The sequence below is a fragment of the Arvicola amphibius genome, chromosome 4 (genome assembly GCF_903992535.2).
Source record: "Arvicola amphibius chromosome 4, mArvAmp1.2, whole genome shotgun sequence".
NCBI classification, from domain to species: domain Eukaryota; kingdom Metazoa; phylum Chordata; class Mammalia; order Rodentia; family Cricetidae; genus Arvicola; species Arvicola amphibius.
The window spans coordinates 77596002-77884359 of NC_052050.1; the positions used below are offsets into that span (position 1 = coordinate 77596002).

The 288358-nt window shown below is 37.7% G+C and overlaps 2 protein-coding genes across 2 annotated transcripts; both read right to left on the bottom strand.

Moving 5' to 3' along the window:
• Positions 1-31705: 31705 nt before the first annotated feature.
• Gabrb2 (gamma-aminobutyric acid type A receptor subunit beta2) lies at positions 31706-234126 on the bottom strand. Its single transcript, XM_038326725.1, is given in 11 exon segments — positions 31706-32053; positions 57013-57095; positions 57098-57125; positions 61403-61647; positions 65319-65471; positions 67803-67940; positions 120519-120601; positions 160892-161112; positions 232813-232880; positions 233834-233925; positions 234050-234126. Coding segments are annotated over 11 exon segments (1536 nt in total).
• LOC119812227 (suppressor of cytokine signaling 6-like) lies at positions 69148-71718 on the bottom strand. The gene is given in 2 exon segments (XM_038326724.1): positions 69148-70467; positions 70469-71718. Coding segments are annotated over 2 exon segments (1629 nt in total). The 5' UTR covers positions 71476-71718; the 3' UTR covers positions 69148-69845.
• Positions 234127-288358: the final 54232 nt, after the last annotated feature.

Sequence of the window (288358 nt, forward strand, 5' to 3'; positions counted from 1 at the left end):
ATTTTTGTTTCCAAGATGGAACAATTTCCCGCTGTCACCATCACCTGCATTGCTGTGGTGGCACACACCTTTACTCAGTACTCAGGAGGCAGAGGCAGGAGGATCTCTTTGAGTTCAAAACCAGCCTGGTCTACAAAGTGAATTCCAGAATAGCCAGGGCTATACAGAGAGACTCTGTCTCTAAAAACCAACCAACCAACAACAAAACCACATGATGTCCTAGGGTGGATCCATCAGCTAGAGTTCATTCAATTCCTTCTCTGTGTGCTTATTCCTAGACATGTTGATGCAGGACAGTGGTTTCCTTCTTATTGGCTTAACTGATAAATCTTTTCTAGTCCACGAAGATTTTAGTAACAAAACAACTATTTTGGGGTTACGAGCTCACCACATTATTCTCATTTTCCTGTTATCTAAGATTTAATAAAAGAAATTTGATAACTATACTTCCCTTAGTACAGTTCAGCCCAATGCATTTAGTTCGTACATCTTTCAGCCCAATAAAACCATAACAAACTATAAAAAATAATCATCAAATTTAAATGCCTTAAATTACATCATTACATTTCTTTAGGCCTTGTCCATGGCCTCATTTTTTTTTATTAATAATTTTCAGTGTTAGGTGACACCAAATCTCTATGGAATATTTGGGTATTTAAAATTTGTAAATTTACAAAGAAGAATATGTGCGAGATATATTTTATTGGCCATAAAACTGGAAATCAGAAAGCTAAATTGTTCAAGCAAGACTCTGGAACTAGTGAGGAAATGTGCTCTATTCATAACAGGCCTGTCTCGCTCTTTGCTCATGTAGACCATTTTTCAGGATACCACATTAATGTGCTTTTTGTCATTTCTGCAATGATGGCTTTCACTTGAATTGGCTTTATCAGAGTTAAGCAATGCCTCTCTTAAATACAAAAATGTTCTGTATTTTTTGACAAGACTGGAGAATAGTGTTCATTTAAGTCTTCTGGCCTGCAATTTGAATTTCTCATATCATGGTTTTGCTGTTCTGTTCCTGTTAAATTAGTCCGTGAACTCACATGATCCTAGTGCAAGAACATCACAGAAAAGTCTATAAGAGGCCGAAATAACAATTGAGCCACTTGAATCCAACTATCTCCTTTGCAAAACAAAACAAAAACAAACACAAACAAATGAAAACCAGGCAATAAATAACTCACAGGATGGTAGTAGGCAACAGAGAATGTCCTTTGTGCTTATTTTTTTAAAAATCCCATGTAAATTCTGATTCCTGGGACTACCATCTGACAGGTAAGGACTAGGACAAGCCCAGGTGAGAGAAGTACAAGGAATCCACCATGAGTCATCATTTTGAAATAATTCTACCTAGGAATCAGGAATTACCTTAATTTACCTTAATTCTTCTTATGTGTGTTCTCTCACAGGCAGACTGAAAATAAAAAACACAGCTTATACTTGCTAAATTACTTTGGAAACAATAATAGGATGAAAGTAGACTAGAATCCAGAGTCAAGGATAAATACTTTTCTCAGGGTTTGTATAATTATGAATTTTTTGATATAATTTTAATAGTAACCTTAATAGATTTTTCCCACTTCTTCCAATACGCTGAAACCCAAGATGTGGATTCCATGTCTTTAGATGTAAGCCTATAATATGTACATAATCACTGGCAAGCAAACCATTAATTACATTGACTAGGAAAAATAGGCATGTTCTTCTTGATCATTTGTTAGTTGAAGGAGAAATGTAACAGACTTGACCAAGGTCCAGTAAAAACAATAAAGAGAATCATTTGGGAGTATTGATTCAATTGTAAACTTGTCTTTCATTGAAACCAACTCTGATAAACTTGATGTCCCAGAAATATATCTGTTTCCAAATTTGTTCATTGCAAAAGGCAACATAGAAAAAAGAACAATAAACAAGGCAGTATTTGACCCACCAATAAAAGAAATGAATTCAATTTAAAATGGTTGCCTTCTGTCCATGAAAAATAAATTGAAAAATATTTGAAGATGTACAAAATTCTAACAGCATTGGGAAGAATGCAGTGAGCAGTTTACTCTCTAGAGATGATGTGCAGCACAGTCTGGTGGCATGAATGGCATTCATCAATGTATTCATTTGACTTTTCATTTTCTTTATAATAAAACATTGCAAATGGGAAAAAATATAAGTTTCTCTATAGCTGATTCCCAAAGATTAATGGGTAATCAAAAATAAGGACTTTGTATGATGGAGTGTTTATGGCAGTGGTTCTCAACCTGTGGGCCACAACCCATTTAGGGTAGCATATAAAATATTTGTATTGTTATTCTTATCAAAAGAAAATTACAGTTATGATATAGAAACAAAAATAATTTTATGGTTGAGAGTCATCACAGCATGAGGAACTAGTTTCCAACACACAAACTACAGTGAACACTGTTAGATTAGTTGCTGTATTGAATGGCTACAACCTAACAAATTCTACATGGCAGATATTTTAGGGAGGATTTTTGATATAAGAAGTGTTTATCACATTTTAGATCATGAGCTAACTCCCCACGGGCAGAGAGAAGGGCTGAAGCTATTCACCTTTCAATTTATGGTCCTAGGAAGCTGTTGGCACATAATGCTGGTAACTCAAATGTTGATGATACAGTCAATGTACCAATGTCATAAATCCCACACTTGCTATTAGTGATAAATCACTACAGACTTTATGAAGACACAAGCCACACAACCTTTGTCTTTCCTCTCTTTACTTAAATTTATTGCCATGTTTATCATAGTGGGCAGTGGTTATAATATCAGCTCTCAAGTGAAGAAATTAAGAGGATTAAGAGTGGTGTGTCAGTGCGAGATGCACAGTGGGTTCTAGGCCCACTACGGCAATAAGACCTTGTCTCTTTAAAATGAACAAAAGGAACAATTACTCTGAGGATGGGCCTGGGCGTGGGCCTGCATCTGGGCAAGAGCCTGTTGAGGAATCATTAACAACGGCCTATTCTCACTCCACAAAAACCATTCCTGGGGGCAGTTGGAAGTTCTGGATGTTGGTCGGGTTCTGATGCAGCTGCAGCAGGCACAGGGCCAGTACGGGGGAGGGGGATCATTGTAGTGCCAGTGGTGGCCACTGGTATCTTAGTGGTGGCCTCTGGCTTTTGCGGCAGACTGGGAATTGTTGCAGGCATGCACTTTACCAACCCCTCAGGAGGTCTTATGTGCAGGCCCTAGCAGTGTGCCTAGCATGATGGCCCATGCAGCATGCCATCTTCTGCACCCTCAGTCATGACCCTTGCCATAGCCACAATTACACACAGTTATAAAATTACAAATAGTTTAAAAAAATGAACCAAAGTCTTTGAAAAGTGAAAGTAATCTAAAGAAAAGCCATGTAAGGATGGAAAATACACAGAAAGTCTGGATTATGTATACTATTGTGTTTTCATCGAATTTTTCACTGTTAATGATTTAACTACAGGGAGATATTTTATTGTGGGGACTGCACACTAAACCAGCATAAAAATATCTTTACTTCAAAATTTGGGCCTAAGGATACATTTCTTTGGAAAAGAGGTTCTGCTTTTGTTTCCACAGAAGATGAGAAGCTATGGATTTCTTCTGGGCTAATTTGGTTTGATTAAGTAAGTCCCCACTCTCCCCAGCCCCCAAGAGGTCTCCTTGGGAATGATGTCCCAGGTAATTCAACATCAGAAACAGCTTCAAGGCAACTGACTTAGACTATTAAGCCTCACAGGCAACTACAGCCAACATTTAACCATAATTCTCAATTTTCTCAGGATCCCCATAAGATTACCAGAGTCCCCAGTCAGCAGCAAGTGATATGGAAAACTATGTCCAAGTTCCCAAAATATTGTTTATAAATGTCTGTTTTCATATAAAGGGTGTTGGTTATGAGTGATTAATAGTTATAGTCAATCTCTATTTAAAGGAAAAGTGGGGTATGATATAGAAACGATAAAAAGGTTAATCATTAAGTCTACTTTAATTCAAAAGCAACTATTAGTCTCAAAATACTTTAGATTGGTAAATATTTTGGTATACTGATATTAATTTAAGGTCAAATTTGTTATACTCTATGTATATTTCTACTTATGTTTAAGGTATAATATTTATGCAGCTCATTTTAAAAGGTTATGTATAGTTAAGAAATACAAATTAATAGTCATCTATAATAGTCAAACTTATATTCATATTAATTAGGCTTCTAGATATTCAGAGATATATTTCAGATGTATTTCAGATGGATAGATAATCTTCAATTACTTCAAAGATCTATAGAATATGACATTTAAAAAGTTTTAAGAACTTAGGCTTTTCTCGACAGTGAGACATGTCTGCTCCTAGCAGCATCAATTACTTCAAGAGGGTGATGGGCATCAAAGAAGCTCCTTATGGAGTTTGCTTTCAGTGTGGCAAAGTTAGTTATTTGGGCAAGAAACTGATTTTGCCTGGACTGCTTGACAATATGCTATATAAACTGAATATGCAGGACAGAGAAAATGACTGCTGAACTTTCCAAAACAGGGTGAGACAGTTCTTCAGGGATTTTGCTTCATCAAAGAATCTGCCAGACATTCTGCAGGACAGAAAAGGAAATGACTGACAAATTTTGCCAAAATAAGTAGGACTTTCCTTCAAACTTCTTGCTTCACTGAGAAATCTGCCAGACACTTTATGACTATGTGGTGAAGATGGATGTCCAACAGTAGAGAAGAACTTTGCATTGATTGTCGAGGCAGCCAGATATCTTTGTAATTTCTAGAGTTTTGGAAGTTGTTTACAATGCATTTCCTCTTTACTCAGGTAATATTGTTTCCTCTGGGGTCCTTGAATGGAATTGAAGACTAAATAGTTATAATTATAGTTTTCCTTAGTTATAATAAAAATAAATTAAATATAAAACTGTAGACTCACAAAGATAAAATAGATAACAGAATATTTTCTTTAATTTTGTCAAATACAAATAGACTAAATACTATACTTATAATTCTTGCTTGATACCTATTTCTTTATATATAATTTTGCAAGGTTAAAATGAAAACCTAATTAGTCAGAAAAGGGGAATGATGTGGGATATCCTTCAGTATGCTGCAAATCTGTGTTGCTTTTATTGGTTGATGAATAAAACTGCTTTGGCCTATAGCAGGGCAGACTACAGCTGTGTGGGAAATCCAAGCAGAGATACAGGGAGAAAAAAGGTGGAGTTGGGGGAAATGCCAGAAAACTGCAAGAGGAATAAGATGCCAGAGCATTACTGGTAAGCCATGGGCCACATAGCCATACTCAGATAAATAGAAATGGATTAATTTAAGTTGCTAGAGCTAGTTACCAATAAATCCGAGCTAATAGGCCAAACAGTTTGTAATTAATATGAAGCCTCTGAGTGGGTATTTTAAAAGCAGCTGTGGGACAGGGCAGGATGAAAAGCCTCCAATTACAAGCAATTGTTGTTTATTTTGCTCTCTCAAACTAGTGGTTAACATTTTTATAGCAATGAAATGTATGTTACACAGTCATTTATGAAGGTTCAAAACTGGACCTACTCAAACCATAGTATCTGAGTTCTTCACTACTTATGAAATGCTTTTATAGCTTCATTCTTGTCTTACTGTTTTTCTCCATCCTTTTACACTATTATTTCCATTCTCTTTATAACTAATTATCATAAAGAAGGGGCTAAGTAGGAGAATAAACAAAATATAGAAACTGTTGATTTCATAGGACTAACATGAGGAATATCATAGTTCTAGGTGTTTTAAGGAAAGAAAATTATTCTCTCCATTCTAGAGATTGGGATATCTATGATGATTGCAGATTCATTTCATAATGGAGGGAGGCACTCTTCTGGACTCACAGAAGATTTCTTGCTAACTGTGCCTCATATAGGCACATATGTGCCTCATAACTATATGTGCCTTGAGGAAGAAAAACTGCCCTTACTATTATAAAATAACAAGCCAATTTTCAAAGTCCCAACTTAGAACAAACTTAGACCTAGTTCCTCTCCAGAGATTTCATATTTAAATGTATCAGGTAGGGACTGTACACATGTGGATCTCATAGCAATCACCCTAGAACATGATCTGCACTATGGCAGGTCATAATTAATCCATAAATTATGTGAACAGTAACAATAGTTTGGTGTATTTATTTAGTGCCTACTTTATATGCTGGATATTTAACATCTAATTGCATCACATGGTCTTCAGAAATAAATTAATGAATCTACTATTGATAATATTCATCTTTCATTTACTAGTGAGACAAAGAAAGCCAAGAATTTAGACAACTTGCCAAGAGATTCACATTATGATGGTTAAAACTTTAGTTCTGTTATTTACAGCACTGAAATCCATGTTCCTAACCACAGGATCTTTTACTTTGCTGAGAGAATTGTATAGTCTCTGCCCACATTTGCCACTGAAGTTGTAACAATTATATAGATCTCACCTCATTCATTCCACTTGAATAGCTACCCTCAAAAGACTTTTCAAATATATTTATAAAGGGACACTTGGGTTATTTTTATGCATTTTGCCTGAAACAAAATCACGCTGCTCTTCAATCATTCCTCTTTATTGAATACTGGTTGTGTTTCTGCCTTATATAAAACATAATATAGGCACTGAGGATTCTTTCTTCAGCCAAAGTTCAAATGCTTTTACAGATATGTATTTCCATGAACAAAAGTCATATATCTTATAGCAAAACATCTCCAAAGGCAAGTTGTCATATATCTTCAGGAAAAGTCTTTCCATTCTAGTGTTTAGGGTCACGTGCCATTTTAGAGGGTACTCTATCACTGGATAAGAAAAGGCTGGCTCATAGGTAAAACAGTTTTTGTTGGGGAGAAGGTTAAGAGAAAAAACTGGAAAAGAATGATTTAGGTTTGGAAAAGAAGAGGCAGCTGAGGAGAGGGAGCCGGAAAAGGCCAGATCCTATAGCCATACTCATGAATATCTTGCATATCACTATAGAACCTTCACCTGGCAATGGATGGAGATAGAGACAGAGCCCCACATTGGAGCACCGGACTGAGCTCCCAATGTCCTGATGAGGATCAGAAGGAGGGAGAACATGAGAAAGAAAGTCAGGACCATGAGGGGTGTGTTCACCCACTGAGACAGTGGGACAGAACTAACGGGAGATCACCAAGTCCAGTTGGAATGGGACTGATGGAACGTGACCAAACTGGACTCTCCGAATGTGGCTGACAGTGGAGGCTGACTGAGAAGCCAAGGACAATGGCGATGGGCTTGGACTCTACTACAATAACGGGCTCTGTGTGAGCCTTGTCAGTTAGGTTGCTCACCTTCCTGGACCTGGGGGGAGTTGGGAGGACCTTGGACTTAACATAGTGTAGGGAACCCTGATGGCTCTTTGGCCTGGAGAGGAAGGGAGTGGGGGTATGGGTGGAAGGGAAGGGAGGGAAGGGAGAGGAGGAGGGGAGGAGATGGAAATTTTTAATAAAAAATGAGAAAAAACTATAAAATACTCAAAAAAATCAAAGTTTATTGAAATAACTTATAATGTGATAATGATGCACTTCAAACAACTCCCAATCCTTATGGCTTAACAAATTTATGTTTTTCACTCATTGGCTCCTTAGGGCAGATGATTATCAGGGGGATGAATGGCAGGGCCAGAACTAGCTATATCAAAGAGTTTAAGGGAGAATTCTTTCTTGTTTCTTCTAGTAGTTGCCAGTACACTTTGTTAGTTTATGGTAGCATTGCTCCAATCCGGTTTCATGTTAAAATAGCCAACTTCCCTGAGGATGCATGATCAAATATCCTCTTGTTCCAAGGATACTGTAATTGAATTTGAGTCTCTCTAATAACCTATTGCTACCATGGTTATACTTATAGTATCTCTTCTCTCTTTGCCCAGATTTTGGTCATATAGTCTATTGCTCTTTATGAAATATATTTCTGTCTGTCATTGGCTTCTGACTCTTAAAGTACTGATTTATTCATTTGTGTCTTTCATTATATTGTAGGTTTTGGAAGCTTGTTCACTTATATATTACCTGTACTATTTGGTATTTTGCAGGAAGTGAAAAAGATACATTTATTTTAATCAAGAGCAATGGTTATTCTGATATAATATCAACTCTACTGAATTCTAGTCACAAAAGTCTCTGTTACAAGGTATGAGAAATCAAGCCCTTCTTTTGGAAAGCATATTAAAGGGATGTGGAATTGGAATAAAGAGCTCCTATTTAGTATTCTAATAAATGACGCTATTAGGTATGATTTTTGAAGACATCTCTAATTGGAGTCATGCCTTATTCAGAAGTCATTAAAATTGTCATTTAGATTTTTTTAAAAAATCAAACTTCTCTTTTTGATTACATCTGTAATTATAATGCATTAGCAGAACAACTATAAATACAGAAGTCCCATTTGCTTCTGACACCAAAATGTAGTTGTAAAAGAAATAAAATCACCTTGCTGTTGTGGCAGCCAAAGCCATGTTAATTGTGTTATGATGTCCAGTCCTATGTTATAAGGTGCTACAAACAATATATTTTATAAATTTGTGCTTCTGCAGGTAATTGAAGGTCCTCCTACTTAACATTCTGGGTGAGGTTCCAATATTTCCATTCTATACCAAAGCCTACCTGATAGATGTTTGGAAACATTTGTAGTTAGAAGAATAATTTGAACAATCCTTCAGGCATTTATTGGCTTTCCATTCTCTTATTTGTAGGAGGTGAAACAGATGTAGCCATGAACTGATGGTAGAACCTGGGCTTCTGTCATTGGCAGAGGTACACTCGATATTTTACCTCTGCTAGCATGCCTCCCAGACAAAACGAATGTGGCAAAAATAAAATTCAAGCCAGCTTGGAACTTGCACATTCCAGGGAATCCAGACCGGTGCTTGCACATGATCCAGTGATGTCATATAGACACAGTCTCTCCTTTCTCATCTTGCCTCTCTGTTTTCCTTTTTGTTTCTTCAACACCCAGATTGTCTCTAAGTGTTGGCAATATCCCTACCAAAACAGTCACAATTATGCCCCGTCTTTCTTCAAATCTAAGTGAAATAAAGGTCTATCCCAATAACATGTACATAAGCCCCTGCATTTTCTTCCATTCTTGGACTGACATGGTTACTGATTTGTATTCTGGTAAGTCACTAAGTTACCAGTGTAGGTTAACTGGACAGACTTTGCTTGCACTTTCACACTGGAGTTGAGGGGCATATGAGTACAGGAGGGTGGGGATGCACTAAGATGGGGGAGAACAACTAAGGTGCCCGTCTCAAGGTTTGACACTGTTTAGCCTGAAGGGCATATGATGATGATAAGAAATAAACAGAAAACTCTGAACTTCTGATAAACAATTATCCAAAAATGCATCTCTTATTGCCCATACCCGAAGAGAATGACTCACATATTTAATCCACTTAAGTTTGGTAATCAACTGTCTTCTTAAGAGTATAGACAATATAGAAAATGTTCATTATAAATGTAGATTCATAAATTGAAGATGATTAGTTATGTTGATTGCATCTTTCCAAAGAACACTGGAAATAGTCATGAAGAGCCAAAAGACTGCCCCTTCTGTTTTATTGAAGAGAAAACTAAGTTTCCTTGAGCAAAAATGAAGTTCATGGGGTTATAGAACAAATCAAAGCCAAAAGCTAATGTTCCCTATCCTGGGGCTTTTTTATTCATAAATCAAATAGAGCATTAGAGTCTAGTTTCCATAATCGGTACCTTTTTTTCTAACAGAATTTGTATGAAAGTGAACAGAAAATCACGAGTTACAAATAAGTATGATGCATGTAAATGTGAGGTGATGGGTTGATAAGTGTCAGGATAATAGATTCCATTTTGCAGAGGCATTAGGAACATCTTTACTCTGATAAAAGCATACCTATTTTTTCTCCATTCAGCTTGTACCTTCCTAGGCATAGATTTTATTATTATTATCTAAAATGAGAACAGGGCAACGTTTTTTTCTCACTATCTAGGGCAGCACTCTGGCTTAGTTGATGGTTTAAAGATAGAATAAAATCACTATTTAGAGCCCTAGTGTGGAAACACATAAAGTTTTAAAAGAGACTGATACTAGCAGGGGAGAATGGGATGCTGGGAATTTTCCAGCTTTGCCTGCAAACTTTGATGCTCATGACAATATAGACACTGTTTATAGACATACAAGCTGCCTATTTACTCCAAAATTGATAGATTGATTATTAAAACAATTCATTGAACAAATATTTCTAAGATATTTGCATTTGAAAAATAACACATATGCTATGCGAGGTAATATAAGTGAATGAGGTAGACAGAACCCTTCAATTTATGAATACAAATTGTAGCAAAGGAAAAAGATTGCAATGAGTGTAATAAATAAGTTTAGCATATAATACCATGGATGGAGAAAAACAATGGGGAGAAAAGGAAAGGATCAGAAGGATAGTAGGTAGGGACTGTCTTTAGAGTTAAGGGAAGATAATGATAGTGCATAATGCTGCAAGGACAGGGCTCATTGAAAGACTTAAAGGAGGTGAGAGAATTATGCAGGTGCTGGAGGGACAGTTCCAGACAGAGAGAAGAGAGAGGAAACTAGAAAGAAGCATGTACTGATCATTGAGGTTGAACAATGATGTCAGCTTAGTTGGAACCTAGAGAAGCGAGGACCTGGGCCCTGGGAGGTATGCAGTAGGATCACACTATATGCAGGCTTCTGGATCACTTTTTAAAAATTCTCTTTTGTTCTGTTAGTAATTGGGAGACGCTGATATATTTTGAGCACAGCAATTCCATGATTTGACTTTTCTTGTAAAGGTCTCACTCTTAATGCTATAAAAGCAGTGCAGGGGTGAGTGACTTATGGCTGGGACAGACTCCCTGGTAAAAAAGATAAAGAATGGAGGTTTTATTTTGATTCATAGTTTAAGAGGGGATACAATTCACCATGGTGGAGAAGGCATGGCAGTAGGAACATATCCATAGCTATGAATATCCATACTGCCATTCCTACTGCCATAGTCTCTAATCCATAGCTATGAACCAGAGAGAGATGAGTGCTGGTGTTGAGCTTGCTTTCTCCTTTTTCCATGTTTATTCAGCATGGTAGGACTGTTTTACAGACATTCTCCCAGGTGTGCTTCCTAGTTGCTTCCAAGCAGAGAAGGAAGGTTAATCTCTACCACATAGACACAGGCATGAAGAGCAGAAGAAGAAAGCCCACTTAGAATCTGTTGAAATAATTTCAGCACAGTGCAGTGGTAACTCAGCCAAGTGCCTATACAAAAGGAAGTGAGTAGTTGTAATATGTTAGATATATTTTAAATTGGTAGATAATAATTTTCTAATAGTTTAAAAGAAAGGGGAGAATAAATATGACTCTATATCAATAGTTTATTGGGCAGAGAACCCTGTGAACTACATAATACTAGAGTGGAAAGGTATATCCATGAGTGAAAGAGTTGTGTGGGTAGGTAGCTTCTTTTTTTTTTTCTTTTAAATACTGCCTGGCCCCTGGCCCGTTATCTGTAGCTTCTTATTGGTTGATTCTCATATCATGCTTTAACCCATATTTAGTAATTTATATAGCACCATGAGGTGGATCGCTTACCAGGAGAGATCTTAACCTGCATCGATCTCAGAGAGGAGAAGCATGGCGACTCACTATGGCGACTGCCTGAAGTTTCTGCCCGACAGCTTTCTTTGTCCCACAATTCTGTTCCTTAGTTATGATAAAAGATAAAATAGATCTAAATATTGTAACTGTAATTCTTGCTTGATAACTGTTTTGTTACAAGTAATTTTACTATGTTAAAGTTAAAGCCTTTCTTTTTTGTTTAAACAGAAAAAGGGGAAATGATGGAGAAGTGTCTATGTGTTACTTTCATTGGTTTATTAATAAAGAAACTGCCTTGGCCCTTTAAGAGAACAGAAAATTAGGTAGGCGGGGTAGGAAACTTCTTTATGATTGCATTTAATACCCATTAGAAAGGAAGAAATACATGCCCGGTGCTGTAAATCTGTTCAAGAACCTGTGATTGGGGATCTCACAGGTTCCAGCAGTGAGCCTACTATATTGACATAGTATCAAACTGCAATCTAAATTTATATGTCTATACTCACAGATCAGTGAAACTTTCACAATTCATCTGAGAAGTTTCATTGGGAAATGGATGCTGGCTAATGCAGTAACTCACAACTGGTACAGAGAAAAAAATCTGTATATTTCTTAGCCACAAATGTTATATCTGTATCACTGTCCTTCCAGGAAGGCTCAGGGATCATGGTGGAAGAGGGTGTGGAAAGATTATAAGAATTTGAGATCCAGAAAGACTGGAACACAATAATGTCCTTTGGTCATGAGAGAACCATTGCTCCCATGAACACAGCAGCTGTGGCTGCCCCCATAGGATCTACACAAGATCAACCCAGGTACTATTCTTGCATGGCACAGAGGTGGGGCTGATGAGCCCTTACCTCTAGTGAAGGGACTATTGGCAGATGATGTCTTTGGGTAGGAGGGTGAGCCAGCTTTCCATAATGGATTTCCATGATTATACCAACCATAAGAAAAGTCTGAGCATATGGAAGTGGGTGGACAGGTGGGGGTGAATCTAGGAGGAAGTGGAGAAAGAATGGAGGAAGTAAACATGATTTAAGCATATTATATGCATATGTACATAAAATTATCAATGAATTAGTAAAGTTGTTATATAATGAGATACTATCAAAGAATTCTTGACAATAGTAAATGAAATTCTTATAAATTGGGGAGAAAAATCAGTTTGGATTTTTTTGTGATGTGCATTCAGCACACAAATATAATATGAAAATTAGCTTGGATTATAGAAAAGTGTTAGACATTTAAGACATCATTTAATGCACTCTAGCTTGAAGAGTTCAGTGTAGACTAAAAACCAACACAGAACTCTGAAAAGAGACAATTAGTGCAGACATAGGACAAATCAGAGCAGAGACAGTTACATCCATGATCAAAGTGTCCTCTGATAAATACCCAGGTCACTCTGAATTCTATAGAACATCCATAATTTCCCTAGTCACTCATGAAAGGGTTATAACATATTTGCTCTGTGTTAAAGGGGATGTCAGGGATAAATCAATGTTTAGAATCAGAAAAGCTTTACCATTTGTTTTTTATCAGAAAAAATATACAGAGAAATTACTATTTCTCACATAACAGTAGTCAATTTGAGTGTGGGCCACTTTTATTCTTATGTTCCTGGAGACAGGTCTTTCCTTACCAGGGATCTGAGATCAAATTTGAAAACAGGTGCTGGCCTGCTTGTGTAAAAACTCACTCGCTCTCCTGGGAGTCTTTGGCATCCATGGGTCACACTGTCCCGGTGACCATATTTGTTCAGGAAAAACAAATGATACAAAGGACTAGAGACCTGAGTGTGAATAGCATCTCTGGGAAACTGATTGGAATACAACATGCAGGGAGCCTGAGTTCCAGGACAGAAAAGAAGAAGCTGCTCTCCAACTGAAAAATTGATCAATTGTAATACACCACAGTTTATCTAGTCAGAGGAACAAGGAGTTCATTGTGAATCGATTCTCCTGGCAATATCAGAGAAGTTGTACACATGGCTAGCATGTCTCCCTAAGCATGACCTGAACAAGCATGTTAATGATAGGTACTCTAAAGTGGAAGGGGTTAAGCTCAGGAGGCCTCTACCTTAGACAGTGAACTACAAGGAACTAAAGAACGTTGAAAGTACAAGCAATAGTCATCCCTGGGGGGGAGAGAGATAAAAGTACCATCATGGCAGCACTGAGGATATCTTTCCAGGCCAGTTATTTCTGTGGTTCACCCACTTTATAGCTTGGTAGGACTGTTGATGACTTTCTTCCTCAGCAACTTGCATAGCACCTGAGGGAAAAAATAGCATGGGTACAACCAACAGCTGTCTACTTGGATGGCCCACTCAATAGGAGGCAATTCATGCCTGGTCCTGCAAGCCAAGCCAACTACCCATGACTGATGGAGGTGGTTCAGAGATTCTTTAGGTGAAAATAGAATTCTCTTTTTTCTAAATTAGTGTCTATATAAACAGTAAAGTAAGTGTACTTTTTACCTCATTATAAAAGTTATTTTGCAAGAGATGTAGACTATTACAGAGATTCATAACTGCTTGAAAAGCAAAGACTAAGTGACTCTAGGGAACCCAGTCCCTACTGATACATCTACAATGCAACCTTAACACATAAGGATCAGGGAAAATTTCTGAGGAAGGAGTGGAAAGAGTATAAGAAGTAAATGCCTAGGAAGCTTGCCACTATGATGTGGGATTCCCCTTTGTATATGTGAATATGTTTTTTTTTACCATTGGTTAATAAAGAAACTGCTTTGGCCTATGGCAGGGCAGAATACAGTAAGGCAGGAAATCCAAGCAGAGATATAGGAGGAAAGAAGATGAGTCAGGGAGACACCATGTAGCGACTGAAGGAGAAAGACACCAGAACCGTACCAGTAAGCCACAGCCTTGTGGTGATATATATATATATATATATATATATATATATATATATATATGTGTGTGTGTGTGTGTGTGTGTGTGTGTGTGTGTGTGTGTGTGTGTGTGCGTGTATGTATATATATATATATATATATATATATATATATATAAATTGGTTAATTTCTGATGAAAGAGCTATCTAGGAATATGCCTGAACCATTGGTCAATTATAAAACTATAATTAATATAGTTTCTGTGTGATTATTGGTGTCTGGGCAGCTTGAAAACAAAAAAGCATTCTCCGTTTATACTGCTAGATAGCATTTTTAGTGACAAAAGGGAGCCTGTGAACTTATAATCTCTATAATATAATTGGCTGAACAAGACCTGCATAATGACAATACCAGATGACATGCCATTTTTGATGGGATTAATTTCACAAGGTTACCATCCCTGGCTGAAGAACTATAGCAGTCCCTGATGGCAAAGAGAAGAAGAATCAGTTTTCTTTAAAGATGAGCTCTTGGATAGGTTATTTAAATCACAAATTCTCAGCTCAGAATGAATCCACATATAAGCAATACTAAACACACTCTGTAGGACACACACACATACAGACACACACAGGTGGACAACACATGCATATACATACATACACATAAAATTTAAAGAAGTCTAATTTTGAAATAGAGTCATGGGAAGTCACTAGAGGAATTGGGGGGGAGAAGGAGAGAAGGAAATTATGTAAAGACAGTAGTCATGTATAAAATTCTCAAGAATTCTGTAAGTTTTAAATCCATTTTTAAAAGAATACTATTCCCATACTGCAGTGTGTAACATCAGCTAACTGAAGACCCAAAGACTGACCTTCTGACCAGGAAGAAACCCTACCAGTAGATCATCTTTGAACTTGAACCAAAATATTGACTGTTCCTCTGAACCTCAGCCTACTGGTGCACATGAAAGGGCTTGAACATGGCTTTTTATAATCATGTGAGGGAATTTCTCATATCCAGTATCCCAAAGTATCGACACATATCCTACTGCTTGTGTTCTCTTGAGAAGATGGATACAGCTGGAAATGGGGAAAGAAAGCTCCAGGGCCCAGGCTCTCCTTGAACTGTGAGAAAGCCCCACAGACATTTGCTTTAACTTGCCCACTGTAAGCTCTGGGTCCCAAGAGGCCATCCGGGGTGTTGCCAGCTGCTCCCAGGAGAGGGACTCAAACACAGATGCCAGCTTCCTGCAATCTGCCAGCCCTAGATGCAGAAAACCTCACTTCACACATGCAAAGTCCCATCGTTTAATTTTAGCCGAAACTTTGTAAACATTTTAAAAGCTTTTACTTATTAATCATTTTGTACTTTATATGCATCAATAGTTTCATTTTATATATTTTGTAAGAATCTCAAAATGTTCAAACGAATTGCTGGCGACTGGAATGAGAAATCAAAATGAATAAATAAAGATTTGGCAGACCACTTGTGAAAGGTTGCCAGTTATGAGCTGAGTTCCATTCTGGTTGTTCTTTTTTTTTTTTTTTTTTTTTTTTTTTTTTTTTTTTTTTTTTTTTTTTTTTCTTTTAAACACTGCCTGGCCCATAGTTTCAGCCTCTTATTGGTTAATTCTCTCATCTTCCTTTAACCCATATTTAATAATCTGCGTAGCACCACGAAGTGCGGCTTACCAGGAGAGATCTTAACCTGCGTCCATCTCGGAGAGGAGCAGCATGGAGACTCACCACGCGACTCCCTGAAGCGTCTCTCCAACTCTACTTCCTTGTTCCCACAATTCTGTTCTGTCTACTCCACCTACCTAATTTTCTGTTCTTAAAGGGCCAAGGCAGTTTTCTTTATTAATAATGAAAGTAACACATAGACACTCCTCCATCACCTCCTCCTCCCCCCTCCCTCCCCTCCTTCTCCCCTTTCTCTCCCCTCCTTCTCCCCCTTCCCTCCCCTCCCCTCCACCCATACCTCCCCTCCCTCCCTCTCAAGGCCAAGGAGCCATCAGGGTTCCCCACTCTATGCTAAGACCAAGGTCCTCCCAACTCCCCCCAGGTCCAGGAAGGTGATCGACCAAGCTGAGAAGGCTCCCACAGAGCCCGTCCATGAAGAACAATCAGAGCCCAGAGCCATTGTCCTTTGCTTCTCAGTCAGCCCCCGCTGTTGGCCACACTCAGAGAGACGGGTTTGGTCGCATGATCCATCAGTCCCATTCCAACTGGAGTTGGTGATCTCCCATTAGTTCTGTCCCACCGTCTCCATGAGTGAACGCACCCCTCTCGTTCCTGACTTTCTCCCTTATGTTCTCGCTCCTTCTGCTCCTCATCGGGACCTTGGGAGCTCAGTCCAGTGCTCCAATGTGGGGCTCAGTCACCTTCCCCATCTGTCGCCAGCTGGAGGTTCCCTCACGGTCCTGACTTTCTTTCTCATGTTCTCTCTCCTTCTGCTCCTCATCAGGACCTTGGGAGCACAGTCCGGTGCTCCAAGGTGGGGCTCTGTCATTTTCTTCATCTATCGTCAGGTGGAGGTTCTATGGTGATATGCAAGAAATTCATCAGTATGGCTATAGGAACTGGCCTTTTCAGGCTCCCTCTCCTCAGCTGCCCAAGGAACTAACTGGGGGCGTCTCCCTGGAAACCTGGAACCCCTCTAGGGTCAAGTCTCTTGACAACCCTCAGGTAGCTCCTTAAATTCAGATATATGCTTCCCTGCTCTCATATCCACCCTTCCTATATCCCAAGCACCCCATTCCTCCGAGCTCCCCCCGCACTCCCCTTCACACTTTTCTCTCCCCATCTTCCCTTGGCCCAGTCTTGCCCAACCCTCAAGTTCCCAATTTTGCCTGGCGATCGTGTCTACTTCCAATATCCAGGAGGATTACTATATCTTTTTTGGGAGTTCACCTTCTTATTATCTTCTCAAGGATCCCAAACTTATAGGCTCGATGTCCTATAATCATGGCTAGAAACCGAATATGAGTGAGTACATCCCATGTTCATCTTTATGGGTCTGGGTTACCTCACTCAGAATAGTGTTTTCTATTTCCATCCATTTGCCTGCAAAATTCAAGATGTCATTGTTTTTTACCGCTGAGTAGTATTCTAGCATGTATATATTCCACAGTTTCTTCATCCATTCTTCCACTGAAGGGCATCTAGGCTGTCTCCAGGATCTGGCTATTACAAATAATGCTGCTATGAACATAGATGAGCATATGCTTTTGTTGTATGATTGGGCATCTCTTGGGTAGATTCCCAATAGTGGAATTGCTGGGTCCTGGGGTAGGTTGATCCCGAATTTCCTGAGAAACCGCCACACTGCTTTCCAAAGTGGTTGCACAAGTTTGCATTCCCACCAGCAATGGATGAGTGTGCCCCTTACCCCACAACCTCTCCAGCAAAGGTTATTATTGGTGTTTTGGATTTTAGCCAATCTGACAGGTGTGAGATGATATCTCAAAGTTGTTTTGATTTGCATTTCCCTGATAGCTAGGGAGGTTGAGCATGACCTTAAGTGTCTTTTGGCCATTCGAACTTCTTCTGTTGAGAATTCTCTGTTCAGTTCATCGCCCCATTTTTTAATTGGGTTAATTGGCATTTTACCGTCTAGTCTCTTGAGTTCCTTATATATTTTAGAGATCAGACCCTTGTCAGTTGCAGGGTTGGTGAAGATCTTTTCCCAGTCAGTAGGCTGCCTTTGTGTCTTAGTGACAATGTCCTTTGCTTTACAGAAGCTGCTCAACTTCAGGAGGTCCCATTTATTCAATGTTGCCCTTAAAGTCTGTGCAGCTGGGGTTATGCATAGGAAACGGTTCCCTGTGCCCATTTGTTGTAGAGTACTTCCCACTTTCTCCTCTATCAATCTCAATGTGTTCAAATTAATATTGAGGTCTTTAATCCATTTGGACTTGAGTTTTGTGCATGGTGATAGATATGGATCTACTTTCATTCTTCTACAGGTTGACATCCAGTTATGCCAGCACCATTTGTTGAAGATGCCCTCTTTTTTCCATTGTGTACTTTTGGCTCCTTTATCAAAAATCAGGTGTTCATAGGTTTGTGGTTTAAGATCCGGGTCTTCTATACGATTCCATTGGTCAACTTCTCTGTTTTTATGCCAATACCAAGCCGTTTTCAATACTGTAGCTCTGTAATAGAGTTTGAAGTCAGGGATGGTAATGCCTCCAGAAGTACCTTTATTGTATAAGATTTTTTTGGCTATCCTGGGTTTCTTGTTTTTCCATATAAAGTTGATTATTGTCTTCTCAATCTCTGTGAAGAATTTTAATGGGACCTTGATTGGGATTGCATTGAATCTATAGATTGCTTTTGGTAGAATTGCCATTTTTACTATGTTGATCCTCCCAATCCACGAGCAGGGGAGATCCTTCCATTTTCTGGTATCCTCTTCAATTTCTTTCTTCAAAGACTTAAAGTTCTTGTCAAATAAATCCTTCACTTCCTTGGTTAGCGATACTCCCAGATATCTTATGCTATTTGTGGCTATTGTGAAAGGTGATACTTCTCTGATTTCCCTCTCTGCTTCCTTATCCTTTGTGTATAGGAGGGCGACTGATTTTTTGGAGTTGATCTTGTATCCTGCCACGCTACTAAAGGAGTTTATCAGCTGTAGGAGTTCTTTGGTGGAGTTTTTGGGGTCGCTTATGTATACTATCATATCATCTGCAAATAATGAAAGTTTAACTTCTTCCTTTCCAAATTGAATCCCCTTGATTCCCTTATGTTGTCTTATTGCTATTGCTAGAACTTCAAGCACTATATTGAAGAGATAAGGAGAGAGTGGACAGCCTTGTCGTGTTCCTGAATTTAGTGGGATAGCCTTGAGTTTCTCTCCGTTTAATTTGATGTTAGCTGTCGGCTTGCTGTAAATAGCTTTTATTATATTTAGGAATGACCCTTGTATCCCTAATCTCTCCAAGACCTTTATCATAAAAGGGTGCTGAATTTTGTCAAATGCTTTTTCAGCATCTAATGAGATGACCATATGGTTTTTTTCCTTCAGTTTGTTTATATGATGGATTACATTAATAGATTTTCGTATGTTGAACCAGCCCTGCATCTCTGGGATGAAGCCTACTTGATCGTAATGGATAATTTTTCTAATGTGTTCTTGGATTCGGTTTGCCAGTATTTTATTGAGAATTTTTGCGTCCATGTTCATGAGTGAGATTGGCCTGTAATTCTCTTTCTTGGTTGAGTCTTTGTGTGGTTTAGGTATCAGGGTAACTGTAGCTTCATAGAAGGAATTTGGCAGTGACTCTTGTGTTTCTATATTATGAAATACCTTAAGGAGTATAGGTATTAGGTCTTCTTGGAAGTTCTGGTAGAATTCCGCATTGAAACCATCTGGTCCTGGGCTCTTTTTGGTAGGGAGGTTTCTGATAACAGTTTCTAATTCTTCGCGACTAACAGGACGATTTAGAGCATTTACCTGGTCCTGGTTTAACTTTGGTATATGGTATTTATCTAAAAAACTGTCCATTTCTTTTACATTTTCCAATTTTGTGGCATACAGGCTTTTGTAGTAAGATCTAATGATTTTCTGAATTTCCTCTGTGTCTGTGGTTATGTCCCCCTTTTCATTTCTGATCTTGTTATTTTGCGTGTTCTCCCTCTGCCGTTTGATTAGTTTGGCTAAGGGTTTGTCAATCTTGTTGATTTTCTCCAAGAACCAGCTTCTTGTTTCATTGATTCTTTGGATTGTTTTCTGTGTTTCTATTTTGTTGATTTCTGCCCTCAGTTTGATTATTTCCAGTCTTCTACTTCTCCTAGGTGAGTCTGCTTCTTTTTTTTCCAGAGCTTTCAGGTGTGCTGTTAAGTCACCAATGAGTGCTTTCTCCGTTTTCTTTAAGTGGGCACTTAGTGCTATGAACTTTCCTCTTAGCACTGCTTTCATTGTGTCCCATAGGTTTGAGTATGTTGTGTCTTTGTTTTCATTAAATTCAAGAAAGACTTTAATTTCTTTCTTTATTTCTTCCTTGACCCAGGTGTGGGTCAGTAGTTGACTGTTCAGTTTCCATGAGTTTGTGGGCCTTCTGGGGGTAGCATTGTTGTTGAATTCTAATTTTAATCCATGGTGATCCGATAAGACACAGGTGGTTACTAATATTTTTTTGTAACTGTGGAAGTTTGCTTTGTTACCAAGTATATGGTCAATTTTCGAAAAGGTTCCATGAGCCGCAGAGAAGAAGGTATATTCTTTCCTATTTGGGTGGAATGTTCTATAGATGTCTGTTAAGTCCATTTGGTTCATTACCTCCATTAAGTCTTTCAATTCTCTGTTAGGTTTCTGTCTGATTGACCTGTCCATTGGTGAGAGAGGAGTGTTGAAGTCTCCAACTATTAGTGTGTGTGGTTTGATGGCTGCCTTGAGTACTCCCCCCCCCACTTTCATTTTTCCTGTCTTCCCTTGCCTTTCTTTCTTCCCTCTATCCTTCCATTTCCTTTTCTTTCCCCTTCTCCTCCTTTTCCTATCTCACCCCCTCCTATTCTGTTTTCATTCTTCCACTCCTTTCTCTTCCCATGACAGAAACTGGAAAGGTTTATATAACTCACAGTTCTAGGTCCATCATGACTGGTAGGCAATGCAGCAGAGCCAAGAAGCAGCTGATCACGTCACAATGGCTGTCAGAAAGGAACAGTAACTGCTTACACTCTGGTGCTTGCCCACTTTTCTCATTTGTACAGCCCAGGGAATGGTCCAGTTCACAATTAAGATGGGTCTTTTCATGCCAGTTAGTATAGTGAAGACAATCCTCTGTAGGTATTCACTGAAGCCAGTTCTCCATGTGGCTCTCGGTTCTGTCAGACAACATTAACCATCACTCCCTTCCTTTCCATTGTCTTCACTTATGATCCACTCTTGTGCTGATGTTCTTGGAGCTCGGCATTTCCCCACTATGGATCCCAAGGGGAGAGTTTGTTCACTTTCATGTGAAAAACCTCATGAAACCCCCTGGGAGGCTTCAACTTCCTCGGGTCCAGGTGGCCAGATGTCAACACGGGTCTACCTTCTCTGTCCTGTACTTTAACTTTGAGAGGGAAAAAAAGGGAAGAAAGGGAGAGAGGGAGGGAGGGAGGGAGAAAGGGAGGTAAGGAGGGAGGAAGGAAGGAAGGATAGTAACCACATCTCTCCCATTGTAATATATTGCTTTCATAACTCAAAATTGTTCTTAATGAAGAAAGAGAAAAGAGAACCTTATTTAGAGTGAGAAAGCTGGGCTTCCAGATCCTTTGGAGATACATTCAAGGCACTCAATTGACTTTTTCCAATGTCTCTCTTCTCTTAAATAAATTGGGGTTGGCAATCAAAGCATCTAGAGCTTGGAATTTGTAAGTTCTTGACTTTTCAAAATAAATAGAAAATAATCCAAAGCTAGAGCAGGAGAAATAAATCATGTGGCCAGGGTACTTACTATTATAAGTCCAGCACCCTGAGTTCAATCGCAAGAAACTATGTAGAAGTGGAAGGAGAGGACCAGCTCCACAGAGTCGTCCTCTGAATTCCACACATGTATAACTGTAGCTATAAAAAAAAAACTTGGGAGTAACAGTTTCCTTCCAATCTTCCCTTAAATTGTTTGACCTTGTTTCTAAGTTGCCTCTTATAGAATTTTAGAGCCCCAAAACTATACTGAAGGCTGTAATGACTTGTGTAGCGAGCAGCAAATCAAAGGGGTTGAGGACATGAGGTTGGGAGTCAGTCAGTTGAGGATGCAGTGGAATCTGTGGCCCTACAACATTCTATGCAGTAGAAAATGTCAAAGACTAGTTACCACCACACTCTATGGTGTGATCATAATGCATGCATGCTGGGAATTGGGGGTGTCAGTGCCTGAACCCATTAACCCATTTCCAAATTTCATCTTTTCCTTTTCCACTTTCTTCTTCTTCTCTTTCTTCTTCTTCTCTCTCTGGTCTTCTCCTGGGGCATGAAGGATGGTACTGGATCCTTCATGAATTGATGTTCAATCTGTTTTTCACTGTAGTTTTACTGCAATTAGAACCAAATTTCTTCTTTATATTTAGTTTCCTTCCATTTACTTTGTTTTTACTACAGAAATGTTGAATTAAGTGTGTGTGTGTTTGTGTTTGTGTGAGACAGAGAGAAAGAGAGAGAGAGAGAGAGAGAGAGAGAGAGAGAGAGAGAGAGAGAGAGAGAGAGGTGCTATGTATGTAGTTATGCATACACATATGTACTCATGTGGAGACCAGAAGTGGAATGCCAGATTATACCTGCATGGCTTACTACCTTGATTTGTTTTTGCTTGTTGGTTTGAGAAAGAACCTTTCACTGAATCAGAAACTCACCAGTTCAGCTGGCTGGCTGACCAGTGTGCTCTATCTCCCAAGCACATGTATTCAGTGCAGATTGTGTGCATGTGTTATGAGGACTTAAACTCACAACTGTTCCCAACATATTGGCCCATCTCCGCAGACCACAGATACACTTTTGAGTAGGTACTACTCACTTCAGTTGTTTTCATTTGATGGTGGTATGGACTTTGGGGTTTGTTTAGTAGTTTCTATTCTCCATAAGTTCTGTCCTTATGTTCATCGTGGGCATCCTTAGGCCTTAAAGGAATGCCATGCACTCTCCAGCTCTGTACTTCTGCCCCTCCATTTCAAAGCCTCTGCCACAGCAGGGACTTTTGTCTATTCTCAGTTAGGCCTATATTACTACTGGCTAGGTCTGCAAATTGGTGCAGAGGGTCCAGGAATTCAGATCCAGGTTACAGGACAGAGACATACATACAGGCCTTCAGTAAGATTGTGCATCAGACTTTATAGGGTGAAAATTTGACAACTTCCTTGCCTGATCTCTCTCTCTCTCTCTCTCTCTCTCTCTCTCTCTCTCTCTCTCTCTCTCTCTCTCACACACACACACACACACACACACACACACACATATTTTCTTAAATTTAAGAAAACCCTACCTCCACAAAAGGGAAGAGTGATCCTGTTACAGTCACAATGGCTTGGAAGCTTATCTACACACTCCCTGGAAGTCCTAATAGTCTGTTTTTCGACTCAACTTGAGCCCCGCAGTGACAGAAGCTTGGTGTCTGCACTTGAGCTTATGAAACAAAGACTGAATCTTTCTGATAAGCCTGTTATTGCCTTCAATGGTGAAAACTCAGTTCTTTGGTTTAAGTTGAGGTGAAGGTTGGGTTTCTTGCAGTATAAGATTAATCTGGCAGCACTGGGCATGCAATCCTTCAAAGTGGTTGGATAGTACTTCTCAGATGAAGCATGTCTTCCCAGAAATTCTTCTCCTCTTATAGAATCACAGTCCATGCTACTTGCTTACATTCTGACTAAGCTTTTTTGTAAATTCCCTGATCTACAACACACAGGGCTATGGGCTGTACTGATCCTCTATTCGAATTTTGTTTCTTGTCGCTTTTCCCATTTTCAGAACAGGCAACAACACCCAACTTTCTGGATGTCTCTTTCTGGGCATAGTAAATTCTCATAACAAACCCATCTTCTTACATCTCATATCACTTTGTGCTCTGGACCTGGCCACAGACTTACTAGGTTCCAACTAGGAACAAAGTAATGAGTCTTACTTCTTAAATGAAGCAGTGCAGACAATGCCAGATTTTTCTTGAGATAGTTAATTCTGATTCCTTCTTTAGCTGTGGTCACAGGCCTCTCTTGCTTCAGCAGCATGCCCATGGCAGGGCTCTGAACCTGGCGTTCTAAGTGTCGCTGTGCCATCTGCTTTGTGTTGTGCCATTTCCCTAGGTAATAGCCAGTAAGGAAAGTTAACATTTTTTCTTGACAGGTAACCTTTTGCTCTTCTTCTGGATCTTTGAAAAACTGTCGCATTTTTACTCTAAAGGATACCTTTATTTGCCCTAATTCTTCTGAAACAGAATAGAATATGTCTGAGCTTACCTCAGCAGGTTTAATGCTGCCCATTAAAGTCTCTGATTCTCTCTTTCTCTCTCTCTCTCTCTCTCTCTCTCTCTCTCTCTCTCTCTCTCTCTCACACACACACACACACACACACACACATACACACACACAGGAGGACTCTAGTGCAATTGCGTTTTGTGTGCTTAGATCTTTAATTTGTAATACAGGCATAGAGGTCTCATAATCCTATAAAGTATCTTTTCTCATAACATTTATTTTATGATTTATTTAAATAATCAGTGACTTTATTGGAAATTTGTGTGCTGGAAGGATAGTTCCTTCAGACTAATACTTTCCACCAAAATAATATTTGGAATTTTTTTTTTTTAAAAAAAAACTAAGGGTGAAGGACACTGGCTTTTTCCTGGACCTAAGAGTTTCAGGTGTGTGCAATGGTCAGGGACCATACATGTTGACCTCTACTCTTCTTGTGTCAGGCAATCTGTGGAAAGGCTAGATGCAAATGTTTCTTGAAAAGCGACAAAATGAGTGAAGACCATATGAAACTGTTTAGCCTTTTTTACTGATTGTTTTAGTTATGGTTTTTATTGCTGCAACAAAACACCATGACAAAAAAAAAGTTGGGGAGGTTTATTTGGCTTCCAAATAAACACTTCCAAATCATAGTCTATCATTGGAGGAAGTCAGAAGAGGAACTCAAGCAGGTCTGGAACCTGCAGTCAGGAGCTGATGCAGAGGCCATGAAGGAAAGTTGCTTACTAGTTTGCTTCCCATCGCTTGTTCAGCCATTGCTCGTGTAGCACCCAAAACCACCAGTTCAGGAATGACACTACCTACCGTGGGCAGGATCCTCCCCCATTGGTTACTAACTGAGAAAATGTCTTACAGCTGGGTTTCATGGAGGCATCTCCTCAGCTGAGGCCCTTTCCTCTCTGATGACTCTAGCTTGTGTCAAGCTGACACACAAAGCCAGCCAGTACAGCGATCAAGTAGAAATCATTTATAAGAATTTGGGAGTGAGTCCAGGATGCTCTTCTAAACATTAGGCAAGATATTTATTTTTGCTGAACATAAGTTCCTTTTGCCGTTAAGATTATAGTAAGGATTCAGGGATCCTCTTCATCTAGTTATTGGTCTTCATTCACAAGTTGAAGGTTAAATAAATAAAAGTCTTATGTAAATCATGTTTTCATGTAGAAAGTTCACGCAGTTCTTGATTAGCTATCTCTACCATCCAGTATTGAGAGCTAAACTAAAGGAACATAGTAATTTCTAAGATATTTTGGAAAAAATAACATTTGTGAAATACATGCTGTGTGTTCAAAGGTGATAATAAGGAAAAACAGTAGCATATATTATTCACATACCATTCACTGCACTTTGTTCTATGTGAAGAGATCTGTGGTTTCATCTCTCCACCTACCTTAAGAGTAAGGTAAATTTATACCTCAAGTTTACAATTAAGTATGTACATAATTTTTGCTTAGTAGGCATCATGTAAGTACTCAAGATGAAGTCTGTAGACAATGGGTTCCAAGCTTTTAAACTCCCATGCTACTCACAAAATTAGAAGCATATAAACCAAAAACTCAGACATTCATAAACAATAAAACCACACATAGAACTTTTAATTTTTATTTATATTTCTTAGGTCAAGAATTACACACTAGCCAACATTATTATATATTTACATGCTGAAACTGGCTGCGATAAGTTGAAATTCATGAAAATAAATCTTATGTGCTATTCATTGATAATCTTCTTTTGATTTTTACTACTGCATGTATCCCAGAGATTTTTTAGAAGTCCTGTTTTGAGAAAGCCATGAAAACGGATGCAATGTATCCTGCTAGTGCTTTGCCTCTTCTAGCTGTTGGGGAGAGAGCATGGTGTGTGTGTTCAGAAAGGCTACAAGGTCATTGTAAGGCTGATAATCACTACATTGTGAAGAAACTAGATCACTCCTTAGAAAAGGACAGTCCAGAGCTACGCAGGAACAATTCCGTAACAGAACTATTTAAACACCCATGCAAAGAAAAATGGGCAAGTGGCACAAAGTTTAAATTATAGGCGACTTTGTTTGAATTGTGTCTAAAATAAATGTGGCTGGATTTTTAATCACTGAACCAAAATACAAAGCGAGAAAGAATATAAGTTGACGGAAATGTTGACTTGATTCAGATGGTGCAATGAAGAGGTGTGGCATCAGATGTAAGGTGGAGTAACAGGGAATGGCATTTTGCTTTAGAACTCAAAGTAATGTTTTGTTTTTCATCGTTTCGGATGTTTATCACAAAAAGGACGTCTTAAATCAAATTAAAAATTGATGTCAAAATCCTGCACATATCTAGCGAAATGTTCTCACTGAATTCCCAAAAGCTAAAGCTATTCAAGGGTACAGAATTTTCCCAACTTAAAAATAACAAACACACACACACAAACAGAAATTTTCTCAGGGCAGCCTCTGAATTTACCCTCTATTGACTCCTTACTATTTTTTTTAAAAACCATCTTCCTACTGCATTTGAAAAAATTATTTAAACTTTGGTGTAAAGCAGTGTCTTTTTCCCCCCAGTTCCTATTTTTTTCCTTTCCTTTTGAAAAATAATTGTGGAGTCTTTGGTTGAAAGGAATAATACTATCTAAAGACAGAATGCTACTATCTCAAAAAAACCGAACAAAGCAAAACCTCTTCTAGCATGCATTGTACATAAAGATGTCTGGAGCGGGCATGAATAAACATTTTTTTTGTTATCTGCAGTACTGCTATGAACCTCTAGTTTTGGGGAAAAGCCATAGTTTGCAAACTTTGGCTTCTTCTACTCTAGCTTAGGAAAACTATTAAGTTAACCCTAATCACTTTTCCTTTTTTCAAGTTGCCATTTCCAAAGCATCTCTTGTTTGTTAATATGACACCGAAACAATGCTACATTTCCCACTGAGAGAGAGAAAATAGGAGTGAAAAGAAGGAAGTGGAAGACAGTGATGTGTGTGTGTGTGTGTGTGTGTGTGTGCGCGTGCGCGCGTGTGTGCGTGTGTTCGTATTCATACCTGCATGTGAGAGACAGCAATGGAAATCCTTCTGTCTGGGATTCCCAAATCATTTATGCAAAAGGGTGTTTAAATTACTCTGCTGGGGCACTCCAGTAAACATACTTAGTAAAAAATAAATAGATAAAATTAAGACGACAAGGCTAAACAATTATTTTTATCTATTGACTATTAATTTACAGCATCTTTAATTATGTACATATTGTAACACGTCAGTGTAAGCCATAAACAGAATTAGTACACTGCCTTACCATAAAATACAAATTAGAAGTTAAAAATATTTAAGAAATCTGTTTAAATATTTACATACGCTCAGTGAAAGTTATGGTTGCTTACATAACAGACTCTGTACACTTAGCAAAATGGCATGGTTGCTACAGGGGAATTTTCCCTAACCAACATGGTGAGGGTTAATTTCAGTTTTTCTGGTTTTTTTTTCCTCCTCCCAAGAGGATTTATTTTTCCATTTTCTTATTTTTTTATTTTAAATCACCAATGGACAATGCTATCTATGTCCTTGAAAGAGAGCAAATGGACATTTGACAAGCAATGCAGAAACTATTTAACATCTTCTATTCTGAGGTACAGTAGTATTGTAGTGTCAAACTGTGCAATGTTCTTAGGAACTGTAGGCATTGATCTGCTGAGAGAGATATTCAGTACCCTGTATTACTTATTTCAGGATGGTGACTGTTGGTTGCCAAATTAAAAAAACAAAACAAAGACATATACAGGCTCAATGAAGGGGACAACTCATTAGCTTATTCCTTTTGTTTCTGACATATGAATGCATACATATGCATGTGTTTTACACGAATCTCTATATACACATATACACATGTAGATATGCTATAAGACCCCCCTATGTCGATGCTTTCAGTTTGTGTTTTTAAACATGAAATAGGCCAGAAGACTGAAACACAGTGACCTACAGAAAATGAAAGTGGTCATTGTTGCCAATTTTAAGCAGGTCTTGCTTCAAAACCACTGTGATTAATTTTTTCATTGGATATCCCACTGCATTGCCGTGAAGTGTTGTGCTTTTGTATGCTTACAGATCATTTCTGTATGTGGTCCTAATGCTAGAATGTAGAGTCATTTGGTTTTAAGAAAATCATTATTATTATCGTTGTTGTTATTATTTTACTTAGCACTGCTCTTGTGGAAATGAAGAGACTGAAGGACTCTATTACTCTGCTTGAGTCCTATCCCCTGTTGTTAAACTGCAGTAGAAAGAATTGTAACATTCCTATGCAAACACATGGGTATGTCGCATGAGATTTCAGTTCAGAAGTGCATTTCATACCTACAAGCAGTCATGTACAATATATATATATATATATATATACAGATTGAGATCAGAGATTTTGTTTAGACTGTGCAGTTGAGAGTCAGAATTTGCCTATTAATTTCTCAGAGATGAAGAAAACACCTTAATTGCTGGCTATCTGGTTACTGTAAAATCAAAAGAAAAAGCTATACATATGTATAAACTGACGGTAATACCATTTTAAGATTGCCAAAACACACCTTGGTGGTCCTTTAGTTTAATTACTAGGTAACAAACTAGTTGGTTTTCCCAGATTCATCAGACCTAGCACCCTTTCCTGCATTCTAATTCAACTAAAAGCATAGCTTAAAAACAAATTCTACATGGACTGCTATTCCTGGACAGGATGAGTCAGTGTTTTCTTCCTACATGGTTATTGAATGCCAACATATGGTTTCACTCTAGGACATTTGTTCCAAGGTCCTATCTTCTTTCTACATTAGTGCAGAAATGTGTTTCCCGGTCGTATGCACGTGAGGCCCCTGCTGTGAGGCTGCTTCCCTCCATTTTGATCTAAATAGATTGCTCGACTTTCCTGGACATCTAAGATTTTGTTATAACCACAAATGACAATATCAAGGATTTTTATGGCTTTTATGGAAATCACAAATGGGAGCCTAGACTTAGGCTCTGAATTGTCTCTAGAAAAATCTCTTCAGAACGGCATGTCACAGGTGTGCCCCTGAGTTTGTTGTTATGCTTCTTTCATGTTATTTCGTATTCGAGCATCACCCCTTGGTGACAAGGGCTAGGCACTTTTATCACTGTGATCCCCAGAAATGATTGTGTAGGAGAAAGTGTGTAGAAGCTTGAAGAATCTTTACTCTGAGAACGTGCAGAGATCCTCCATCAGATCTGTGATACCATAACTCTGAAGTGTTCAAGTATGTAATCAAACCACAGGCACCAGACTTCCCAACACTGATAGAAACCAAACCATCCCAAACCAAACCAAACCAAACAACTCTACCAGGCCAATTTTGTGAAACTTTAGATAATGAATGAAAACCTATTTTTCTTTTTTATTTTTCTCTCTTATTGTTGGAATGAAAGTGCATAATAATGCTTAATATCCCAAGTTTCTGAGTCACAAGGGGAAGTAAGTGGATACTTTACCTGCAGAGTGATACTAGACTTAACTCCTATGGACTTAGGGGACCTTACTCTGAAGACAGATTTTTTTTTTGATTGTTTTAAAAATAGAAACAACAGGCACCCTCTGGGGAAAAGGTCAATCAGAGTTAAACTTATAAAACAAAAACCTTAATATTCTAAGCTTTCAGTATTTTCTGTAGGTGAAAGTCAAATATGAGACCTCTCCATTGCCAAAATATAAAATATATTAGCCTATTCCTTTTTCTGTCTAAGATATGAATTGGTATACCCAATATTGAAAGATGCAAAATGGCATAATGGGAAAGATAGAACAAGAACGATAGCATCCTACCCATCCTGGTTGTCAGTTATCTACACTTCTGCAGCAACAACTGAGAGCTCAATACTCACCATGGTTTTGTTCTAATCCCGTTGTCCCCTAGGTCTGGCTTGCTTAAGTAGATTGTATTAGACACAATGTAAGCACCCTTTAAATTACCAAACCCAAATGACACACAGATTCCATCTGTGCATACACATGCCTTGGAAAATATAAAGATGGACTTCATGGCTCATGAGAAAACCCAATCGTGCAGTCTCTACAATGCCTGTGGTCTCTGCCTCCTATGTGTAAAAAGAGAATTTGAAAATCAAGAAAAGCTAAAGATGCTTGTCAATCATTTAGAGTAAATAACAAATTCTCTTTTCAAACTACTGTCTATGATTCCGAAATAAACTGATAGGGAGATGATGTAGGGGCAGCTGACCCTGAGAAAAATGACCTGGTCGTCTATGCTCTGTGTTTGATTCTTAGAAGAATTCTCAGTTCAGCCCATCAAGATATTTTTAATTCTTTTCACCTTTCTGTTTGATAGCTACCTCTTGGTGAGATAAATGATTTTTAATGACATCCTTATGTATGCTAAGCTTATGCTCATGAGGCTGCCAAACCAATTCTTCTCATGCTACTCTTTACTGCTCAGCGCTGTTTGCAGACCAGATGCCACGTGGCCCCGATAAGGTTGCACTTTCTTGTTTTGCTTTCTCTTGAACTACAGTCATTTCTGCATTTTTAACCCTGCTTTGTGCTGTTAACTCATCTTTTAACCAGCTAGGAAATAGCTTGTTGGCAAAATGTACATTTTGGCTGCTGTGCACAGGCTGCTCAGAAGTCTTCCTCTGTCTCAATGCCAAGTTGAAAGACATCTCAGATGGTTCTTTGTAGGCCATCAAACACAGCAGACAAAATGGCTTTCTAAGTCTCTTCTTTAAAGCTTTGCCACACCTCCCTACTTTGAATATGCTCAAAATATATGTTTGTCCATTAGACCCTTGAGCATCACCTCTCCATGACACCATTGTCATCTGGCACAGACCTCCCTGACCATATTGAAGTAATTAACATGCTGCCATTATTGCGGGATAATATTTCATAAGCACAGTGCGATCCCAATGGCGTGCTGATCTTAGGAACAAAGATGGAGAAGGAAATGACCACGTCTCAGAGAACTGACTGCCAATGCTACTGAGCTTTCTAATATCTTCTAGAATCTAGGTAATAACCCTCTAAGTAGGCTGTGTACTGAACTGATAAAGTGGACTACTTCACTCTCGATCTCTGCAACATGTATAAAAATCACTTGCATTGAAACTGGAAAACCACAAGGACCTTAGTGTATTCATTACTTAGTAGAAGCAACCCAAATGGTATGAAATGGACCATGGGATAGGCCAGCAACTAAGGTATTTTAAGATCACTTTTGTCCTGGATTGATGTGTTTTCCAAGTCCTACATCAGGCTGTACAACTGTTTGAGGAGTAATCTAGTCCTTGCTTCCCACAGAGGTTTTAGTTTAGTTCACGTAATAAAGCCAATAGACAATGTTGAAGAAGGAAAACACCACCGGGAAGAAAATGCGGGACCACCGATCTATGGCATTTACATCAGTCAAGTCAGGGATGGTGATTTTCAGTTGAGAGGCACGTCTCCTCAGGCGACTCTTCTTTTGTGCCACGTGTCGCTCCAAAGCATTGCGGCCAAAACTATGCCTAGGCAACCCGGCTTTCCGATACTGGATGCTGGAGGCATCATAGGCAAGCATTGTGCTCCTGGGGTCTCCAAGTCCCATTACTGCTTCTGATGTGGCCATCTCGTTTTTTATCTCGAGAGTGCTAAGTAATATGTTCTCATGTGGGTCCATCTGCAAGGAGGAAGAATCAGAAAAGGTATATCTGAAGCCGTAAACCTTTGTTGATGCTTGCACTACAAGGAACTATTACAGGTACTTAAAGAAGCATCTATCACAGTGACAAAGCTCGTTTTGCTATTGCAATACTTGACTTTTAATTGCAGCTCTGCAGCTATGAGCTATTTGAGTCGCAGGTTTTCCATTTATTAGATGGTGTAGATTCAACCCCAGAGGATTCTTATAATGTAATTTTTTATAACAGATTAGCTAGCACAGTTTCATAATTTCTACTTACCTCATGCAGAGAAATAGAATATAAGAGATATTCCTTTACATAATTTATAATATTGATATGAACATATGCAGAATCAACCTTATTATGTATGGTATAATGATAGGGAATTAACTGTAGGATTACATTCATGTTTTTATGTAACTTGTGTATTTACTGAGTTTATTTATTTTTGGAATAAATGTATACCAATAGTTATTATTCATTTTTCTTCCATCCTGGTAGTGTTGTGGAACTGCACCTGAAACATCATCATAGATACGTGTCCTATCTCTCAGCTACATGTCCATCACCATTTTCTAAATTATAAAATAAGAAAACATAAGTTTAATTTTCTGTTCATCGAGACGCAGAACATTTTCGTATGTTCCAGAAGCATCCAACACTTCCCCTGAGGAATTGGTCACACAATGCCTCACTACCTTATTTCATTGACCTTTATAGGAATACAAACTGCACATGAGTACAGCTCTCACACTGAGCCAGAACAAAAAATATAGTTTTAAAACAAAATTGTTTTGTGGGACAAGATTTTTGTAAACTGAAAATTTCCCCTGGGTTCAGTTCCCTCATGGAAGTTTATAAGCATTTGTAATTTAGTCCAAGGGGATCCAGTGCCTTCTCCTGGCTTGCATGGGCACTGCATATATGTGTTACACATATATAACATGTAGGCATAACACTTGCACACATACAATCAAAAATCTTTAAAATTATGTAACCATTCTATTATAGTGTTATTAACATGTAAATTGCAATGCTATATATAAAGTAAGGTTAAATAAAAGTAATAAATAAATGAAATAAGGAAAACGTGGCTAATGAAAGGCACCAATTGTATACAGAGACAGGACATGTAACCAATTAGGTACAAGATATATAAATGTGAACATGAGTGTTGTAGAAAGCAAAATGTTAAAAGTACTACTTATTAGTAATTAGCCTTTGTATGTAATTTGAAGATTCTATGCTATGATTCCAAAGCAAAGATCTTTTGAGAAACAGATGCTATTAAATGTAAAGCATACAGGAACATAATAGTTGACCAATTAATCTCTGCTCCCTTATCAAATATTCTCTTTTTTGTTTGTTTGTTTATGGTGTGATTTTACTTACTGAGCAGACTAAACAAAACAAATAAACAAACAAACAAAAACCAAAATGACTAAAATTAATTTGGGAAGTTTAAAGGATTTGAAAGTGTAGCTAAATACATGATGAGAGAGTCCTGCCACCCAGGCTTTGTGACCATTGGTTGGCTCTGTTTGCCCAGAGAAGGGAAGGGCCATTGAAATGCTTTTGTTATGCTCCATTCCCTTTGGCAACTCTTGCATTAAATGCTCACATGCTTCCCTCTACAAAGTCACTCTTTCCCTTGTTCCCAGGCAAGGGCATTCACCAAAACCTCCCCACCACCAAAAGCGTGGTCTCTAAGCAAGTGCAATTCAAAGCCTGCTCTTCCAGGAATTCAAATTTACATGTGGGATGACAGGGCTTTTCACCTCCTGCTCCAACACCTTTTGTTAGTTGTATTTACTGGCCTTTTACCCGTATAGAAAATGACATTTAGTATGCAAATTTTGCTTTAATGAAATTTGGAGCTTTCCTCCTCCCGACACCAGGATGTTTGTTCTATCACAGAGTATTACTGTAGTAGGAGGGGTTACAAACCAATGCTAGCTTTGGCTGCTAACTTTGTCAAACAACAGTAGCAACCACAATGAAAGCATTGGCAGCTATCAAAAGTTACCTTTTCTCAGTTTTAAGCAACCTATTTTTGGACAATTTATTTAACTTTCAATGAGTTTCTCTTTTAGCACAGATGGAATTCAAGCGTTGCAATAGATGATCTGTGGAGACTTATTATTTATTTATTTTTTCCTTTTACAAATTCCAGATATCTTTTCGGTGTTATTAGCAGAGTGAGTCTTAAATATAGATCTGGTGCTGAGGAAGACCACAGTGGTAGATAGTCCTCAAACCAAGGACCGTCTCCAGAAACAACACTAGATGCACGTCAAATCGCATTCTTCCATTTGTTATTTTTGACATTAGAAAGTTACACATTCCTTTATCTGTATTGAGAGCTAAGATAAGATTTGGAGGAACTGATTGAAATGCCATATGTCTGAAGGTAGACTTTGAAGAACTCTACAAGATTGTTGTCATGATGTGCGAGAATTGTAGTGAAACGCACACAAGTTTCACGGAAAACAACAAGAATAAATAACTGTGCCCAAGGGGGAAGGTTAGTATGGTGACTTGTACATATTGCCTTAGTTGGTACACAGGAAGCACTTCAAAATTCATAACAGCTCTCATAAAAGTAAAACCACCACTGACTGGATGATTAAATCTAATCTTCTGGAATAGACTCAAGTGATGATCTTTTTTCGGGGAAAGCCTAGAAATCTTATAGGAGATCTTGCCAGGCTGCAACAAGAGTCAGTGGTGGGGATAGTGAGGTGTATGGAGCTGCAGTGCACAGATCATGGTGAACTGCTACACTTTGGTAGTGATGCGCTCATCTGAAAAAAAATTAGACATGGTTTCTCTGTGTGTCCCTGGCTGTGCTGGAACTCTGTCTTTAGACAGGCTGGCCACAGACTCAAAGATATGTCCATCTCTGCCTCCTCAGTGCCAGGTTTATAAGTATACACGTGGCATAAGAATACTTGAGCCTTAAAAGATGACTGCTCTTCTAAACTCAGTTACCTGAGAAATAATAGGAAGGAATAAATTTATCTAAAATGCTTTTTCTTTCAGAAAATTCCTACCCAGAGCCATGGAAATATGAAGTATGGAGGAATAAGAAGTAACCATCTTTATTTAACTCAGGCCAGTTGTAGTTTACAATGATGTGCTTAAGTAAAGGCCGGAGATGTTGGTTTTCCCAGTCAGTCCTTTGAAAGACCATTTTTCTTCTTCATCTCTACCTGCTTTCTGCAAAGCTGACTATATATAGTAATTATCTTCACTTTCCTCTTAGAAAGTAGTCGAATTCCTCACTGAAAAGCACTCCCCAGTGCCCTTTTGTCCAATTCTTGGGATTACTGAGATGGAGTGTATACTTCAGTTCTGCATGGGACACATTCTCTACTTTCTGATAAGGCAGGCCATTGTACAATGTCCTGTTTCTTACTCCATATTGGGGCAGTCCAGATGCTGCCTTTGAGACTAAGTCTCAACCTCTCTGATTTCAACTTTATTGGCAACTTGGGGCTGGAGCAGGGGAGGAAGTAGCAACACCAGCCTTCTGGGGTTGTTTGAGAAGATTGAAACACTCTTTGTTCATAGCAAGCATCCAAAAAAAAAAAAAAAAAAAAAAAAAAAAAAAAAAACCATAGCTAAGCTTACTAAAAACTCAGTACAGCTGAGTAGACCACAGTCTCTTATTTTGCCCTCACTGTAAATGGAACATCTATAGCACCCTGACCCCAAAGTCCCTCTAAGGCTGAGGAAGAAAGAGCAGAAAAACCATAGAAGCCAGAGGCAGTGGATGCCTGTAGCAAAAGAATATTTGCTAGACATGATATGGCTGGTGCATACATGAACTCATGGCTGGTGCACAAATGAACTCACAGCAGCTGTGACTGCAAGCACAAGATCACACAGACCAAAACCCAGCATGGATAAGAGAGGGAAGGGGCTCCTGAAGCTCTAGAGAAGTTATTGGCTATTGAAGGCTGCTGGCAGAAGAAGAGAGTTTTCTTTAGGGATGTGGCCTATGAAGGGTTATTTGGGCTCGAGTAGATGGTCCTATATCCATACACATACAGACAGTGCTGAGTGGAATTAATAGGTTTTAAGAAAATAGCATATGAAATTGAAAACCAACATGGTAGGAGCATAGGAGAGAATCTGAGTGGGGAGGGTATGAGAATATGGGAGTAGATTTGATATAATTAATTATTTATTATTTAATAAATAATTAATAATTAATTCATTTATTATTAAACATTAAAAATCTTGATAGATAGTGAATGGATAGGTTTGATCTGCTGTTGCCATTGAAAAATGCCACAGAAGCTAAACCTTCAAAATCAATACTTTAAAATTCTAGTTTTTTTAAAGTTCTGAAAGTAATACTTAGTACCTAACAAATATTATATGTTTAATTATAAAACATTATATTATTAAACACTAGACTTAATTTATTTAATAATGAGATGAGCAGAAGCTGCATTTCATTTCTTGGATGGTTGATAGACATTACTATATAACCATGTATATTCTTTCATCCAGAATCACCTGGAATTACAGTCTTATGAAAAAAAATTCTAGAACAAATTTGCCTGTGGTCATATCTGTGGGGGATTGTCTTGGATGACAGGAAGACCCAGCAACATTCCCCAGACAAAGGATTCTGAACACTGTTAAAAGAGGAGAAAGTAACCAGACATGGTGGCGTACACGTTTAATCCCAGCATTCAGGAGGCAGATAAAGGCAGATCCCTGTGAGTTTGAGGCCAGTCTGGGATACAGAGTGTGTTTCAGGACATCAGGAAAGCAAGAGCTACACAGAGAAACCCTCTCTCAAAAAACAACAGAGAGAGAGAAAGAGAGAGAGAGAGAGAGAGAGAGAGAGAGAGAGAGAGAGAGAGAGAGAGAGAGAGAGAGAGAGAGAGAGAGAGGAAAGAATGTAAGTTGAGAACAAGCAAACAAGCAAGCAAGAAAGGAGCTGTGCCAATCTTTCCCTGCTCTTGACCATGGATATGATGTAATAGCTGCTAGATTTCCTGCCTTGACTTCCCTCAAGTGATGAACTGTAATTTGGAATTGTAAGCTAGATAACACCTTTCTCCCAGAAGTTTCTTTGGGCCAGAGTATTTTATCACAGCAACAGAAATGGAAGTAGGCCACTATGTTTACAGAACCAGTAATGTCCTCTTCAAGACAAGAAAAATAGGGCCTAAAGGCCAAGGCCAAGGCTGGACATTGTCAGCGGCACAGTGGCAGAGAGTAGGGGCGAATGGCCTGGCTTGTCTTTCCTCCTGATATGTCAGTTTCACTGAAACGCCGTTTGCAGTAAATTATACTTATTTTGTTCATATTTGTCATCCTTTCTGACAATTGTCTTGAGGGTACGTACAAAGAGGTCTTTGCATTTCACTGTCATATCTTCAAGCATCCTGCAGTGTTCTCTATACAAAGCAGATGCTTAATAAAGAGCAATTAAATGAAATCAATGTTGTGATACTGTGGAACCTGATTCACATCTTTATGAGTCGTTAGTAAGTTGAAGCCAATTATTTCACATCATCCTCAGGATAAGAACATCACAGGAGCACCTCTGGAATCCCTCTTTGCCCTAAGGTATCTTTCTCTAGGTGCACAGGTCTCTTTATAAAACAGAAAGAGCTAGAGATTCATGGCACCCAGTGCCACTTCCAGGACCGATTCTTCACTCTCACACAGAGAAGAGCACTTGGCAACTAACAGCTTGAAATTAGGTTTAAGCATTTTATTTACAGAACCCTTTCATCTATCCCAGAAGCCACATAGAGCTGGCACTAATCCCAGCTGGAAAATAGTGAAGACGTGGCAGAGGAAGAATTAACTTTAAATCTGTTCCATTTTTCCCTGCTGAAGCATGGTAGCAGTCTACCGCGGTATAGCCACCATCTGGAGGCTTGCACAATTCTCAGTAGGAAGCATTGGATAAGAATGCTTGTAATAAAATGTCTTACTACTAAAGGTAAGTGCTGGGGTAGACTCATGTTAACTCAGCACCTTCAGAAAAGAAGAGGAGAGGAGAGGAGAGGAGAGGAGAGGAGAGGAGAGGAGAGGAGAGGAGAAGAGAAGAGAAGAGAAGAGAAGAGAAGAGAAGAGAAGAGAAGAGAAGAGAAGAGAAGAGAAGAGAAGAGAAAGCATCTGTGCTCTGGCTGCCTATCATGACCAGTCTCCTCATTCTAGTTTCTGTCTGGCAATGCAGCCTGTGCATCTCTATCCTCAGTTTCTGTATGCCTGGCACAAACATCCTTGAATATGTGGCTCCCTGATGTTGTGGTAGGCTGAATAATGGTTGTATGACTTTTTAGGAGTCGGTGGACATGTTTTGAGTCTTCAGATGGACAGAACGGAATAAATATACTCAATCAATGCCAGTAGACTTATACCAAGAAGCAGGTGTCTCTGAGTCTGCAGATTCTGTTGGCATATTTAAAGTGTAAGAGGCATTCCTGGCTTACAAAGCAGCTAGCACAGACAAGGAGTCTGTGATCTGATGTTACTGCGCCTTTGTACGGTGACATGTCTGATGCTAAGACAAGCTGTCCTCCACCCTTCATCATTCCCTTTCCTCTTCTATCGTCTGCTTTTCCTTTAATTCTTCCCTACTTCCATCTCTTCCTTTCTGCCTCTCTCAGTCTCTCTACCCTTCTATCTCATTGTTTCCTTAAGGAAACATGTGTTGGGTTTTACGTTATCCCAGACTCAAAGAATACTAAGATATGATTCATCTCTTTCAATGGTCTCAAGAAATCCATAAGACAGGCAGAGCAGGAAAGGAACTAGAGACATTTTTATCTCATAAGAGTTCCTCATAATTCAAATTACAAATGAGGTTTTCCAGTTGAGGAGTATGATCTTTGCATGTAAAACAGTGTTGAGTTTTAGTATTTGGACTGGCATCAAAAGAGCCGAAGACCTGCAAGATTGGAGGCCCTGCCTGTTAAATTGGTAGCACTGTGTTTCCTTGTATATATTGGTCTTTCTCACTCAAAGCGAATGAACCTTGTAAGAAACCAACTTATGGAGTCACAGCTGAATGAAACAGGGGAGACTCATAGGCTCTTTTACATGTGTTTTAAACGGTAAAGGGATAAAACCTGAGACACATTACCTCTAATATTATTTTAATTCTCCATTGTGTGCATAGAAGCAAAATTATCAATAAATATTTTCTTAGAAAAAAAGAAAAATCACTTTTACTTATGAATTTTAAATTCAGTAATGATTATGTATTGTTTCATGTGGAGATGTCATGATTATGTATTGCTTCATGTGGAGATGTCTGTTGTTATAACATGATGTTTGCTATGAAGTTTTTAGAGAAAGATTCATAAGCTACTTTAGAATAGGCATTATTCCCATTTGAAATGGTAGGGAATAGAAGACCAGGAAAAATGAAAAGAGTTACTTAAAGTTTTACTATTCATAGGTCATATCATTTCTGGGCTATGGGTGCAAATGCATTATATTAATGCTACTTTAAACCTGTCTTAAATCTACCAGGGAAGCCTGACTCAGGTGGTGTTGTAGAGGATACGTGGCTATGTCTTTGGTTCCCAAGCTCAAGTGTGCAACACAAACCCCAAAAGACCTTGTTAAAACAGATATTTGGCTTCCACTCTTACGATGCTTGTTGACTCAGCAAATTTGGAATGCATTTCAATAATCTGCATGTCTAATGAGTTCCTAGGTGACACCAGGCTTCTGGTCTAGGGTCTATACTTAGAAAATGAGTCCTTTGGACAGCAGCTGAAGGACGCAATGTGACTTCCAATAAAGAAGCAGCAGGGCCCAGAAAAATGTCGAGGAGGGAAGGTTTTGGCCAGAGGCCAGCACTGAGCTGAAGAGTGGCTGTTGCAGAGAACATGTGCAGCTTCCATTTATGCAACGTTCCCAAGACATAAGCATCCCATCCCAAGACATAAGCATCCCATCCCAAGACATAAGCATCCCATCACAAGCTTCATGCAATTATCATTTCTCTGGAACTCGACAGAAACTATGAGAGAGAGGGAGAGATCTTCAATCTCCCCATCTTAAATTTGAGATGCTAAAATGATAGGCCTAGGTGTGTGCTTAGGAAGTATGTAGCTGGAACATAATCTGGCCCAAGATCTGCTCCAAGTCACTCAACTCTAAGTCCTGAGTTTTGTCACAGAAAGCCTTCTCTGCATGCTGCACTTAGGTGACAGTTTTTTAGAAAATTCAAAGGTACAGACAGTTTTCACGTGGATTTGGCTAATTTTAAACACAAATTTCTCTTTTTCTTATCTTTCACTCTAATCTTTCCTGATTGACTCTCTTCTCCAGAGCAGTGAAGAGACAGGAAACACTGCTCATCTAATGAGTTTTATACTTAGGACATGAATAAGATATCATTTCCTTGAACTAATCATAAGAGTTGCGCAGCAGTCTCCATTGCCTTGAAAAACATGCCAACACTGGTATGAAATCATCCTCTCTTGGTATTTCTTCTTGATCTAATAGCCGTTGGTATTTTGTTGGTAGCAGTTGAAGCAAGATGGAGGGAAGCAAAAACAAAGGGAAAGGGGGGAGAAGGAAAGGGATGGGAGAGTAACCCTGCACACTCGCAGACCGGCTGTCCTTGCAGGGAGCCTTGTCACTGATTTTGCATGGTCCTCTTATTCCCAACTCAAGTTATTCACCTCTCCATTTTGAAAAGCACGCTTGGTTTGGAGACGCTTTATGAAATCACCATTGTCAATTGAATCTGTTGTTTGCCATTCAACACCATTTCCCATACATTAAGATGCACCTGGAGTTGCAATTTTCAATTAAGAACCAAGGGCTGGATTTTGAGAGGCAGACAAGGATTCCTGCAAGGAACCTCTGGGAATGAAGACAGCTTGCATATCATTGATTTGGCCATCCTTCTGTCTGCAGAGACCGCGCTGCTGAGGCGCCTTACCTTACAGACTAACCCGGGGAACGCTGGTACTGTCGCCAGCAAATTAATCCAGGACACTTGCAATACAGCCTTGTTCTGCTTTCTTGTCACAATGCCAACTTTTTTTTTTTCTGGGAAAGGAAACTGGGCTGGCTAAAGAATTTGATCTTTTGCATTTTTTTTAAAATAATATACTAAACTCTGAAAAGTGTGCCTTAGTTTTATAAAATAATCAGTTAGCTCCAAGTTTGGCTTCAGATTTTCTGTCTCCATCCTTTCCATGCCTGACTTAGGACCTACAGGGATGCCCTATGTCTAAGGTCATTACAGAAAGACAAATCACATCTCTCACTGGCAGACTGGCTTACCTGAGAAGGGAAAAACAGGGCTATTTTAAAACTCAGTTCCCACTGACATTACCCACCACATGAGAAATTGCGAATAAAATAAAAACTGGTTCTAACTATGCCGTTTCCCATCGCTGTGGCTGGCCTCAGTAGGAGATCTTGTTTTATCTTTCACAAAATGGCACTGTGGCTTCTGAGACTTGAAATGCTAAGGCAACGAGCCATAGAGCACCTGGGATATCCAAATCTGTCTTTCTGGAGGGGGAACTTCTCTCAAAATACTGAGCATGCCTTCAGTATTCTATGAAGTGAAGGAACATTCAACCAAGCAGATTTTAGGAGCGCAAGAAAAGGCCAACACTGTTGACTCTTCAAGTCAGTGAACCAAAGTGCGTGGGGGCACAGCAAGCAAAGTAAAAGAATACTTCCGAATACTCAGGTACCTTTGATTTCATTGTTTTTATGTACATCCTCCCTTCATTCCTTCCCTTCCCTTCTTTACCTTCTTCTCCTTTCTCTGCCTATCTTTTACTTTCTTTCTTTTTTTTAAATTAACTGACACACAGGTATTGTGCAAACAATGTATGTCTTATTCAGAAAGCCTAGATGGGGTAGGGGAAATAGCGAACCCAAGGTTCAATATTTTTCCCTCTTTTCAAACCAGTATATCTTCAAGCTAGAAAGAGTGAAATTGCCTCTGTGTTGGTCATTATGGATCCCTAATGCTGTCTAAAAATTTGCCAAAAGTATGTGCTTAAACAAAAGAAACAAACAAACAAAAAACCACAATGTGCTAAATTAAATCTCCAACAGAGTTAAATAAGTCTGGAAGCTTCATCTAAGCCAGGCTGTGGAGATCTATGACATGGAACCAGCCAGGTGCTGAGATATAAATCCTGCATGACCTTACTCGCTTGTGGACTCAACAGTACTGTGACACCACCATTAACAAAGATGCTGCTTTCTCACAAAAACCAGGATAAATATAAGATCTGCTTTCTTTTTATTCAGTCGGCCAGTTCTACTATCATCTGGAACCACCCTTTGCATCAAAAACAAGTTCGTGATTGCTTCAGGCATAATAGTAAGTTTAAAACCTTTTCTTGTCTTTAAAAATAATTAGTAGAGAATGCACTGTGCTAAGTATTTTCAGGATAGAGTAAAAAAGTAGTATGAAGTAGATTTCAGCATCTTTGAAACATGGTGACAAATATTGCAGTTTTGATAATCCCTATTTTCTTAACTGGACATGGATGTATGTCTTGAAATTTCCTCAGGAAACTTCTTTTATGGTAAAGCATCATCAATTATGGTAAAGGATCAGTCACCTGTGTGATCCTAATGTCATCATCAGATGAAAAGTTTCTGTTTTCCTCACAAAAGATACCATCAAGCCAGCAAACTAATCAAATGAGCTGGAGGATGGTTTGTTTTGAAGTATAAGGATCTTTTCTGAGAAAATGAATGCAGAACTCAGAATCAGAAAGAGTAGATTAAGTTTCTTCTCTTCAAAGTTCCTTAGTGACAAATCTCATAATACTTTCAATTAGTGCAGGTTCAGTACCATGAACCTCTTGATCGGCATGACTTCCATTGAATTGACACCCTTACTCTTTAGATCCTTCTCTAGAGTCCCTGCCCTTTGCAAAATTACAAGCATTGACAAGAACACTGGCTTATGCAATGACAGCTGATTCCAGTTCTGACTTTCTCTCCTCCTCCTCCTTCCCATGTCCTCCCTCTCCTCCTCCCCTTCTCCTCCCACTCCTCCTCCTCTTCCTTTTTCTAATTCTGTCTTGCTTTCTCCTCCTCCTCCTCCTCCCCCCTTTCCTTCTCCTCCACAACCCCTTCCTCCATTATATTGTTCTTCAACACTATGATTTATTCTTGGCCTCAGGACTCCCTGTCTTCTCCTGGGGCTTCCTAAAATTAGAGACAGGTGTCATTATGCTTAACCCCTTAGTGCATTTTAGCCAGAAAGTCTAGATGGAATAGGGAAGCCTTTGTTGGCTCTGTCTACTTAGTTCAAACCTGTACAGTAAGCTCTCCAAATCTCTGTATCCCTCAAGAGAGGAGATGTAGAAGGTGTGTGGCTTGATACTATGGATCCACTATGCTGACTGCTACAGCAGGTACCAGTGAGCATTCAGAATAAAACTAGTTGAGTCTCTGGCAGTGTTATACTAAATCTGTATCACTCATTCAAATCTGGGTGATGGAGGTTATCAAACAAATTGGAAGTAGGTATCACAGAGAATATGGAAAAGTTTGTCCTGGAGTGAATTAGACTAAAAAATAGCCTACCTTAGCTACATCAAAATAAAAAGTTCTCAGCATGACTTGGTGTTCAAAATTACAGCCAAGTGCTTGGCACACAGGGAGTGGCACAAAGTTCTCTTTAATTTTAATTCATACAAAGTTCTTTTATAGCTGCACTTAATTTATAATTAGGAACTAATTTTTTCATCTAATGTGTGAAATAATATCAGGAGTTAGATACCAGGAAATGTCTTGCCTTAAAGCTCCTGTGGGAGAACGTACTCTTAATCTCAGCACTCAGAAGACTAAGAGGTGGTAGGATCTCATGCATGTTCTGGCCAGCCTGAGCTAGCAACATTTAAAGACAAAAAACAAAACAAAACAAATAAACCGATAAACAAACAAACAATAACAAAAACACCACTAATAACAAAACCTAGCATTTATTTTCCTCATTGTGTAGGGCATTGCAGAAGCCAATTCTGTAGGGTCCCTCTCCACTAGTAATTCTTAGGTAGTGTTCTTGATTTTTACTAGCTTATGGACTTTTTCAAATCTTTTATTCTCACAGAAACTCACTGATAAATTTTGAAGCATGTTGCCATGCTCTACATTGAGAATGATATTTAGTTACAGATAGTTGCTTTGTGTTTCTATAGACTATTTGGATTGAGATAGAAGGGTAAGTGTTAAAGTTGGAAGAGAAAAGAACACATTCAAACTTCTATACTCCAGATTATTGAAGCACAGTCAAAGTGTACTATGAATAATTTTTTTGCAGGTTGATCAAATTCTTTCTTGGCACCTCTTGCTGATTTAGTAAAGCATATATTAAATTTGAATGCAAGATGTACAATGGGGAAAAACAATAGGGATCAGTTCGACGTTTTCTGGAGGAAGGAAAATTGAAAGTATACATATTAACCACCATCATTTTGTGCATTCACAAGAGGTTTCAATTATCACATACTCTCACGGGGTAGGGAATGGAGTCTACTTTTACAATAAACTTTCCTAGGTTCAAAACATTTCTCTCTGGGTATCGTTATGTTGCTCCTGGCTGGTTTTAAATTTCTAGGCTCAAGAGCTCTTTCTGCTTCCAAGCCTGCTAAGTAGCTGGGACTATAGACTTAAGGCATTGCATCATTTAAAGACCTGATTTGGGCATGTTTCCAGGAAGTAGATGTGAGAATTTAATACATGCAATCAAAATAACTCACAGAAGAATGAGAAAAAAAGCATCTCCCAGATCAGTTTTCATTTATTGCACTGATACAACCCCTAAGTTAGGATCAGTGAATTGATCTAATCTTTCCATTAACTGGTTCATCTACTCTAAAGCATCATGGGTGGCAAATTCCTATATTTTTACCTATGCTATATAGCTTGTAACTCACAACTTCCTGATTGAAATTACATAAATAAGACCACAGAAGAAACTTGCTAAGAATATTATAATCAATGGTTTATAGTATGCAGAAATACAAAGGCAAAAATTACAAGCTACACTGCAAGAGGGGATGTTTTCTTTCCTGGGATGCACACATCATGTCAAGTAAGGTCCATCAGTATGAAAGATAAACAGTGCCTCCAGCCAAGCTCCCATTCCTCTCATAGTCTTCAGTCTACAAAGACGAGTAATCAGTTCATTAGGTCAAACGTCAAGTTTAGCTAAAGGTCATAATTAACTTCAACGTTGTGCTTTAAATCAAACCAGGTCAAAATTTATCGAGTTATCATTGTAACCCATGTCTAGCTTTTATCCAAAAGCAGAATCTAAAGTTTGGTTCCTGATGCCTTCAGTCATGGCAGCAATATTTTATTCTTTCTTGTATTTTAAATTTTATTATTTATTTATTATTTGTGTGTGTGTGTGTGTGTGTGTGTGTGTGTGTGTGTGTGTAATCAGAAGACAACCTATAGGTGTTGACTCTTACATCAAACAAGAATGGCAAAAGGCTGAGCTGCACCAATATTTCAGCCCGCGCCAGGAAGGATCTCATGAAGCCTCACTCCTAGCTGAGCATCTATTAGCAAGAACTACATGACCGCTGAGAGAGAAGGAGCTGTCACTTTCCTTCACTGGTGTAGCTACTGCTAAGTTCCCCCATTCTAGTAAGTAATCCCAGATGCATGCTCATATAAGCATTCCTTTTTTTTTTTTTTTTTTTTTTTTTTTTTTTTGACAGCGGCACGGGTCATCCTTGAATTCCCCAAGAATGCCCCCTTTATTGTGTTCAGGGGCAGATTTTATAGAGATAGCCACGCCCCAGCCAAACCCACCAGAAACCACTCTCCTGCCATCAGGAACTCCTGAAGGTCTCGTGCTCAGAGCAGCTGTAGGCACTCAGGTCAGGGGATTACAAGAAATTCAGGATCTGGGGTCTCACTGCTCCCAACAGTAGTCAGACAGATAGACCCAATCCAGACTGTCGCAGGGAACAGAGACGATGAAAGGCCGGTTTTAGGTGGAGTCCATTCTAAGCCAAAGAGTATTCTAGGTTTCGCAGGGCTTGGGGTTGTTCCATTAGTTGGGGAATCATATTCACATCCATGGCACATGTAGCAAAGGAGACATTTAAACGATCCAAGGTTACACGTCACTCCCGCTCTATCTTCCATATAATTAGGTGTCTGAGTTTTATTATGTGCTATACTTTATAAGAGGGTAGTTACCTAGTTAGTGAAGGACAGTGTCTCCTTAGCTTTGCTCAGAAAATTTCTGAAAACTAGTTACCATGCCAGAACTTTGGTGACAATCGCCGGGGTTTTTAGTTACCGCTGCCATTGAGCTTTTCTTTCTGAATGCGAACACCTCTAGACTTCCATTTCTTCTAGAGAAATTAAGGCCAAACAAACATATTGACACGCATATGTTGTGGGAATAATTGACTTCCCTTTTGTTTCTTTACAAGAATGATGTTTTGTTTGGTTTTGAGATTATATGAGTGACTGAACAGGTTACTTTATCAATGAATGTTAGTTTATAAGAAGTGTTAGTTGTTAGAAGTGTGGCTCATACATACATAGGGGAACCTCTGGTACCAGCAAAGGCCCTGGGGCATGTGTCCGTCAGAGGTAAGGAGCTTCAATATCTTTTTTTTTTTTTTTTTTTTTTTTTACAGTTTCAAAGGTTTAGTTTATTTTCATCATTGCAGTACATTGGTAGCATGCAGGAAGACATGGTGTTGGAGAAGGAGCTGAGAGGTCTGCTACAAGTTGATCCACATGAAGAGCAATAAGCATTCCTAATTAGATTGTTAGGAGAATAAGGAGGTTCAAGAGGAATAGGAGTGGGAAGAGAGAGTAGTAGGGGTAAATAAAGTCAAAATATATTGTGTGCATGCATGTAATTATTAAGGAATAAATGAAAAAATTTAAAAAAACAAAGTTCAAGTTCAAACAGTACTATTATGTTTAAGAGTAAGATCACTTGATGCTCAGACTAAAATAAGGCTGTGTAAAGGCAGGCTCATCACACTGTAATCCTAGGTTGATTTAACCTCTCTGAGGTTACTCAATTGTCAAAGAAGATAATATCAACCTATTCGATTCAATGAGGTGACTCAAATCCCTTCAAATACTATAAGCTGAATGATGACAAAACCTTATTACACAGAAGTCAGGAGTTGCACTCATGTTAATCAAAAATGTTTTTTTGTTTTAATTTTTTTCTGGTAAAACAGCTCCCAGTGGCAAACATCTGTGGAGTTGTAGAGGGGATGTATGCCAGTACCATTTTCATTACTTCTCACAAAACAAGTGCATCCATCCAGGTGTGCTTCTCCTTGCTGTAGCCCTCTGTCCGGGAGCTGCTTCTAGTCACCAAGCTGTGGGAATCTAGTTTTAATATGCTAGGAGGTGTCTAAAACCCTCATTGTTCAAGGGAAGCCAAAAGACTGTCAATCATTTATCTTTCTGGTGCTTAATTTGGGGACCTTGTTTGCTTCTTTATCCTTACAATGGCAAGGAAGAAGTAGAAACATTTCATCTCATTATCTGCCAACAGGATTCGTCTAAGTTTTGGAAGTCCCAGCCTGCACCCATCAACAAAATTGAATTTTCATGCTAGTTCTTATTCCATTTATATATGGGAAATAAATATCTCTTCCTGCAAATGAAATGCATCAATAAAGACAGCGCTATTATAAAGATAATGTTAACATGGAATTCACATTCTGCCACAAGCTCTTTGTATAGTCATATTTAAAATTTAAATAGGGACAAAAACACATATGTAGTTAACTAAATTTGCAGGTTTAAGCTATGAAGCCAGCTTTGAATTCTCACACATCTACCAATTTGCTTTATGATTTTGGTTTACTTTCACAACTCCACTGAACCTCAATTTCCTCATGGTTAAAATACAGGAATGAAAAGAAGGTGGCAGAACACAAAAGCCACAAAAGCAGAAGTAGGACTGTTGGGGGTAGCAGGGCACCATCAGATGGGAATAGAGGAGGAAAAAGAAAGTGAACAAGGAGGACCAACAAAACCAAAGCATCCATGAGAGCATCATACTGATGATTTGGATGCTAATTTCAGGAGAACTAATATAGTATAAAATTAAGAAGTGTTATTCTCATGTTATTTTAGGATTGATTTATAGTATTTATGATTCTCCAAAGGCCCACATGTTGAAGGCATAGAATCAAGCCTATGGTCCTATTGGGAAGCAATGGAATAGTTAGGAAATGGGCGTATTAGGTTAAAGATCATTGTGGGCATGCTCATGGGAGATATTGATGCTTTAGTGTCTTTGAAAAAAAGAAAGAAAAGAAAAATCTATTCTTAATTTTAAAAATCTTGACTATGCCAAGTTACTTTTAGCATGATGGGGATATGGTTATGCTCCTACAGGCAATGGGAGCAATGAGTTGGGGAGTAAACCTCTAAAACTGTGAGACAAATAAACCTTTGTCCTTACAAATGGATTTGTCTCAGATTATATTTTACAGCAATTGAAAGCTAACTAATTCAGTAGATCCAGCAGCATGTTTGGCATGTGGTAAGGTAATAACCCCATTGATCAAATAACAAAAGGTCACCATTTCTAAGGTGTTGGTAACTTGCAAAGTCTACACAAATTTACAGACTTACTTAGGCAGACAACACTATTTTTTAAAATGTTTTCTTGCTAGAGTTTTAGTTTCTAGATGAATCTATATTTTCACTGTGATAGACTAGCAGTAACTTCCTGTCCCAAGTGTGAGCCTGATGCCTGTAAGTCAGACTCATAACTTCTCCTCTTCCCTTGGACATTGATTGGTGCTGCAATAGAAAAGATAAAATATCCTAAGACAAGGAGGACTGCTTCTGAGTAGACTCTGGCATATAAAGGAAATGCCCATGTCTCCATTTGGGCAAGAAATAGGAAACAGAAAATATTTTTGCTAATATGGAAGTATTGTATCAGAACAAGGGCTTCTAAGCAAGCTTTGGAGTAGCCTGGCTACTCCACTCTCGAGTTTGTCGTCATTAAGCAGTGGTAGAAAATCGGAAGAATCTCATTATAATAATTAGTCATCCCTTCAGATAAAATTTGACCTAAGGTTCTAGAGGAGTGTGTGTGTGTGTGTGTGTGTGTGTGTGCGCGCGCGCGCACGCTTGAGGCAAATTCTTACTCTGTGGCCCAGGTTACCCTGGAATTTAGTATGTATCCTGGACTAGTCTCAAGCTTCCACTTATTCTTCTGCTTCCGCTTCCTGAGCGCCGAGATTGTATCCCATGTGGCTAAATGTAGTAATCTTTTGAGGAAAGTTTAATGATATCTTGCAACATTTTAAATAAAATTTCTCTGAATTTATTTAAGTCACCTAAGTTCTTCAATGTGTTTTCAGATCTTTTGGCTTGCTCTTCTCTACGACATCATAGCAAACTTGAACGATCGTGTGTGTACCTGTTAATCTCAAAAACAAGAAAACTGAAGAGCAGGGAAATTCTTTAGTGAAAGTCACAGAGTTTTTCCAGAGACTCGGTTACGTTGAGTACCCGGCCTTTATGAATCCAAATTAGATTCCGTGACTGGCTCTGACAATTATAGAAGCGAGAGGAAAGTTATTTTAAAACAGCTTCACATGCAATCTGTGATTAAAATGTGCAACTCAGAGAGAGAGGGAAAAACCTAGGCATGCATTCCAGCTTTATATAGTTCTAGCCCAATAACTTTCTGGCTTGTATGTGATCTTGAATATATCATTGGAATCTTCTCTATGTTACAGCTTCTGTATGTTACATGAAAGAATTTTCTGAGGTGATGTCTATTCTTACGTTCACGATAAACAATGCTAATGGACCAGGCGATCCTGGACTCAATTGCAGCATCCTCAGTGTAGATTTCAAGGCAGCAGCCATGAGTCATCCCAAGTTGGTACTCAAGGAGTCCAGATTTGCATTCCCTCAGCGGGATCTTTGCTATTTCACGTGAACCATAGCTCAGGTGCTGTGGCATCACTGGAAAGCGTGTGGAGATTACAGAATCTGAAATCTTGATTTTGACACTACAGACTAAGAGTTTGCACCCTCCCGGGGTCCTGAGGTTACCTGTATGCCTAATGAAGATTGAGAGTAACTGTATTGCCATTCTAAAAGTCTGATAGCTGATTTAAAAGGAAAAATAAGGTTTTTTTTTTTTTAAAAGAAGTAAACATGCGTGCGATGTTCCTCGCTCAAGTGTCTGGATTAATCACAAGTAAGGCTCCACGAAACCCCTCCGGGAGAGAGCTGGAGCTGCAGAGGGAGCTATAAACTCCACAGCAGCCAAGGATTTCTTACTCAGCTGTGGCCTGATGGCTTCTGTGCATTTGGCCAATTACACGGTGCATTACCCTAGTGAGCGCTTGTCAACCGTGCCCCCTACTCTGCCTCCTCAACTCTCTCCTTAGGAGAACTGTTGTTAATCTGACACAGCCTTGTCCAACAGCCCTGCGTCCCATTCCAACAGCCAATTTCCCCTAGCTTGGAGGTTTGAAGATGATGGCAGACAGCACATGTTGCTAAACTCTGGACCACAGAGGCTACATATTGAGCAAGATAATAAAATAAAAAAAAAATTTGGAAGATGTGGCAGAACACTGTGTTCAATTGCTGCCCTGATACTTTAAAAAGGAGAAAATTTTTGTGGTCATGTGCCTTCATTGGAGATTTTGTTAAAATTTATCTCCTCTGGCAATCAGAAATTATGACCTAATAATAAGCCTGAAATAGAGCTAAGGGTTACTTAGAATATTGGTGACTCAATTATTGTGACTTAAAGATGACTCTCTATGTTCTTGTGTTTTGGGGTAGTGGATAATAGGAGGTATTTTAAGCAGGTGTCTTCATTAACTTCTCACTTTCCACAACCTTAGCAAGTATTAGCTTTTTAGAGATACCAATATTTTAGACTTGAATAATTTGCACATTGCTACAGCGTGGTCCAAGCTGGGGATTGAATGGTTTCTATTCCACACTATGATGTCCTGTGTAATCACACTTCTCAGAGGCACTTTCGTTGCTATAAAGAGATGGAGGTGCCCTGCTGACCAAATTATTATGCACTTTGTCTCATGGGATAGAAGACAGTGCTGAAAGGGGGCATGTTATTCCAGAGCATTAGCCTTTGTTATCTAATTTCTGTGTGACATTGGACTAGTCACTTCTGTTTATAGTCTCTTTGTTTATAATGAGAAGACCTGTCAAATGTCCCCTAAGAGTGAAATACTATTCTTATATACTTTGTACATTCAATCAAGTAGATGGAAGAGTGCCTTTTTCACATTTTTAAATTTTCTTTTTAGAATTGAAGTTTATGCTTTATTCTGTGGTTGTTTTCCTGGGCATGCATCTCCCTCCTGTGAAACTGAGGGGCACATATTATCTGTGTATTGAATGAACTAGTGTACAGTTCATTCTAAGTATTGATACTACCAGAGTCATCTTACAGCAGCTACAGCAAGACCCAGAAGACCCAGTGATGTGATATCGCTGAATTTAGAAGTGAATGTTAAAAAATAGAAAATTTTCTTAACTCCATCCTGTTCTAAGTACTCAATGCTACAATTACCATTTGCAACTGCAAGCTTCTCTTTCAAGAACTTTATGCCTGCCTTTTGATATAATCCTTAAGACCACCATTTCATGGCAGGGCTGAAAGTCTCACTGTGCAAAATGGGATTTGGAAGACCACTGACCTTCCACTCCAAGCATGCAATGCTAAAAACTGAGTCTTGGAGCTTGAGCTGCAGGCTCTTTCCACTTCAAGGTAAAGCTGGATTCATCAAGCTAGAACTCTCTGTACCCTTAAACCATTAATATAGAGATTGCTATTCCCTAGTAGTAATCCTTTGGTAAATATTTCGTGAACTGTCATCACATTCGTGATGTTCTTTCCCAATCTGTATTCCTGTGAGAAGTTCCATGCTACCCTGCCAACGGCAATTAGAAGAAGAACAAAGTGTAGCCGAGAGACTGTCACAGGGACAAAACCCATGTGCTTGGTTCCAGTAGGCCAACATTCTCAAATAATTCCTGGGCTTTAAAAATAGTCTATCTGAGTGCAGAACTGTGACAACTAGAGATTATGAAGGTGTGAGGTACAGGGGGCGAGAGAAGGAAGTTAGATAATAGCTAACAAACATAGACAGAAGGAGGAAGTACAAATAGCCCACACAACAGGGATGTGACAGTTCATGACCACCTTGTGCATTGTAGAAAGAACTGAAAGAATTTAATTCCTAGAATTAAATAATGAAAATGTATTAAAACATTAATTATCCCAATTCAGGCAGAGCATACTGTATTATCATATTGTGCTTTATGAATGTGACCGATTAATGGGGGAACTTCAGCCGATCACGTGCTGTATAAGGTGTGTGCCCCCCCCCCCCGGGCCCCAATAAGCCTATAAAACCATCGATGTGTGCTTGTTTTTCCTCTTTGGTTTCCTGCGCTCCTGACGTTCACGGGATCTTTGGTCGTGTAAGTTTTCCTTCAATTATTAAAATCTTTTGAATAGAGCTGGTCTGGTTATTTATTAATCGACATCACCCCTACAACTGATAACAATAATATTTCTCGAAGTAGTGCTCATACTTGGGTACTTGATATTACAGTGTGCTCTCAAAATGGCAGCCGAGACTGGCTGGCTTCCTCCACTCCTGACTCAGAGGTTCTACACCAACTCCTCTTTAAGGAACCTCCATAAGTACCCCTTGACTCAGGGGAGGAAGCCTGCTGGAGCTTGTCCAGCTTCCAGAAATATCTGTAGTTAGTGCTGGTAGAAGTGAGGAAAATAGAAAGCTTGTATATCGTCGAGGGAGATTTCAAAAATCATGTCAGGGTCCATTTTTGTCGTTTCCCTAGGTACCCGTTGCCAAAATTAAATAAGCATCAAGCACTCTTGCAAATCTTGTTGCAGCAGAGGCCATACCAATCCTGAATTTCCTTAGAAACACAAAAAAGAACTTGCTGGAGGTGTTGCATTTTTTTATTTTTGTGAAGTAATTCAATATTAATACCAAGGTAGTTAATAAAAATTTGATGCCAGCTCTTGACTTCCAGAAATGCTCATGGAACACACACTTTTTCTTCTTTCTTTTGTTCAATAAACATTTCATAAACCTTACAGAGTTTTCTCAGGAAGAAAACTGTTTCCTGATGATAAAAACTTTACCTCATTTTCTAGAATCTGAGAGTCTATCAGTATAAAATAAAAACTGTCAAATAATTTGTGTATGGATAAATATAGGCATAAGGAAGAATGGGAAACTAAATGTTCATATTATATGTGTCCCCCGCTAAGTTCAGGAGTTGATCATTTGTTTTAAAATTGAACACTATTGTACAATGCTAATCTGCTTTCTTTTGGAGATCTGATTTCCAGTTTATTAACCTATTTTTCATTTGTAGCCAGGCATAAAGACTGAAGTTTTACAAATAGTCTTTTTGGTGTCTACATGGGGGGGATTTTTCAGTTTCAACTTTTATCCATATTATCCTTGCACCTCAAAATAAATTACATCTTAAAGTTAGCCAGGGTCATTTCTGGATATATGTATCTAAGGATTTTTTCCATCCCATTGATATTTGTTGTTGAAGTAAATTTATATATCTATAGTTTACTTTATAGGGGTTTGATATTATTCATTTATGGTGTATTACTAGATCACTTGTAAGTTTTCCTTCCTGCTATGTCCTGCAAGAATTTTAGTACAGCTGAAGATAACTACATTTCAGTGCTCAAAAGGATTTAGTGTAGAAACTGTCTGGGATAGATATTCTTTTTTAAGTCAGGGGTTACCCTTTTTATAGTGATCCTATTAGGTTTAGTTGACGTAAATGTAACATTCTTTCCACAGTCATTTTCTAGCCTGTAGAAAGATCACTTTGCCTTCAGATCTGTGCTCCAACCTCCCTCTTTCTCTCCTCCCACCGTGTGTGTGTGTGTGTGTGTGTGTGAGTGTGTGTGTGAATCAGTATATGTGCATGTGTAGCGGTGCATGCTTGTGTGAGGTACTCAGAGGAGAACTTGTAGAAATCACATCTCTTCGTATACCATGTGGGTCTTAGAATTAAACTTAGCTCATCGGTTTCAGGGCCTCAAACCACTGAGCCCTGTCCCTCCCTTAACTTCCCTCTTGTTGCCATTTCTGATCTTTGGTTTCTTCTCCATTTTAATCTTCAGAGAAAATTTTATCATAAGAATTGATCTTGAGATGTAATTTTTTTCCAGTTAGATTCTCCCCACCCCCACCACGTTTGTCTCTTGCTTTTTGGCCCCTTCTCCCCCGAACTTATTTACCTCTTCTGATGTTTCTATGCTGTTTCCTGGTTTGTATTCCTCATCTTGGTTCAAATTTTGCCATTGGGCTTTTTTACTTGTTTGCCTAGAGCTTAGGCAGATGTCTCTGAGCTCTGCTTGCATTAACCCTGGTTTTGTCTACATATATTTGCTGTGCAGTGCTTCAGTTGGAGGTGAGTGTTGGTTTTGTTTATTTGTTTTATTTTCATTTTTGGCTTTATTCTTTATGACTTTTTAGACAGAAGATAAATTGGATCTAAGGTTATTTTGTTCTTACATCTCTCTAATACTTAATTGGGTAGAGTAGAACATGTGTTTTCTCCTTTTTTTGCCTTCCTCTCATTTTAGAGGTGAAATGAGCACACAGCACACTCCTCTATGGTACCAATAGCTATGCAAACTACATACTAAATAATCTAGGAAGTGATATGCAAATAAATATGATTTTCTTCTGGGCCAAAAATATTCCATTTTCTGTATCATGATCTAACAGTGTACAAAGTATGTCAGCAATATGATGCTTATTTTATAGTTGTTTGTAGTAGACACCCCTGAGGAGTTGGCAGTCAGTAAAATATTGCCATCATTAATTTGATTTATACTTGAAAATATGAAAGCTAGAAATCTATCTGATGGTAGAACATCATTATCTCTATAAAAGAATCACTAAGCTTGAACCAAAGGCAGTATTAATAATGGTTACATGGTTAGACCTTTGTGTGGGGATACAGGTGTAACCATTATTGAAAACTCTTCCACCATTCCAACATCACTAGCCAGTTTTAGCTGGGTGCTCTTAGCCTAGTACTGCATATGTCCTTAGCATAATTATCTCCATCATTTTAGCAGCTCTCAGTGACTTAGCAGAAATTAATGACTTCAGTTTTTAGTCAAAGAACTTAAAACATTAAACTATCCAATGTCACACAGTTCCTAAAGACAATAACACACTGTGGGTCCTTTCTAGTCTGACTCTAAACTACAGCATCTTCCTGCTTCCTGTGATTGTCAGAACATTTTGTTTATTTAGCATATTATAGCTCTAATTAAAAAAAACATTATTCAAAATCTCAAAAAGACTCAAAGGAGAGAGCAAAGACATATCTTGGAAAACATACATGATCAGAAAACATTAAACTTTATACTTCATTGAATATTGTTGAATATTCTCTTTAACCAGCTAGATGAAATCAGATCTTGAAAAACAAGGGTCATAGAGTATTAACTCCTTCAAGCTATCACTTAAACAACTTGGCACACAAGAGGCAAAATTTCTTCGAAATATTCTCATGGTGAGAGGTTGTTCTGAATTTTCTTGGTGTTCTATCCAATCATCAGGATAATCATAATTATTTGATTTTTTCTGAAAAATGCAACATTCTTCCAACATTATTATAACAGTCTAAATGTCAACTTTCATAGTGTTTTATTTCAAAATGATTACCACTCCTCCCAGAATGATACTGGACCAAACCAGTACACTTTCATGTCAACAAGAGTAAATGAAGTTCAACAACCCCAGCAAAAACAACGTAATCACGATAGCCCGAAAGTGCAGATGTGATAGGTTACAGAATTTTGAAGAGATTAAGATGAAAACAATGACTAACAAACTCTCAAATGTCTCAGGTTCCTACAATCTATGGCCATTTCTCAGGTAAATTCCTAACAAGTAATAAGAAGTATAAAAGCAATGAAGTACCAACACAAAGCACTCACACCTGTGCCTCTGCACAAAGACAAAAGAATGAAATGTCAGTACCCTTGAAGCCAAAATAGTAAAATTAAGGAAAAGGGAGATAGTTCAAAGATACAATATGGGCACCCCCTTAGGCATCAAGTATTCACAGGAGATGCTGAAAAGCAGTCAGTAGCACTTCTTCCCCATCAGAAAGTGGATATTAAAACATGAAACCAAAACATGCAATGGACTAGTGGTGTCTGAGGTAGAAAGCTGAGAATTATTGTGTTCCTTCTCTTCCTTTAGTTTGGAAGGTAGTATGATGGACTGTTTGTCAGTTAAGGTCACAGACACATGGGGATTCAGAACCCCAACTCTAAGGATAAGTAAAAATAAACTGAGGTATGGTTAATCACAAGTTTTGAGACCGAGTACTCTCTGTTACTGTCTTTACCTCTCATGACAATGTTCCGGGCCTGACAAAATAATGCTTACTTATAAAAATCAGTAACAATAAAGTAAGGACTTGATGCGAATAAAACGATCTTAGTTAAAAGTAAATAATCTAGGGCAAAATGTAAAGGTTCTGAATTTCAATATTCCAAACAACAGAAGAAAATTGAACTTCTTACTCACTCAACTATTCAAAACATCCAACACCAAAACCAAGGAAAGTCAAGGTGTGCCATGATACTGCCATCTCTCCATATAAACAATAGGCATGCCCAAATGCAATCTACTTGCCTTATTTTCTAACACTGAAATAATTTCTTAAAGCTGATGCCCACACAGGTGTATTACATTGAAAACTCAAGTAAGTCTTCAGGGGATATTTATCTTAGACTCAAATCTATGGATAGTCACCTATGAATTCTCTTTATAGTTGCCAAATGTTATGTTAAAGGGAACAGCTAAACAAATTTGTCCCAAACAAAAATAGATATAATTGGATTAAAAACTGGCTATCTAACTGTATATATAGAGAAATCGTAGTTGGGAGTCTGTCTAGTTGGGGAAAGGTTTTCAGTAGGGTCCCATAAGGATCGATACTGGGTCCATTTTGTTTATTATCTTTATAAAAGATCTGGAAGACAAAGTAGATACTTTTCTATTTAAGTTGACTGATGGCACCAGTAATTAAGGTGAGCTTGGTATGTATAAATGTTATTGGTCTTCAGGCTGCATAAAGAAAAAGACAAATACTAATGAAGAATGGTTGAATGTTGATTAGTTGGTCTAGTTGGTTTGCAAAAGAATTTTCAGAGTGAATTCTGAGCAGTAGAAGTACATTGGAAAGGTCTTACTGGCTTTGCATTACAAAGGATTCAGCAAAGTCATAGGGACAGTACAGATTCACGACACCCTAATGCAAAATAAAGAACCTCAAATGGGGATGCTTTTTAGAAGAGTTTTATTTAGAAAACCGGTGGCTGTAGTTTTAACAATACAAAAAGCAGACTGGAGGGATTTCAAGTGTGCAGTAACCAAGGCTGAACAAGCACGAATGACTAGGTTCTCAAATATGCAAATACTTAGCATCAAGCAGAAAAGAACTGGGAAGCCACACAAAGCTTAAGGCAGGGGTTGAAAACTTTAGCCATGCGAGCAAATCAACCAAACACAAATTCTATCAAAACACACACACACACACACACACACACCTGCAAGAGCAAACAGATAGGCTTTGCTCACACCAGGATAAATTTTGTATATTTTTTTTCATTATTTATTTGGGGCATATTTTATGTTTTGAATTACTGCAGAGGACACTTGGGGGAAAATATCAGTAGGTCTCCTGTTGGTTTGAAGTTTTTTAAAATTTTTTAAATTCTTAGTATTTTACAATTTAGATTATTACATAAGAGAAGATGAAAGAGGCACTCAGTTATGGATTTTCTTGTGCAGGTTGCTGGAGTTTAAGTATTTTGATTGCACAGATGGACTAATACAAAATGAGCGTTGTAATTTTCCTTTGCTTTTGTCAGCTCTGTGCAACGTACACTAGTATGGCGAAGGAGACCCAGAGTGGGTACTAGGGCCTTGGTTACCTTTCCTATGTAACTATGGCTATTGCACATTGTACTTATTAGCCTTGTTTTCTGAGTTACTTAAGTGACAGGATGGGAAGTCCTCTGAAAGCTGAAAAATACTTTCAAAAAAATTGAGAGCAGATAAAAAAAGAGATGAAAAGGAAATACAGAAGCAACCCAATCTTTCCCCTTTTGACCTTCCCTGTCTCATTCCTCCCTGACCTTGGGACTGTGCAGTTTAGAATCACCACAGCTGAACAGACCCAGCTTTCCCATCTCTAGGAAGCCATCAAAGCCGGGGGGAAAAAAAAAACCTAATCCCTCTCTAGCAGCTGATTCTTTTCTTTGCTACAGGAGATAACAATACTTAGCTGATTATGTGTCCAATCTTGGGGGAAAATAACCTTAGAATTATGCTTGAAAAGAAGGGACATTTCTGATAAGAAATACTGGCATTAGGTATGATACTGACACAAAAGAAAGGATTGCATAATCAGAGCTGAATATGGATCTCCTCTGACCTTTCCTGCTGGGCTGAAAGGAAAGTCAGCATTCAAACTGCTATGTGGGCATCTTTTTGTCTTAATCTAATGAAAATGATGTGCTGCCCTATGAAATGACTGGCAGGATTTGACACAATAGGTTTGCTGTAATTTTATAGGTGACAATCATTGTAAAGGTGATCTCTCTCTATAATAGTAATTTCTGACATACACACATTCCTTTTTAGATAGTACTCTACTTTGGGGATGCTGGCCCATGTAAAACCAAAGGAATCAGTACCAATCAGTATGTAGATGGCCTATTTAATTTGAAAGCGGTAATGCTTAAAATACCATTTATTATTTATATATACATAATAAATGGCTACTAGGTATTGAAGACTCTCTTACCCTCTTTCCACATTATCATAATATTCTTCAAATAATTTCTTCATAATAACATGAATACAGAAGAATTGACCCTACTTTACAAATGAGGAATTGAAGGTCAGACAGGTTAACACTTTATTGTCACATACGGCCAAATATTAAACCTGATCAATTCAAAATTTGATATGGAAATAGTGAGCTGGATATCTTTACTGGGGTTCTGATCAAACAAAATGGTCACACTATGTGGCCAAAGAGTAATGAAACCCATAGAAGGACATTGTTTCTCAGGACTGAAGTAGGAAGGTTGTGTTTTCTGGGCCAGATGAGTGTGGGAAGCTATTCTGGGTACCGTGGGATGTTTACTGACATCATTGGCTGCCTCACATGGAGCACCAATAGCAACAGCCATCTTCCAGCTTGACCACAAAAAGCAGTCTCTAGACATTGTCAAACTCTCCTGTTTTGAAAATCACTGTCCTAGGAGCTGTCCCGGCAACCTTTTGTGTTCTCTCCTTTGCTATGATCTGCACTTTGACACCTTCAGCCAGGAGGATGGATTTTCATTACCAAAAAGCGTCTATCCCATGAACTTTTCCCTGCTTCCATCTGGAAACAATTGAATTTAAAGCTTTGGAAGGCTCCTTTAGGTTCCATTTATTTAAAATCTCCACTGCTTCAATCTTAAATCTATCATTTCAATGCAAATTAGTACGAAAAGATCAGGTAGATGAAGGCGAAAAGGGATCAGATGTTATCTTCTGAAGTTAGCCTTGCATTAGGCAGTTGTTTTACCTCATTTCATACCCTAGTCCTGGAAGACAGACTTATTCATTATTCCTTTTGTTTTCTTTACTTAGGATGCTATATCTGGCAAATCATGAAGCGGATTTAACAGCACTCTCATTTGTCAAATTGAGAAAGCCATATCAACACGCTGGCTGTTTGCTGTCTACCAGCTTAGAGCCTCCAGCTATGGAACGCCTGAGCATGATAGTAAGTCAACAGTCCCTAAACTCCATGCTTATTGGCTTTCAGAGATTACATATAAAATCTATCATTATAAAGATCATCTTCGGAGAAAGAAGAGTCTTTAATTAAAGTTAGTCTACAAACAAATATCAGACCCATGGTTAAATTGAGATCATGACTCAGGAATTTCCATGGTGGAACTCTCTTATGTTTAATATTTGCAATTCAATTGAAGTCAAAGATATTAAGCTATTAGTAACCTAGTTAATTATTGTTCTGGTTAATAATTATAGGGGGTTTAAACACATTCTTCTTAATATGGGACTTATTAAATAGTGCATACTGATATCCTGGGGAAGAAGAATGTGCTTAACCCACTTGTAATTAACTATTTAATAAGTCCCGTACTATGTTCTATTTCATAAACACTGGGGTGGGTGTTAAATGAAAGCATTATTTTATTTATCTCAAAAAGTTCAAACATGGAAAATAAAGAAATACATTAATAATTATTCTGTCTATGGCAGAAAACACTCGAATAGTAAACTAGATGAAGTTACATTTGGAGCAAAGTAGCTCTCTCACCTCCATTGAGACTGCTACTAAAATCCTTGAAGAGAGGATCCTTAAACCAGATTGCAATCCAGAATAATCCAGTGAACCTTTAAAATGTATAATTCCCAGGCTTAAGAGAAACCCAGAATTTAATCTTTGAAAAATTTTTTTCTGGATATTCCACTGAGATGAAAATCTGACTTCAAGAAGAAACAGTGTGTAAACTTGTGTAGAAAGTCTTTGATCCTGCTTGACTTAATGAAGATGGGGGCTGGGGGTGGGGGACTCATGCAGGGAAGTGCTCTTGGGTAAGTGGTATGTAGGCAAGGGTTTAAGTAATCCCTGTCACTTGAGAAAATTATCCCTCTCTTCCCTACTTCTTCCTATCATTTTGATTACATGAAGGGGAAAAACATCTCAAGTTGTTGCTGGTAGGTAATTAACACATTTCTAAAGTTGATTATTTCTATTTTAAATCAAAGAGAATGTGCATCTCAGGTCCAGAGCTTTCATTTAGCATATGCAACAATTTAATAATGCAGTTTTATTTTATACTAAATGTCAGGTACCAGCAAGTACTATTGAGTAAGATGAAATGAAGTTTTCTTTGTAAATAAATTTAAATGAAGTAAGTAAATTTATAAAAATATAAGTTAATTATAAAATATGATTTTCATATATGAAAAAACAATCTGTGTGGCTACCAGCTAAAAAGAGTTTGAATATCCCTATTATTAACAGAAAGTGTATCCAAGCATTTGCTGATACGTTAGGGAGTCAATTTTGCCTCTCACTGATTATCTATGTAACTGGGGAGGAGCTTACCATTTTCTTCTTCAGGCCCTGTTTCTCTGTGTTTAAGAAGTCTATCAAGCTCAGTAGCATGACTCTAAGAGCTTAAGCAATGAGAACTATTTTCCCTGTGAATGTACCTTGCTGGCATCCAGGCGCATCTTTTCATTGTTGGCATTAGCAGCTTTCTCAGCTGCTTTCTTTTGGCGCTGGGGCCCTCTCCCGAAGAAGATGTAGTTGACCAAAGCATATTCCAGAAGGGCCATGAAGACGAAGACAAAGCACCCCATCAGGTACATGTCGATGGCTTTTACATAGGGGATTTTAGGGAGCGTCTCCCTGAGGTGGGTGTTAATTGTGGTCATTGTTAGGACAGTTGTAATACCTGAAAAAAGAGGAAAAAGAAAAGAAAGAAAAAATTAGAGTCATACCTTCTCTGTTCCCTTACTGTTCTCAGAAAATCTGAAAAAGCTAGTACTATTTATTTATATATACTGATATATTTGGTGGCGATTTATCACACAGCCTAATGGCCCTCCCTGGAAATATGCATAAGTTAACCTAGAGTGAACATGAATTATTACAGGAAATTTTCTTTAACTGTATTTTTTTTACATGTAGTTATTTATGAAGTAGGGGATTGGGAATATGAATTAAATATTACGATAGGCTTATCTGTTTGGGGAAAATAAGTACAGAGAAGACCCTAGTTCCTGATGTATCAGAGGCAGGAATGTAGATTTTAGGGGTGATTGCTGAAGAATGAGTGGGTGTTTCCCAGACAACCAGAGACTGGGGATGAAAGGTTACAACAGACATCATGGTGGAAATCTTTATGTAAAAATCTTTATGTAAAGGCTGGGTCTGTGAGAGTTCACAGCTCTTTAGCAAGATTTCAAGATCTCATAGATGTACTAGAGAAGAATGGGGGTCAAATGAGGACCTGTTCAATGAACGAGAACACAAAAGGCAGCTCAGAGGCAGACAGGGGAGCATAAATATGGACACACTGAATTTAGGAAAACTATTCCGGTAGCGTTATGGGAAATAGAGGAACACAGTATAAGGCAGGGACAAAGAATACCAGTTGAAAGGTTTCCATGATAATCCCTATAAATAGTTAAAAGTGAAAGTTAAAACCTCAGAGATAGTTCTGAGATCTATGAATACATTATACAAATTAAACACAAATTAGTGCGAATATCTGGAGCTGGAAGCAGAGTGCTTCCTGTTTTTGAGCTGGACAGCTAACCACATAACACACACATATGAGACACCAGTAAATTATAGGGGTTCTTATTGGAAAGGTCACTCTGGGTCAGGCTATAATCTCTTATCCGGTTAGCAGGCATCTCTAACAGTGGTGAGCAGTTAGTCTCAAAGTTGTCACTCGAAGGTAAAATCATTGGGTGTTCAGAGTCCTCCGTATGATACAGTACAGTTTTGTAGCAAAATAACGACAAGAAACAGACGAAGGCCAGACAGAGGCTATGATTACACTGGTGGGAAGTTGGACTCTCACCATCTGATCTCAGATGTCACAAACCTTCACCTTCCAAGCTATCCTAAATCATACCTCAAAACTTCTATTTCATTTTCCAAAGACTCTCTGGTGCAGTTTTCTCATTTAGGTTTGTCTCCTTAATGGTTTTAGTAGAACCCCATGAGTACCTGCATGGATGTAAGTCTGGGCCCGTTTTACTGTGGATAAGATGTTTTCTCACAGATTTCAGATGTTCTTGATCATTTGAAACACTTTCAACTTTCTTTTACTCCTAATCATTTCTACTACAGGCTATATATTCGATATTATACATTTACTAAACCTGTCATTGCTGACTTTCATGTTAATCTGACGGTCATTTGAAAATAGTTGTGTACCTAATAATAAATGGTTCACATACAAAGATATTTTAAGCATTTCTCTTAAGCATCAATAAGTTACTTCTTTGTACAATAGATACACAACAAGATACTAGAATTTTACTTTATGAAAACAGGATGTGTTGCTTCCATTTCTTTATTCGCATTTTATGAACACTAAAACAGCACAGAGATATGATTCTATACGGACTTTATTCCAGCAGATCTCTCAATGCTTAGGGGAAATTATCACAAAACTAATAAATAGAAATTATGTCTGTAGTTAGTCTACACAAGTAATTTATGTGATTCTAAGAACACACATGACAGAGACTTAACTTATTCCTGGAGATCACTGCTCCTCTCTCCTACCTTTATCCTGGATCTATCTCAACCTAACCTAACAGCATTCAATACTACCACTATAAAAATGAAATTATACCCTATTTCTTACCTATTCAGTGTCTCTATTTCACATGGAATAAAGGGAAAGCTTTCAGCCACACCTCTGAATCACTTCACGACCCCTTAGTCTCCTGACACCTACTCTCTTTCCCTCTGACCTCTGTCTATCCTGTCCTCTGCAGGGTCCCACTCACGTTCCTGGTTTGTTCCAAACCCCCGAGCTTTTGTCAGGGCCTTAGACTGTCACCACTCAGACATTTTTCTGGATGTTTATTTTCTTAAGTCTTTTCTCCTGTAACAACTTCTGGGGGAGGTCAGCCTTGATCATGGCAACACTCCCAGGCATAGCTACACAATGTTGCTTACTTCCCCCTGTAGACTTGCCTGATGCTGTCATGTTTTGTGGCTCTTCAGTTTCTACCTTTACATTTTTTTTAAATTGGCAGGCAAAGTTTTAGGTTTCATTATGACATTTTCAAACATGATTTTTGTTACTCATTTCCCATCTTCTCCTCCAGCTCTCTGTCTCACTTTTACCTTTCCACTCTAGTACCCAACTTGATGTTTTCCTGTGCGCTCTGCTGTTCCCTGTCCTCAATACCTCTTTTGGACATCTCATGATTACATTTCCAGTTTCTCTCACACCCATGAACATACTTCTACATACAAACATTAAAAGTTAGGGTTTCCATATGATTACAACAGAGCGACATTTTTCTTTCTGAGAACATCACAATGTAATTTCCAGATTAATCTACTTTTCCTCAAATTTTATAATTTCATCTTTTTACAATTGAATAAAATTTATTTATGTATATGGACCACATTTTTGTTATCCATTCTCTTCTTAGTGGACATCAAGGCTGCTTCCATCCCCTTGCTGTTATGCCTCTTATCCATCTCTTACCACTAGAATGTAACTTTCAAAAAAGAAAAAGTGCAACTTCAGTACCTCATTGTGTCAGCACATGTTAGATGCCAAGCAAATGTTTTTTTGAATGCAAATGAATGGCTTTTCTGTGAGTGTAATCGCTGAATCAGGATCTTATGATGAAGTCAAACAAGCCCTTATTTTAAAGGGAAAAAAAATCTGTGCAAGAGGTCATACAATTTACTTTACTTGAATCTCACAAAAATGTTTATAGGATGTAATTTGTTCACATCTGCTATTATGACAGGAAACCAAAGTCAGGCATATGATGAGCAGGACTACAAAGGATGTCCCAGCATTTTGACTCTTTTGTCTCCTGACTTCTCTATGCTGCCTAAAAGTGTGAATAAACCCTCAGAAAAATTTTTGCTTATACATTTGTTATATAGCACAACTCCATGCTGGAGGTGGGATAAAAGGAAACATTTCACAGGTGAAGAAGCATGGAGACAAATTGAGCAATTATGTAAGCATTATTACATGAAATATGTTTTGATAAGACTATCAAACTGTTGAAACCAATTTCATTACTAACAGCTCTACCATTAACTAATTTTGACATGGAAGAATTTTAATTTGTGTTTAATTGATTTAATGCTGAATAAGATGATGATCATCAAAGTCTCGAGGTGAACTCCTGTAATGGGAAGAGTCCAGTCTTATCGTGTACCACAAAATTCTGGGTGAGGAAAGTTCAGGTGCTCACACACATGCACACACATGCACACACAAGTGCTCATGTGCACGCACATACAGGGAAGGAGAAAGGAAACAGGCAGAGAGGGAGATGGGGGAAAAGGATAGAAGGAAATAGGGAGGATGGAGACAGAGGACTCCGCGGTTTGCAGACGGCCTACCTAATGCAACTCGTGCAGCAGAGGCATCATAGTTAATCCAGAAGGAGACCCACGAGAGGATGGTAATCAGAATGGACGGCATGTAGGTCTGCAGGATGAAGTAGCCAATGTTTCTCTTCAGCTTAAAGCTAAGGGACAATCTGGGGTAAGAACCTAGAAAGGCAATTTGAGAACATCATCATTATCAATCAATAGTTATAGGGTACTTTCCAGTAAAGGCCCATAAAAAGTTTGTACATCTTCCCTAAATGTAATTTTGGCTACTGGTAAGGAGCATATTTTTCCTGTAGATCTAGTCTGCGATCCCAGGTGTTTTAATGAGCAGTAGGACTCAAGTGTGGAACACATTCTGTTCTTGCCAGCAGCTAAAGACTCTTTGCTCGTCCTGCTCAGCCTCATATATTACATCCAAAACATCACAGTTACATCCTCTGTAACTGTGAGGGCAGTGCTATTTAGAAGTCACTTGGTTCCCATTTTCAACTCTTACTACATTTAGCCTGTATTTTTTTTTAAAAAATATAATAATAAGACTGTAGGCTCTAATTGTAGTAAAAGCCTCTTCAGAAACCATATTAGGCATCTTCTGTCTGTGATCAGAACCTAGGCCTCTGCATGGGTTTTCACTCTGTTTCCTTTTTTTTGTTTGTTTCTTTAGCAACTTAATTGCTTGTATTATAGTCTAAAGCAGCGATTCTCAAACTGTGAGCCATGACCCCCTTAGGGGTCAAATGACCCCTTCACTGGGATCACCTATGACCATTGGAAACTGTAGATGGAGTGGCGGGGCTGCATCCCGCCACCCAGCTAGCTTTATACCTGAAATAATTACATGGAAACTGTATTCATTTAAACATTGCTTGGCCCATTAGTTTTAGCCTCTTATTGGCTAATTCTCACCTCTTGCTTTAACCCATATTTAGTAATCTGTGTAGCACCACAAGGTGGGCTTACCAGGAAGGATCTTAACCTGCGTGCGACTCAGAGAGGAGAGGCATGGCAACTGCCTGAGATGTCTGCCTGACTCTGCTTTCTTTCTCCCACAATTCTGTTCTGTCTACTCCACCTACCTAATTTTCTGTCCTATTAAAGGGCCAAGACAGTTTCTTTATTAACCAATGAAAGTAACACATAGACAGGTGACCCACCTATATCAGGAAACCACAAGCATATGCCTACATTACTATTCCAGACAGTAATAGAATTAGAGTTATGAAGTAGCAATGGAAATAGTGTTATGGTTGGAGGTCACCACATGAAAAGCGGTATTAAAGGAGCTCAGCATTAGGAATGCTGAGAACCACTAGTCGAAAGAAAGAAAGAAAGAAAGAAAGAAAGAAAGAAAGAAAGAAAGAAAGAAAGAAGTCACTCATGAAAATGTAGAGAATTGCCACTTTTAAATAAGATTTTTGGGGATATAAAGAATCAATGTCATCCTAAGGACATAGCTCTTAGTATGAACTAGGCTATCAAGAAAAAAAAAACCCAAACAACAGCCCCTACCCCTGCCCCCCTCCAGTCCAAAAAAACCCCACATTTTTGTCCTTTGATTGTAGACCTCTGGGGAGTTAACATTACAGAAAAGACATGTAGGAATACACAGCCTTGGAGAGTAAAAGGTTCACATTGTAGAAAGCAAGCAAGACAAGGAAGTCCTATCCACCTGGTTATAGGGATTTAGAAACCTCAGGCTTATAGAAAGCTTCTAGGCTGTTTTTTTTTTCACCCCTCTTAGGCTAGAGACAACTTTGCATTTTCACAAAATCACAACACAGCTTTTGCTGGAAGTGGTTTACAGCTCTACAAGTTTCTGAATCCTTAGCAGAAAGTCGATCCTCCAAATCTACAGCAATAGTTATTTATGTGCCTGTTGGATTCATTTCAACAAGAAGAAACACCAAGAGGAATATTCCAGCAAGCTTATTACTTTCACCAAAGAAGTTTCTAGCAAATGAATGCTTTCCTGCATCCTTTGCACGTGAGCTCATGCGGCCACCCACAACATCTCAGAAGTGATAAGGGGACCCAGGTCACCTCAACATTTGGAAGACCTTAGCACAAAGAATAGGTGGAGCTAATGAAAATCCCATGCTCTAAGAAAAATGTGGCCTTCTAGGCTACTGAGTTTAAAGGATGCCATGCTACAGTGATAGGTGCTGAATGACCTGCCCTTGGCAAACCATAATAACTGACAAAAAATGTGATAAAAAACCCACGTATGTCTGACCCAGATCCTAATTCCTCTGCCTTTCCTTGTCTATGGAATATGAGAAAAGAGGAGAAGGGCTGAGCTCTGCTTGAAATTGCCTTCCAGAAAATACCTGTGTGTTTCTGAATGTTACTATGGGACCTCTTGGGAAATAGGAGCTCTAGCATGGCTTCTATAGTGTTGGTTCTTAGGAAACAGTCCCAAGAAAAGAAATCCTTAAAAAAATGTGCTGAAGTTTCCTTTGCTGAAGCCCCTCCCCCCCGCCCACTACAAACCTGTAGAGAAGACCACCTTCTTGGTGATGAGCTTATAATCTACAATGGAGAACTGAGGGAGCTCGATCTTCGTCACCCCGGTGACTGCGTTATCATCACCGCGCCAGTAAAACTCAATGTCATCAGTTGTATATCCATCTGTAAGAGGAAGCACACATGACTGCACAAAACAGAAACAAAACACAGCTGTTTCTGAACACCTGTGTAGCAGCTGGGCTCTGTATTTATCAGAACCTGCAATGACAGTGCGATGTGTGAACTAGCAATCTAAGCATTTTGAAGTCTAATGAAACCTTTCAACATCACCATAAGGGATGTATCATTAGACTCACACAAGGTGTCAAAGGCTGAGGGAAAGGGTACAGAATCCTCCTTTTAGAAGCAGGAAGTGTTGCACATGGGGTTCAGATGAGATCTATGTGGTTGTGAATCTCCCTCTATCTATGAAACATGATCACATTATCACATGACCCTAGATAATGCATAAGATATGATAAAAGAAAAACATAAAGCATTCAAGTGGTTAGTTTAGTGCTGAATGATATGAGACCTCCCCCTTAATATAGAATATTCAAATTGTAACGTATTTGGTTTCATGTCAACAAAGAAGCCACCGTGAAGAAATGAGTAATTGGTTCTTCAGAATTCACATCCCACATCTCAGAAAACATCTCTTTTTTTCTCATTGAAGATTTTGGAACTCTCAAAAATGCTACTGGTTCTAGTCGTTTTGACTAGAACTGAATGGATAGTGTTCCTTAAAAATACACAGTACATTCATTTGGCAAGTGAATGCTATTATTCATTTAACAGTTTCTGGGACCCATCTGCTGCTCATCAGTAGATATTCTCAGGCATGTATAAGGGCCTACTGTTATAATGATACTTTCAATCCTTGACTCTTAACATACGAGCTTAGAAACCATGAGTTCAAGGAATAGCACATATTGGACTACAAAAATATTTGAAGAGATATATGCAACAGAATCAAGTGTATATTAATAATTAATAGATTTATCTAATGTAGCCCAAAATATGTCCCTCAAGCAAAAACATGCATTATGTCTTTACATATGGTATGTAAAGAAACATCACATTCTGTCTTTAAAAATATTTCTATATGGATAGTTGAATGTTACAATTCTGGAAACTGGTCCTTTAATTTCAAAATCAGCAAAACAAATTAGAAACTGGTGAAGTTCCTTGCCTTTGATTTGTTATTAAATAACAAACACCATAAACTACATTGAAACACAATGGTGAAGCTTTAATTGACTATATTTTATTAGAACAAGTTAATCTAGAGATCTTTTTAAATGAAGTGTCTACTTTCTTTTTTTTGGGGGGGTATATATTTGTTTACAATTTTTAATGTAAGGCCATTCATCAAAAGAGACAAATCACAAGATGAAAATGAAGGCAACAGAAAAATTCAACTTCTCACAACCAAAACAATTATCACATCCTTAAAAAATAATTTAGAAAAGTGTTGTACAGATATGTTGCAGATTTGCATTCCATTAAACAAGGTTGTGTCAATCACAATTCTGAATAAACCTTTTTAAAGTGTGAGACTTAAAAATCATTTTTCAGTGTATTTGTAGATATGTTTTATCCCACACATTTATTCAACTGGGCCATTTAACGTCATAACAATTTTTATTCTTTACATTTCATTCAACTTTATGTAGGGTTAAATACACATGAAATGTGCTTTAATGCATAAGAATCACAGTGGATAGCAGCAAAGGACTGGGGAGGGGGGTTAAGGAGAATCTGGTCATTCACATTGTGATTATTCTGCAGATTAAAGAAAGATAACTCACACTTCTAGATCCTCAAGACATCCCTTTCCAAAGAATCAAAATAAACTCAAGACACCTTGCAGACACTTCCTCACCCCTGAACAAACTGATGACTCTTTCACACATAGAAACTAAAATAGTTATGGCAGCAAAGACTTCAATGGCGATGTAAGTCTGTAAACTGTACTCCAGTCTTTTTTCTGAACCCCAAAGTGCAAGAAGCAGGGCTCCCAATCTTTCAGTAGTGCTTCTCCTGCAAATAATCCTTCATTTTGTTTGGCAAAGGCAGTTTCTGAATCAAGTCTATTCTGGTGTATTGACGTATAACAAAGCGGCACAGGTACTGCAGAGAGCGCACCTGCATGAACCGGGACACTGGATTAGTCAGTCTGACCGGGTAAGTCGCAGATCCAGGCAACCGAGACCTTGAATAACAAAATGCTCCATTTTCAGAGTCCCTGATTGAATGCTCGATTAAGTCAACTATAGACGTATGCCCTTCTACATCTGGCTGCTCATAAAAGCTGAACCTACCATTTGAGTGCTCAATTCTAGTGTGAAGTGTTTTACCATGGGAGCGAAAGCTCAGGCTTAAAAGGTAACGGTCATCAGAACTATCCCGAACAAGAAAAGAACCATCTGGCACATTTGCCAGTTTCCCCTCGGCCTCCCAGCGTGTGATGGGACCCCAGTACCACCCCTGTTTTGCAAGCTTCTTCAGCTCCTCCGTTAGACTTGTCACAACCATGGGACCACTGCTCTGCACTGAGTCATAAACTCTCGCAACCCCAGGTGCAGAGTTGGGATCGAAATTCAAATGACAGCGCACACTTTCAGCCATGTGCACATCCGGGCCTGAGATTCCTTTGGATTGGGTTATTCTGCATTGGAGGTAGCAATGGTGAGAGGGGAGGGGCATCGTTATGACCTGCTCTAGGGCTCTGCAACATGACTCCTGTGGTGCCAATCAACAAGTTGTTCACCGAAGAATCCACAAGGATCTCTGGGGCTACAACCAAGTCCTGGTCCACCTGACTGTCGTCTTCGGAGAAGGCGCTCGCCCCGGGTAGGGGCACGGCTGACACTTCCATGGGCGAGGACGTGTCCAGGCAGCAGCTGCGCGGCCCTTCCAGAGGGCACATCCCTTCTTCTAAAGGCACGGTGTACTGAAGGTAGTCCTGAGACATGAGTCCAATAACTACAGGCACGTGTTCCTCCAGATGGAGGCGCAGGTCCCCGGGTGAACCAGGGCTGCAGCGGGACTCAGGGCGTGGCTCCGGCTGCTGGTCACGCAGCTCCCTGGACTGCAGCAGCTCCCTAGGTTGCAGGTCCCGCAGCTCTTTGGGCTGCAACTCCCGCAGCTCCTTGCGCACACCATTGACTGGGCCCGGGCTGGCAGCATGCACCAGTGCCTTCACCCGCATCTCCATCTTGATGCATGTCTCCTCTGAGCTGGTGGACCTCAGCGGCCAGGGTGTGGGGCTGTAGTGGTGACTTCGCAGTGATGTGGAACGGATGGGCCGTGGGGCACGCACATCCTTGAGGCCACCAGGCGCTGAAGCTGAGGAAAAGGTATCCTCATCTGTGGGCGCAGTGCCGCCCTTGCCCTTGCCCTTCTGCTTGGCGGACAACCGCCTCTTCAAGGTGCCCATCAGGCTCTCGCTTTTGGACCTGTTCTTCCCTTTCTCATCCTCCCCGCCAATGTCGCAGCTGGCCATGTCCTTGCCATAGCAGCTCCCAAATAAAGAGTCATCTTTCACGAAGTCGCCAGCGAGGGTCTGGGGCTGAACCACCATGAACTCGGTTTCGTCTTTGCTTTTACTCAGGTTGAAAGATTTCCGGAAGGTTTTCAGACTAATTTTCTTCATTGTGACTAGCTACCTAATCCTAACCGGTCAATTTCTCTCTGGAGCAGCTATCCCCAAACATCGGCAGGGACTGTGAAGCCTCATGGATGAACTCTGCCCAGCTTCATTTAACCTCTGGAGCAATTTTCTATAGGCAAACCTTATGGAGGCATCTTCTCAGTGTAGAGTTCCTCTTCCCCAATAACTGTAGCTTGTGTCCAGTTGACAAAAATCTGACGAGCATACTACCATTCCCCATACACAAGGAAACACAAGAAGGTCACAAAGGCACGTGGTTTCTGCTCTCTGAAAAAGGGCAGCTCTTAAAAGCAACAGCGTCTCCGTGCTCAAGCAAGACCCCGCGGCCGCCGGCTCCGCTTCCTCCCCGCCGCGGCGCGACTGCCGCCCTCGGCCTTCCTCAAGCCGCTCCTCCTTCCTCCTCTTCCTCCTCCCCGAAGGGAGGGCGCGCGGCCGCGGCCCAGGCGGGAGCGGAGCCGCCGCCTCTACTTTCTTATGAAAGTAAGTTTCAAGATTTTATGTAAGGTCTAGTGGTAAAGTCAATGGCGCCATAAACAAACTCTCAGCACAGAAACCATACTCCAGTAAAATCTTCACTCCAATCCTAAGAAGTGGGGTGTCTTCCTCAAAGGACAAGGATATTTTTTAAAGGCTGTACTTCTCCTAATAGTAAGATCTCATGGTCCAAATTGGTATCTCAAATGCAATCTAATGATGGTCTGTTTTTTAATAGAAATAGCTCAGATATGAGATAGTTCAGTCTTTGATAATTTACAGTAAAAGAAAGGGCAATAGTTCCTAGAAGCCATCAAATCAGGTACCTAGAAATGTATCCAAAATTGGACTTGTCATACATAAACATGGAATGGGGTATTTATGAAACAGGAAGTCACAGTCAGTTCCCATGGGAAGAGCTTAGGAAATAGTAATTACCACCAGTAGATCGAATTCAAGGTTGCTGGACAGATTCTAGACACCATCCCTTTTACTGAGAGCCAGAGCCTCAAAAACTATGAATCTGGGCTTATCATCTTGTGAGCATAATAATCAAGATGCTTGAGAGAGGAGCTTGCTTTTGCTCTTAAGGAGCATCTTGGATAACTGTATCTTGGATGGAATGTCAAAACCTTGAGAACCACTTGGCTAACACATGAAGATGATGGTAACAATTCTAAAATAATGAATATAGTAAATATGACCTTTTCCCACCTAGGAATTCTAAAAGCAAAATAATTTCTTATATCAATCTTTACAATTATTTTATAGGGGAGTAGTATTTATTAACATTGTTTAAGCTTTGATTGCCCATATTGTGAATGAATTATCTCTATCCAAACTTGATGGAAAAACAAAAAACCCTAAGACTCTGAAAGATTACATAATGTGCTTAAAGTCCCTTATCTGCCATGTGACTGAATGAGTACTGGTTACCATTTTGCCCCAAAGACAGTATTCCCCACTGTACAACCCTGCTAGGGCACATAAAACAAGCAAAACATTACAAAGAGTCCAGTTGCCCATCTTGTAATGTAAACAAAGGGTAAACATCTTCAAAGCAAAAGAGGAGCAATGATTCCCCAAATATTTTCCATACAAAGAACTAAGGTTGAACTAATGAAGATCATTTCTACCTTTCCAATTTCCTCTCCTCCTCCCTTCTGCAGTTTTGACCATTTTCTCATTCATCACTGTGAATCATACATATCCACAGACAGAGGGATTAGAAAATGGGAGGCGTTTCAGTAATATAGTGTGGGCAATGCTTGTTACTCATCCATCTACTGGAAAAATTATTAAGAACAATATTCGCAGGTTTGACAATGTTTTCCAGGCAATACCTGCTAGAGAAAAAGCACTCAGTAAAATCATTGTGTTAATAAAATAATGATTTAATGCACTTGTTGATTTGAGTAAATAGTTATTTATAATGCTGATTTATCCAGGTATTTATGCATTATGGGGACACACACACACACACCTATTATACATCTGCCTATATACTAAATAAATACTTTCAAAATAGAGTTGTAAAATTTTATAAGAACATTTGAGGGTTGCCTAGAGGTTCTTCATCACATATTTTCCGTGTCTAGCAAAATTGCTTTACCTTTAGTTATTCTCCATTTTCTCCTTTATAAATTAGGATAACAATAAAATAATAGCTGCTTTATAGAAGTGAATTATTTTTTGAGTTTTTTATTATTTAAAGTTTTTAAATTCTTTTCAAATTTCACATGACATTTTTATCATATTTACCTTAATTCCTCATCTAAGCTCCTCCCATACCCAGCTCTGGAACTTTCTGTTGTCTTGTATTATTTTAAACTTGATAATCCATCAACTCCAATTGTTTTATTTATATATTTCTGGGTGTGGGCTCAGCTACTTGAGTGAAGCTCACCTTCTAGTAGATACACCACTAAAGAAAAGGAGACCCACCTCCCATAATTCATATAAATTCATAAACTGTACAGGAGGGATATTAACTTTTGGTAAGTTTTAAATAGTAATGATTTAAAAAGAATATAACATGCCATCTTGTGCTTTCGTGAGCAGACATAAGGGGCTGTGTGATAAAAAAAATTAGTGATTTGAACACATTTGCAGAGCTCCCCTAAAGACTTGGAAATCAAGAGGAAAGCATTTAAGGTCACTTTGATGCCCAGGGTTTTGGTATCTAACACGATGATACAGCACATTACACATATTTCTTGGCTACTGCTAGTCTTCAAAAGCCAAATCATATCATTTTTGTTAGCTCAGGCTAAAATATTCCAAGTGGAAGACAAACGCATTTTCTCATACCCTCTGTTTCTCAAGATGAAAGAACAGTCATCCCTGAATGAGCTAGGGCAGGCAAGTTAAAAAGACAGTTCGATAGACCGTGTAGGATTGACTTAAAACAGACCTAGTTTTCTCCTGACTTTGAATTTCCTCTAGAGGAAAGCTTAGCAGTCTCTCAGAGTGATTAAGAACTAAGAGGAAATAAATGCGAATGTGGATGACCTGACTTACATAGCATTCATAATGAAAATAATTAGATTTCCTTTAGAACACATCAGATGGTAGTGGTTTATTGAAGTGCTTTATTAATGTCTCACTAATCAAATTTGCCTTTTATATTTTTTAATCATAAAATTCCTAAATCTGAGTCATTACATTATTTTTGGTTGTATCACCAAAGCCTACAACCTACATGCTAAATTTAAATAGGATATGAATGCAAAAAGCATAAATTAATTGCAATTCACCTGTAAGAATGAAAATGACATGAACTCATGCCATGATTCTGATCAGAAATCATATTTATGTATGTACGTTTATAAATAAATGAATAGAAAACATGAGTTGGAGACACTTTTGTTTTCAAATATCAGTAAATAAAAGCATCACCAGAGATCTAAGTAGGATTGTCACTTTTAACTACCGATGCACAATAATTGAACAAGTCCTTACAAATGGGACGTTATTTTATTGCACAATGTGGTATTTTAAAGGCCCCTCTCTCTCTCTCTCTCTCTCTCTCTCTCTCTCTCTCTCTCTCTCTCTCTCTCTCTCTCTCTCGATTTTTTGAGACAGGGTAGGGTTTCTCTGTAGTTTTGGAACCTGTCCTGGAGTTAAGCCAGGCTGACCTTGAACTCACAGAGATCCATCTGCCTCTGCTTCCCAAGTGCTAGGATTAAAGGTGTGCGCCACCACTGCCTGGCTAGGTTTTTACTGTCAGTCTGCACATATTAAGTCAATATTCAATTTTATAATTTTACTTCATAAATAATATGAAAATATAACAAGACATTAAACCATGGAAAACAATGAGAACAAGAATAAGAGATTAATTGCTGAAAACAAAATGTATTTTTGATAGTGGTATATTAAGGTAGCTTAGTCCATTCATAATGGACTAAGTTTTATTTTCAGTGGGATTGGTAAGTCTTTGCACTGGGTTTACCTCTTACTATCATCATAATCAGCCCTCTAGTAATATCATGTTTCAACCAGTCAGCAGTGCATGAGAGTCATAGGTCAATGTTATTGGGATGTTCACAGTAGATATGGATTAAATATGAGTTTGTTTCTTAGAGAATCATATTAAGAACCATTTGACTCCCTGCCTATAAATGGCACTTTGAAAGCTTTTTGATTCAAACACTTTGTTTCTAAAAATTTAGCTTGTAACTCCCTCTTAGTACTCATTTTTGTGTGGGCACTATAGGTCTCCTAGGCACTGCTAGCAAATCTTTATTTCTGTTCTAAGAAACATTACCCTTATAATGAACTTTATGGAAAAGAGTTCCATAATCAATGCATTTGAGAATAATAGCACATTTGGGTCATTGGTTATAGTCACAAAACTTTTGACACAGTCAAGGAAAGGAAACCATGAAATAAATAATCTGTTTAATTTTACTTATCCCTATTGTAGGTTAGATTAGTCTAGCTAAAGAAAATAAGTATTTAAAAACACCCATCCACATGCAATCAGTCTGTTAAATGGTGGATGGGACAAGTGGCTCACACACTGCGGCAGAGACATATATGGCACTCTTAGTAATGACCACCAAGGCTCCAGAGAAAGCTCATGAGAAGACTTAGGAACCCTTAAGAGTAAACCTTATTCAGTAGATTAAACATCTTTTTATACAAATAAACTTCCAAGAGAGAGAAATTATTTTCAATAAAGGAAATGGAACTGCTTTGTGGAACAAAGCAGACAGATATTTCAGGGATGTAGCATGGAGAAATGGTTGCAACAAAGCAAGCACTATTCTGATGCCTGCCTAAATCAAGTGACAATAATTAGAAGCCTACAATTAGAATGGATCCAAAATACACACAGGTCTGAAAGTCGTGCAAAGGTATAAGACTGTGTAGTATCAATGCCAGAGTCATGAGGATTTTTAAGACACGGTAGTGGCTTTTCAAATTCAGTGATAAATTTTTGCTGAGACACTCTGAGTGATTTCTCTGAGTCTTTGTATCCCATTCCTCACTCTGATCTTTAGATGAATTGCTAGACATAAGTGTTCTGCTGTAAAACCATCTCTGGACCTCAAGCAGTTCAAAATAATTGGATGAAAGAAGGTCAGGCTTGAGTCTGTAGTGTTTGTTTGGAAAGCATACTGTTAGGTCATGGCCCAACATTCATTTGTGCATCAAAGATAATGTGTGTGTGTGTGTGTGTGTGTGTGCACGTGTGTGTTGGTGTGTGTGTTTGTGAGAGAGAGAGAGAACCATTTATAAAATTCAAGTTTTATGAAGTATGAGACTGTAAAATCACATTCAAATAAAATGTCAAATGGTGGACTTTAAAATGCATTTCCCCTGGCAAAACAGTAATTATTTTTTATCTCCATATGGGAGCAGAGTGGTTTTGTGATGATTTATGGAAATTTAACTATAGTGCATATTTTGAATGTTTGCATTGTGTTTGGAGAGATGAAGTTATTAATGCAATGGTTCAGATCTCAAAACATAATAAACAAAAAGAGCCTCAGTCATCAATAATAGTAGCTGTGCATTTGGAAACCTTATGGATAAAGCCTTAAGCTTTTTATATGGACATGGGATGACAGTAGGTTGAAACTGGTTCTAAATATCAGGATTCTTCCTGTGATAGAGAAGAATATTTGTCCAAATGCATAAGCTCCCAGGCACAAAATAATACAGAAGATTCAGAAAAGTTTTGGCTTAAAAAAAATAGGACAGTGGTTTTCAAACTTCATGTGTATAGAAATCATCCAGCAATCTTGTTAAAATGCAGACTTGATTTAGATATGAAGCCTGAGATTCTGCTGCTCTATCAAAGCCCATGGGGAGCTGATGCTGTTTGTCCAAATATCATCCTTAATATAGCAAGGGATTAAAGGATTCTGCAGCGTGAAATTTCTTTCCTCTGCCAGAGAGTCAGGTAAGGAATGCCTTGGATCGAGCAAGACGGACTAAGGAAAAAGATCTCTTGAAAACAAAAGTTTTATTGAATCCAAAATTAAAGTACTTTTTCCTGTTTTATGAGAGATACTAGAAAACATTTATTATATACTGCCTGGGGACCTGGCTTCGTTTAACCATCTACAACTTATCAATAAGTAATACTGCAGAGAGCAGGAAAGGGATCTGTGTACAAAACTCTAGCACAAGTTGTACCCATGCCACATTTATTCTTATGTTTAGTTTTTAAAAGATCAAGAAAACTCCATCCTCTCATTAGTGGAAAACATCTCTATCTATATTTAACAGCAAGTCAATCAGCAACCTTTCAAGTTTTTCCTATTTCTCCAATTTATGACACACAAATTATTACTATTTCTTTGTTTAAAATTGGCAAAAGCCAGGCATAATGATATAGTTATGTAATCTCAGCACTTTAGAGGTCAACTCTCAAGATTCTGTGTTGGAAACTAGCCTGGGCTACATAATGACGCTTTGTTTTAAATATAACATAAATAGAATAAATGAAGACAAAATGTAAAAGAATAGTAAGGAAAAATAGTTTACAAAGACAAGTTGATGGTGTTTTGATTGTTGTTTTGCAAGACCAGGTCCTTTATGTAGCCCTGGCTGTCCTAGATCTCACACTGTAGACCTGGCTGACCTCGAACTCATGGAGATCTGCCTGCTGCTACACCCTAAATGCTAGAATTAAAGGCATGGACAGCCATCACCCAGTTTGATAGCACTTTAACCAAACGATAAGAAAGGTAAAAATAGAGAAAATATTTGGGCCATCTTTCCATGTGGTCCAAATCTGAATGAAAACCTATCAGTCACATGTTGAAAACTGACATTCCGTGCTTCTACCTGTTATCTCATCTTGTATTAGCATTCTGCCTCTTGCAAATTCCTCACCACTGGCCTGTTCTCTTTGTGAATTACGAGGGGCTCTTTTACCTTCAAGTCCTGTTTCAAAGTGACCTTAATTATTTGAAGTATTTCCCCCTTCACATCTAGTATCCTGGTGTCAGCACTCTTGAAGGGCCCATCACAATGCCCCTCTTTTCCCAGAATGTTCATTCATTTTACTTCAGTTGAGATCCTTGCCTCTTCCCATCCCTGCAGCTTTCTCTGAAAGCACTCTAGTTGAGTGTCTGCCATTATACTTCTCATGGCCAAGCCTGAATTAGAGGATTTGTGGATGTGCCGGTCTTAGTGACAAGATTATCAAGAGGCATGGCTGGCTCTGTGGCTTTCTTTCTCTTTTGTGCAGGTCTTCTCTTGAGCCAGTGCTTGTCCTACTCAGGCGAACTGAATTGTCAATGTGGTACTAACCCCTCCACCTGTACTCATCAAATCCCCTCTGTAAGCATAGTGAAGCCCAGAAGCCATTTGCCGAGCAGTAAAAGCACAAGTCTGAGCATCATAAGTGGCTTGAGATGTGCAAGACCTATCCCGCAAGCTCAAAGTCATTAAAAGAATGCCAAGGCTTCTAGTACCAGTCCAAAGAAGCAATTTATCAAGTTGTAGCCAATGTCCCTGGGTTTAGTCAAACTTCCAGATGCTCTGGGTTTTTTTTTTAATAGGTATTGTCATTCCTAGAGTGAGCCAAAGTTTCCTTTGAAGGACCTCAGAACTCTAGTAATGATTTCCTCTGGGTTGATAGATTTGGGAACCAATCTGCCACACAAGTCTCCAGAGGGATCCAATACCTGCAGTTCAAATACAATAATGCTCCCTTGTGAGAGGTGGAGGCAGTCACACAGAAGAGCGTGCTAACTCAAAAGTGGTAATGGAAGATGGTTAAATTAACAAGGCCAATTGAATGGCCAAGGCGATTTGCACAGCTGTGCAATAAAATGCCGTCAACTGTGACATCAACCCATCTGCTTCCTAATAAGAGGTGACAAAGGAAGTAAAGGCTCTGACATGGATCTTTCCATCTTAACCCAGTCTTTTGCATATCCTTACTGGATACAAGGTGAGCTGAGGATGGCTCATACAAATGGTGGTAGGCAGGAAACCCCTACTGAGGGGTGTTTGGTCTCTAATACATTAGGGTAGAGCTTAACTAACAACGCTCTTCCTACAAGTCATATATGAGCCCCTTTTTGTATTTGCATATTATTTTAAAGGTATTCGATATATTTAATATAAATTATCTGGCACAGACTCTACTTCCTTTACTCAGCTGTGAGATCTTAGCGTACACAGTCCTTACATTCTTGAAGTGGAATGAAAGATGACAAATATCAGATATTTAGTAAACATTTACTGAGACAGACCAGATTTATGTGCTGTAAGAGGGTTTATGTACATAGCAGAAGGGAGGACTTAGAACGGATGGCTTATATGCCACTCTTGTTGACAGATACGTGCAGTTAAATATGGTATTGCTCGTTTGTCTGGGGAGATGGGAAGAATTCTCTGAAATGAGCCAGAGCTGGGACTTTATAGAACAGCCACTGGCTTATGTGATTAAAGCATTTTTTTTTCTGTAAAGCCCAGTGCATCCTAAGCATTGTCTCTCTCAGTCTTTAACAAATCCTCTGACACAAAAGTGCTTTTCCTTATTTTATAGATAAAGAACCTGTAATTTAAAGAGGCTAGGTTACTTGCCCTAGTTTCAGAAATGGGAATTGAACTCAATCCTGTCTAATATTGGTAAAGAACCCCTTGGTCGATATAACTACCACCACACATTATGGTACAAAACAATATGTCTGAATTATTGAGACACTCTATGGGGCTCCATCTTTACATTTTAGAGCACAGTTTGGCTTATTTTACTGGAATACAGAGTCAACTGAGGACACTCATATTTAAATATTCTCATTGTAGCCACTCCATTTTGCAATGTGAATTCAAAGCTCTTGCCATAAAGAGGTAGACTATGTCTCTGAACCCCAAATATGTGCTGTTTTATGTTTTAATGAGCAGTATTGTTAACACTGTCCCAGCTTGGGTCTAGAAAACTTTGTAGTTATGATTACTCTTCAGGTTTCCGGTTGCCACCATGGAAATAGGCCTTGAACAGCCTGCTGGATAACATGGGGAAGAGGCACACTTTCCTTTATCATGGAATCAGACAGCAAGTCTGCAGAACAACAGCATGCTTGGCTGTAGCTAAAAGGAGCCAAACTTGGCTTAACTCAACAGAACCTCCCAGCTAATTTGTAGTCTTTCAAAGAATAACAAAGATTGCTTTTGTTTCAATCCACCGAGTTTTAGGCTAGCTTGTAAGTAGCAGAAACAAAGAGAGAACAGCGAATCCTATCTATAACTAAAAGTAATCTTTCTTCCCTGCTTGGAGATGTATGGCATATACATCGCCTTCCAGGATGGCATTCACAGCCGTATCTGAGCGTTGCTTTAGAGAGTCTGCAACTGCTTCCATGAATCCTAGAGGCTGGACCAACCAAAACGCCAACCAGAACACCATCTGAAAAACACATTATTGTTCTTAAACAACAATCCTCAGGTTTTGGTTTCTGAACTCCTACATTCTGAAAATCTACTGAAGACTCTAAAAATATATCTGTGTGGGTTAAAGTTATTGAGATTTACCATGATATATATATATATATATATATATATATAATTAAAATTTATATATATTTATATATATAAAAACAATAAATATATATATGTGTGTATATATATATGTATATAAATATATTGTTTTTTGTCATTAATTATTTGAAACCAACTGTGGTTGTCCAGTTTCTTGCTAATGTAAATGACATTTCTATGAAGACAAATTATATTTTTCAAAGCAAAAACTGCATGGCATGGGGTGTTAGATGGAATTTCTGCACATTTCTCCAATGTTGATAGAAATTAGATGGATCCCCAAGTATACTTTTGTTTTCCACTGTAGTCATGCCTTTAGGAAGTGTGTTCTCATGGTGTGAAAGGAAGGGTAATGAGGGAAATGAATTCTTGATATTCTTGTGAATGGAACTGTATATCTGAGGATATTTAGGAAATTCTCTAGATTTGCTCTTAGGGAAACCTGGACATTCTAGATCACGCGTTTGGAATCACAGTCTCTGGGGATGAGCAATATGAGATTCTGTGATTTAGCTCAAACTATGATGAATTCTGCTTTGAAAAGACATATTTAGTTTATTTAATGTGCATGAGAGTTTGCTTATATGTATTTATGTGCACCATCGAGTTCAGAAGATGGTGTTATAACTCCTAGAATTGAAGCTATGGTGAGTTGTGAACCACCATGTGGGTGTTGGGAACCAAGCCAGGTTTCTCTACAAGAGCAACAAATGTTCTTAACCACTGATCCATCTCTCCAGCTCCAATTCATTTAATCTTAAAAGGTTAAAAACTACTCATAAGTAATAATTTTGTTGTCTTATGACAACCTTTGAAAAGCTAGAAATTTTTGGTCATTTTTAATTCTTACTTAGAAATTATATTTATAGCTTAATTTTAAATTTTTTAATTTATTCTTCTTCTATACAATACCCGCTGACTACAGCTTCCCTTCATTCACTTCTTCCAGTTCCTCCCACTTCCTCTCTCCTCCAGATCCACTCTCCCTCTGTTTCCCCAGCAAAGAGCAGTCCTAACAGGGACAGAAACCAGATATGACACTGCAAAATACAGTAAGACCATATATATGATGAAGAAGGTCATATATATCTGAGAAAGATATTTGTATTTGTATACAACTGAAACTAAATCCATCCATATCTGGTTCTCAACCTGGTGGGGGCAGTGCATACGATTTTGGGTTACAGAAAGATTGAACTTTGCCTTAGGATGACACCCTTTTTTAGATTCTTTGCTCTTCCACGATGATAGACTTAAATGTGAGGCAGAAGTGGAGTTGTTGACCAGCCATCAGAGGACTGAGGGTCCCTGTTCAACAGCTTCAAGCAGCTGAGGCCTGCTACATAGAACCCAGTGAGTCTGAAATCAGACTCTTCTCCAGGTGAACATTCAGGATAGACCACAGGGACAGATGGTAGCTTGACCACAACCTCATGAGACACAGTGAACTCAAGTCACCATGAACCGTCTTTACTCCTGAATGCCACACATTCTGAAATAAGAAATATCTGCTATTTAAAGCCTTTAGACTTAAGAGATATTTGTGAGTTAGAAATAAATTCACAATCAAATTATGAAATAAACGCTAAAACTCAAGCTGGGTATTAAAAATGGACCTTCACACAATAAATGTATAAATAAAATTACTTTCAGCATTGTAGTCAATGATGAAATGTCAACAATTTTTTCACTCAGATCGCGAAAGACTGATGCTCAGTCTAGCTGCTTCCATTTGGCACAGTACTTGAAGAATCATTGTCAGAGCAGTTGGACAAAGGAAAGAAAGAAATACACCAAATTTGAAAGGAAGAGTTTAGGTTCTATTTGCATGCAAACACATTTACACTCACATGTACAAACACACACACATGCACAAATACACAAAGGACTTAAAACTAATAAATCTAGAAAGGATGCAAAACACAAAGTCTGAATTTTAAGAAATAACTAATGTTTTGTCAAATAAATAATAAACTACCAGAAAATGAAGTACAGGAAACAACCATACTGATAAAAGACAGAGACTTAGGAAGAAATATAATCAATGAAATAAAATAATTGGATAAATAAAAAATACAGATGAAGCAAGCAAATGCTGGCTAATGAATTAGAGTATGGGTATTATAGCACCAAGGTGTTCTGTCCTAGACCAATGTAAGCGTGAATGAGCATTGAGACAGAGAAGGCTTCATGTGTTATAGATGGATGTGAGTATATAACAAAGCTAGTTTTAGACACGCAGACCTGTATACATAAACTTTGGTATAGGTGAAAGTGTTCAGCTTACAGATAAACATTTGAATATATTGAGCACACAAATGATATTGAATGTTGCACAGCTCCAAGACAGCACGAAGTCGTGAGTTCAAATTGGTACAAATTCTAAGTGCAGTTGAGCGGTCTGTGTATGAACTCACATCCTTAGCTATGTAAGGATGTAAGATTAAAAACTAGCAGACCAAGAAGAATAAGAAAAAATACATTTGCTAGGAGGTAAAGTTAGAGAACAAACAATGTTGTTTGAAGATTTGCCTCAAGCAATTCACTGAAAAGGAGAACAAGAGTTTCATCTGAGTTCATTAGCAGCCATAGAAATCTCAGCTTGAGTCATAGTGGAGGGGCAAGACATACTGGAGGAATCTGAGAATAAAATATAGAGTAGACATTTAAAGGAAGTTTGCTACAAAAAGGGAAGGCTAGCCTTGCAGCTAGGTATGCTTCTTAAGTAAAAAATAATGTTTGTTTTTAAGTAAGAAGAAGTAGGATCTTCCTTTTAGCCCTGTCAGTGGAGCAATAAGTACTGGGATAGGAGAGAGGATGGCTGGCTGGAGACATTCCCTTGAGTGGGCAAGACGAAGAAATTCTATTTACAGGACTCATGACAACAGCAGGAAGAAGGTGGCATGTGGGTGAAGATGCTGGTGGCTGGATAGGTGCAGGGTGGGTGGCTTCTAAGTCCTCTCCTGATGATTCGTTTTTCTAAGTGGGGTGGAAAACAAAAACGGTCATTCACTAAGAGAACACTGGAGGAGGTGTTGAGAAGGTAAGAAGAAAAGAAAATGTATTGGGAAGAGGAAGAATAAATGTATCTAGCATGTATAAGGTGATTGTCTATTAAAATCAATGACATAGTTGAAAGCTGTAATAAGAAACACAGAATAGACCAGTCACCATAGCTTGCTTCACCTACTTTAACTGGGCTTTTTCTCTGATCCAAACACTTAGACTAGAATATAGAATTTCATGGAAACAGCTTTGCCTCTTGGGAAATCTGTGGGTGGCAACTTTTTATTTTGATGTTTTAATGATGAAAATCTAGGACACGATTATGTGTGTGTGTCCTTTTTTTAACCCTGGAAGAGAGAAAGAAAATCTAAATTGAATCCTAACACTCCTAAATACATCTAAGCATACTTGATCCAATGGTTACAGATGTGTAGGTATACTACATATAGTACACACCTATACACACACACACACACACACACAAAATTCAGGAAATATTTGATGTTTGACTTATCTATGTTTTATGTAAGTTTTCCTTATCCTCATTTACATTTATGTAATGCCAAAGATAATCGTGGGGGTTCTATTATGAAAAAGAGTCACTGATAAAAGATAAAAAAGTCAGTTTGTAAAAAATCATGCTATTTTTCATCTCTAAAAAAAATGAAGAAAACAATTCATCTCCTCCACCAGTCTACTAAAAAGCCTCAGAAGTGGTCTGCCTAATTGTCTGTGGTTTCTAATTATTGTTCTTAATTAAAGCAACCATGGCTATTTAGAAAAATGGCAGATTCCCATCTGGGGAAGTGAACATATACACCAAACCTAGAATATTGTAAAATGAATAGAAAACAAAGACTACTAGATTTGTAACAAAAAGTTTCAGTTACCAAACAGTCCATTGGCAAAAATTAAAAGAACGGTTTCTACAGCAGCAAATACACAATACGCAATGCATAAAAACTATCTTTAAATACATTCCTTGAATTTTACCATTCCATGATCAATACTAAAGGGTACCAGGAAATCAACTCATTATTTTGAAAATTCATATAAAAAGCATATAAAGTCCTATCTGTTTCTAAGATTATAAAATAATGATACGAGGAAACCATTGCTTATAAAAAAAAAAAACAAACCCCAGCTAATAAGTTAAAAAAGAACAAGAGGGGTGCGTTCACTCATGGAGACGGTGGGACAGAACTAATGGGAGATCACCAACTCCAGTTGGAATGGGACTGATGGATCATGCGACCAAACCCGTCTCTCTGAATGTGGCCAACAGCGGGGGCTGACTGAGAAGCAAAGGACAATGGCTCTGGGCTCTGATTCTTCTGCATGGACGGGCTCTGTGGGAGCCTTCTCAGCTTGGTCGATCACCTTCCTGGACCTGGGGGGAGTTGGGAGGACCTTGGTCTTAGCATAGAGTGGGGAACCCTGATGGCTCCTTGGCCTTGAGAGGGAGGGAGGGGGAGGTATGGGTGGAGGGGAGGGGAGGGAAGGGGGAGAAGGAGGGGAGGGAAGGGGGAGGAGGAGGGGAGGGAGGGGGGAGGAGGAGGGAAGGAGATGGAAATTTTTAAATATAAAAAAAATAAACCATGAGAAAAAAAAGAACAATTATAATCATTATATGATCAATTGTTTTGCAAGCTGTGATGATGTACTAAATGGAGGCTGATGCCACAAGACAACCTAGTGCCATATGTGTCCTGTTAGAAAAAATGATTCTCACTAGGTAGTTCATCTGACAGAAGCAAAACCACACAGTTAATAGTAATGCTTAAGATTTATTCCTGCAAAGAAGCCTGAGGAGGGAGTGTCCCCAGTAACACTCAGGAAGACAGATAGAATTAAGAGATAAAGATATCTTAAAAGACATTACAGTAAAACAATCAGCCTTTCTTCATATTGCATGGAAGTCTAAAGGAAAACACGAGAGTGGCTTTCAATATAATAATTAGAAGAAAAATTAAAAAGGAGGCACTTGAAAGAATTACAACTGCATGGGCTTTATTTGGATCTTAACTTGAAGAATGTGACTACTTTGAAAATAAGCTGATCTAATGTAAATTAGCACTGGCTAACATTTGATTACTTTGAGAAATGATTTCAAAATTTGATGTTTAATGATCATCAATATCCATATTCCAAAATGAGTTTTTAATCCGATGATACAGTCGAAATACTTAAGGACAAGACTGCAAAACGCTCCTGATCCGTGCAATGATATGGCAAAACAGGGCATGCGGACTTCTGAGTAGGAAGCTTGTGAACGTATCGCATGTGTGCTCCATTTTAGTGCCGAGCTGAGACTTTCCATTTTAAAAGCTAGGAAAAGAAAGACCAGGTTTGAGTTGCTCCTGCTCGTGGACAGGGGAACAAGGCTAGAACACCGCTGTGATTTCATCCCAGGTCCCTGGCTTGTTTTGTAATTTGTCTGTTATCTTCTTCTTTCCGAGGCTTATGAAGCAATTGGAGTAAAATAATCCTTGATTCTTTATCTGGGAGCCATCAGCTTTATTGATGAATCCAGGCTTACTTGTGCCAAATATAGACTGGAGGGAATCTTGGGAAAAGTTATGCTTTTAAAGACAGAGACATGAATGTGCTGTTTTTTGAATAATTCCAAAGGTTTGTGCTGTTCCCATCATAATGTAATTTTAATCAAAGACAATTCTAAAGGAAATGGATTTTAAATATTCAGTGTTTTGTTAAAAATTTTAAGATGGTGAAGGGAGGGGTTGGAAATACTGGTATTTCAGCACGGAGGATAGAACCGGAGTATGCCAGGCAGAGATGATGGCCAAGTTCTCATACACTGAGCACACACAGTACAGCCCCAATTTATACTGGTTTCAGAAATTTATTTTTCTCTGCCTCACATATTACTCAGTGTTATTATGTGATTAAAGACTACGTAGCTTTTCTTCAAGTTATAATGCATAAAACATTAGTCTTGAAACATTTCTTACATTATCATTTATTCAGCTATAATGATTTATTTTACATTCTACACTACTGTAGTTTTCATTGGTGTATACTGATTGCAAAATAACTCAAAACTTCATTCTTTTGTGTGTGTCTATATTTTGTGTATGATAATCCATATTTCTGTGCAAATAATTTGTATTATTTGATTATCATTAATAATAGAGTTTTCCTGATGGATCATATATTAAACATATCTAGCTTTTTTGATAATGAAATAGGGAAATTTTACAACATAGTGTTTATGTTTTACCCGTTTTTTATAGTATATCAAACTGCCTGTGACACTATCCACTATATTACCAGTTTTATCAAAAAAAAACCTGAATAGATAAAAAGTTTTATATACTAAATTTAAAAATGGTGATGTTCTAGTATGTACAATGACAATTATAAATGATAGGATTTTGAAAAATTCTAAAATATGGCTACTACTCTATCTATTGAAAACATTCTTCTCTCATAATTACATCCAGAGCACAATTTCCCCTACCTCCACTTCTCCCAGCTTTTCCCAATTCCCCTTCTTCTCTAGATCCACTCTCCTTCTGTTTCCCCTTCAGAATAGATCAGGCCTTCAAGAGACAGCAACCAGATACAATAAAACAATGCAAAAGCCTTCATATTCATGCTGAACAAGTCACTCCAGGAGGAGGAAAAAAGTGCCAAGAACAGGTTAAAAACAGTCAATCTACCTCAGGATCCAGCAATACCAATCTTGAGAATATACCCAAGAGATGCCCAATCATACTACAAAAGCATTTGTTCAACTATGTTCATAGCAGCATTATTTATAATTTCCAGATCCTGGAAACAACCTAGATGTCCCTCAATGGAAGAATGGATGAAGAAAGTGTAAAATATATACACATTAGAATAGTACTCAGAGGTAAAAAACAAGGACATCATGAATTTTGCATGCAAATGGATGGAAATAGAAAACACTATCCTGAGTGAGATAACCCAGACCCAAAAGGATGCATATGGTATGTACTCACTCATTAGTGGACTCTAGCCATAAACAAAGGATATTAAGCCTATAGTTTGCAAGCCTAGAGAAGCCAAATAACAAGGTGAACCCAAAGGAAAACATGTATAGATCCTCCTGGAAATTGGAAGCAAACAAGATTGCGGGGCAAAAGTTGGGAGCATGGGGGTGGGCGTAGGGGTGGGGGTGGAGTTGGGGGAAGGGGAAAGGGGGAGAGAGAAGGGAGAAAAGAAAGACTGGAGAGAGCTTGGGGGTGGGAGGGTGGAGATGGAGGAAGGGCGCCATTAAGGATTGGGAGCCATTTTAGGGTTGGCAAGAGACTTGGCTCTAGAGGGGATCCCAGGTGTCCATGGGGATGTCCCCACCTAGGTCCTAGGCAGCAGAGAAGAGGGTGCCTGAACTGGCCTTGCCCCACTACCACCCTTTCTCTCTCTCTCCCTCCCTTTCCCTTTCTCTCTTCCTGTTCTCTTATTTATTTTGTAATTAAAAGCTATTACATCCTTTCTCCCCTTTTCTCTCTCCAAAGCTCCCATGTGCCTACACCCTATGACTTCTATTTCTCTAATTGTCACTTCATATACATATATATGTATATAAACACAAATATTCCTAAATATATAACTGTTTTAAAACCTTATTCAAGAAAGATTCCCATGAACGTTTTTCATAGTAATCGGGATTCTGGTAATTTCTGAAACAGGCATTTTATTTTTCCTTTTATTTTGAATCCGCTTATGTTATGCCATTTGGGATACTTTTATGGATAATATTAAGGATTCACCAAGTCACTCACCAGCACTGAGCTGGTCCTATGAACTTTAAGTGTTCAGTGAGCATGTATAGTAGGTTCTCAACTCCTTAACTGAGAAATCTGCAAACAGGGAAGCTGGCACTTTTATGTTAGGGAGCGATTCATTCTGCCAGTTCCCCAGAGATTCGATGTTATAAAAAGCAACCTATATTCCTAAGAATACAATAAACCATTTCGAAAGGAAATGACAGTCACAGAAAGGGAACCTTTTTAAAACTGCTACTAAAATGAAAAGTATGACTGACTGGCAGTGAGCTCCAAGACAGAATCATGCTGATGAAGCAATGGCCGAATAATTCCTATTATCCCTCTGCCATCCAAGGGCTTCTGTTCTCTTGCTTTTAGCTATGAAATAAGAAAGTGATTGTTCTCCACATTTGGATACTTGAATCTCATTCAAGTAATTGTGCACAAAGAACTACAAATTTAGAACCAATCATTTGACATCATCTGAAGAAAATCGGTGATCTAATTTGACCTCATTTATTTTTCCTGTCCCAATGCTAGTCATCTGGGCACCTTGAAAGCAGGAATAAAAGTCACCATTGTCCTATTTAATTTGTGGGAAATGCTTAATTAACTCCTCACTCAAAGTGTGCATCCAAGAATGCATAAAAAGTGCTATGTTTTTAACAGGAAAGTCAGGGCTTGGTCACAGTGAAGACTCAGTCTTAATTTAGCCTGTTGAGAAAAATTTAAAAAAAATATTACTTAAAATTTCAACCTTTTGGAAAGTTAGATATTGTTCTAAGGCACATTATAATTAGAGAAAAAGAATTCTTTGAGAGACAATAAGGCCTTTCTCAGTTTTTTTTTAATATTTCAAGGTTCTGATTAGAAATTGCTGGATATTTCTAGTTTGTTAAATTTCAAATGTTATTAAAATAAAAAATATTTTCACAAAACTTTCATTTATTCATGTAAAGGGATATTTCTGTATATGATTAAAGCAAAAAGCAAAAACAAAACATCAAAACACTGTACTTTTTTCAAACATATATGTCCCTTGTGAAGATAAATAACAAAATGTTCACTATGAGCTTTGATGCATACTAAGAGATTAATCAAAGTTAGATATTATTTTTATGAAAAACTCAAATAAAACATTAAAAAGAACCCAATTGCATACTATGAGTTTGTTAAATATCACAAGTCACCACTGCGTCCCTCTCTGAATGCACTAAGAATTGCTATCCAACATATACATTAGAAACCAAGCTATTTTGATCATTGTTTTTAGTGTTTGCAAATTTTGTACTTGCTTCTGAGCTCTGATGTTGTCCGTCCTCCATTCCCTTTGCTCCAGTTCCTCTCCTGTGTACTCCTGTCGCTTACACTTTCCAGCTTCATGTCTCTTTAAAAGCTCACAGGTTACTTAGTGCTGCCGGTTTGTGCATGGGTATAAGACCATGGAAGCATAGGGAGCCTCTCAGAGGCTGCATGCTGGAAAAAACTGGCTCTAGGTACTCCATAATAATGAATTGCCAATAGCTCTTCTCCCATCCATGCCTAGATTTTGGCGGGGTTGATCTTTTGCAGATCCTGTGCATGAAGTCACAGTGCCTGTGAGTTCATGTATACAGTATCTTGTGCCATCTGGAAATTTGTTTTTGTCATATTTAATTCAAAATTTCTTCTCATTTCATCATACATATCTATCATAGATTGTATCTCAGCAACTAAATTATTTAAAGTCTAACTTTATCATCAAAATAACCCAAGAAATGTCATTTCAAGTGTCAGAAAAAGCTACCACATGCTTCAAAGTTCAGTGGAAACTACATATATATTTAAAGAGTAAATGTGGCTTCAAAACATTAACACCAAGATGTAGACAACAGCATTTCACAGTATTAAATGTCTTCTTCAGAGATAAGGAGGCATCTAAGAAAACATTTCTTCCAAGTATTTATTTATGTTATATGTGTGAATCATCGAGTAAGTGAACATGTCTGCGCCGGGTATGGGTGCAGAAGTCAAACCTGTGTGGAATTCTTTCCTTCCACAGTAGGTTCAGTAGATCAAACCTAGGTCATCGGGCCTTTATCCTCAAAGCCATCTCACTGGCTCACCAGACTGCATGGCATAGGAAAAATAAAGATTATTCTGGAAAAGCATCTCCAGAATCCACTCAGTTAGACAACTTCGCTCTGCATAGTACCCTTCAGACAGATGGCCCAAATCTAGTGTCTGACACACACAGGTGAACCTATACTTCTTTCATGTTTGTGATTTCACTTTGTTTTCTCATATCACATTATCCAATGTGTTCGCGCTGCCCCACCTTCTCCTAGCTCATCTCCTAGAAGAGAAGAGAAGAGAAGCAGAAGAGAAGAGAAGAGAAGAGACAAGAAGAAGAGAGGAGAAGAGAGAAGGAGAGAACGAAGAAAAAGAAGAGAAGGAGGAAAAGAGAAAAGAGAAAGACGAAAGAACACAACGCCAACGAAAAAAGAACGCGAAAAGAACCAACAAATAGAAATAACACTAAACCTAACCATCCTCTCTATACCTCCTCTCCTCTCCCTCTCCTCTCCTCTCCTCTCTTCTCTTTTCTCCCACTCATTTATCTTCCAGAATATTTTTTATTTCTCTTAAAAGCTTTCATTTTACATTATGTGTATGGTTGTTGCCTGTGTGTATATTTGTGCACTATGTATAAGCCTAGTCCCTGTGCAGGCTAGAAGAGGGAATCTTATAGCCTGCAGCTCTAACTACAGATGTTGTGAGGTACTTTGTGGGTACTAGCATTCAAGTCTGTGTCCTCTGGAAGAGCAGTACATGCTGAGCCATCTCTTCAGCCCCACTGGAAATATTGTGAAAACAAAGTATACGCAGGGAAAAAATTAGGAATTATAAAAGCATCAGAAGTCTCTCAATCAAAACCAAAAACACCTACAAGCTATCAATACTTTTTTAATTTAATGACTGAAGAACTACTCAGATAGTGTGATGGTAAACTGTTGATTCAGACCCGCATTTAGGTGGAAATAAGCTTTAAAGTTGTAACATATAACAGAAAGTAAAATTTTAGAGACATGGATAGAGCAAGGCTTTAGAGATTAGTATGGAAAAGAGAAAAGCAGAAAGGAAAGAAAAAAGGCCGCCAAGTTAGAAGTAGACAAACTTGACTATACAGGTTCAGCATGACCTAAAGACATGGCTTCATCAGCTCTTAGAAGCGTAGAGGATTTCTAGTTTCTCTTAAAATAAAATCTCAATTTCACTGCAACATTTCCTGAATCTGAGAAGAGGTTTCCTGTTCTAGAGCACTCACTCTTACTACCCACATTTAGTCTGCCTGACTTATTGGCACACTCAGGTCCATATTTGAGGATGTGTTATTTCTTAGCACCAAGAGGCACAGTGGCCCAATAAGAGCAGAAGCTAGGGCCTTTCCAAAGGAGGATGCGTAGAAAGCTCTTAACAATGTAAATGGAACATGCTTTGTTTGTAAACATAAAACTGGACTTGAACTGGTCACTTCCTTCTGCTGGTTTTTCTTCACTGTATTGCAGGTGCCATGCATACTGCTAAGAACTGTCCTTAGCAACCTAACTCAGCTGTGAGCCATTCTGCACTACTGATTGCCCAGATAAGGTGTGCTCACCAGTATGATAGTGTCAAGTATGCTGTGAGAATAGCCATATTGGTTACGTTTCTGTTGCTGTCCAGAATACCAACAGCAGAAACAACATAAGAATTAGAGAGTTTACTTTGGTTTGAAGTTCCAGAGGGATGAGAACCCATCAAGGTTCATGGAGAGGCAGAGGCATGGCGACAGGTAGCCGGCATGGTAAGCAGAGCAGGATGGTGAGAGGAGAGATCACATTTTAACAGCAAGCAGGAAGCAGAGTAGAGAGAGGCTGTAGAACCTCTAAGTCCATCCTAGGTGATGTGCTTCCTTCCTCCAGCAAGGCTGGACTGCTTAACCCCCTCCACAACAGCACCACCAACTGAAAACAAAATATTCAAACACCAGCGTTTATGGTGGACACTTCCCATTCAAATCCCCAGAGTAACCAATGCTTTCTGGTGAGATATCAGTCTTACTCTGTGGAAGAAATTCATATCTGCATTTTTAAACATGGACAAAAGCCCCTGATAAAAGGGCTCATAGAACTTCATAGTAGAAAGACACTGCTCTTGAAAAAAATGGGTATAAAGTGGTATCATTTCTGTTACTTGTCTTCCATGTATCTGTTCAATAGACTGTGGTTATTCAACCCACTTGAGATAATCATTTTTACATTTAAAACGATGCCTGATAATATAATGTAAGGTTCAGCAAATCAAAGTAAAATATTATGGATGGCCTTCATGCCACCAGATCTGGAATTGATTTGATTATACATGTTGATATTTATGCTTCTCACTGAATCTGTAGGCAAGTCCTACCTTTAGATTTTTCTAGATCCTATTTTTAGAAAACCTTAATTTTTCTATATCTTAATATTAGAAATTCTGGTGTGTTCCTCATTCTCTTGTGTGGTGCTGAACACACCAGCATGCCAAATCTATGCTGTAAAGTAATTTCTTACAGGATGACCGGCAGCTCCTGCCGTGAGACCATTGAATTGCTACCAATTAAGAAGCTTTAAAAGGAACTTCTTTTTAAAATAATACTTTAAATGGCAGCTCTATTTTTGACTCCGTGGATAAGAATATGCATATGTCATGTGGATTTCTCATACACATGAATGACAACTGTCTCTTCATTATAAAGAAAGAATTTGAGAGAGCAGTTTAGAATTTTCTATAAATTAGTAAGGAATGCATGATATCTCAGAGACAGAGATATGCAGATAGACACACACAGAGGGAGGTGAGAGACAGAGACAGAGAAAGAGAATTGGAGACTGCCCATTGACGTGAGTTAAACCAATCCATCAAGATACCTATTGTTTTTATGAGAGATGATTCTCAGGGTAAAGAACTTCTTTTTGTTCTTAGAAATGAATTTGCCAAATTATACAGATAATCTTTATTACAATTTTTACTAAACTAAGCACAGCTCTAACTGAAATATGTTGGTCCTGATTTAAAATCTTTGATGCTGGACTGGAGAGATTACTCAACAGTTAATGGCACTTGCTGTTCTTTAAGAGGATCTAAGTTTGGTTCCCAGTACCCATGTCCATTAGCTCACTACTGGCTGTTACCCTTTTCTGGTCCTTGCAGGTACCCATATGCACATGGCATATGCACAATCAGATGCATACATATAAACAAATGTAGACACACAGTTTCTTACTGCGAACCTGACAAAGTAATTAGTGATGACAATGAGGGCTCTCTGCCTGGTCAGAGCTTTACCTTCGTAATAATTAAAGCTGCGTCTGCTCATCAGCCCCTCGCTCCCCTTTTAAAGACCAGATTGTGAACAGAATTTTCAGGCAATTTTTCTGATCATCTCAGTAATGGCTGAATTTCAATATGATAAAGAGTTTGGTCAGGACTAAACATTTTAAAGGAAATTCCTATGGGGGGGGAAACAAAGTCAAGGCTTAGCTTGTGCTGTATGGCTTTGGAAGCTCTCCTCTTCAAAAATCACATTTCATTTTCTTCTTTCAAAAGGAAAAGTGAAAACTGGTAATGATTTCCCACCGGTAAAATGTAGTGGCTTACTCCAAAGCAAGTGCCTTTTGATCCCCATTGGTCTTTCTCCCCCAAAGGTCCTTAAGTACAGTTTGATCTATTTATCATAGTGTTTATAAAACCTAGATTATATCTGGTTTGGAGCATGTGGACCATGTCAAATAGAATGAAAATAACTTCAAAAGAGCTAGTTGATTTGGAAGGTTTTACCTAGACGGAGGAACGTGGAAAGATCTATCTTTTCTATTTAGCACTATGTGTCAGAGACTCTGTAATCACACTCTATAAATCTGTCATTTCATCTGGAGAAACTACACTCTATAATTTCTATTGGCTATCATTCATTCAAAATACTTGCTCTCTGTTTTTTTTTTTTTTTTTTTTTTTTTTTTTTTTTTTTTTTTTTGCCTGTCTATGTGATGGCAAGATCAGCCTTAAGTATCATCCAGGCAGAGAAGCAGAGAATTACAACTTTTACTATTTAGACCATTAATTCATTATTCAGCACACATCCAGCATCCTCCTGTAAGTGAAGAACAGTCAAGTCTGTTATTGGCTGCAAGATCATACTAGAAGAGAATCTAAGTATGATCACTAGTGAGCCCCTTAGTGCCAGGGTGGTAGAAAAGTCACTGTTGAGCACAAGTGTTGGCAAGTCAGTCTCTACTTTGCTGTAGATTCCATAGAGTCCAAAAGACAATGTATTTTTTTCTTTTTCAAAAAAAAATCAGTGTTGAGATACATTGGGATCTAAGATCTCTGGGGTTATTTTCCTAATCTTCCCTCATGTCTTCCCCACAGAGATCTGACAATTGCTCAGACTTGGGGTCTCAGACATGTTGTACAAGCACTGTGCTAACACTATATTCTCCTCCATGATCATTAAGAAAAACCAAATCTGGTATTTTAAGTCATTTTTTGGGTATCACAAGGGCATTTGTTATAAATAAAGAGCTAAAAATGAAATAAAAGGGACAGACAAGAAAGCAGTTTCTTTTAGATATAAAGGATAAATTGATAAATGGAGCATCTGCTGGCCTTCTTTCAATAACAGAATTGATGTTATTAGAACTCAATATACTAGAATCTGTTATGGATTAATAAATTTCTAGGATGTAGATGCATCAAAACTTTGTAAGGCATGATCTAATGTCTGCCTAGAAAGGCCTAATAGAGGTATATGTGAAGGATAACATTCACAAAAAAATGATAAGATGTAGTCTTCCCTAAGTTAGTTTATACAGTTTGACACTAAATATAGTTTATCAGAATAAAAGAATCTATTCAGGAATATTTGGGAGGTAAGCGTTGTAGGAATTGTTTAGGTTTTTGTTCCATTTGCTATTACTATAGTATTGTTGAATAACTTAATATAAGTTAACAAATATAAATTATCTGCAAAAAGTTAGAATATCTTCAGCAGCAAGAGAAAAGCTAAGATGGGCTACTGGAACATGTTGTCCAAATAATAAGATTCAAATTGAGAAAAATTTTATTTTTGCTTCCTCTTTCTTTATTTGAAATAAAGTATTTTAAAAAATTAAGTCACTCTTTTGGGGTCCTCATTGATATCTAGGTTCTCTGGGATTGTGATTTGTAGGTTGCCTTTTTTGGTTTATGTCTAAAAGCCACTTATGAGTGAGTACATATGATATTTGCAGACCCTAAGAGAGACATACATTGATCTAATCTACATAAAAAGTAGAAAAAGACAAGATATCCTGAATAAATTGGGAGCATGGGAACCATGTGAGAGGGTTGAAGGAGAGGAGAGAGGAAGGGAAGGGAGCAGAGAAAAATGTATAGCTTATTAAAATCAATAAAAAAATTAAGTCACAGCCAAGCATGGTAACACACTCCTTTAATCCCAGTACTCTGAAGGCAGAGACAGAAGGCCAGCCTGGTTTACAGAGTGGAGTTACAGGATAGCCAACATTACACAGAGAACCCTTGTCTCAAAAAATGAAAACAACCACCCACCAAAACAAAGAAACAATATTAAGGAAATAACAAATGTTTACATCATGATTGGGAAGCCTAATAAGTGATTTATAAAAAGTTACTAACAAGATTCACATCACTTGATGAATTTGAATGAATAAAGTCACTGTGTTTGGGGGGGTAAGCACTTGTATGGAATAAAGTCTTTCAACAGAGAGAATGAACAGGGGCTGTGTATCAGTGACCTGGTTCCCTAAATGTAATATCCATTGCTCATCTTAAGATTATTTATGTATTCCAGTAATCAGTTTTCCATATGTATTGAGCGTTTATTGTGGGAGGAATATAATATATTTTATCAATGCTGAGAATTAAGCCCAAAGTGCTGAGAAGAAGGCATACTCAAGATAAGTGCAACTAAAATCATTATACCTGAAAAGGGGCTTTTCCTTTTATGTAGCTGCTTGAAGTCTTTTTAAAAAATAAAATTAGATGGGGCTGCTAATACCTACTGAAAGGAAATGAATAAGTGTTCTACACAAGTTCTTAGGAACAAGGAATACTGTGTTTCGGCAAATAATTTTTAAAAAAGTCCCAATGTAAGTGCTCAATTTATTATTGAATTATTGTTTGGGCTAAGTCAATTATGGTGAGGGAGTCTAGAAAAACCATCACATATTTTTCTCCATGCAGAAAGCTTTTTGTTAAATTGGTGAAGTAGTTATTTGAAGGTAAAAAGTATCTTCCCACACAGACTAAAGATTACGGTTGCAGATCAATACACATAATCTTTTCTAATGGTTTGTCTGTGTATCTTTAGGTAGGAAACCATGTCAGGACTTTTCATTTTATTAATCAATATTTTCTTTTTTCATTGCAACCTATTTTAGAGGACAAGGTGAGAAGCCTGAGAACTGAAACACTAAGTATTTAAGACAATGGGATTACTAGCTTTATGCTTTTAAAAATAACATTTTACTTATTCTCTGAGAATTTTATACAAAGCATTTTGAATATATTCATCCTTTCAGTTTCTCTCAGATCCACCTCTACACTGTTACATCCCTACTCACCCACCTTCAGTTTTCTTCATCTCTTTTAAAACTCAGCAGAAGGAGCGAGAACATGAGGGAGAAAGTCAGGAACGTGGGGGGTGCGTTCACTCATGGAGACGGTGGGACAGAACTAAAGGGAGATCACCAACTCCAGTTGGAATGGGACTGATGGATCATGCGACCAAACCCATCTCTCTGAATGTGGCCAACAGCGGGGGCTGACTGAGAAGCAAAGGACATTGGCGCTGGGCTCTGATTCTTCTGCATGGACGGGCTCTGTGGGAGCCTTCTCAGCTTGGTCGATCACCTTCCTGGACCTGGGAGGACCTTGGACTTAGCATAGAGTGGGGAACCCTGATGGCTCCTTGGCCTTGAGAGGGAGGGAGGGGAGGTATGGGTGAAGGGAAGGGGAGGGAAGGGGGAGAAGGAGGGGCGGGAAGGGGGAGGAGGAGCGGAGGGAGAGGGAGGAGGAGGGAAGGAGATGGAAATTTTTAAATATAAAAAAAAATAAACCATGAGAATGAAAAAAAAATATTAAAACTCATCTAGTCCAATCATGGTGCCCAACTGCTTGGGGAGTAGGATCCGACCTAGAGTTTGATCAACTATAGGTCACACCATTAAAGAATTGGCTCTCCTTCTTCTAGCAACTATCAAACACCATCAGTTTCCCAGATAGTGGTAAGATTTTTATGAGCAATTCGTCCCTCCATGTTGTGATTTTATCTGATTTGAGATTACACAGGTCTGACATGCAGTCACAATCACCATGACTTCGTCTGTGCAACTGCCTCTTTGTGTCCTTGAATTTTACTGTCATCTCTGGTTCTTATAATCTTTTAGTTTCCTCTTCCCCAGAGACCCCCTAGGCTCCAGAGTGAGGGATGTGATATTGATCATTGTTCTGTTAAATACACATAGTATTAAGATAATTGCTAATAATTTATTACTACACTCATAGGTCAGTGCATCTCTCAAACCTCTTCTGAGAAGCTTCTTGCTGTAATGGCAATTAAAACAGACACTCAACTGATCAACATCCAGACAATAAGAAACTAAGGAGTGCTCAGTCCTAGCTTGATGTATTTTCAAGTAATGTTCAAGCTCTTCAAAAAGTATGATTTGTCATCTACAAACTGAAGGTATATCAGAACCAAGGCAACATTGTTGTGTGGTACCAATGATTCTAATTAATTATCTGACTTGCAGCTGATTGGCAAGATGTTCAAACAAATGTTGTTGTACCAAACAATAGAGTAAGGCATGTCTAGTCTTAAGTATGATTTTAAAAAAGTGAACTACCTGGGGAGTCAAGACATTAGTTTCCTACCAGTCTCTATCCCTGAAGTATCTATATTCAAATACTTTCAGTGAACTTACTGTATCCCACAAAAGGGGGTAACAAAAGGAGCTAACTCTTTTTTTTGTTTCTAAAAAGACACATCTTTTGTCTGAGTGGTTATTTGTGTTTTAAAGTAATAGCTGACATAGTATGTGTTTATTATGATAAGTAGAAGAAAAACATTTGTAAGAATTTCTGAGATTAATTTATAGCTATTTCTGTAAATGAACCTTATTTTGCTGAGAAATTGTAATTGATACCAGTAGATCATAAGTAATGTAGCTTGAAAGGGTATGCCTAATTACAGTGATTAATAAAAGAGGCTGGAGAAATGGTTCAGTACTTAAGGTTACTTCCTGCCCTTGTAGAGGACCCCAGTTTGGTTCCCAGCACCCACGTGGTGACTCATGATAACCCATAACCGCAGTTCCAGGAGATCTGTCCTCCACTGGCAGAAGACCTGCATGTGCAGACAAAACATCAATACACACCAAGTAAAAATCACACCAAATAAAAACACTCAACATACATGGGTCCATTTGAACAACATATATGAAAATTCCAAGGCTGAAATGAGAACCATTAAAACATAATGTCAGGCCTTGTCTGCTAACCCACACAGGTGATAGGGAAACAGGGCTACTATGCCTGAAAGTCGGGGACTTGAGGAGTCAGTACGCAGTGGAAGGAGGTTCTCTAAATCATAAGCTCATTATAGTTAGTTGTTCAAACAACACAAGACATATTTGAGTACCATGAACAAAAGCCTAAGCAAAACAAAATGGTGGTCAACAGAGGCCTTGACAGTCCTTTCCAGATATGGAACTCATATGACTGTAAAAGAACCTCTTCAAAATTACACCCCTGAGTCATAAGCATTTACTATCCTAATGGAGAGGTACACTTCTACCAGTAAACACTTCAAATAATTAAGGAAAATACCTAAAAGTTTCACAGAACAAAGGATTTACAAGATACAGTCTATTAAGATTGTTTAAATAATGTTGTCTCAAAATTTGTTTCACTGGTTCTCTTATTCCAAGTGCTCAAGAATTCAGAATGAGGAATTGATGCTTGCTCATCACAGAGTAGACATGCCATCGTGAGGTCTTAGAATAAGCTTCATCACTAACCACTTCCAACCATCCCCTCTCACTTCTTTAACTGAAACAGCTCTGTTTAAGCTTCACTACTTTGGCTGAAATATGGTTTAGGGTTGAGTATACTTGGACTTTTACATGCAACTTCTAGCGTGGATAGCACTTGGAATTTGTGAGTGAATTGTATCACAACCTAAAAGAGATATCTACATTCTGCCTAGAGAGCAAATGAGAAAAATATGAAGGGAAAATTTAATTGAGGAGAGTGAGGAGATGCAGAAAGAGGAGGAGGGAGCATACTGAGCCATAGTAATATACTTGAGTGTTGAATATTTTATCAGTTTGTAGAGTTTATCTTACAATTCCTTTACAAATGAGTTTTCTACCTATACTTAAATGCTTTGCCAGTAGTTTTATTTCCCTGGAGTCTGTTTTATTAAGGTTGAGTTATACTCTATAGCTTTTCATTTTAAGCACATATTACTGCTCCAGGGAGTGTGTGTGTGTGGTCCAAGGGGATCATCCGTTAATAAATATCTCTTCTCAACTAGAATCTGTTATTGTTAAAATCAGGTTGGCTTTATTCCACTACCCTATAATGATAAAACTTTCTTTCACCAAACTTTAGTTCTTCAGTAACTTAAATCATCACTAGAACTGTGAAGAGTAACCAGAAAGTGGCATCATTATTTTATGAAAACCAGGTCAACACAATAACTAGAATTCTTAAAGTCCTTTTTTTTCCTTTAACATGCTGAAATCTCTATTTCAAAGCCAGTTGCACCAACTCCACCCCTTACTGTGTTTGCAAAAGCAATAAATATGACCACAAAATTAAAACTTGAGCTTCTTTCTAACTGCCAAGGGGAATCAGCTTTCTATACTGTTCCTGGACTAATGCTAACTCACTTAAATTTCTGTTCTAAAGATGCAGTGCTCTTATGGGAAAACAACGTGGGAAGTAAAGTGCAGGATGCAGGTATAATTCAGTGGTAGAGACTTGCCTCACGTGCATGTGATGTTCGGTTTAAGTCCCTGAACTGCGGAGAGGTTTTGAAAGCTGAGTCTGATCAGGTTTAATGGAACCTCTCACAGCATGAATGCTGCTGGCTTCATGGTGAACCCGGACATCTCCTGGAATGGAATGATAGATGGGACAGTGGAGGGGAAACCAACAGCTGCGCCAAGGTGCATTGTGAGAACAGGTCAAGTGTTTTCAAGATTTTAGAAGGGGATAAGGAAATGGGATTTACTGGCTCCCGAGGTGGGGAGCAAGAGTAACAGGAAAGACATAGAAATAGCATGGGCTCTAAAATGATCGGATGTTTACCTTACTTTGTAAGCATGGTCACAGAGTCTGCATAAGAAACCATTTAGAAAGTGTGTTCAAAATGCCAGAAAGTGATGTGCAGTCTTCCACCTGCGTGTACTTATTTTTTACTGAAATCTTTGTAATAGAAAAGACATGGGAACTAGCATTTGTGTGACCTGGGGAGAGTGGTTATCTCTCTATCTGTCTGTCTGTCTTTCTGTCTACCTGTCTGCCTATCTATCTATCTATCTATCTATCTATCTATCTATCTATCTATCATCTATCTATCTATCTATCTATCTATCTATCTATCTATCTATCATCTAACTATCCATCTATCTATCTATCTATCTATCTATCTATCTATCTATCTATCTATCTATCTATCTATCCTTCTCATATACATTACATCCTGACTACAGTTTCCCCTCCTTCCACTCCCCCATACCCCACCCCACCAATGCCTATGCTTCCTCCCAGATCCGGTTCTCCTCAGTTTTTTCAGAGAAGGGAAAGCCATTTAAACTTTCTGGGATTCAGTTTCTAAACTTGAAAGATGAGTATCAGGGTGACTGCCGCAAGACTATAGTAAATGTATAGAGCTTTGTGTATAATCCTCAGATATGGCATTAATCAGTAAGGGCAATTCATCATCAACAACAGCACCAGAGCTACAAACAGCATTATCACCATGGTGATTTAAGATGAGGGAAAGGTTAGTAATTTTTTCCCTCCTCAGGGATACTTCTGAAAGCACAGTTTACAGGTTACTTGTCTGGTTACTTTATCTGTCCTTTGCAAAGCTGTGTTATGACATGGTTGGCTAACACTTTAGGATGAGGTCATGTCCTTTTGGGAGGGGAAAGTCTTCATGTTGAAATGAGTTAATGGTTATTTGGTGAGTATTGAAGGTACTCATTGCAAGAGAAAAAGTGTCTTGTGCCTTTTGGGGCCAAGAGTCAAGTAGAGCAATATTTTTAGTGAGATTCTAAGTTAAAAATTAAGGATGTTGTCATTGGGAAGCCAGCACTGGAATGACCACCTTAGCAGTGATCCAAACGTCTTCATTCAGGGTGGCCTTGAACAACTTCTTTAAAAATTCTGTGTCTTATTCCCTGTTTATGACGGCAGGGTGCAAAAATTTAGGCATAGGAAATATAACAGGTATCTGAGATCATTAGTCAGGATTACTCAGCTTGGTCGATCACCTTCCTGGACCTGGGGGGAGTTGGGAGGACCTTGGTCTTAGCATAGAGTGGGGAACCCTGATGGCTCCTTGGCCTTGAGAGGGAGGGAGGGGAGGTATGGGTGGAGGGGAGGGGAGGGAAGGGGGAGAAGGAGGGGAGGGAAGGGGGAGGAGGAGGGGAGGGAGGGGGAGGAGGAGGGAATGAGATGGAAATTTTTAAATATAATTAAAAATAAAAAAAAATGATAATTTCTTCCCAAAAAAAAAAAAAAAAAAAGAAAATCAATGATTAGGTTTCAGAAGAAAAACATATTTTAATTAGAAACAATCTTTCTGTATGAATTTGGAAGACTAAATTTTTTGCTATTGTTTTTGTTTGTGAATGAGAATTTGCCTATTAAAATATGTGTAATTTTGTAAAAAAAAAAAAAAAAAAAAAAAAAAAAAAAAAAATAAAATTATTTGAAAACCTTACATGGTTGCCTATAATGTCTTTTGGAGTGTGGTTGCTATAGGGTAAAGCAGCATCAGTGCTGGGGCTCAACTTGAATCTGCAATTAAATTGTCAGTGTCCAAGTTGCCTTCCTTCCTATTGTCTGTGCTACCCTAGGTAAGCCATTACCTTGTCTGCACTTAATTACCCCTTCTCTGATGCTCCAAGGACTATAACATGCCATAGCTCATATGCTTACCATGAAACAAAGAAAACCAGCCCACAAATCACAATTCCAGAGAACTTAGACAACAACGAGGACCCTAAGAGAGACATACATAGTCTAATCTACGTAGAAAAAGAGAAGATCTGAGTAAATTGGGAGCATGAGGACCATGGGGGAGGACTGAAGTAGGGGAGAGGCAGGGAAAGGAGCAGAGAAAAATGTAGAGCTCAATAAAAGCAATAAAAAAAGAAAAAAGGATGAAGTGAGACAAGTCAAATATTTAAAATTTTACGGCAATGTGCTCTACTTCATAGAGCTGATTTGTAGTTACCTATTGTGCGTTCAGAACTCATGCGTGCCTCAGCATGTGCCTTTGTGCATGAGTGGTGTGGAGTGCAGATTGCACACATCCGTATTCAAATACAAGTGGCCCTAGTGATTTCCTTCCCAGTTCAAGTAGATTCTTTCCTGCTGTTCTATTTTCGTGCCCAAATCACTCCACTAACATGATCACAAGAAGTCCTTCTTGATTTTGTGGTTTCTCAGGTGCAGGGGTTGCATTTCACCTCGGTGTCTCTCCTAGACATAGCTCAGCCTGTGGTCTCTCTAGGTTTGAAAGAGTGAAATAATGCTTCTCATAAAAGCACCTAGACTAAAGAACCCTTGGGGTGAGTTAATGCTACAGAAATCACTTAAATAATTTCAATATTATTCACTTGTCACCACTTTATAAACCAATCCAGAAGCTAAACATGAAATTAGATGGATACTCATTCCACTCTTTTGCTAAATTTAGATGGACAAGGAGGTTGAGGTGTTTGACTTGTTAGAAAATATTGAATTATACAAGAAACATGAATATATATCCATGACTACATATATATTAAATTAAATACAAGAAAATACAGAAACGAAAAATAAAAATGGCTAGATAATTAAGCCACATAAAAAATACAACTGGTCTATGATAGAATTCAACATAGACCACATTCATGGGTAGCCGTGGCAATATGAAACCCATTTTAATGAAGTGACACACAAATGTTCTCCAGATACAGAGAATGGGCCGTTTTAGGAAAAGAAAGATGAACAACTCAGTGGTTCAAATTTTATGAAAGCTCTATCTTAAGAATCTGAAATAATGCTCAAACTGCACCAGAGTTTAGGTTGAAATACAGCTTAATTAGAGAAAAGAATCTCCACTAAGCCAACTGTGAGTGAAATTGTAATTACTAACAAAATTAATTGTGAGTTTATAAGTTATATAATTTTTAGGGAGCAATTAAGCAAGGTGTATAAAGATTAAAATAAAATATACCAGGTTAATCAGTAATTTCTGTTCTTTTAACATAGTATAAAATAAAACAAAAACGCTCAAGAAGGATATACAGTGCTCTTCATTTTCCCACCATGTATGAATAAAAAGTTGGATAATTTCAAAACTTAATCAACAAGCTAGTTATTAAGTATACCATACCATATCCATGTAATGTAATGCTTGTTTTGCATTAACAATCTCAGGGTACAGTAGACTTTGAAACAAATCTTTATTTGTAGAGAGAGATGATATAGAAATTTTGTCAAATTTAAACTCTAATAAATAAAATCTACATATAGCTGATCAGACCATAAAGCTGTTCTGAAATCAGTGGGGAAATTTCACACTGGAGTACAAATTATACAAAGATCCCTTTGTTCTACTGACCATGTCTCCTTTGGAGTTATCAAGGTAATACAAAAGTTTACTAAACTCTATGTGTCAAATTTCATTTTAATTTTTGCATAATCAGTCATCTAGATTTCATAGTATACATGAAAATGGGTATTCAATTCATTGGTGAAAAGAGAGAGTGCAGGGTACCTTCATTACAAATAATCCATCTATCACCTAAAGTTAAATAACTGCTCATATTTTACTTCATGTACAAATATTCTGAAGCCCATGTAACAGATCTCTAGAAATCCATCATTTTTTGCATTCCCGTTTCTCTTACAAAAGAACTACACAGTTAAAACTAAACAAAAAGTTGGACTCTGAAATCAAATGCAGTTTTATATGACGGATAAGCAATTTAAGACAATATTCCAAGATTTTCATGCTTTAAACTTTTCAAGCTTTAAAAACTGAGTCAGAAACAGTTAAATTGTCTGATATAGAAATACACAAATCCTAAGAGTTTTAAATACTAACTTGCAACTATACCTTATGATATCGATACACAAAGCCAACCACAGGTTTTGAAGAGCCCAGTCTGAACACTTGGGTTAAGCAGAATATAGATAATAAAATCATTATTTACCATTGCCTGTTAACTAAGCACATGCATCTTTGTATTCTAAGTTCCTCTTAGTGAATCTACTAAAAACCATCCATGAATATTTTATAAACAGGCGACACATTTCTATACAATATAAACATAATATAAATGAGCTGTCTTTCCTGTCATTCCTAATTATGTAAATATTTTGGAAAGATTCAGCAGAAAAAATATTCAAAGAAACATACACCTAAACCTGCAATATAATAAGGCTTTTGAAATTTATGTTCTAATATATTTGAATCCTAATTTTAAAAATATATTGTTTTACAAATTTATTACTTTTAAGTGTTCCACATTTTTCAAAGTGAGAGGTATAATTTGGTTAGGATGCTAACTTTTTATTTTGCAACACATTTTATGAGCATAAAAGTTGTCTTTTGATATACAGCATGCTTGATTAATTTTGCCCCTAGAAGACAGATCAAGGGGGATTGTATTGGTGACTGTGAATTTTGTAATTAGTATGCTATTCAAAATTCCATTTAAAGCATATGTTTTAGACCCTTTAAGGAAGATTTTTATAGCCAATGAAATAGCATAGTGTGTACTGTATTATCAAACCTTCACCTTCTCTGCTAGAGTATGGCACTATCACACTCCTATTTATCTTCAATGACAAGCTGATGATTAATTGCGATACTCTAAAATATAATGACCTCACTTCATCTTTGCAGAAACATGCAAATAAAATTACATAGAAAATTCATATAATAAATATGTGGAAAATAAGAATAATTGAAAACTCTATTTTAATGAGTAATGTGCTGCTTTTTTTCCCCAGAAGCACAAGACTTGAAGGAGAAAATAATGTAAAAGACAGAAGTTCTAGCCCCAAGTCTGTCATTATCCAGATCAACAATCTGGAAAGTATGGATTCATTTTCTGTAAATTTGGATAGTTGAACTAGGGGATATGTTTCTCTCAATTCAGTGCATTTATAACAACAAACAATGAGGGCCTTTCCAGAAACTGAAACATCCAAGTTGGGCTCTAAGCTAACAGGAATTATAATTTTAATGGGTTGCAATCATCCAGATGGTCCAAATTAGTAGGTGCAGCAAAACGGATCTTAGGTTATTCAGCATGTCAAAACTGTTCATAATTAAACTTCCAAAATATACTCACTGAGTCCTTCTCCTGCTGTACTGTTAAAAGTGTGATAAATAAATCCTTGAGACTCTGACAAGTATCACTTTGGTACTGAAGCACAAGAAACTTCAATAATTAATAAGATGTGGTTTATAAGTGTGGATGTCGTATTTATTATACTAATTTGAAGATAGATAAAATGCAGATGGAAGAATGGATAAAAAAAATATGGTACATTTACACAATTGAGTATTACTCAGCTGGAACAAGAAATAACATCGTGAAATTTGCAGGCAAATGGATGGAACTAGAAGAAAACATTCTGAATGAAATAACCCAGACTCAGAAAGACAAACACTGTATGTACTCACTCATTAGTGTATATTAAATGTAAAGCAAAGGGTAACCAGGCTACAATTCAAAGCTCTAGAGAAGCTAGGTAACAGGAACCGCCTAAGAGGGACACATGGATCACCCAGGGAAGGGAAATTAAATGAGATCTCCTGGGTAAAATGGGGGTAAGGTTTGGTGGTAAAGGGGAGATGAGAACATGAGGAAAAAAGGATGGTCGAGGAGACAGAGACACATAGTGGGAGAGCAATGAAGGAGAGATCTTGATAGAGCCACTATGGGGTTAGGGAGAAGCCTGGTACTAGAGAAATTCCAAAGAATCCACAAAATTGATCCCTGCTAAGATTCCTAGCAGTAGTGGAGAGGGAGCCCAAACTGGCCTTCCTCTGTAATCAGGTTGGTGAATACCCCAACTATCATCATTGAGTCTTCATCCAGCAACTGACGGAACCAGATGCAGAGATCCACAGCCAAATTACCAAGTTGAGCTCTGGGAATCAAGTCGAAAAGAGAGAGGAGGGAATATATGAGCAAGGGAGGTCAAGATCATGAGGGAGAAATCTACAGAGACAGCTAAACCAAGTTTGTGGAAACTCGAACTCTAGACCAGCAGCTGTGGAGCCTCCAGGGGACTGAACTAAGCCCTCCATAAGTGGGTGACAGTGGTGGAGCTTGAACTATCTGTGAGGCACCTGGCAGTAGGACCAGGATCTATCCCTGGTGCATGAGCTAGGTTATTGGAGCTTATTCCCTATGGTGGGATGCCATGGTTAGCCTTAATGCAGTGCGGGGAAGAGATTGGCCTTGCCCCAACTTAATGTGCCAGACTTTGTTGACTTCCTATGGGAGCCCTTAACTGTTGGGAGGAGTGGATGGGTGGGGTGGGCTTGTGAGGAGGCAGGAGGGGTTTTGAGGGGGGAAGAAGAGTAGGGAGATAACTGCAGATGGAATGTAAAATGAAATTTATTTTTTTTAAAAAAGCAGAGAGAATGTGTTCATATATCATTGTGTGTTAGAGAAGAAGAAAAGGAGAAAGGAAAGAGGCAGATAAAGAAAAGATGGAAGAGAAAGAAAAACTCAGGAATAAGGAGAAATGGACAAAAAGAGAAGACTGGATTAAAGAATCAGCTAGCAGTATTTATTTATATCAATTGTGAAAAAAAATCTCATTTTATAAAGGTTTCCACTAATATAAATATCTATGATAGCTCAAGGACTTCTAGAATATCCTTTATAATAACACAATCCATGGGTTCTCTCAAAAAATAAAAAATCTTCAAACAATGGAAGAGGCATTAACTTTATTTTTCAGTAAATACTTACTTAGGGCTTTGAAGCAGCAAAGGTTTAGGCTTAAGCGTGCTGCTCAAAGCTGAGGGCTTGCTAACTGGAAATCTGCAAAACTCTCCCTCCCTGAGCTGGGACTGCCTCAACAACCATGAAATGGTAATCGTTTCTACTTCGTAAGGTTACTTGGCAGTGAATATAGGCAACATATGTAAAACAGAGTACCTAGTTGTTTGCCTTTCAAGAAAACATGACGTGTATTTGCATATGATCAAATTTTATAGCCTTGCTTAAAATAACAGATAATCCAAAGAGCTTGTGCTGGACCGTACATTGTTTAACGTAGATAGGTGAACACAGCTTTTTCTACTCTGCCGCCCTTAAGTCCATTCTGCTGGATTTTGTGTGGCTTCTTAAAGAAATATATCATACACTTGAGTAGGTCAGTTTTATGAAAAAATATATAAGTCAAGTTAGGAGTGAGAGAATCTGTCACGTACTGGGCCAGTAATCAGTCTTTTAAAGTGTTTAGCTCGTGAATCAGAGTGAGAATCTCCACACGCCTGAGTATAAGAAGTGACTATAACTAAATGCAAGAGTCTTGGTTGGACCCTCAAATAGGAAAAGTATATTCAAAGAGAAACTGATGAAGCATAAAGATTAACTTAGCCAATGGGATTTTAACTAGTGTTACTTACTTATGTGACATGGCTGTAGGACATGTTGAGCTAAGAAAATGTGGGAAGCCAATGTAGTCTCTTTGCAACATTTTGCAAAACTAATACGATTTCAAAAATGAAAACTTTCCAAATGTTTAAATTTGAAAATTTATATTTCTAATAAGCCATCAGGCCTTCAACACCCTTCTCCACCCCTATCCTCTCAGTTCTTGCTAATTAGGCTTCTTCCCTACCAGAGAGCCTTCAGTTCCATCTCAAATCTCATAGCTACATGTTATGAATGTGGTTCAAACTGTTCTACATGTTTCCAGTCACATGCATCTCTTTAGGTTTCACGGAAGAGTCAATAATAGAAAATAGATGGTTCAGGAACTGTCAGTAGTGTTGGAGAGATGTTATCCCAGCTAGGTTTTTAAGGAATGCATATCTCATTAGCCTAACAAATTAACCAACAGTGACAGCAGCATGGCAATTAGGTTACATAAACTTATAACCATAAAGACACATCATTAGGTTATATTTTTAAACTTCCATATGCCACCCGAATTCAGGCACAAAGAAACATGTAATGCCATCTTCATGACAGATTTTCTTAACTTCACTAGATTCCCCATCTCTCCTGACATTTCATTGAAATTTTAATACTCTACACTTTGGCATTTGACGGGTTTGTTTCAACTAACTTTGTCAAGCAGGAGCATCTGTTCTAAAATGGCAAACTATGCCCAACCAGCCCAGCTTCCTTTTGTTAGACTCAGGGCCATTTTAATAAGTAACCTTTTTTATAAAGTCTGAGATATAAAAAGGGTGTTTGTAAACTACACTTTGCTAAATGGCTTCTGATTTTTCCTTTCTTTCTTTCTTTCTTTCTCTCTCTCTCTCTCTCTCTTTCTTTCTTTCTTTCTTTCTTTCTTTCTTTCGTTCAAAGCAAACTTTGTGTTCAGAGGTTTTACATGCAAATTTTAGCATCCAGGTGAGAGAGGAAGTATACACGGTCTCACTGAAATCTTTTTAGAAGACAGAGGGCCAGGGCATTTTTAAAGCCATCAAGATAATCATTGTTATAATGACAAATTCTAACAAAAGCATCATCCAAGACTGAAGAAAGCTGTAATCTAAGACCCTTCCTAATGCAAAAAGGAAAAAGTAAAACAGCATATCACACTCAATAGCTGCTAAAGGATGTCAGATTAGGGCCTCTAAGAGGTGCTGGATTTCAGAGCATGGATTCTTTACAAGAAGACTTACTAGCGGGGCAGAAAACTCAGAATACAGACTGGTCGCTTATCTTCTACTTGGCAGTGAAAAGGGGGCAGATGTTCTGTCATTTTATTTCTGATGAAGAATACACATTGTCTCAGATTTCACAGAGGAGAAAGGCAGTTAAAATCATAAATGAACTTTTTATGAATGAACATGTCCCTTTTGTTTATCATAGATCCCTTGCTTGGCTCGCCAACGCATTCTCTCTGCCTCTGCCTCTCTCTGTCTCTTTCTCTCTTCATTGTCAACAAATTTTCCCCACAATTTCCCCCCCCCCCCAAAATATGGTATCAATATGTCCTAAATTGATCGTGAACTTCAGTTTTATGATTTTATTACTTTTATTATCTAAGTAGGCAAACACCCACAGTATGGTGAAATTGCCAAACTCATAGTTTTAAAATGTTATATAATTATACATCTCTTAAAACCTCTTATTTTATACAGTATGGATATTCAATTTGTGTTTGCCTTTTATACCTAAATAAAATGGAGAAAGCACTTACAAAGTGCTACTTTGGGAATGAAGTTAATTCAAGATCCAACATTTCATTTCAATTCAAAAATATTGAGCAAACTGTAGTACTGAGTGTCTATCATACCCATCCCTAAAAGTTGAGGCAGGAGATTTCCATGAGATTGAGGTCAGCCTGGACTACAGGTGAGTTCAGACAAGCCTGTGATATACAGTGAGACAGACTCAAGAAGGAGGAGGGGCAGGAAGAGGAGGGGAAAATGAATATATCTAGTTAGTATAGCATGACCTTTACTTAAAGTTCAAAGATGAGAAGAACTGAGAGATAAATTCACACCACAGCTTTCCTGCATACCGTAATAATTTATATACTGCTTGGTGTTTATTTGTTATTAGAATACAATTATAGTTGAAAACACACACCATCATTCTATCAAAAACAGTTCATCCCTTATGTATGTTTCCCGAACCTGTGCACCAATTTTACTATTTGGCAGTAATTTGATTAAATGTTTATTCAGTAGCACTTTATTGTATGTATAAACATAGATTCAGAATTTATAACCTTAGCAACTATTTCTCCTTAAACATGATTTTCACCAGAGGCATTTGAAATCAATTAATTTGACAGGGTGCCTTTATTCTGGTGAGAAATAAATTTTTATTTCCTAATTGTTAGAAAAAATTTAAAAAATCACTGACTAGCAATGCTTTAAGCGATCTGTGAATATATTAATGGCAGGATACTGATTGTGACAAATAAAAAGCCCCTTTTTTTAATAACAGAGACTGAGGGGCTAGAGAAACTTTTGTTGCCGATGTGGTTGACTGGTGCACAAACTGAAATCAGGATATGCATGAAGAGATTTTCTGAGACTGCGTCACCACACTACTCCCCATTGGCTCTATGACCTCCGCTCAATCATTTTCACAGGCCTGGCCTGTTAAAATGAAGCAATGAGTGGAAGTTTTTAGTCTATAGCAAATGTCCAATAATTACATATAATCAGAGTTGTCATACAATTGTGTGTATGTGTCTGTGTCCGTGAGAAAATTCACATTATCTAATATTTTTACTTAAGTAACCCCAAATCACTTCTCAAATATAATGTGATCGGAATGATGCAATAAAGACACATATATATGAAAATATTCTTTTTTTTTGAGACAGGGTTTCTCTGTAGCTAATATTCTTAATTTTATTGTTTAGCATTTTGTTTTGATAAGGTCTTTTGATACAGTAAACTTTGTAGAAATAAATATATGAAATAGATGAATTTTCTGATTGTCAGTCATCCCCACAGCGCGATAGGTGATGGAAGCTAACACAGGGCAGAATCCTCCCCTTTAAAATCCAGGTGCTCCTTAGTTGCAAATAATAGGGCCTATCTTGAGCTAAATTAAATCTAAAGGTATTTATCAAACAGAAAATTAACAGTAACAGATGACAGGAGCTCAGTGGTGCAGGTTATGTAGTTAGAATCAATGTTCAAATTCATCACTGGCACCACCACTAATGGGCTGAGACCTGAGGTTCACTATAGATGCCGTGAACATGTGCTGCTGAGCACAGCCATAAACTCACACTGTGCCACTGCCGTCCTCCACACGCTAGGTATGTCTTGGTGTCGGTTCTCGTGCCTTGTACCCACAACTCTATGTTATATGATGGTAATGTTTGGTCTACCCTCCCTTCTAGTTGTAAAGCAGGCAGATCGTGAATGTCTGATTTTCAAAGTTCACTTATGGGAGGTGTAATCTACCTTATAAAACATGATTATTTATGCATCCAAATATGAAAATATCTAATGTCCACAAAAATCATACACATGAATAGATAGAATTTAGTAAAGGTACAATTATTGTGAGTGAAATACTTATAGTACAAAGTGGAGTGTGCTAATTGTGTTAGAGACATAAATAAGGAAGCTTATAATAAATACAAATGCTTAAAGGTATGAACTCAAACAGCACACCAACAGCATCTCAGCTTAGATAGTTCTTGTTGCTGGCTGGTGACTCACCAAGAACTGCATTTTCCAGCCCACTTTGCTCTACCCTTTCAAGCAAAGTGTGAGATCTGCCAATCAGATGTGCTTGGCGTGACTTGAACTCAGGACTGGACTGAGTGCACAGAGAAGCACAGCTTGCAGATTCTAAGGCATTAGCATAGACTACATAACAAGCAGGCTAGTTCTGGTCCAGTATCTGAGTAGTAGCCTCTGTAGTCATCAGATGGTCACACTACCCCGTGAACAACTGCTACTTTGGCAACAGAAGGCTGGTTTGTAATTCTGGGAGTCATATCAAAAAGCTCAACCTAGTTTCCGTTTCTTCAGTTCTTTCAAGAATTCTGTAAGTCAAATTAGTCCTCTCTGCTTAAAACCTAGCTACACTGAGTTCTATTGGCTGTAATTAAATGTTAAGCAATACATTCATTTGCTGGTCTGTGTGGCCACACACACACACACACACACACACAATTTATAACAATTTATATGTGTGTATACATATGAATCCATCTATTTATCTATGTATCTATTCTATTTATCTAGCAATAATCTATTTATCTCTATCTATAATCAACTTCCTTAAGTTCCATATCCTCACATGGACAAATACTCTTAGCTGCCTCGGGAGACTGGCTGAAGTCAAGTCTATGTATAGACATCATGGCACCATGCACAAAGCACTATTTGATATGTAGTGATTCTTAATGCATATGGTAAAAACAGTCATGGTGTAATTAAATGATAATCACTGGGTTGACTGTCACAGAGGTTGGCACAGGGGTAGGAAATAGACTTGCAAGCCATCATGAAGAAAGAGATTTGACTTTCAAAAGAAAAAAAACCCACCAACATTATTTAAGGCCTCTGAAAAGTGAGAAACCTTCGAGAAGTAATGCTGTGAGTCAAATTTCAGATGCGTCAGAGCTCAGTGGGCTGCAACTGTCAAACGCAAACAAAACTGCACTGTCTGGAAGTGCTTCAGGGAAGGTCTGTGGGTGTGCTTAGGGCTCTCGATTATGAAGCTCATGTCAGGCTTCTCAAGTGCTCTCCAGTTTTCAACACAAACACTCAGCAATCCACAGCTGTGGCAGCTTCCCCTAATTCAGATGGAGTATCAGCTGAAGGGCAGCCAGGAAGAAACACCACCAGGAAGAAACATCATGTTGATGATGGCATCGTCAACAGCCTTACTCAACTTAAAGGAAAACAAATGGGCTTGTTGTCTCCCTTCCCCCTATGAAGCCTGAGCACTAAAAGCCTACACTGCATTTTCGGAATAAGTGGGCAGATTTGGAGCAGGGATCAATTCAGTAGCAGAAGCTTGAAAAGGAGGTAAGCATCAGATCCTGAAAGGTAAAGATGCTCAATGCCTATTTCTGGGCAGAGTGTCATTAACCAGCCAGGGTGCTGAGAGATTCAGGGGCTCACTTTGTCCTTAAGAAAATGTCTCAACTGGATGTCCCCTGTAATCAGAATGGTGAATACCCCAACTATCATCATAGAGCCTTCATCTAGCAGCTGACAGAACCAGATGTAGAGATCCACAACCAAGCACCAGGCTGAGCTCCAGGAATACAGCTGAAGAGAGGGAGGAGGGAATATATGAGCAAGGGAGGTCAAGATCATTAGAGACAGCTGAACCAAGCTTGTGGGAATTCATGAACTATAGACTGACAGTTGGGTAATCTCCACGGGACCGAACTAGGACTGAACTAGGCCCTACATATGTGGTAGACAGTGGTAAAGCTTGAACTATCTGTGAGGCACCTGGCAGTAGGACCAGGATCTATCCCTTGTACATGAGCTAGCATATGGGAATCCATTCTCTATGGTGGGATGCCATGGTCAGCCTTAATGTAGCAGGAAAGAGATTGGTCTTGCCCCAACTTAATTTGCCGGGCTTTGTTGACTTTTATGGGAGCCCTTACCTGTTGGGAGGAGTGGATGCAGAGTGGGCTAGAGGGGGTGAGAGAGGCAGGAGAAGAGATGGTGGGGGGAGAACCGAGATAGAATATAAAATGAAATTTCAAAAAAAGAAATAGAGGTACAAAAATAATTGCTGGAATCTGTAGCCTTTCTATCTTCCCACTCCCTAACCAGAATAGCTGTTTATCAAACAAGGTCAGAGGAATGTGTTACTCTGGGATCCTTTGGCTAAGAGACTTAGTTCCTACAGCTGAATTGGAAGCCATTGGGTTTATAATGCTTGCATTTTATATGACATTTACATCAATTTTCTTGCCATGTTACAGGATAAAAATCTAATAGGATATCGCCTCCATCACTAGAACATGCATCTCCAGTCTCTAAACTTCTGATTCACATGAAAGTCCTGACTGATGCCACAGGAAATCATATGCCTGTGGTGTGTGCTGTGAGCACCCAGTTACTCTGCTGCACTGGACACTCCAGACGCCTTTCTTTGTACATGGTATATCAGAAAGAGCTATGTGATGTCTTGAGGGGAATGAATAGAACTCATAAGATTTCCACTCACGAGAGTGGGAAGCCCTTATTTAATAAGTCCGAGTGAGGTTTCATTTTGGTTTCCCCAATTAGAACTAACAAGATAGTGTTTTCCTTTGCAAATATAAGGATAATCACTTGAATTCTAATGTGTTCCTAGACCCTTTCCGATTCTGTGATTTTTAAATAAAATACAGACACCTGAAGATCTTAATATAATAAATGTTACAGACACCTAGAAGTTATTAATATAAAGAATGAAGGGTTTTATTATTCCTCTCTTTGTGCTGACGAATATAATAAGGGATAGTATTTGAGTGGAAAACATTTGACAGATGCTGCCACCTGATGAAACAGGTATCTTGCCTTGCTCCAGATCTGCTTAACATTGCAGTGGGTATAAGAAATTTAATTTCCTTTTATAATTAGAGTCTTCCTTCTTTCAACCTATGCTTTATATTAGGAAAGTGTTGCCCACGTAGACTAAATGCCATCATCCATACAAAAATAGTATGTAGAAGTGATAATGTAAAATCCTCAGCCTGAAAGGATGTGTAGACTCCACAAAACAGTATCAAAAAGTACTGTAAATTTTATGTTTTCTATGATGGGGATGTTAAACTTAAATGAATCCATCTTATATTTTAGTGTCTTTCAACAGACTTCTCTGGAATGATGGATATCTCATCTGTCTGCTCTGTCATATGAACGCAACCAGTGTAACAAAGGAACTGAATTCCAATTTTATTTTATTTTGCTAAATATAAATTTAATGTGAGGGTGTTGGAGAGATGGCTTAGTGGTTAAGAATACTGACTACTCTTCCACAGGACCCAGGTTCAATTCCCAGCGCCTACAAGGCAGCTCACAAGTGTATGTAATTCCAAAATCTGACACCTTCACCGAGACATACATGCAAGGCAAAACTTCAATGCACACATAATAAAAATAAATGAATTAACTTTATGTAGCATATTGAACATCATGATTATATATTATTCATACATAAACACACATATATGTGTATAATATTGTTATTAAGATTAATAATACTTTGTCATTACAAACAATGTTTATTGAAAGCAGAAATAACTTATCTTCCGCAGTAGATGACTGGTTAAAAAAAAGGACATTCCATCGGAAAACGGAAAACAGGTGAGTGTCGCAAATGAGCAAACAAAACTAGAGATTCTAGAAAAAATTAGAGATTAAATGCACAGCTTCAATAGAAAAAGTTCAGGACTAACAACCTCTTTTTAATTACTATTAATGTGGAAGACAGAAATTGACGAATTTTGGTTCAAATCCAAGGTTGACAGATATAGGAGACCCACTATTTATTCAGTGGGAGTTACAGAAAGAGAAAATAGAGAAAATGTAAAGCAGTGATAATTACAGGTGAAGAAAATTACGACTTCCTTTTTTTTTAACCGGGGAAAAAGGCATTATTGAGTGAAAGGGTTCATAGCCCAGATTAAGATAGACCCTTCACATCCAAAGTGATGCTTTCAAATGATGGGAGAACCAAATAGCAGAATTCTAGTCCAGACATTTAAATCAGAAATAACACTTGCCCCAGGTACTAAAAATGTGCCTGTGAGAGACTTGTCTGTGGGCACTGGGGACTGATATGTATTAGCCTAGATCCTAGTCCAACAAAATATCAAACATAGCACGAGTGGGATGATACTATTTTACCTTCTTCAAGCCTACATAAAATTCAAGATACTATCAGCTCCTAAAGCAATGCCAGATAAATATTGTACGGTGAGTCAGTGATCATTTGCAATGTTCTTGGCTTTTTCTTTGGTAAATAATTATAACTATTGCTCTCCAAAGTTGCATAGGAATATTTTTAATTGAAAGTAATTTAAGGATTATTTAAAACTCTGGATAGCTTTATTACTTAACACATCTCTACCACCTCCTGTCCAGTACAGATATAAATAGTCACAAACACATTCTTTTCTACTGGGCCTTATGAGGAGGAAAAGACTCAAACGGGTTTAGTTTTTTTTTTTTTTTTGTTTTTGTTTTTTTTTACAAAAGGAAGAGTGCATCTACAGAGGCTCTTATTAGTGTCTTAGTTTAATTCTGCACAGACCCAACTGTTAAATGCATTTCAATGAGGAAAATATAATGAAGAAAAGGTAGCTGAGTAGAGTAGAAAAGCAGAAAAGCACACGCACGCGCGCACACACACACACATAAACACAAACACACTCAAACACACAGAAGAAATTTAACAGGGATATGATTTTATCTTTTCCTAAACAGCACTACTCCCTGAGGTATATGCAGATGGGTTCTGCAGCGTTACATAAACCAGTGCTGCCTTATCATCCTTTAATTAAATTCTTTCAGCTTTTGCTGGTGCCAAGTAACCCTCAATCCACAGCTACTTAGAAACCTTCTAATCTCATCGCTTTCTGAATAAAATAATTTCTTCATGCCCAGTAAATGGTCTTGCAGAATACAGTCACCCATTTGATTTTTCCCAAGTTTAATTGCTAAGAGATTTTCTTTACTTTTCTGACCTAAATTGCTTTCTGGCATCTTTAGCAGTGTTCATTTTTTTTCTCTAGGTCAGATACGGACAACTTCCTTAAGAGTTAATAGTGCAGTTATTATTTGAAAGTTGCATCCCTCCTTCCCAGAAGAATTGTGCCTTCCTTGAGGTAAATGAGGCTCAACAGCTCTAACTCCAGTTTCTTCTTCTTCGTCTTCAAGTTGTCTGTTTTATGTATTGTTTACATTTTGCTTCAGTTGTTCTGATTTCTGGCTCTATCTCTTGAACTGTTGTGTGTTTCATTGAGACCAATGTTCTAGGAGTAATGTGATAAAATCAATAAAGATATTATCAGGATAAGAGCTGTTGCCTTGGGAATCACTAGTCCAAGCACAGTACAGAAATGTTACCATGTTTACCTCACTATCTCTAAACATAATAGTATTGTATGACTAATAAACAATAATTTGGAGAACAGCTGCTGCTACTTGCTTAGTTAGATGGAGAAGCTATATTAATTACCTGTATTCCAAAAGAGCCCTCATCTCTACCTCAGTTCTACCTCAGTTTAGCCTAGAGAACTGATCTGCTCACTATCTCCTCTGTTCCAGAATTACCGATATATTATGAGGTGATGCTGACCTTATAGTAGTTATGACCTTGGTAGTCCATACTGACCACCTAGACTTCTCAAGGTGGGTTTCAAGGCTTGTTCTAAGTATTCTTTCTTTAACTCAAAGTATGAAATAATTTATCCTTCCAATATTATTTAATTTATAAGAACATTGTATTTTATTCTTCCTGTTTTATCTCTAAGCTTATTATAATGCCTACTAAGTAATTAGTGCCTGATAAATGTTTAATGAAGAAAGTAACTATTGAATGAATGGACAGTGTATTCATTTCTCATGCTCCTTACTCCAAACTGCCAAGACACAGGTTACGCCATCCGTATTGAACGTGATCCAATATACTTATTTTTAACATGTTGATAGATAATAATTATTTAACGATACTATTGGGGCCATTGTGATTTGAGGGGTTGGAAAAGAAAGAAGGAATGAAAGAAAGATCAATGAAGAAGAGAGAAAGAAACAAGGATAGAGGAAGAAAAAGAGATGAAAAAAATAGCTGATGGTTCCCTGGGCTACCAAAGGAAACAATTGGCTAAGGTAGATATTGCCTAGATGTCAGGCGTCATCTAGAAACTTCTTGATTAAGGGATAGAATTCAGCAAAATATAACAAAGGCCTGCATCACATATATTGTCAATACAATATCATATTTAATTTTCTACAATGATGATTAGCTATCTAGATAAATTTGTAAGTATCAATTACCTTTAGATTGGGACATTGAGAAAAGAGATAAGTTAATCTGGCCCATTCAATATCAGTGTCTTTACTAAGACATACCAATGATCTACGCTCACACCAGCCAAATTATTCTGCTGCTTAGGGGTAATTGATACTGGAGATATATCATTTTTGCCTCTGTAGGTCTGTTTCCTGGTTATACAAACAGAAATATTACAAGCTACTTCATTTCACAGGACAACTAGAAATAGAAATAAAGCATGCAAATTGAAATGATGTATAGTGTTAATTTAATAATAGCCATTTCTAGTTGTAAAATAACCCTTGAGTATTTCCTGTATCACTGTGGCTGGTGTTCCTTATTTAAGGAACCAGGTTTTTAAAAAGACTACAGAAGACCTGAATGAAGTTAAACAGTAAAAGTCTTCCATCTGTGTATAATTATGATTCTTTATGAACCCAGTAAAATTTCACCTCCAAAGTATAATCACAATAAAAAATAAGTGGTACCCAGAAGCAAACATTTTCAAGAAATCCTCCCACTGAACTTCTGAAACTGCCTAAGAATTTGGTCTTTGAGAAATATTGTACCATAAGTTAAGTGCACTATCCCAAATATATTTACAGAAAATTAATCATTGAAATCTTATAGGCCAATTTCATTAACTATTTTTTAATGCAAAGAACAAATTTGGAAATAATGATGAGTTAGAATATAAGCATGCAATTAGTTTACTTACAAGTGTGTGTAAATTTAAGTATGCCTAGAAACTGTCTTTTATAAAGGAGCAAAAGTATGCACAGAGTTTCATGGATGTTCTATGTCTGCTCAGAGCAGTGATTTGGAGTCATGCTGCTTGCCATGGCTAACATTTTTTTCTCAAAAGCAGAAAACATCCTCATAGTCAAGTCACTTTATGTACAAAACACTGGATTAAAATTGTCTACTTCCAACTATGGACTGGGATAAAGTAAAAAACTGTTCCAGAGCATTGGTGAGGAAAAATAGATTAAAACTTCTTTTTCCTTGAGCCAGCTAGCTCTTTGTGATGTCTGCATTGCAGAAAGATTACAGAATTAACATTTTAGCCCACTCGGCAGGGCAGATGAAATCCATGATGCAAGAAGCAAACACATTACAAATCAAGTCGGCATCACAAATAAAATAAACACATACATACACACAGACACACACAGGAGCACACAGGAGCACACCTGCCCATACACACAAACCAATTCTGCTCACTCTATGGACTCTGACCAGCAAGAAGGCAAACTTCCAGCTCTGAAAATACCATTTCAAAGCAAAAACCAACAAACAAAAATCCATAGTTCTACCTTCATTATGCAAGCAGTCCTCATGACCATTTTCCACAAAAACTTAATAACTGTAATGGATAACAATGATTAGTTTCAAGGACAATTGAAATATTTCATGACATGCTGTCACCTTCACTTATTTTCTCAAACTTGTTTTAACTCTTTGCACCAATTTCATACTTTCAATGCCCAAACAGCCTGTGATGTCCTCCCAGGGTATTAGTGCCTTTTATTTCATTGACAAATCACACTTTTTCCTAAATATGTTGCACAGGATTCAGAGATAGATGTAAGGAGGTGGCAGCATTATGGATGAGACAGGCTGTCAGTGTCTGCCTGGACCATATTTCAAATACTTCTCTAGCAACATGGCAAGACCATTGATCTAGACACAGTCCTGCATAGTAGGTCTATGTCTAAGGTGAACTGCAAGCCAGTACTTTAATGCAGCAGGATGCTCAGATACTTACAGCTTTCAATCTCCAATGTGCAGTTTTGTTCATCCAATGGATACCGTCTTAGGTCCATCATGCAGGCAGCTGTAGTTGTGATTCTAGAAGAGAAACGGCAATATCTGTTATTAGTGCTTAAAGTCAAGAGAAGAGGAAAAAGCAAACAAAATAAAACAAAAATTAGCACTCTTAGAGACTGATTTCTTGCCTAAGCTTCCATGAAAGGAAGGGATGCATCCTTTGAAGACTATTTTTCTTTACAAATTTCCAGCTGACTTCTGAAGAGATTGGACAATGTAAATATCCAATGGGTCACTAACTACTTGAACCCAAATCACCTACATGTGTTTCTAAGACAATTCTCACAAGCCAGTGCCTTGGATTGCAATGGTTCTAACTGTATCTCAGGTGACTGGCAATGGTGACAAAAAAAATACTCCTGAGTCTCACATTTGTTTTATTCCATTTTTCCTTAAGACTCCAATATAATCTGTCAATTTGAATTTGCATCTATCATTTTTCTTGCTTTATCAAATCACATCATACTTTGTAAGCATCATCAAAATACAATACTCATCAGTCTTCTATCTATGCCTGACTGTCCTAAGTAATCTGATATTCTCTTGATCACTAGAAAGAGTGTCTCCTTTGAACTTATATTGGGGAAGAATCGTTATGCTCCATTATCATTTAAATTCTTGGTCATTGTTTCACACTGATATTTGCATTGATGACCACCAGAAGCCACAAAGCTTATATTTCTTTCTTTCTTTTTCTTTTCTTTTCTTTTTTTTTTTTTTTTTAGCTCGGATGATACCTCGTGACAAAATGATTTATTTATTTATTTTTATTAAATTATATAATTTTACAAATTTTCACCTCCTCCCCTCCTCCCATTTTCCCTCCCCTCCCCATCCCCCCCTCCTCCTTTCTCTCCAGTCCAAGGAGCAGTCAGGGTTCCCTGCCCTGTGGGAAGTCCAAGTTTCTCCCCCATTCATCCAGGTCTAGGAAGGTGAGGATCCAAACAGACTAGGTTCCCACAAAGCCAGTACATACAGTAGAATCAAAATCCAGTGTCATTGTCCTTGGCTTCTCAGTCAGCCCTCCCTGTCAGCCACGTTCAGAGAGTTCCAGTTCAGTTGGCCAAGCAAAAATTGAGAGCTTGGGGGTGGGGGTAGGATGGGAGTAAGGGGAGATGGGGAGGGAAAAATGAGAAGGGAAGGATGGGGAGAGCTTGGGGGAATGGGACAGTTGGGATGGAGGAGGAGTAGATATGAAATCAGGAAAGTATATATCTTAATTAAGGGAGCCATTTGAAGATAGGCAAGAGATTAGACTCTAGAGGGGTTCCCAGCTGTCCAAGGAGATGTCCCCAGTTTGCTTCTTGAGCAGCTGATGGAGAGGGAGCCTGAACTGGCCCTTTACTATAGCCACACTGATGATTATCTTGCATATCACCATAGAACCTTCATCTGGCACTGGATGGAGATAGAGACACAGACCCACATTGGAGCACTGGACTGAGCTCCCAAGGTCCAAATGAGGAGCAGAAGAAGGGAGAACACGAGCAAGAAAATCAGGATCATGAGAGGTGTGCTCATTCACCGAGACAATGGGACTGATCTAATGGGAGCTCACCAAGGCCAACTGGACTGGGACTGATAAAGCTTATATTTCTTATATTTCTAAAGATTTACCATGTTTTAGCAACATATCATGAAAGAACATAAAGCTATGGACTCAAGAATAAACCCCAGTTCTATGCATAGAAACTAACAGAGTGTTGAACACGTAGTACACTCTTTGAATATGAATATCTGCTGAAGAAAACTAAGAATAGAAATTAATACCAGATTTGACCAACCTGGCTTTATGATATTGTGATGAGCTCTGAACTCTGCTAGAAATGGAAAAAAATGAGATGGAATGTGTTCCTGGAATAGTCTCAACCAAACTTTCTAAACTGAAATCATATTTTGTGGAGCTAAATGAGTAATCCATATAGCCTAACTCTGGGAACACACTTAAATGAATTTGAGAATTAACCCATGTAGACCAGAAATATGCAATTTGTTATTTATATTTAGGTTTCTTAACTTTAGTTTGGTTGATTTGGTTTATGACAAAAATGATGCCAGAACAGGCTTCTTGTTGATTTTTTCCTCTACTTAGTGAGTTCTGTTGGTGACTCTTGGTAAATTCTCCACCACCCCACTGTCTGCTGTGAGTCTGTCCCAAGGGTTTCATCTATAGGTCAATGTAGAAGCTGGACCTCACAACTTTTCCACCTATCTTCCTGCTTTCACAGTCCACACAAAACATAAAGTAGATTTCATCACACCTCTTTAAACAATTTAGTGTGTCTTCCATGGAATCCAAAGCTTTGACTTTTCTTACTGTGTCCCACATACTTTGTTTATCTTCTTCCTTCGCATTATCATCTCCTATTATGTCTTCTTGCAATGTCTGCAGCCTTCATCTTTGTTCTCTCGGTCTACAACATGTGCTGCCCCATGGCCTGCCTCTGTCTTCACAGAGTCTTTCTTTCCCTATCTGTCACTCAAAACCATGGTCCTGGGAGATGCTCCTCCTGAGCAGCTTACCCAGGGTGATTTCGTTAGCTCATGCTCCATCTTAGCTTTCTGTTCACTCACTTCAAGCAATTACCACAATCTGGAATTAGCTTGCTAATTGTTTTCTCAGAACAGTCTTTTTCCTTCGATAAAATTTAAGCTCCTTATGGGTATAAACTCTGCTCAGTTCTTTGCAAAGGCACTCAATAAATATCAGCTGAATGAGAAAACACATTAATTTACAATGAGGCAAACAGTTGGATTTGCTCATTATACATCTTTGCATTTGGGAGATAATTTTATTACATTACTTCTTTTGTAGCTTAAAATAGTACTGTGTCTTAGGTTAGAGATGTTCTTTTTATGATTTTATAAAATTAATGGAATTTAATTAATTTAAATTACAGGACAAGATTATACTAAAGCAATTTTATCAATTGGACTGTTTCAACTAGCAATGAGATTTGCATTATATTTAAATTCTAGGAATTATATTAAAATTAATAGTCACATTTAAATTTTAGTTTAGTCTGACTACATTAATCTTGGATGGATTTTTTTTCTTGGCCCACTATCTCCTGTTATAATTTTTGTGTAAATTTATAGATTAATACATTATGACTTGCCACTAACCTATTGGTTATGAAAGGAAATAAAATTTAGAAAATGATTTGTTCTATAAAATGGCTGAATAGATTCCTCTCTTCAGAAACTAGGGGAAATCAGTTACTTCATATGATATATTTAATTCAAAAGACCCAAATGTTACAGGGAAAAACTACAACTTCAAAAAATGAGAGAAACAAGTACAGAAAGCCAACTGTGTAATTGAAGTGAAGTTTATAATTGATGCTGTAGGTTGTGGTTCACACCTCTGCTGATACATATTCATGGCAATTAACACCCATGAGCTATGCTATATGTACCAAGAAAAACAAATCTTCCAAGGACATCACAGGAGGAATGAGTTTTCTAGTGTTTTAAAAATAAAGCAGAAGGAGGTGCAGCTGTAGCTCTAGCTCTATTAGTACAGTGTTCACCTAGCATGCATGAAGTCCTGGGTTCAATCCCCAGTCCCATAAATAGCAGGAGGGTTGGCAGATGTTTCTGTCTGCCTGGTCCCACAGCCATTTGGTCCAAAGAAACACACAGAGTTCTATATTAATTATAAACTGGTTGACCTATTAGCTCAGGCTTCTTATTAACTCTTACATCTCAAATCAACCCATATTTTTAAATCTGTGTTATCCACGTGACTTGGCACCTTTTATCAGTGAGGCATTCTCATCTTGCTTCCTCTGCATCTGGGTGATGACTGCAGACTGAGCCTTTCCTCCTTCCAGAATTCTCCTATTCTAGGTTGTCCCACCTATCCTTCCTGCCTGGCTACTGGCCAATCAATATTTCATTAAACCAATACAAGTGGCAAACCTTTACAGGGTACAAGACCATTATCCCACACTACTTCCCCCTTTTCTTTCTATTCAAAACAGGAACTCTAAATCTAATCTTTTTTTTTCCTTTTTTGACTACTATTATCCATAGCAATTTGTAACCAACACTCTAAACAAAGACAAGCATACATAATTTTCTCTTTTGATAATGTGGGCAAAGTTTTCTAGGCTCCTTCCTGCTGACTGGGGGCACTAATAATCTTTTGGGGACCCAAAGAAAATTTAGGGTTATGGTTAAGTCCTGACTGGAATATTATGTGACGCTTGGTCATTTCAGCCAGTAGCCTGGGGCTGTTCTGGATATAAAACTCAGAAGAAACTCCAACAGAGGTCCTCTAAAATGATGGATCATGTGGAGCATCAGCTCTAAAGATCAGAGAGTAAAGCAGCACCACTGGTCAGCCTTACAGACCAGATTATGGTAACATACACCTTTAATCCCAGTAGCCACACTAGTTACCATAGAAACTGAGTAGTGCATGCCTTTAACTATCGTGGTACATGCCTTTAATCCCAGCCTTAATATATTATATATATATATATATATATATATATATATATATATATATATATGAATGAATGATGGGAAAAAATAAATCTCTCAGACACAGTCTCATTCTGAGATTCCTGGAGACAGAATTGTCATTTCAGACTGAGGTTGATATAAAAGCCAGTGGCTGATGTTTGCTTTTCAGGTTAAACCCCAATTTTTAACTCTGAATTTTTATGTAACCATGCTTCTCAGGAGCTATGGCTGAAGAAGAGAATCACCAGTTTAAGAACAAAAGTGGTGAGTTTAAGACCAGACTGGGACACACACATTGTCTAGACAAAAAAACAAGAAGAAGTAGAAGGCGTTTTTCTCACAATATTCACATTATTTATTCCTTTTTATTATATACTTTTGTTTTATTTTACTATTTTTTTCAACATTATTACTCAGAAAGCTAACAGATCCTTTAAATGTTTTACATTTGTGTCTTCTGTGGCAGTAAAATCAAAATGCTTGGACCAAAACTATCCATTTTAAATTTTGGTCATGTCATGAAGGACAGGTGGCCTAAGCCATGAAGTTACTGGCATCCTTTGACAAATTGAAACACTTGCCAACATAGCTGGCTGTAAGCTGACAAAAGGAAAGGATTTTTAATATAAAAGGTGATCTGCAATTATTGTTACTAATCTGCCTATGAGCAGATGTTGAGACAACTCATTTCACTGCAAAGCAGAAATTTTTGCCCAAAATGAAGAAATGTAGAACACCGCACATGTCCATTACCAGCACAGCAGAACTAAATATATATAACTAAATATATATATATACATTATATATATATTACATATATATATATATATATATATTAGTGACACCAAGAAGATACGGAACATTGATATTCCATATGTTTATATATCATAAACCTGGATCTGTCCCAAGTGCCCGAGGAATTTAAGAATCACATGTTTTGTCTTATTTGTATTTCAAACACATGTGTCTGACACATGACACTAATTCAAGATAAAATAATAAAAATAATAATAAATGACCAAATAGAGAAAAACACTCTAATGTAAACATTAATTGACAAATTAAGAATTATGAAGTAATGTGTATCATGGGTCAAATATAACTCATCCAAGAATTCTTAAATAAATTTGAAAATTAAAATAATTTTTAGTGAAGAAATTGTCATGCAATGAAGGCATTTTCACATAATATTCATATTATTTATCCCTCTTTTGATATTTACTTGTTTCATTTTACTATTTTTTAAACATTATAGCTCACATATCTCATTCAGAAAATACCAGAGGCAAGCATCTAAGTTTATTTTTTATTTATAATAGGTATGAGATTCTATAGCAGTAAGTGCAACAGACATAATCTCAGTCCTAATAAACATCCTTAGCATCATTGATGAGTCTTAAATCACTCACCAGTACTACTAGATGCCATTGAAGAGAGTCTTGCAATCTGTTATAAAGATATCCTGGTAAAAGACTGCAAGATCGGAAGATCAAGGAATTTTGTGAGAGACTGAATCTCCCAGTAAGATTAGAAGCTAGATCCATAAATTCTCATCAATATCACCATTCAAACTTGAGTTGAACAAAATCCCCACTAATAGACAGGCCAACTGGACTGGGAAACGCCCATGAGGCCTCAACCCTAGAAAAAGGCCTATCGGCAATAAAGAAATGCTGAGAACAAGAGAAATAGTCTCTCCAAAGGAAGAACACATCAATTGGTTATCTAATATCAAATGGTCAACCCTCAAAATATACGACTAATATTATGAAGATTAGTTAAGTTTTATGACAACAATATGGACTCAGCCTTGGTTTTCAATCAAAGCAAACAATCAGCTCACCTTTACTGAATGTGCCTTATTTACTTGTAGAGAGTCTTCAAAAGTCTAATTGTAAACACCTTCTTGTAGCTGAACTCTTTCGAAGAGCAAACATTTTGCTTAGAAATGTCTGTGCTTTATTTAGATTAAGAGATATCTGATAAAGTTTTCATTACTTAGTCATTAACAACTATCTTCCTGTAATGCTTTGTGCTATCAAATATTATCATAGAGCAAGAAAACAAATATCTAGCTTATCTTAAGGATTCACGAAAGGCATTTATAAATCAAGAAATATAAAAGCTAACCCAACCTAATAAAACCTTTTGTATGCATATCATTTAAAGTATTGATATAGTTAAAGATGGCTATGAAGCAGAAACAGATGCCCCTTTTCCTTATGCAAGATGACTTGGAATCACAATCAATGTGGCACATATTAAACCTTCCAGTGAAATACTTAGGACATTTTGGAGTAGAAAACATGGTCACATATGCACAACCTGTGGGAGACTGGATGGAAGTTCAAACAGAGATTGAGGGCACATGAGTGAAGCCATTTTTGAATAACTCTGATTTCTTTAATATATTATGTTATACTTATTCCTCAAGAAAGATTATTTTTATTTACTTTGTTGTATGCTTAAAAAATATCAAGTAGTTATCCTGAACTACATTTTGTTCTAATGAACACTGTGGGTTTATTTGCTCAACAAATACATTTACCCAAAACCCACAACCAATTATAACTGCAAGGGAAAATGAAGACCTAACATTAGTATGCAAAATAAACAGAGGAAAATGAAGGATTTTAAAATCGGGAAATGGTGAGATGGCTCAGAAGTTAAAAATGTATGCTGCTTTTGCAGAGGACCTGAGTTCAGGTCCTAGCAGGCATATCTAGCAGCTGACAACTATTTGTGGCTATAGCCCTAGGGGTTCCAGTGTCCTCTTCTGACTTCTGTTAAACACTGTACTCCTAGGCTAACACACACACACACACACATACAATTAAATTGAAAATAAAATCCTTAACAAGATCAATTACCCCAAATATGTATCAATGTGAATTTTGAGGTTTTCAAACAAATAAAAAATTTCAACATGGAGAAATTTCAAATTTAAGCATTAGGATATTACGTCAAATTATAAAATGTTCTCAAGAACTCCTATGACTCTCTTTCCAAAAATACCTTTAAAAACTGCTTTGTTACTGTCCTACTGTATTTGAAATCATTCTGTATCTTATGGCCACTCTCCACGAAATACAAAATTGATCTTTTATACAACTCATATTCAATAGGCTCTCACATCTTTTTTCAGTAGAAAGAATGTAGATAAAGGAGGTGGACGATTTCTCGAGTAGAATTCTAATGTCAACTACCACACATAATTAACTGATCAATTACTGAGAAGTTATAGATACTATTAGTGCTACGTAAACATTGCATCTCATTTATGTCTAATTATTATTGTCATCGTACAGACACAGGTCAGTGGACTGTAATTGGCAGAGAAGGGATTTTGATGTCAAATACTTGACTCCATAGTCCATATATTTAAGTTGGTAATGTAACTAACTAGATAGATGACCTTGACAGTGTGCTCTTGGTTTCTTGGGAGTCTGATGCATACATCCAGAATGAGCTTACAAGTTCTGTGATCCTGTATTCATACATTCATGATGTGACCTTGGAGATGGTGTAATTTTGTTTTACCCACATATGCAAATGCTGCATTTCACAGATGTTTATTCTGTTTTCCTCAATTATGTAGATAGGCCCACCCCAGAGAAGCAAACACAAGCCTCTCCTTAAGGAGTCCCAGTTAATACTCTCCCTCCCTGACTGAAGGTCCTCTTCAGCCCCTCCCCACTTCTTGTGCCTTTCTAGCCATTCGAGCGGCCTTGAGCTTACATTAAAACCTCTTAGACTCTTGCATAATTGTTCTTAAAAACTCTTTAGAAGTCCTCATATAGAGTCACATGCACTACTACACTCAACTTTGTAATCACCCAAAAAAAGTAAGATTGCTGGCAATCATGTTCGCATTTGATAAATCGTGCATTTCAGATCAGAGCTATTTGTACTCTGCTGCAGATGTTTGGCCTTCTGTGACTTTCATTTTCTGAAATCTTATGCTCTGCGAAGATACTGTGACCATTAAAGGGCTACCCAGGTCTCTGCCACAAACACAGACACTATTATGAAAGACATTTCCTGAAATAGCCTGCTTCTGCAATGCAACCAGAAGCCTGCAGCAAAATCTTATTTTGTGAGTATGTAAACCACAGTTCATCACCAACAATAATACGGCTCAATATAGGCTGTTATTTGCCTTCGGTTTGCTGACTCTGTTTCCCCCCATTTTTCATGTACTACATTCTTGGGGGTCTCACCTACAAATTCTATGCTTATCTCAGAGGTATCTTTTTTCTTTCTAAAATTTTCCTCATTAAGAATTAAGAGGCATGATTCTAGTCCAGATCTTTGAGAAAAAAAAAATAAAGAAAGAAGAAGAAGAAGAAGAAGAAGAAGAAGAAGAAGAAGAAGAAGAAGAAGAAGAAGAAGAAGAAGAAGAAAAAGAATTAAGAGGCATAAGGAAAAGTAATGGTCCTATATCTTGGATCATTGATTAACTAAAATCTGACTTTAGAATACAATAAGGGATCTAATGGACCTATAATTTCTTTAAAAACTGGGGAGACTAAAATAAGATTTTGAATTAGGAAGTATTTTAAAATTTAGCTTTATTTGCAATTTGAAATAATGGTTCAATATACTGGGTGCTTTTCACATTATATCTATGAAAATAATGGACTAATCTTCTTTTCCCTGTATAACACATAAGAAACCTACCATTTCCTTGAACACCTGGGAACCCCTCTAGAGTCCAGTCTCTTTCCCTGCTCCCATATTCACTCTTCCTCCATCCTAACTGTCCCTTTCCCCCAAGCTCTCCCCATCCTCCCCTTCTCACTTCTCTCTTGCCCTCTCCCCTTAACCCCATCCTACCCCCACCCCAAAGCTCTCAATTTTGCCTGGCAATCTTGTCACTTCCAATATCCAGAAGGATAACTACATATTTTTCTTTGGGTTCATCTTCCTATCTAGCTTCTCTAGGATCATGAATTATATAAGCTCAATAAGCACCTTGGACTGGAGAGGGAGGGGGAGGAGAAATGGGGGAGGGAAAGGGAAATGGGAGGAGGGGAAGAGGTAAAAATTTGTAAAAATTATATAATTTAATAATAATAAAAAAAACCTCACACACATTTTTTAAATGTCAAGTGTGAGAAATTCTACAGCATAAATTGAATTGATTGAATTTAATAAAATAAGTCTAAGGGTTCATCATTAAAATTAAAAAAAGAAACCTATCATTTCAGTACAATTAATCAGTTTCATCCCCATATTTTATTTATTTATTCACTCGCTCAATCATTCATTTGTTTAGAGATGGTGTCTTCTTAGGTAATCTTAGCTAGTCTAAAAATTGTTATGTAGACTAAGCTGTCCACAAAGTCACAGAGGGCTGTCTCTACCTCTGGATTGCAAGAATTAAAGGCTAACAGCTTTGAGCCACCACAGCCAGCTCATCTAATTTTTAAAAATAGCTCACAGATGTTGTCTGAGGACTTGCCTGTGACAGATCCAAGTACTGGGTCTTTCTACTTCTTTCTGGTTCTTCCCAAGTACATCTTAAACATGCAAAATACACGTGTGGAAGCCTCCATTTGCTTTGCTGATTCTCCCCCCCCCCACACACACAGCCCTAATCCCCAAACTTTGTGTCCTCCGAAAAGTGAATCCTGGGGAATTGATGGCAACCTGCTGATCCTATGTTGTTCGGAAGGGGATTTGCCTCTTTGTAAATAGCCCTTTTATTGCCTCCTCAAATTATCCCATTTTCGGTGTGCCATCTGTTTCCTGTTGGTTTCTTGACTGATAGAATACATTATAGAAATGTATTTAAAATCAGAGGCGCTAACAGTTACGCTGTCAAAAATTAGAAGAGTTCCTTTCTGGAGTTCTTTGCCTTGAGAATTTGAAGATACGATAATGAATATTCCTTTCCCTCCTTAAATGAGATCCTTCTCCCTTGTCATTCTGTTGTCTGTTCATCAGAGACCATGTAAGAAGCCTTCTCCCACTGCCCAGCTAACATGGTCCTCTTCACTGTCCACTACTCACTTCCTATGTTTATTTTCTTAATAATATTACCACTATTAGAATTCTGTCTGGTCAGTAGCAGGGAGTTTGGCTTTCTCCTTAGAAGACTTGGGCACTGCCTAACTAAGACTGGGTTTTCTGGAAGCTGAACCTGAGTGGTATTTATTTGCGATCATCAACTATATGGGGAAGCTAGATGAGGGTTTGGACAAAGAAAGACCTCAAATTGTATCTATGCAGTATGGCAGCAATCCCAGCATGGCTGCTCTCCCAGGAAAACTGCTAGGTTTTCTTTAGTCAGACTGAAGAGATGCTTAACCCGCCTCTGATAGCCTAGTGTGCCCCTATACTCTCAGGCAAGCGTGACAGAGCAGATGAAACACATTAGGCTATATTTTTTCCTTCCCTCACTTTCTCCAACTCTCTATAGATAGCTTTCTGAGTTTATAAGGCTGAAGATTCCATGTGACCTCATTGCTAACATATCATCAAACATATTTTCCAGGCACTGCATCTGCACCTGTGATGCGCTGTCATATACAACATACTGGCGATTCACTTCTGATTCCAACAAAAGCTGCCCATGTCACCATCTCAGGGCAGCCTGCCACTCCACCTCGACAGCAAAAGAATTTCATCCACACAGTACATTTTACTATTTCAGAGTGTCAGTCTTACACAGAATAGGTGTAAAAAATGTGTTGTGGGATGCTGCTTAATACGGGTTGTAACCACACGTGTATTTGAAGTACAATTTAAGCAGTTATGATTGTTGCTTATGCAATCAGAACAAAGCTTGAAGAAATGATACCCAGCACTTCAGATGCTACATAGAAATAGATAACTTCGTTGTATGTTATGGGCTGAACTACAAACTAGTATAATGCTCCTGAAGGATTATTTGACCACAGCACGTAAAACATGCTGATCATACTAACATCTGCTCCTGAGTGTGAACCAGTGAATTAGTATGAAAGCACACTGATATATAGAGATGTTGAATGAAATTTGTAATTAGACAGAACAGAAAGGCTTTTGTACTTAAATAAGGCTATGGAGATGAATTTTGATCTAGACACATGATATGGTAAAATACCAAAGAACAGAAAACACAGGATAGTTTTCTTGATAAAAGAATAGAAAGCAATTAGAAAAGCAATCTAGGCAATATAAGTTGGCATGCATCTAAAAAATTACATCAGTGTCTACTGAAGTAGTAAAATATATGCCAAAGGAGGATTGGAACATTGCTTAGCTGAGTGCTTGCTTAGTATGAACAAATTTGCGAGCTCTGTCCCCATCACGGCATTAAGCTTTGCTTGGTGGTGCACGTTTAACGATTGTCACAATGAGGAGGTAGAAGCAGGAAGATCAGAAGTGAAAGCCATCTCTGATACATAGCAAGTTCCAGACCTGCCTGTGCTACATGAAGCTTTGTCTCAAGAAAGCATAACAGAAACAGTGAAGACGAAGCTGATTGTTATTTTATGTATCACAATATTCTTGTTTCTAGAATGAATAAGCATCATTATTCTTTTTGATAAATGTTATAAAGACAATTTTCTCTGTTTGGGCCTCAGACAGCACTGTTCCTGACTCTCAACTGAACTCTTTCTTTTTCTGACTAGTGAGGACATTTGCTTATGCATGGAACACTTACCATATTCCATGGGTGGGAGACGGTGTACTTACAGTGCATATAGACTGCATATTATTAAATTGTTTATGGGAAAACCATCACATAATTATGGGTTCTTAAAGTAGAAAAGAGGTTTAAGTGACAATTATACAAATGCCATTTTGGTGACTGAGTCCTCCCTGAGATCTCTATAATTATTGTTCTAATGAATCTCCAGAGACTTGGAACTCAAGCTCTCTGAAAAGAAACCATTTTTGTCTTTGGAAAGCTGTGACTACCAGAATTTTTTCTCTATATTTAACACCGTTTTGAATTTCTTTAATTGTAAATTATTTATTCGTGTACTTTTCAGTTTTGATCTGGGAAATGTTCTTATTTTTCTTTTTTTATAGAGATACTTGACAGTTTATGAGATCTGTTCTCATGGGAGTTGTCAGTCACTTGCATGTTCGTTTCTTATTCTGCCATTATGTATAAAGTGTCTTTATCTGTTGCCAAATGAGTAAAAATTTCACTATATTTGATTCATGCTTTCAAGTTCTATTCTTACCTTTTAAGCACATCAAGATTTCATATTGATGCACTGTTTATGCTTATAAAACAGACTATGTTTTTCATGAGGGAAAATGTAATGCCAATATTTTCTTGACAACTTGTCATTTCTTTCCAAGTTAAGAAGTAGTGGAGGCTTAGATATATTGAGATTCTCATCATTGCTAATATAGATATAATGTATACTTTGTATATAAATAATTTAAGTATAGAGTGGAGAGTGTAGTTTCACTTCTTGAAATGCTTGATCAGCATACACAAAGCTTGTTCTAACCTGGAATGGTATAGACAAGGCATTGTGATGCCCTTCTGTAATTCTAGCATGCAGGACATAGAGACAGGAGGATCCCAAAGGCAAAGTCGCCCTTGGCTAAGTAGGAAATTTAAGGTCAGCCTAGGATACACAAATACCTGCCAAGCAACTTTCACATATTAGGCCACAAGTTTTGTTTTTGTAATTTTTAAAAAACATTTTGTATGATGAGTGCAAAGAAGGATGGAAAAATATTCATTCCTTTATCATTAGTGATGACGTGGAGCTTGGTGCTTGAGACAATGCCAACCTCTTGTCTACACAGACACAGGTCAGATAACAGGAAACGGAACTTTGGCAGCATTGGAGATGATAATTCCTTGGCCAAAGTCATGACTTTTGCCTCTTGCTGTATGTCAGTGAACAGTTTAAAAAGAAACTCTTCTTGGATAAAAAATGATCCTCCAAGGAGAGGGAGCCTGAAAAGGCCAGTTCCTATAGCCATACTGATGAATTTCTTGCATATCACCATAGAACCTCCACCTGACGATAGATGAAGAAAATGACTGAGCCCCACATTGGAGCACCGGACTGAGCTCCCAAGGTCCTGATGAGGAGCAGAAGGAGGGAGAACATGAGAAAGAAAGTCAGGACCGTGAGGGAACCTCCAGCTGGCGACAGATGGGGAAGGTGACTGAGCCCCACATTGGAGCACTGGACTGAGCTCCCAAGGTCCTGATGAGGAGCAGAAGGAGCGAGAACATGAGGGAGAAAGTCAGGAACGTGAGGGGTGCGTTCACTCATGGAGACGGCGGGACAGAACTAAAGGGAGATCACCAACTCCAGTTGGAATGGGACTGATGGATCATGCGACCAAACCCGTCTCTCTGAATGTGGCCAACAGCGGGGGCTGACTGAGAAGCAAAGGACATTGGCGCTGGGCTCTGATTCTTCTGCATGGACGGGCTCTGTGGGAGCCTTCTCAGCTTGGTCGATCAACTTCCTGGACCTGGGGGGAGTTGGGAGGACCTTGGACTTAGCATAGAGTGGGGAACCCTGATGGCTCCTTGGCCTTGAGAGGGAGGGAGGGGAGGTATGGGTGGAGGGAAGGGGAGGGAAGGGGGAGAAGGAGGAGCGGGAAGGGGAAGGAGGAGGGGCGGGAGGGGGAGGAGGAGGGAAGGAGATGGAAATTTTTAAATATAAAAAAAAATAAACCATGAGAAAGAAAAAAAAAAAGAAAAGAAAAAAAAAATGATCCTCCAAGCCCAAATACTTCAGGGGAAGAACCACTCCGCAAAGCAGTAAGCATGCTTGCTTCTGATCTGTAAAAGTTTTCACCTACTTAGAAGGGTGGAAGTTTCAAACTGAGAAGTGGGAAGGTGTGTGCTTCTAAGCAAATGTAATTAAGAAAGCCCATTACCCTCTAGCAGTGGGATCAGGACCTGTCCCTGGTGTATGAGCTGGCTTTTCGGGAACCTACTCCCTATGAGTATGTCTCACCCAACATTGTTGCAGGGGGAGGAGCTTGGTCTTGCCTTAACTTGATATGCCATGCTTTATTGACTTCCATGGGAGACCAGACCCTTTCTGAACAGAGGAGGAGTGGATGCAGCGCAGGAGGGAGGGTATGAGAAGAGAAGAGGGAAGGAAAATGTGGTTGGAATATAAAATAAATGAAAAAAAGAAAAAATATTCGCAAAAATGGATTCTGAAAACCTTAAGATTTTTTAGTAATTGGGTTGCTATAGATATATTTAATTAAGAGTAGAGTGCTTTAACCTTTCTTTAAGTTATAAAAAAAGAAAGAAAGCCACTTACAACTCTGATTAAGAAACACAACAGCATGTGCTAAGTTTTATTATGGAATAAATCCAATGCTGATACTTTCTCCAAAAAAAAATGTCTAACATGAGGGTGTTTAATAACAAGAGAAAAAGAGGGGAACGTTGCCATGTGTTCAAACGATGACTCAACTTGCAATAAACACACCTCAATAAAAATTAATTAAAGTAAAATGAGATGAAGCATGCAAAAGAGAGAAGTAGGACTCAATATTAGAAAGGATTTCAAAGAAAAAAAGAAAAGGTTCACCAATAGAGATTTTAAAAAATGTCAGGCACCTGTGCTTCTACTACATGAGTGGCTGAGGCAGGATGATTACCGTGAGTTTAAAGTCAGCCTAGGCTACACAATACTTAGTCTCAGGCCATCCTGGTCCACAGGGTGATATTGTGGGAACTAGAAGATAAAGAAGTTCACTATAAGGCTGCGTTTCATGGCAATATGAAAATCTACAACCTTAAAGTCTAACTATGACTGCCTAAACATGAGCTGAAAAAAGACAACAATAGACATGCCAAGCCCGTGAGGCCCCAAGCCTACAAAAACTATAGTCAACTAAGAAACATTGGGAATGGGAGAAAAGGTATTCCCCAGAGAAGATCACACCTATTGGTTATCCAATAACAACTGACCAGCCTTAAAAAACATACATATAGGCAACTTTATACATATACTGAGCAGGTGGTATTTAAGAATATACATCTATATTTATATAAATAGATGGATTACATATGCAACAACAATTAATGAAAAAAGAGGCCGTAACTTTGAAGGAGAATAAGGAGGAGTAAATTGTAAGGTTTGAAGGGAAGAGAGGAAAGAGAAAAAATGATGTAATTATATTATAATCTGAGAAAATACCCCCATGTAAAAGAGGACAAAAAGTATGTTGATTAACATATTTATGTCCTGAAATTACAATATACAGTAAAGTCACTTAGATATTTTAACTCATTATGAAAAAGACATAATGGGACAATTTCCACATTTTACCCTCAGAAGAAGGGATAATTAAAAACAGATGACATCAGAAGAGAAAAGGTATGGGATCCTGATTTTGAAAAGGCAGCTCTATTTCACCCCATTATGAGATGGGAAGAGAGTTGAAAGAAACGGGAGGACTACAATGTTGAAGAGCAATTGTCCTGATTAATCTTTCCTCGCTCTCCATCCTGTCGCTGTGCTTGCTGTAATTCTGACCCTTTTTTTTTCTTTCTAAAGAGAAGAAAAGATAGATGGTCTCCTGGTTCTCTGAAGTGTCACTGGATATTTCTTCCTTACATACTGTGGGTTCCTGCTGTAGCAGGAGAAACTCCTCAGTCCTAACTTCAGACAGGGGAGACTGATGAATGACACAGGCCTCCATTCGTGTGGAGGGCTCAGTGGAGTAATGATTAGTTGCTCATACGACCCACTGTGGACGAAACAGAAAGGTTTGCTCATAAATTTGACCACGAAGGGCACTGAGGATTTAGGTTAAAGAGAAGGATGACTCTGCTGAGAGCAGAGCTGTAAATGATGAGATGGCTCTCCAGGGTGGATGAGTAGGCTTCTTCTCCTGGAGATGATGTGTAAAGAACAGGCTCATTTGTCAAGATGATGGGATGGGGGAACAACTCACAGTGGTACTAGGATAATCTATATTTTCGGTTCATGTAGACAGCCTCTCTACATGTTAATTTCTAGATTCTGAAGCAAATGTGTAGAGTATTTGAAGCAGCAGCATATATTGACTAATCTGATCCTTACTGAATTTTAGCTGAAGAAAGTGGGCGGTACTACTGAGATGGGTCAATGCAACTGCATATCTCAAGGCTTAATATAGCTCCTAAATATTGAAGTATTTTCTGACAACAATAGCTAAGAGGCATTCTGACAAAATTGGATTCCATATTTCATGTGCATTTCAGTATTCTTGTTGGAGTTTCTGATTAGTTATGACAGTTGTGGTAGAACACTACAATGCTGCTAATGAGTAATTATTTCTGGATTAATTATTTGTAAGTGATTAAGATGCATTGTATCCCTGCGGCACAACTGATTCCACATTTGTTTTCTCTGTAGCCTCCTTGACTTTCCCCAGTGTCCTCTCAAAGGGAGAGCAGATTGCTTTTACCTGAGACAAATAAGGAAAGACTAATAACTACCCACTGCTTAGCATCCTCGAGAGAAACACCAGACAACAAGAGAGGCTGCTATTCCGATGTTGATAGAAGAAAACAGTTATAAATGACACTAAGATCACAGCATTTGGAAACTACTTCTACACAGGACACAGAACAACATGTTCCTTGTTTTTTGTTTTTGTTCTAGACAGGGTTTCTCTGTAGCTCTGGAGCCTCTTCTGGAACTAGCTCTTGTACACACAGCTGGCCTCCAACTCACAGAGATCCGCCTGCCTCTGCCTCCTGAGTGCCGAGATTAAAGGCATGCGCCACCACCGCCCAGCTATGGTCTTTATATTTATATTTTCCTTCCTGGAAATCATCATAAAATAGGAGATTTAAAACTGAAGCATTCTGTTATAGGGATAATCAGCAATTTTTTCAACTGGTGTTAAGACTTCTGTGGTAGAAGAGGAAAGAAACTCATGCCTGGTCAAGAATCTTTGGTGATGAAGTCATAGACCCTATGACTATTACTTTGAGAAAGGAACCTCGTAACAAGCTGCCTTCTAATTACTAGGTATTCATAGATTGATGCGGCTTCCACCCCTCATCACAGAAGCTTATTTATGCAGTCATTGATACAGAGGCTCAAAACTCATCAAATGCCAAGGGAAAATGCCTGTGCAGGACTCAGCCATAAACAGGACACCAGCTTCATGTGTCCTCCACCAAGACTCAGACAACAATGGGAAAAGATGGATGTTATGATTGCAAGAGCCGAAGGTTGGGAAGATGGCTGAAATTAATGCTTTCTGAACATGCACCAGCGATTGTACACACGAACTCACAGTAGCTGTGGTCAACTGCATAAGGCCTGTCGGTGTAAGATCAAGCCAGTCTCAGCACCAGGAAAAGCACCCCCATACAGCTAGCTGAGGAGTGCTTCTTTGTTGATAGATGTTTGGGGGGGGGGGGGGGGCGTTAGTTTTTTTTTTTTTTTTTCAGTGATGTAGCCCATTGTAGACTGGTAATGCTAAAGGCTATGACGTTCCACACTCTTGTGCATATGGGCAGAACTATTTAGACTCAGATGATTCTAAATTAAACACACACATGCACACACACACACACACACACAAAGATGTGCACTTGGAAGATGTTGGGGGATCTGGGAGGACTTGTGGAATGACGGATGGGTAGATATGATCTAAACACCGTGTATTTATATTCGAAATAACTAGGACTAATTTAGAATATAAAAGAACATATTATTGTCGTTAGAGGTGCTAGAAAAATAACTTTTATAGTTGGATTTGTTCTGAGGGCGGCTGCTAAGTAGCCCTTGATATAATTTGCAATTGTATCATTAAGAAAACCAAGCCTCTGAGTCTAAGTGGTGAACCCTGATTGGCAGGCAGTTGGAGGTGACAGAAGACCAATCTACATCTCCTTAGAAGTGAAGAGTTTATCCTGGACAGAGTGCGCGAGTGTGAAGCAAGAGCCAGGACATCTCTGAGCTTTCAGAGTAACCTTAATTTTACTAATTAGTGTCCTCAAAATTTTAATTTCATTTTATTATAGTCTGAAAGTAAGTGTTGGAGTAACTGAAATGTAAAAAAAGAAAAGTAGCCGGGCAGTGGTGGCGCACGCCTTTAATCCCAGCACTCGGGAGGCAGAGGCAGGCGGATCTCTGAGTTCGAGGCCAGCCTGGTCTACTAGAGCTAGTTCCAGGACAGGCTCTAGAAACTACAGGGAAACCCTGTCTCGAAAAAACCAAAAAAAGAAAAAAAAAAAGAAAAGCAGTAACAGCTTCCAAAATATGCAGTAGTGAATTCAGAGACTCACGGCCATGCAAGAGGCAAAGAATAAGTACTGATTTCGAAACTGCTGATTTAGACTACTCCCTATAGTGCCCACTGAGGAGGGGGGGTTAGGAAATGCATAAGAGCTGTGAGAGCATAAGAAATGCATAAAAATGGGGCATAGAGCTGAGAACTGCAATGCGCTAGACTTAATGCAACCATTGTAATCATCAGCTCACAGTAACTAGTTACCTGCACTCGGACCACACAAAACCAGTCCTATCAACATCGGATAAGGAAGAAAGGGCCCCACCTTTACTTCTGAACTTCCAGTTATTCCTAAATATTTGGAGAAGGGAAATTACTCTCTCTACCTATGTACACACTGAAGATCTCTCCGGAAGCAACAGATAATTCTAAATCCATGTTCTCTCAGATGTCACTAGTAAAACACAGGGACACACAATATAAAATAAACAGGAATGAACATGAGGCAAATATTTGTGGAGACTGGGGAAGGTAGACAGGGATGTTTGAGCAGGGGCACATGAACATGGTCACTATATGTTGTGCTTGCCTAGTTAAACTTGTAGAAGATAAATTAGTTTTTAAAAATTTAAAAAGAAACCCAAACTAGAATATATTGTCATAATAATTCCTATTGTTCACAGAACATATGAGTAAGTAAGGATAAGTCTAATCTGATTTATATTACATTTTTCAGTTTTAGTCAAATGACTAGGTCTATGACTTATTGGCACACTGCACAATTTCAGAAAATAGAAATATCTTCGGGAAATCTCAGACTTCTAGAATGTGGACTTTGCTCACTGGACAGCTGTTGGCTAGCAAAGAGACTGTTTATAATGAATCTCAATAAATGTTAGTAATTTTTAAGTTGACTGGCTCAGATATTTCATCAGAATAATGGAAAATTAACACAAATACATGCATCAACAAATTAGGCGATAATAGTCAAGGTGATATAGCAACATCATTTTTATAAATTTGTTTGCAATTTGTTATAATTCTTTGAGTGATATTACCCATTACCATAGGAAACAGTGGGACTTATGCTAATTTTTTCCCATTATTATCAATTTATGATTTTTCAATTAAGCGTTCCTTCCACTTTATTAATTTCCAGAACTATTTATTGACTATTTATTATTTTCCTCCCCCTGAAAGATAAATCCAAATGAATATTATACTTAAAAGCATATTTATCACAGTTATTTGTCATTGTATATGCTTAAACATAAGTATCATATGAAAATTTGTCATCTTTTTAATGTAACAGTTGTATTTCAGTGGGAAAAATTACAGCTTTCCCTAATACATATGCCAAGTCGATCCAAAGGCAAAATGAGTAAATTACTATCAAACAGCTATTACCAGACTATCTCAACCAACTTCACTTGAGCTGAAATCCTAAGGAAACAGGCACCACACAAAAATCATGAAGACTGATTAACTGACTAGAATTTCATGATGTTGATTGCTGGAATATTATAGAAAAAGAGGCAAATAACCTTGAACTATCTTAGGTCCCCTTAACAGAAATTCTTTCTCACGTCTGTATCTAACTTAATATCCTTTAAATTAGCCATTAAAATAATTAAAAATTATCAGTTTACCAGATCACTAGCTTCTACTGGTACAATAGTGAAGAATTTCATCAATTGATATCAAAACTGACGGCCGACTTACCCCTTCTTTGCTGTAAACTTCCTGATGCAATGGTGTATTTGAAAAATGCTTAGATTTATGTTCTGTGAATATAAAGGTTCATGTAACTACAGTGGGTGTGTTATTTGGGGGTAACCTGAATCCAGACACTTGCACTTGGTTTACAATACATGATCTAAAATATATGGGCAACAAAGAGTGAATATTCCATATTGTTATGGGGGTCTCCAGGTTACCTATGAGCAATATCTCAAGGACAAGTATTTTACACACCTCACACTGAGTCTTTAGTTTGATAAGCTCTGGCTTCTAGGAAAATCATTACCACCCTGTAAGGTAACTTCAACTAAGGTATCGTATGTGTGTGTGTGTGTGTGTGTGTGTGTGTGTGTGTATGTGTGTGTGTAGCTGAGAAACTGGAAGGTTCTATATGGCTTTCAAACATACATAGCTTTAGCCATCCCTTCCCTTGTCCTTTCCTCTGCTCTAACACAACTTTTTAATAATCCTCACTGAAGACTTTCGAAATACTAAAAAATTCTTATGGATTAACGCAAGAAGTACACTTGAATATCCCTCTCATGATTCTCAGGGCTAAATTTAGCCAATGAACTGAAAAAAATTAACATCACACTGTCGAATGCTTCAAATAATTCCATTTCTCACTTGACAGTTTGGAATGAACACTTCAGAAAATGTCAAGTCAATGATAAATACTATTTGTATTTATGACCTAAGAACTCCAAGGTTGTAAACGTTTTCTGAGTCATAAAAGAAATGGTAAATGCAAATTTGACCGTGTATTTCTCTGATTAAAGTTCATAATGGTTTCCCTTGCTCTAACAATTAATTTCAAGCACATGAACAGTGTCCAGAACAAACTCTTCTACCTGCTCTAACCCATGTCATTTCTCACGGCTCAGGCTCACCGTCTGTAGGGCAGTCACCATAGTCATTTTTCCCTTACTACTTAGTTTTCATTTGGCATGTACACTCTTTCCTCCTTGTGAGTCTCCTTCCCTTGTTATCCTCAGCTTCTACTTCATTTGAATATCTCCAATTCTTCCCTTAAGTGGGTTTGCCCGCAGTATTGCCCCCAACATGCGACACACACATGCATGTATGCATGCACCTCACGATAACTACATAGCACATCCTTTTGCGTATGTCTCTCTCAGGCAGGTAGTAGGGCTGGAGAGAGGACTCAGTGGTTAAGAGCTCTGCCTGCCCTTAAAATGTCCTGACTTCAATTCACAACAACCACATGGTGGCTTACAACCATCTGTAATGTGATTTGGTGCCCTCCTGACAGAGAAGCCTGGTAAGTTGTCCTCATCAAGTTAGACCATATAACCCAATATGGACAAGTTCAACAGAACTGCCATTTACAGGCTGCTCATGCATGCTTTAGCATAGCCAGGGCATACATTAATTTATTTTTCAGCAGGTGTCTGAGGCAGTTATATCCAAAGACAACTGAGATATTGTTCAGATGATGTGAAGAGGCCCAATAGGGAGACCTAGAAACTAGTTATGGTGATTCATTCTTTTAAATATTTTTTCATTTATTTTTATTATATTATATGTATGAACGTTCTGTAGGCATGTATGTATGTACATCATGTACCTGCTTGGTGGCTAAAGAATTCAAAAGAGACCGACAATTCCCTGAGACTTAAGTTACATACACATTTGGGAGCTACCATGTGGGTACCGAATCAAACCCGGGTCCTCCACAAGAGTAGCAAGATCTTAACTGCTGAGCCCACTATCCAGAACCTGTACTTCTTGGTTTGCATGGTTGACTAGACACAATCTAGAACCATTTGTGAAGGGAAGTTTAGTGAGGGATTGTTCGGAGTAGGTTGACCTACGTACCCATGGGAATGTGAGGTGATTTGTAAACTGTGGGTGTCACCATAAAACAGAACGGGAATTCCGAACTGTGTAAGAATGGAAAAAGTGATCCTAGCACTACAGTGCATGCATTAGTTCATTGCTCTCTTATCTTGACTGTGGGTATGGTGTGATTTGCTACTTAATTTCCTGTTGCCTTCATTTCCCCACATTGGTCGACTGTAACATAGGTTGATGAGTCAAATAAATCTTTTCTCCTTGAGTTGCCTATATCAGAGTGTTTTATCACAGCGATGGGAAAGGAAACCAAGATACCACATAATCAGGTCAATACATTCAGAGTCATTCAAAGCTCTATCCACATGTCTTTTTCCGTGTCCTTCGGTCAATTAGGTCAGAAGCTGGTTTACTAACAAATACAGTGATTCCCATAAGCCCACCTCTAACAACCTTAGAATATTCGTATCTACCGTTAGTGACTAATACCTGGTATTTAATCTAAGATAGTTTTCTTTCCACTTAAAGGAAAGAAAAGGAAAAGAGTTGAGGGAATTCGGCTCACTGTTAGAGTCTGTGTCAAGTATGTCAGACCTTAGATAGGTGCCCTATGAAAATGGATGTACTTTAGAAAACCTATTAAATTCAGAAATTACAGTTAAAAATGGAATATCAGCACAGAAGGTACAAAAGGCTGCAATAAAACAGTAAAATGCCAAAGCCCACATAAGTATCTCAAGGAAAAAGTTTGGAAAAATATATCTCTACCCATAAACAACATAAACCACACACTCTTAAAAATGGCACTCCACTAAAGCAAAAACAGGAGCTCGCTTATCACATAATATTAACTGGAGAGGGAAAATTACAGAGTAGCAAAAATAAGCAAAGTTTTCCATGAAAAGGAATACATTTAAGAAATCCTGCCAGACATTCATGACAGGATTCTAAAGGTGTATCTATTCATGTATATTATCTCCCAGAAGTTAAAAGACTTGAGTTCTTTACTTTCCTGACTCCCTGTGATGTTCATATATAGTCTGGAAACTGGAAAAATTACATATTACTATCATAAAGAGGAAGAAAGAAGCAAGATATAAATAGAGAGAAAGAAAGGGAGGACAGAAAGAAGATGAAGAAGGAAAGGAATAAAGTAAGGAGGGACAGAAGACAGGGAAAGAAAAGAAAGAAGATGGAAAAGGAAAATTATTTTTATTCTTTATGTATTTTTAAATTAAGGTTTAAAGATATCACCTTATCACCTCTTTATTTTTCTCCCTCTAAACCTTCCTGTTTTTTTTCTTTAGCATTTCCTATCCCCATCTCCCTTGCTAATTGATGGCTTTTATTTTTTGATTATATTGATATATATGAATTGTATATATGATTAAACAGAACTGGGTAATAGAAAACTTTTAAAAAATTCAACAACATTAGCCATCAGGGGAATGCAAATTAACACTACTTTGAGGTTTCATGCTATCCATGTCAGAATGGCCAAGATCAAAGAAACTAATGATAGCACATTCTGGCCTAGATGTGGCAAAATGGGGACATTTATTTCCTGCTGATAGGAATGCAAAGTGTTCTAAACAACTGCTATAAAAATCAGCATAGGTGTTCCTCAAAACCTAGAGATATATTTATCACATGATTCCACTAGTCACTCTTGGGTGTATACTCAAAAGAATATATGTCTTTTATATTAAAGATACTTGCAGTAGAGATCCTTGCCAGCTTCTATTCATTTCTGCTCTATTCACAGGAGCCTGAAAATGGAAACATCTTACATATCCATCATCAGAAAGCTGAATAATTAAAACGTGATACGTTTACACAACAGAGGGTTCAACATGAACAAATAATTTTTCAGATGCCCAATGTCTCAGTCTGAAAAACAAACCACATTTTACAATGACAGCAGCAATTAAGTTACCAATCTTATTATCCCATACGCTCTGGAGGCACAGAAAATATGGCATGGCAACCTTCCGATCTGAGTCAACAGATGAGCAACATTTCTTATAAACAAAATAATGCCTTGAATGTAAAGTCATAAATAGCTTTTGTAACATAGTTATATATAACAGAAATTCATTCAGACCATTTATCTTCAAATATGAAAATCATTAGTATAAAGGAGGCATTATGAAGTAGTTGCAAATCTATGTATGAAATTGACATGACTATTTTTCCAGCATAAAAATATCCACCCCCACCAGTAAAATAATGCAAAACAATGTCTACCACATAAAAGATACTTAATAACTATAAATTAAATGAATGACTTAAAAAGAAACTGATTGAATAGAAAACAAACTAAACACGTAAAATATCATGATCCAAAGTCCATGCTGTGGGCAAATTTGGGGAGCATATTGTAGTGATTCTTTTGGGTTGAACCTACATAAAGTCACTATTCTTCTGCTGGTCAGTGACCACATGATAAATCCTACAGTGTTATCTGCCATACAGGCTTGAAGCTAACAGGACCAAGAATCTCTGCTCATCAGCACAGAAAGATGGAGGCAATTGGCCTTTCCATGTGCTTGGCAATCTCCCTGCATTGTACACACAGCATCACGATACAGTGTAGGTTTCATGGACATTAGTTACTCAGTGCTCATGACCTGGGTCATAAGGCAAAGAATGTTCAACATCTGACACTCATTCTGCCTTCCGGTGCTTTTGTATTTCCTGTTCATTTCAATCCTCTTTTCTGTTGTTAGCATCACCCTCAAGCCCTGGGATAAACTTTGCCATCTGTTTGTGCACATGGTGCTGTCAAGAAAAGTCAAAGGGTCTCATGTCCCCAATTCTTTTTTGATTCAGTTCATCCTTAGCAGTAAGGAAAAACAGATGACGAATCTACAAGCTCATGAGAAATGTAGGTATCGTGTGACTCCTGTAGAGAATATGTTTATTTTAAGGACCTGAATTGAAGCAAATGCTGTATGAAGCCAACTCCTCCTATCTATCTCCTTTATACCACACTGTCTACTGTTGACATCACCTGTGGGATGGCATCACATCCCTCCATCAAGTATTTGCAGTCAGCAACTACAGTAATGATCTATTGCGAATTTGGCTGTGTGTATTTTACACTCTGTTCTATCCATGCCTACAGAAAATAAAATGCTGCAAGGATAAAATTGCTTTCTGTAATTAAACAAGGTTGTCGCTGAATGATGGTACACTAGTTTTTCAGAATTTTCAAACATTACAAAGGATGAAGTTGAGCCAAGCAGCTCATTTGTTCTGGGAGGAAGCCCAGAAGCCTGGGCATCAAACAAACACGGCAGAATCGCCAGAAAGAAAAGACACATCGGAGCACGAGCATCTTCCTTGTCTGCCATGTCTGTGACTCTCAATAAACCTGCAAACTAAATCCAGCTCCAGGACCTGGACTTCATTCAGCTTCTTTGATGATTCCAGAACTTGAACACAAATGTTCCTTAATTCGTATTATTTGGAATATGGCCTCTTGATGTAAAAATCTGTTTTTCTTCTTGCTAGAATTTAGTAGGCATTCGTGCCTTTGCTGACGATTTTCCTTTGTTCTCTCTCACTTACTTCCTCCCCATCCTGAATACCTCACAGAGGATCCAGTTGCTGTTCCAAGGCAATTCTAATTTCAATAAGTGCCAGGCATGTGGTTCATCTTATCTCTTCATGGGGGGGGGGGGGGTAAAGATTATCTACTTAGCCATTCTGGAACTTAAGATGGACCCACAAATCAATCTTTAGTGAATGCTATTAGTAGGACCCTGAAACATTCAACATGTTCTTACAACTCTCAGCCAAAAGAAAGAAAAAAGCTAAAACTCATTAATAACATTACAAACCTCTTTTACATTGGCTTATCTTATTGCCCAAAAGGAGAACAGCATTACAGGCCCAGACATTTGCATTCAATCACTTAAGATTTGGAAAATACTGTGTGGAAAAAAAATGTTTCACTTTTTTACATATGATAGTTCCTTTCCATGAAACCTACTACCAGCATAACTCCTATTACGAGGACAGAAGCAAAGAAAAGAACATCTGAGTTGTCAGACACACACACACACACACACACACACACACACACACACACACATGAACACACAGTAGTATAGGCAGTATAGTCTAGATGGCGCAGATATACTCTGTCTATGCTCAGGAAAGTATATGACATCACTGCTAAGCAGTCAGAAAATTTGCTGACATTTTATTGTTATGCATAGTATGCAGCAACACACACTACACTTAAACTCAATCCTAATGAGTTCTCTGAAGCATTTTTTAAAAAGATGTCATTAGAAAGTGTTCTGGTGTCGGCTTCCGTTACTGTAGAGGCTAGTGTGCTTTACCTAATTTCCACCTGTCCATCTCTATATTTCATCTACCTAAATGATAGATATGTTCACCTATCATTTAGAGCATTACATTGATCAAAAATATTATGTTCCATAAAAGAGCACCCTTCAATGGAAATTTCCATTGACAATCAATTCATATTCACATGTAAATTGCAATTTGGGAAGCTGAACTCACTGCAACAGCAGATTCTGTTTTTGTTTTCAAACATCTCTGTAATCTTCTGTAATACATATTACATGAAGAATACTGTCACTACTAATGTATTTTCTTATGTATAAAGAGAAATGCCCAACATTGTAAAGGGTAGGACAATAAAATTATCTTTCAGCTCATTACAACATAATAATCTTCGATGATTGGGTTATAAATGATCTTAACTTAATTTTATATTTCTTTTTACGCTTCTTTTATGTTACCTCAAGAGAAATATCCGTTGCTAACCATTATCTTTCATGAGTTATCTGCATTGAAAAATACGGGGAGAAATCAATTCGAGAATGACCCTGTAGAGACAGATGACCCTGTAGAGACAACTGTAGCTTTAGACTGACAGAACTCAATATTCCTTGGAAACCTAGTAGTGGGAAAATCAATCCCACATACACTAATTTAAGATTTGTAGTTGGTTTCTGTGGGGCACACATGCCTTAGATGTGGGGGTTTCAACAATGGGCTTCTCATGGGTCTGCTACTCTATTCCAATGAATATAATATTTCGGTAATACATTATTTTTCAAGAGCATAGAACACAGTGACATGAACGAGAGTGATCAGGGAATTTCGGACAAAGTGGCAACGCTTTCATTTTCCCTCGTGCACAGGAAGAGGCTTTCCTGCCCTCGGGACCATGTGCATCTACTGTTTGCTAACTGGAGCCCATCCTCACAGCTCATTTCTCTAAGCAACTGTCATCTTCTAAAGCCGCATGCCACTTCTTTCCAGTTACCCGTCCTAAGATTCCTCGGGTTCTTTGTCTCCACTGACTTCATCATAACTTGAAAATATTGTATTTATTATAAAGTATACTTATTGCCAATGGTCACACGTCTTTCCTTAGTATGAGAAATGCCTGGAAATAGGTACTGACTCTGGCTGATCCATTCCTACACCACCACCACCTACCTATGACCACCAGGACTGCTAATTTAGGAGCTGATTGGATAAAGTGAGGAATATGTGAATGAGGTGTCCCATGACTGACTTAAAGTTTTGTCAAAAAATAAACTTGTGTCATTTTCTCCATCCAATGCCAGGTAAAGGTTCTATGGTGATATGCAAGATATTCATGAGTATGGCAATAGGATCTGGACATTTCTGGCACCCTCTCCTCAGCTGCCCAAGGAACTAGCTGGGGGCGTCTTCCTGGACACCTGGGAACCCCTCTAGAGTCAAGTCTCTGCCAACCCTAGAATGGCTCCCTTAAGTAAGATATATAATTCCTTGTTCCCATATCCACCCACATAGGAGCACCGGACTGAGCCCCCAAGGTCCTGATGAGGAGCAAAAGGAGGGAGATCATGAGCAAGGAAGTCAGGGCCATGAGGAGTGCATTTACCCATTGAGACGGTGGGACAGATCTAACGGGAGACCACCAAGTCCAGTTGGAATGGGACTGATGGAACAGGGGACCAAACCGGACTCTCTGAATGTGGCTGACGGTGGAGGAGGACTGAGAAACCAAGGACAACGGCAATGAGCATGAACTCTACAGCATGGACAGGCTCACTGTGAGCCTTGTCAGTTTGGTTGCTCACCTTCCTGGACTTAGGGGGAGCTGGGAGGACCTTGGACTTAACATAGTGAAGGGAACCCTGATGGCTCTTTGACTTGGAGAGGGGAGGAGTGGAGGTATGGGTGGAAGGGAGGGGAGGGAAGGGGGAGGAGGAGGGGAGGAGATGGAAATTTTTAATAAAAAAATGAGAAAAAAATAAAATAAAATAAAAAATTAACTTAAAAAAATAAACTTGTGTTTCTTTTTCTCCAGCTACCCTTTTGAGCACTCCATAGACATTCCTAAAGTTTAGCCTGTGAAACTCAATCGGTACACTGAACCACTCAAGAAAATCCCCAGTATGCCTTTACCTTCCCTTCCACATTCTCGTCCATGTACTGAGTTATTTCTCTCCACTAAATCCATTTAAAGTATGAAGGATTCAGGATTTAATGTCAAACAGCCTTTAAAGCTATTTCTAGTTTTGACGTGTACAGTGTTGTTGCTTTAAATAACTCACTGAATTTGTTTTACTATCCTTCTCTGTATACATGGAATGACTTATTGCTTAAAACCACACCTCTATTAATGAAATTGTATCATTCCCAGTGAGGATCTGTTATGTGCCTTCCTGTCACCGTTGTCTTTAAAGGAAGAGTCTGCTTCTTATTATACTATTTTTCTTCATCTTAGCTATTGATTTTCTTCTCTTAGTAAGTTCCTTTTTTTGAGGTCACAGGCATTGAAGGATTAATTGTCTTGATGTGTACCCAATACTGGCATGGGGGGTGTGTGCACAGGAAGTATTTGATCATGCATTTTGATCTTGTCATAACTCATTCACCCACCACTTGCCATCATGGGCCACAAAATAATAAGTCAAAGTAAAATATTTGCAGCAATTCTAATAATAACCATTATCTTTAAGTCAAAATATTATGTGCTAGGCAATTTGTACAGGCTTTGTAATTATTTATTCATTTAATTGCCTCAATAATCCTTCAAAGTAAGTATGATTAAAAACATTTTCCTGAAAAGGAAACTGAGATGTGATAGATGGAGCACAACATATCTCTGGCTAAGAGTGGCCTTGAGATAAAACAGAGTTCAAGCTCATGCTCTTCCCATTGCCTACTCCAAAGGATCTGTGCATGGATGTGTTTAAATGCACAGATTCCTCTCAATGTTTTGACATCTGAGGAGTCTATGTCCTTTGTCTTGTCTGGTTTCCTTTAACTGCCAGCCTATTATTGCTGCTAACGTGTAAAGTCCTAATTATTCTCTCCATTATGGCTAGTGGAAACAGCCGAATGTGGGATTAGTCTCTTCCTCTAAGGATTTATAGGCATTTAGCACTTGCTTCTTTTTATTCTCTCCATAAGAGTATAGATAACGAGCTCCTTCTTCGAAGCAAAACAGCCTGAGCATTTCACATTATGGGGAATGAGATTTGAGTCATTAACCTATTACGCGGGTTTAGTTTCCAAAGAGAAGGACTTGTTTTATTTGTGACCTCCAAAATAAAGAGGTACAGAATGGCTAGACATTTTCCCTAATCCATTTAGCAAAGTGACTGAGTTAAATATTTTCTTAAAGTCTTTAAATAAATTGGGGAGGGGTGGTAATTTACACAGGCTGGGTGATTTTATTTTTTTTCCCCTTTCAAAGAGAAATAAGGCTAAAACAAGCACAACTCAGTCCATAAAATCAATTGTTAGCCCAGTGTTCTTTTGGATCTTGTCCAATATCTGGTCCATAATTGAATCTGATTATTTGCCCTTAAAGGTTGAAGCAATCATATACTCTGAACTCATTCCCTTCTACTCCATTGTAGATGCTGATGTTAAAGTTATTGGTGAGAATCTCAAACAGAAAATAATATGTATAGATCTTTGATATTAAAGCTTGTAGCAATTCAGGTAATTCTTTCTGAGCTATAGGGACTCTATAATGTAACAGCAACAATCTTCAATGTCCACTGAAAAATAATTTGCTTAAATTGGATATAGTACAAAAAGCACTAACATCTTTTCATGTATATTGTAGTCTATTGACCCACAGAGTTCACACAAGATGAAATAAAGAACATGCAAGTTCTGCCACTGAGTTTGAATAAAAGAGTGCTATTTTTCCCCAGTAGCAAATAAAAATACAGTATCATCCACAGATATTTTCACAAACCTGTTAACACATTGACAATGAATTTCAACATTTTTTCTTTACCATGTCCATGATTCTACTACACTCATTTGGGGGCCTGCAGTACAAGAGCCCTGCCTTTTGGAGACAGATGTTTGAAATTCCCCAGCCTCTAATCATTTATCTTTCCTGAAAGTTTCCTTCACACTTCTGCTTTCTCTCAGATCCAATGTTGGACACTGTAAAAAGCCATATTTGGCTTTCTTTTTACTGAATTTCAGTGGACATAATGGTATCTAGGGACACATGTAGGTGGGAATAAAGGAGACTTACTTACCACTTGGGTATGATGGGCCAGAAATATTTAGGAAGAGAGCAAGGTAGTTAGACTTGCCTTTCCAGTTAAAATGTTTTTCTATTTAAAACTTAAGCAAAATGTTGCAACAAAATGTGCTCACACACCATCGCCACTTCTCAATTTTCAGAGTGCTGCAATTCTGTCTCTGCTGTTGTTGATTTGGATTTAAATTATTTGGTAATGTTAGTGAGACAATGGTGATTTAAATTCACCAAATAATACCATTGCAACATCAAAATAGGGAACAATCCTTGAATTCGAAGATCAGTATTTGGGATGATACCGTGTTTTCTTAACTAACAACTGCCTCCATAGTGGTAGGAAAGTTATTCTCTTTTATATCTGTCTTTAAAAGAAAGGTGTCTTAATTAGAGACTGCTGTTAAAAGGAGACACCATGACGAAGGCAACTTTTAAAATTAAGTATTTAACTGGGGCGTTACTTAAACTTTTTAGAGGGTCCACGGGGAACATGGCATAGCCAGCTAAGGTGCTGGAGAAGCAGCAGAGAGAGAGAGAGAGAGAGAGAGAGAGAGAGAGAGAGAGAGAGAGAGAGAGAGAGAGAGAGAGAGAGAGAAGGAGAGGGAGAGAGGCTGAGCCTGCCCTGAGATTTTGAAACATTAAAGTCCACACCCAATAATATTTCCTCCAATAAGGCCATACCTCTTCATTCTTATCAAACAGTTCTACCATCTGGGAACCAAATATTAAAATATATGAACCTATGGGGGTCATTGTCATCAAACCACAACAGAAAGTGAAATTCTATGGCCTATAAGTTATTTCTCAATACATTTAGTTTTTATTTAAGTAATTTTATCTTATATGAAAATGGTAAAGAAGAAATTTCCTTTAAAATTAGATAGAGTTATTTAAAAAGCTTACACTTTCCTCCATGAATCACAGGCCAGACTTTTTTTTCTGCTTTGCAGGCTGAGATTGTACAGTGAGTTCTCCAATTCTGGCCAAGAAGACTGATAGTCTTAATAAAATCTCTTGTTCAGCCTGACAAAATTCAATTACTCGATATCTGTATGAAAATTAATTAAGCCAATTAGGAAATCTAAGCTAAAATTGATATATTAATGTTTAATAGATCATATTTCTATGTGCGATGACTATCTTGTGCTAAAGTTTGCATAGTAGAGAGAGCAGATGGAATTGCTAAAACCCCACTTGCCTATGCTCATTACAGACTAACATCATCCTTTGCCATTTTCTCAGTGACGGAGCCTACACATCAGGGGGTGGCTGAATTACTGTTGCTGTTGCCTGTTGGATCTTTCTTTAAGAATGTGAACCTTTAATTAGGAGTGACAAGTTTCTGATCTAATGTTACATATGGAAGATATACAGATACATGAGGTCAAGACCACCCCCAGCTCGGCACACACACACAGACTGAGCAGGCACAGGAGCCAATTTAAGAGGGGCCAGTTACCACTAAAGACAAGATCATTCTTCATGTAAAACTGTCTGGGAAACAACAAAAACAGGTTTCCATATATATTCTGGGCCATTTCTTTGCCAAGCGAGACTGCAATATAAACAGCAAAGCTATATGATTGTAAATTATACCATAAGCACTCGTCCCAGTCGCTCATTAAAGTACTGAACAGATTTGAAGGAACATTCCTAGGTTTTATGGAAATAACTTCATTTTTCACCTTCCATCAAACCCACAAACTGTATCTTGTAATCGGTAAGAAGCACATCTTAAACATATTTTATAATGGTTGAAAAATGAATGTCAGAATTACTTTATTCACAGAGAATCATGTTTATTACTGTGAATTGTTAAGACACAGATCCTCAGGGTAGGGGCATGAGGATTAGAGAAATAAGTAACGAGTATGAAGATGTGAGAGAAAATAATAAAACAGAAGACAGACTAGGACTGGGAGGGAGTTCCAGTGAATACTGCAATTCGCCCACGTTTAATTTTCTACACACTTTTGTACCCAAAGACAACAGGAGAAGAGGACAAAAGGCTGCTTTAACATGATATAAAGGACAGTTCGAACAGCTGTTTGCTTCAATACTTTGAGCCATCGAGCCATTGATCCATAAGAAAAGCACTCTGTTGTTTAGTCAGTGAACCCACCCTCACACCCTATGACAAGGATTCTGAAGACAGCCATTCCCAAGGTCACACCTCCTATACCAAAAGAAGGAGCAGATGTATGCTTGAATCTTTTGACTTTTGGTCAGCGTAGAGTGAATCTACCTGTGTGAATCATCTTAATGACAAAACACAAAGCAACCATACCTTAGGTAAGCGTGTATACTCACATTTGATGTTAACAACGTTGAGCAAGCTGAAACTCTCTGACCTTCAGATGAGATAGAAATGGGCTCACATTTTTGGACCTCCACATGGTGGCTTGCTAAATGCCAGTCTAACTCTAGGCTAGGTCAGGGCCCCTTTCTAGACTAAATACAGTAGAGATTGACAGAGTGGATTACCTCAGTACCTCCTTTGGCTTATGCATGAATGCACACAGGAGTCCATACACATGTACATATACGGTACATAAATACACACAGAGATTTAAGAGGTTTATGAACAAGGAATGATAGGCTTGACCTCTCAGATCTCCGGAGTTTATATCTTTATACGAATAGCTTTTACTGAGTGTTTTGAAGACAGGGCATCTCCTCTCAGAGGCTCTGTGGTTCTATGGGTAAAATTCATGGCAAAGGTATGCCCTAATTCAGAGAACGGTGGAGAAAACATTACAGCTAGCACCTTGCTGACTTTTCTGTAAACTTTTCCAGCTATAAGAACATATCTATTGCTTCTCCGTGTACAAAGCCAAAGCTCTCAATCTTTCCCTGGTGCTCGGTGAGCAATTTTTGAGCATAGTTTGTTTCCTGCTCAGCAGTAAGCTGAGGTTACTGTTGATGTGGGGAGTTCCGAATATGGAGATGAAGAAATATAGGGGCCCAAGTGAGGGTGGTTTCTATCAGTTTCATCCCAAATCAATCACTGCCTGCCTGGTTTCAAAAACAAGTTATAGTTAAGTCGCTTCCCATTGTTCTTTGGATTAATAATCTTTTAAAATTCTGGGAACATGGTTGGAATTTCATGCAGACCACTAAATAGACAGAGTTGGGCAATACAACTAATTTTCTTCTCAAGGGGTAATGATAATACAACTTAGGCTTTTTTTTTTTTTAATTTTGCCACTTGCTTCTTTGTAACAATCAAAAATTCTCTGAGGGTGAGTTAGAAGATGCAAATTTTGTTATAGCTTACCCGTTCTCAATTGATTGTCAATGAATATAAAACAATCTGTAATTGAATATCATATTAACAAATGAAATTATGCATTTGGAGTAATACAGTAATAGTTGAATGCTAAGTATTCAGTGTTACTTAATGTATATGTGCATGGATTGTACGGATCAAATTTTTAGAATTTGATTCATTATTATTACACTATTCTGTGAAGTAAGTTTCTAAGTTCTTGTTTAGAACCAAGAATGGTGAGAATAGCAGGTGAAATCCTCTCATGTCTGCCTACCACAGTACATGTGTTGTAGGCCCCAAGTGAGCACACTTGACATTTTTCTTTGATGCTGCTGAAATCAAAACTCAGATCCTTCTACTTCCACAGCAAGCCCTCTGGCAACTCTGCAGGCCCTCAACTCTTAATTCTTTTTGGAACTTATTTTATTTTTAGTTACATTTAAAAAAAATTTGATATTATAATTACTACATCATTTACCCTTTCCTTTTCTTCCTTCTACTTAGGCTCATATTTTTTAGAGAGTAAAACCACAGTGCCATAGCCTCTTGATCATTTGTTTTATTATTGTTGATTTGTTGTTGTTATTGCTTGTTTTGTTTTTTTTTAATTTCATGATGAATATTTTCAAACGTGCTGGCAGCTCGAACAAATGAACTCACGAACTTCTCCATGCCCCCCATTAAGTTCAACAGGCAAGGTATTCTAGTATTCCCATTGTTGTTATGTTTTAATGTCTGAAAAGTCCACTGGATGGTCCTTCACAGTTTATTCAAATGTGTGGACTTTGGCCTCTTCTTCCTTATCTGTCAAGAGGGGTAGGGAGGGAGATAGATGTGTTCTCTTCATGTCTGCCACAGATATTCAGCTCAAGGTCTTTGATTGGCAAATTACTGGTCATTGGGCTGAGTATGAAGACTGTTTAGCTCTCTGTCTTCTACATCTATGTTGAATGACTGACTTACAGTTTTCATTATTTTAGTTTTCATTATCCACATAGATAGATTTTACTATTACTGACATTTTTGCAGTGATTTGTCTGTGTCCAAGGGTTACACACATGCACACTCTGATTCCTTTTAACTAGAACTGCTATAAACTGTAGGATCTCAAGGTGAACTTTCATAGAAGACTCTTGCCTTCTGTTTCTTGAATCTTTATTTTATCATTCAAGAGAAACATCCCTAGCTACAGATCTACTGAAAGTTGATTTTATCTAGCTTTTCTTTTCTTCCATTCTTTCAGATTCTCTCGGGGCTTTTCTAAATATTATGCATCACCAGACAGCAAGTACTCAAGGCTGGGACAAAAAAGTAATATTTCTACTTTAAGGCAACTAAAATCTTGGGGTACAGTAGCTATTTAAATTTCTATAGGTTCCTTTGTTTTTCCATATAATATGGAAAAGTAATAGAACTATAATATCAAATAAGAAAAAATGCATAATCTGTTATACTGCATGCTAAATCTTTCCATTAGTCCTAGATACTTTCAATAATATTCTAATTAAATGCAATGTTCTACATTTCCTCTTCTTGACATTAACTCTAAATAAAATTCTTACTAAATTATCAACAATAGTAGATAACAGAATTGGTGATAGATAAGTAGGAACAGGGGCTAAGTATTTGTAATTAATACTGTCAATGGTCATTTTAACTAAATTTCTTCTCTCTATTGCAAATAAGACTTAGAGACAAAGCATGAGTACTAGGTATGCAGCAGCTTTCAGTGGAAACTGTTCTATTTTTCCATAAAATTTGCCAGTACTATTTAAAAGTGTGTTTTAAAATCTTCCTATTAATTTCATCTGCTGATCAACATTGCAACTGAGAGAACAATCACAATTAATGGGCCTGTTTTCCACAGAAGTGATAATTTTATGAATGTCACAGGTGCTCAAGAAATTGGTTATTGTGTCAAGAGTCTTTGTTGGAAGTGGGAACAGAAAAATAATGATATTCTACTGTCTGGAGTTCAGGATGCTCTGTTGCATCCAGTTTAGAGATACAAGAGATCCCTAAACCATTTCCCTCTAAGGTGTACACTTCTGCCAATCCATGTTCAACCAGCACAGACACATAACGAAGTCCAGAAACCAGTGCCTTTGACATGTGTGTTCCTCCTTGATAGCACTGGTCACAGATGCATAAAAGGTTTTCTGTACCCTCTGACTCTGAGGTACACATTCACAACCTGCCTGTACGTGGTCCTAATAGGTAAGCAGTCTTTTCTCATCTTATTTCTCATGCATTCTTCCTTTGTCCCATAGCACCAGGCAGAAACAGGTAAGAAAGTTACAGTCTCCTGCCTCTGGGGCATACTCATCAAGCTCAATGAATTCAAGCAAGGGACAGACTATTACAGCCATAGGACTGGGTACCACTTCCCTTCCCCGGGTGTGTTCTTCTGCCCTGAGCATCACAGAAGCCAGAGGACATGATAAATCTGTGTGTGGCACACATACACAACACTCTTCAAACACCGTGGCTTGTGAATTTAGAGGTCACAGGATCCCTAGCATTTGATTCACTCTCCCATAATACCTTATGAAGCCAGGCTCTTAAGGTTAGCAGACATGTGAAACCGCTGCCCCGGTATAACCCATTGATATACTGCACTGACTCTGGTTTATGAAGTTAGAGCCCGTGATCCTTTTATCAACAAGCCTCAATCATATTCACCTACCCCACCCATGGTCAATGCCAAGTTCTTCTACAACTGGACTTTAAGCAATACTGAGCTTGGTCAAGACTTGTGAAGCAGAGGTGATGCTAACACAACGCACTCACTCAGCTCAGCTGTGACAAGAAGTCATAGCTCACACCAGATTGGCAAATCCCAATGTACAAACACTAGGGACTAGAAGAGCGAAGACAAAATATCTCCTCCAAAAATGAACAATCACATAGCGATGACTACCAGTGATGGTGACTTATACAAAATTCTATGCAAAATTTCAAAGAACAATCATAATACATTTGAAATTTTAAAGTGGATACAAACACACTCGTGAATGAATTGAAGGAGGATACAAATAATATTTGGAGTCAACTCCAAGAAAACACAAATCAGTTCAGCATTGAAAACAGAATTCTCCAAATACCTTGAAATACTGAAAGAAACTCAAACTGAAATGATATCAGAAATGAAAAATTCAGAAATCTAAGAAAACCCTCAGTGGAAATCTTCAACAATGAATGGAACTTATAGTGGGCAGAATTACAGAGCTTGAGGATCATACAGAGGAATTAGATCATTCAGTTGAAGTCAATGACTTTTTTAAAAAAATGAATGGAATGTAAAAGATAAGTAGGGCACTATGAGAGACCACATTTATTAATTATAGACATAAAAGAAGATGAGTCCTATATCAGAAAGCATAGATAATATCTTCAATAATATCATAGAAGAAAATATCCCAGTGCCTGGAAAGGAATACCCACTGTGGTATAAGAGGCATAGCAAACATCAAATAGACAGGACTAGATGAGAAACATCCTATGTTATATTATTATTAGAACACTATACAGAACAAATAAAAGCTGCAGAAAACTTCAAGAGAGAAGGTTTAAGTCATACATAAAGATAGCTTCTGCACAATAACAGCTTCCCAAAAGAAACATTAAAAGCTAGAAGCACTTGGGAGCAATGAGGGGTGGGTGATTGTCCCATAGCATGAATAGGCAGTAGTCAGGGGACAACTTTGAATATTAATTGTAACCTTCCACCTTATTTGAGGGTGTCTTTGTTTTTCATGCTTCACACACCAGACTATTAGGACTGAGCATTTCCAGGCTGTCTCCATTGCCTATATCTTATCTCATGAACTCTACAGCATGGACGGGCTCACTGTGAGCCTTGTCAGTTTGGTTGCCCACCTTCCTGGACTTAGGGGGAGCTGGGAGGACCTTGGACTTAACATAGTGAAGGGAACCCTGATGGCTCTCTGGCTTGGAGAGGGGCGGAATGGGGGTATGGGTGGAAGGGAGGGGAGGGAAGAGGGAGGAGGTGGGAAGGAGATGGAAATTTTTAATAAAAATATAAGGAAAAAAAGGATTACAGATAGAAAATACTATACCCAAGTTTGAATTCTGGGAATTTAAATGTAGGCGCCCATTCTTACATGATAAATATATTACTTTCTGATCCATTCATCACTTTTTTATTCCTATGCAATCCACACAAACTCTTATTTCTTATTTTTTTATCACTTGATAGCATCCAGTATGTGTCTAAACTTTATATAAAATATATAACAAAATTCACTTTACTAGCTTGCAATGCCCCATAAATTGTTCTCCTATTTTTTCCTCATCAATCTATAAGAAGCTTCCACTAACATTTCCAGCTTTATCCATAAGTATTTTGGTACCAGAGTTGATCTTTCCTTTATATGTATTGATAATACACCCTTCACTTTTTAGGAATTTGGGTTTTCTTGGGTGCTTTCTGGCCAAAGAACTACATTTCATTGCAACCGAACATTGGTTTTGGTTTACATTTATTCTCTTTAGTCAGTACTTTAAATTTTTCTAGAAAGGGAGCAGTGGTCTTGTAGGGGACAGGTGTCTCTTCTCCAACAACTGTCTTAGTGCCTCAACCAGACCTATGCCTGAGCCTTTTTAAATCCCTATGACTTGCAGTGCATGGGTTGGTGCAACTCATCTTGGTACCCTTTGATGAAGTAATCATACAGGGCCAATATATCTCACACAATACATTCCTGTAAGATGGATGTATTTTCTGTTCATGTCTTCCATCCATAACTGGATGCCTTTCTTATTTTTCTAATACTTATCACTTACGGTGGCTATAACTCTTACAGTTTTAGGTATGACAACAAAACTAGTAGGAATTTAATTTTCCTACTTCACAATTTCATTTACAAGAGATTTATTCTACTATTAGATATTAGCAACCTCAGCATGTTACTGCCTTTCTTTCCTTATAAATTGAATAAAATTCACCTGTTTTCTAAATATGGTATCTTGACAGCTTCTTTCTGGTCAATTTAAAATGCCAGCCTCCTACCGCTGTGCTACAGGGTTCTTATTACGAAAACAAAGGGTTACTTGAACACAGGTACCACAGTTCCATGACAGGAGACCTGGCAAATGGCTACAAAGGCACTGAAGGTTAGCTACCGCATGGATTTTATGGGGAAAACAGTGACTTGTTTCTCAGGTAGGACTAAATAGCTTGGCAAGCAAGATTTCATCATGCTGGTCGTAATAAGGCCCAACTTAAACCGCATATGTCATTTCTGATTACTTCTACTCAGTGTGTTCAGATCACAACTATTGTAGATAATGAAAATCAGAAGAAGCAAGATGCAAACAGGGTATCGGGTGACGACTGTATGATGTGTGGAAAACACTTAACTCATTGTGTAACCTCTGAAAAGGGTTCAGTTGATGCCTACAACTGTTACCACTATCATTACTATTATCATAGGATAGTCACATGCTTATGCAAAATCTAAGATCAGAGGCAAATTTCCTCTCTCGTGAGGAATTGTTTACATTGTAATATTTTCAGAATAAAAATACTTTATGCAAAATAATAGATGAGAGGCAATTCAAAATGCTGAAATTTAGGGTGGTTTCCTTCTGCCATGCAAATCAAATGTTTACATTGTAATCGTTTCAGAATAAAAATGTATTTTAATTTTTTTCCAGAACACCATCTATTGGTTTTAATTGGAGTTAAACTAGCCTTCTTTACATTATTCCCATCCAAATAGTCTGGAACTGGAATGTTTTTCTGGAGGTGTATTTGAGAGCATCAATTAAGCATTAATAAACATGAGACGGTACTTATTTGTAAGTTGATTGCTCCTCAGAGGATGAGAGGGCATGACACTCCTATCTGTCACCTGACGACCATGACCAAGTCAGCAGCTCAATAACATCTGCCATGTCCAAACAATCATTCAACATTCAGGGTTTTCTGTTTTCCAATTTTAAAGAAACCCCATGCTTCAGTTATTTTGATATTGTTTATCCCTATTCCTTAAAGAAATCGGCTTTAGCATCAGCATCTAATACTGGAAGATAAATCAGATGAAGAAGAAAAAAAAGTAACAACAACTTAGTCTTAGCTGACGCTAAGTCCTTTGTACACATGCTTTCCTAAGCTCTCAGATATCTCCCTGATAGGAGGTTTAATTCTTTCTCAGTAGAACTGCAGATGGAATAAAGAAAACAGTACATTTCCTCTGACACCAGGCAACTGGGTTTTCTTTCTCCAGGAAAAGTTCAATTTAAAATGCATACTACAGACCTGAGGCCATACAGGACCGTGCCATCAGGATGCAAGCGTATCATACGATTTTTGACAGTCACTCCATGGACAAAGGACTTCTTATCATTCAGGAAGTAGGTGTCCGGCACCCAGAGCTGGTCTGCCACTCGGTTGTCCAAAGTCAAGTTCAAAGGTATTACATTGTAGGACAGCCTCTTATCTCTCCAGGCTTGCTGAAAATACATGGTCAAGGTATAGTCCTGTGAATGTGAGAAGAAATATAGTTACTTTATATCAGTACAGACTAGGGAAATGTATTAAACGATTTAACTTATTTTTCGAAAGAACCTACTGTGTGATATGCATCTAATATAGCAGTAGGCAATATGAACATAAGGTAAGGAAATTATGTCTACACAAAATGTTGTTTGTTACAGGAAGATAGATATCAACAAATAATTATGTAACTCTTCTTTTTTTCTTTACAAAGTGAGTGCATAAGGTTGTTTTAGGTAAGATATAAATACAAATTTAAAATAATATATAGACACTTGCTTTCCTCTGTCCTGAAACAATTAACCAGCATATCAAATCTAAGATTTCATGCATTGATTTATTCAACAGATGTTTAATTCATTCCTGGTATGTGACTGGAAGTGAAGCGGGATAGATCAAAGCCTGATCTCAGAAAATTTGTAAACAAAACATAGATAAATGAACAGAGCACCACAGAAAGCAGTAGTTCATCAAGCTAATAAAGCAAATTTAGAAGCATTTATCTGGAATGGTGTGGCTAAAAGCTGCTCTAAGGAGGTGAGATGTTGCCGAGGCCAGATAAGACCAAAGCACTGGTTATTAGAAAAACATTTTAAGCACAGGACAGTGTACCAAAGTCCTGTGGTTGGAGCACAATTACCATTTTTAGTGAGCAGAGTAAAGACATTCACACAAGAGAGCAGGGGTACATAGGAAGAGTGGGAATAGAACACATCCTAAGATTTACCATTCAGAAGAAGATGGATATTTATAAAACCCAGCTATAAAATGATAACAGATGTTGGCATGTAGATGGGAAAGAGGAACCCTATTACTTTTTGTAAAAAATGTGAACTATTGCAACCACTGTGGAAATCAGTATAGGCATTTTTATAAAATATCTAAAAATAAAATTACAATATGACTCAGGTTATGACTTGTGGTCATACCAGAAAGACTCACAGTCCTACCACAGAGATATCTGCACATCGATATTAACTTGGCATTATCCACTGTAGCAAAGAAATTGAAGTAGAATAGGTGACCATCAACGAATGAATGAAAACATGTAATGCATATTAACAGTAAGATCTTGTAGTCCTGAAGGAAAAAGTTACATTAGCAGGGAAAATAATGGAACTGTAAGCTGTTAACAGAGGGAAGCCAGACTTTTAGAGACAAATTTTTCATGTTTTCTTTTGTTTATGGACCTTAGACACACACACACACACACACACACACACACACACACACACACACGCGAGAGAGAGAGAGAGAGAGAGAGAGAGAGAGAGAGAGAGAGAGAGAGAGAGAGAGAGGAGAGAGTGCACACATGTGCATCAGGGTTATGAAACTAGACATGACACCATAGGGAAGAAGGAGATCAGTCAAAGAAGGTGAGAGGTTGGAGAGGATGGAGATAGAGAGGATGAAGGGATGGGGGAGATGGACAGGATAGAGAAGGTGGAGGGGTGGAGAGGATTGAGGGGATGGAGAGGGTGAAGAGGATAGAGAGGATGGAAAAGGTGGAAGGGATGAAGAATAAGAGAGAATGGAGAGGGTGGAGAAGATGGAGTGGATGGAGAGAATGGAAAAGGTGGAAGGTAAAGAGAGGATGGGGAGAGCTTGAGGGAATGGGATGGTTGGGATGGAGGAGGGGGGATATGGGAGCAGGGAAGTATATATCTTATTTTTGGGAGCCATTTTAGGGTTGGCAAGAGACTTGACTCTAGAGGGGTTCCCAAGTGTCCAAGGAGATGTCCCCAGTTTGTTCCTTGGGCAGCAGAGGAAAGGGTGCCTGAACTGGCCTTGTCCTATAGCCACACTGATGATTATCTTGCATATCACCATAGAACCTTTATCTGGTGATGGATGGAGATAGAGACAGAGACCCACACTGGAACACTGGACTGAGCTCCCAAGGTCCCAATGAGGAGCAGAAGGAGGGAGAACATGAGCAAGGAAGTCAGGACCATTAGGGGTGTGTTCACCCACTGAGACAGTGGGACAGACCTAATGGGAGATCACCAAGGCCGGTTGGAATGGGACTCATGGAGCATGTGATCAAACCGGACTTTTTGTATGTGGCCAATGGTGGAGGCTGACTGAGAAGCCAAGGACAATGGCACAGACCTTTGATTCTACTGTATGGGTGGGCTCTGTGGGAGCCTTGTCAGTTTGGATGCTCACCTTCCTGGACCTGGGGGAAATTGGGAGGACCTTGGACTTCCCATAGTGTAGGGAACCCTGACTGCTCTTTGGCCTGGAGAGGGAGGGAGTAGGGGTGTGGGTGGAGGGGAGGGGAGGGAAGTGAGAGGAGGGGAGGAGATGGATATTTCTAATAAAAAATAAATAAATAAAAAATTTAAAAAAAGAATATTGAGGGGATGGGGAGGATGGAAAGGATGGAAGATGGGAGTGGAGGAGAAATGAGTTATTAGGTACACATTTACTTCTTTTTACCTGAGGTGATTAAGTATAAATGGAGCTTTTAATATATGCTCAATCTATTCAGAACTATTATGGAAATTAAATAAATAATGCAAATGCAATTTGTAAACCACAAAACCCAATATATTATGAATAAAGCATTTACATATATATTGTGACATGCTTGATCCATTAGTAGCCTATGGGCTCAAAGGAATTGCTCTCTCCCCTTCATCTGAATGACTAACTGGAGGACCAAATACTCATTTGAAAAAAGATAATTACAAATCTATTTTAAAATTAATTCACAATGACCTACTTGAGGGCTTAAGAAATGAAAATCATGTCTTAATCATGCCAGCAGCCTGAGAGGCGAAATCAGCACCAGGGCACAAATAATGAATGAGCAAAATGCTGTAAACTTTGCCTCTGGGATTTCTGCCCAGAGCTGTATAATTCTGTATATAAGGGATGCTATTCAATCTTTCCAATGTCCCAAGTTTTTAGAAACATAGTTGGGATTTATAAATCCTAATTCAGTGCCTCACATATTATATGCTACAAACACTTATAAGAAAAGGATAAACATACATAAAAAAGTTTAAATGTGTCTCTACATTTCCACATCTGCTCACTTTATCCTCATCAAGAAGTTACTTCATCAAACAGCCCCTAAATTTAGCATCAGATTTCTGTTTTATTAATACAGATATACTAATATTCTAAAGGCATTTTGGATACTTGTTGATAAAACTCACTTCAACAGACCACTCTGAGCACTGCTCTGAACAGTCCTGAAAGTTTTACATATTCATACATAGTCAGTTGATACATATTTGGAGACATGAAATTATATTCTCTTTGGGTGCAAATAAATGGTAATGCTGTGACTCATGTTACATGCTAACTCCCATTATTTGTCAGCAAGACATTTCCTGCTAAGACATATTCCCATATAGAACCTGAACTTTGTGTATATCTTCTTATATCTCAAAATTACACACACACACACACACACACACACACACACACATACACACACACCATAGTACTATCAAGAAATGAAGAATTCATACACATGAGAAAAGAATATTCCTGTAGTTTTCCTCCCACTATCCACTTGTTTATCTCAGAGAAATCCACTCAACTTTCATATTGATCTGTATCACTTAGGATTTAACTATAGGGAGCTGGTTGGTGTATTCAAACTGGAAATTCTCACCTGACCACAATCCTAATCATCACCGTGAAGGATATTTAGAACATCAAAACTAAAACTAATTCTTTTTAAATCTTGTAAAAATTGAAGTAAACCCACTGTAGCTTGCTTGTCCTACTAACTCCAAGCAAAATATAAATCTAGAAAGAATGTGAAAGTTTTATCTGTTGATCATATGGAATTAAACATCAGTAATCTGATGATCATGGACAAGAAAGAGAAGGAAATGTGAAGTAAGACCACTACAAGGGTGATATTATTATTTTAATTTTGTCTTCATTGTTTTTTATTGAATTAATTCACATGCAGGTATACACATGCCCACACAAAAAGATGGATGCACATAGCCCTAAATAACTGGAAATTCAGACGTCAAGTGTGAATATTATTAAGCAAAGCAAAGGAATGAGAATAGACAAAATAGTAGGGCATTATGGTGTGATGGAGGAGAGTCATCTGTTTATGTTTTACTTTCATTGGTTGATAAATAAACTGACTTGGCCCTTTGATAGGACAGAAAATTAGGTAGGCGGAGTAAACAGAACAGAATGCTGGGAAGAAGGAAATGAGTCGGTTGTCATGATTCTTCGACCCGAGATGGATGTAGGCTAGAATCTTTCCCGGTAAGCCACCACTTCATGGTGCTACACAGATTATTAGAAATAGGTTAATCAAGATGTGAGAGTTAGCCAATAAGAGGCTGGAACTAATGGGCTAGCAGTGTTTAAATGAATACCAACTCCGTGTAATTATTTAGGGTGTAAAGCTAGTCAGGTGGTGGGACACAGACTGCCATTCATTCTCCAATGGTGCAAGACTTTTATCCCAGAACTCTGGAGGCAGAAGCAGCAGATCACTCTGAATTTGAGGCCAGTTTGGTATAGAATGAGTTCCTGGATATCCAGGAAAAGAGCTGTTACACAAAGAAGCTTTTTCTTGAAAAACAAAGCACAAAACAAACAACAAACACAAAGAATAGTCAAAATGATTTGGAAAGGAAAGAACAGTATTGAAGGATACAGGATGGGTTTTAAGATTTAGAATGAAAGTAGACTCAGATATGTGATAATAATTACAAAGACATAGATAAATAAAACCTAAGAGCCTAAAAATAACCACAAACACCTCTATGTTTACTTGATTTTAAACATAGGAACCAATGCAACCAATTAGAGAACATATAATCTTTTCAACAACTGTCCAATTCAACTGGAATATTCGTATAAATACTAATGGCCTCATCGTTCCAGAATCCTATGTCCAATAACACATTCTCCTATGAGCTATCTTCATCATGATAGTCTATCACGGCAATAAAAACTAACACACAAAATACGACATACATATGTCTTTACATACACATGTACATGTACATATGTAATTGTCAAAATGAAATTCAATCATTTGGATGCTATCTTAATAGAGTAATTTTAAAAATTAAAAAGGGAAAAACTACATTGCTTTCATGTAATAGAACATAACTAAGCAATAAAAAACAAACAATGCATAATGTATCACTGATTAATGAATGCAAAACATGAAGTGAAAGAGCTGAGACCCAAAGGACTTAGATTATAGAACTACATTCCTATGACATCCTGGAAAGGTAGAACTTTGGGGAAAAAGAAGGATGTTACTTAGGGATCCAGGATGGGCTAGGAGATGGTTTCAGTCTGGAAGTAGATTAGTGATTTTGGATGATAGCAAAGCTCTATATCTCTTTAGCTTGGCTAGTTACAGAATTTTAGGACTTTCTGAAAACTGCGAAATCTATTCTTACATGACTGCCTCACTTTGCATGCCAATAAGAATTTTTTTGACACCTCCTTTAATAGTAATGTGGCTGCTGGAAGAAGGAAAAGCAGCTTTTTCCCCATGGGTAGTCCCTTTATATGTTGTCTGATGCAAGCCAATATACATATACATTATATACATATGCATATACATATGTAAAAGTAATAAAGAAAACGAGGCTCTCAACTTGAGAATAGGGACATGGATAGGGTTGGGGTAGAAAAAGGGAGGGGGAAGTGGTGCAATTCAATTCAATTGAAATATTTTTTTAAAGAATATTGTTTCTGCTGTTTCTGTACTCATTCACACCCAAGATCTTTATCCTGGTACTTTGATCTTCGTAAGTCACAAGGAGAATCTAATACTTGGAAGTTTGGAGACACAGGGCAGGCTTCATATGTGATGGGGAAGAAATTATCTGAAACAAATAGGGTTCCCCCATGCATGTGAGGGATCATGTGCCAACAGCAGGAGAGGTTGACAAGACCACTTTAAATGGCTATGGGTTCTGTAGTTGCTTTACAATCAAAGGTGGTATGGAAGGTCATTTCTAAAACTAAAATAATTTGATTCCACAAATACTTTGCTGACTTTACATTCAAATATCTTTAATACCACTTTGGAAATGATGTAATGACAAAATTGACTATTTTTATGATGTCTCATTTTTTGTTTGTTTTTTATAAATAATTATTTTTGAGACTATAATGGCCTCATATTTTTAATTCCTATCATTTGTTTTCTTATATTAAGACTCAAACATTTGTTGATTTTCTCAGTGTTCTAGATAACATATAGTCCGAAATAATTAGTGAATACTTACTTTTATTTTGAGACTTTATTATTTTATGGGTTGTCTGTTCATGCTCTTTTTGACTTTTCCTGGCTGTTGTCAAGCATGTGTGTGTGGTATGTGTGTACACGTTAGCACGTGTGGGGGTACATGTAGGGTGGCATGAGCACATGTACGTTCATGTGTAGATCCAAAGTCAATAGTTTTCCCTTTTGTTTATTGACCTCCTCAAGCCTGAGCTCACCAATGCCAGGGAGTCTAGCTGACTGATTTTCTGAGGGATGCCCCCTCTCTGCTACCTGAGATCTGGGATGCCAGACAGTTTTCCCACTTCCTGCCTACTCAGCTTTCATATGAATCCAGGGATTCACATTCCAGTCGTTACACTTGTACAACATTATTTTTATCTACTAAGCCATCTCTCAGCCCCTTATCATGTTTTTTCCTTGATCATATTCCTCCTTCAATCAGCAGTGTTGGTTTGTATACCTGCATATGATAGATTTGATAATGGCATCATACTTCATAACAGCTTTGACATTTTTCTTTCTATTTATTTTAATTTTATAATTTAAAGTGAGAATTGCACAGTATTGCTATAGAACATTATCCGTCACTTCCTCTTAGGTGAATATTTTACATGACCATAAAACTACCAAATTAGAAAACTAACACTCATATATTACTACTTATCATTAATAGCCCACTTGCCCATTATATGAGCACCCACTTTTTCATTAAAGTCATGTTTTTCTTGTCTCAGGATTCACCCAAGTTGCCACCTTTACTTTTTCCACTCCTTTAAACTAGGATAGTTTCCTAGTCTCATTATTTTTGTGACAATGCTTTTAAAGGCTTCTGGTCAGTTCTTTTGTTGAATGTCATTCAATCTGGATGTTCTGGCATGTGTGTCTAGTAGACTGGGGACACACAGTTTTAAATAGCATGCCATCTAGGCTATGCGATATCTATCACAGAAGAGATAGTAAATGCCATTCTGCAAATCCTTACTGATCTGAATTTTGTATAGTTATCAAATTGGTTATCAGTCAAGCGTCTCCACTGTGCTGTTACTATTTCCATTTGTAGTTACAATAACCAATGTGAGATATTTCAGGAACACAGAAACCATAAAACAATAACCTTATTATTAGGCTAATATTGATAAATATTGTTTTCTTTTAAGTCAGTGGTTCTCAACTTGTGGGCTGTGACCTCTTTGGGGTTCAAATGATCCTTTTATAGGGGTCACCTAAAGCCATCAGAGAACACACACACACACACACACACACACACACTATAGTTCATAGCAATAACAACATTACAGTTATGTAGTAGCAATGAAAATAATTTTATGCTTGGTGGTCACCACAACATGAGGAACTATGTTAAAGGGACATAGCATTAGGAAGGTGGAGAATCACATTTTAATACCTTTCAAGATTTCATCTCTCTTCTTTCACCTGAACCTTAATCAATACTCAAAGCAGCAAGCACTTACTTAAGCCTGATCACTGCATGCATGAGAAGGTTCCCCCATAAGCATCCTTTTTCCTCTCCGTATTGACTTTCCAGACTGTGCCCTATTCTGGCCACTTCTCGAAACAGATCGTTCTGCTGTGTACTGAAGTTTCTTCCTGGTCAAGCCTGTAGATTTCACTCCTGTGTCTGTACCCACCACTTATCAGAAAGCCCCTTCTTTCCCTCTTACTGGCATTCCATCTGCGTCTTTCTATTTCTTCTTTTTATTTTTCTCTTTAGGGAACTCAGCATTTCTACTCTATAGATCGTTTCTTCTGTTTTTCCATGCCACCATTACTCATTTGGAAAAAACAGTCACCAATGTATTTTCATTTTCCCATTTAATTTTCTCTGTCTGGGGAGAAGCCATCAGGGTAATGAGTGTGTTTAATTTGTGTTTGGTCTGTCCTTTGAGCGTACAAGAGCATCTGCTAGCTTCTTTAATGGGCAGACTTTAAAATACATTCTTATCCATGATAAAATATGGGATTAATCTACTTTATCTACTGTAGCAATGTTTTGTAAGCTTTGAAAATGACTGTTACTACACTAGAATCGTGAGCTTCAGTGATTTAATCTTGCTTGTATGTTCTTCTAGATAATAGCTTTATTTCCCAGATTAGATATTTTCAGAGAAATCTCACTTTCTCTTCTAAGGCTTTTATGATTTTTGAAAAGAAAACTTTTAATTATAACTCGCAGAAACAACAAGTGTGTCTAGTAATCATGGTTTATGACTTTCCTTTAGTTAATAGTGTGCCAAGACTTGGATTCTGAACTGAGAATCCAAACTTCTTCTTCTGAAGCGATTCTGATACTGTGAAAGGCAGCAAAATCCCATGACAAGGAAATTACATGATTCATTTAAATGTAATACATGCTTCTTGTGTTTAAAATGCAACCCTTGTTCAGTATGAACACTGCAGGTTCTACTCTCCTTCTGGGAATAATTTATTAATCTGAGGGCAAGCGAGATTACACTTTCACGTTCCCTTCTTGTAAGTCTACTCAACTCCACAAGCTGAAACGCAAAAACAGTTTTCACAGTTAAAAATCTCATGGGTTTTTTTTTTTTTTTTGCCAACAATATTACATGGCATGTGTAAATGAAATGATTTCTAAACATCCCAACATAAAACTTAATTTTATATAGGACATAATTTTTAACACCACATGCTGAATTTGATAGAAATTCCAGCTTATTCATGTAGGCAGAGGCAATGTTTAGCACACTTTTAGGTGAATGAGAGCACAGCTGCCTGATATATAGCATTAATTTCTTGTGAACACTGAGGAGCACTCATGGAAGTCTCTAAAATAAGATTCCTTTTACTCAGTATTGCTTCCTTAGCAATGTATTTTAGCTTTGTTGTTTGTTCTTAATTATGTATATGTATGGGTATGTGTTGGTGGTGTGAGTGTGTGTGCACGTGAGCGCAGGTGCCTATGCCAGTCAAAGACATTGGATCCCTCTCAGAGCTGGAGTTACAGGTAACTGTGAGCTGTCTGAAGGGGGTGTTACTGGGGAAGTGACTCAGGTCCTTTGGAAGAGCAGTGTATGCTCCTCACTAGTGAACAATCTCTCTAATCCTAGAAATATTTGTAGAAAAAGAAGTTGAATGCTAGGTTTTCATCCCTAATATCGTGACCAATCTAATACATCACCAGTCTTAACTGTTGATATAAAATTGCCATTACAGGTCACTGTCACCCTGGTAACATCCTTGCCCTCACTAGGATAGTTAGAGAACGCACCTAGAGCTGTGTTTTCCTTGGTAAATGGAGTCTGAAAGCTTTTCACTATGCGTAGAATGAAATACTATCTTACTTCCACAGCTTTGCATGTACTTGGGCACTCCTATTTCTTTGGACCTGCCTTTTATTGTCCTCTTCCCTCCTGACTTCAAATCATTACACACATTTATTTTGGCTTTTCCTGTTGTTCACATACTTCAAGCTTTTTCATACTTTTCAAACACTGTCTTAAAAGATGATGGACAAGCTACATTTCTATGTCTTGTTAGAACTCAACTCAAAGTTGAAACCTATTCAGCAAGCCCTTCTGACAAGCCCAACCCCAATAGACCCTAGGCCAGCTCTCATTATAAATATAGGCACAGCACCTGATATTTTACAAAATCATGCTCATTTACAGGGATAATTTTGCATTTTTTTATCTTCCCAATTGGAAGATCTGTTTTATAAAAATGAGCTTCTGGGTTTTTGTAGTAGTGTATCTTTTGATATTTGACTATGAATTTTCTGAGACAGCAATAGAAGATTTAAAATCACAAAGCCCTATCTATTAAAAGATACAAAAGTAAATAAAAGAAAATATAATCTTATTAGTTCAAAACTTAGAAAGCCAAAAATCTTCATAAATGCAAAATTAAGTTAAACAAAGCATATTACAAACTATGTAGTTAAATATAAATAAATATAAAGCATAAAAGTTACACTGCAAAATTATTAACATGAATAGATGTTTTTAAAGTATTATTAATATAATTTATTGTGTAACTGTTAAACAATAGTGAACAACAATATTATACAATTGTGTAAATATGTACATTATATTGAGACAAAGCTAATAAGTTTACAATATTAATGGTAGTATCTTAGTCTAGGTGCTAAGCAAACTGGTTTTAAATTCTTTATTTAATTACATTTTTGTTAAAAATTATGTTATCACCTTTTTCTCGTTATTTTTTGTTTGTTTAATTGCTTGTTTGGTTTTAGTGAGAGAGTTTCTTTCTCTATCCTTGGCTGTCCTGGAGCTCACTGTGTAGACAAGGCTGCCCTTGAACTCACAGAGATCTTCCTGCCTCTGCCTCCTGAATCCTATGATTAAAGGGATACATCACCACTGCTTGGCTTAATCATTTCTTAGTAAAGTTATTCATGTAGCTTATATTTATGACTTCTTTCATGGTCACAGTAAGGCAAATGTTAATTTTAAAATAAACATTTTGACTGTACTATAGATGAACCTAAATTTTACGCATAGAGGCAAACACTATATGACTTAGCTCCAGTTCATAAATCAAATTTTGACACCTTAAATCGTTTTATTAATTATTATTCCCAATTCCTGAAAGTACTCATTCTTCTTACTCACATGTATTGGAGAGTTAGTTTGCATTTTTTTCCCATTCTCAATTTTCAGACCACTCAGAGATACTGGCATTCTTTTTATTTTTTTATAGCTGTTCAAATTCTACTACCAAAAGTTCTATAGAGATAAGGACATAATCTATCTATTCAAGGTAGAAAGAACCTCTAAGAAGTATGTATATAATCCCACCAAGTTGTTTCTGTGTTTGTACATTTATACAATGCTCTGTCTTCCACAGCTGAGACCATAAATTGTGATCCAATTACAGATCACAGTAATAATTCCACATTATCAGCCTTCTAAACTAGAATGAAAGGGAGGATAGTTTATCTCCCCCTTAGTGGAAGCTATCACGGCAGATGTTCAAGTGCAGCATTTTGGAAGAAGCACATGGTAGCAGTCCTGAATATCAGTGAGACACATATTTGGGGCAGGGGACTTGCAACCAAGATCACTCATCAAGAACAGTGAAGTTCACAAGGGACTAATTATATTCTTGTTCATGAAACAGAAATGCATACAGTCACGACAATAAGAGTTTCCATTATTTTTCTTAATTCATTTTGCATTTTATTATAGTTTACCCTCTTATTAATAGTTCAGTTCAAATAATAGAAGCAATGTTTCTATTAGTCAGTTCACACATGAAAAGTGATTGGCCGAATGCCTGGCTCAGATTTAGGGTTCTGTGAGTGTTGCCTATTGTATTAGCCTTACCCATGTGATACATTTGAGAAAGAATAGTAAAAGGATCTTCAAGTTATGCCCTGTGTATGGATTTCATTGACCATATACTCTATCTTCTTACAACTCCATCAATCTAGAATACCCATGAAAATGTTAATTTGATTTTGATCAACTTTTTTCCCATATCGCCTTTATTGTCCTCTATCACTGTCCAAAATGAACTAAAAACCATCAAGCGTACATAAAATAAATTATATCTGTTTTATTGCCACACCTGAAATCACACAACTTAATGAATTTACATACGGTTAGTTCTGTCATTGATACTGAAGGTATGAAATGTCACATTAAATACCTCACTTTTACACTTGATGTTGAGGAAGATGAGGATGTTGGTTTGTGGACATTCTTCACGATTTGAAAACCTCAATTTCACATTTATGACGGTATCACAATACACATACAGATCAAATTCACACAGAAAAGTGACTCTCTCAATTAGCTTTGTTCAGGATGAGGGAAATAATCTGGTTTGGACAGAGAGCCCCATTGGGGAGCATATAGCAACTCCAGCTATGCAGAGTTCTGCCTGTAGTAATAGCTTTCTCTGAAGTAATTTAATTAGAAAAAATGCTTCTTACAAATGATCACATATTTAACTTACATTCACATCAGTCTGGGAAGAACTGGGGTCTCTTCAGAATATAATATTTAAACTTGGTTGTTCAAAAGGACGATAGATACATGGTAGCTAGCAATCAGTCATTAAGTTTACTTCATCACAGTAAATAATTTCAGCGGGTAAGTAATTAACTCACTCATATGGAATAACTTTTAAAAATAAAAGTATCTTATAAGTGAGTTTTTTATGGCTCTTTAGTTTGTGTTCAGAACAAAAATAAAGCTCACAGCTGACAGCCCTGGTCACCCAAATATGCCTGGCCCTGCCAGCAGGACAACTTGGGCTACTAACATGGTCTCAGGTTGCAGCCAAGACCCTGGGTACGGCAGCAACATGGGCCAGGGACATCAACACAAACCCCAACTACTGCAGAACCATGGACTCAGACATGGTCTTGGCAACAGCCCAGGCCCTGTTGTCATGACTTCTTCTTTAATTCTTATTATTACATAAATATTTAAAATAAATAAGTAAACACCATAAAAAAATAAAGCTCACATTATACCGCAAGACTTAAGGAATTTGTCAAACTTGTCAATCAAACGCCTGGCCATGACAAATTGACATTTTCAAAGCTCTTTAGATAGCTACCTTTGTACACAACTATCCTAATAAGAAATTAGGAAGAGTATTTTAAGCTCTCCTATCTGTTGCAAAGCTCTTCCTTTAAACTGAAGCATTATCTCCTCCACATTCCTGGTGAGTCTCAGGAGGGGAAGTAAACTTAGAAGGCTAAAGAAGTTCACAGTGTTAGAAAGGCTGTCTCCAAGCTTCTATTATGCAGTAAACAATTGCAGGGGAAGAGGAGCAATAGACTGTTGCAGGTGCCTGCTATCTGACTGGGCAGGGAACTCCACGGAAGCTGCTCTAATGAGTTTGCACCTATGAGTGAGGGTTTGGTAATGCAGCTACTTTTCAGTTACCCATACCCTTATCGGTAACTCCAGTAAATTCATAAGCCAGTCTTGGTTGAAATGGTTTCCTGGGTCTTCTGGTGCCCTATCTGTGATAAGCAGATGTCTGTTCATATCTCTCCAAGAGAAGTCACACGAGACTGTCTTAGTTTGTGTAAATATATTCTGTGGAATTCATAAAACTAAAAAAAAAAAAAAACTTCATAATGAGACATATCTTAAGATGAGCTACCGTTATTAAGGGATGAGTGAATTAATATAAAGATAGCCATTTTGTAGAGAACTTAGAAAATATCAGCGACTAAGGCATTATGCCATGATTCAAGATGAGAAAAAATGAAGAAAAAGGGATGAATTTCATAAAGATAAAACAAATTTAATTTTATTTTTTAAGACCACAGGAACAAGAGCTAATGATTCTACTTGTTTGAGAAAGAGGGTTCCAGAGTACAGTGAATATTTTATTAAAGTAAAAAAAGCACATTTGATTTAGGTTCACTATACTTTACCACCTTTAGTTTTTGCTGCTGAATTTGATGGGTTCCTCTGGTGGAAATAGTACTATCTCTGTCTCCCTTGCTGCCCTTCCCCATGTTCTGTCAAAATGCCCATAGAAGAACAGAGTGGAATATCACCAACTGTAAGTCCCTGCAAATAATTCAGACATGAGAGACCTGCCAAGTGACACCTTAGTGCTTGTGGATACTTTAATACATAAAGGCAAGCATAACTTATTACGTAGCTATTACAAATCAGAATTATGCAAAGGCTGCACAGATCTTTATTTAAACCAGAGTTTCTGTTTTCACAAGACTTCAGTTCAAAGTGAGATACAGACTATAATTAAATGAAAATGTCAGCTTTGAGATATGCAATCACATAAAAATTTATACTACAAATGTTATGATAAAGATCAAAGTATGGAGAAAAGAGAGATGCTAGGGAAAGTAGAAGAGGAAGCTGGACTGGTGGCACAGGCTCAGAGTCACAGTGCTTAACAGATCAAAGGACAAGAATTACCATGAGTTAAAGGCCAGCCTGGAATACACAGTGAGTTACAAGTCAGCATGGGCTCTTTAACTGCATAATGAAACCCTGTCCAAACAAAACAAAATACCTTCATAAAACATGAGAAAATAGATAAGAAAGATTATTGAAAAAAGCATAGAGAATCATATTTTATAAGCTTACTTAAAAACAGATATTCATTATGTATATATATATATATGTATAGATGCTAGCTTGATAGACAGATGATAAACATAAATGATAGATAGATAGATGATAGATAGATAGATAGATAGATAGATAGATAGATAGATACAAACAGACACTCAGATAGACAGAGAGATGGTTAGATGGTACACTTTAAATGGAATTAATCACAGATTATTTAGCAAAAACCTCAATGATGGTCAAGGATCTTCAACTAAAGGTTATTTCCACTGGCTTTTGTTGTATACCAGAAATGAAAGGTTGAACATTATTTTTGAGACACCACAAACTTCAAACATTTGAAGAATCAACTTAGCACTGACCTGGTGATGTCCTCTTTGACAACTAGTTCTCATTATATTAGAAGGTATGTGCTAGCTGCCAGTGGAGAGTGTAATCACTAGATCTACCTAGCTGTAAGTTTTTCAAAGCCAAGTAATGATCAGCCTGCAAAATCTCCCCATAGTGCAGTCGCCACACTTATGTCTCGGGGAATAGCCAAGAGCTAATTGGACTCAAGGCCCACTCAATAGGATGGAAAGCATGCCTGGAACTGTGACCGTAGCTAAGAATCAGCGGCTGCAGAGGTCATAGACTTGAAAGGAGATGCTACATTTTCCTGAATCAATGTAGTTTCTAACTGTCTTCAGCCCTGATTAGTGCAGCTCTTACCCTTTACTAAAGGAATTTCTTTTTCCAGCAGTTGGAGGCTACTACAGAAATCCACACAGGTAAAAATAGAGAGAATAAATGACCATCAGGGGCCCAGCCACAGATGGTACATCTGCAACACACGCCCTATATCTAAGGGTCAGGGAACATAATGGATGGGTGGGGCAGAAAGATTGTAAGAGCCAGGAGAGCAAGACATCTGTGATTAGATAGTGTTTTCTAGACAAGACAGGGAAGTTTTACTCATAACATCTCGACAATATGGTTGTCTAAGCCAGACCTGCATCATAACCACAGCCGTCAACATACCAAAATAGATGGAGGACATTTCACAAGACCCCAACCTAGATGAAAACCTACAAGAATTTAATACTGAGTAATGGAAGGCAAAGTAGTTTTCTCCATCCAGGCATGAGCTCACGGAAAGTGTTTCCTTTCCCACATGGTCATTCCTAAACAGGAACTCAGCAGGTGTGTGTGTGTGTGTGTGTGTGTGTGTGTGTGTGAGAGAGAGAGAGAGAGGGAGATAGAGAGAGAGAGGAAGAAAAAGAGAAAAACAAATATAGAAGATGTTATGAATTTGACAGGCAGAAGAAGGGTAGGTAAAATGGAAAAGCTGAGAGGAAGAGAAGGAGCGAGCAAATTTTATAAATTTAGTGTGCTTAGGTATGAAATTCAGAAAGAAAGAAAAAAGGAAAAGAAGAAAGTAAGAAAAAAGAAAAGAATAACCAAAGAACACTAACACAGAAAAAAAGAAAATAAGAAACTAAGCTTTTTAATTCTTAGTCAAAATTTCAAGTTTTGTGTCTAAGTGTCTTTACTTGGACACTATTGAATCATTCCCCAAATCTCACTAAAAGTCAGTGTAATTTTCTATAAGACAAAAGGCAATAAAATACCTATTTTATCAGACTGTTTTAAATATTGCATCATATAATTCCTGTGTCGAAGTGAGAGAAGTGTCTGGGATATAATGAACTCTAAATAAAGATTTAAAAAGAAAGACTGGAAGATTTTTCACTGCAATAGGATTAACACAAAGATGTCAACTGGAAATCATAAGCAGCGCAGTTACACAAGGAAGGAAAATAAAAAGACACTGAAGGTGGAAAAGAGAAAGAAATAATATCCCTGACGTGCTTTTGATGTATAAAAGACCAGTTGACAAAAGCTGTGAGAACTAATAATTTAGAAAAGATATGAAGTAAAAAATGAACACCAACTCAGCTTTATTTCTGTAAATAAAGAATGGAAACTATTGAATGGAAAAATATTTGTCAGTCGTGTTTTTGATGATAACACTGAAAATATAATAATGAATTCAACGACAAACACATAATAATATGACATAATAAAGGACACTACTCGAGTGTACTTTACCAAAATAATGTACAAAATTTCAAGGAAAGATGCTGAAATTTATGACAATATAAATTAAAATCTCCAGGAAGTAGCACTTTACTCATATGGTAAATACTATAAGCAATTGACCAAACACAAAGTCAAAATTTAGAACATGTAAAAATAGAAAGATATATAAAAATAGAACTTATAGAATAAATTTATAGATATTGGATGGAATTCTTGTATTATTGATGAGAATGTGAAATGGCATAGTTATTATGGAAAAATATACCTGTTCCAATGAATGAATGAATGAATGAATGAATGAATGATATAGCACCATATAATCCAGGATTATCTTTTCAGGAAATAGTTGAAATCAGGAATCTGGTAATCTAATCCATGCTTTTATACCATGCATACAAACCCAGATATGATCCCCAACACTATGAAATTATAGTACTTAAGAGCAGGATGTTCAACAGATATTTTGTTATCCATGTTCTCAAGATTATAATAGCAGCCAAAACAGATACTAAACTAAAATTTTTCACAAAGGAGAAAAAGATAAAATAAAAAAGATATATGAACACACACACACACACACACACACACACACACACACACACAAGAATATACCCAGACATCATAGGATATTATTCAGTATTAAGAAGTAAGAGGAAGAAATCCTAACACACGGCATACCACAGAGAACCCTTGAACACATCATGCTTAGTGAAATAATCCAATATCAAAGTTAAACATTGCATGATTTCATGCAAATGAGTCATATAATGACTCAAGAAGTCTGGAAGTAGAATAGATAAGGAAAGGAGGGAGTGAGAAATGGTTTCAGTATCAGAGCGTTCATGGCATCAGATGGCAAGATCTGTAGTGCTGCAATGCTTATGTAATAAGGTGCCTGACTGATATCTTCTTTAAGGAGTATATGAGGCACATTTATCATTTATGGCACTGCTGTTTGCATAGCAAAGAATTACATCACAAACCAACCATTACTTTATTTATGTTTGGATTTCAGTGTCTGACGGTAAATGGCTTTTCTATGAAGTGCAAGCTAGCCTTGAACTAGCGATTTACTATTCTTAGCTTTCTGAGTATTTGGACTACAGAGGTGAACAATCATGCCAGGCTATCTTAATAGCTTTTAATGTAAGATATTATAATAAAACTATAAGAGAATCCAAGATCAATTTTTCCCTCCCATTTGCACAAGTGGGGTGTGCAAAACAAGCAAACAAATACCCCCTGAGTACAAATATCATCATTTGTATTTCCAAAAATGCAGAGACGAGTCTGATGAAGGAAACTTGGAAAACATGAAGTTGGCTCTGTCTCCATACAGGGAAAGAGATGCAAATAAATGGCATGCATAGCTTTGTTGCTGTGTATCATTTTTGAAATGGTCTGAAAATTCACCTTAAGTGCATTAGCATGCATAACACCATGCAATTTTTAAAAAGTAAACTCAGTGTCTAATCCCTTCCATTGCCACTTGGACCTGATGTGACACATGTGGTGTTCGCCTTGAAAGCAATCTTTGAAATATAAACCATCAACACTTAAGATTCCATTTTGTGATCACCACCCACTGGCCAGAGGTGTATATTTTTATTAAGCATATAAAACTAAATAACTTACAATCTGCTTCTTGTGGAGTTTTCTAATGGCCCATTAGTCTACTGGTTACAAAAAGACTTCACACAAGACATGGCAGAGACAAGTGTATTGCCCACCTGGGTTTTAATGAGCATTTGCTATGACTGACGACAATGCATTCTTATATGTGCTGTATTTTTGATAAAGGTCTCACCTTAGTTACACTTACAGTGAGAAGCGGAGCCCAGCCAATCCTCATTACCTAGTGTATATTTCCCCTTGATTCTCAGCAGTGATTTTATATGAAAAGCAAAACAGTGTAAGAAATCAGACAGACAAGAAGTGTCTTGTAGACCCTTTTTAATATTTCAGATGCTAATTTTTGTTCAACTCAGCACGAGCCAGGCTCATTCTCTCAGAAACAGCAGCTTCTGAAGGGATCTGACAGTTCTAGAAGGAAGGGACATTTTCAAATAAGGACATATCTCTGTTTCATACTTTAGACAAGCTTGTTGAAGCTGAGAACTTAGGCAATTTGCACACTGAGGCCGAAGCAAAGCAAATATGCTTAGTCAGTGCTTCCAAGAGTATACCTGAGGGGCCGGATTAAATGCAAATGCCCAGGGTTACTCTCTGAAGGAAAAGGCATTTTTGGTTGTTTTGGGTTTTGTTTCACTTCATTAAGACCAAAGTGACTTTGAGCAGAGTTTTAGGACTCTCTTTGTCTGAATCAGAGGTTCTTCATAATCCCTTCTATACAAACAGGCCAGGGTTTCTGGGGCTTCCAGTAGCATCCTATCCGTGATGTGTCAGACTACCCTCATCATAAACCTGAGTTCAAGCTCAGATCCTTAGATCACATGCACTGGTCATCTCCCTGTAGCCCTTTGACTATTTACAGGCGTGATTGCCACCAGAGTTCTAAGTTCTGTCTTCAAATCATCAGAGAAAAGAGAGTTCAATGAAAGGATGTGATGAGGAAAACTTAAATGGTTCAAAATTTCAATTCTCCTTGAAAACAGGGCTATTACTTTGGGAAGCTTTTGGATGTGCGATGACAGAGCTCACAAATGAAGGAAATGGTCTCTTTTTGTCTTGAAGAGAGGATAGTGGCTGCTAAGAAAATGAAACTTTAATTGAAAATTCCATTGTGACAATTCACCAAAATCTGGGAATTGATTACAGAAGTCTGTGTTATCCTAACATAGCAAAATTTAAGAAATCTACTTGTTACTTATTGATTACATTCATAGGTTATGATAGGACTAAGGTTTTGAAGATTTTGTTTCTTAACATTCAAGGTGGTCTCTGTGAAGAGAATCCTGCAGCCTCCCCTTCAAACCGGAAAAAAAAGTCCTGCCTTCAGGATATGGTTATCCACAGGAAATAAGTCAGATCAGTTTGGAGCAAAGCAGGTGCTCAGTGTCAATGGACACAAGCAAGCAAATCTTCTTACAAAGAAAAACACAATTTCTTATTCCAAACTAAAATCAAAGACACCTTTGGATATGTCTGTACTAATGTATATTTCCTAACTCTTATTCTTACGAGATATGTTTACCAGGGATGGTGTTTAGTCAAATATCACAAAAAGACAAATGTGGCCATGTCAAGCACATTGATGACCTTCCTAAAGTTATTGACTTTAATTAACTAAGATAAACACTGAATTTTAAAGTTGCATGATGTCTTCATATTTTAGCGCATTTAAATGGTTTTTGTAGTCAAATTTCTGTTTTATTGTTGATTGAAGCAAAACTGTGTATGAGATATTCCTTTTTTAAAATAATTAGTTAATTTTCCATCCTGATCTAAGTTTCCCCTCCCTCCTCTTCTCTCTGTCCCTCACCTGCACTTCCTCTCTGCCCATCCCCATCCACTCTTCCTCCATTTCTATTCAGAAAAGAACAGGTCTTCCATGAATAACGACAAAACATGGTATATCAAGTTGTATAAAGACTCATCACTTCGCCTTGTATGACGGCTGGGAAAATCAATCCAGGATGAGGAATAGAGTCCCAAAAGCCAATAAAAGTATTAGAGAAAGCTCGTCCTACCACTGTTAGGAATTCCATAAGAAGACCAAGCTACACAACTATTAGATATATGCAGAGGGCCTAGGTCAGTCCCATGCAGGTTCCCTGGTTGTTGGTTTGACTCTATGAGCTCCTTTGAGTCCAGATTAGTGGATTCTGTGGGTTTCCTTGTGATGACACTTGACCCCTCTGATTGCTACAATCTACAAGATGTTTTTATATATATAGAATAATAGAGTTCACCTTTTGTATTGATTGTTTTGGGTGAGGGGTAGTACCCATTAAAAGGAAATTCATTTTAAAAATCCATTATCAAACTATAGGGTCATCAATTTTTTAAAAGCAATAGTAAATTTATAATCCCTTCTTTCTTAATAGGTATATATGACATTTAAAAAATCACAATGAAGATTCAATAACATAAGCATATATCTATGTAAAAACAAGTGAAATAACAAAATGGGGTTACATATTATGTGTCAAGTTTTATGTCAAATCTATTATACAAGCCTGACTTTTTAAGTGCAGCAATTTGTGTGACAAACATTTCACAACAACACGAGTTAAAGGTAACTTGGAATTTTTTTAATTTTTTATCTTATTTACTTATATATTTTTTTTTATTTTAGGTTTTTTGAGATAGGGTTTCTCTGCAGCTTTGGAACCTGTCCTGGAACTAGCTCTTGTAAACCAGGCTGGCTTCAAACTCACAGAGATCCACCTGCCTCTGCCTCCCGACTGCTGGGATTAAAGGTGTGTGCCACTACCATCTGACTAACTTAGAAAATTTAATCATTCGTTAAGTATGGTTGTTGGCAGTGGTTTCTGTCCCACCAGGTCCCACAGCCGTTCAGTCCCAAAGAAACACATAGAGGTCTACATTAATCATAAACTGGTTGGCTTATTAGCATAGAATTTTTTTACTAATTCTTACATCCTACATTAACCCATAACTTTGTCTGTGTTAGTCACGTGGTTTGGTACCTTTCATCAGTGAGACATCTTGCTTCCTCTGTGTCTGGGTGATGGCTGCAGACTGACTCTTTCCTCTTCCCAGAATTCTCCTGTTCTCATTACCCTGCCTCTACTTCCTGTCTGGTTGCCCTGCCTCTACTTCCTGCCTGGCTACTGTCCAATCAGCATTTAATAAAAACAATACAGTATAAATGTCCCACAGCAGTATGGTCACGCAAAAGAAGAAGCTTACTGACAAAAAATGCAGTGAGCTGGGACTGGTAACACATGCTTATAATTCTATCTACTCATCTGGCAAAGACAGGAAAATCACAGATTCAAGTCTTGGCTCTATATCTTCACAAGATCCTATCTCAAAATTTTAACAAAGAAGAAAATAAAGGATGAGGTGTAGGATGCATTTCTGATCTGTCCTCGGCACTAACTGATTGATGGAGGGAAAAGCACTTACACTAGGACTGGATTCTATACCCAAGGCACCATTCAGCCAATCAATGCCACCAATGCCAAGGTATACAATCAGAACTCAGTGTAGAACCATTATTGCCATATTTTCTTTGATAATTTTCCATTAATGGGGGTATTGTTTCTGAAAAGTAATCACTATAAATGATACAAAATCCTGTGCAAAATAAAGTTGTTTCTTATACAACAATACAGTTCTGACTTCTGAATTATAAAACTACAAATGATGGTTTAAAAACATAGATCATTGCTGGGCGGTGGTGGCACATGCCTTTAATCCCAGCACTCGGGAGGCAGAGGCAGGTGGATCACTGTGAGTTCGAGGCCAGCCTGGTCTACTAGAGCTAGGTCCAGGACAGGCTCTAAAAAAGCTGCAGAGAAACCCTGTCTTGAAAAATCAAAAAAATAAATAAATAAATAAAAAAAACATAGATCATCCACTTTTCCCCATAACACAACTTTCCCTTGGAGAAGCAGTGCTTTGCTTCATTTTTTCTGCAAAGTAAAACATTATTTATTCTCAGGCAAATCAGACACATGCTAATAAAACATCTAAAACTATTATTCCATCTAAAGCTGGTATTACCCATGATTATCTTTAATCCATTCAAGAAAAAAATTAATAAAAATATGGTTTAAAAGTCTTATCAGAAGTTTAGGCACAACCCGAACTGATGGGTTCTGAGGACAGAGATGTCTCCAATCTCTCTGGCCTTAATAAGCCACTGAAATTCACAGTGGTAGCAAGGATTGAGCTGAACTAAACATCTGTCATATCCAGACTCCAGAGCAAATGCTCAAGTAGGCAGTGGTCCAAATCTTCAAAGGGAAGCCAATTCTTACAACACCAAGGTCCCAGATTCAATCTTTTAAATTTACAAAACAGGAATTTGAAACTGGTAATTCTACCTCAAAGTGTGTGGGTACTTCAATGCTGGGTGGACACCCCTCCCTCTCTGGGTACTTGATTTCCAAATCTCAAAATCTTTCTTTGTCAGGTTCTTCAGGTCCAGTAACCCCATCCACAGTAAAATTTGCACATTCAGCATTAAAATACCTTACAGGGATTCCGGTTGTCAACTGGAAATGGAAACACATCTCTTGAGAGGATTGTGTACTTGTGTTTTGTATTCAGGAACTGGGGGATGGGGAGAGAAAAGTATGAAGTGGAGGATGGGAAGAGCTTGGGGGAATAGGATGATTGGGATATAGGAAGGGTAGATGTGGAAACAGGGAATTATATATCTTAATTAAGGGAGCCATTCTAGGGTTGGCAGAGACTTGACTCTAAAGGGGTTCCTAGGTGTCCAGGGAGATGTCCCCAGCTAGTTCCTTGGGCAGCTGAGGAGAGGGAGCCATAAATGTCCAGATCCTATTGCCATACTCATGAATATCTTGCATATCACCATAGAACCTTCACCTGGCGATGGATGGAGATAAAGACAAAGCCCCACATTGGAGCACTGGACTGAGCTCCCAAGGTCCTGATGAGGTACAAAAGGAGGGAGATTATGAGCAAGGAAGTCAGGACCATGAGGGGTGTGTTCACCCATTGAGACGGTGGAACAGAACTAACGGGAGATTACCAAGTCCAGTTGGAATGGGACTGATGGAACATGTGACCAAACCAGACTCTCTGAATGTGGCTGACAGTGGAGGAGGACTGAGAAACCAAGGACAATTGTGATGGGCTTGGATTCTACGGCATGGACGGGCTCACTGTGAGCCTTGTCAGTTTGGTTGCTCACCTTCCTGGACTTAGGAGGAGTTGGGAGGACCTTGGACTTAACACAGTGTAGGGAACCATGATGGCTCTTTGGCCTGGAGAGGGAGGAGGTGGGGGTATAGTTGGAAGGGAGGAGGAGGGGAAGGGTAGGAGGAGGGGAGGAGATGGAAATTTTTAATAAAAAAAAATAAGGAAAAAAATGAAACAAAGTGCTTTAACAATGGAGCCTGTCAACATGATGTTCAGTCTATGACACTGTCTTTTCTGTGTTGCTGTTGCTGTCTGTTTATTTTGCATAGTAGGATAAGTTGTGATAGTCACCCTGCAGATGACTCAGCATGTAAAGTTGCTCGATGCTATCTACATACCTGAGGATATGAACAAAATGTTGGGACCCACTTGGTGAAAAGAGAGAAACTATTCCTTCAAGTTGTCCTCTGACTTTCTGTGCATGCTAACCACAACAGACATGCTCACCTGCTTCCCTACACACATACACATGTACATCTGCACACTTGCATACATATTTGATAAGGAGTAATAAATATATAAATGTAATAAAATTATTCATCCTTTTTAGAATTATCTCATGGTAGAAAGGAATATTTAATTTTTAAATATTATGATTTAGTTTCTCCCTTCTCTAAACAACTAGATCTTTGGGTCATTATAAAGTCTACAGTTAACATGGTAATGCCTCCTCTCCTATATTGTGTTAAATCTATAGATCCTCGAGAGTCAGTACTCCAGAGGGATGGGCATGATTTCACTTTCAAAAGATGCTTTAGGTATCTGTATGTGAAGAATAACCTAGGATACTCTACCACATGCAAATAAGACTCACTGAAGTCTACACTAATTTGCTTTCTGGTGCTGTGATAAATACTCTTACAAAAAGCAACTTGGGGAGGTTTGTGGTTTGAATGAGAATGGGCCCCATAGGCTCATATGTTTGAATACTGGGTTTCCACTTGATGGAACATGTTGGAGAAGGTGTGTCACTGTAGATGAGCTTTGAGGGTACAAAAGCATATCCAAATAAGCTCTTTGCCTGCCTCTTGATTGTGGATTAAGATGTGAGTTCTCAGATATTCTTACCACCATGCTTTTCTTCAGTCATCATGGCCTCTAACCCTCTGAAAATGTAAACACAACAAATTGCCTTTGTCATGGTGTTTTGTCATAACAGTTGAAAAGTAATTAAGGCAAGAGGAAAGGGCTTATTCCATCTTACAGGTTACAGTCCAGCATCTTAGGAAACCATGCAGGAGGTCAAGGAAGGACCCTGAAGGTAACCAAAAACCTAGAGCAGAAACCATGGAAGAATGCTGCTTGCTATCTTGTTCCTTGGCTCATGCTTAACTAACATTTTATACAACCAAGAACAGCCAGCCTAGGGATGGCAATACCTGCAGTCTCTGGGCCCACCCAAATCAATTGTTAAATTGTTAAAATAAATGCCTCATAGACATACCTGCAGCCCAGTCTGTAGTCTCAAGTTGCCAGCTGAAGATAATAATGATAGTGCTCTCATTTAAAAAAAAAAATCCAGAAGACTTTTATTTTGAATTTTGACATGTTTAATAATCTGGACACCATGTGTTCCACAGAATAGCTCTATTAACATGTTTATCAATAAAATTGTACTGTGCGGAGACCTTGGGAGAGAGCTGAAGAGAGGGGAGAGGCAGGGAGGAAAGCAGAGAAAATGTAGAGCTCAATAAAAATCAATAAAAATTTAAAAAATTGTATTGCGTGCAAGGTGTGTGACTGAAACACTACATGTATTTTATGCTTCTTTAAAATGCCCAATGGTTTATTATATGATCAAATGTAGCAAAGTTAAGTGGTTTCTGTACTGGTGGACTCAGAATTTTCAAAGAATATATTGAGAAAGGATGTACACTGCAGTAAGCCTGATCTATTTTGTTATTTTACAGCAATGCAGGATCTATAGGGAGCAGGATCTATTGATTCTTATTAGTCTTTGCTTACAAAATCTACCCAAAAAGGTTTTTGTACTTTCTTTTTTAATTTTACATTTCATTTATTTATTTACTTTGTTGTAATGCCAAGGATGAATGAAAAACCTAGTTTGAGATCACCCTTCAAACAATAACTGGAAGAATAACGGAAAGGATTCAATTGTCTAAGAAAATTTAAGAAACTAAGTAGGTAAAATCAGAGTAAAACAATGAACAAAATATTCTGTAGGACATGGCTACATAGGATCAGTGTCAGAAGAAACAGGATGAAAGCAAACAAAAATGTCATCACAATGAGTAATCCTCCAAGGAGTGCCGCAATCCAGGACTCAGAATTCAGAATTCTGGTTAGAAAAAAAGACCCCATACACAGAAAACCTTTGGGAAAATTTTAGTGCAGCAAGAAATAAAAATAAATATACTTTAATAGAAAGACAGAAATCATTACTACTGTAACATTCAGCATAAAACAGCCCAGAAATATATACTTACCGGTGTGCCTAGCAAAAAAAAAAAAAAAAATACAGTTAGATGTTGAAATGATGGAACTGATATTGAAGTGTTTTTTTTGCAGCCTGACTCTTTAAGGGGAGAATTCTTTCTCCCAAATCCCTGACAGATGGTAACCCAAATTCTGCTTGGATACTTTCAGTAATGAAATCTCTACCTGGCAAAGCCGACATTGCACTGCTGGGTGACTAAGACTGAAGAAAGCTATTTCCCTATGATTTTCATCCTCGGTTTACACAAAGTTGATTCTCCCTTTGAAAAGTAGTTGATGCGTAATTTAAGACAGTTTGCATAAATTAAGGCAGAAACATAAAAATGAGTGAAAACAGCAACAAAATGAGACTTTATTTCCTGGGACTATTTCTATACAAAACTCCACTGAGAAAGGACCCTCCCTGAGGCACAAGAGAGGAAAAAACTATTAGAATACTAGATGAGATCAGCGTAGAAAAGATTCACAAAAGGATCAACATTGGTTAACAAATTCTTCATTCATGCCATTTTGTCCTAAAAGCAACTAACAATGAAAATTCCCTTTTATTCAACTAGTTTTATGGATATATCAGGCTATATATAATACCATATCTTTGAAATCCAGCAAATTTCACAATAAGATGTTGAGGCAATTCATTGTATATTATGAAATTATGTGCTCCCATCCCAAAACTCTATCTTTATTCTAGCCACAGTTTGTCTTACCTCAACTAGAATTCATTATTCTTCATTTTTTCTCGTTTCTGTCAAATATTCACTGCACTTTTGCAAAAATACTTTCTCTTACATTTCATTTTTTGTGTTGTTTTGCAAATTTCTTTCGGTATTGGTCTAGAGCAGTGTTTCTCAACCTTCCTAATGCAGCAACCCTTTAATACAGTTTCTCATGTTGTGGTGAGCCCCAATCACAAAAATATTTTCATTGTTACTTCATAACTGCAATTTTGCTTCTGATATGAATCAAAATGTAAATATTTGATATGCATATATATGACCTCTGTGAAAAGGTTGTTTGATCCTCAAAGGGATCATGACAAACAGGTTGAGATCCACTGGTCTAGAGTGTTCAAGACAGGTTTAAGACATCTTAATGATGTTTATGTGAAAACTTTAGTTGTTATTTTGAAACAACCTAGAATTACCTGGAAAGAGGGTCTTAATGAGAAATTTTCTGTATCTTATTGACCGGTGTGCCTGTCTGTGGGCAGTTACCTTAGTTAGGCAAATGGATGAAAACTCACCACAGTACAGGTGGCAATATTCCCTAGACAGTGTTAAGAACAGAGGAAGAACGAACAAATGAACATGTTTTCATCCATTTTCACCTGGTCTTGAATGTGGTTGTGATGTGACTGGCTGTCTTATGCTCCTCTGGTATAACTTCCCTGCAATAATGAACTATAGTATGAAAATACAAGCTAAAATATCTCTGGTTCATGAGTTGGCTCTTGGGAGCCCATTCACTACGGTGGGATGCCTTGCTCAGCCTTGAAGCAGGCAGAGGGGCTTGGTTTGCTTCAACTTGGTGTGTCAGGTTTCAATGACTCCCCATGCGAGGGCTTACCCTTTTGGGGAAGTAAATGGGGGAATGGGTTTGTGGGGAGCAGGGAAAGAAAGGGGGAGTGGAGGGAGGGGGATCTGTGGTTGACATTTAAAATGAATTCAAAATATAAAATAAAAAAGAAGCCAAACTAAACCCTTGCTCACTTAAGTTACTTTTTGACAGTCTATTTTATTACAGCAACTGAGATTTAAGCCAGGATGCCATGCCCCAAGTTTCATTTTCTGAATATTAAGCTCTATTAATTCCTTTGATTTTCAAGGATTCCTAATGACTAGACTTTTTCACAAGCTGTTTCTCATATCTCTATCACTCTTTCCTTATCCTCTTCCTTCAAGCAACCCCTATTTCGTCTTTAAATCCTAAAACATAAGCCACTTGATGTATGAATCCCTATTCTACACCTTCAGTGTTTTCCTCTTCAACTGTATTCAAATCTAAGATATCTTCTAATATACTGTGGTGACAACAGTATATTTTTCCTGGAACAGCGATTATTATGTCAAATGTCCTACTTCTTTTCTGCTCCAGCAGATCATAAATTGTACCAAGTCTGTATCATCCTTTCCCATATTCAGTCTATATTTTCTGAGTCAGAAAATGGCACATAGTAAGAAGTTAATAAAATTGTCTGGGATTGTATCAGTATAAAAGAAAGAGTCCAGTTTTCTGGCCTAGCTTGATTGAACATCTATTTTTAAGAGATCATAGAACTGTTTGATCATATTTCACTTCAGGTAGATCTGCTGAGAACTCCACTGACTAAATACATCCCTCAGTTATATAATATTTCATCCCTTGCAAAGCCACTTGAAGTTCCCATCTATTTTTGTTTTATTAATAATGGGTATTAATATATCCTTTAACTTGGGCATGCTTTCCTCAAAGTGTGGGAAATTATCAATGTCCTAGTTATAGTGGTCAATAAAATATGCCAATCCCATTAATGACTGACATAGAATGTATGATTAAGTAGTTGTTGAATATACAAATATGTATGCAGCAATTCCAAATGTAATACCAAAAATGATACAACTAAACTATAATGAATAGAGAGGGGAAGTCTACTATTCCTTGAGGGAAAGAAATTGCTACATAGAAAAAAATATTAAATGATTCTGGATTTAGTACCATAGCTAATGGCAGTCGTTTTCGGAGCAAAATCTGCTTCAATTGAAGACATAAGTTTCTGAAAATTACAGCTATCAAAATAGAGAATGTTATTATGATGGAAAAATAAAACCCTCACAGGTAAAGACAGAGTATGGTTATGGAATAAAAAAATATCACCAGTGAATAACAATACCAGAAGAAACACACAACAGAAAAGCCTTAAATTAAACCATCAGTTCATTCTGAGTATAGTTGGAGTAATAAACAATACCCCTATTACCACCCAACACGGAACTCTTCTATGTACAAAACATTGTTTTGTTTGATGTTTTGGATATGATCAAAATAATAAATTCAAAGGTAAATAATTTAGCTGTTTTGTTGTTGTTCTCATAAAATAAGGAAAGTAAGAGTTCATGATTTAAGCAAGTAGTCATTAAAGCAGAATACAAGCTCAGAACTGTCTTTGGCCATGCCCACCACAACTACATGCTAAAGAACAGAATGAGGAGCTTCAAAGAGGGCTTGGCAATTAAGAGCATGCAGTGCTCTTGCAAATTGTCTGAGTTTGGCTCCCAGCCTGCATGCCAGGTTGTTCAGAACAACCTGTAACTCCAGCTCCAAAGACTCTAATACATCTGGCCTCTGCAGGCACCTGCACACATGAGCACAAACCCACATACAGGCACGTGCACATACTTATTCAAATATTCAAAATAAAATGAACAATACAAATTAACTATTGTTAATCCAAAGTACTTTGGGCCAGAAAGGTTTGGAGTTTCATGCACATAGTCCATTTATATTTGTATCCATCTCACACAGAAAGTATGACCTTCCTGCCTCACTCTCCTGAGCTCTGGGAATTAATTTTCTACTCATTTGGGTTCTCAAAAGTTCTGGATTTTATAATCCTTCAAGTTATGATATTCTAGTTACAGATATCTGATGTTCTAATTACAAAACAACAATACTCAATGAGCACAGGAGTTTGGTTTTAAAAGGAAGCCAGTGTCCATTTTGGGGGGTGCTCACCTTGCTTCATTTCTGGATGTAGCAAACATCTCTTGAGAAAATGACACCCCCAGCTAAGTGCTGAGGCGAGATAGACATAGCTAGACTGTTTCATCCTCCAGGTACAGAAATGTTCATACACTCAGGACAGGGAAAAAAGACTCTACTTCCAAATTTCTGATAAAAGAAATTGGAATACATATTTTCCTTTGTATACTAGGACCTTTTATCTTTTAAAGGGAAGGGGCAGCACTTACAAAACAACTAGGAATAATGGGAGAAGGCGACTATAGTCAAGAGATGAAGGCTGATTGCTCTGATTACAGACAATATCATTCAAGCACCTACATTACCATATCTGACATCAAAGGAATGCCTGATTATTTTGGTTAGTGAGAGAATACATTCCCTTTTTGCAGAGGCCTGCCTATGCTGTTTCTGTTATTGTACATTTATATAGCAAGCAACTAATATTTGGATCACTTTAAGGCTTTCCCAGACAGATCCACACTAAATCTGAAGAATACATATGACTTTTAGATAAGAAAGATAAAAATGAAATCAGAGTCCTTATCTGGAAAGAACATCATAGACAAAAGCCATCATGTCTGTCATCAGAAACTCAGGAGTTGGTGTGTTTCTTTTATCTATCACAATTGAACAGTCTACAGAACCAAACATATTCCCCAGCGACTCCATAGCCATGGAACACACACACATGAAAGCATTTTGTCAATAGTGATGGATTGCATTTTAATCCCCTACACACATCACTAAAAGAGTCTGATAGCATCTATTATACACTCTAGACTGGCTCATGAGGCTACAGCACAATGCCTTTGCCAAGGTATACAGCAGGTTAGTTTGAAGGACAGCGTAACCAATTTAAGAGCACCCATTTGTGACATGTGAAGTCAACTGTATACTGCATGAATTTATACATTAACTTGGTGGCTTTCATTATGCAACCCTAAAATAGACAGATATTCTTGCCCTCACATTCAGTCCTATCTTTCCAAGTTTCCTCCTCCATGTGTGGGGATCATAAATATTCATTTCAGAAAACCATCAGCTTGACACTGACACTCTACTGTCTCTCAAAGTGCTAAGAAGGTCACTGTGGTAAACTACCTCATATGAATAATTTTGAACATCATTAAACAGAGCAAACACACCTCAAGTGCTACCGTTTGTTTGGAATTCTGGTACAAGAGAATCCTTTGTCAAATGTTTCAAGAAGAAACAAGAAATGATCTCTTTCAGTTCCTCAGAAAGATTTGAATTGCTCCTGAAAAAATCCAAGTCAGTTTCTGGCTTTTTGATCCATATTCTCTTCTCATGCTGTGCAAATACCAAGGAACGAACTTGCCTTCTTGGACTAGCTGCTTTAGCAGTCCTGCACAGTGTGAGCATGTTTCCTCTACAGTTTTCCTGATAAGCCCATTTTATTATTTGTTTTTTGCTTTCCCTTTGGGAGACAAGGGCAGAATAAATGGCTCAGTGGTTAAGAGTGGTTAAGTGGTTAAAACTGTTACTTTTCCAGAGTACCCAGGTTCAATTCCCAGTACCCACATGATGGTTCACAAGAGGATCCAAAATCCTCTCCACTCCTCATGAACCAGACATGCACTATGGTACTTAGACTTATATGCAGTTCAAAACATCTTATATGCAGAAAAACCAAATTTAGAAAATTAATTGAATTCATTGAATAAACACATATGCATGCACACACACATACACAAGCACGTGCATGCACACACACTGCATCCCTAGACAAAATATCACAATGTGTTTTCCCAACATGATAAAATGGGACAAACTGGACTAGAACATATTATAATAAATATTTGTTGAAGAATAACTACATTTTTCCTCTGTTATTTTTGTCCCCTGTTAAAATTTCATACATGATAAATTATGAATATTATTTGATTAAAACCCATTCAATTCAAGGGATATAAACAAATTTTTAGTATATGGAGTTAAGTAGAAAGGTTTGGGGATAGGTTTTTACATGTGAAGAAAGTTCCTGGTGTCTCTTGACAGTCAACACAGAAAGGTCTGCAGAGCAGAATATGTTTGGATTAGAACATGGGCTTGAGGCTTCTCAATTTCAATTACTTAAATTTGGGATCACTCTCTGTACTTTCAAATTTATTATCTGTAAATTAGTAGCCTGGATGCCCACTTTATTAAGCAACTCTGAAGATACAGCAAAATAACACATAAAAGTCCCCTTGAGTGATAACAGACATTTGAGACACTTGATAAATGTTGGCTAAAAACATGAAAATTATAAATACTAAAGAAAACTCCCCCAATTGCTGACTTCCAATACTCTCATGTTCTCACATTTTAAATGCTCATTATTAGAAAGATGAGTTTAACCCTATTACTGAAAACTTACTGAGTGTAGATGCCCCCATGAAACAGGTTAAAAATGCCGAGTCAGCAGGAAGAGCACCCAGCGTGCCTACACAACTAAATACATATGAGCATTTGGGAGAAGAATAAGTTATCCCTTATGTCCATAATGGTCCCCCAACACCTTTTCCTATTATTAACACTATTGTAGCCAGTGTCACAATGATTAAGATGGTTCGTGGAAGGGTCTAGTAAGAGGACAGAATATATGCCTTGATACATTGATCTATATTTTTGCTTGTAGTTCTTTCTTTTATTTCACTCTATTCCATAGAACTTTAGGCATTAAGACTCCAGTAGCATCAGGATACCTTGTAAGCCACATACTTACATGAATGTGTAGATTATGCCCCAGATGTCCTCTAGCCTCTCTTCAGGAAGGAAGTACTGCTTTCTCTAATTATTGCCTTAACCCTTTTTCTACCTACATTTGGCCTTGTGCCACTTTAGTAGTGTGGGTTTGCTAAGCAATCATCGTATGAATATGTGTTATGGCTAAAAAGAAGCTTACGAAATCTTTATAGTTTGAAAATGATGATCACCTGTAACTATTTTGTGGTTATTGGCTTCTGATCACAGAATATTTTAAGGAAATCTCTCAACCGGAAAATGGCCGGGTTTTGCACATCGCCATTATCATTTTATTATCCCCAAATGAAAAAGTTAATTTCCCTTCTAAATTCTTCTCTAGTACGTTCAGTATCATAGCACCTATAAAAGCCCTGCTTTGCTTGAAAGCAAAACGTACTTATCTTCGTTTCTTTAGTGACTATACAATTCATTTATGAACAAAATATTTACAAATATTTCTATAAAATAATGTCATGTGTATATAAGAAAGAATAGGTGTCATTACAGCTTGCAAAAGAGTACTTAGCAACCCATGAATCTGGAACCTGTTTATGGTTATGTTGTAAAGGTTATTATTTTGTTTCATTATGTTAAATGACAATACTTTGATGTTATGTCAAGAGATAAACATATTATTAAAGACGAGAGATGCCTTCTAAATAAATCCAGGACATTCCGACATTCAAGCTGATCAGTATTTGATGCCTGAGCCGTGGACTCTAATGAAACAATCACTTTTATGCAAACAAACAGATGACTAGTGTTAAGGAAGAATGGCTGCCGAGTGACAAATCTGTAAGTAATCGACTTTCTAATCACAGTTGCTTCCCTGCGGAGAGCATCAGCTCAGTTTTGGCGTAGGCTAACTATAACTGAGTTTCTGAAGGCACTGTACAGTCCTCAAAATTATGTATAAATCTTTTAAAGTATTTTATCATCAAAAGAAAAATGATACAAATGAAGACAACAAGAAGATAAAAATATTTCTTAAGCATGTATTCATGTCAGGCAATTTTAAATTATACAATTTTTACTTTTCATTAATAGCCTTATTGGCTGTACATTCCCATAACTTTGCTTCCTTGTTGGTAAGAAAAATCAAAGATCAAATAGAGCAAGTAACTAAGTTGAGGTTGTAGACATAGGAAATAAGAATATCTGAATTTAAATTCAAGCTGTGGGAGTAATGATCTGAAGTACCATCCAGTCAGTACTTTAAACTACTGACTATTCTAAGGAAATACATCAGGTTGTATGCTTGAACAATATTTCAGCTGCATATATCTTTTAATTTGCATTTATATCAACTTAAAAATATTATTCAGTGAAGAAGATATCTTTTGGGAATAAAAGCTGCTACTGCCAAATGCTTAATTAACACTAAGCTTATTCAAGTCAATACTTACATTAAGGTTAACAAGCTTGGGGAAAGGTCTGTTTGTTATCATAACCTGATGATTATAAGAATACACTCTCAGGGTTGGAGACATGGCTCAGTGGTTAAAAACACTGGCTGCTCATTCAGAGGACCTGGGTTCAAATCCAAGCACACATGAGAGAGCTTAAAATTGTGTGTAATTCCAGTCCCAGGAGGTTCAATACATTATTCTGACCCCTATAGGCACCATATCTGCACGAAGTAAATAGACACACACACACACACACAGGCAAAGAACGCATACACATAAGAAATACAGTTTACAACTTTCTATGCAGTTGTATTGCTCTTATATATTTATTCAAATGTAGCATTAGACCAAACAATGAGTTTCCAATTATAGTTCATGGGTTAGGAGACATAGAAAATGTTAATGAGATATCATGTAACCCATTTTTAGTTCTACAGGCATGAAGGAGATCACTAGACTTAAAAATAAAAAAATTTGACTTCAAAACAATATTTATATAGTATTTTAGGGAGATATGACATCACAGTTTCAAATGCATTTCATTAATGAACCACTAAAGTTATTTACCTATGCTGTCGCTGCTGTGGTCCTTTATCACGTTTGCACATAAAATGCTCCCATTCCATGAAGGATTCCATGACAACCAGCAGCTTTTAAAATTACAAACCAAATTCCCAATATTTTGGGAAGTCTCCTAACAGAAGTTTTCCAAATAAAAATAAAAATTCAAAGACACTGTCTTTGAAATTTGGGGTGTGATCACTTGTCTATCATACATGGGGTCACGGTTCAACCCTTTATACTGGTGAAAAAGTATCTTTGGAAACATTTTAGTCTAACATCAGATATAGTTCATGAGAGTTCAGCAATGGGAAAGTGTCATATCACGAAGGTGTTTCCCAGATCCTTCTTAGAGATTACAATGCAAGCTTGGAGAACCCTCATGAGGTGAAAAGACACTATCCATTAAGTATTTAACTCCCCAGCAGTGCTAAGGGCTTGAGAAGATTCCAGCTCTACTACTGTCTACCCAGTTCCCAACCTTGCACTGCTAAAATGTTTATCAGCTTTACAGAAGAGGAATGTGAGCCTAAAATTAGTAACTTGGTCAAGTTTGCAAAGTCTTACACAGTTCATGTTCCAAAACGAGTGCAGAGTTCATTCTGGTACAGAGTTAGCAGGGCAGAAAGCGTAGTTCGACTTCCCAGTGTTCATTTTCTTTAATATATTCTCAAGTCTTGTCACATACACTTATCCCACCTATAGAGGACTTTCTCTTCTCATTCTAGAAATCGGTCTCATTCTAAAAGGGCTATTAACAGACCCACAGATCATAATCCCTTTCTCATAAATTTCTCCACATAAAATGTAAATGCTTCAATGAGGACAGCATCATAAAATAGAAACAATCATTTCAAAATTAACCCAGGGCAGCAAAAAAAGCTCAAAATAAATGTAAGTGTTGATGTTGTAGTTCTTGGGGAAAGGAGTAAAGAAAATTATAATGGTATTAATAACAATGACACCATTTTATTGTGCATGATATGAGCATGCCAACAACTTGTCTATAAGTGGAAACTTGCTCCATAGAATTAAATGAGACTGGATTAATACTTGAGGATATAAAGCCCTTTCCTATGCGATAAAGTCAATGACTCATAACTTCTTACTAGATGTTTCTGTTTTTCTGTTGAAGGAGATATGTTATCTATAGTTGAGGTTTTCAATGTAAATTTTCTATTAATTTTTTCATTAGTCTTTTTCAAGTTTTGCTTTTCTCTTCATTGATAAAATATTTATATTATAGATGATAACAGTTTGCTTAAAGTGGTATTTACTAAATCTGCAAAAATATGTTTAAAAACTTTTTAATTTGTTAAATTCAAGTTTTGATACACAGACATTGCTTTAAATAGTTAATTTCACCATTGATCTTAAATACTGCCTTTATATTAACTTTCAATTGTCTACTTAACTTTAATTATTTATTCTTTGGCATAAAGACTCCCAAGTTACCCTTTACAAACATATGGGCATGTAATGAAAATTGAATTGTATTTTCACATCAATTTGAAATAATGAAGGTCTTTTAGTATCATTTTGGCTGTTGTTTGTAAATAGAAACTTAATTTTGCATATTTCAGTGGTATTTGAACACCTCAAGTGATACAAAAATTTATCATCTACTGAAATAGTATTTACGTCTAAGACCTTTATTAATATTGAAGATTATTTATTGGTTTATAAAATCCACTTTAATGCATCAGTCCTTCTCTGAAGACCCTAAATATTCTCTTACACTTAAATAGAGGATACACAGAATGAGGGCTGACACTCAAGTGCCTAGAGGAGCTAAGCACTCCCTATTTAGTGACAGAAAGAGCACATAATTAACATATTATATAAACTAATATATATATTATATAAACTCTAGCACTGTCTATATTTGATGCTGTAAAATTTTTCTAATACCACTAGATTATATTACAGATAAAGCAGAATTATGAGTATCAATTCAACTTTTCCCACGGGATTCTAGTTTCTTCTGGTGATTTCATTTGCATGTCTAGTGTCAGAGGCATGCCTGCTGATATGCATGTGAGTATATATGTGCACATAAGATGAATGGCGACATCTGCAATACTGCCTGAGAAATGAACAATGAGTTGAGTTTTCTATAAGGAGTAAGTGGAAATGTGGGTGTTTTTCTAGTGAACCTAAATTTTGCTCAGTATGACCTACTTGATAATTCTCTAGGCAGTACACAATGTTCAGGCTTTGAATTCTGTTTGCTATCGTCAATTTTTTTTAAAGGGAATATTTAAAGAAATCAAAAGCCAGCAGGGAATCATGCTGTGGGCATTTATCGCAATGCCTCCTCCAAATGTCTCTGGATAGGACAGAGCTGCTGCACAGAAGAACTCTCAGCAGCTGAGGTTGCATGCACAAGATCGATTCAATTAAACATCCCAGCACAGAGGGAGGTGGAGAGTCCTGATGTTCCACCCCTAACTCGGGAGCTATTGGCAGCTGATGGCTGCTTATGGAGGGAAGGTCACTTTTCTTTGGGCTACAGATATAGGTAGGTTTTCATTCTCCAGTGAATGGCCCCACACTCATGTACATATGGGCAGCACTAATTGGACTCAGTGGGTTATAAATGGAAGAAAGATATGAGTGAGGGCTGTGGTGTTGGTGGGAGGAGGTGAAGGATTAATATGAGCAAGGCAAGACATGTATCTATAAAAATTTTAAATAATAAAACATCCATATGTATATGGGAAATGAAACACAATTAAAAATCCCACCTAAAATTTCTTCTATTGGTTTTAGTTTTCTAGTATGTTTAGATCTAAAATTGGAAATAGTCTGCTTGAAAATCATTATTTTAAGGTAACTTTTCTTAAAACCTGTATCATAAGCTTATGAGAAGCAATTGTTCATTATGTCTATATAGATTCAAATCCTACGAGTTTGTAGAAATACAGAAAAAAAGAACTAATTTCTATTCGAGGTGGTTTGATAGGCTCCTACCAGTGAATGTTTGGTTCTCAGTTGGTGGACTGCTTAGGAAGGATCAGGATGTATGGACTTGTTGAAGAAGCTGTGTCACTGGGGGTGAGGGCTGAGGTTTCAAGAACCCACACCATGCCAGTATTACTCTTTCTCTGCCTTCTGCCTGGGGACTATGTTGACGAATTAGGTCGGTACGATAAAATAACCAAAGCAGCTCAAGAAGAACAGTTACATTTTAATAGTTGAAAAGGAGAAACTCACGCTACAAGAGTGGGAGCTCTGAAATCCAATCGGTCCAGTGGGCACCGTGCAGAGCGAGAGCACACCTGGATCTCCTGGTTTTTCTACCTGGGCTCCAGGTAGCCACACCCTAACTAGATGTGACTGGTTGATAGTTTCCCCATCAGGACTAGGATGTAAGTTCTCAGTTACTGTTCCAGTGCCATGTCTGCCTCCTACAACCATGATGATCATGGACAACCCTCTGAAACTGTAAGCAAAAACTCAATTACATACTATTTGTTTTAAATTGCCTTGTTCATGGTGTCTCCTCATAGTACTAGAACAATAACTAAGGCACTTTTTGGTTTAATAACAAAAATGTGCAGAAGGAAATAAAAACATTAACACAGTAAAACAAATGGATCAATGAACATTTTAATGCCCTTTGAAAATACGTTTGTGTTTCACTTGCTTAAAAGGATTTGTTATGATTTATTTCATTTTAGAAAAATTTGAAGATGGTTTTCCTCTAAGATGATGAATATCCTCTTTAGCAAGGGACCCTCAAGAAATTATATGTCAACATTTCAAAATAATGGATTCTGTACTCCAAGGACTAAACAGTTTTCAAGTCTCTGATTAAAATACAGTCACAAATGGGAGATTTCTTTGAAAGTATCTGTGAAGTTTTGAACCGTACTATAAACTAAACCAAAGTCAACTCTTAAAGGAAGAATGCGAGTCAAAAGACACTGCATGTGATGTCAGGGGTTTCAGATTGCAGAAGGAAAAAGTTTATGTGGTGCCATTTCTTTGTACCTTATACAACCAGCTGGGAAATGTGAAAGCCAGAAGAAGATAAATTAGCAAACTTCCTTAATCTAATGTTGCTACTTTTCCATAAAATCTCCTGTAGTCAAGCGTACTTTGGATCTCCAACTCTTACTAAACACTGCGGAAGTCATGACCAATGTTTCAACCAAACAGGAAACTCTAATTATGGATCCAAATAAACCGTGAGCCTTTATTTGAAAGGGAATGTAAACACAGCAGTCAAACTGCAGAAATGTAAGCATGATCATTGATTCTACTCTTTATTCTTTGTGTGACTGAATTATGGGACGGTTATGTAGTGTCTCTGATTCCATTTTCCTATCTGTAGTTACCACAACGCTCTCTCCTGGGGACCATTAAGGAGATTAAAGTAATGAGTCTACTCAGTGCCAGTCAAACAGTTGTGAGCAGAACAGTTGTGGGCCGCAGAGTAGCAGCTCATTACTTACTATTCTGTCAAGTTTCTTTGTTTATACTAATATTTTTCTCAAAATCCAAAGGCATTTATTGATTTTCTTTAGAAACTATCATTAGTAGCTACAGATAACATTAATGAAAAGGCAATTATTCAACCATATTCTATGGATTAATAATCATTGTTGTCAAAAGCTGTCATATAACCTTCCAGGAAACAAATAATTTAAGAGCATATTGTATATGTGATTTTGTTGTTTTTAAGTTCAGCTATCTTCTACACCCTTAAACACTGTTTTATGATCTACAGAGGATTCCACTAAATTGAAGGTGTTATCAGTGCTCTTATTGGACCATGTGCTTTTTAATATTGATAACTTCAAGGAACATCTTTACATAGTACATCTTCATTCATTTGGAAAAAAAATGTTTCCATAGTGAATAGTTTTTTATCACATCTATCATTTTTATTATTTGATCATACTCTGCAATAATGGTTGTACTTCCTATGAGACTCATGCCCCCAGCTTGCTTTCAAACTACAAAACTAAAAAACACCTAACATTCAAGATAAGACATTTCTTGTATTACCAGTTTTCAATCTTTTATATTAAATACTTAGAAATGTTTGGTGGCATTAGTCACCACAGATAGTTAAACCAATCAACACTGGGCTAGTGATTCACCACAAAAAGATTTCTATATCAGAAATGTTATCAAAAATGGTCAGCAACAGAAATATCCACACACACACACACACACTGGAAGACTGGTAAAACAGTATGACCACTTTAATCAGATCGTTGGCAGTGTATATAATGGTGTTCATTCTTTATTCAATAATGCCCATTCAAGGTATTTATCCAAGAGAAATAAAAGCATATACAAGCAAAAAAGTTAAATGAATATTTAAGCCTATTGAATATTTGTTAAAATGAATATCATTTCAAGTAACAGTTATGGAATAAAATTTGAATATTGTGGATCGCTAAATACATACTCTGTAGTTAATGTAATTTTTGTAAAGATTTTGTAGGGGTAGGCCTATTTATACCTCATTGAAACCATATGGGACCATATATGTTGTATATTAAATAATTTATTTCTGTGCAATATTTATTAAGAACTTAGGGTGTTCCAATAAGTAATTTGGGCATCTGAGATATAGGAAATTAGATGTCAGGTTTCATGCTGATCCAAACTTGCAGTCCAGATGGGGAACTAAATGGTAGATAAATAAAGACAAATTGACAGGTATTGCAATATTGCATCCACTTTATAATGAGGCTTGAGAAGTGAAGGCTGGGACTATAGAAGACAATTTCTCTGACCTGCGACACAAAATATCTGGCTCCCTTATCACACCAAAGCAGCACTTAGTCTCTGTCCTTCCACAAAAAACCCTCCTCTCAAATTCTCAGTTCAACCACCCAGGGCGATTACAAAAGACTGTTGGAAGTCATTTAAAATTCTATACACAGAAAGAAAAATGAAGTCCTGCAATTTCTGAAGAGACATTAGGCAGATACCCTTGTTACCACAAAGGGGATACAATTAAATAGTGTGCAGCTGGCTAGACAAAGGTCTATTGACTGTGCATTTTATCCTGACACCATTTTATAAGAGTGTAGACAGATGTGCCCTCTCTGTGTATTATTAATTAGTTGTACATATCGCATAGATGGTCATCTTCATCCGTGACTTAAGAACTACAAAGCATGATGGTAATATTAGAAAAATATGCCATGACAATCCACATCTCCAATGCTGTGTAAGTAAAGTAGAGTTAATTTGCCAGAACAACTTAATTTCCTCTAAGCTATTCTCTTTGAAGACACTCTGCTCCTTCATTTTAAACTAGTAATACTTAATTCCATTATAGATAGCAATATAAAGAAATGAGGCAACACTACATAAATGGAACACTAGATCTCTCTTATTTTGCTCACCCTGAATTACCTCCAAACTAATAAATGTTACACTACATATAAAATTTACTCTGATTAATGACATGAGAAGCCAACATTAAAACACCATCTTCAACGCATGTTTTATCTATCAGAGCCAGGGTTCTAGCTCAGTGGCACACTGCAAGCTTATCATAAACAATGCTCTGTGTTTTAAGCCTAGCAATCAATCAATAAGCAAATAAATAAAAACATATAGAGGTTTGATATAAATAGATGCTATGAATATGAGTAAGCACTGATTTTAATCAGCTTCAAATCCTTACATCATAAAAGCACTTGAAAGTTATACCGCTACAATGACTTTACTCCAATTTCAATTCACAGATTCATCCGTGAATCTCACTTTCAGTTTTAATCCCTGACACATCAATCACATGCCTTCTTGCGTGTGCTGGCATGGCTTCTTTTACATAAGGTAAACCAGTTCTCTCACCACAGTCTCAGAAACTCCTACCTGACATCCTCAGTGAGTGAACAGCTCTCTTTTTAGAATCAGCTCTGTACTTAACAGACATTCATCCCAATGACTGCATTCACAGTGCCCGATTACATCATTTATTTGCATACACATTTATTAAATGCATTCCTTTCTGACCTTGCCTTCGAAGTATTTCTCAAATTTCTCTTCACAACACCTCCTTCTAGAAGTATCCTAGAGATGTATAATATCATGTGCCTCCTGTCCCTTTAACTGGATTAGTACTTTTTGAAAATATCTTATTTCTAATTAAGGTCACATTCTGAGGTAGTGAAATTAGGACTTCAGCTCATGAATTTTGAATGACACAATTCAACCCATATAGGTTATTATCAATAACAAGATAATTCCATTTTAAATTTTTAAAAATGTTTTTTATCATGAACTGAATAAGGATGACACCAATAGACAATCGAAAGTGGATAAGTGAAAGCCCACAAGGTCTCAACCCAACTCAAAGAATTGTAGGCAACTCAGGAATGCTGAGAGGGAGAGAAATGGTCTCCAGCGAAGAGCAAACCAATTAGTTATCTACTAACAAATGGTTGATCATGAAAAATACATATGAGCAACACTATATAGACTGAATATGCATATAATAACAATAAAACAAGAGATTTGAAAAAGAGCAAAGAGGGATATATGGAAAAGTTTGGAGGGATTAATGGGGGAGTTAAAATAATGTAATTCTATTAGAATCTCAAAACTAACTAAATATTTTTAATTTGAGTAAGTATTGATTTTAATCAACTCAGTATCTTGCATCTCTGATCCTCTACACCCAAATATCTTTAAAACTCAAAACTGACCATCAGTAGGGTTTGCACAGAAATCACACACCACAGAAAATACCATAAAACTGAATATGACCTGTAATGTTGCAAAGAAAGTTTTGCAACCTTTTGTTGCTTTCCCCAAACCAAACTCATTTCAGAGTTAGGCATTGTGGAGCTACATTTCATTTGAGGTGAGGAAACAGATGTTTTCTGTGAAGTTATATTCTTCTCTTGCCAGAAATCTCAGCTAAGTGCAATTTCCTTCCTGGATTTCATGATTACAGCTCCGGGAGCTCAGTGATGTGTTCAACAGCTGACAGTTTTGCCTCAAGGGTTACAAACGTGTTTGCTGGTTTCTGACCAGTGTGCTGACACTTTTTCCTCACCTCCAAAGGGCATCCCTGTTCTCCACTCGTACCTTTTACAGCCCAGTTTACTTGCAACCTTTGAAAAGCCAACTCTTTTTGAAAATGTTTCACCATCTCCGAGTTGTACTCTAATGAATGCACCTGTTTTCTTCACAGAAAACTGCGTCAGATTCTTATTCGGGTGCTGACTTGATCATGGCCATTGACCTACACAAGGATAAACATCAGGAGAAAAGGCATCTGGTCTTATTTGATCATGTTTTTAGCTCCTAACATAGTGTCTTTTCCAGAGAAAATGGTTAAGGTGTATCTGTTGAACAAATTAAAAGTAGAATGAATGCTTTCTAGTCACAGAAATGCACACACATACATGTGCACACAGTTATGAAAAATGTACTGATCACTAAATGTGCACCATAAGACACAGTCATGGAAGACTCAAAACCTTTTATACCCAGGTATCTCCGTCATGTTTAACATCCACATACAACTCAGATTCCAGTAATATTAAAACATGTTATCATTTGAGCCAAACTTCCTCTGCTTATGGCGTGCACTAACTTAGAGGACGGCATTTGTCTTCCAATCTCAGGTTTTCTATCAGAATTGTTCATTACTTTTAAATGAGAAAATGAACGCCATCCCAAGACGTTATCAGGACAAGTGCTCATTAAGGAGTAGTTATAGTATCATTTATCAATATTTGTCGATGGAACCAGACATACTCACATAGGGCAGTTAATTTAAGCTGCTACAGAGCTCATCAGGAATATGGAGTAGAGGCGTGGGGAAGGGACTATGTTATGGGAAATGAGCTCAGCTTCTAAAGACAGCCTTTTTCTTTCTTTTTTTTTTTTTTTTTTTTTTTTTGAGTGGCAGAATCTTTTTTTTTTTTTTTTTTTTGGTTTTTTTTTTTTTTTTTTTTTTTTTTTTTTTTTTTTTTTTTTTTTGGTTTTTTGAGACAGGGTTTCTCTGTGGCTTTGGAGCCTGTCCTGGAACTAGCTCTTGTAGACCAGGCTGGTCTCGAACTCACAGAGATCCGCCTGCCTCTGCCTCCGGAGTGCTGGGATTAAAGGCGTGCACCACCACCGCCCGGCTGCAGAATCATTTTTATTTAGATATTGTCCAGATGAAAATGAAAATCTTCTGGTTTCTGTGAAACATGTTGACTAAATATAAGTGAAAAAGAAAGGGAAACACTTTTAAAATTCAAAAGTAAAGTAAGCTCTTTTGTTGTCAGTAATACGAGTCTATTTCCAGAAAAAAATGTTTTCTTTTACTCATGGGCAAAGTGCAAAATAGAATTTTTTAAATTTTGGAACAATAAATGAGTGAATTATTGTATATAAGGATAATTTTGAGAAACTCAAGTTTACTGGGTATTTTCTGGTTTTATTTTTTCCTAAATACTTTTGTACTCAGGAGAAAAGAAACAAAAAAAATAATGTTTACATTCTGTTATGCTTCGCATATCCCATTAATTCCACCATGGATTTAAGATTCTTTAAACTTCACAGATTTTTAATTACTATGCAAATATATTAACTAAGCTACTTAGAGTTAAAGGTTAAAAGCCAATGTAAAAATACTGATAAAAAGTATTTCTCCCTTTCAGGTTAAGAACAATAGTAATTTACGAATTCTTACAGTGGCTAAAACTCTTTAAGATTGTTTCCTATATAATAAGAATGGACTAGGTATGGTGGCACACATCTTTAATCCCAGCATTCCTGATGCAGAGGCAGACAAATCTCTATGAGTTCAAGAAGAGCCTGGTCTACAAAGAGAGTTTGTTTGATGTAGGACTACAGAGTAATTGTGACCATTTTGGTAGGGGTGGGGTCTGGAAAGAAAGAATCAATAAAATATCCATTAAAATCCCAACACAATTCTTACAGACCTTGAAAGAATTCAATTCTTTCAATTCATATGGAAAGACTTAATTCGTATGGAAAAACAACAACAGCAACAAAAAAAAAAGACAAACCCAGGTGAGCTAAAACAATCTTATACAATAAAAGAACTTCCAGAAGTACCACTATCCCTGATTGCAAGCTCCACTTCAGAGCTGTAGTAATAAAATAACTGCATGGTATTGGCACAACATAGACAGGTGGATCAATGGAATGCTACTAAAGACCCAGATTCAAATCCAAACACCTTTGGACACCTGATTTTTGATAAAGAAGCAAAAATTATACTATGAAATAAGGAAAGCATGTTCAACAAATGGTGCTTATATAACTGTGTGTCAGCATGTAGAACAATGAAACTAGGTTGATATCTATCACCCTGTACAAATTTCTATCCAAGTGGATCAAAGACCTCAACATAAATTCAGTTACATTGAACCTGATGGTAAAGAAAGTGGAAAAGAGCCTTGGGTACACTGGCACAGGAGACAACATCCTGAGTCAAACATCAAAGCACAAACAGTAAGATCAACAATTAACAATTAGGACCTCATGACACAGAAAATCTTCCATAAGGAAAAGGACATCAACATCAGGAGAAAACAAAAGCCGACAGAATGGGGAAAATCTTCACCAATCCCACATTCGACAGAGGAATGATCTCAAAAATACATAAAGAACCCAAGAAACTAGACATCGGTTAACCAAATAATCCAATTTTAAAATAAGGTACGGACCTAAACAGAGAATTCTCAACAGAAGAATCTCAAACAGTAGAGAAACACTTAAATAAATGTTCAACATCCTTAGTAAACCATCAGAGAAATGTAAATCAAACAATTCTGAGTTCCATCTTACACCTGTCAGAATGACCAAGATCAAAACACAAGAGACGGTTCATGGTGTAGAGGATGTAGAGCAAGTGGAACACGCCTCAGTTGCTGTTAGAAGTACAAACTTGTACAGCCACTTTATAAATCAGTGTAGCAGTTTCTCAGAAAACTGGGAATCAATCTGCCATAAGACCTAGCTATACCACCCTTCGACATCCCAAAAGATGTTCAATCACACCACAATGACTCTTCCCTAGCGATACTCATAGCAGCTGTATTTGTAAAAGCCAGAACCAGAAAACAACCTAGAAGCCCCTCACCCAAAGAATGGAGAAATAAAACATTGTACATTTACACAATGAAGTGTTATTCAGCTGTTAAAAACAATAACATCAAGAAATTTTCATATTAGTGGATAGAACTAGTAAAAAAACCATCCTGAGTGAGGTAACCCAGACCTAGAAAGACAAACATGGGATGTACTCACTCATAAGTGGATATTGCCTGTAAACTAAAGAATAACTATGCTACAATCCAAAGATCAAGGGAGACTAGCTGGGTTCAAGGGTGGGGGATCTCCCTGAAAAGGAAAAATAGGAGAGATCTCATGAGTGCATTGCGACCCATGGGGATGGGGACATGAACAATCAAGTAGGTAGAATGTGACAAGGGAGTACTAAAAGACACTACTGGAAAGGGGTGTGGGAGGGTCAGGTAAAATCCCAGTGCAAGGGAATCTTCAGGAATCTACATGGACGACCTGAGCTAAGACACCTAACAATAATGAATACGTTGCCTGAACTGATCATCTCCTGTGACCAAGCAAGTGTTCAAGTAGAGGGATTAAGACACCAACCCAGCCATATAACTTTGACCTACAATCTGTCCTCTCTGCGGAATGTGCTAGGGTGACCTAGAGATTGGCCAACCAATGACTGGTCTAAACTAAAACCCATACTATGTGAGTAAGCCCACCTCTGACACTGCCTATAGCACCAGGATCTACCGGCTGAAAGACCCCAAGACCTAGGATGGAACCAAACATAACTAAAGAAAAAATGTCACTGTAATGATGCCTAACACTATTCTGCTATACTCATAAATTGGTGCCTAGCCCAATTGTCATCAGAAAGGCTTTATCCAACAACTGATGCAAACAAATACTAAGACCCAGAACAAAACATTAGGCAGAGCTCAGGGAATCTTGCAGAAGTGGGGAGGGGGGGATTGTAGGCTCCAGAGGGGTCAAGGACACAACTAGAAAACCCACAGAATCAACTAACCTGGGCTCATAGGGGCTAATGGAGACTGAACCAACAATCAGGGAGCCTGCATTGGACTGACTGAGGCACTCTGCATATATGTGACAGTTGTGTAGCTTGTTCCTCTTGTCGGACTGCCAACAGTGGAAGCAGGCACTGCCTTTGACTCTTTTGCTGACTTTCAGACCCTACTTCTTATACTGGGTCACTTTGGCCAGCCTTAATACATGGGGAGGTGCTTAATCTTACTGCAACCTGATAATGCCATGCTTTGTTGATATCCATGAGCTGTCATGTCTACCCTTTCCTGAAAAGAGATGGAGGAGGATTGAATCGGAGGTGGGGACATAAAGGGGATGGGGGAGCGACCTGGGGGAGAGGAGAGTGTGGCTATGATGCAAAATTAACTAATTAAATAAAATCTTAGAAAAGAAAGGAAAAAGAAAATAAGAATATAATTGTCAAAAAGTTGTACAAGATTCCAAATAGATAAGAAAACATATTTTTTTAATCCATAGACTGAGCAACATACATAAAAAGACTACAGGGTATGATAGCACACACCATTAATCCTAGCTCTCTGGAGGCAGGGGCAGGTGGATCTCTGTAAATTCTATGTCAGCTTGGTCTACAGAGTGATTCCAGGACTTTGTAGAGAGCCCTTCTCTCAAAACACAAAAACAAACAAAAAGACCATAACAGAATGTAAGCAGAACCAAAACTTGCCCAGCATGCAGTGGTACAAAGGAGGATGAGAAAGGGGAAATTTTAACCTGGTGAGCTGAAGTCAGCCAGCTTTCATAGCAGCTTTTCTTGCTGCTTCATAGAGTTTTGTCATGAGGCCGCTGCATAGAAAATGACTAGGACCTTGAAATGGTACTTTCAAGCCTATAAGTCTTAACTTTGATGTTTATTAGTGGAGTTAGCATGCATATCAATTATGTGGGAAGCAGCTGGTGGGTATTTGAAAACAAGTGGCCAGAAAAGAAACATCAAATCACATATTCCAATGCACTGGGCCATATGGCCAGTCTTCTAGTCTACATTATCAAGGAAGTTTAGCTACTTTGAGCATATATGACGGCCATCAAAATGTTAGCTACTATTCAAAGCAATCGTCAAACTATCCCAAAGACTCTAATTGATTTTTTCCATTTACTGGTTACAACAAACTCAGAAATTAGGCTTTAGAATCATACTTGCTCAACAGATGGTGACAACGACATGAATGAGTCTTGCTCTTAAGTAAGTATGATAGGTTTGAATGAGAATTGCCACTGAAGTCTCCTATTTAAATGCTTGTCCCCTAGCTGCTGACCTGTTTAGGAAGGATTAGGGAGTGTGGCCTTGTACAGGGAAGTATGTGCTTTGTGGTTTCAAAAGTCTTTGCCAGGCTCAGTCTCTCTCATCTCTCCCCATCTGACTTGTAGGAGAGATACAATTTCCTAGCTGCTGCTCTGGTGTAACGCCTGCCTGCCTCCCACCATGCTCCCTGCCATGATTGTCATGGAGTCATCCTCCAAAATTTTAAATAAGTCAACAATTAAATGCATTCCTTTATAAGTTGCCTGGGTCATGATGTCTTCACAGCAACAGACCAGTAACTAAGGTAGTGATGATCTTGTAATTTTAAACTCCTTGCAAATACGACACACCCCATTGCTTTTGAGGACACACGATTCTTCACATTAGCCACATACAATCACAACTACCTCTGTATTTAAGAAGAAATCAGTAAACCTCATTAAGGAAATGAGATTCCACAGAGATGGGCAATTAATAGAATAGCAAAAACCTTCAACCTGTCAGTGTACAACTCCAATAAAAAGTGTTAGTTTTTTTTCTGAAAATCATGGGTAATATTCTAAATGCATAATTTTATTAAGATATGCACATTAAACCAAAGAGTGGAATTTTATCTTTAGAAAGTTTTGAACGTAATCATTCTGTTCACCGACTTTATTCTTCCTATGTTCAACATAGCTCATTAAAGATGTACAATGAGAAACTGCAAGTTTATTTTGTTCCCAAGTTGTTATGCTCCATAGTTGTGTGAGCAATGACAGAACAAGGTAGATTGGGCTGCTATGATAACCAAGGGGACAGCAAGAAGGGTGGAAGCAAAGCTCTTCCCAAAGAATGAGAAAACATCCACGTGCATGCTAATTCTTAGATGTTTAGGTACACTTCTGTTTTTAGAAATAACTTGTGCTTGCATCAAGAGAATTAATGAACACCTCACTTTATCACATCTCTTAGGTGCACCCATATATCCTACCTTTCTCCTGTGACTAAAATCTGATGTCTGGAGCAGTTTTTATAGCATGAGGACAAAAATGAACAGAGAAAATACTGACACAGAGAAAAATTTTATAAGGAAGTGTCATTGAGTATTCGGAAACCATTTTTTTTTCTCAAGATTGGAGAGACTGAGTTGAAACTGAGGCAAGATGAAAAACCTCACATTGTGTATGTTTAATTATATTTTTGTTTGAAGGACTAATATTTCCACTTTCATCTCTTCTTCCTTTTTGGTCTTTGAACTGAGAGCCCTCAGTAAATACCTCAAACACAATCTTTGAATTACAGTCATCTTTGGCATCATGGAAGGCATTCTCTGATAAAATGTACTTGAGTTGCACTGAGCTCAAGTTTGAGATTTTCTCTAAAATCTCAAGTGCAGCAAAGAAATGTTGAGCTCAACATAAGAGAGTAACTTTCACCTTGACTTATAAGTATGTGGGAAAATACTGTTTTTTTTTTTAATCAATGACTCGTTTGTAGTCTACTGAGATTATGCAGGCATGCACACCTGTGCAAATGACTCTCATGATGGAGAAGAAAACTGAGGGAAGATTAACTTAATCACACTTTAAGTGCTAGTGGTAAATATATGGGCATGGTGGCAATGAAAGTGTCCACTGTGAGTATCATGCTCTGTACTCTTGATGCTCAGACACTAGCAAACTGACAAACTGACTCACTCTGAAGGACCCGTGTCTAACAAACTCACACTATTCAAATCTAAACACACACACACACACACACACACAAAACACTCACAGAATAATCAGGAAAAAGGAACTTTAAATAGAAACAAATCACAGATGACAAAATTAAAACGAAAAAGTTCTAGCTTTGTCATAAGAGAATATTGATTTGTATTTTGAGAAAAATAATTTGGTTACTTTTCCTCACAGTTATCTTGAATAAGCTATACAAAATTAAAAGCATGAACTGGAAGAACTATTTGAGGAGACAAAAGCAGTAATTTCTCATAATTTCTAGGCTTAGGAGGGAAAATTTGGACTCAGAATGAGTTATTAAGGGATGCTCAGTGTTAAGGCAGGAGGACTCTCCTGTGAGTTTTGGCCATTTCTGCCATAACTAATGTGAAACAAGTGCTTTCAAGTCTGTGTTCAAACATGTCAAATGATAGACTAAAATCTCTTAAGTCTCCATAACATAGTAGAAAGCTCATTTCATTGTTTAAACTCGAAATATCAAACTTGTTTGGCTTAGCAACACCATGCCATACATCACCGTTGTCTGAACAAGAAGGTGCTTCTTAAAACAGACCTATACATGGCACTATTTATGAGAGTGTCATAAGCAGCTCAGAATAGGCAGTGCAGTTTGTCCACACAAGGATGCTTGTTACTGATAATTTCTCTACATGTGCACACAGTGTACCACTCATGTGCTAGTTCTTCCACAAGTTCCTCTCACTATATCTACCCATTGAGCTGGGAGGTGTTTGATTCATGCAGAGTAATGAAAAGAACAATAAGGCCTGTGGTTGCATCGAGAAGACACCATAAAGCACATTCGTCATTTGGTAATGCAGGAAAAGGCATATGACTAGTGGTCATCCGTGAATGAAATCAGAAAGCCATCAGTATACCTACAGCACAAGCTCAACCCACGCCTGTAACACTTTACCACACTTCACTGCAATATTAGATTTTGGTTCAAGTTTGAACTCATTAACTCAAAACAAACTCCCACGGAAGGCAATGGTGGCAGCTTCCTACACATCAACACCATAGCAGTGTCCACTGAGTTTTATAAGGTGAACAAATGAAGGAAAGAAGCTTCAGGGCAGAGTTCATGAAGTGGTAATGAAGATACTGCAGAGAGCATCTCAGTGGCTGTAGAGAAACGATAAGCTTGGAGGGCTCCACTGCGGAATGTGCTGTGCACTGGCACGAACTAGCAAAGAGACAAATAGCCAGATCAGAGGTGCCCTTCTGGATATCATGAGCCACAGCTAAACGATAATAGTGTGGAAAGAGAGCAGAAATCAATCCCTGCACACATACAGACTCAGAACTCACCAAGCACCTGGCTTCTACCTGGCTTTACATTCACTCCTTTCTCTTGTCATTCACATTGGCTTTGCTTAGCAACACCAAGGCCATGCATCCCCTTGTCTGAACAAGAAGGTTCTTTCTAAAAACAGACCTATGCATGTATAGAGAAAATGTTATGGTGTTCAGCTCTAGGTGCACACATAGCTTCTGAACAGCCTTCTCCCATCAAGAGGTCCATGCCATCGGCTAAGGGAAGTCAGTGATGTGTTAAGGCTTTTAGGAAACAGCAGAGACAATACAAAGAAAAAGATTTTCGTTTTTCAGAAGTTGATTATTTTAAGGAATCTGGCTGTATGTAAGTTTCATCAAAAATTAAGACTTTCCTTAAATATGACACAAAGATTGCAAACAAGTTATTTAGAAATTTTAAAGGAAATAAAGATTAAAAGAGCAAAACTAAATCCTGAAAAAACTGAGACATATTTTTATGAGAATGTAAAATAGTAAAAGAATAATATCCACATTTAGGATGATGAACAATGATTTGAGGAGATCAAAGGTGAGGAAAGATAAAATTTAAGGAGCCATTCTGTTCTTTGATTTTAGTTCGTGAGTCTCATGATATAGTAGCTAAGTCTAAAATATCCTGCAATAAGGAAAGCAAGGGCAAGATAAATCAGAAAATACTTTGGGTTTTTAGTGGGATCTAACCACAAATATCATTAATGTACTATTTTGGTAGTGTCCATTCCCAATGTTGGTTTTCCTTCTTCTGACCAATGCTGATATTACATTAAAATGGAACATAAAATGAACTGCATCTATTTACCTTTAGGATAATTTATTGTCAAATGAAACAGAAAGACATTTAAGGTAAGTGGAAAACATTGGTCTCTCCTTAAAGAAGAAACTTCATCATCTAATTAGTCAGGGGAATGAGTTACAGGAATGCAAAGTATTTTTGTACCTTCCTCTAAAGGTAGTTTGAGAAACATGGTTATACAAGCTGGCTGACAAAGGATTTGTCTTATGTCACCTATAACCTTCAATATTTATCTAGGTGAGTCTCAGCTCTGTCCTCATAGCATAAATAGCTTAGCACTTGATAAACTGGAAAATGTCTTTTCCTTTGCTAATTTTTTTGCATGCCTCACTAACTATCCTCATGAAGCTAGTCACAAAATGAAACATCTTGCAACTTATTTGAGGGTATTCAACTCTTCTTGTTTTTCCAAGACATGTTTTTAAACAGCATTGGAGCCTTTCCTTAAACTAGCTCTTGTAGACCAGGCTGGCCTTGAACTCACAAAGATGTGCCTGCCTCTACCTCCCGTGCACTAAGATTAAAGGCGTGGGTAACTCCTAGGACAGTTACTTGACGGTCATATCTCATCCTCTTCCTCTGAACCTTCATTAGGGAGTGGTGTTGACACAATGCAGTAGCTTTCCTGCATTTCACAGGAACTAATCCCATTCATATATGTACATAGGCTTATTTTCAATGTTTTCTGCAGACGAACATATCACTACATGTGAGATATGCACCTATAATCTTTAATCTTTAAACAATTCTGAGGAGATTTACCTCATTTCACAATTGAGTAAAGCAGGGTCCAGATATTATGTAACTTTTTTAATGCACACGTGTTTGTCAGTATTTAAATAATATATAATATAAATCAGGGCTCAAACCATAAGCTGTAAAAATGAAAAGTGGTTTACAAGTCCTCATGTAGCCTATGACAGTATGGACCACAGCTAACCACAAACAGCTGTGTGTATGTGTGTGTGCGTGTGTGTGTGTTGGTATGTCTATGTGTGATATGTATGTGCTGGTGGGTATATATATGCATGTGCACATGTATGTATGTATGTATGTGTGTGCATGTTTGTGCAAGTGTGTATCTGTGTGGGATGTGTTTTGGAGTGTGTGTGTGAGCATGTGTCTATGTGTGTGTGCATCTATGTGTGTGTACATGTGTATGCATGTGTGTATGATGTGTGTGTTGATGTGAGTATGAGTACACATGTGTACACATATGTATGCATGTGTTTGAGCATGTGTGTGTTGGTGTACGCATGTGCATGTTGGCATGTGTATGCGTGTGTATTCGTATGCCTATATTCATTTATGTGTGTGAGTGTGCATATGTATATATGTGCACTCCAGCAATATGATATATTTATGTGTGTGAGTGTGCATATGTATATATGTGCACTCCAGCAATATGATATATTTGTTTCCATGAAATGAATGGAAAAGAAGCACAGCTAAACTCCTCATCACAGCTTGCCACATTAAACCTCAACAATCAATAAACCTTGCTAAGAAGTCAATAGCTGCTGCAATATATCGCTTCAGGAAACAGGTATAACAAACCATATTTACTGATTTTTAGGCTTGTCTGAGGGGGTCTACTTTGTTGGTTGTGACTAAAAACATCTACGATTTATTATGCCTAATTAAATGTGTCAGTTCTTTGAACCTAGAAAAATCTCATATGGATAAAAGAGGTGGAGGACCATTGGTTTTACTGGGTTCTCCAAGTTACCAAAGGCAATAAAAGGAAACGATGCTTAGGAAGTTCCAGTTGCCTTTTTAGGAATAACTAACAGGTTTTGCAGCTCTTGAAAATAATGAGTTGAAACAATGTTCTCAAAAACATCATCAATCACTTTTCCTTAATACTTAATAAATAAAATTACCTATATTTCTTACAACCTGCTTCCTGAATCAATAGGTATAAAATTAAGCCTGAGCTCGGAAAACCAGAGTTGCAGTTCAAATTTAACTAATTTGTAACTATTACTAAAATGTCTTCCCTGGTGACGTTGTAAACAAACCTCCTTCTAAAGGTTCCAGCAACAAATTGAGGTAGAATTTCACTCAAATCGATTCCAGGGATCAATACATTTATTAGGCTTACCTACAGAACATAGGTTAGAGGTTACTTCAGGACTGTGGGTGCTCCTTGCCTTAAAAGCCTCACTGGAACGTCTTAACTTAGCAGGAATGATGGCTTTCCTGTAGCTATAGCAATGGAGTTCCATCTACTATTCTTTTTGTTCCTTTTTTAAAAAAAATATTGAATAAATTGATCTATACGTTTTTCTCTGCTTCATTTCCATTCTTTCTCCTCCCCTTCTACCCTCTCCCATGGTCCCCATGATCCTAATTTACTCGGGAGATCTTGTCTTTTTTTACTTCCCATGTAAATTAGATCCATGAATGTCTTTATTATGATCCTCATTATTTTCTAGGTTCTCTGGGATTGTGAATTGTAGGCTGATTTTCTTTGCTTTATATCTAAAAGCCACTTATGAGTAAGTACCTATGATATTTGCTACTTTTGGATATATACCCAAAGGATGCTCAATTGTACCACAAGGACATGATCTCAACTATGTTAATAGAAGCATTGTTTGTCATAGCCAGAACCTGGAAAAAACCTAAATGTCCCTCTACCGAAGTATGGATAAGAAAAATGTGGTACATTTACACAATGCAGAAAAAAATAATGACATCTTGAAATTTGCAGGCAAATGGATGGATCTAGAAAACATCATATTGAATGAGGTAACCCCGACCCCGACCCAGACAGACAAATATCCACTAGTCTTTTACCATCTACATATTCTATCTCTTTCCCAAGAATTGAAGGCTATGTGTGTACAGCTTGTTTGAAGGGTTGGTTTGATACTCCATTACAAGCAAGTCTTGTGACTCTTCTTGCACCTTCTTCTGTGAAGGAATATCAACAGTCAATAGGCCCAGCTATAATAACCACTCATGAGCAGGCCCAACTGAACATCTGTTTATGGCTCTGTACAATAGTAATCATATGATTTATTTAATAACAAGAAAGTTAACATTTATAGAATTCACTTAAGATGAGGGGAGAAGAGATTGAGCAAGGTGGGAAATACTTGGGTTCACCTCTCAAAGATGGTAGGTGAGACAGATAGAAATTGCTTCCAAAATGATCAACTGCGGTAAAAATGGTAGTATTAATATTCTTGTTGTGTGTGCGTAGAACCAATCAGGAAACAACAATGGTGAACTAGAATAATGTTCAAAAAGTGGTGATTCTAACACTAGGTGAAAGACCGTGTTGAGATCATGTCGTTGAAGTTGTTATCTAAGAATTGGTAATGTCAGAGTCCTATCTCTGACTCAGCAAAAAGAAAATCACACTTCTCTGTAAGAAAGGGCCATGTCCTCTGAAATTTTGGATTCTACTTTACTATCTTCCATGCTCTGAAAGTGACCTTGGCAACAATTTCCATATGAATCAGAGAGGACAGTCCCTTTCCGACGCCACCATATACAGAATAATCAGTTCTTTTATTTTTCCTCTAATGTCAGAAGCCATAATGCTATGTCAGGGTATCTTCATCTCCCTGGATAAAGTCCTGTGCTCTTCTCAGGTAAAAAAAGAAGGAGTGGGGAATGTCTTTTTTTATACATGAACCCATGAAACTCTATCTTTTGAGGATGAAGCTCTTGTTAGCCTGACATGTATTTAAAAGCTCCTTAAGTGTTATCATTCATTTAAGGTTAGACACATATGATTTGGGAACAAATGTACCTTACAAAGAGCTGAGAGGAGAGACAGGGTCCTTCTTTTGCATTTCAGCTACTCAATGAATCCCTTTCAGACATATGCACAGATATTAGCATATGGAAATATTAGCACCTAGCAAATCTCCTGCAGACTCCTGCAGATGGAACACCTTGGGAGGATTAGCCAGTTGAAGCTTTGTGGAATCAACAAGGAGCTGCTCCAAAACAAGTGCAAAATATCCAGGAAGAAATCGCTGATTTTCTAATGGACAGCATTATTTTTATTACCTTGCTGTTCATCCTAAATAACCAATGGACTTGCCTTCCTAGTCCTGCCCATGTATGGTTGCTAACTTAAAATTTAAAACAATCTAGCATTTTAAAATTATTTTTTTTAAAAGTTCTGAACAGGTATAGCATATTAATCTAATCTTTTTAGCCACCCACAGAAATAGAACCAGGGCTCAGAGAAAGAGAAATAAAAGATTGACTCAAGGTCACACACTAGTAAGAAGGTAGGATAAATTTAGAATGTAGGTTTGCTGGATCTAACTCTAGCACCTCTCTGTGGAGTGGCTGCTTTGATCATTAATGTCCATGTGCTTCTCAGGGTACAGTTGCTGCTCCTACATAAAAGCTGACTGAGATCAGAAGTGTTTTGAAATTCCTGTGGAATCATTCAAATTTAATGTATATCATATTTGGAGGTTTTGGTTTTGTTTTGTTTTGTTTGAGGCAGGTTCTCAATATGTACCCCTGTCTAACCTGGAACTCACTATATAGACAGGCTAGTCTTGAATTCACCGAGATCCATCTGCCACTCTCTTCCAAGTCCTGGAATTGAAGGCATATACCAGCAAACCTGACTGATTGTCGTATTTTAACAGATACTAACTGTAGATATATTATAATTTGTAAAAATTGTAATAAGTCTAGTCTGTATATTAAATTATTTACTTTGGGGAATCATCTTTTGAAGTTTACATTATTCTTGTTCCCATACAACTGATGGGAAAACTGATAGTCTAATTAGTCAATTAATTTGTACAGTACTATATAGCTAGTACAAGGAAGAGACAAGATTCTACAGCCAAACTATGCTTATAAGAACCTCAAAGAAAAAGCATCCACTCTGAAAATTTTCACCTGCCTTATTTGTTTTAAGGAACATAATGCAGTCTAATCTAATAGTTGCAGAAATAACTACATAATGTGTTTCAGTCTGGTCCTGCAGTAAAATAAGGACTGTGTTGCATTCCATTCTTTAAAAGAAACTGACCAATTTCAAAAATATCCAATATTTTAAAAAAGAAATTTCAAGAAGTGAGAGTCGGTGGTTGGTGCATGCCTTTAATCCCAGAATTCATAGGCAGAGCCAGGTGGATCTCTGTGAGTCTGAGGCCAACTTGGTCTACATAGTGAGTTCCCAGACAACCAGAGTTACACAGTGAGACCTGTCTCAAAACAAAACAGAACAAACAACAACAATAAATAACAAAAAGCAGAAAGAAAGAATGAAGAAAGGAAAGAAAAAAGAAAAACTTCAAAGGAGTGTAACTAAAACAATTGCATGTGATGAAATAGTTAATTTCTCATAATCTGATATATTAAGGCATGTTTATTCACTGTTAAGCCCTATTAAACCACATTTTATTTGATACTTCTATTTAGCTCTGATTTTTAGTTTCTTTTTTAATCTTAGTGATAATTTCAGTGTGCAATCTTCAGAAAGGAGTGCTGCAGACAAAAACACCCAGTTGGATCTGCGGCCCGACCATCAGAAGCAGTCCCTAAAGGCTCCTGATATACCCCTGGCTTCCCCACTGACATGCACATTCTTATATTAGTAAAGAAATGCTGGATTAATATAGTACAGAGGCTTCTAAAGCAAATTCCCAAATTGAACTGAAATATCCTCGAGTAAAAATTACTGGTTGAATGCAAGTGATAATAACTTCCAAATAAAACTATAATTTGGTTGTGCCATAACTTCCTGAGCACAAGCAGCACTAATGAAAGAGATTACAGGTTATTCTAACATTAATTTAATTCATTTCTTATATAACCACCATGAGTCAGATTCCTTTTGAGGTTAACCTGCATACAGTTAGAACAGTCATGGAAACAATATGGTACTGACTCTAAAGCATGGCTAAAAGGTTAGAGTGATATATGTTTAGTGAAATAAAATTTATATAGACAAGGAGTTATGATTTTACTGATTTTAATTACTGTAGTAATAAAAATATGAACTATACCAAAAGCATCCATATAGTATTAGGTCATAGAACTTCATGATTTAAGTACAAAGCAAATTGGAATACAACTGGCCTTGGCTGTATTTTAGAGGTGATAGATGATGCAGAAATCTTTAAAAATTGATTTATACTTGATAGCTAGCACATCTACCCTGTTACCTGTTACCAAATAGCATTCATTTCTAAACTTTGTGTACTGAAACTTTGAACAAAATTGGAAACTAAATCAATGAACAGAGCTGAACATGAATGCTGAATTGTAGGAAGAAATTAGGTTTAATTATTATGATGCAATAATGAATAAATGTAAAATTTTAGGTGTAACAAGTTCTGGAACGGTAATAATGAACATATTCAACCAGCAATTTAACAAATGCAAGCTTTAACAGAAATACTTGAACATCTCCATTAACAATGCAAAAAACATGTACTCCAAAATATTATATTTTTAATTTTTCTTCTCTTTTAAAAAATTGTATTTGTGGACATGTGTATAGTAGATGTGTGTGCATGTACACATTTAAGAGGTTTAAGCTGAAGACTTCTAATACCACACATCTCCTTTGGCCAAGTTGTAAAAGGCTTTCCTTGTTCTACTAACAATTTTGTGAGGAGAAGGAAAAGATCACAGTAAAGCCATCTCTAATGACCGGTAAGCCACAATCATGTGGCGATACACAGATTAATAGAAATGGGTTGAATTAAGATGTAAGAATAACAAGAAGTTAGAGTTAATGGGCCAGGCAGTGTTTAAATGAAAAAAAAAAAAAAAAGACATTTCACTTAGGATTGCCTCACCTGTTGGAAGTCATAAGTCAGGGTCAAGACAGCTATGACGATGACAGCTACTGTGATGAACACTGAACTCTTGGAAACAGCAGAGACCAGTGAAATCTCCTTTTCTTCTGCTGCCAAAGGGTCATGGGACTGAGGTCTGGTTCCACTTCAAAAACCATGAAATTGCCCAAGTTTGGTATCAATTCATCGTTTGCAGAGGATGTTTTTGATTTTGGTGTTTGCTTGTTTTCAGAGGTAGTGTTTCTCTGTATGACAGCCCGGGCTGTCCTGGAATTCACTCTGTAGACAAGGCTGGCCTCAAACTCACAGAGATCTACCTGCTTGGTCCTCTTGAGTGTTAGGGTTAAAGGCATGTGTGGACTGAGGATGTGTTCTAAAGCAGGGGATTCTTCTGGGATTGAGAGGTTCTAAATTCTTAATACGGATGACAAAGTACTGGAACCAAGGTTCTGAACTTGTCAGTCACACTCACAGTAAAAGGATTTTACATTTAGAATGTTCTGAGAGAAATTATTTGTAGATAAGAACACCCCCAAAAATTATCAGTCAACTCTCAAAGTTTACTGTATGTTATCAAGATGTATTTCTTTAAGCACAAAGATATGAGAGAAGAGGTTGGGAAAAAACTTTTAAATGTCTCTGTACTTAGTTTTAAAACACTTTATGTGTAACTGTTTTAAGAGTAATTTTTGGAGTTACAAAAGCATTGATTTTTATATTTGCTGGTCCTCAAGAGAGTTTCTTTCATGTCCCATGGATTCCCTTCCATTCGCTCATTTTAGAATAATTTTCTCTTTTGTCATCTTTATGTTTATAATGTTTACTTGAACTTCTATCTTTGTTTGCAAGTGGAGCTCTGGTTATTCTTGGGGTTTCTTTTGCCTTTTAAGATTATTGTTAATCAATCAATTACAGAGTAAAATCACAGATCTAAAAGCAGAAAAAAATAATTTTACAAGTATATCCAATATAAAGATATTTAAGTACTCTATATTGTTTATTTTGTAGTAGAAAAGCAAAATTCCCCCAAATAATGAGGTTCATCCATAAAGGATTGTTTTAATAAATATAGTGCATATATGTATATATACATATATATTAAAATTTTATACAATCATTAGATTAACTATAGATAATACCAAGAGATATTAAAAAATGCTGACCATCATAAATATACCTGAAAGTATAATGCTTTGTTATTTTATTTCATATGATAAATATATTTCCTATTAATACCATAAATATATTTCTACAATTTCTGAAAGTTTTATATTAATTTTGCTAATTGTAATCATATGAATTTTTCATTTTTTTCTGATCAGAAAAATATTTTAACGGTGAGAAAAAAAGAAAAGAATCCAGGCTCCCTGGTTTTTGAAAGTCCTAAAATATGGAGAAAATTGTATAGCAGAGAAATTAACTTGATTTACAAATAAAATACAAGAAACTGAAAATTATCTTACACATAATTTCTCCATTAGCAATTTTAAAAAAAAACCTATTGGTCTAAAAGCCAGGAAAACTGTGCCATGATTTAAATTTCATCCGTTACAAATATAGGATAAAGATGGGGCTTCTGGTATCCTCCTTTTAATACAAATACTATTTCATGAGTGTAGAAGTAATCTGTTAAAATTTGATAGCATAGTTTGACTGAAAGACTCTGCTTTATAAATAAGTATACATGATATATAACATAGCAATTATGTAAAGTATATCTATGAAAAGAGGATTACATATATACATGACATATTTCTTCTGATTTTTTCATATCAATCCATGTGGAATTTAGATAAAGTATATTAAAGATGGAGATATTATATGTGCTTTTTAAGTAACATACTTTCCAGAAGTTAGAAATGAGTCTGTTCAAATTTAAGTCTGTTGAGTTGAGTTGAAACACGTGTAGCTGTTATTTTAAAATAACTGAAATGCTGATCACCAGAGCATTCGGAGACAGGTGTCATCCCCAAAAAATGGCAAGTGTGATGTGAAGGGTTGACATTTCTTTTCTCCAATAGTCTCTCCTAAAATTTAATCAAAATCTAATTTTGCTCTTAATTCCCAGGATTAGCATATATTTTCTTCTGAGCACATTTTTGTTTTGAGCAAAAAAAACCCGAATTCATCTCTCAGGAATGAAAGCTAACATACAACAGCTAAGAAAAGTATAAATTATAATCTCCAATTTACTCACAAATCCTACTGGGGCTGAAAGTGATAATTACTAGCAGAATTCATATCTAAATGACTGAGCCTATATGTTTTCACAGTACAACAAACTTTGATTTTTATTTTTAAACCTTCTATTCAATTCAGTATTGTGGAGTATCCAAAACTCGCCTCTCAAGCTGGAGTGTAGACTGACAACCACCAACTTTGGGGACTATGGCAAGGGAACCTCTACTCAGTTCTTTGGAAATTATTTTTTCTAGTAACTCTAGAAAAACTTTCAGGGGGTGTCAAGCTTCAACTCTGGTCTCAACAGTTTTGGAGCATCGCGGAGAGATCTCTATTGTCCTGGTTATAGTTAGGCCCTGGCTTCATTTCTTAACCCCTCAGCCCACGTCCATAAAATGTGACTGCAAAATTTATTTCATAGTTTTTTTGAAAATAAGAAATTACCTTAAAATTGTCCTAAAACATAGATGTTTCTCAAAAAAATGAGTTGTAAAATTAGCTATAATAACTTCCCAGGTACAGATCAAAATTGCAAATCTTTTATCAAGTGAACCTTTCATTTTCTTTCAAATTAAAATGCTTTTTGTATAAAGTATCACAGCTTCAAAGAACAAAGAAAATCTACATATACGTTAATACATTTGATTCGGTATTACTTAAATTCAAAGGGGCAAAATCTGGGCATGGGGTCATTGGCAGAGGGTGTGGTTCACATAAGCAAGTGCTTTAGGTAAAGTCATGCAGAGGGGAAAAAAGAAAGAGACAAGTCAAAGACCAGTTCTGGATTATGAACAGATCCTTATGTAGTCCTGATGGCATGTGTCATACATTTCATATTAAGCAAGAGTTGGCTAAAGTGCAAAACACAAGACTTCTTTTTCTAAACTAGTATTGAAATGAGAATAGAGTCAAAATATTACAGCCCTTTAAAAAGTAAAATTCTGTTTAAATATCACATTTGAGTCTGCTTCACAATATATTAATGGATAAATACATTAGATATATGTGTTGTTAAAAGACAGACGGATTTTTAAACCTCAGTGGTGGTAGCCTTTGTCATCTTGTGACTATAGATAGGTTAATTACTCAAAGTTTAGTCTGTGCATCTATAAAATGAGCATCTAATTCTTTCAGTTATTAGGCTAATTGTGCTGTGTAATTTCTCTAAAATAAAATTAACAATTTTATATAGTATTATTAATCTATGTGTGTGATTTCATGAGCCCGATTTGAAATTGTATCACTTTCATAAAACAAATATTAGGGGTGGTTTTTATAGAAAATGCATGAACATGAAACTGGCATTGTGGAATGGAGTTTTTAATTTGTGTTTATTTTAAAAGATTAAAAGTTCTAAATAAATATCAATAGCTAATTCTTCTTATCAAAATGAGGTGATGAGTCAAAATAACAAAATCTATTCATTAGAATGTTTAAAGTGAAATAATTTATTGTATATCAATATGAAAACTGAATATATTCAGATATAATATAAAGTTATTTTCTAATACTGTTGAGAAAGATATTTATGAGTCAGATATATGTATCTGAAATACTTAATAAGAGACTAAAATAATAGGATTTATATAAAAATAAGAAATAGTTCCATCTAAATTTTTTAAAGAAAATCATAGCAGAAAAACTGAGTTTTATAATTTTATTTGATTATTTAATTATTTCTTTAATTAAAATGGCATTGCTATGGTTTGGGTTTAAAATGCCACCAAAGGTTTACACGTTGAAGCTTCAGTCTCTGGTGTAAGATGCTAGCTGGAAGTGGAGCCTTGAAGAAGTAGGGTTTAGAGAAAAGATTGATCATTAGCAATTTAACCTGCATAGCAGTCATGAGGTGAAGAGACCTCTTTTTCCATGTGGTCTATTCATGGGCCGCTGGGCTACCTCAGGCTTCAGGCATCAAGGCCCAGTGACTACGGGCTACATCCTCTGAAACCATGCACCAAGATAAACTTTATGGATTTTTTTCAGGGATGTATCATAGTAGTACAACACCGAGTAACATAACTGACAAGTGAAAACCCATAGGCAAATATTTTTAAATAGTTTTGATGAATAATTTTGAACAAATTGGGTGCTGAAAAATCACTGATCTTTGAGGTGCTTAACCACCCAGGCCTTACATTTCAAAAATATTTTATTTTTAATTTTGTGCACGTACATGGCATGTGTGTCTATGTAGAGGTATGCACATATGAGTGCAAGTGGCAGAGGAGGCCAGAGGCATTGGATCCTCTGGGGTTGGATTTACAGGTATTTGGGGGCTACCTGATATATGGACTGGGGATTGAAATCAGGTCCTCTGGCAAGACCAGTATACTCTACGGCTGCTAAAGCTCTCAAAAGGTGTTAGAGAGCAGTCCATAGTTTCCCATGTCCTTTGCCAGTGAAAATATCAAATTCACTTCTAATTTCATTGTAAATTGGTGTGTCTAAAAGAATGACATCCCCTGACAAAACCTGCATCTGTGATTCCTTAGCACTCTCAGATGTGTGGAGTTCAGCCTCAGACTTACTAAATCAGGTTCTGGGCACAGACTCACAAGACGTGAACACTAACACAGAAAAAGTCGAGGGTCATGGTAGGGATTAACCCTCAGCATTTCATTGTGCATTGCATATTCACATTCCTGTCTCATCCCAAATTGTCTTGTCTCTTCTTCTCACTTTCAACTTCTGCAATAAAGACAAATTCTATATTGCGACGAGAGACTTAACTCTAATGTAAAATCGACCTCGGTAACTACCATAGAACCTAACCAATCACACATCCCTTTAGTCAACACTTGAATATTTTCCAAAATGCTCTCAATGACAGTCAACAATTTCAGCTCTTAGTGGTTGCACATCTTGAGATAGTCATGCCTGCGGTGAGCATCAGAGGTGCTTGCAAATGCTGGCCTCCCAATCTCTGGCCTTCCTCTCTGGCTTACTCGTGTATCCCTTTTCTAAGATATACATTAATCCACCTTTAAAACTTCATTAATTTAATTGTTGCTGTTGTGTTAGAGAAAATTTATATCATCTTCAATTGCCTGTGAATTACTTTTTAGCGAAGACCTTTTGGCAGGAAAATGGACACTAGGTGCCAACTTACAGAGCAAGGAAATGAGAGTTGGCAATAGAAATGCCTATAGCACGTTAACAAAATTGCCAGCTAAAGCCATCAGACAAAACACTTCTCCATACAGATTATGACAACCTATTTATCTCCTTGAGTAATATACAATATGATAGAGTAATATAATATAGTATATATTTGGCAAATAAGATTCATGACTAAAACATATATTTTTTGGTTATATGTTTTTTAAATCTCATAAACTTTGTTTTCTTCTTTAATGATCAGTTTTAATGCATGTATACACCATCCAAAAATGGAGTAGTTTTTGAAAAACTCAGAATGTCATAGCTTTGTAGATATTAGTCAAGCAGTTATTGATATTTTAGTACAGTTCTGTGTTCTGCATATTTTGCATATCATTATTAATGAAGTATAAAATTATATTATGTGCTCCTTTATTTTTTAGTGAATCAATTGCCATAATTGTATATGTCTATTAAGTAGATGTAACAGCTTCCTTTTATAATAGCAGTCAATGAATAACAGGTAAGTGATTATGTGTTCATGCTTCCACATCTACAAAATTATAGAAAGATTGCATGAAAACACTAGTTGGCCTTGGTGATAATGATGTTATGCATTCTTATTATTATAATTGTAAAAATGTTTCTGTGCTATTAAATTGAAATGCACTGTATAATACTATAAAATAACTAAGAGCACTTGCAAAATATGAATAAGAACAAGAATAAAAAGGCAATATACTCAAATTAAATCAATTTGAAAGAACTAACAAGGATGCATTTTTGTTTTTTGTATTTTAAATCATTTACCCATGGTAGACTTCTGAACGTAAATGAGAATGACCATTAAACACAGAAAAACATCATGCAATGAGAATGCTTTTCCTTACTTGCTTCAAGACAAAAGCACACTATTCTTAACACTACTGATTCTACAAGACATTTTTGGTTTTCATAATTTAATGATTGCCACTTGCATTTAATAAGTAGAAGCAAGAAGTGCTGTTGAATGCCTTATGTTACACATGACAACCTTCTACAAGAGTACTAGCTGACCCCAAATATCAGCAGTTGCAGAGTTCAGATACTTTGAATGAACAAGAAATAAGAATGCATCCTTCCAAAAATTAAACCTCCTTCCTCCAAATTTTTTTCTCTAATTTGTATTCTTGTAGTAATTCTGTAACTGTGTAATGGATTAGGAGAAAACAAGACATATATAATGCCTTTCCAAACTATGACATTAAAGAAAGAATATTCCATCTACTTTCTTTAGAAAGTAAGTCCTTAGTCTGATCTTTAATTCACCTCTCAATCAAGCAAAGCCTTGCTAAATACCCAGCAAGAAAACAGCGAATGATATTCTCTGATCGAATGCTGAAAGGAATAGATTTTAAAACTGGAATTATTGAATGGAATGGATGTTCAAAACCGCATGAAAAGTCTAAAGATTTCATGCTTGTGATGGAGCTGCATTTAGGCCATATGGGAAAGAGGGAAGGGCACAAAAGGGAAGGAAACAGGGGTAGTGAAAATGGACGAAGAAAAGGAAAGAGGGTGGTCTTTTTACCCCTACCCACAATTTAAAATCATTAAAAGAGGTTAACGTTTTTGAAAATTAGGCTAGCAATGTTGATGACAATTTTTAATCATAAATTAATAACATTTATGGTCACCTGGATGACATTTCTGAAGCACTAAAATAAAATTAGACATGTCGATGACTGACACTCATTAACAATGAAAGAAGTTAGCCCCATACAGTCAGCTTTCTCAACTGCTTGAGATCTTATGTAAATTATTCTTTAGTCCCTTGGCCATGTTCAATATACACTGACTAAAGTGTTTGAGTAAAGAAATCACTTGTGATAGACTGGGACATTTGAAAGATAGGACAAGGAGTGGCAGTAACACTCACAAATGACTGGCTCATTTAATCCGTCCACTGTTTTCTTACACACACACACACACACACACACACACACACACACACACACACCTCAGAAGAATTAAAACCAAAGCAGTATCCTGGTAGAACGAAAATCATCAAAGAATTAGACTTTTCCATGTTAAAAGGACAGTCTAAGTGAGAGGCTAATGTTGCGAGATGTGAAGGTGATTATTGGCTGCCTGTGTGACCTTGAATAAGTCCCTCTTCATCTCTGCACTTTAGGTTTCTCTTTTTCATGAATAAGTTGATTGTCATGATCTGCTCTTCTAAGAGGTTTGCTAATGAAATAATGAGAAATAACACAATGACTGCCTAAGAACTCAGTAAACAGTGGATATAATTATTTTATCATATTAATGAGTTGTTGACGGTGATGGCTATAATGATGGCTGAACATTGCACAGGCAGTGGAGGAGGAGGAAGGCAGCAGGGAAGAAGAGGATGAAGGTGGAGAGAAGGATAGATACAAGGTTGAAACGCAGGAAGAGTAATGGAAATGGGAAAGAGAAGAGGTTGAGGAAAAAGAAGGGAAGGAAGCTGATGAGGAAAAAGAGTGGCTATGAATAAGAACAGAGTGAGGAGGGAGAAGGAAAATGGGAATGGAGGTAGGGAGGAAATGGAGAAGAAGAGGAGGAAGAGAAAGAGGAAAGAGGGAATGGCTTGCCAGCATTGAGTACAAGACCTTCTGCCCATAATTTATTTAGAGATAATCCAAACTGTGGTTGCTGAGTGTGCATTCATGCTTCATCAGCCTCTCTGTTAGGCCCTAGTGGCCCCACCTCTTCTTGCCTGTTCCACACAGCCATCCTGCCTCCTCTGTCTCATTAGGAAATATCTCCTGTGGTACAGAGAACATCAAAATCTTCAGTTGAGAAATCCCTCATCTTCTCACTCTATCCTATATCATTCTTTGACTCTTCCACCTGCTGCCTCCTGAAGGGTATTTCTTCTCTAAAGTACATATGACTACTTTTTTCTCCTTTTAAGTGATTTTTCACCCCTCAAAAGTGCAGTTGGCCTCAAATTACTACAACACTTCTGGTTGCGCTTTGTTAATATGCTCCTGTCACCATGGCTGAGCGACAAATCTCACCTCTTCTCTAAACTGATCCTGGTAACACCTGACCCTATTGGCAACTCGTGTCTCATTCAAACCCTTATGCGCATCGACCTCTAGGCCATTACCTGAAGGTTCTTAGACCAGACACTGCTTGGCTACATGTTAGCTGCTGATCAGATGCTTTTCTGAGCCCCTTTGCAATATTCTGCCACAGAGACTGCAGTGTTCACAGACCTCCACTTCTCCCTATCGCCCCCCCCTTTCTTTCCACACAGTGATAAGTCACACTTACTTGACACGGTGTTCCAGTCCATCCTCAGCCGCTCTTCTTTGTCTGTTATAGGCTCCTATGTTTTCAGTCACCTACCAGTTACCACCACTTGAACGCTGCATGCACATCTAGAAAACTCAGCATTGCTCGCTCTGAGCACACCATCAGCTAATACTCCACCCTTCTACACTGAACTGCCTTTCTGATGGTCTCCATGGCAATAAACAACAAAGGAAAAAACTCAGGATTCATCTAAATCCTACCACTTCTGATCTGTAAGCGAATGGATTTTCTACGTCCTCCGTTATGTTCATATCTTAACTCACCAATGACTCCTGGCCTTTGTAGTCAGTTTTCATATCTTCTTCAGACCTTAGACCTTTCTTCTCGTCATTTCACCTCCTACACTTTGCCACAATCTTCTAGAGGTTTGAGTCAGACTACGTTATTCTGTTAAGACTTTTTCATGAGTCCTTATTCTCTTTGGAAAAATAGCAGCTCTTGAGTAAGACAGTCAGACAGAGAGGCAGACAGACACACATGCGCACACATACACACACACACACACACACACACGTGCATATGTGCATACTATGTATAATCTGACCGTTGTCTGTCACTACGTCACCAACTCTTCACCATATCCCCAAGATCACACCAGCTTTTAAAAGTTAACAGAAAAAATCCCTGATACCATTTCTTTCTCCTTTACCATATTCTCTTCTATTAGTTCCTTTCTAGTTTTACTTTCTGCTTGGAACAGCGATCCCCAAATCTCTAACCTCCATTTTGACCTCTATGTAACACATTATTATTCTATATTTCTACAATGTTCTGTCCTCCTTCAAAGTATGTACAACTTGACATTGGGATTTACTCTATGCTCTTGTTTTAAATGGAGCATGTCTTCAAATCAAGCACTATGATTCTATGCTCTATTTCTCCACAGGTACTTTATAGAGTGTAGGCAGTAATAACACATTTCTGCCATGAGAACGATTCTTCATTCAGTGCTGGAAACTTCAGCTACTGACAGAAACAATACCATGTGTTTTGATGTGATTCATCCACATGATAGAAGTGGACAGGCGAACTATGTAGTAAATAAGTCATCTTGACATACCAAATACAAATGAGCATTGAAATTAAGAAGTGACAAAAGCCTCATGGAAGAGAGAGAACTCTAGGCACCTGCTTGCCTGTTAAACAGAGACCTGAAAGAAAGGATAAGACTTGGGCTAATCAAATGTAAGAACCTGAGGCAGAGATAAAGAGCAATGCACATTCAAGTACAAAGTTACATGAGGTCAGGGGTGGGGTGATCTTTGTTACTCTGTCCATCAGGCCTTACCCTTTTCTTGCTTATAGTAGCTGCTAAATAACTATTTCTTGAATGGAATTTTAAGCTGTGCAGCTGGCGATACAAGCAACATCTGTATATTTTTTAAGCATTACTTCTCTTCATTTGCCATTCCATAAAAAGGTAATTTTGTGAATGTGTTTACTAGAACTCTTTCCTGAAAAGTGAAATATTGCTTCAGTTCGTTGGCAAATGTGCCATTTCAAATTGAAGAATCTGAATCAAATGAAGAAAAAGCTATTTTGGTCCATAATTCTCAGAGCCAAATTTGAATCGTAAAATGCACTTTTCATCAAAGAATCTTAACAAAAAGATTCCTGCCAATTTAACCAAGACATCTAAAAATATTTCATTCCAGAGCCAAGCTTCCTGCTTAGCAGCATTCTGACTGAGATCATGGTTTCCAAAGATCTTCCACTGGGGAATGGTCACCCGAGTAAAGAACCTGCCAACTGTCACCACTGTCCTAGCAACTCAAAGTTAGACTCTGTTTAGAAATTTTAGACTTCCTTCATGTTTTTCTACATTTCAAAGTTTTTCTGAAACTTTTGTGTATTCAACAATTACCATAGCAAACAAGCGTAACTAGAGACACATGTACCTTGGAGATGGAAGTCAATTCAACATGTCCTTTTCATAAGCCTGGACGAAACTACACCCTAGTGAAATGCATGGCCGTTGCACAGGTACGTGGGGGAACAGCCAAGTGGGTACCGGGTGTCTTGAATGCTTGCCTGGTTTCCACTCATCATTAAATGCACACAACACCATTTTACTAAATCTGGTAGTCATCTGGGATGGTAAATATCTGGGATAGCAGAAAGGGAATTATTTCTCTTCTTCAACATTTAAGGAAATTTAAGGAAAGACCTTTTGGACTGTGAATAAACTCAGTGTGACTAAGAAGTGGAGTTGGTATCTAACACCTTTGATCCAGATCAGGATCTTTCTACCGTTGTTATCTGTCAAACAAAATAAAACAAAACAAAGAAATCACATCAACACAGACCTTTAATCCTTTAGTTCAAATGAGTGAATGGCTAAGGGAATCTCATTCTTCGAAGACAGGTACACCGTAATAAAAGTTAACAGCTACTAGATACTATTTCACAAGCCATATTGAGGAAGAAATGTGTGTATTAATCAACTTGGAGATTTCATTTCAATAAATGATTCTTTAGATACTAAATATACCTAAAACATTCTAACCGTTGTAGGCCTTTATACAGTTTGAAATGAGCATTTTTAATGAGCTACCAATGGGGTCAAATTCATCTGTTGCTTCAAAGATAATAACCTTACTTAGAAATAAGGTAATAGCCACATATGTTACAAAAATATTCCTTGGAGAATTAGTTTTAGGTCAAAAAGACTGGTAGCTGAAATAAATATAAGTTTTTGCACAGCTCAAAGTGTAGCTGGACAGATCCATGAGTGTCAGCATTAAGCTAAGAAAGGAATCTGGCTTGGAATTTTTCACACTTGCTTCAAATCATTAATGCTACAATGTTGTCCCATTTACAAGCTGACATTTATTTTTGCATTTTCAACATCCCATGACTTCTCTGCAACAGTAAATAGCTCAAAGTGATGACACCCTGCCTCAGCTGGATCTATATTTTGACTAGCAGGTCTTGGCATTGTGTCCACCTCTGATATTTCTCCAAAACAGTGCATGCAGGGGGGGGGGGAATGGCAATGAAATTCACAAAGAAAATAAAAGTTTACCACTCTACCCCATGTAAGGATAAAATGCACCCAAGTTCTTACCCAACCTATTGTAGTAACCTGGCGTCATCTGATGCGCATTGCTGCATCTTTTAGATGCTTTTTCTTACTTTTCTATAAAATATCATTTTGTGATATCTTAAAAAGCAGTTGGTAAATAATATTTAATTGGAGACAAGGAACATAAGTCAAAATAAAAATAGATGTGATGATTCTGATGCAACCACACTTAGAAAACACAAACGGTCCTTGATTTCTACAAGACTTTCACGGTAGCAGTTAACAATTCAATTTAGAGTCAAGGACCATGGAGGTACCCAGATTAGGAATTTTCTATTTTTTTGTTGATTTTAAATATGTAAACTGATGGAGGACTTCTGAAATCCCACAAAAGCAAATATTTGCAAATCTGAGCAATAAATTTCTTAAGAAAGACATTCTCTATCCGTGTAGAAGAATCTCCTGTTGTGTGTTTCCTAGTCTTCTAACATTGTCTTTCTTCTGTGTTTATGTACCACACAATAAAAACAACTATTACAATGTGATTTCTGTTACTAAACCACTGCTGAATTAATTGACTCTCCCCTTTGAGCTTCTGTAAAATAGTCAGAATCTTCAGATCATTACTGCCCAGCATCTATGATTGTTATATGAGTTGCCTCTTTGAATTCTGGGAATGTGGGAACTCCTGTCAAGTTGAGATGGGAGCTAGGCAGGTTAAATCCTAATACCTCAAACTTTTTGAGTTAATTAGTATGTTATAAATTTCAAGTCCCAGTGGCTGTCTTTGAAGTGTTTGCATAAAAGATTACACACTTCATCCCCTTCTTGAATTGTTTGTCCACTTTCAAGATAGGAGGACAGGAGGATGTCATACAACAATCTGAAATGTGCCGTGTGCTAGCAGATCTGAAAAGAATACTGGAATATTATATTAGGGTTCAGCCTATCTAGACAGACGTTCCAAAAAGGAAAAACTGAAGGAGAGACGAGAGAGAGACAGAGAGAGAGAGAGAGAGAGAGAGAGAGAGAGAGAGAGAGAGAGAGAGAGAGAGAGAGAGAGAGAGAGAGAATCACTGGAGAAATGTCCCTGAGTTAAGAGGGGGAATCTGGGACACTTGTCCTTGTCATGCATGTCCGTAGTGCTCCAACATGGGCAGCAGGGGGCGCTCCTGTATGAAGCAACCCCCCCAAAAGTGCTTCCCTGTTGGAGAACACAGGTTCTTCCTGCACCCCTCTTTCTTCGTGCTTGTTCTTTATCCAAAGAGGTACTGAGTATGACTGTCAATAAGTTGCATGCGATCGGTACACATGATGAATAAAATTGCAGGTTCAGTAAGAGAGTACACTTGCTATTAAACTTGCCTTTTGGAAGCAGAGTGGTCAAACTTTATTTTATCTCACTGGGACAGCAGAAGGGGTTAAAAGAGATGGAGAGCAGTGGGGGTGGGGATGCCGAATGTCATTGAGTAGGAAGAGGCTTTTTCTCAAATCAACAAGTGGGCAGCAATATTCCAGAAGCAATTATTTAGTCTCTTTGTGTTAGGTTAGTTTTTAAGATAGACTCCCTGGTAAATTTTCTGTCACATTCAAATCCCCCTTTTCCCATGACTGACCCCCAAACCCAGGATTGTCAGTTGATAAACTGAGGCTTCCAAGAAGCTGTCAGAACCATAGATCCTGCAGGGGGCCTCCAGCATATTGCTGTCTTTTACAAGTGAATGTGTGATGTGTTTTACTCACTATGTGCTGAGACACAGTGTTAGATCCAAATTGGAAAAAGTGCAAAGAAGCAGAATGAGTTGGTCTGTAGCTACATATACCTGAATCCCAGGGCAAAATACTATGTCCCTGGTCCCCATGCTATACCTATATCCAAGCATACCACACCCCCAATGGCAGCACTCTCCCGGCTACAAATGAAGGATTGCAGAGGCATGGCTGTGAACATTAATACTCACCATATTGACTTCAGAGACCATATCAATGCTGGCAATATCAATGTTCATTCCTACAGCCACAGGGGGACCTGCAAGCCAAGATGGACAGCCACGTGACTTCTCAGAACTTAGTCATTCATAACAAGAGTTGTCACTGGGAACCGAAACCCCCTGTCTAAAGTTAATCCTCATGTCCACCACTCTCCTACTTCTTGGCCAGAGGAATGGGGGAACATTCTTCTAGGAATATGTACACATGTGCTTATGGGACAGGGATCCAGCTGTGTGTCCACATGTCGACATCTCCGCGTGTGAATTCAGACACTCACGGCAGCAGAAGGATTTAGCCCCGGGGAATTTGTGTAGATGGCATTGAAACCCCCTCCTTTTTATTTTTACCCACACACTTCTGTGTGGAGGCTTTAACTCTTTGACTCCCATGAAGAATCTGAAGTGAAATTCAATTCTCACACTAGCGTCTCTAGGGCTGCAGAGAGCGATGCCCTTTTCCCTCTGCTGTCTCTTGTCTCCGTCCCCCGGACCTCAATCTCTTCTATGTCATTTCCCTTTGAGGACAGGATAGTATCCCGACATGAGTCACTTTAAACCATGGCCAGAACTCTTCCAAAGTAGGTGGGCACAGGGAGTTGAGGCCACCTCTCAGTCAACTGCCTGAACATCCTGTCCTCAAAAATACTCACATTACGAGACAGCCCTGGGCACACCATTTAGTAAACTTAAGAGGCTTGTATCATAGGAAAGCTCAGACTGGGAACAAAGATTTACCACAGCGAAAGAGATGGAAAACAGTTACCAAGTCCGATTACACGCTAAGGGGGTCATTTTTGAAAGACCTCTCAAGTGCTGGACGCTAACAAACTGCCTTAAGTTTGGATCCCTTCTCAGCATGGTTAAAATAGGGACACATTTCATACACCTCATGCAGCTCCAACTAAGGAGAGAGAAGAGAGCGCACACAAAGCCCAAAAGACAGCTTCGGTTGGAGCCGGACTGTTTCTTATTTGCAAGTCAATCGTATTACCTCCAAAATCGGGTCTCAGACGAATGTCATAGCCTTTCAACAGTCTGTCCACCGTCTCTTTAACCAGCGACATATTGCTAGGGTCATTGACACTAAAGAAAAAAAATGACAATAAACAGGAATGAATAAAGAAGACAGCTCTGCATCTTCAACAGCCCTGCTCACGGAGAGGTATGCAGACAGCCCTGACAAGTGAGAAGGGAAAAAGACACTTACCTCTGAGCACAGACAGCGGCGATTATTAAGGGGAACGACCAAATCCCAAAGTAGCCCCTTTTCCGGACTCTCCACATCCCTTTAGTTTTTGATGGGATTGAGGGATTCACTGAAGAGAGGAGATCCAACTTAGTCTGCCCAGTGCAGTAATTCTAATGTGGAGCGCATGCGCACGTCGTACCAAAACATCAAAGGGGCAGCGGCGGCTGCCGGGGACCGAGATTTCCTTGTTAAAAAAAAAAAAAAAAAATTAAAGGGGAAAAAGGAAGAAAAACATTTATGTATGTAATATGTACATATTTGAATAATATTAAACTGTCACCCTAGAAGTGCAGCCTGGATAAAATCTTCGTTGTTTTTTTTTTTTTTTCTTTAAGACAAAAGCAACCAGAGCGTCCGGTAAGTTTCTTTTGTTGCAGGAGGTAGTTTTGCACCTCACGGGTGGTGGGGTTTGTGTGTGTGTGTGTGTGTGTGTGTGTGTATGTGTGTGCGCGCGCGCGCGTGCGTGTGTCCTTAAATATGAAGAATAAAGATTAGGAGGTGTGGGGTGTAAGGGGTGGGGGACATGGTTGCCTGAGATTCCACTCAAGGTCTAAGCAGATTGAAAGGGACGAGGAGTTGAACTTTATTTCCTTAAGAATAGCAATCCCCTGCCTGGGACAAGTGGAGGTGGTGAGGGTGGGGGTGGGAGCACTAAGAGTGGGGAGGGGAGCAGTGGGAACCGGAGTCCGAGGAGCAGAAAAGAAACCAATGGGAGGAGTGCTGAGCAAACGTTGGATTTTGAGCGAGGGGGTGGGGAGTGGATGGAGAATATGAAAGAATCAGAAAGGGGGTGAGAAGAAAAGGAAAGGATACAGGAATTCTAAGATGCTAGTCTTTCCTGGGAGTCAAGGGGCAAGCTTTTTCTTCACTACTCACGAGCGATTTCTTTCTCTTCCTCCTGCTCACCCTTTGCCCACTATTCCCCAAGAAGAAAACCTCGGGGTCCTGGTTTCTGGCGTTGTGACGTTCCTGACCCGCTAGCCTGGCTATTTATAGCAGGAGGGGGAGGGGTCGAGGGGAGCAGTCAGGCAAAGGCATCTCTGGGTTTGGGTCTGACTCTGCACTGGGAAATTCTAAGAGAACAGGGTGAGGTTTGACTGAGGGACACGGGAGGTGAGGGTGTGGGGGACAGAGGGTGACTGGCGCTCCAGCACAGGTGCGGGCGGGCCAGGAGGCACCAAGTGCGAGGGCGGGTGGCAGGGTGGGATGCGCTCCTTCAGTCCCCCACGCCTCGCGGACGCACACGCACAGCACACACACACACACACACACACACACACACACACACAGAGATCATGGTCCCCTTCACCCACCACTCCTTACCTCACCCGCCCGAGCTCGCCGCCCACTACTGTAGCCCAACCGAGCTGTACCCCTGCCGCTCCACTCTGGCCAGCTTAACTACACCTCTGCGTCCAAGCCCAATGTTTCACCGAAGGCAGGCACAATGAAGGAGCCCACTAGACTGACCGCCCGAGCCCCAAACCACCTAATTCCACGCCACCACTTCCCTTCTTTCCTTTCTTAGCCCCCTTCCCTACGGACCCCAGGCACATACACCAGACTGAAACTCAGTTCATTTAAAAAAGCATTTCCTCTGCTCAGGGCGGGGACAAGAGGGTGCAGAGAACACCGGGACTGGTGTGCCCCCGAGTTGTGTTCCCTAGCTTATCTTGGAAAGGGGGAGGGAACAGGGCAGGTGCTCCAACTACCCGGAGCACTCCTTGGTGAATAGATGGGCAGAGCTCAACCCTGGGTCCTGGACACCAAAACTCAACTCATATCTACTACTGAGCTTTGTTATCATTCACGCAGAGCGCCTACTACGCACAGAAAGCCATGCTTAATGCAATATTAGTTCGAAGTTGACACCGCGATGTCCCCATTTTACGGGTTTAGAAATTGACACATAGAATCTGAATAACATGCCCAAGGTCATTCAGGTGAAGGGTGAAAAGCAAGTTGCGCTTTTATAGTAGTGTTTCTAACCCTCAGACTAGACACTATCAATTCTTAAGTCCAGGACTTCACCCTCCGCTAGCTCACTGCTGCCACGCGGGGGACCTCCAAGCGCCCGCGGCGCCTGAGAGACAGAAAGCACACAGAACACACCCGGCTGGTGGTCCAGCAGATCTTTGCTGAGAGCAGGTACCCAGAACCCATAGGGTCCACAGTTGGTATGAAGGTGTAAGTTCCCCTCTGAAGACACACTGTGGCCAGGTTCGGCTTCACTCCTGACCCACATACTACATGCCCCCGCCCCCTCACCGCTCCGGGACAATGAGAGTCATCCTGGGGCAGCTTAGAGAGGTGATTGCAAGGGAACCATGGGGAGGGATGGTTGCCAGGAGGAATTTGATAGCTTCTTTAGGATGGAGGACAAACCAGAAGAAAAGAGCTATTTGCTTCCATAGGCTGAGGAAGTTTCTAGGTTACAGACAGGTAAGAAATAGCGCCATAAACAGTGCAAATGTACTGCATGGCGCTTTGCTAGGCTGATGCTTACAGAAGTTCATACAAAGAACACAGGCACAACAGACACACACACACATACACACACACATACACACACACACACACACACACGGGGTGGGGCAGGAGAATGATTGCTGATTTCTCTTCCTTATCTTTGCTCCTATAGGAAGACTATTATTAAAGCTAAATATAATGAAGATAGAAAAATATGTTTCAGTAACCAAAGAATTCTCAAGGTAGTTAGCAGACAATATAACCTAATGATGAAGTCCTAGAAAGCTTATTTAAAAAAAAAAAAAAACACTCAAATCTAAGCCTTCCCTTAGTTACCCCTCTAGTTTAATCACCTTCAGGAATGTTCTCTTCAGAGCTTGGGTTGAAAGAAAAGAGTTCAGAAAACAAAATAAATCCCAAGCTACCCTCACATCCATCCAAAATAATAGTGACTCAATGAGTGTTTAGACAAGGACATACTAAAGATCTACTAGGGGTAGATCTTCTCAAACACCTAGAAACAACTTTGCAAGATGGTAGTGTCTCTAAGCTGTGGTCCCCCTCATTAGTCTAATCTAGATGAATATTAACACTGGTATCCCCACTGGGTTCCTGTGGAATGATGTAATTGTTGCAGCAGCATTTGTCATGTGATTAGTACATATTGACAATCTTTAATGAACGTACAAGAAAGCAAACAATATTTCATGACACTCACTTTTAAAGATGGAAAGAAGACAAACTGAATGCAATTATTAAAAATTTGCCTGAAGAGAAGAAAGGAGCAGCCATTAGAAGAAAATCAAAAGAGCATTGTGGGAGATGAGAAAATAAAATATCAAAAGATGAAAGGAAATCGGGATTTTCTTGTCTTCCACGTGGTAGCTGTCATTTATATCCTCTTATCAGTGACTACAGGGAATAATAATAATATATATCATTTCTAGTTATATGGTGAAAGATCCACATGCCTAAAAGAAATCTTACTGTGTCCTTCCAGAGTCTTGACTCTGCAAGATTTGCTGGTATAGCTACTTTGGAAAATACAAAACTGAGGGCGGGGGATCACATGCCACCTGAAGTTTGATGGAGTTATGGAGAATATGATCCAATATCCAAAATGTAAAGTCTCTGGGCAAAATGTCAGCACTCATAAAGGACTATAGTTTTATATTCATCTTTGAGTATCTACCATATAAACACAAAGTGACAACAGGCATCAACTCTCTATGACTATTCTTTTGTATAATATTTATTCATTATCATAGACAAATGTTATTTGACAAGCATTGACAACAATATTTTGAAAACAGATACATTCTCATAGGGCAAATGGCTATCATATAACTAGTTGCAGATTGAGCCTGTGAGGAAGGAAATAGTATGCATTATTTTGGGAGGTTACTCAGTCTGAGGGTGTAGGTGAAGTTTGTAACTGAATACACAATCTATTGCATGAAATTTGAAAGGTGAGCTATCCTTGGGCTGGAATGAAATAGCAAAAAGTCTTTCCTGTGGGTTAGCTTCCATAGCACCTGGTAGTGTTATGTCATCTATGCTATAGGAGATAAGGAATTGGTATATCTCCCAGCTGTGAACCCTGTGAGCTGTAGTGCCAATTTATCAGGCAAGAGGTGCTCACTGGTACAATAGTTGCACAACTGGTACAGAGTAACCAAAAGTCTTTAAACTGGATTTGAGGTCCACTTCATAGGAGTGCATGCCTAGTACTCTAAACTTGGTTAAAACCTTATTTTCAGGGGTAAAATAGATTTTTGGGGGACCACATCATTATTGCTAGCCTATATTGATACAACAGTATAAATGCTTATGTTTAGATCCATAGACGAATGCACTGCTCTAGCCCTGAATTAGAGAAACTTCTCTTTGCAGTGAATGGCCGTGAATTCAGAGAGTCAGGGCTCCTCAAGATTGTTAGGCTAAGTGATAGATGAGTGCTCAGCTCTTAACGGGACATTTATACCACAACTTCTAAAATGGAAAGGGGAACTAAGCATGTAAAAGCCGAAAGATATGGAGAAAGCAAAATACTAACTTCAGGTTACGACACAGGCATTGCAGTCATGATCTCCCCGAGGCTGCAGGTGTGCTGAGCTGCAACAACACTGGACATGTTATATAGATAATCCTGAATCTAGCAGGGGTTTATGGGACTCTACCCTACTCTGATCAACTACTGACAACTAATAGATTCTGTCGCAGGTAAAGTCATCACCTTCAGTGTGCACCAAACAGTGAGCCTACCAGGCTCAGTGGCTAATGTCAAACCTGTAGCCCCATAGATGATCCTGCTTAAAATCAGTGGGTCACAAAATAAACAGACAGACATATCATATGAGGGGAGAGGACCTGTAAAATGGAGAACTATGATGGAAAGTGGAAGATAAGAAGGGGAATGAAAATAAGTAGAATGTACTACATAGGGATGGAATAGTCGGAGAGAAAACTTCATTAATAATATGGGAGATAAGCTACCCTGATACAGAGTTGAAGAAAGAACGGTAGGACTAGAGTGTGAGAGGAAGAGTAGCCATTGAAGGGCAATGGAAATGTTTTGGAATATGGATATGTTTGGGAGCAGAAGTGTGGCTGATGAATCTTAATCTCCCTGAAGAATGACAGGTATGGCTGTAAGGGATGTGTCAGAGCTAGGGAAGAATGAGGATGAGAGATGCTGCTGCTCTGCATGTAAACGGTGTTGAAAACAACAAGCAGATGTCACTACCATTCCGGAGGCAAACTGGCTAGCCTTTCTGACAGGTGGGATCTGGAGAATGGGGGATGAGACAGATTTGGGGTGACTCCTACATGTCTGGTTTGAGCTGTTCAAAGGTCGTTATAGGCAAGAAATGCTGGTTATGATGCATTCAGTTTGACCATGTTCAGTACATGTCACAAGCAGAGATACCCAAGGTATTTGGTTTTTTGCACCTTAATGCTTAGAATTGAGGGGTTGAGGGGTAGGCTGAGGTCGGAGTACCACCCACCTCTTGACATTGTATATGTTCCTTTCTTGTTTCTTTTAAAATCAGAATGTATTACCATGTAATCATAACCACAGTTTACCTATTTCACATCCATTTTCCTGAACCAGAATAAGGCATTTTAAGAAGTGTCCCCACCCCTTGGTTTTGTGGCTATTCTATTCTAGAACTAACTAATACCCTCTAAGACACCAAAAACAACCTGATTGCAAAGGATCTCTGACACATGAGCCTAATCCATGAAGAATGACCAGAGCAGGAAACCTGGATGTTCCAGAAATCACGGTTCCTGACCTGCTTCTGATGATTTGAGAGGAAAGTCTCGTAGTAGTGGGTTACTTGTTTTGTTGAACCATTAAGATATTTGAGTTTATGTTTTTAAAGTGAATAAGGGCTCTTAGCTTTGAATATTGATCAGACTTTTTAAAAAATGTCCAGATAATTAACAATATTCAAGAATAATGAGACAGTCCTCAGTAATATGTAGACTTAAAGTATAGTGTCTAAGACATGTGCATATATATCTAAACAAACACGCTTATATTATATTAGTTCAGAGCATGCCATAGGATAAACTTTGATCTATTAATAAAGCTTTGGCAGTTATATGGCTGCCTGGACAAATGTAACTTGAGAATAAGAGCTGATAATAATAATAATAATAATAATAATAATAATAATAATAACAACAACATTAGTACAAAAGTCTTTTCAGGTCTGGAGAGATGATTCTGTGGGATTATGAAGACGAGTTCATATTCCCAGAGCCCATGTAGAACTGGGTACAGCAGTGTGTATCTGCAACTCCAGTGTTTCTCTAGGGAAATTGGAGGTGAAGATAGGAGAAGCCAGTGGACTAGATAGCCTGGCTGTGCAGCAACAGAACAACAAAGAGGTCTCCTCTCAAACTGTGTGAAAGGTCAACAACAGGGCTGGAGAGATGGCACAGTGTGTAAGAGCACTGGCTGCTCTTCCAGAGGTCCTAAGTTCAGTTCCCATCAACCACATGGGAACTCACAACTCTCTCTAATAGAATCTGATGCCCTCTTCTGTCATGCAAGCGTTCATGCAAATAGAGTGCTCATACACAAAAAATAGATAAATTTAAAAAAATGTCAACATCAAATCCTCAGATAGTGTCTGACTTCCACATGTGTGCACTGACAAATGCATATGCCTGCATTAAATAGAATATAATAATGCATTTACTCATGCACACATGTACACAAACACATGATACACACACGGAAAAATCATTCTAAATATCCCACACATAAATTCATTTGTATTTACTTTTGTGCAAATAGATTGATTAAATGAGTTTATAAAGTATGGTTCACCATTATGTTGGTTATATAAATACCTCTGATTTATTCTTCTGGTTAACCTTGCCTTCTTGGGACCGGAAAAGAAGTTCCCCTGAAATATCATAAATTTTATATTAAGCGTATGATTAAAAATAATACTTTTTTCTTCTATAGAAAGTAAGTGTGAATTCCATTTTGCCTCTGTTCTGTATCTCCTTCAACAAATGGCTGATTAACACTGATCATTAGTTAGTGTAAAATATTTGTACACAAATTTGTACACAAAGCTATAAAACACTTTAAATGTTCAACTAGAAATATATTAGTAAAGTTTAAAAAAGGTCATTGTGTCAAACATTATTTCAAATGCTTTGCGTAAGGTAATATATTTGGGGCTAACAATATGCTTTACAATGTATTTCCCCTTTACCATACTTTGAGAAAACAAACTATCAGTATCTTTAAGGTCACAATTTGTAAGACAATATTCAAGGGCTAAGGCTTTTTCTGATAGATGAAATCCTTGCATTCTGAAGCTCTCAACGTTTCCCATGACTAAGTTAATATAACTGAAATAAAATCTCAACTCACACAGAAGTCTCTGTACTTTACGAATCAAATGACCAAGAGGCACCGTGGAGGCTGGAGTTATTGGCCATCGTTTGAAGCAGGACACCTTTCAGCACCATCGATCTTTAAGAATACGGAAAGCAAAGAGCACCTCAAAGTTGGAAATGAAATTAGCGATCCTTCAAATGGAGGCAAATTGTTCAATGAGGAAATTACCTAGAGTCCAACACCGCAGGGATGCTAATTACATTCATATAAGTCTCAGCAGTAATAAAGCACTACATCCCCTGCTCTAGAGATGGATGGAATGGAAAGAAAGTTTTTGTTTGTTGATTGGTTGTTTTTATTTAATTGTCAACTGTTTCTCAAAACCTAAATTTGAGGATTAAATAAAAACACCTTATCAATATATATGTGCAAACAGATGGACATGTGGCAACAAGAAAGAGCTATGAAGTAATTTCTCACATTTTCTTTTAGGTCTCTAATCAACAAAGAATGCCCAACAATGGGTGATCTGATGTGTAGAATATGAATTTTTCTGGAACAGTGGTCACAGCTCTTCTGGGTTTTCTTGTGTTCCTTTTTCACCATGTGTATCCTCTTGGCCATAATAGCTAATGAACTTGGAGTTTATAAGCCCTTTTGAGAGTCTACTGAAATATTAGAATTCTAAAAAAAAAAAATAGTATATTTTTTTTTTATAAAGTAAAAGCTAATAGTACACTGCCAGATCTAGGCTTGGTAGTACATACTTACTGTCAAGCAATCAGGAGACTGATATAGAAAATTTCAAGTTCCAAGCCACCTTGGACTAAATAGCAATATGCTATCTCAAAAAAACCCAAATTCAAGCAAAGCTAACCAAAACACTTAAAAGAATGATGGTGGGTATTCTGGGGCACACCTGTAATGCCAACACTTGGGAGACAGAAACAGGCTCTCTATGAGTTGGAATCCAGCCTAGTCTACATAAAAGTTTCAGGCTAGCCAGGGTTACATAGCAAAAACCTGTCTCAAAACAATCCATATGGTGCTGAAATTAGTGACTGCTAAGTTAAATGTTCACAATATTTCCTACGATATCTTCAATTAATTAATGAAAATATGTTTTAATTATATATAATAATTTTGGTTTAGATAGCAATTTTAATTAATATAAAATATATTTAATATGTTTTATGATATATGTCAAGGGACCTAAAAAATTAGATGTTAAAGATTTTATACTTGTGAGTATATTTATGGCTTTTGAGGTCCACAGATGTGTTGGGAAAGTAGCTTAGTAGTAGGTACTTAACAAACAATACAAAATGATTGGTTTGAAACCCAGCCCTGGAAAAGAAAAAGGCCCAGGGATGTCTATCTTCAGACAAATTTCATCTCTTCATACATTCATGAGTCTAGAGCCAACTGTATTTTTATATCCACTCATATCTCAAGTGGCTCTTTCCCTAAACACATTGTGGTTTTCTTCTCACTTTATTAGTCAACAATGTCAGCGAGTTGCCCTAACGTGTGTCAGGTGTGCACAACAATTTGAACCACACTTGTGGTTCATCACTAATGCATTCCAAGTTCTTGCTCACTGGCATGCTTTTTCTATAATGACCACCAACAATTTATTACTCATGTAATTTTCCCAAACATATGTAGGGTGCCACTCAGTGCTGTTAGGGTTGCAAGTAATGAAAAGCAAAATCCAAATAGCCAGGGCAAGGTAATATTATCATTAAAAGTAATTTAAAAAGTCAGGGTGCTCTCAAGACCTGGATTTTTTTTCCAATTCGCTTTTGTGAAAGTTGGCATTATTCATAGCCAGGGTCTTGTATAGCAATAAATACCAGCTGTTCAATGTTGGCAGAGTTGAGATTAATAGCTTTTCAGTTCCTAAATTTGGGATACTAAATATATAGAAATGTGTGTGCATGGCTGTACGTAATGCACACACGTAAGTATGCCTTCTGGAGGCTGAAGGCCGACATTGTTATCTTTTCTTCTTACTGCCCACTTTAGAATTATAAAAGTATATAATTACAATTATAATTCATTTGAGACGGGATATTTAGTTAATCTAGAAGTTAACAACTCAGCTTCACTATCTGTGGAATGAGCATTCAGGGTCTTACACTCTTTGGCCTCTCAAGAGTCGGTGTTACAGAAATGCAAACCCACATCTGGCTCTTTCTTGGGTGGTGGAAACCCAAACTCTGGTCACTAGGTTTGGTAGGATTCTCTTTACCTATTTTATCCTCATCCCAGATCCTAAATAAAATTTCAAATGCATGAATTCTTTTTTTTTTTCAGAATAATTTTGCTTTTATTTATTATTATTTTTCTTTTTTTTTGTTTGTTTTTTTTCTCATGGTTTATTTTTTTTTATATTTAAAAATTTCCATCTCCTTCCCTCCTCCTCCCCCCTCCCTCCCCTCCTTCTCCCCCTTCTCTCCCCTCCTTCTCCCCCTTCCCTCCCCTCCCCTCCACCCATACCTCCCCTAGTGTGGCCAACAGCGGGGGCTGACTGAGAAGCAAAGGACAATGGCTCTGGGCTCTGATTGTTCTTCATGGACAGGCTCTGTGGGAGCCTTCTCAGCTTGGTCGATCACCTTCCTGGACCTGGGGGGAGTTGGGAGGACCTTGGTCTAAATGCATGAATTCTATAAAAATATTTTTGCTGTCTGATCATTTATTTGAAATATACTACATAGAACAATGGATTTTTGTTTAACAAGAAAAATATTCCTTCTTGTCATGTATGGTGGTGCATGCCTTTAAGCAACACTTGAAAGGCAGTGGTAGGCAAATCCCCATGAAACTGAGGCCAGCCTCATCTACAGAGTGAGTACTGAAACAGTCAGGGATACATAGTGAGATCCTATCTTGAAAAAAGCAACAATATAGTCCATCTTTATCATTTGCCCTCAGGATGAAGTCACTGCTGATGCTAAATGCCCTTTCCCAATACTTTATAGTAGATCAGGATTCCATTGAATTTCCCCTCAATGCTATCAGGTAGATTCTAATATTTCCTCTAATGCACCGTATTTGGCAGTCAATGTGTTGTGATTAAGCAAAACCTTTTGGCAAAAAGGAATAGGTTACAGGTGAAGTGTGTAGGTGTGAATGCTTTCTTTAACATGGATATCGTGAGTTAGCTGTGTTAACCACTGCTCTCTTCCATTTGTTCTAGCAGCACCACAGAAACAGGACAACATCATGCTTTGTTCTTGGTTCCTGAGATCAATGTAGGCTCATATTCTGATAAATAGTTAAGAAGAGCTAGTGGAAGCCTTTCTCCTGAGGTGGGCTGTGTGGGGGTGTAGAATAATAGCATTGCTTTTTCTTTATTTTCTTAAAGGCCAAGTTAATATTAAACAGAAACTCCAACAATTTCTATCGATTTATATATCTTTAAATACAATTATTCTTATTAGAATTCAGCTGTGTCTTTAACTGTTAGAGCTAGTGATGCATTTGCTGTGAGGAATGAGTACTTAGGGGATCTGACACATCTCAGCGCACGTATTGTTCAGAATGTGGGCTGTGGTTGGTTTAACAGATGGTTTTGGACATTTGCATGCTCATGTGTTCAAACTGCATCATAGTAAAAACTGAGAAAAATATTTCGCCTTTCACTTCTGATTACGTCACCAAGCAAGTCTCAGTTTGATGCTCAGATGCCATCAACATTTCTCTAAGACTTATCTGCTCATTTTATCTGAGGGTTCAAATATAAAACAATGGTCTTCACTATTTTATGCTTCAAATGTAGAGATACTACTTTTCTTTATAAACAAAAAAGTTAAAAATCAGTACATTTAGGAAAGTAGGTAGAGGAGCAGATAACTGGACCTGACAAAAACAAAGTAGGTGGTTTGTAACAACTGAATTGCTGCAGAAATTTGAGCAAGAATCTGCTGTCATTTCTCTAGCAGAAGTTCCCATATTTTACAAAAGACTTATTTATTGCTTTTATTAGTGTATATAAGTGATTTGTATACTATGTGTGTGCCTTGTTCCCACAGAGGCCAGAACAAGGCATCGGATTCCCTGGAACTGTCATTAGAGACAATTGTGATTTACCATCTCAATGCTGGGACCAGAACCCAGGCCTCTGCAAACGCAGCAATTGGTTTTAGCATCTGAGCCTCTATAAGAGAAACTCCTGTAGTTAAACTGAAATGAATTTCTAACTCTGTAGTATCTATAATTACCAAATGTCAGCAGTGTAGGTATTCAATACACATGAGATGCTGATGGAGGTCGCTTGTTGGTTCCTGGCTGCTCAGCCCTGAAATAATCATATAGAAACTATATTAATTAAATCACTGGTTGGCCTATTAGCTCTAGCTTCTTATTTGCTAACTCTGACATCTTAATTTAACCCATTTCCATTCATCTGTGTATTACCACATGGTTTTGACTTACCAGCAAGGCTCAGTGTCTCTGGCAGCAGCTCCAAGACTTCTCTCTGACTCTGCCCTCTCTTTCTCCCAGCATTCAGTTTAGTTTTCCCCACAAACCTAAATTCTGCCCCATCAATAGGCCAATACATTTTCTTTATTAACCAATGGTATTTACAGCAAGAGGAGAATCCCACATCAATGAGATACAAGGTGAGCCTGAACATTCTCAAAACAATGACATCTTCCTGAGCCTGAACCCAAAAGTCTAGTTCAGCAACTTAATGAATATGCTGACCCTCAATGTGCCTGTGAGTTTCCTTCAGAGAACAAAGACAGGAGTTAGTGTCCCTCCCCTTTAGGAGCTTAATTGCAGCAACAAGAGGGAGATAGTCACCATAGATGATATAAGCAACAAGATATTAATTACATAAGAAAACCATAAATCAAAGGGAATGTAATCTTTGGTGGATATAAGAAAAGAGATCAGAATTTGTTGGAAACAAATGTAAAAGACTAAAATGACAATGAACTATTTGGAAATGGACCTTGAAGGATGGCCAAGACATGTTTGCAATTATTAATGAGTTATGGGAAAGTCTGGAATACATTTTACATGACTGTAGTGTACTCATAAATTGAAGACATATACAGCTGCAAAGGCAGCTAAGATGGAGAATCTCCCATATCAGGTAGATATTACAAATTATGTAGCTGGATAGTATGTTCTGAAATTAGTCCTTATAACAATTATTTTTTATTTTGATCATGGATAAGGAAGCTTTTTATCCTACTAAGTAATGCATGCTTTTCCAGACAATTCACTTTGTAAGAGAAGCATGCAAAAAGCAACCATAAAGAATGCTAAGCAATTAAAATGAGTCATAATTTAAAGAACAACAGTCCTGAAAAAAATTAACATGACCAGGAAAACACAGTAAGGTTTTACAAACAACAAGAGCAACTAACATGCAAAATACTTCTTAGGCAGCAGCCAGTAGTGTTTCTTATCCATATTTATGGGTCATCCATTTGTAATGTATGGCATGGCCTCTCACAACATTCTAACCTTAACATAAATTTCACAGACCAATGCATAAAAGCTTAGATCACAGACCCTTTCAAAATCAGAATGGATAACTTAGGAACTGATCAATGGGAAAACACAATCAAAGTACTTTTTAGGCTCTGGGTTTAATCTTCAGCACTTCCTAAACTAAAATAAAATTACTGTGGGAAAGCACTTAAGAATTTATAGGAGGGAACCTGCAAGACTATAACAGAGCTGCATCTTACTGCTTATTACTTCATAAGAGCTAGGGGTAAAAGTAGACTTTAAGAACTTGTCTGCCCCCTCCTTCCTTCCATATGGAAAAAGGGAGTATAAAAGGGATGGGAGAAAATAAACCTCTAAGATACTATCACGACTAAAGCTTACGTCTTGGGTTTTTCCTTGGGGAAGAGAAAAATATCTAAAACTTAAAAAATTTATTAGATATCTGTCATTTATAACAAGTCTTGAAAACAGGAAGTCAAACTCCTGGATTTGGAAAGACCCATCGGCAACCATTGGCATGTTGATATAATCCCAATGAGTTCTTTCCTCAAAAATAGGAACTTGAGATAGATACCTAGCACTATTTAGTCTGCATCAACAGAAAGGCTGGCTTTTGTGCTTCTTCCTTTGTTGAGGGTATACAACAAAGGACAAAGTTCAGATTACCTTCCTGAGCATCCCGCATCTATCATATGCTGCTAATTAGGAGTGTGTGCAAGCAACTTATACTGACAGCCTCTTCATGGAATCAGACATTGTCTACTGCTGCAGGAATTCTGCTTTGCTAAACCCCCAGCCTCCTCTGCTTCCTTATCATTCACATAGGAATTTTTCTCCTAATGTCCCAGTGAAGCAATTGGACCTAAGACCAGTGGAAGTTTGAAATGCATCTCCAGTAGACAGTTGAAATGTATCTAGGGAAAAAATGATTATCAGGGCTGCTTAAATTCAAAACATAAAGGAGCAGAGCTAGTCAGTGAGTTTTAATGCTAGTTGTATGATTGTGTGGCACTATGGGATGAAGAAGCAAAAACTTCCTGATAACTCTGTTATCTCAAATATAAATGGGAAGGTTAAACTAGATGATCTTTAAGTTCATAGCCGATGGAACTTTCTATGATATAAACCAGACATTGGCAAACTCTGGATTTCTAGCCAAATCCAGATTACCTCTAATTTTACTATACCAGATTTTTCAAGCCAGATGGGGTCCCAGCACTGAGAGACGGAAATAGATATGCAGTATCTCCCCGAACCAATAAGCTGGTTGCAATTGATACCAGCTGGCAAATGAAAAACTAGTTTTCTCCAGTGAAATTTTACAGGGTTTATACTACACCTCAGAGCAGGCCTCATGAGCAAAAGTAGTTGGCCAATACAACACAAACTCCATGTTTTTGCAGTGGGGGCTCTTTTCTTTTGACATTTTTGTCTTATTTTTTGTTGTTGTTTGGTTGTAAGTTTTGTTTTTTGTTTGTGTTTATTTATTTATTTTGAGAGAAAGATAGAAAACTAGACAGACCATAAATAAGGGTTGTTGTTGGGGGGGACGGGGGACGACCGGCTGTGGGAGTGGTCCTGACCTCTCTGGCATGCTGAGAGTTGGAGTCCAGACCACTACAACTCTCAGGACTGGGGGCTGGGGTCTATGCTCCCAACTTACCAGGGAGGAAGTTTGAGAGGTTCTGAGGAGTTTGGAGGGAGAAACATGTTCAAAATAAGTTATATGAAAACAACTAATTAAAAAGTTAAAGAAAAATAACCGTTTCAGTTTGGTTGTCATGCTGCCCTGCCCATGAGTTTAGACATTGTATATAAGTACTTTGGTACAACCACTTGACAGGTAAGTAAACTACATTATTCTGGAACTAGTATTACTATCTTCAATATTCAAAAAATAACATAGAGCTACTGAAGTGATATGGGGTTCCCCTCTGTATCCTGTGAGTACCATTGGTTAATAATCCGTCTTACTCCTGTGCAGGGCAGAATAGAGGTAGGTGGGGGAAAAACTAATCTGAATGCTGGGAGAAAGAAGGCAGAGTCAGTGAGAAGCCATGTAGCCCCGCTGGAGACAGACGCCAGAACCCAGTAAGCCACAACCTGCTGGCGATACACAGATGAACGGAGTTGGGTTAATTTAAGATATGAGTTAGCCAGAAATACGCTTAAACTATTGACAAAACAGTATTGCAAATAATATGGTTTTTGTGTGATTATTTCGGGGCTGAGCCGCCATGAAGAACCAAGCGGCCTCCTACAACCCTGAGGCAAAGCAGGTAAAGTATCTCTCCCTAGTTCTCTGGGTCGAGGGCAGGGACAAAATTTGCCTTTCAGTCAATCTGCATCCAGGCAGGTGCTTTCAGCAGTACAGACCAGCCTGGATATCGGAAGGACCACAAGGAATGCGGATCTTAAAACCTCTGAGTCATCATAACATGCTGCTTCCTTTTTATTTTTAGAAGTGGGGTTAACATCAACAGGAACTCAGGTGGAAGCATGAATGGAGGCAAGTGGCAGGCGGGGGTGGGGGGGGGGGCGTCTGTAAATGCAACAACGTTAGAAAACATCACTACAGGTAAAATTTAGCCCGCTGTCTTTTTCACCCTCACACACCGTCCTGAAACGTGTTTCATGTTTTCTTCATTTTTCTTTGTGGTGCAAATCACAGGCACATTCACAGATGAACTCACAATTGAGACGGTTGACTTGGTTGTCAACAGTGGCAACCCGCATTTGCGGGGTGGAGCTCATCATCCTTTACTGTCACTTCTCACTCCTCATCCCCTTCCCATTTCCTTTGAGATTGCATTTGTGCTGAGACAACCTGGTGAGTGAGAATGCTAGGTGCAGATGATTCTGCTCTTCACAATAAGCAGCAGGGCAAGGCTCAGGCACGTTAGCCTGCAGTGTGCTTTTGTCTTTGCAGATCCTGCTGGGAAGATCTTTAAAACACATTTGTATATATGTCCACTAAGGCAAGGACTCTCTTGAATGGAAGGAGCAAAAGAAAGGAATATATCACAGAGGAAAGGATGGAGAATCTTTTTCAATATCTTCCTTAAATGACAGCTGAAATCCGTGTTATTGGAGTAGAGTTAGAGTCTTATAATTTGGGGAAAACTTACTTTAGTTCCTAAAAATCCCCTGCTCTTCCTATTTCTCTTTCTGTTGTTGGCAAACATTTCTCTCTCACGTGGTTTTCATAATCACACAATATGCACTCAAATAACTTAATTTTGGCCATTAAACTGTGATTTAACTCCTTTCTTACTGCTTTCTAATGCAAATAAAGGGGTTGGTAAATTTCTTTTTTTGTTGTCGTTGCTGCTTATTTGCTATTATGAAGTACTCTGTGATTATTTTAATCTCCTGTCTTTTTAAACTGTATTTCATTGTTTTCATTTAAATGATTTCTTTTTTTCTATTTTCTTTTTGAAAATGTATTTGTTTCTTGCATAATTTACTGATAAAGGTTTCCCCTGTCTCTTCTCCTACCAGTTTCTCTGGACATCTCCTCCCATCACATCCATCCATTTCTATCTCTCATTAGAAAACAAACAGGCTTATACTAGGTAATGGTAAATTAAATTAAAAATAAATAAATAAATTTCTTAATTTTGCCCAGGTCAGGAGAAATGATCATTTTTAACATTCTTTGGGACCATAATAAAACCAAGTCAATCTCTCTCTCTCTCTCTCTCTCTCTCTCTCTCTCTCTCTCTCTCTCTATCTATCTTTCCTGTCTTTTCATCTCTCTCTTTCTTCACTCTCTTCCTCTTTCCCTCTGTCTTATCTATTTAAGATTTTAATTTATAGTTCTATTAAGCTAGAATGCCTGAGTTCTTGACTATACTAGACACAGCACTAAACAGTGAGCTTCCCTCCATGCTCACATTAACCCTTCAAGCTTGCAACTGCCACCTATACTTTTGAATGAGAAAACTAGGTAAAAGAAATGCTTCAAGACTTGCTAAAGTTCATACAACACTGATGATGAATTATTATGACTGCATAATAATTACATAGGTGAATTTAAAATTCTGACTTGGCTGGGTTGAACTCAAGGTGGTAACATCCAACACTATACAATTTCAGAGGGTAATAATCCAGAATTCCTCAAATTGAAAAGGGATGGGGTGGTCATGCGATATCTTACTTGCTAGGAATGGACCAGATTATAGTTATGATTATAGATCCATTGAGTGCTTGTAGCTGCTGGACAATAAACTAAATGTTATATATAGTATACCATGTATATTAGAGGGTGATGTGACTACTACTTTCTAAAACAAATGTCCTGTTCATTAACAATATATTAGATCTATCTGGATTGGGGGAAATTCAAGATAAAGTAGGAATAGAAAGCCTTCTTTACCCACACACACCCATGCACATGAGTACCTGTGTACACATGTCCTTAGACATAAATCAGACACAGGATAAAGGGAAGAAAAAGAATACCCACAACAATATGCTTCAGAATTAAAAGAATTTTTAAAAGGGAAAACCTCAGAGAGTTTTCGAGGTAAAACATTGGTTCTTCATTGAATGGAGTCTACTGTTGCAATAAATATAGTTTAGGGTATTTTGGATAGTAATGTAAAATCTTTAAAGTAGGTTATTTAAAAAAAAAGAGATTGTTGTAGATCAAAGTTTCTGTCCTGCCCAGTCCTGCATCCATTGAATTCCAAAGAAACACAAGAGGCTTATATTATTTATAAACTGTTTAACCAATTAGCTCAGGCTTATTATTAATTAGCTATTACAACTTAAACTAAACCATAATTCTTGTCTATGTTTAGCCGTGTGGCTTGGTACCTTTCCTCAGTGAGGCATTATCATCTTGCTTCCTCTTCAAGATGGCTAGTGACTCTGTCACTGCCCTTCCTCTTCCTAGAATTCTCTTAGTCTGGTTGCCCTGCCTATACTTCCTGCCCGGCTACTGGACAATCAGCATCTTGTTAAACCATTATGAGTGACAAATCTTTACAGTGTACAAAAGCATTATCCCTCAGCACATAGTGAGCAGGAAAGATGGCTCTTCAGTTAAAAATACTAGCCGTTCTTCCAAAGGATCAGGGGTTGCTTCACAGCAACTGAAGGTAAGCTCACAATCATCTATAACTCTGTTTCTGGAAGATCTGAGGTCCTCTTCTGTCCTTCTCAGGTGCTGCATGCACATGGCACACATAAACATGCATGCAAAAGCAGAGATTGTGCTTCCCTTATGCTTTAAGTGGGCTCTCAATGAGGAATTATAAATTGCAATAATATATAAATTACATTGAGAATGTAAGAAATGTGTCAGAGTTTCTCAGGTTTTGCCAATGAGAAAAGAGAATGTGGAGGAAACAGGCTTTCCAGGACACTAGAATTCATGATGTAGGTAGGCAGTCCTCAGGCGCCTTTGAAGAATAACTAGCAACTGTGACATCCAGTTTCCCTTGCCTACATCTTAAGCACTATTCTGAGAACTTTATACAAATGATGTCTTTATTTTTCAGCCAGGCTCATTTGTCCTTGTCTCTGTTCCTAGACTCAGGTTTCTGCCTTATGTTGTGCTGCTTTGACTTCTGCTTCCTGCACACCCCAGGGTTCCGATAGACCCATCCAATCATATTGTGTGCTCAGGAACTCTATTAGAGCCCAGATTGACTACTGAAACCCAGTCTCATAGGCTCCCTCCATTAACTCAGCCCATCTATACAGGCTCCCATCAGTGTTCCTGCCTGTAGGTTTATCCTTCTCTCTCTGCCTGGCACAGCTTCCTCCAGGTTCCCCCACTGCCAGCTACATACTGTCAGTTGATCTTCTGCATGATGTGCTAAGAATGGCCCATCCTGGGTCTCACCAGTATCAGTTACTATCACCTAATATTATAGTTACCTAATGTCTGCTCATCTGAACTGTATTTTTTTGCTTATTCATTGTCTTCTAGCATTAAAACATAAATTTAAAAACACCCTGCCTATCTTTTTCAAAGACCATCAGAACATTCGACATACTATGTCTGAAATAAAATTTTCATATTGCAGGAGGAACTGAGTTTCAAATCTCTCAATGAGTTGCTTTTTCCTGGTTGCTGTTTTTTCTTCTAATCAACTATATGGGCTGCTATATCTGAGAATTATTTTAAGAGACACTTTACATACATCACATATTTGAATTTTTACAATGTTATGATATGATTGCTACTGTGCACATGGAAAATTCCGGAGCCTATGTACAGCAGAATCAGAAACCAGATTAAGTGGATCTTCTTGTCACTAAGCCACATAGCCCTCTACTATCGGAAGAGTAGGCCCAGACTGTCTCTCTTTATCGCAGGATGCCTTGTTTGCTTTTTTGTTCCTTATGTCCATAATAGGTTTAATTTTTGTAACCTTGATGTAACTTGATGTGGAGTTCCTTTGACACTTTTTAGGTTTCCTATTTCTTCATTCCAACAGAGGTATGACATATCAAACATGTGATATAAATATTTTCATTACATGTTGAAAAATGATTAAATTTATAAAGAGATGGAGAATAAAAAGAAAATCTTTTAAGAAGTTTTTGTGAGAACATACTGGTTCTTCACTGTTGACTGGAGTCAACTGTTACAATAAATACAGAGTAGGGGTGATTATCATATACCGCCTTCACATAAATACTACAATACTAATAAGAACAATAAAGATAGCTATAAATTAACCAGATATACATAAAAGACTGATGGAAATTTCAGAAAGTTTATTTGAAGTCAACTATTTCTCCAGTAGTTTATTAGCTCATGTTTTATGGTTCATCTTAAAAGGAACTCTTATCCCCAAGGTGTGTTCTCTGTGACTTCCTATAGAGGTCAAAGTTTTTCTGAAAACCAGTAAATGATCAAGCAGGAACACTCCATATTGAGTTGAATGACTGTTTTCACACATCCACAAAGAACAAGGAAATGAGAAGTGACAGCAGCTAGAAGTTATCACTTGGAAAGACTGGCTATACAGGGGAGCTCATGCTGTACTGAGTAGCAAGCTTAGGAAAGCACTTGTCATGGAAGTATAAAGACTCGAGCTAAGATCCTCAGCACCTTTATCAAACATAGGGCATGTGTACAGGTCATACTCCCAAAACTGTGATGGCTGAGACAAGCTGATCCTGAAGTTTACTGGCTAGTCAGCCTAGCTGAGTCACTGAAGAACAGTTCAGTGAGAGACTGTCTCAAACACTAAGTGAGGAGTGATGAAGACAATAATTGACTTCAGCCTTTGTCCTCCATACCCACCCATCAACATGCACATGAGCACTTGCTTGCACAGGTAGACACATACATGCCAGACACAAAGAGATGGCGGAGAGTGGGCACACACCCCCCATGGTCTATTTCTATTTAGGAACTAGGGGAACTTAAAAATCATTAAACTTCAAAATTTTTACTAAGATCCTATGTATGCTCTACATAGCTTCTAGACACCAAAGATATTCTGGAAAAAAAAAACACGTTTGTGTAGAGAATTAGTTATTGTGTGAGTAAAAATGTAATTTGTTATACTGTAGAAATTATGTTTTGGGGTTTTTGTTTGTTCGTTTGTTTGCAAAAAGAGGTATTTGCAAGAAGAAATTCCAGAGCCGTTCCTGGTGAGAGCTCAGGATAAGTCTCACGAAGAAATTGCGTTCAGACTGGAACTTGTAATCCACAGCTGTAAAATTGGGCATAAAATGACTGGGAGAGGTCTGACAGAAACAGGAAGAAAATATAGTGAAAAAGGAGATGTTTCTAGTGGGTGGAACAGCAACCAAATCCCCCCAGATAAAGAAGAGTGACGAGAATCAAACTGAACATGTAAGATCCCAAATAAAGAGAATAGTAAAGTTTATGAAACATCAATTAAGACAGCGTAATGGATAGCTACTCCAAATACATAACAATGCACGTGTGCTTCCAACATGCTGAATTGCATAAAATACCTCTTCATCTTTTACACAGTGGTAAAGTCACTTGGTGGATCACTTTAACAGCATCCATTGAATACCTATTCTACATCACTATGCTCAGATTTGATGGCATCTAGACATGACATTAAATATACACACAACGGGTCTTTGAATACATTGTCTTCATAATACTACATACATCCCCCAGCAGTGGCTCATGGTAGGAGGGATGAATAAATCTATAAATCATTTGCAGAGTTTGGGGCTTCAATCAAAGGCTGAACTCTAAGGCAGTCATCCTCTTAGGTAGAATTTTGGACAGAGATATCCTAATGGGATAAGCATAAGCAGTAGTATTCTTTTCATTGAGCCTCAGCTGACTATTTTGTAAACTGGGGGTACTGGCAAAGTTTTATCTGGCATGCAGTTTATTTGTTGTGAATGAAAAAAAGTAGAATGGGCTTAATAGAGAATTCACATGAAATGTATCTCAGCCTTTAAAAGAAATATAAACAAAAAGAAAATATCACATTTTACTCCACATGAACAAATGGAAGACTGTTTAGCCTTTATTATAAGGTTCATATTGGGTCTACATTTGCTTTTTGAGACCTGTCTGATAGTAGAAGCTACCGGATATATTCGGTGGTGTAGTATGGGAAGGCTGGGCAGCTTTCAGATGATCCTAATGCACATTGATGCTGCAAACACCTCACCTGGAGCCTTCTGAGAAGGGCAACCAGCTACTATTCCACTTCTTGTCCTGGTACCCTTCAGGGAAGAATTCAAATAAGTGCCCAGATCACCAAAGGGCAGGTGAAAGAGGGCTTTCAAAGATGGTGTTAAAGAATCTGAAAGATTCATAATAATGTGCTCCCAGGGCCTCTTTTGTCCTACATTTCCTGTCTGTTTTGGGAGAGTCTGTCGCAGGCTGTAAACACTGAATGTTTCCTATGTGGAATCTTGGTTACTCCTGCATCATTAAAGAACTTGCTACCACAAAAACTGAAACCGCTCTTTCAAATCATTAATAGAAGTAATTTTGTGTCATGTTAGTGCATTAGGTCACACATCAGCCTGGAAAAGTTTATGCATTGAAAATGACTGATCTAACACTGAAGCTGTGAGATATTATATCTCCGTGTTCCCTTCCTCACTGCAGGTGATTTATCTCCCCATGCATCCTTTTGGTTACTTCCATCACTATCCCATCTTGAAAAAGACTTTCAAGTCTTTTGAATGTCTGGATTAGTCATATAGACATGTCCACAGCTGTTTTTCTTTTCTTTTGCAAACACCCCACCTTTTGATCAAGTGGTCTGATCGCTCAACTTTGAAGTCACTTTGTACTTTCTGGCCTCTGTGCTAATGGTTGTCCATCTTTCACATGTACCTGAGAATCTTGTGAAGACACATGCTTCTGTTCATTCATCAGGGGTGTCTGTGCAGTGAACTTCTACATTTCTATCAAAGTTCCAGGCATCGAAGCTGGAGTTGGTGCTAGACTCTTGTTTGCATCTCATGGTTTTACAAACAGGCTAATAAAATTAGGAGGAGGAGATCCTCCTCAGCACTTAGTAACTAAGTCCTGCTAATCTATGACCTCTGATAATTTACAAGATGATTAGGAGATAAAGTTTTCAATACGGTTTTGTTAATTTGGGATCAGAGAAAGCCCTGTGTTTAACATGTTACTTCAAAACAGCTTGAAGAAGTGAGTGTGTGTCAAGCTTAATCATATCCCAAAACAGCTTATTTTGCTGATTACTAAGTCAGCTGAATGTTAAGGTACATGAAACTATGGTAACCAGAGTGGGGACAAGCAGCCCAGGAAAGAAAATCATTTCCCTTCATCTGTTATACAAACATAAATATTTTTTCCAAGCTTTTGATCCCAAGATGTCAAGGCAAGAATCGTTTTGCTTTTTATCCAATTAAATATCTCATATTTTTCTACATTGTAATGGCTGGTATATGTGAGGAAAATACGACAGAGCAGCAATTTCTCACAGTTACATGAGCTAGGGGTTGAATTCTATCCTTGCAACAGAAAGTTACAGCTGCCGCTCGAAGTGAGTAATTACTCTGGTCAACATTCTCCAGGAAACTCCAGCTGTCTTATCAAGCGTGCTTTGTCAGGACAACGCCTTTCCTGCCTGTAGCTCATCGTGAAAGAGCTGAAAGACTTCAGAAGCTAAGCTGTGGCTTTCCCACCTTAAATTTAAATTTAAGACTCTGGTATCGCTGGCTATATAACTAGAAACATTCTCGGTAATTGTTCAGAGAATGGGAGAGTGAGAGCAAGAACATAGGAGGAATTTCGGCACTTTTAAAAACGGGGCAAATGGACACTGCAGGATCTCACACCTAATGAAAAAGTTATTTGCAGTTGATACCTGCTGAGAAAGGCAAGATCAATTTTCTCCAAAGAGGTATCCCTGGGTGTTGGCTGAGGCTGCTCATTTGTTTCCCAGCCTCCCAGCCTCCCAAAATAATCACATACAAGCTATATTATTTGTAATTCTGTTTGTTAAGCGTATTTCGGGCTCTTATATGTTTAATTATTCTGTTTCTATTAACCTGAGTACCGACACATGGCTGTGATTTACCGGCAAGGTTCTGGTGCATCTATCTCCTGCAGGAGGCTGCAAGACGTCGCTCTGAATCCACCTTCTTTCTCCCAGTATTTAGTTAAGTTTTTCCCACCTAGCTATATTCCACACTGTCACAGGCTAAAGCAAATTCTTTATTAACCAATGATAATAAAACATACAGCATTCAGAGAGGAATTTCACATCATAACCCCTTTTCTGCCTAAATAAAAAAAGAAAGTTTTAATTTTAACATAGTAAAATTACATATAACAAAACAGGTAGCAAGCAAGAATTACAGTTACAATAGTTATATCTACTTTATTTTTATCATAAATAAGGAAAACTATATTATTTCTATCTATTCTTTAACTTCATCAAAGACTCCAGAAGGATATAATAGTACCTAAGTTAACAGAAAATGCATTATAAAAACTTCCAAACCTCTAGAATTGACAGAGACATCTCACTGACTGGAAAGTCACCTAATGTTCTTGTGTATCATCGGATTATTCATTTTCAGCCTACAGGCCAATAGTATCTGACAGACTTTACCATGAAGTAGGAAATACTAAAGACAGTTCCTTCTATATTGGCAGTTTGTCAGTCACTTTCTTGTGTCCTGCAGAATGTCTGACAGACTATTTCATGAAGCAGAAACCCCAAAGGACCATCTCACCTTTAGGCAAGTTTGGCAGTCATTTTTCTTTGGGTCCTGCATGTCCAGTTCATACAGCATAACATCAAGCAGTCCAGGCAAGAGAAGTTTCTTGCCCAAATGGCTAACCAACTCCCTAAGGAGCCTCTTCAATACCCATCATCCTCTTGAAATAGATTGGTGCGACAGAAGCAGATGGGTCTTATTGTCATGAAAAATTCTAAGTTCTTTAAAATATTTCAAATGTTTTATTCTGTAGATCTTTGAAAGATTTGAAGAATTTCTATCTATCTGAAATGTCTTTATACATCTAGAAAATGTAACTAACATGACTACAAGCTTGACTACTATAAATGACTATATATTAACCTGTATTTCTTAATTATACATTACATTTTTAAATGGGTTGCACAAACACAATACCTTAATCAAGAACAGAAATTTATATATAACAAAATTTATTTTAAATTTTTATCAATAAACCAAAATCCATAACAATGTAAAGTATTCACATTTATAGCATATCCCCCCTTTAAATGTAAATAGACATTTATAAACAATATTTGGGAATTTGGGATTAGTCCTTTACAAACTGCCTCCTTTTTGCTGGGCAAAGTCATTTTGGGGGATGTGCACAGTGACCTTTTGGGGGCTCTTAGTCATTCAAACCACATTAGTCTAGAAGGAATCCACAGGTTCTCATTTTCTGTGGAAACAAAAGAAGAACCTTTTTTCCAAAGAAACATATCCTTAGACACCAATTTTGAAGTCAAGATATCCTTAAAATATATACGTCTGTTTAGATTACCAGTCCATACAATGCAATGTCTCTCTGTACTGAGCTCCTTCACAGTCAAAAAATTCAAAGAAAACATAATAATATACATAATCCAGACTATCTTTGTATATTCCATTTTCCATGGTTTTTCTTTATTCCTTTAATCTATTACTGTCTGTACTCTGTCTCTTTAAAGACTTTATTTTATTTTTAAAACATCATTTACTTCCTTTTATAACTCTTCATACTCTATTTAGGCACCAATCAACAAAATGGTGTAAATGTGGATAGCTGTAACCACATAAAACCTGAGAGAGCATGGGAAGTAAAAAAGACACAAAAGAACAGAGTTAAGCATGGTTTCTTGGTAGCAACATTTTCTCAGGTAGGTTCTGTTTGCTAGAGACAAACACATCTCATTTAAAAGAGGCTTCCTGACTCAACTTTATCTGTAAAAACCTTGCAGCTTTTTTAAGAGGCACCATCAAACACTTAAATGGTGTTTATGAATAACTGACAGAATGCTTTTTGGTGGTAGCAGGGACCTTCAAATGACATAGAGTTGTGGCAATAAATATGGCTTCCACCATTACCTCCACCAAGGAACTAGAGTCTCAGAAAGCTAAGGGAATGGGGTGGATCCAGCCATCAAAGTCACAGCTTTAATCCTAACCATATTGTTTAGCAAATTAAAGACTCATGTGATCAGAAAAAGGAAGATATACAGTAAAGATAGATTCAGATGAAATAAAACCTCTAAACTGTTTACAGTACAGGCTTGAAAAGGCTTGGGAGAAAAAAGAAAAAGGATAAAGTTCTAAAAAAATGAAAGAAAGAAAAAAAGAAAGAAAGAAAGAAAGAAAGAAAGAAAGAAAGAAAGAAAGAGTAGTAGGATGTGGTGGTACACATCTTTAATAGCAGCACTTGGGAGGTAGAGGCAGGGAGATCTCTGTGAGTTCAAGGACAGCCAAAGATACACAGAAAATCCATGTCTCAAAAAAACCAAAAATTAAAAATAAAAAAGAAATAATGTTTAAAATAGAGCCATGTAAAGATGTAAAATATACAAAGAATCTGGATACTGTATGTTATTGTGTTGTCTTTGAATTGTCTGATGGCTGAGGAAGGAGCAACAACTGCTAAAAGACATTTGATTATCAATTCTGCTGGAATAATCCAACATATTTATTTTGAAAAAGCCTTGACTTCAAAATTTAAGTCTAAATATATTTTACTTTGGAGAAGAGATTTTGCTTTTGTTTCCACAGGAAATGAGAGGCTGTGGATTTATTCTGGGTTAAGAAAAATCAGTTTGATCAAGGAAGACTCCCTGAAAAGTATCTGATAGGAACAGATGACCCAAATGAACCAACATTTCAAAGGACCTCTTTTGAAGTTCTACATCCAGTGCAACCTTAAGATTGCTGGCTGAGATGATCAAGCCTCACAGAATATTCAGTCAGGACTTTACCATAATTCTAAATTTTCTTTAGGTCCCCATAAGCTTATCAGCATCCCCAATCAGCAGGAAGTATTCTAGAAAACTATGCCCACATCTCCAAAAAATAGACTATAGATATTTGTCTTTGTTTAGAGTGTTGGTTACAAGTTGTTATAGATAATGGTCAGGAAAAAAAGCTAAACAAAGGAAATTAGATTTAGAGTTCTTGTTTTGAAAATAAATTGGGGAAAGTACTATTGACAAGTGGTCTTGTACCCTGTAAAGATTTGTAACTTTTATTCATTTAATAAAATGCTGATTGGCCAGTAGTCAGACAGGAAGTATAGGTGGGGCAACAAGAATCGGAGAATTCTAGGAAGAGGAAAGCCTTAGTCTGCAGTTGTCACCCAGGCACAGAGGAAGCAATGTACCACAAAAACCATCTGTGTAGAAGCTTAGCTCCAAACCTTTTCAGGGGTCAAAATGCTTCATCTTACCAGTGTGGGTATTTATGGACTTTCTCACCATCAAGCTAATCACAATCCAAAGTGACTCTTAGTTTATCTAGTTACTTCCATGATTTTATTCTTTTCTCCTATGAGTAAAGATTTCATAAAAACAGACCAAGATATAATGAACCTAAATATAGGTGATGAATGGATATAGCATGGACCAAATGGTGATCATTGCTGTCTGACAAAGTTCTGGCATTTCAACATTGAAGACCATACTTCTCCAGCACCTTTTTACATTCATTTTAATGATTCTCAATATTAATGCCTTTCCCTTTGTTAAATTTTGTGTGGGCTTTAATCAAAGGATAAAAATGTATACACTGGTAGCCACTCTAAACAAAATAATTCTTTGGGAAAAAATACCAACCACCACATGACCAGGAATTTCATTGTGTCCCCACTCCAAGTACACAAAGAACAGAAAAGTTAGAGATTTACTAGACACACCTGATCCCAAGGATGAAATGCCTACAATTCAGATCCAGAGCCTGAGGCCATTAAGGAAAGAGTTCAGTTAATAAATACAGAGAACACAGAATGGTCCATTATAAAGGGGAAAAAGTAAGACATAAGGAACTTCCCTTTTTGGTGCCTTATGAGAGAACAGGCCCTCCGAGTAAGATTAAGAAATTGTACTGATGAATTTCTTGCATATCACCATAGAACCTCCACCTGACGATAGATGAAGAAAATGACAGAGCCCCACATTGGAGCACCGGACTGAGCTCCCAAGGTCCTGATGAGGAGCAGAAGGAGGGAGAACATGAGAAAGAAAGTCAGGACCGTGAGGGAACCTCCAGCTGGCGACAGATGGGGAAGGTGACTGAGCCCCACATTGGAGCACTGGACTGAGCTCCCAAGGTCCTGATGAGGAGCAGAAGGAGCGAGAACATGAGGGAGAAAGTCAGGAACGTGAGGGGTGCGTTCACTCATGGAGACAGTGGGACAGAACTAAAGGGAGATCACCAACTCCAGTTGGAATGGGACTGATGGATCATGCGACCAAACCCGTCTCTCTGAATGTGGCCAACAGCGGGGGCTGACTGAGAAGCAAAGGACAATGGCCCTGGGCTCTGATTCTTCTGCATGGACGGGCTCTGTGGGAGCCTTCTCAGCTTGGTCGATCACCTTCCTGGACCTGGGGGGAGTTGGGAGGACCTTGGACTTAGCATAGAGTGGGGAACCCTGATAGCTCCTTGGCCTTGAGAGGGAGGGAGGGGAGGTATGGGTGGAGGGAAGGGGAGGGAAGGGGGAGAAGGAGGGGCGGGAAGGGGGAGGAGGAGCGGAGGGAGGGGGAGGAGGAGGGAAGGAGATGGGAATTTTTAAATATAAAAAAAAAATAAACCATGAGAAAGAAAAAAAAAAAAAGAAAGAAATTGTAGCACTGTGCCTGCACCCCAGAATGTCAGGCATTGGGATGAGGGTCTCTATTCCCTTGGAGGCTTGAGGAAAGTTCCTGATTGATAAAGCAGTTTTCTTCTTATCTCTAGCAAGAGGAATGGCCTTCATTAACATAAAACTGCTGCCTATTGTAAAGGTCAATGCTAGATTTCTCAAATCCTGATCTCAAGACATACCCCAACTCACCTGCCCCTTGTCTCTCACTTAATCCTATGTGCAATTATACACTATAAAATGTGTAATCTTTTCTCATTTAAAGGCTGCTGGCAGCCTTCCCCATTCACCCTTTGCCTCCCCTCCACAAGACTCCCTCAATAATAGAAGAAAAATTAGAGGTAAGTGAAGGTTTCAAAGGAACTGTTTAAAGGAAAATTAGAGTTGATCATTTCTGCCCTGGTGAGGTGAACCAACTCATAGGATTGAGATTGTTAGGCAAATTCTCGTATCACTGACTTTAACCCCAGTAAACGCAGAGTGTACTTGCTATTTTATGAGACATAACCCACACCGTTCCTGTGAGAGATGTAAACTGATTAATGTTATCCTCATGTTACTTAGACTAAAACTCAAAGTTATTACCTTACATGGCTCCATTGATAAGGTGCCTAAAAACATGTGCAACATCATTTAATCTCATTCTCTGCTTGGCTTGTCATGCTTAGACAGTCATAAATATTTGATTCTCAAATTTATCAAGCTTTTTCCTAAGTAGAAATCTTGCATTGGTTATTTCTTTTACCCATATTGATGTGTATTCTACTCATCTTGGCAAATCTTGGTCTGCATATGGCTGGCTCCTGCCTGCCATTTTATTTATATATATATATATCTTAAATTCTTCATTTCCCAGACGGTTTCTCTTGTAATAACATGTAAGATATGACATTAAAACTTTATAATCCACTTCTTGGGAACCAAACTAGACACTTGAAACAATGGAGTAAAAACTACTTTGAGAATTTCCAGAAAATGGCTTTATTTCAGAAAAAAATATATGAAGACACTTATAGAAAATATATTTTTGACTATAAATATCTATGCTGACTCTATATTTTGAAATATATTACACCTTCAAAATACAAGATTAGTAAGTCAGTATCTACTGTATAGCTGGCATCATTTTAATGTCTCATGATCTTAGAGGGATGAAAATCACCCAGCAGCTGCTTTTCTCAGTCTTAGCTTCAGATAGAGAAGAGTTGATATTAAAATGCATTTAAAAGATTATGTCTTAGGAATGGAAATATGGCTCAGTAATTAAGAGCATAAGCTACATTTGTGGAGAACATGAATTTAGTTTTCCATACCCATGTAAGGCAACTCATACTTGTGTATAACTGCAGCTGCAGGGGAGATCTGATGCCCTGGTTTTGGTGAACAGTTACACACATCAGTGAATACCTACACACATACATATGCACACATATTATTAAAAATAAGAAATTAAAATATTGTTAAATTATGCGCTATCAAGTATCATACACGCAAAGTCTCTGCTTTTGGTGATTTTAATGTATTACTGAAGACAAGCACATGTGTCAAGGGACAACATGATTAACCACATAAGAAAGAGAACAACACTTGAGAGAGATTCAAAGATCAGAGTAGTCTAGGGGCTCAAAGGAGACTGCTTTGGAATTGAGGTATTTAACCTGCGCATTTTCCTGCTAAAATAAATATTTTTGTATATTTAAATAAGTTTCTATATTCTAGACATGATATTAAGTAATGGGGATATAATATTAAATGCAAAAGGAAGAGTCTCTACAGTCATTTAACTTACATATTATTTGTTTAAAGACCAACAATGATTAGGAAGATTAATGAATATGCAAGATAATACCAATTAAACATGATGATTATGAAGTAAGGTAAAGTTCAGAGCAACATCAACGAAAGCAAGATTCACATCCTTTTAGGCATAGAAATTAGGGAAGGCCACTCTAATATGTGAAATTTGAATTGAGTTCCGAAGGATGAACAGAGTCAAAATTAGAGAGGAAATCTCTAAGAAAAAGAAACTCGGACAACAACAAAGGCTCCAAAACAAGACTGTGATGAAGGGGCAGAGAAGAAATGTAAAGAAAAGTGAGTTGAGACTTTAAGAATCAGTGAGTAGCCTGATTTGAGATTACTGTAGGGAGGTTGCCAGAGCCTTTCAGGCCAGTGTAAAGAGCTGTCGTTTTGACTCTTAGAACTAAACTTGACATTGTTTAGTATTTAAGATGCACTGATGTACAACCTGTAAAAAACTCAGAAAATTTTGGTGCCAAGAAAGAGTGTGTGTGTGTGTGTGTGTGTGTGTGTGTGTGTGTGTGTGCAACCATGTGTACAGATGATCTATAAGCAGAAAATAAGTAAGACCACCAATGAAAGAACAAATGATCGTAACAAATTGCCAAGTATTTTAAGTTTATCAGAAGATATCTGGAAAGTTGGGTAAGGAGCCAGTTTCTTCCACTCAGCACATACATTCAGTGTTATCTCCATTCAAATTCTAGCAAGCTTTTTGACAGATATTGGCAATCTTCATCTTGAATGTGTGTATGAAAAGGATTTGGAATGGATAATACATTACAAAGACATCAAGATAGGACCGGAAGACAACACTGGCCTACTTTAGAACTGACTAAAGCTCTCATAATCACAGCAGCATGTAACCAGAGAAAGAATAGAGATAGATCAATGCAGCAAAATAGCTCAGAAAAAGACCACACTAATTTAGTCAGCTTAGTTTTAAAATAGACAGAGGCAATTCAATGGAGAAGGAATAATCTCTGGAACAAACGGCACTGTACAATTGGGCATCCATGTGAAAATTATAAACCTAATCAAAGATATTATACCATACACAAGGTTAATTTAAAATGCATTATAGTTTTTAGCAGAAAACCAAAACTTCAAAACTGCTCCCAAAAAACCCAAGGAGAAAGTTTTTTGTGATCTTGAGTGTTTGAAATAGCCTTTCAGATGCCACCTCAAAACTAATCCCCTCCTGAAGCATTTACTCTGACGAATCCTCGGCGAAGCTTACAGAAGCTCCTGGTTTCTAGCACTATCCTTTAATAAAAAGATACAGCTCTTAAAAGTAAAGCCTGATGGAGGGCTGAGACGAGGCATATATGCAAGATGATTCTGAGCTATTCCATGGTGCCTGAACTCAAGGACATTTGCAAGACAAGGCAAAAAGAAAGACTTTGCAAGGGTAAGGGCAGAACAGAACTAGGCTGGAAAAGCTAGGCTATATGCTGGGAGAAAGAGGGTGGAGTCAGAGAGAAGCCATGGAGCTACCACAGAGTCAGACATGCCCAAAATTTGTCAGTAAGCAACTGCCACGTGGCAATACACAGATTAATAGAAATGGGTTAAATTAATATGTAAGAGTTAGCCAATAAGAAGCTAGAGCTAATGGACCAAACAATGATTTAATTAATATAGTTTCTGTGTAATTACTTCAAGCCTAAGCTATCTGGGAGGCCGGGAACCAACAAGCAGCCGCCTTACTACAAAGAATGAAAAATATAATATGTCAACATAATCCATTATCTTAAAATATTCAATAATAGAAGAAATTAGATATAGGGTATTTGGAGATTCTTTCTATAATCTTCACAACTCTTCTGTATATGTAAAACTTCTTTTAAATAAAAGCTTGCCTTATATATGGTGCCGAACCAAAATAAATAAATAAAATAAAGGAAATAAATCAAAAGGAAAAGAACTAAAATGAATCGGCAAATTTAGGCCCATGCTACTTAAGGCATAATGTATCACCCTAAAGACAACTAAGTTGAAAAGTAGGCAAAAATATGGCTGTATCTCAAAACATTTTGTTGAAGTAAAAACTCTCAGAACAATGGAACTGCTTGACTTTGTTTAATTCATTTTTGAAATGAATAGAAACAAATTCCTGTATGGGAAATAAAAATAAATATAATATTGCCCATAAGTTAGCAATTAGAAAAAGCATAAGAGAAATTCATACTGCGGGAAATATTCTTTGTATCAGTTTAGGTAATGATTTAAATACACATTTATCAATCCCGTCAAATTATAAGTTTATAGCCTACGCATTTCATGGAATACACATTCTACTTTTAAATGCTTACATTTAAAATTTAAATGTAACTTAGCAATCATTGGAGCAATAAATTTTAGGGAGCAAATGTACTATTTAAGAGATAATTAAGGAATCTCTTGTAGAGTTCTCCCAGAGAAATGATGGTGGCCTGAAATAAGTGACAGAACACAGGAGGAACAAGATAAATGTTGTGGACACATGCTGGAACCAAAGACAACTGGGGTGCGGTTTTAAATGTGTTATGAAAATGAAAATTTTTTATTGGAAGAACCCTGAACTTGGAAAATGTACATATGGATTTTATTTTAGGTGTTTTTAAATTAGATGGTTACACACAAGTATAGCTATGTGAGATTTTATTTATTTATTTATTTTTTTATGGTTTGGTTTGGCTTTTCCCTTTCTTGGGTGATACTTTTGTTTTGTTTATTTCTCAGGCTATATTTTAAATACATTTCTCCTTTTTTCCTTCCAAACTCTTCCATATGCCCTTCTTTGGAGTCCTTCAAATTCACAGACTTTTTAAATAAATCATTAGTGCATGCACATATGTATTTCTATGAATTTGTATATATTCACAGATGTAACCTCTCAAGTCCATATAATGTTAATTGTATATATGTTTTCAGGATTGCCTGTTTGGTACCAGACAACCAATCGGTGTGCACATCCCTTGGAAGGGTCACCTCTCCAGGTCCCAACTTTCCCTAACTGCTTCTAGTTATTTCTGCAGGGTTAAGGCTCAAGAGCTCATCTTTAAAATGATCTCATTAAGCTTCTATCTAGCTAAAGATTACTAAAAGAATCAGATGCGGTTTCATTACAGATGTTAAAATTACCGCATACATCATGGAAGAGAGTGATCTGTACTAAAACCTCTATCACGAATAATTTAATCATGAACTGCAAGCAAATGAAACAGTCTGAATTAATCATCAGTTCCACCTTGCAGGGAAATGATGGTTAAGGAGTTCAAACATGGAATTTTAGCCACAGACATGAGAACACATGTCGATAAAACAAATTTGAAATGTGTGGTGAGAAATCAAGTTTGCAGCACTGAGAACATTTTATTATATATGATCTATTTAGGAGAGTCTTCAAAAATTTAATACACACATCTTTCCGAAACACAATGACATCTTAAGCTTAGCATAGTTTGCATTTGACTGAAAAAAAAAGTAGAGTGAACACACTTATATTTTTGTACTAACTCATCTTGGGCTATGTCACTCGAACACTGTGCTCAAAAACTCTCATGATAAGTCCAAGATGACAGCCAATCAAATATGAATCTACTTCTGTTTCCTAGGCAACTGACACACAGCTAGAAAGAGAAATTGCACCAGGTTTGGGGTGGTGGGGGGGAATGCTGCAGCAATTTCACCTTACTAATATTTTTATTTTCTAAAGGGAAGTATAGAGTTGACAAGTGTCATGTTTGGAAGGTAAAGGAACAGTATTATTTCTTTGCTAGTTTCTCTTTTCCAGTTCGCTTTCTTGATCTGTATATCTAGAATATAATTAGTAGATACTAGATAAGAGCTAGGTAGATTACACAAATTTCACTTCCATTATTTTAGAATCCAGGATGTACATACACACACATAAAAATAAAACAAAACAAAAACAAACAAAAAACCCAACAAGTTTGAAAAAAAAAAAACAGTCCAAAAAGAACAATACATCAATAATACAAAAATGCAGTGCCCAAAAATGCTGTTTAGGATCTGTAAAGACCATTGTTTTCTGAAATAGACTTTCAGGTCATAACATTATAAATAGTGAAATCATTTGAAAACTTTTTCTTTAGATATTAACCTTGCTCTGACCTCGGTGTGGATTGAGGACTTTCCTTTATTGCCATTATACAAAAACCTGACAGAGTGGATCCTAGCAGTTTTCTCCTTTGCAGAGAGTCTCACATCCTATTCTATCCTAATCTCAAGGCATCCTTGTGATTTTCTCAGGGAGTGACTGGCAAGCACCTGCTTTTGAAGTCAGACAAATTGTATTCTTTGACGATTTTCCCTTCCCTATTTTGACTCTGAGATGTATTTGTATCTGCGATGTGATCAGTTCCAATTAGCTAAGACTAATAAATAAAATAACCCCCTTCTACCATCCTTTGTGTTCAGCATTTTGAAAGAAGGTAAAACTGAGTTCTTTATTAAGCAAATATTCTTTGAGCATTTACTATATGCCAAATGTTGCTCTGTATTGTGAGTGTCTATGGAAGCTAAGTTTGCTGAATGAGAAGGGGGCTTCTTCCCATTGTGTTCACAGGAGTGAGGGGCGAGCGCATATCTAAAGGAAGACCTCACCTCCTTGGAAAGATTAGAGCAACTAAGAGTCAGGAGTCCTTCATTGTAACTGGATCACTGGAGGTTTCTAACAAGGAACTCCAGGAAGGGACACTGCTATTTGTGGGTTGTTTCTGTAGTTGAGAGAGTTTCTAAATTAGTCTCTTGTTCATACTGCACCAAAGTTGACAAAAAGGGATCCAGAAAATGATAGAAATGAAAAAAAATCACACGAAATCTTGTTATTTTAAATTATAGTGTAACTCTAAATATGTGTGCACCTCATTTTTTAAAGTTCACCGACATATGAACATGTAGTGAGAAACAACCAATGAAATGCTCTAAGAGATTTCTGGTTGGCAGGATTTCAGGTCATCACATAATCATTATAACAATTGACCATGTTCTAAGATCTATGGCCATTTTCCAAGGAAATTCCCTGAGAACATTAAGACAGGTATATGAATATGCAATGTTATACATAGAAGCATCTTTTTATGTGAAATAACATAGTATCTGGGACATAATGGAGATTCCATGTAATTTTGAATGTTTTATGTATAGTACATGACCTATTTATGTTATATCTGCAAAGTCAAATTTTAGACTCTTAACCTAATAAACTAGTATATATTAAATAATGTAAAATGAGACAAATTAAAATTTATCAATATGAAAAATATTTCAGATTTTCTTCGTGTAGATATTGTATAATAAGATGAATTATGCTGTCTACAATTGACCCGGATGCCTCTAGAGTTTTGAGTTTTAAGAATAATATATTTTCAATATAGTCTTTATGCATATATCTGTAAATACTTGAATTGAGCAATTGCAAGTGTAAAAAAAAATCACTAAATCAATTACACTCGATTATTGTCATTAAACTGTCAAATACTTGGGCCCAAATTTCCTGTGTTTTGTTCTATTTCTGAATAGTTAGGGAGAGAGGGGGAAAGAAAGAAGGAGAAATGGAGAGGAGGGGAAAAGGTACAGGGAGGGAGGAATGAAGGAAGGGAGAGAGGGAGAGAGAGGCAGAGACAGAGTCAAAGAGAGACACACACACAAAGAGGACACAACAATAGCACCCAGGAAACACTGCCCAGTATGGCTCCTCTTGGATGATTCTCTCAGGTGGTTAATCACCGGGATTAATTAGCAAGGAGCTACTGTGAAAATTTGATCTTTTTTCTTGAGTCTTCTTTGTGCATCACAAGATAATTCCTAAAATGAGGCTAAGCAAGTCTGCAAATTAAGGACTGAAGCCTGCCCCAGAAGGAAGGATGCTCACTGCTCGCAGGTATCCATCCCAACAGTAGGAGTCATGCTCTGGGTGCTGAGTGAGGCAACCACTAAAAAAATACATCTGTTCCCACCCACACCTTCTCCCACTGACAAATGCTGGGCTCTTGGGGCCAGAATTCTAGAATTTTATTCCAAAAAATACATTTATGAAAAAAGGAGGAGGAAGAAATAAAGAAAAGGCTGTCAGCGATATAACACCTGCCCCAAATTGAATATCTAATTATGCCCACACCCCTAAAATAGTACTCTGCAAGGCAACCAAGTGTTGCTGTCTCAAATCAGTGCACGCGTTCAAACGGGACCACAGTTAAACACATCTGTTCATGAAGCTGGCATGCTAAGAAATACGAAGATGCTTGCTAGAACAGAATAATATATGAAAATATCTGCTCTCATAGTACCAAATTCTCAGCTGGTTAAGAATACCACCTACACTATGCAGCTGCCTGTAGCTAGATGGCAGGTACCTAGTTGGCCTAACACATTATGCATCTTCCTTCTCCTTCTCCTCTCTCCCCTCCTCCTTCCAGCCCTCTCTTTGTCCCTCTTCTCCCTCTTCCTCATTCTCTCTCACCCCCATCTCTCCTCTGTCCACCCTTTCTCTCTCTTTCTTTTCTTCTGCCCCCTCAAAGAACTTGCCGTCTTCTCACTTGTGACCCTAGTACCTACTACTTTGGTCTCCTGATCTGAGTATAGGGATGGCAGTTATGTTGCACCATGGCCGACTCATTTATAAAGCCTGTGCTGGAATTATGGGGAGAGAGGGAAGTGATGAAAAGTTAAGACATTATTAAATAACTATGATCCATTTATTCTCATAGATATTATGGCTGAATAAACTTGTTATTTTTTACAGCATTAATAATACAGACATTCATGCTTTTTTATATCATTATGCTAGATATAAAAACACAGAGCTCAGATACTTATTCTAGGATGACTGATAAAAGCCTAAAGAACTGCCATCAGGATTCAGAAAAGTGGATGCCTGAAAGAAGTTTATAAATAAGAGGTATATTCAGGTTTTTTTAAAGGAGGACAAAACAAAACAAAAATATTTTAGGGACCAATAAATTATGGCTTAATATTATAAACAGCCTACAAATCAAGTTTCTATTGAATTTATACAGCTTCTTCTACCACGGATGAAAGTATAGATTATAAAGACCTTAGAAAAACTCCACATTCGAAAGATGTTAGAAGAAATAACAGCACATTGAAATAAACACTCCTGAATCTTTAATATATGCAAAAATTATTTGCAATTGCTATTAGTCGTACATATTTCCAAATCTGCCTTCAAGGCATATGCTAAAATCATACTCTCTGCTACAGGGTAGTAATTGAATACATACAACTTTCTTTGGCTACCAAAATGTAGTCATAGCATCCCAAACAGTTAACCATCTTTACTCTCCCTTTTCCAGTAGAATTATATATGGCAAGATATAGGCAGAGGTAAGTGGGATCCATTCACTCAGTTACTAAGGCCAACAATCAGTTAATGGGAAATCCTGGAATTAATAAAGCTAAACAGCAAAAGAAGAAGTAAATTGAGTGAAGATTCAGACTACAAAATGGGATAAAATCTTTGCCAGATACACATCTGCACCGAAAGTTCTATAATAGAGGAAACCCGACTAAAATAAAACAACAAAAATTAAACAAGAAAAAAAACTGAGTTCCAAAGTGGGCTTAAGATCTGAACTTCAGCCACTCAAAAGAGAAATACAAAGAGTGAGTAAATAATTTTAAAAGTATTCAACATTCTTATCTATCAAGGGCGTGAAAATTAGAACTATTTTGGAATTCCATTTCACTGTAGTAAGGGTATCTATCATTGAGAAGAAAGAGAATAAATGCTGGCAAGGATGTGAAGAAAGAACACTTATTTTCTCTTGCTGGGAGGATAAACTGCTGTAGACAATATGGATATCACTGTGGAGGTTCCTCAATAAACTAAAAATAGAGCTTTCATCTGACCTAGCTATACCACCCCAGGCATACACTAACAGAATTTCACATCCTAAACAGAGGTACTTTCCCATCACGGTTATTTTTGCTCTATTCACAATAACAAGCAGACAGACTCAGCATAGATGTCCTTCAACTGATAAATGGAAAATGAAAATGTGATATATATATATATATATATATGAAGTTTAAGTGTAGAGAAACATTAAATCATGAAGTTTTCAGCAAAAATATCTCGAATTAGAAAAATATTATATTAACTCAAAAAATCTGGACTCAGAACGATAAACACCACAGGTTTTCTCACATGGGCATCTCCTAGTTTCTAATGGTTGTATGCGTGTTTTTATGTGAGACTAAGTGTACCAAGACCAGGAAACTAGAAAGGGAGCCATGAGAAAGGGAAATAAAGAGGCTGAATCAGAAAGGCCAGGTGAGGGCCAACTCCAATTAAGGATGCATGAAAAGATCATAAGGAAGTATGTTAGTTTATCAGGTAATTGCAACCATGAAAAAATATTATGTGGCAGCTACTTAGTTAACGAAAGTCTGAGTGAGAAAGAACACACTTCACAATGGTGCCTGAAGAAGTTGAGTCTCAGTGCAGCACTAAAGAAGTGAACAAAATGTTGCCAGTGTTTCTAAATCCTTGAAGGATCTTATTCTACTTTATCCTATCAATTGCCAAGTAGGTAACATCTGCATATATGACTGTGGCCTAGAAAGCTCAAGAGAATTTCTTATATGTTCAAGATCTAGGTCACTCCAAGACATTGAGGCTCATGGGATGGCAAGAGTAAGGAAAATATCTCCCATCCATGCCATTCGCAACAGGCAGGAGAGCTGACCTGGGTCCAAGAGAATGGAAGAACTTTCTCCGCCCTTCGTTACCTGGATAAAACAGTCAAGCTGTTTGCGGTGGTGTGAGTGCAGGGGAACTGGCCCTGCTCCTTGTTGTCTACTACTTTGGGTAGACAAACTAGCCAAGACAATGCTGGGGAGCTCACCTTGTTGGTAACCAAGAGGGTGAACCGGCAGGCTGACCATCCTGGCTACTACCCAGGGCCAGAACCAGGACTACAAAGCAGCTCACTCAACTCCCACTTCATCTATGAACTGTTGGAGTGTGTGAAGGGATCAGACCAGTAGGTCCAAAGCTATAGGATCTCCATGACAAAAGGCAACAGCAGGTTATCCAAGAGGAGTCTCAGTGAGGGCACAGTATTGTGAGTGTAGCAGAAGCCTTGAGACAGACCTCATTGCAATAAACACTTGCAAGTAAAGATGTATGGACTAAATGATATACACTGTTTTTCACTGGACCACACTATTGTTTTCATGCCTGCTGTGGAACAATGGTCTTGTACCCTGTGAAGATTTTTCACTTGTATTGGTTTAATAAAAAGCTGATTGGCCAGTAGAGGGCAGGAAGTATAGGTGGGACCACCAGAATAGAAGAATTCTGGGAAGAGGAAAATCTTAGTCTACATTTGTCATCCGGATGCAGAGGAAGCAAGATAAGAATTCATCACTGATAAAGGTATCAAGCCATGTGGCTAGCACAGACAAGAATTATGGATTACTGTAAAATGTAAGAATTAACAAGAAGCCTGAGCTAATAGGCCAACCAGTTTATAATTAGTGTAGACCACTGTGTGTTTCTTTGGGATTAAACAGCTGCAAGACTGAGCGGGACAGAAACCTCTGTCAATACATGCTGAAACATTTTTTTAATTTTTTTTCCTTATGTTTGTTTTTGTTTGTTTGTTTTACTTTTAAATTTTGATTTGGGGGTAGGTTGCAAGGGGAAAGGGAGATGAGTGGGATCAGGATGCATGATGTGTAATCCATAAAGAATCAATAAAAAGCTATAAATAAAAAAAAGACCTTGAGGCTCAAAACTTCATCTGTAAACTCATTCTACTGACTTTAAAATTCAAAATAAGCTAACTCTGGGCTTCTCTGGAAACCGTAGTTGGCTTTTGATAGGTGATTTTTTTTTGACATGTACTGACAGAAACATCTGTGGCAGTTGTTTATGATGTAGAAAACATGTCCACAAAAACATTTTTCATTATATCCTTACAGTAAGCTTGTGGCTTTAAGCAGGACAGACATTGTGATCTCATTACTACAGAAGAAAATCCAGTCTTAGAATAAAACTATGTGTTAGTTGAGATGTTCAAGGTCACAGAGCCAAGCAGCTCCAGTGTCAAGAATTATTCTTCAATGACAATAACACTGCCTGGGGAGGTTGTTGGAAGCAGTGAATTCTGGGAAACTGTAAGGAAACGTCTTTGCTTGAAGTAGACACTGCAGATAATTTGCAATTTTATTTAGCAATCAGGATCTTTGATACCATTTTTAAATCACTCTTCATTGCAATCAGTTCTAAAAATAGAACTGATTAATATTGCCACAAAAATAGCAGAACAAGTCAGGTTTAGATTTCAAAGCAGTGATGGGAAAGGATCCTAGCTAAACCAAGTCCTAGACCCTGAGTTTATAAATACTTCTCTAAAATTAAAGTTTTCAAAAAGGACAACACAATTTATAATATAGGAAGTATAAATATATCAGCCTTGTGATCATGGGAGAAGATATAGATATAGAATACTTAATAATTAATATCAGTGCCCAAGGTCATATAGGCATCTCAAGGGCATAAAGCTAGGTTATATCAATGGAACTATTCTAAAATAGAGTTTATATTTAATGTTTTAATCATCACTTTGACATTTCTAAAATAGGAGGTTTCAGGAAGAAACAATTTAAAATTGTACAGAAAACCTGTTTAATCTATGGATGACAGCAAGTGCCCAACAATCTGACAACTTACATTTACCACCAAGTGAGCAAGCATTAGAATATAGTTAACATCAAAAAGAAGTAATGTATTTCCTGTGAATAAACATGAAGCTTTATTTCAGTGGACTTTAGTTGCTCACTAATAAAGACTATGTCTGATTTAATGTTTTTTATAACTTTATGCCCTTTTAATTTCATGTATATTAACTCAAAAGTTATTTTTTCTTCAAAATTTCATTCTCAGAACAATATGATGGTGAATTTCAGGATGAAAATACTTTAACTTTTGTAGAATGTTTACAGAATCTTTATATAAGTGCTATCTGGGAGAAAAAGAAAATCATATTTAGATTTACGGTGTGTATAGGAGGGGTTGATAAGTAATCTCAACAGTCAATTTGATCTGACCTAGGATCACTTAAGAAGCAAGCCTTTGAGCATATCTCTGATTTATAATAGGAGAAGAGAGGCGACATCCACCATGTGCAGCAACATTCCATGGGCTGGAACTTTTTGGAGTGCATAAGAGAGAGAAAACAAGTTGAGTTATAGCATTCATCATCGTCTGGAAGTGCACGGTGACCTGTTACCCAAGCTCCTACTGCTATGAAGTCCCTACCTCAGAACTGGGAGTCAAAACCAATCCTTACTTTCTTACTTTGCCTTTGCCAGGTAATTTGTTTTCACAGCAAGATGACAAATAATAAAAGCAGGGAGCATTCCCCCTCCCAACTTTAACTAGGAGGAAATGAGCAAAGCATCCTGTTTCTTTACAGTGCCATCAGCACAGCAAAGGACTAAGCTGGGGCTGACTCCCAGAATTTTAAGGGATTAGCTTCCTTGGAAGTCAGGCCTCTGAGAATGGCCAGCATTTACATGAGCGTAACTTGGTAAACTAGGCCATTAAGACAGCGGTTATGCTTAGTCTACCATGGCAAATGAAAGGAGGTCTGAATACTTTGTGCAGAAACTCTTCTAGAATTGCCTTTGGAATTTCAAGTATGATCTGAGCCACAATCAGATTATCTGCAGAGATGGCAAACTTAGCTCAGAGGCACACACGTTGTTATTCTCGTGAATAAAGAAACGTGTGCCTAAATTCCAAGTGTCAGACATAATGCTAATTCTGATTTTAGCATGTCTGTGACAAAGACAGCATTATCATTCTGGGAAGTGCTTTGAACTCATATGTTCCATGATTTTCCTCAGTATATTTAGTTTTGCAAAAGTCTTAGTAATCAGGTCTTTTGACCTTGTTTCTGACCTATTTTCAAATGACATTTTGACCCTTTTTATATTCTTTAATGTGTTTCTACATAACGTATCTTTAGACATGTCTAATCTGCATTTATGTCTCCTTCTGTTATCTGTTTTTATGAAACATAAATCTCCTTAAACCTAATATAAATATACATAGGTATATATAGAAATTTGGATATATATATATATATATATATATATATATATATATATATACACACAAGCATTGGCACCTTTAACAAGTCTATCTCTGTCAATATGGAGACACTGATGTGTGTGTGTGTGTGTGTGTGTGTGTGTGTGTGTGTGTGTACTTACTGAGGTATGTTTGAGGATGTTATATGTCGATATGTGCTACTGAAAACAGATATATTATATTAAATAATGCCTTTCTCTCCTGGCCTACATCAAATACTAAGTCCCTTTAGAAACTCTCTCAGCCTCACTAAATCCATGCTGTCTCCTTTGAATCTCTCAACAGAATACACATCCCATGAAACTTTCTCAGTCAACCTCAGAATACTAATGAGAGCCTGCATGTGTTGAAAGGCTCCTCAAACCCAGGTTCCCTCGGTTATCAACTTACATATGAGAGGGAGCTATTAGTTAATAAAGGATAAAATCAAAGGGAAGTTGGGTAACTCTATACAATTACAACAACAAAAAGACAGAGAGGATAAATTTTAGCTATTACCTCTCCACTCCAATGACTCCTATGTGGTTTTGCCTCATTTATTCCCTAATTTCCCAATAGTATTGAGCCTCACCATAGATTTAACCGTGTCTAGGCAGGATAATGTGCTGACACTGATGCTTAAGTGGTGATAGACACAGCCATGAAATCAACATCTTAAGTAGAAGTCAAATACCTAAGTCAACTGACCTCACCTATTACACAGGCTTAAGTATATACATATACTTAAGGAAATGCAGAGTTATTGATAAAAGAATTATAAAATCTGTTTTGAGATGTATTTAGCAACTTAAATGTGAAGCAAAGCATTCCAGAAAGAATGGTATGTATCCAAGGGCGTTACGATTTATGGCAGTGCATGTGAACCTGGTAGGTTGCAGATGGGAGACCACAGCAGGTGAGAGACAGACAGATATACCACGCGGAGAGAACATGGGCATAGAGTTTATTTAGTGGGTATTGGGAAGGGTATAAGGTTAAGAGGATTATGGAGGGAAGAGAGAGAAAGAGAGAAAGGAAAGAAGGAAGGCGGGAAGGGAGAAGCAGAGGCTGTCTCTTCAGAAGAAGGATGAGCAGAGAGAGAGAAAGGAGAGGAGGTTTGAGATCAGCTTGCCTAGGTGAGAATGAGATGGGTAAAGCTTGTCTCTTAAAAGGACAGGATAACCAGGTGACAGGGAAGGCCAGCAGAATTATAAAAAAGGTATTCTCAAAATTCTATATATGATGTACAACAAACTTTCTAATTATGCCATGACCTATAAACATGCATGGAATTGAATTTAAACTTACAACCAATCTATAAGAATTGAACAGCCAGAGAGAGTGTTTGCCACCTGAGATTAGTTCCCTAATTTCAGAAAATCAAACTCATTTGCAATGAATAAATATTATTCCCAGTCTTTCCAATAAATCATGGATAATATTTGGATTTTTTTTTTTTTTTTTTTTTGGTTTTTCGAGACAGAGTTTCTCTGTGGCTTTGGAGCCTGTCCTGGAACTAGCTCTTGTAGACCAGGCTGGCCTCGAACTCACAGAGATCCGTCTGCCTCTGCCTCCCGATTAAAGACGTGCGCCACCACCGCCCGGCTTGAATTTTTTTTTGAGTGAGGAGTGTACTGAGAGAAGGATAAAGGAGAGGGAGAAGACAAAGAAAGAGAGAGATGCTTGTCTCCTACATCACATGTTTTTATTTCTGTTTTCAAAAATCATATTTGAAGTCATTCTTGTTTCAGTTTTATGTGAAAATAGTGAAATTTCACCCCTGAAGAAGTGAGTGTCTGGGTCCCTGACTAGAAGGCCCTACTCTCTAGCCCCTAGCCCCTAGAGGCACATCCCGTACCCCACCTGCACTCACCAAATGAAAGACCTGTATAACAAGATCTTTAAGTCAAGAAAGAAATTAAAGAAGATATCAGGAAATGGAAAGATCTCCCATGCACTTGAAAAGGGAAGATCAAATATAGTAAAAATGGCATTCTTGCCAAAAGCAATCTATATATTCAATGAAATACCCATCAAAATCCCAACATAATTCTTCATAGACCTTGGAAGAACAATATTCAACTTCATAAGGGAAGAAAGCCAGAATACCCAATGAAGGAACTTCTGGAGGCATTTCTATCCCAGACTTTAAACTCTCCTATAGAGCTATAGACACTAATTCAGCTTGGTATTAGCATAAAAACAAATAGGTGGACCAATGAAAACAAATCAAAGACCCTGATATTAAGGTAAAATGAACACAAATTGAACACATATGAACACCTGATTTTTGACAAAGAAGCTATACAATGGAAAAAAGAAATCATCTTCAATTTATAAATTTATAAATTTATAAATAAATAAATACTGGTGCTAGCATAACTGGATGTCAACATAGAGAAGAATGAAAATAGACCCATACCTATCCCCATGCACAAAACTCAAGTCCAAATGAATCAAAGACATCAACATAAATCCAGTCACACTGAGCCTCATAGAAGACAAAGGGGGAAGTAGCCTTGAATGTGTTGGCATAGGAGACTACTTCCTGAATAAAGCACCAGTAGCACAGACACTGAGAACAACAATTAATAAATGGGACCTCCTGAAACTGAGAAGTTCTGTAAGTCAAAGGACACCATTAATAAGCCAAAACAGCAGCCTACAAAATTAGAAAATATCTTCACCAACATCTGACAAAGGGCTGATCTACAAATATACAAAGAACTCAAAAAAAAAAAAAACTAAACTAAACAGCAAAATACAAAATAATCCAATTTAAAAATGGGGTACAGATCTAAATAGAGAATTATAAAAAGAAAAATGACTGAAAGACATCCTTAGCCATCAGGGAAATATAAATTGAAACAACTCTGAGATACCATCTTACACCTGTTAGAATGGCTAAGATCAAAAGCACAAATGGAAAGCTTATGCTGGGGAGGATGCAGAGTAAGTGGAACATTGCTCCATTGCTGGTGGGAATGCAAACTTGTACAGCCACTTTGGAAATTAGTATGGCCGTTTCTCAGAAAACTGAGATGAGAATCAAAATACGTCAAGACCTAGTAATACCGTTTTTGGTCATATACCCAAAGGATACACACTCATACCACAAGAACATTTGCTCAAGTATGTTTGTAGCAGCATTATTTGTAATAGCCAGATCCAGGAAACAACCTGGATGCCTCTCAACCAAAGAGTGGATAAAGAGTGGTACATTTACACAATGGAGTACTGCTCAATGGTAAAAAGTAAGGACATCTTGAAATCTGCAGGCAAATAGAACTAGGAAAACATTCTGAGTGAGGTAACCCAGACCCAGATAGACAAACATGATATGTACTCACTCATAAGTGGATATTAGCCATAAACTAAAGGATAGCAAGCCTACAGCCCACGGCCTCAGAGAAGCCAGGAAATAAGGAGAACCCTAAGAGAGAAATAAATGGATCCTGCTGGGAAGGGGAATTAGACAAGATCTCCTGAGTAAATTGGGAGTGTGAGGGAGGGGGGAGGCTGGAAGGAGAGTGTGAAGGAGAAAAGGGGAATGGGGATGAGAACATGCAGAACTGGTAAGGTCAAGTTGGCAGAAGGACAGAGAAGAGCAAGGAAAGAGATATTTAGATAGAGCCACTGTGGGGTTAGTGAGAAACCTGGCACTAGAAAAATTCCCAGAACTCCACGAGTATAGCCCTAGCTAAGATGCTAAGCAATAGTGGAGAAGGTGCCTGAACTGGCATTCCCCTGTAATCAGATCAGTGACTACCCTAATTTTCATCATAGAACCTATATCCAGTAACTGATGGAAGCAAATGCAAAGATCCACAGCTAAGCAGTTCCTGGAGTCCCATCATAGAGAGGGAGGAGCAATAATCTGAGCAAAGGGGTCAAGCCCATTATGGGGAAACCCACAAAAACAGCTGGCCTAAGCAAGTGGTAGATCACTGACCCCAGACTAACAGCTGGGGACCCTGCATAATGACTGAATTAGGATATATATATATATATATATATATATATATATATATATATATATAATGTGTGTGTGTGTATATATAAAATATATTAATATTATATATGTATAAAATGAACTGCATTATGAACCTTTATTCCCAGGCTCAGTTAAGGTCTGCTCCTAATATCATGTCATCAACTGAGTTGATTTACAACCGTGCGTATTGATGACAGTGACTTTGCTGATGCCAGTGATACAGGCTAAATCAACCGCATCTGTATCAGACACTTCTCTTGGTGCTATGGTAACTGCCTGATAGAAATTACTCAAAAGTTGTCAGAGGGCTCTGCAGCTCTGGCTCAAGAGGATCCTGTCACTTGTGTTGGCTTGGTGTCCTTCATGTGGTTCTAAGTAACATACTAAATAGAAAGAAAGAATTCTACATATCGTTCCCCTAAAGGGAGAATGACAATTGTTGACTTTTAATAGTTTAACCATTTAACCTTTCAATCTCATCTTAGTTATCAGTAAATTGTATGCAACATTTGTAGTAAAAATGCCTTGGCATTAGACATTCTTGCTGTTTCTAAACTGAACTGAAAATGTCCTCTAAAGACTCATGTGTTGGAAGCTTGGTCTGCATTGCAGAAATGTCCAAAATGATGCTTTATAGGAATGATTGTATTCCGAGAGTACTAGCTGGTGTTGTGTCAACTTGATAGAAGCTAGGGTCATCACAGAGGAAGGAGCTTCCGTTGAGAAAATACCTCCATGATATCCACCTGTAAGGCATTTTCTCAATGAGTGATCAATGGGGATGGCCCAGCACATTGTGAGTAGGACCACCCTTGGGCTGGTTATCCTAGGTTCTATAAGAAAGTAGACTGAGGAAGTTTTGGCAACAAGCCAGTAAGCAGTACTCCTCCGGGGCCTCTGCATCAGCTCCTGCTTCAAGGTTCATACCCTGCTTGAGTTTTTATCCTGACTTCCTTTAGTGACAAACGGCAATGTGCAAGCTGAATAAACCCTTTGTTCCACAATTTCCCTTTTGGTCAAGGTGTTTTGTCACAGCAATAGACACACTGAAACAGTAAACTTAGGAATCATGAAATTTTGATTGGTCCATATTTTATGAGTACTTTGGTAATTTAAGAAGTGAAATGTTAATGAATGTAGCCAATCACTGTGGCATCCTCTAGGAACTACATTTATTCCAAACAAACCTCTCCTTCATGCCTTCCTTCCCTTCCTACTCACCACAGTGCTCCAACACACCTCTTCCTCCAAGATGCCATTGAGCTATGGGCTAACCTTCTAAAAACCATAAAGTTTCATCCTTGAAAATGATTGTATTAGATTCCCCCACTACTGACAGGATGTTAATACACCCAGGCTAGGACAATGCAAGTACTCTGGGCATCTTTAAGGCAAGTTGTGTAGAAGGAGCAGCAGGGCTGCGTCCCACCACCTGGCTAGCTTTATGCCTGAAATAATTACACGGAAACTGTATTCTTTTAAACACTGCCTGGCCCATTATCTGTAGCCTCTTATTGGCTAATTCTTACATCTTCCTTTAACCCATATTTAGTAATCTGTGTAGCACCATGAGGTGGTTGCTTACCAGGAGAGATCTTAACCTGTGTCTGTCTTGGAGAGGAGAAGCATGGCGACTGCTTATGGCGACTGCCTGAAGCATCTGTCCCACTCTGCTTCCTTTCTCCCACAATTCTGTTCTGTCTACACTGCCTACCTAATTTTCTGTCCTCTTAAAGGGCCGAGGCAGTTTCTTTATTAACCAATGAAATTAACACATAGACACTCCTCCATCAAAGCTGGGTTAAGCTAGGAAGTTGAGCAGATTGGGTATGTTCAATATATAGTCTACTACCAGTGTTTTCAAAGTGGCAACTATTTATTAACACATAACCTCATGGGAAGTCGAGAGCACTTCCAAAAAGGAAATGATGCAGGGTTACTTAATACTAAAGAATTAAGCATATGAAACTCATTCTTGAAAAGGTGAACTACTTGGTAAGTGTTGTGTAAGGAACCAGTCTAGGAAGGGCTGGGTGTGGCTTATTGGTAGAGTACTTACTAAAGGCTATGATTTCTAGCCCTAGTTTTTAAAAAAATCAAGATATAGATTTATATAAAACATGTTTCTACTTGTGACTGATCTATAATTACTAGGGAGATAATTGATCTTACCAGTCATCGTATAAGGAATTATGTGTCGTTTAAGAACAGTATAAGGAACGTGATAAATGAAGGAAGAGTTGGTACAATGTTATTTGCTCTTCCACCTGTGCACCACAGGCTTTAGATTAGGTAAAAGAGTTATTTGGAGGCTACTACAGAATGTTCAAAAAGGGGTCTTGAAAGATGAATGAATGTGAATGAGTCAGATAGAAGAAGGCTTATAGCAAAATGGGAAAGTATTTTAAAAAGCTGTAAACAGAAACATAGCTCCTTGAAAGAAGCATTACGTTTCTTTACTGTAATGACCAGATTTCACATCTCAGTCACTTGCTGTTTATATGACTCTTCAGTTTTTAACTTATAAGTCATACATTTGTTTGAATTATACAGAGAATATTTGAATTTGAATGAAGTTATAGAGTATAAAGTTTTTGAGATACGGAAAAGTAATCATTGATTATGACAGGTATAATACATGCAGTTAATAGAGACTTAGCTCATTTGATACCCACCAAACAGCTATCTCATGAGCATATAAATAATATTAAACTTATTCTTTGTAGTTCTATGGTTCCATTTGATTTTTACTTCTTTTGTGTTGCTACATAATCTTCCATCATCTTTCTGTGGGCAAATTTTAAAATTCACTGTAGGGGATTTAAAAACGCATATTCTTACAAGTGTTATTTCATGTATGAGTTAATGACAATAACTTTAAAATTGATGAGCATGTGTTTGAATATTGGATTCCCAATAACAGAGATTCAGGCAATTATATTAACTCTATGAGTGTTTATTATATCTTTAAAGTAAAGATGATCACCATAGCATAGCACTTAAAGATATTTATGATTATCAAAGGAGAAAATATGTTTAAAGTGCTTATGAAATCTTTATCACAAACAAATGTCTAATGGATATAACTCTAGGATGATATAAAAGAAATATGTTTCAATAATCAAATTCCTAATCATATTGGTTAGCATCTCTTGTTGGCTCCACAAAGTTCAAATCCAGTCTCAAACTGAAAATCATTTTGAAACCATCTTAAAAGAAATTTTATTTATTTATTTATTTATTTATTTATTTATTTATTTATTTATTTATTTGAGACAGGGTTTCTATGTAGCTTTGGAGTCTGGCCTGAAACTAGCTCATGTAGAGAAGATTGGCCCCAAACTCACAGAGAACTGCCTGCCTCTGCCTCCCAGGTGCTGAGATTAAAGGCGTGCATCACCACCAGCCAGCTCTAAAACCAATTATATTGATAGGCCATTGATCACAAGAATGATTGTAGGAGAATTTTAGTTTTATTTTGTTACAGTTGGCTTGAGTTTAGACAAAAACTGCAAACATATTTTCAAGACTTTAGTACTCTGATTTGTGAAGTGACATTAGTAGCATCCATTGATTTCCAGATAAAATTATTCTACAATTTTGACAATGTGTGAAGTACTCAGCAATAGCCTCAATGCTCACAAATCAGTGGTTTTGTTAAGGATTTTTTCCATGTGTCATATATCCACATATTAAATTGGAATGGGAAGATGTTCATCCAGCATCTGTGTTACAATTCCATTCCATGGTGCTGCATTTCACAGTGCTATATGCAATAAATATATAAATAAATAAAATAAATAAATAGGTATGGCAAGCACACACCTATGTAAGTGTAAATGCACATATATGTGTCATCTATAATCTCATAAATATCCTTGTGGGTATATATGGAAATCCAAATAAATTAAATATATTTATTTTGTAAACCTGGATAGAATCTGTTATTTCCCTTGCAATCTCAGTGAGTATTCCAGATAAAGATCAGCAAAAAGTAATAATTTTTATTATGTATACAACATTCTGCCTCGATGTATGCCCGCACGCCAGAGGAGGGCAGCAGATCTCAGTACAGATGGTTGTGAGCCACCATGTGGTTGCTGGGAATTGAACTCAGGACCTCCAGAAGAGCAGCCAGTGCTCTTAACCTCTGAGCCATCTCTCCAGCCAGAAAGTAATAATTTTTAAATGCATGTTAATAGACAGAACATTTTGATTTTGTGGCAAAGATACTGTATACCGGTATCAATGTAATTCCCATTTCAAACATCTTGGGTTCAATAGAGAGGTCCGTTTCCAGATATTATTCAGATGGTATTACCTAGGTTGTAAAGGATATGCTTGCTATTATTCACAATCAATTCAGATGCTTTAGATGGTCTTCAGAAGAGATGTGCCAGGAACATTAGGCAGAGTGAGAGCTGGGCATTCAGGGAAGCCTTCTGCTTTACATTCATTAGAAGGTTGTTTGAGGACAATTTTAACCTTCAATAGCCTATTGGATGGCTCAATTCAAGCACTTGTTCTGGACTTTGGGCAGATGTGTTAATTAGGTTTTATGATAATATATATGACATGATTTGCTCATCAGTGGACAAAAGGGTTGAAAATGTCCCTTGCCAAAATTTCAACAAAACCATTTTTTTTTTCTGTAAAGTTACCCGAGCTTGGTGTGTTGTAGAGGGGAGACAAGAGGGTAGATTATTTGGAAAGACTTACTACAGTACAGTAGTAGAATGTAGACTGGAGCATCACAGTCATCTGATGAAGGACCATGAGGATGCACCAGGAGCAGTACTAAAGAAACTGTGACTCACCGAGGTGCTCCGAGGTCCAGGAAGAGAATATATACTATTAGAGGATTCGTATCCTGAAGTCTTGATTCCTTCCTCACTGTGCCAGCAGTATGGACCAATTCTAGCCTTCATTTGCATTGGCACAGCCCAGCATCAAAGTGTGAGCTTCAAGTTATGCAATGCATGTAGACACATGAGTACACATAATGTCTATAACTTCATTAATCCAGAATTTAATTCTTCCATATACACAAGGACCCAAAGCATTATAAGAAACATTTACACTGACGGCTAGTTATCTTTTTTTTTTTTTTTAACGCGCTCCCAGGACAGTATGGAGACAAGTCACAAAACATATGGTAATTGGAAAGCGACAGATAATTAATTGTGGTGTCCTTTCTGCTCTGTACATAAATGATAACAGGGCTGAGTTTTTTTTTTTTTTTTTTTTTCATTAAGCTTTATTCCTTCTTCTCCCAACTGTGTCCTCCAAAGGCTCTTGTTTGGCTCCACTTTCCTCAGCTTGTTAGACAGACAAGTATTTCCAAAGCCAGCGATTTCTCATTTCTGCATTCGTTCTCTGTGAATGAACTTAATCACTTTTCATCAGTGCAAGGTAGCTAATGCAGTGGTGCATAATGCACTTCTAGCACATTTAATATATGCCAAAACAGTTGCTTGTAGCAGCAACACTTCTAACTCTTTGGTGCCCATTTTATTATTTTATTTTTGTTATTGCTGTTGGTTAGTCATTCCTTCTTACTTATTAACTACCCTGGCCTTGGGTAACCTATGCCAACATTTCCATCTTCCGTAGAACTTCCCCTAATTTGTCAAATATAGCTACTCAACCCCAGCAGATTATTGGCTTTCCACAAATGGGTTTTCCCTATATGAAATGGTTTTCTGTAACTGATGTTTAAAACTATTGCTAGTGAGTCCCGCTGAGCCTCTCCATCCAAAGCTGAATATTAGCTCTGCTTTGCCTTTCCACTTTGTTAAGCCTCTTGCCCACCTCCTCTGCTCAGGTCTGGTGTCACTACTTAAGGGGACGTCATTGGTCTGAAACATTATACGCATTTTTTGTTTTCAGTTCTTTCTTGCATTTTTCTTTCACAAATGGTTCTCAGATTTATCCTGAATGTGTTACGTATTGTGTTATTTATATTTTAAAAAAATTTAATACTATTTCAAGATTTAATAAAAATCATCACTCAATGATCTTGACCTATAATACCTTCTATTCTATTCTTCCCTCAGTATGCTCTATGACATGCCCAAATAGACAGAGGAGAGATGAAGCAAGAAGTCTTCATAAAAGAAGTAGAATTTGGTAAGTTTTGAGACTCCTGCCTTATACTGAGGAAAACATGATTATATCTAATATACGTAATATGACATATATATATCTTAAAAAGATAAAAGCTAAATGCCATCAATAAAACCTTAACAGGTTTCCTCATAAACAAATGATGAAACAGTTACTATTATTTGTGTTATCCTGTCCATTGTGATTTTTGAATAATATTTTATTCATTTCCAAGCAAACTCTGTGCTTCCAAACAAATGAAAATTGGTCAAGCTGGTTTTTATTTGTTTTTGTCAAATTTTGACTCACTATCTAGAAAAGTCTTCAAAGGGCTCTCAGTTCACAAACTTCTGTCTGAAAACAGCACGGCCATTTTCCCAGCTAGTGGTATCGCTGGAGCTGTTTAAGAGCAGTTACAATTTCACATGCAATAATGGGTTCTGTCAATCTTCTTAAAAGACATTCACTGTAAAAGATGTCATGGTTAAGTGAGATTAAGAATAACGGTGATTCATCAGAACCTATCTCCATCCACTAAGGTCATCCTCCATCTCAACAACAAACTCCTTCTTTCCCACAAAGATGTGCTTAGAAACATGAGCCAACTAGGATTTGATAACAGACAGAATTTACTTGTAGATTACTGTGAATTTGTCCATTTCTATCAAGTATATTATGTTATCCGCTTCATTGAGTATTGTGTGAAAAGTTAAGCCTCTAGACAATAACAATAAATAATAAAAACATTCTGCCAATATTATTGTAGTAAATGCTCTTGGGACTAGGGAATTTATCTTCCTTTTAGAAATATGCACTCACAATATCATATTAAAACACTGGATAAAATTCAGCATTAAAAGTATTTACCCTAACTTTGCATAATACCCCTTTCCTACATCTCAAACCCTTACTACATCATAAGACTTAGCTATAAATTTTATATGATATAAAGGAATGATAAAATTTGCAATAAAATGAAATTATTAATCTAACATTTTTATAACCTCTAATACTTGACATTTTTAAGAAGAGAATACTTGAAAGCTACTGTACCAGTGTTGTGGAAATATATAGTACTGAATTTTTAGCTATATTCATCATGCTGTGTGATAATATTAAAGTATATTTAAAATATCCTCTTTGATTGAGGTATATATGTTTTGATTATCATCTCTGCACTTCAAACAGTGGTGACCATCATTCTCTCTGTTTCAATGAATTCATTGGTTTTTCAAGTCTACACATGAGAATGTTATTTTTCTTTTTGTGTTTGACTTTTTCAATTAGCATATTTTTATCTTTGTTAACTATCCTATGATACAAATACCCACTTTCTAAAAAGCTGATTATTAGTCTATCTTGTGAGTATGTGTGTGTGTTATTTATCTTGATTTCATTATTTAGCCATCATGAAAGTAAAAATACCATGTGTGGGGTGAAAAAAGTCAAGAGACAACCTATGGGTTGAGAGAAAATATTTTCGCAAGCCAAACACATGATGAGGAGTTAATAACACATACATTATATGAATATATATTGATTCTATAGAAAAACTCCAATTAAGAAATGGACAAAAGTAAAATAAACAGAGTTTTCATTTCCCAGCCACTCAGACCCAAATAATCAGACAGAAACTATATCAATTACAATACTGTTTGTTCAATAACTCAACATATTCATAGCTAGCTATTCCATCTTAAATGAACCAATTTCTATTAATCAATGTAGCACCATGAGACTGTGGTTTACTGGTAATGGTCTGTCATTTTTCTCCTTCGGGGGCTACATGGCATCTCATCAACTCTGCTTACTCTCTCTTATCTCTGTTCTGATTTTTCACTTGGTTTTACTCTTCTTGGCCACTGGCTGAAACACCTTTATTCATCAAATGGTAAAAGCAACATATCTACATAGAGACATCCCACATCATAAAAGTATGATACACATGCCCAATTAGGTATTATTAAACTATAAAGAAAAAGAAACCATGAAATATGCAGTTTTGTGTCTGGTCAAAGAAGCTTCTTATTACAGTAGATAGTGTCTAATTCAAACAGTCATTCCTGTTCAGATGTTGATGGATAGTCTATATCAACCCTCCTCCCCAACACTCAGGAAACCTCAGAGAACAGGGAACTGAAAAAATGGAA